Source organism: Astyanax mexicanus, chromosome 18 (genome assembly GCF_023375975.1).
Source record: "Astyanax mexicanus isolate ESR-SI-001 chromosome 18, AstMex3_surface, whole genome shotgun sequence".
NCBI classification, from domain to species: Eukaryota; Metazoa; Chordata; class Actinopteri; order Characiformes; family Acestrorhamphidae; genus Astyanax; species Astyanax mexicanus.
This window is the reverse complement of record NC_064425.1, coordinates 3,155,447-3,443,804: the sequence shown is the minus strand read 5'-3', so window position 1 is coordinate 3,443,804 and position 288,358 is coordinate 3,155,447. Positions and strand designations below refer to the sequence as shown.

At 36.9% G+C, this 288,358-nt stretch overlaps 9 protein-coding genes and 1 long non-coding RNA gene across 21 annotated transcripts in view; 2 read left to right on the top strand and 8 right to left on the bottom strand.

Moving 5' to 3' along the window:
* sorl1 (sortilin-related receptor, L(DLR class) A repeats containing) overlaps positions 1 to 15,907 on the bottom strand; it is a 134,684-nt gene extending 118,777 nt beyond the window's left edge. For all 4 annotated transcript variants that reach the window (XR_007425247.1, XR_007425249.1, XR_007425248.1 and 1 more), the window contains exon 1: positions 15,605 to 15,907. Coding sequence is in view for 1 of the 4 variants with exons in the window: in XM_022674963.2 (XP_022530684.2) it covers positions 15,605 to 15,880 (276 nt within the window). In the remaining 3 variants the exon portion in view is untranslated. The remainder of the gene's footprint in view (positions 1 to 15,604) is intronic.
* Positions 15,908 to 22,320: 6,413 nt separating this feature from the next.
* Positions 22,321 to 31,475, bottom strand: bco2b (beta-carotene oxygenase 2b). Its single transcript, XM_022674978.2, has 12 exons — positions 31,228 to 31,475; positions 30,896 to 31,094; positions 29,378 to 29,589; positions 28,031 to 28,146; positions 27,815 to 27,917; positions 27,576 to 27,704; positions 27,306 to 27,466; positions 25,984 to 26,151; positions 25,739 to 25,876; positions 25,027 to 25,209; positions 24,165 to 24,275; positions 22,321 to 23,425 (listed from the first exon to the last, which is right to left on the bottom strand). The coding sequence occupies exons 1-12, from the start codon at positions 31,274 to 31,276 to the stop codon at positions 23,309 to 23,311; spliced, it is 1,686 nt and encodes a 561-aa protein (XP_022530699.1). The 5' UTR covers positions 31,277 to 31,475; the 3' UTR covers positions 22,321 to 23,308.
* Positions 31,476 to 36,779: 5,304 nt separating this feature from the next.
* sdhdb (succinate dehydrogenase complex, subunit D, integral membrane protein b) lies at positions 36,780 to 47,880 on the bottom strand. Of its 2 annotated transcripts, none has more exons than XM_022675004.2 (4): positions 47,771 to 47,880; positions 44,172 to 44,282; positions 42,118 to 42,268; positions 36,780 to 39,093 (listed from the first exon to the last, which is right to left on the bottom strand). In XM_022675004.2, the coding sequence occupies exons 1-4, from the start codon at positions 47,820 to 47,822 to the stop codon at positions 38,928 to 38,930; spliced, it is 480 nt and encodes a 159-aa protein (XP_022530725.1). In that variant the 5' UTR covers positions 47,823 to 47,880; the 3' UTR covers positions 36,780 to 38,927. The 2 variants fall into 2 exon arrangements, with proteins under 2 accessions (XP_022530725.1, XP_049322790.1); XM_049466833.1 differs by having other exon boundaries at positions 42,118 to 42,265; positions 47,771 to 47,879.
* On the bottom strand, positions 39,100 to 42,111 carry LOC125782548 (uncharacterized). Of its 4 annotated transcripts, none has more exons than XR_007425254.1 (4): positions 40,994 to 42,111; positions 40,576 to 40,700; positions 39,780 to 40,281; positions 39,100 to 39,486 (listed from the first exon to the last, which is right to left on the bottom strand). It is a non-coding gene; the product is annotated as an uncharacterized LOC125782548 (long non-coding RNA). The 4 variants fall into 4 exon arrangements; XR_007425252.1 differs by lacking the exon at positions 39,100 to 39,486 and having other exon boundaries at positions 39,493 to 40,114; positions 40,157 to 40,281; XR_007425251.1 differs by lacking the exon at positions 39,100 to 39,486 and having other exon boundaries at positions 39,493 to 40,281.
* A 1,167-nt stretch (positions 47,881 to 49,047) lies between the features above and the next one.
* On the bottom strand, positions 49,048 to 93,131 carry LOC103030984 (L-amino-acid oxidase). 5 transcript variants are annotated; one of them, XM_049466822.1, is made up of 9 exons: positions 74,796 to 74,912; positions 73,144 to 73,243; positions 70,108 to 70,322; positions 69,063 to 69,175; positions 66,793 to 66,994; positions 66,618 to 66,686; positions 66,388 to 66,524; positions 63,330 to 63,618; positions 49,048 to 49,978 (listed from the first exon to the last, which is right to left on the bottom strand). In XM_049466822.1, exons 1-9 carry the CDS (start codon positions 74,796 to 74,798, stop codon positions 49,505 to 49,507), a joined length of 1,602 nt encoding a protein of 533 aa, XP_049322779.1. In that variant the 5' UTR covers positions 74,799 to 74,912; the 3' UTR covers positions 49,048 to 49,504. The 5 variants fall into 5 exon arrangements, with proteins under 5 accessions (XP_049322779.1, XP_007229438.3, XP_049322781.1 ...); XM_007229376.4 differs by lacking the exons at positions 63,330 to 63,618; positions 66,388 to 66,524; positions 66,618 to 66,686; ... (3 more) ...; positions 73,144 to 73,243; positions 74,796 to 74,912 and adding exons at positions 51,470 to 51,606; positions 51,691 to 51,759; positions 51,882 to 52,083; ... (2 more) ...; positions 55,285 to 55,356; positions 56,538 to 56,580 and having other exon boundaries at positions 49,048 to 50,267; XM_049466824.1 differs by lacking the exons at positions 49,048 to 49,978; positions 74,796 to 74,912 and adding an exon at positions 93,093 to 93,131 and having other exon boundaries at positions 62,060 to 63,618.
* Positions 81,599 to 92,836, bottom strand: LOC103034230 (L-amino-acid oxidase). The gene is made up of 7 exons (XM_022677703.2): positions 92,759 to 92,836; positions 91,966 to 92,180; positions 90,419 to 90,531; positions 86,371 to 86,572; positions 86,176 to 86,244; positions 85,020 to 85,156; positions 81,599 to 83,241 (listed from the first exon to the last, which is right to left on the bottom strand). The coding sequence occupies exons 1-7, from the start codon at positions 92,787 to 92,789 to the stop codon at positions 82,476 to 82,478; spliced, it is 1,533 nt and encodes a 510-aa protein (XP_022533424.2). The 5' UTR covers positions 92,790 to 92,836; the 3' UTR covers positions 81,599 to 82,475.
* An 8,191-nt stretch (positions 93,132 to 101,322) lies between the features above and the next one.
* On the top strand, positions 101,323 to 106,062 carry nkapd1 (NKAP domain containing 1). Its single transcript, XM_007229377.4, has 6 exons — positions 101,323 to 101,430; positions 103,054 to 103,129; positions 103,572 to 103,675; positions 103,780 to 103,932; positions 104,690 to 104,743; positions 105,399 to 106,062. The coding sequence occupies exons 2-6, from the start codon at positions 103,061 to 103,063 to the stop codon at positions 105,796 to 105,798; spliced, it is 780 nt and encodes a 259-aa protein (XP_007229439.2). The 5' UTR covers positions 101,323 to 101,430; positions 103,054 to 103,060; the 3' UTR covers positions 105,799 to 106,062.
* A 25,194-nt stretch (positions 106,063 to 131,256) lies between these two features.
* ppp2r1bb (protein phosphatase 2, regulatory subunit A, beta b) lies at positions 131,257 to 156,793 on the top strand. Its single transcript, XM_007229378.4, has 15 exons — positions 131,257 to 131,382; positions 133,157 to 133,247; positions 133,451 to 133,551; positions 134,700 to 134,932; positions 137,893 to 138,040; positions 138,136 to 138,291; positions 139,212 to 139,326; positions 139,447 to 139,517; positions 144,140 to 144,274; positions 147,001 to 147,174; positions 148,591 to 148,651; positions 151,135 to 151,289; positions 152,130 to 152,272; positions 152,364 to 152,455; positions 153,809 to 156,793. The coding sequence occupies exons 1-15, from the start codon at positions 131,305 to 131,307 to the stop codon at positions 153,823 to 153,825; spliced, it is 1,770 nt and encodes a 589-aa protein (XP_007229440.3). The 5' UTR covers positions 131,257 to 131,304; the 3' UTR covers positions 153,826 to 156,793.
* Positions 156,794 to 166,594: 9,801 nt separating this feature from the next.
* Positions 166,595 to 252,210, bottom strand: sik2b (salt-inducible kinase 2b). The gene is made up of 15 exons (XM_022675039.2): positions 251,628 to 252,210; positions 244,050 to 244,166; positions 235,354 to 235,417; positions 220,066 to 220,227; positions 202,083 to 202,207; positions 198,311 to 198,434; positions 187,722 to 187,948; positions 186,678 to 186,830; positions 186,024 to 186,182; positions 179,155 to 179,383; positions 177,524 to 177,802; positions 175,297 to 175,457; positions 171,209 to 171,316; positions 171,038 to 171,126; positions 166,595 to 169,510 (listed from the first exon to the last, which is right to left on the bottom strand). The coding sequence occupies exons 1-15, from the start codon at positions 251,763 to 251,765 to the stop codon at positions 168,955 to 168,957; spliced, it is 2,691 nt and encodes an 896-aa protein (XP_022530760.1). The 5' UTR covers positions 251,766 to 252,210; the 3' UTR covers positions 166,595 to 168,954.
* Positions 252,211 to 258,384: 6,174 nt separating this feature from the next.
* On the bottom strand, positions 258,385 to 274,017 carry laynb (layilin b). Its single transcript, XM_022675046.2, has 7 exons — positions 273,795 to 274,017; positions 269,592 to 269,886; positions 266,374 to 266,528; positions 265,288 to 265,335; positions 263,275 to 263,346; positions 261,450 to 261,567; positions 258,385 to 260,131 (listed from the first exon to the last, which is right to left on the bottom strand). The coding sequence occupies exons 1-7, from the start codon at positions 273,871 to 273,873 to the stop codon at positions 259,822 to 259,824; spliced, it is 1,077 nt and encodes a 358-aa protein (XP_022530767.2). The 5' UTR covers positions 273,874 to 274,017; the 3' UTR covers positions 258,385 to 259,821.
* Positions 274,018 to 288,358: the final 14,341 nt, after the last annotated feature.

The window sequence follows — 288,358 nt, the reverse complement described above, 5'->3', positions numbered from 1 at the left end:
ACAGCTTTAATATCTGATAATCGTGATGTCGTCTATTGTGTTTATTTGCGTGCTTATTCACATATATAACAGTAAACTATATTTTATCCAGTCATACTAGATATCCAATGCTTCAATAACAGTGTGGACTACAGTAGATGAAGAAAAAAATATATTTTCCAAACTATGATTACTTAAAATGCCGTTGTATTTAAAAGAGTATAATTGATTTGGTATGCTATACTTTTATCATTTTGTTATTGGAATTGAAATGGTTTTAAAATGACAATAATATCGTTTATCGCAATAATTTCTGGATTGGTATATCGTCCACAAAAATATATATATATATAGTGACAGGCCTACACATGAATAATCGTTCAGAAACTCCATATTCTGTCAGTCAGGCTTGGGTGAGGCAGCAAAACAGGTCTGCCAAATACAAAACAATAAACGGTCCAATTTATTATTTGGAGCACAACCTGGCTCTAATCAAATTCAGGCCCTTTATATAAAAAGAGGGAAAGAAAGAATCTGGTCTTGTTCTCTTTATTGGAACAAGCACGTCTTTAAATACTTCTGCTGAAAATAAAACCCCGGAGTAAACAATACTCACTATATACCGCAAGTAAAGGCATGCAGGATAAAGTAGCACAAAGTTTTCAATAAACATGACAAATTCTTTTACTTAATCCTCAAGTAGAGCACAGTCCAAATCCCTCATTTCGTAGCTCTCTCTAAATCAATGCTTTTTATATTAAATCTAGTCTCTCTCTGACAATGAGTGACAGTATTTACATCTTTACGGCTTAACCATTTACTAATGCAGATGTATAAAAATACACTACAAACTAGGGGTGGGTGATATGGCTCTAAAATAATATCACAATATTTCATGTTTTTTTCACGATACCGATACTTTTGGCAATATGATAAAACACTGAATTAGAAAAATGATTTAGAAATGTATTATTGCATGCAATATGATATGGCTAACAAATCATTTTATCATATTTGTAACAGAAGTCAATGATCCAGAATGTCATGATACTAATAATAATGCATTGCAAATATCTCCATATATCCAGGATTAAAGTAAAATAAATGATACTGGACAGATATAATCTGTCTCTAGTAGATATTATATAATGGGATATGAGAACAGTGTTGATTTTTATTTTGTTAAAAACAGTATAAAAGCAGTACTCTGATATGATAATAAGGGTGGGTGATATGGCACCATATTTCAGGGTATAACATCGAATGTTTGGCAATATTATCACCAACGATACGATATGGCACACCCCTACTACAAACCCAGACCAAAACGTTTTCTCTGACTTCCATTCCACTTGAGATTATTAACTCTATTTTAGCACAAATTTATCACACAGTACAGCAGGTCTAAAAACAGAAATTAATTCAAACTCTGTTTTCTATGGTATTTAAAAAAAAAGAGAAAGTAACTAAGAAAGAAAGGGATTTTATGTAGTTTATAATGATACAGACCTGGAAAAAAAATAATTAAGAGACAATTTCAGTTTATGTCTGATTTTGCTATTTATAGATATATGTTTGAGTCTAATAAACGTTGTTGTTTTATTCGATAAACTAAGGACAAAATTTCTCCCAAATTCCAAATAAAAAGATTGTCATTTAGAACATTTATTTGGAGAAAATGATAAATGTATGAAGTAACAAAAAAAAAACATGCAGAGCTTTCAGACCTTAAATAATGCAAAGAAAACAACAAGTTCATATTCATAAAGTTTTAAGAGTCCAGAAATCAATATTTGGTGAAATAACCCTGGTTTTTAATCAGTTTTCCTGCATCTTGGCATCATGTTCTCCTCCACCCATCTTACACACTGCTTTTGGATAACTTAGAAATAAGTCTTCAAATACTTCTGCTAAAAAAATAAAAACCCCAGTGCAAACAATACTCACTATATACCGCAAGTAAAGGCATGCAGGATAAAGTAGCACAAAGTTTTCAATAAACATGACAAATTCTTTTACTTAATCCTCAAGTAGCGCACAGTCCAAATCCCTCATTTCGTTGTTCTCAGAAGCGCTTTCACCCATTAGTATTTATGAGCCTGAAGGAGCTGCTTGCTTTGAACCGATCCCATATCCAAAATCAATAGCCACTCCGAATCTAATGAAAACAGCTTTGAGAGAAACTGATGGAAATTATGACTGGAGCCGTTTCAGAAATCTTAATAAACGTGAAGTTCTTCCAGGGCTAAAGAGGATAGATGAGAAAAACGGAAAGTAATTACTGACTTGATTGTGGCAGAAGATTTATGAAATACGTCTGAGCTGAGGAAGGCCAGCTGAATTAAAATGCCTTTTTTTCAGTGCAGACACTTCCTAGCCTGGAAATTAACTTTAAGACAAGAAGAGCATTGAATTTTAATCAATTGCTCAGATCCAAACAGCAAATTGTTGTCAGAAACAATCTATGAAGAGTATCTGTGAGAGTGTGTGCGCGTGTGTCTTAAATGCTTTTCCTACTCAGTCTTGAGTCTAGTTTAGGCTTTAAACTAAAACCTCTTTATGTCAGGATGAAGTCTGGCCAGTGTTTAAATCAAACAGCTCCGTTCATCAATATTAGTACAGATTTCAATCAGTTTTTCTTCCCCAAAATAATCTGATCCTAATCTTTGATTGTATTGGATGCAGGGTAGGGGTGGGCGATAATGCTCTTAAATAATATCACGATATTTCAGGGTATTTTTGCGATAACGATATACTTGGCAATATAGGAAAACAGAAAAATAATTAATTCATTTCAGGAATATAGTATAATAGTATAACAGCATAATCATAATGTGGCAAAATAAATAATACAGTATAAAATAATATAATGCAGCAAATAATACTGCAGAATATTTAGTGCATGCATATAAACTGCAAACTAAAACAATTATACAATAAAACACCTAAAGCTTCACAGTAAATAATAGACTACTTTTAAGACAGAACAGCCCTATTATCACGATATGGATTTTTAATATCATGATATTTCTGTCTCACGATATATTGTATACGATATAATATTGCCCACCCCTAATGCAGGGTCTCAAAGGGTTAGTGAACATTGTTAAACACGAGTAAAATGTTATTATTAAACAGTTCATATAGTGAGACACTATATACTGATTCATGTAGTTTGGTAGCAACTTCTTTAAATTACTCTTTTAAACTTTATACATATGATGCCATATCACTCACCTCTAATCATCACATCAGGGTACTACTTTATTTTTTTTTTGTTGCAGTTTTTAGCAAAAGAAAAATTCACACTGTTCTCATTTCCCGTTATATAATATCTACTAGAGACAGATTATATCTGTCCAGTATCATTTATTTTACTTTAATCCTGCATACATGGAGATATTTGAGTGCATTATTAGTATTATTAGTATCATGATATTCTGGATTATTGATGTCTGTTACAAATCTGATAAAATTCTTGTATTTTTTAATATCTCAGTTAGGGTTGTGACATATCATTACATGGTATGCAATAATAAAATTTAATTTCCATTTTGTTGCAGTGTAGTGTATTACACCGAAAATACCATGAAATATTGTGATATTATTTTAGTGCCTACTCCTAGTCCACCATACAATATCAACTGTTTTGTAAAAACTGAAAAAAAACATAAGCTTATGATGATGGGTTTTAGATTCTGTAATAACCATAAAAAATCCATTATCCTTTTAATCAGACTCTTTGTTTCAACCTAAATGACAAAGCAGTTCCATTCTTTAGTTAGAATTTACACACTGCTACTAATAAAAGTGCAACGGAGAGTCTGAATTCTTTTAAAACCATGCTTTTCTAAAGCTCTTCACTTAATGGCATATAGAGGATGGCAGAGGGTGTGCTCTGCTATAATGAAACTAAGCAGACTGGATGAGAACTTTAAAAGCTGACACCGGATCAATAACAAATGGATTGATACGGTCGACTGCCAAATGACTGAATCAGACCGGACACCATTATTAATTATTTTATTACTCCAGATCAGCTAATAAGCATTTCAGAGTGCACCACATTAAACTGCACAAAACAAGTCGTGCAAGTGGCTAATGTCAAGCTATTTTACTGATAAATCATCAATAAATCATCAATTCTTAAAAAGTCTCATAGCATCGTATTTTTATATTCATTTTAAATTGTCTAGTTGTGGTGTCTAGTATGAATAAATGCCATGTGAGCTCCGGTGATCCAGTATAATGCTGCTTTAGTCCGGCGGAGGAGTGAGCAGGGAGAAACGATAGTATTTGGGCTCTTGCTCACGAATATTCATACATGCAAACATATTGCCTCTGATTGGCTTACAGTACTGCGACAATAGAGAGACAGATAACAGTTAGAAACATTTAAAAATAAAGACCTTTTTAAATTAATAACAGACCATAGACATAGATGTTCTATGGTGTTCCATAGACAAGATCTAACCATTTTTTCCTTAGTTCTTATTAATTACTGGTTAAAATATATAAACACTGATGTGTTATTCGTAGGGGTGTGACGAGATATCGTGCCACGAGATCTCGCGAGATTGTATGTGACGATATTTCTCGTCAAGCTTAAACCTGTCTGGCGGGAGAAAAAAAAATAAAAACAGTTTAGTGTGGACTTTTTAAGAGGGATCTGGCAACCCAGTAGCAGCGAGTGTGAGAGCAGCTCTCAGCAGAAGAGGAAAATTCGGGCATTTGTATAGAACAGAGGTCACTAATGGTCACTAACGTTGTCCAATGCGGACCCAAACCGAAACTACTGAGAAGGATTTAATTGTGCGGCGCAGTAAACTCACAGACCAATCACGTGTGGGGTAAGATCACCAAACCCTGGCTGCGTCCAGAAACTTTTGCTACTCCTCCTCTCCTACTCCTCCTTTCCTACTCCTCCTCTCCTACCCCGGAAGAAGGTGGAGGAATCGAGCAGAGGAGAGGAGGAGGAGGAATGGAGGGAAGGAGCTGTAATTGGGGAAATGGGACAGCTGATCCCTTTTAGATAGGATGTTGACTACCGTTGAACTGAGCCAATCACAACGCTCACTTTCAGCACGTTTCAGAACATTACTATCACACACAGCTAAAAATTCAGATATTCCAATAAAATCCTGTTTACTCCCAGCCGCATTTTACTGAGCATACAGTTTATCTAAACTATACATTACATTACTGCTTTACTGGCTGTTTAATTAGATAAGGAACCTAGTTAATTAATATGTTTATGACGTATATTTGGGCGTTGCCTTCCCCATTTTCGCGTGCTCTGTGGGCGTGGATGCAGTGATGTCATTGGAAAATCCTTAAAAGTCTTCCGGAGTAGGATACACTGATGTAACCTCCGTTGGAAGCCTACTACAGGTGGATTTTAAGCGGCTTCTTTCGTCTCCTACGGTATTCGGACAGGCGGCAAGATGGCCTCATGAAATCAGTTTCCGGGTCACGGAGGAGAGGAGGAGGATCGGTAGGAAAAAGGAGACACTTTTGGGGTTTCTGGACGCAGCCCCTGTCTTCAGTCTATCAGATCTGTGCAGACGCGGTAAGGAAAAAAATAAATAAACAAACACACCGCTCCTCACGCGGGATCGAACCCGTGTTGTCAGGGTCGCGGTCGTGAATAACCGCCTTTATAAGGAGATGGGTATCCCGAGAAAGGGCGGAAAAACGAGAACGGGCGGAAACTAGTCATGCCGAGTGCGACAGAGAGACAGGGGATTAATGTAAACGAAATCTGTTCAGAGAGGCATTTCTTCTTCTTCTTCTTCTTCTTCTGTATTTTTACATCATTCAGTTCAAACAACCTTACAGGATATAGCACTTAATTATTTAATATAATTAAATACCCTTGATATAGAAGATGCTTCTGCTACTATTAAGTTGTATGTCTGGCTGCATTTTGGCTCCAGTGGAAATAATAAACGGTAACAGAGTGACCAACAAGATACAAACCATATATAAATACTGTAAATAAATCCTACATGTGACTGTTTCATAGGCAGGTCTACTAATCCCTTAGCTCTGTACTGTATTTAAAAAATGTTCTGTCTCTGTTTCACTTCAAGCAGTCTTAATATGACTGGTTATGGTTCTGCATAGTTAAATTACAAGAGATTTAGGAGGAAAAAAAAACACAAACCATAGTCTTAATATGACTGGTTGTAGTTTGCACTTCTTGTTTGCACTATATAGTTAGAAAAGCTGTATTTGTATTTTTTTATTCTTATTTTTATTCCTTATAGAATCAATGTGTGAGAGAAACCAGTCTGTTAAGTTTGCGGTATATGATTTTGTCCAAAAAAAAAAGAAAAAAAAAGTTTTAAATCTCGTCTCGTCTTGTTATCGTGAACCCAATATCGTGTCTCGTCTCGTCTCGTGGTATTAGTGTCTCGTCACACCCCTAGTTATTCGCACAAATAACACAGGAATGAACTGCTATTCTGTTCCTAGCGCTGTTAGTTAGCTCCTATCTGACGAGACAGCGTAGCCATCCGGCTTTAGTTCTGCCTGTGGGTAGGGCTGAACGATTTTGGAAAATAATCTAATTGCAATTTTTTATCTATAAATTGCGATTGCGATTTAAAATGCGATTTTTTTTGTCTTCTCAAGTATTTTTCAACAACAGAAGCAATAAATCAATCTGTTTAATAATAAACAATGTCAGATTTATTTAAAGCACAGATAACAATAAAGCAAAAAATCTATGCTTTTCCTTTTCACCATTTGTTTTTTTATAGAAAAATAAATAGATAAATAGCTTTTCCTTTTCACCATTTTTTTTATTAGAAAAAAACATAGATATAAAACATTTAACTTACTGCTCTCCAGCTAGTAACATCATGAAAAATTAAAGTGCAAAAAACATAAAGAGAATCTGCTTTAACCAACTCGTTATTTTCTGTATTTGAAGATGCAGCACTGGTTTGTAGTGTTACCTCGCGTCGTAGCAACAGTAGCAAGGCACGTTTAGCAAAGTGACATTGAGCAGCATCTTCTTTTTTAAAGCCAAACTAATACTACACAACTGATGTGTTCTGTCGAGCCTGAAGCCATTGTGCAACAAGGGCGTTTTCACACCTGTAGCTCGTTTCTAATGAGTTTGTTTACTTGGAGCGTTTTCTCGCTCTGTTCGGTCTGGTTTCCCACAGGCATAAATGTAAACGCACCAAAATGCGCATCAATAAACCACGCGAGCAGCCTGTGTCCTCTGATTGGTCAGAGCTGTCTGACACGGGAGTACATTAAATATAAATATACGAAAAAAGTAAATACAGCGAGAATATTTTGTGTTCCAGCGCAAATATCTGTGCTTTAACACTGAACGCTGAAACGCTGCACTTTCAAATACAGTGTTTCTACGTGCAGCGCAGATTTATACATAATAAACAGAGCAGTGAATGCAGCGCGTGCATGGACACAGTGTTTGTTCACAGCTGTGGTAATTAGAGTTATCTAGCTAATATATCAGTTTAAACTATGCTTGCTTTATCATCAGTTTAGCTCAAATAAATGGCTTATATTTAATAGCTGGGTCGGATCGAGACCGGATCACGTTCTCACCACAAGCACACCGCTCCAGAGTTCGTTTGGTACCGGACCGAGACCACCTCCTCCTCCAGCTGGTCTCGGTCCGGTTCTTTTGATCCGCACCCGAGTGCGATTACTGTTTTTACACCTGCTCAATCGAAGCGCACTAAAGTTACAAACGGACCAGAGTTCGTTTTAACCGGACCAAACCGTGCTGGTGTGAAAACGCCCTAAAGTGCGCTGTATTGACTTCACTTCTCCACCTCCCTGCCTTCTGCTCGGGTATGCTCCGCTCGTCCTCGGCTTGGCTCGCTCCCAAGTCACGTGACCAGTCAAATCGCAGCCAGTGCGATTAGAGAATCGCGTTTTAAAATATCGCGAGATTATCGCAAATGCAATTAATCGTTCAGCCCTACCTGTGGGCAGTCCCGAGTCGAGGTGGGCGGGGCTATGAATACTAATTCATGGGTTGATGTAGACACGGTGCTTTTTCTGATTGACTCGTTTTTCTGAATATTTTCTTTTACTAGTTACTGCAGACAATGGAGGTTGAGGAAGAGTTTCATCATGTGCAGCATCATAAACAACTCAGAGAGACCCACTGTATTTCACAAACAACAAGAACTAGTTGATTTACTCTTCTATCCTGAGGGATATAAAATAATTTCCTAATCCAAACACATCAAAAAACACAGCTTCAATTCCACATCTTCACCCTTAATTCTTCCCGTTACCTTGAAACAGTAGACTTTATATCTCACTGATCTACTTTTCATGCTGGTACAACAAACAAGTGTCCAGAGAAAGGAAACGGAGATCAACACAGAACAGAAACCTTAACTAGACCATCTGAAGAAGGCAATACTCCTGAGAGTAGTAACAGACATGACCTCTAGCCATGCAGACCTTAAGACCACTTTATACAGGATTTCCCCTATTTCCTTTCTCGTCTACATTTGGCTGCTTAAACCCTTTTTAATGCTGGTTTTGTACATAGTTGTACAAAAACTGTGTGCTTTGCCATACTGCTCAACCATAAAACATTCCAAACATTCCAAAAATATATACAGCTATGGAAAAAAAATTAAGAGATCACTCCAGTTTCTGAATAAGTTTCTCTGATTTTGATTTATAGGTTTATGTTTGAGTAAAATGAACATTGTTGTTTTATTCTATAAACTACAGACAACATTTCTCCCAAATTCCAAATAAAAATATTGTAATTTAGAGCATTTATTTGCAGAAAAAAATGAGAAATGGCTGACATAACAAAGAAAAGATGCAGAGCTTCCAAACCTCAAATAATGCAAAGAAAACAAGTTCATATTCATAAAGTTTTAATAACCCTGGTTTTTAATCACAGTTGTTTTCATGCATCTTGGCATCATGTTCTCCTCCACCAGTCTTACACACTGCTTTTGGATAACTTTATGCTGCTTTACTCCTGGTGCAAAAATTCAAGCAGTTCAGTTTGGTGGTTTGATGGCTTGTGATCAACCATCTTCCTCTTGATTATATTCCAGAGGTTTTCAATTTGGTAAAATTAAAGAAACTCACCATTTTTAAGTGCTCTTGTTTTTTTCCAGAGCTGTATATACTATTTTAATCATGTTTGAATCATTTCCATGTTCAATATTCTTTTGCAATGTTTTTGTATTTTCTAATCTGTAAAGCACTTTAAATTGTGTATGAAAGGTGCTATTTAAATATACACGGCTTGCTTTAGTAATATTGTAACACAATAGCGAACCAGACATTTTTATTTGGGGAATATTTTTGCTTTTCCGTGCACAAAAAGTGAATAAAAAGTGCATTTGGGCCAAAACCTCCTCCCAGCATTACCAGTAACCTCTGAATCATCAGGAACCAGATGGTTCAGGTACTCATTCATTTCATGTAATAGCTTTCTGTGAAGCAGATTTATGAGGATGACATTTGAGTCCTTTTACAAGCACTGTGAACCATTCAGACTCTATAGAGCAGCTTCCCAGATATTTATTAAGCCTAGTCACAGACTATTTCCCTTTCTACAATCCCTGTTTTAAGAAGTAACCCTACATCAAAGATAAGTTTCTCTACATCAGTGTATTTTACACCAAACCTACCTGACAATAAGTGACAATTTTAACAAATGCAGATTTAACTGATTAAATTCAACCTCCACATGTAAAAAGACACTCAATCCCAGACCAAAATGTTTTTCCTTATTTCGATTCTACCTGAGATTATTATTTAATATATTTTAAAACATGATAAAAGACTGAGGACTGAGGACATATCGTATCACACGCAATAGTATAAGTAACATTTTTGAATATGGTGAACAATACTATACCCTAAAATATGGTGTCATATCACCCACCCCTAATTATCACATCACTGTGCTACTTTTTTTTACTGTTTTTAGCAAAAGAAAAATTCACACTGTTCTCATTTCCCATTATATATCTACTAGAGACAGATTATATCTGTCCAGTATTACTTTTTTTAATTCAATTCTGGATATATGGAGATATTTGGAGTGCATTATTAGTATTACTAGTATCATGACATTCTGGATCATTGACTTCTGTTACAAATCTGATAAAATTCTTGTATTTTTTAATATCTCGTCCTATGCAATAATACAATTTAAATTTCGTTTTATACCATAAAATATACAGCTCTAAGACCACTTAGAAATTATGAGTTTCTTGGATTTTACCAAATTGAAAACCTCTGGAATATAATCAAGAGGAAGATGGATGATCACAAGCCATCAAACCAAACTGAACTGCTTCAATTTTTGCACCACGAGTAAAGCAGCATAAAGTTATCCAAAAGCAGTGTGTAAGACTGGTGGAGGAGAACATGCCAAAATGCATGAAAACTGATTAAAAACCAGGGTTATTCCACCAAATATGGGTTTATGAACTCTTAAGACTTTATGAATATGAACTTTTCGTTTTCATCGCATTATTTAAGGTCTGAAAGCTCTGCATCTTTTTTGTTAATTCAGTAATTTCTCATTTTCTGTAAATAAATGCTCTAAATGACAATATTTTTATTTGGAATTTGGGAGAAATGTTGTCTGTAATTTATAAAATAAAACAACAAAGTTAATTTTACTTAAACATAAACCTATAAATAGCAAAATAGTTCTAGAGCATTTTTAGAGCAGGTCAAAGAAATGCTCATGAACATGTAGCTGAGTCACCTTAGCTCAAACCCACCGTCCATTAAGATTTACAGATCAACCACCTTCATGGCGAAAAAGATTTCAGCTCCTTCCTGTTGTTCAGGATTGGAGACACTGACGATTACGTTGGTCATTCACCATTTATGATTAAAGTGGGTCTCAAAGACCTGAAACCACAAGCCCACTTAAAACTCTGTCATCTGCTTAACATATAATTTCCATCTCATCCCACTGACATAATCACAGGAACATCGTCACCCAGGTCCACACACCTCTGCAGAGCTGCTCCTATTGGCCTATCCAGCCTAATTACAACCTGTTCTGATCTTCTGCCTCGAAAATATGAAAAGACTTCACAGTCCAGTCTGTTAACCAGCGCGTCCTATTGTACAAAGTGTGCTTCTTTCACAAGACGTACAGTTCATTCCAACCATCACACAGACGTTACATCTGAACAGCGACACAATAATGAAGACAAGGTGTTTCTATTCTAGAAAAAAAGAAAAAGCTAACATTAATCTGCCTCCTTTCTTCCTGTCTGAGGTTTTCCGTCACACTGTTACCTTTGGTTTGCTCTAAAGCAGCAGGGACCAGCATCTCTATAAAGCAGCGCTATGCTAATATTTATTGTGAAAAGCACTAGATCAACAATTTCACATCTATTTAAGAGAACAGTTGCCAGTATTATTCTTTCCTTTTATTAAGTTGGCTTAAAAAGCCAACTAACTGTTCTTCTCATTATTATTCTTCTATTTTTAAAAACGCTACTAATCCCACAGCGTTCAGTGTGGAAATGCAGGATTTTGCAGAGTGGTAGGAATTATATCGTATTACGTTGTTTGTGCTTTTTGGAGTGATACAATGGTACAGGTTTTGTAAAATTGACATTTTTATTAGTTTTTAGAGACACTTACGTAAAAAGGCAGCAGATAGAAGAGGAGAGGCAGCAGACAAAGTGAGACAGAGGGGGAGCAGACAGAGGGGGGAGAGGCAGCAGACAGAGGGGGACAGAGGGAAATAGAGGGGAAGAGTCAACCGACAGAGGGAGGAGAGTCAACCGACAGAGGGAGGAGAGTCAACCGACAGAGGGAGGAGAGTCAACCGACAGAGGGAGGAGAGGCAACCGACAGAGGGAGGAGAGGCAACCGACAGAGGGAGGAGAGTCAACCGACAGAGGGAGGAGAGTCAACCGACAGAGGGAGGAGAGTCAACCGACAGAGGGAGGAGAGGCAACCGACAGAGGGAGGAGAGGCAACCGACAGAGGGAGGAGAGGCAACCGACAGAGGGAGGAGAGGCAACCGACAGAGGGAGGAGAGACAACCGACAGAGGGAGGAGAGACAACCGACAGAGGGAGGAGAGGCAACCGACAGAGGGAGGAGAGGCAACCGACAGAGGGAGGAGAGGCAACCGACAGAGGGAGGAGAGGCAACCGACAGAGGGAGGAGAGGCAACCGACAGAGGGAGGAGAGGCAACCGACAGAGGGAGGAGAGGCAACCGACAGAGGGAGGAGAGGCAACCGACAGAGGGAGGAGAGGCAACCGACAGAGGGAGGAGAGGCAACCGACAGAGGGAGGAGAGACAACCGACAGAGGGAGGAGAGACAACCGACAGAGGGAGGAGAGACAACCGACAGAGGGAGGAGAGGCAACCGACAGAGGGAGGAGAGGCAACCGACAGAGGGAGGAGAGGCAACCGACAGAGGGAGGAGAGGCAACCGACAGAGGGAGGAGAGGCAACCGACAGAGGGAGGAGAGGCAACCGACAGAGGGAGGAGAGGCAACCGACAGAGGGAGGAGAGACAACCGACAGAGGGAGGAGAGACAACCGACAGAGGGAGGAGAGACAACCGACAGAGGGAGGAGAGGCAACCGACAGAGGGAGGAGAGGCAACCGACAGAGGGAGGAGAGGCAACCGACAGAGGGAGGAGAGGCAACCGACAGAGGGAGGAGAGGCAACCGACAGAGGGAGGAGAGGCAACCGACAGAGGGAGGAGAGACAACCGACAGAGGGAGGAGAGACAACCGACAGAGGGAGGAGAGGCAACCAACAGAGGGAGGAGAGGCAACCAACAGAGGGAGGAGAGGCAACAGACAGAGGAGGGTAAAAGAGGCAGCAGACAGAGAAGGGGAAAAGAGACAGCAGACAGAGGAGGAGAGGCATCAGACAGAGGAGGGTAAAAGAGGCAGCAGACAGAGAAGGGGAAAAGAGACAGCAGACAGAGGAGGAGAGGCAGCAGACAGAGGAGGAGAGGCAGCAGACAGAGAAGGGGAAAAGAGACAGCAGACAGAGGAGGAGAGGCAGCAGACAGAGGAGGAGAGGCAGCAGACAGAGGGCAGGAGAGGCAGCAGACAGAGGGCAGGAGAGGCAGCAGACAGAGGGCATGAGAGGCAGCAGACAGAGGGCATGAGAGGCAACAGACAGAGGGTGGGAGAGGCAGCAGACAGAGGAGGGTAAAAGAGGCAGCAGACAGAGAAGGGGACAAGAGACAGCAGACAGAGGAGGAGAGACAGCAGACAGAGGAGGAGAGGCAGAAGACAGAGGAGGAGAGGCAGAAGACAGAGGAGGAGAGGCAGAAGACAGAGGAGGAGAGGCAGCAGACAGAGGAGGAGAGGCAGCAGACAGAGGGCGGGAGAGGCAGCAGACAGAGGGCGGGAGAGGCAGAAGACAGAGGGCGGGAGAGGCAGCAGACAGAGGTGGTGAGAGGCAGCAGACAGAGGGGTAGTTATTAGCACGTTTTTCCAAGCCAACAATTTGACTTTCCTTTCATGATTGGACTTTTCCAGTAATTATATATTTTAGTTACTGCTTAAATATATTTTACTATAATTATTTGTTATCTAAATTGTTTTATACATTTCCATTTTCAATCAAAATTCCAATATTTTTTAACCCTGTCCTCCAACTGAATCCAAATAATCAGCTAATTAAAAGTCCTGGTATTGGGTTTAAGGTGTGTAAAAGAAGGAAAAGCACTAAAATGTGCAGAGCAGGGATGAAAAACACTATATACTATGCTCTGTAAATCAGGGTAACCCTTAATGCACTCACTCAGGGGACTCGTATCACAATTACAGATCATTTTGGGACAGCATATTTTCCCAGAGAAAAAAACGGATAAACAACATAACTGTCCATTTTAAAACAGAGCTTGACAATAATTCAATTTATATCAATACATATATATCTGTTACTGACTGACATTCCTTATAGAGTGAATTACATAAACTGGCAAATTATTTTAATAAATAATTTAAAAGATTGTAGGTTCAGATATCTTAATCTTAAATTAACAAATATATAATGTAGAATTTTGCCATATCATCCAGACATATTTTAAGACCACTGTATGCCACTGATATAAAGATAATATAATAGTATATTATTACACCCTTACAAAGAGCAATACTCCTAATAATACCTTTTAATCATTAGGGATATTCCGACAACGGAACAATAATATACAAATACTCAACAAATAAAGGTAAAACTCATTTAAAGAATGCAATACCACTTATCCAACATGAACCTAAACAGATAATGGTGTGGAAATAAACACAGGCAGCTTCAGAATAACAAAACATCACTGTACTCCAGTGAGCTACCTCATCATGTAGGAGACTGGGGTTCAATTCCCGGTCTGGGTGACTATACAGTAATACACCACTAAGAGTCCATGGGCAAGACTCCTAACACTACACTAACCCAACTCTAAAACAGCAATAACCTTGTATTGCAAGTTGATCTAGATAAGAGTGTCAGATAATGCCATAAATGCAAACCTACTGTAAATTAAAAGACAAAACAAGGAAATAAAATATCAAACACAAATAAATAAACATATTTCGTGACTTGATGTGCCATGTTTAGATGAACAATACAAAGCTAGACCTGAGCTAAAAGCTAAGACCTGGCTAACTATATAGTGGTGTCCACTACAGCTAGTTAAAGCTTTATCTGATTAAACACAATACAGATATACAATAGGCCCCTTCTTTACATCTATATCAATATATATAGCTATATACAGCTCTGGAAAACAATAAAAGAGCACTTAAAAATGATGAGTTTCTTTAATTTTACCAAATTGAAAACCTATGGAATATAATCAATCAAACCAAACTGCTTGAATATTTGCACCAGGAGTGAGTTGCATAAAGTTATCCAAAAGCAGTGTGTAAGACTGGTGGAGGAGATCATGTTGCCAAGATGCATGAAAACTGTGATTAAAAACCAGGGTTATTCCACCAAAAATTAATTTCTGAACTCTTAAAACTTTTATGAATATTAACTTGTTTTTTTTTTGTTGTTTTTTTGCATTGTTTGAGGTCTGAACGCTCTGCATTTTTCTTTGTTATTTTGGCCATTTCTCTTTTTTTTTGTAAATAAATGATCTAAATGATAATATTTTTATTTAGAATTTGGGAGAAATGTTGTCTGTAGTTTATAGAATAAAACAACAATGTTCATTTTACTCAAATATATAGCTATAAATAGAAAAAATAGAGAAAATGATTCAGAAACTGAAGTGGTCTCTTTTTTTTCCAGAGCTGTATCTTAAATTAATCCATACTTCACCTGTAACCTCGAATGCACCAAATGCACCAAACCCCAAGCTTTCCACAATTAATCTAGCCTATATAACCAATTAAAAATTAATTTTAAGTGCAGTGTTTATTGTTGGTGTGAATGGGGGCGTGTGGAAAACAGAGGCAAACAGGTCACATTAAAACAGCTGGAGCTGATGGAAGGTGAGCGGCTGTGAACGCGTTGGAAAGAGGGTGTTTGGTGGGGGTTTGAGTGGGTGTTTGGTGAGGGGTTTAGAGGGTGTTTGGTGGTCGTTATCTTCGTGTGGAGCTCGCTGTGGAAGGAGAAACCCCGGCTGTACTCACCCGCCCGTAGACCCTGGTCATAGCGGGGCTCTCGGCGGCGCTCCGCCGGCTGCGTGCTCTCTGCCCGGGGTATGTTCCAGCCGCTCCCCCCGCTGAGCTCTCCAAGAGCCCGGCGGAGGCGCTGACCAGAGAAAAGCCCCGGTCCTGGGGCAGCATGAAGCGCGGGTCCTGGTGAAGACGGAGCGTGTCCGAAAAGCTGCCGGGGACGAACCAGAGCAGCAGAAAAACAGCGCAGCGGCGGAGCGAGAGCATCCTGCACGTCTGCTGTGTCGCCATGTTTGTGTATGTTTGTGTTTCTTCTCGGCGAGGAAGAAACAGCGCCGCCTGCGGTCACTACAGGAACTGACCCTATAAAAGCTCTGTTAATAATTATAATAATAATAATCAACTTTATTTAATTAGGTAAAATAAAGATAACACCAGTAGAATTCAAAAAAGAAATAAAAGAAACAAGTAAATTAGTATTATGTACAACTAAGGTAACACCAGTAAAATTCAGAAAAGAAATACTTTTTTCAATTAAATTAAATTTTATTTAAATAGCGCTTTTTTACAACAGACGTTGTCACAAAGCAGCTTTACAGAAAAAAACAAGTAAATTAAAACTTTACATTAACATTATTGGGTATAATTAAGATTAAAAATTAAGATAACACTAGTAAAATGTAGAAAATAATTAATAGAAACAAGTAAATTAAAACAATTAAGATTATTAAGTAAAATTAAGATAAGAAATATTAAGATAACACCAATAAAATCCAGAAAAGAAATAAAAGAAACAAGGAATGTAAAACAATTAAGATTATTAAGTAAAATTAAGATAACAGCAGTAAAATTCAGAAAATAAGTAAATTTTTTAATTCAATTCAATTTTATTTAAATTGCGCTTTTTACAACAGAAGTTGTCACAAAGCAGCTCTACAGAAACAATTAACATTATTAAGTAAAATTAAGATAAGAAAAATTAAGATAACACTAGTAAAATTCAGAAAATAATTAATAGAAACAAGTCAATTAAAGCAATTAAGATTATTAAGTAAAATTAAGATAAGAAAAATTAAGATAACAGTAGTAAAATTCAAAAAATAATTAATAGAAATAAGTTAATTAAAACAATTAAAATTATTAAGTAAAATTAAGAAAACTCCAGTAAAATTCAGAAAAGAAATAAAAGAAACAAGTCAATTAAAACAGTTAAACATTATTTAAGTAAAATTCAAGGATTCAAGGAGACTTTTTTATTCGCATCACGTGGTGCATGAGGTGGAATGAAATTGTATTCCTACGGTCCAGTTTAAACCCAAAAAAGAACATTTTAAATAGATAAATATAAAGACAAAATTAACTAGACTAAAAATAAAATAAATATAAATATAAAATAGATAAATATAATATACACAGAATATAAAGAAGTAGGGAAGTAGCTGCAACATGGAGTACAAAATGCAAATTGCTATAGCAGCATGGATGATTATGAATGAATATCAGATCGAATCCAATCCATTGCATTCACACCTGCAAGGCTGTTCATTTTGCTTACCACAAACTGGAAGCGCTGAATCCATTTTTATTTAATTTGGGTTATGCTAATTGTTTTTCAGTTTATGCTTGAGAAGAATTGCTGTTAGATTTCTTCTAGAGTTCAGTGCAATATTTACTCAACCATTAACTCAACCAACAGGCTGGACAGAATAGTGAAAATATCATATTAAAAAAATTAAAATCATTATCATGCTACAACCCTGCAAAAAAAATCACCAGCTGGTCATTAAGAAAAACATTTCCTGTTGGTCAAGTGAAATAAGACTGTTTAATGAATACAATAAAATAAAATAATAGAAACTGTTTAATGTTTTTTTTACACATTTTAAACAGTTACACACTATATATTAATTTAAATGGTCCTTTGAGGTTTGAGCAACATCACCACCTAGTGGCTCTTTCAGTACCATGAAAGAATTTATAGTACTTTATGGTTTGTATTTTTAGGATTTTTTCATCATTAAAAACACGATCTTAACACATTAAGATAAACAACAGCCTTCGAAAAAAAATAGTTAAATTTTTTTTTTTTTGCACTTTTTTTTGCAGGAAAAACATCTTCAGGCCTTCATAAAAGTAAAAAAACACTAGGCAGTATTTTCTTGCTTGCATTCCTAGAGCTGAAAAACTAAAAAAAAAAATACCTTCATTTAAAAGAGTTTAAAAATGAAAAATTATTTTCTTTTTTGCACTTTTGTTGGAAATGCAGGAAAAACACATTCATGACTTAGTAAAAAAAAAAATAGTAAAAAGAGTAGGCAATATATTTTGTTCATGCTTGCAACGAAACATAAATACAAGCCTTCATTTAAAAAGAGTTTAAAAGATTAAACATGCAAAAAACACAGAGAATAAAAAAGTAATAAAAAAAACATAATATATTTATTTGTTATATCATTTATGTAGGAAACAAACTTTAAAATATGGCTTGGTGAAGCGTATAATATAAAAACAAAAATATTTCTAAGATAATAAGCTGGAAGAAAAGCCATTTATATGAAAATACAACAACTATTTTTGATAGTTCATAGTTTTGTGGTAATTTGTAGCCAACTAATGCTACCTGTAAGCTTGATTAACATACCTATATTTTGTTATATTTGAACTATTTGTCACATATCTGATATTTAAATTGAATGTAAACAATAAACATAATTTTTAAACAATAAAATAAATTTTAAAATACATTTTAAAACAATAAGCTGCTTAATTTAGCTAGCTAGCTAGCTAGTTAATATTGCAAATGGTTTAGCTATATGAACTTCATAAGAGTAAATGTTCATTGGTTGCTTAGCAACAAGCCATTTTTAGCTAGTTAGATAGCTAGCTAGTTAGCTTTATCAAATAACGTTACTGTCTTATTTTATAATCAATATTAGCTAGATTATTGTCGTAATCTACAAACTAATACACTTCTACACTCAAAGTACCCCTCTGTGTGTCTTAAGCTAGCTCTCCAGCAAAGTAAACGACATTTCCAGCAAAGTAAGTTATGTAGTTAGCTAAGTAAGGTAAATAAGCTAAGCTAACTAGCTTGTTAGCATCCTTGCTAACAATGAAAAACAGGGTTCATTTACCTGGCTTTATGTGAGGGTTTGCAGGCTGACTTTCAGGTAGTATTTTATTCAGGTAACAAAACAGTAAAAGTATTATTTTGTAAACTAATTAACTTTAAATTTATATTTTATATTTTTAATTAACTTTTTAAAATGTATATTTTGTGAACTAATTTGCTAATTGGCTTTTTTAGCTTTAGTTAACTAACTTAGTAGTTTTTGTTGTTTTTGTAATGTTGTATTCACACTCAACAATACAAAAACAACTAAAACTACGAAGTAAGTTAACTAAAGCTAAAAAAAAGCCAATTAGCAAATTAGTTCACAAAATATAAATTTAACGCTAAGTCAGTTGAACGAACAGCAGTAGAATCAGTTAGCATAGAAAATAAATTCTATTCTAATTTTTTTTTTAAACTCTGAACCTAATAACACATATTATTAACACATATATATATTTAATTGACTGCGTGTACAAATGATTGATATTTATGACAAAACAAAATCACTATATATGCATGCACATTGTATTTTTCTAAAAGATGCAAATGCATTTTTATCTGTTCAGGAAGAAAGACCCAAACCTGAAATTTGCAATTCATTAAACAAGTGGATAAGTGATGAACCAAACAGAATTGAAAGAAAGTTGCTTACATTAACTTATATTCACATTAATAAACCAAGGGACAATACTCATTCCTGTTACTGGAACTCTCTACTATTACTGGCACTTTTATGTTTTGAGTAACAGGACTAAAAGTAATAAAAATGAGTTTTTAGCATAGAATTAACAAAAACAAAAACAAAAAAAAGTTTACCATGAAAGTAAACTTGAAGTTATGGCCCTGCATTATTTTGATGTCACCTTGAGTATTTTGACTGTTTTGTTTTTAAACAAATTTCTAAAGCTCAAAAATGAGGGGTGTGTGCAAAAGCAAAAAAAAAAAAAAAAAGAATGCAGCAATCTAAATTATAAAGGTAAATTTAGCAACCTGAATTAAGATTCCTTTTAATTTAGCTAAGATTAAAAGGCCTTTGACACCTGTACGGTAGGATTGTTGTGCATAGTCTTTATTAGACTTCTATTAGACTAGAAGACATTTGTCATTTGTATGTCTTTGGTCAAACAGGACAAAAGACAGAAAATGACTGGGAAAGGTTCACCGATGACACATAAGGGGACAGAAATCAAAGGATCTAAACTAAAGATGACAGATGTAAGTATGTCTTATTATGTAACTATATAGTATTGTTCTAATGATATCTGTCAGTTTCTTAGACTTGGGATTAAACTTGACTTCAGCCATACCAATAAACTACCAGGTAAATTAGACAATAGATGTTTCTTTTTATTCTAATAAAATCTGAGCTGAAAAGAAATGAAACCAGTTATCATTAAATAAACTAACTAGACTTAATACAGTTAATAGACCCCAATGTGCCTTGATCATGAAGAATAGTTGTGTTTCAAAAAAATAATTAAAAAAAACCATAGTTTTATAATCATAATTCAGTCATTGAGTGTGGTCTGTGGTTTATATTGGTATTTTTAAGTCTTTAGCTGGTGCTGGGGTGTTTTACTAAACATCTGTGTCCTGTAAAGTTCAAAGTGGAATCAAGCCTGTAGTGGAGAAGTTCTTCAGCCTTGAATTCTTTCTTGATAAAGAATGCTTCTTTGATGATCCTTGTATAAACTGTGAAATAGTTAAATTTTACCCGTGTTTATATGCTGATGTTCTATTTGAATTGCCTAAATTTTGTTTGCAGTGATCAGCGTTAGAGATTTAGAGACCAAACAGCATTTTTTATGGCTCATTTTTTCATCCTGTTATTTATTTATGTACACCTCTGGAAAAAAAAAATAAGAGAGCACTTAAAAATGATGAGTTTATTTGATTTTACCAAATTGAAAACCTCTGGAATATAATCAAGAGGAAGATGGATGATCACAAACCATCAAACCACCAAACTGAACTGCTTGAATTTTTGCACCAGGAGTAAAGCAGCATAAAGTTATCCAAAAGCAGTGTGTAAGACTGGTGGAGGAGAACATGATGCCAAGATGCATGAAAACCTTTGCATTATTTGAGGTCTGAAAGCTCTGCATCTTTTTTGTTATTTCAGCCATTTCTTATTTTCTGTAAATAAATGCTCTAAATAACAATATTTTATTTTGAATTTGGGAGAAATGTTGTCTGTAGTTTATAGAATAAAACAACAATGTTCATTTTACTCAAACATAAACCTATAAATAGCAAAATCAGAGAAACTGATTCAGAAACTAAAGTGGTCTCTTTATTTTTTTCCAGAGCTATATTTATTTATTTATTTATTGGCCCACTTTCTCTCTATCATTATATATTATGAAATAAATGATTTGATGGGCAAAAGTCTGGTGAATTCCTAATTTAAACATGTTTTTTAAAATATGTAGTTTTTTATGATTTTGAAATTATTTTCCTGCTAGATGTATTGGTGCATGCAAACAGTTTGCAATGATCAGCTGTGTTTTACTAATATAACACACTGCATGATCTTGTGCTAAAAACTATGTTTATTTTAGGTTGATCTCGCACTTGCCTATTCTGATAATTCACCAGTAAAGAAGACCAAGTTACAGTCTACCAAGTCATCAGTTGTAGATGTGACTAATGGTTTTGAAACAGCATGGGCAGGTATGTTACACTTGATTTCTTATTTTTATATTATGTTCAAAATGATAATACATTAGGTTATTGTAAATAAAACTATTGAACTATATGCTTGATTAGCTGCAGAGGCAAAATGTGGCATTTGTTTATGCCTTAGCATTACACGTTTTCTTTAATGTGTGTTTATATTACTTTAGAGGCTGTCGAGGAGATAAATGGTCTGTTTTCAAAGTTCTCTGAGGTTTTGCGGTAAGTGTAAAGACACTTAGCTTCACATTTTTTGAAACCTTTTATATAAAATAATTACACACACACATAATGCATAGCAAAAGGATCCAACACATTTTTTATCTATTCTTCTAATAGAATTATTAAGCACATCTCTTAAATTACATTGATGTTAACCATTTACCAGGCATTGTAACTACACAATCTGAGTTTTTCACAATTATAAATTGCTGTGCTCAAAGCTCAATTCCATATTGTTCTTTTTACTGAAAAGAGTGTATAATGCAGATTATATTCACTGGGTAATGTCGGAAAAGGATATCATTGTCTGAAAGCTGGCAAAAAAAATGTAATGTGCTTTCATGTTGTAGCTCTTCAGACGTTTACTTTGTGAAGCAATAATGGAGGGGGTAAACACATTTGTCTATGGTTTATTTAGGTTTATTTAACTTAATTTTAGCAGTAAACATGATTAAAATAGCCTGTCTGAGGCTTTGTGTTTGCCTTGTTTCCCTTTCCACGTGCTCCCCAGCACATGGCCCAGTGTTTACTGCTTTTCTTCCTTCCTTGTTTCCACCTTCTGTGTAACTCCACCCCCTCGTTACTTGTCCCCAGGTGTTTCCTGTTACCTGTTCCCTCCATGTGTACTTAGGCTCCTTTGTTTCAGTGTCCATTGTCGGTTATTGTGTGTGTTTTTAATGTCTGTAAGGTGCAGCAAGGAGTGGACACGGAGAACGGACACAATTGCAAGTCATATTTAATTTAATATTTAAAACCAAGAAACACATTTAATTGACATTAAACACGCACAAGAACCGACATTGGACAAAGTGACTTAAAAAGGGGCAAAGGGGCTTAAAACACATGGAGGAAACAGGAAACACCTGGGGGCAGGTAAAGAGGGGCGGAGTTACATAAAAGGTGGAGACATGGGATGACACAGGAAGTAAACACTGGACCATGTGCTGTGGAGCACGTGGCAAGGGAAACAAGCCAGGAGGACAGGAAAATGAGTGAATGTTTAATGTATATTCATTTATTCAGGACATTTTCTTTGACTGGAGTTTTTTGTTGTTTTTGTGTCTAATGTTCACACCTCAGAGAGAGAGCTGCAATGGATGCAGCACAGGTGGAGCAGCTGGAGAGTGTCCTGTCTGAGGCTTTGTGTTTGGAATCACAACTTAAAGAGAAGAAAGAACATCTGAGAAGATCTCTGGCCATCATTTCAGACAAACTACAGGGGTAGATTTGAGCTCAGATTTTAGGGAGAGAAATATGTAAAAGTAAAGTTTAGGCTGTTCAGTGTGGAGTATGTTTTACAGATGTACGTTTTTGGAAAATTACTTTACTTTAAAAGTGATTTTAGTTCTCTTAATTAATTGAGCTTTTCAGTTATGAGCTTGTGCTTGTTCTGTGAGTAGTAACCTTTACATACTAGTTAATAAATGTTGTAGCAGTTCTTTATGAGGATCACACTGCATATACAGAAGTTTTGTCTAACTTTTATTCCAATAAAGATATTTGTATAATAATAATTTTCAATGGCGGTTCATTCAAGCATTTAACACAGATGTGAGCAAAAACAGGTCTACAATCTGATGAACAATAAACAATAAATGTACAGCATGCACTGTGTCCACTGTGTAGAGTATTGGCAGACAATAATAGAGATATATTTTAACATTTGTTTGTTTGTTTGGAGCTCTGTGTGTGGGCAGAATTACATCTTAGATTCCTGCTTGAAAAGCTCCGTGGAAGCCGTAGGGAATGTTGACAGGCACCTCAGCTCGGCCCAGCTCCTCAAAGTTTTTGGCGTCCAGAACCAACAAGAAAGTGCTCCTGTCCTGTTTTTTATTAAATGAAATGATTAGATTTTCTGTATATGTTTATATACTGTACACTGCCTGGCCAAAAAAAGTGGCCACCTGGATTTAGGTACTGTAAGTAAATTATGTATTGGTTGGTTGATGCTGCAGTTGGTCTGCAGGTTTAGGTTCAGCAACACTATGTGCTGAAAGAATGAGGTCAGTTGACTACCTGAATATACTAAATATAGACCAGGTTATTCCATCAATGGATTTTTTCTTCCCTGATGAACACGGCCATATTCCATGAAGACAATATCAGGATTGATGGGGCTGGAATTGTGAAAGAGTTCAGGGTTCAGGGAGCATGAGATCATCATTTTCACACATGGATTGAGAGAGAGTTCACCACAGAGTCCAGATCTTAACCTCATTGAGTATCTTTGGGATGTGCTGGATGGAGAAGAGCTGCTTTGTGCAGTGGTCAGACTCTACCATCATCAATGCTGCTGCAAGATCTTGGTGAAAAATTTATGCAACACTGGATTGAAATACATTTTGTGACATTGCAGAAGCTTATTGAAACAATGCCACAGTGAATGTGTGCTGCAATCAAAGCTACAGGTGGTTCAACCAAATATTAGAGAGTGTGATATATATATATATATATATATATATATATATATATATATATTTTGGTGGCAACTTTTTTTCTTTGTCCAGGCAGTGTATATGTATAAAGTATAAATTTTGGCTGCTGAAAGGAATTATACTTTACCTTATTGGGAGTTATGACCACAGACAGAACAACTCCATCATCTTCCTGCACTGCATTAGGTGAAGGGACGAAAACAGGCTCTGAGGGGTAGTAGCCTTGCTGCTTCCAAACCTTTAAGAACACGGTAAAGTTTATGAAAAACATACCAGACATTTAATTACTTTAGTAGCTTTTTAAGGTATTTTATTATTTTTTTGTCCAAATTTTTAATAAGGTAGTGAGAAACGAGAAAAAAACAATGATGAATCAGGAAGGTAGAGAAACAGGACAAACATAATGAGTAAAAAAAAAAAAAACCTAAACAATATCCAGTATAAAAGCACAGGAATAATACAATAAAAATAAATGTACAAAAATAAATAAAAGGGCCCAACACAAAATTTCTCCTTACTTCCCCTTCCTCTCCTCTCCTTCGTCTTTCCTTATTCTTCCCTCATTTTGTATTTTAGATTTTTAAGCTAAATGCACTAAAATATCTGCATTAAAAATGAACATGCCATAACATGGTAAATATAATAGCAAGCTATGTTTTGACTAGCTAATAGCATGGTAAAATGGTTTTACTTATGATTCAACTGGCTCTGTGAAGAAGAACGTAATAAAAAGTAAAAGCAATTTGAATTTACATGGAAGGTGTGATAATATGTTAACAATTTACAATACAACTGTGAGATGTTTAAGTTAATTCAGTGATTATCATACTTATTACTGTTAAAATTCACAAATGTGCTTGCAGTCAAAAGGTGTTAACCAAAAGTTAACCAAAATTACATTCTGCTCAGAGCTGTTTAGATGCATGAAAAGCCTAATACCCAGCATTTTAAAGCTATTAGAGATTGTGCATGTAAAATCCATTACTAACCATCATCTGTTTGTCTTGAATATCCATCTTTATGAGGGAGTCTCCAACCAGGTGCCTAAAGCCGCATGCGTAGAAGTAGCGGTAGGGATGGGTGTTGCACTTTGCATAGTTAATCTGTGGGAATTCTAGGCCGCCATATTCATGAAGATCATCACTGTGGAGGTCTTCATGTGTACAGAGCACCTACAAAAACATTAAAACGTGTTTACATCAGCCTTTTTAAACCCTCATTATTGTGTTTTTTGGGTAAATTAATTACATTTTGAAGTTTCCGTGCTGTTATCCACACTGGGCATTTAAACACAAAATTCAATTAGCTAATTTTCAGAACATATTAGGCATCTAAACTAAATTTTGTCTGGTAAAAAGAATAAACCATAAGAAATTAATAGGTAACACTATTATAAATGTAGGAAATAGAATAAAGTATAATATTATAATTATTGTCAGTTCTGAGGCTCTGAAAAGACTCTGAACTGTGCTATCACGACTCAACTTCCCAGCATGCACCCACACCGGACTTCCCTGACTCCACTGATCACATGGCGCTACGGTGTTCCGGCTCTCCAAGTTACTAATTGGCTGCACCTGCCCTCCCTATTATATAAACCCTCAGTTTGCTTAGTTCAGTGCTGAGAATTAAATCAGCCCAATAAGGCACACCATCTATAAAATAGACTTTGAATTCCTTTTATATAAAATGTGAGCCAACCTTGTTTTTGCCTGTCTTGATGGCAGTTGCTGGGCTGTCTGGTCTGGTGTTCAGATTTTGCCCACAGGGTGTGTCTTTCCCTACATGGAGTGGCAGGACAAATCTGCGTGGAAATATTCTGCAAATTGTGTTGTAAACCTGGTCAAAGTAAAAAAAAACTCAGTTATAATTTATACCATTGAACAGACAGAAACCAATGAACTGTGAGCAGTCCATAGTTAATGTTTTTAAAAGCATGTGTTTACCTCATCTAGGCTGTCCCCAGTCTTCCTCAGATTCTGAATCATGAAATTGTTGATTGCTTTGCCGTCATCAGAGCAGCACATGTCCATGATAATGAAGCCATCTTCCTCATAACAGTTGATCTGATGAAAGGTGGACAGTGGCTGGGTGTAGTATTTGATGGGACTTTGCTATAAAAGAGAAGGAGAATTAATTTTATTTTATAGTTTTTTTTTTTTTTGTAAAAATAATTTAATCAGTTTTCCCTTCCAGCTTTTATGCAATTTTACAGAATTGTGAAATTATGGGACACTGCCACATGCAATGAATATAGGTACCCCTTTCCTTTTGGCACTTGTTACACAGGGGTGAAACCTGCTTGTTCATTTTATTCAAGATATGAGGAATTAAATGAAATCTATGAAATATTCTGTACTGGGTTTTAACCAGCCTATTACGGGTAAAGGCTGTTTTAATAGATCCAACTGCTTCCTGCCAATTATCTTCAATATATTCATTATTAAAGTCCTTTTCCCACTGAGGGGATATTGTCATTGTTAATGAAATAAAGAAATTTGTTCAACGTCACAATTTATACACTGAAAAAAATATGAGAAACATTTACTTTAAAAAAGTTTCTCAACTTTCTGCATTTGCTTTTTTTAAATTTAAGTAACGTCAACTCGGTTTCAAGACATAAATGTTACATAGAGTAAATAAGTGAACTAAACTTTACTTAATTTCTGCATACAATATTACCTAATTACAATTACTTTATTTATACAATATTACTCAAATAATTTATGATACATAATATATTATAATGTACATTCCTCAAATGTAAATATTTTTAGTTAAAACACATTTAATATTTGAATTATTTATCTCAAAGATTTATTTTGTAAACAGACCAAGTCTCACTGTCTCAACACATGGATAGCATGTTATACATTCTTTTTAGTATACTATGTGTAATTTGTGTTTTAACTAAAAATATTTAAATTTCAGGAATTATAATATATTATGTATCATATATTATTTGAGTAATATTGTATAAATTAAGTAATTGTAATCAGGTAATATTGTATGAAATTAAGTTAAGTTTATTAAAAGAAAGGATTGACTGAAGTTCAGTTCACTTATTTACTCTATGTAACATTTAAGTCTTGAAACCGAGTTGAAGTTACTTAAATTTATCTAAAAATTGAATTTACTTAAAAAAAGCAAATGTAGAAAGTTGTGAAACTTTTTAAAGTACATTTTATTCATCATTTTTTTCAGTGTACAGGTACTTCTTGATCACAGTGTACAATACTGCTATCACATCAGGGATCTCAGTCAATACCTTTCCAGTGTGCTTGTTGATCACATGGAAGACTGTCTGCTGTTTGGAGTCCCAGTAAACCCCATCACTGATGCCTTTCCCACGTAGCTTCCCTGTCACCACCTTCAGCAGGTCAATTTTGATGGGCTGCTCAACGAACACCACATAGTTCTCTGACATGGCTAAAATGAACACATAGAAAGTGTCTCAACCAAAATGCTAAGGAGAGGGAGGTCAAGAACTCCAAACCAAAACAGCACATCTTATTGCCAGAAATGTTTAAATACTCACCAAAGCTGTGGTAGTATGACGGCTTAGTCTTGTCCCCAGATGGAATAGTGCATATAACAGTAGCTCCCTCCAGGGTCTCATCTGCACTGACCTTCTCTGGAGGCACTTTAATGATATTATAATATGCACCTGGAATATAAAACAGGGTTTGGTTGATATTTTCTATTCTGAATGACCAAACCTTGATAATCTTACACCAGGATACTGTATACTATATTATATAGTATGAGAAAACTGACCTTTAGATGTGTAAGAGTTGCCCATATTATATGTAGTTCCATCAGGATCTGTGTGAGGATGAGCTGTCGCTCCATTGACGGCAATAAACTTACTCCAATCCACCTTTATAAAAAGTTTTTACACATTTGAGTTTTAGTTTATAGTTAGCATCTTCAGTTTTCAGAAGTGTGAGATGTTTTGGGAGGACAGAACCAAAGACAAATTGGACTACTTACCTTTTCCTTTGTCTCCAGGGTCTCAGGATCAATTCTGTGCATGAAGTTGGTCTCTGTGCTGACATAGTAGTCTCCTTTATACTGGACAAAGCTCACACTTGCGTTGTCTGTTGGTTCTGAAAGTGAATAAATTAAAAGGTTCACTACTTACTTGTTGGTTAATAAGTTTTTAAATTTTAAAATGTAGTTTCTTGGAGAGAGATTAAGCTTCGTCTTAGATTATATATATTTTTAATGAACAATCTCCATTCAAAATGCTGTATTGTCCAAGACTGGGTCTAATCCCTGTCTAGGAAACTGCATATAAATGTTTAATTAATAGTTTGGTTTGTTTTCTCAAAAGGACAAATCTAAAGCACACCAAAATGCATCACAAGAAATCATGTGAGAATGTTCTCTCTGCTAATTGGTCAGACCGGTCTGAGGCGGGACCAAAAAAAGTAAATACAGGAAGAGGGTCTTCCTGTATTCTGTGTTCTAGACAGGTACATATTTTTAGTGCAGTTTAACATGGAAAAGCAGCAGATATGGCACTTGTTCATAGCTGTAGTAAATATCTAGATAATATACTAGATTATAAAATACTTCTGCTGGACAGTTTAACCTGATAGTTAGGTTGGAACATGTTCTAAGTGCTCAGAATTAATTTGGAACCGATTAAAGACCACCTCCTCTCAAGGGTCTTGGTACAGTTTTTTTAATCAACATCTAAGAAATTATTGTGTTCACACCTGACCAAATGTATTGCACCAAAGGTGAAAATAATTTAGAATTCAGTATAACTTATCTAAAAAAGTGTAGCTATGAAAACGTTTTCAGACTGCCTAAGGCTTAAATGCTGCCGTCTGTTGCACCATTTAAGGTGGAACGGGAAAGTTAGCTTGCTAGCTACTGAGACAAACTACTAGCAATGTGTTTTATGTTTGTTATGAAAAATTTGGCCATAAAAAAATTTAACTACACATTAAACTATGGGAATATAGAGCTAATCATCACTTTTAACAAGGAAAATACTTGGATTACATTTGTGGGTTTCTTTGGTCACTTGTTCCGCATCATCTTACCAGTGATTCTTACCCTCGGTTTGAAGTGTGCATCTGAAAAATCTCTGTATGAAGCCCTATCCCAACCCCAAGCAAAACAGAGGGGTGGGGGTAAGTGGTGAAGGGGTGAAATAGGATTGGGCCTTCGTCCCCTAACCAAATAGCAGGTATTGTACAGCAGTGCCTTCAGGCCTTCAGTATTGTTCTGAGCTATTGTCTTTGCTGCACCTAGGCAATACATTTTCATGGCAAATAGTGATTAATAAATGAATTTTGATACTGATGCATTCTGCAATTTGCTTACGTGGCTTTTCAAAGCGGGAGAGGAAGCGCTGGAAGAAGTTCTTGCATGGGTCTGGCATGGCAAGTGTGCCAAATTCAGACACCACGATACGGTCACTCTCAGCATTCATCTTGTAGCAGTCGCTGTTCAAGAAGCGGCTCATGTAGGTCACTGTTCCTCCTTCAATTCTGAACTGGTGCAGAAGAGCCATTCCATCAAACCAGTGGTTGAATCTGAGGGACAGAGGTGGTGTTCCATTTGCATTTGCATTATTGTTATGATGAGAATCTACAGTAGAATTCATACACATTAGAACTTCATAGGATGGTAGGATGTAAAGTAATCATGAAGTGTTATATCAGTGGAATTCCTACAGTACTGTGCAAAAGTTTTAGGCACCTAAGCAAATTACACTAAATCATTTCAATCATCTCAGCAATATGAGTGTTTTTACCTGAAAAAAGCACCACCCAACGTAACAAGGAAATCTCATTTTTAATTAAGTATGTTTTATCCTGTGAGCCGAGCTGAAGAACAAAGTGTAGAGATTCCAGATTTCTCCTGGATGCTCCTCAGCCAGCATGTGTATATTATGTTCAGTTCCATCAGCAACTCATCTGATTTACCAATTTACCAAACCAGGTGTTGACTAATATGATGAGAACTAGAAATAACTCTATTAAACTCAGATGAGGAGAAATAAGGAGATGTTTTTTGTAAAATTGCTGTTTGTATTTATTGTAATGCTGGTGTTTTACTGAGCTAATAAACATGGGTGCCAAGTCTCAAGGGTTTGCTGGCATTTACTATTCCTATAAATTAGCGGTGGGCAATTTGGCCCTTAAAATATATATATTTTTTGCGATAACGATACTCTTGCCAATATGACAAAACCCTGTATTAAAAAAAATATATACAAATATACACTACTGCAATAAAATTTAATTTTAATTTAATTTTTGCATATGATATGATATGGCACACCTCTAACTGAGATATTATAAAATACAAGAATTTTATCAGATTTGTAAAAGAGGTCAATGATCCTAACAGAATGTCAGTATATTAATAATAATGCACTCCAAATATCTCCATATATCCAGTAAAAATTAAAGTAAAATAAATGATACTGGACAGATATAATCTGTCTCTAGTAGATATATAATGGGAAATAAGGACAGTATGATTTTTTCCTTTTGCTCAAAAACAGTAAAAAAGTAGAACCCTGATGTGATAATTAGGGGTGGGTGATATGGCACCATATTTCAGGGTATAATTTCATTCATGGTTTCATTGATTTCATGGTTGCGATATTATTGCATACGATACGATATGGCACACCCCTACTATACTGTAAATATGTAATTGTGGCTTGCGGCATCTGGGTAGAAATGTCTACCAATGCATGAGACCTGTGCTGTAGGTCGATGCAGCATTCTTTAGCACGGAAAAAGTTGTGGAATATGGAGCTAGTTACCATCCCACGACTAAAGGTTGTAAGAATTGTGGGATTTGTAGAAGGAAATGATCAGTACTTACTGTGTGTTCCCAAACTCGAACTTTCCAGGACCGTTCCTGAGGAGGTTTCCATGAATCCATGAAGGAACGTTTCCTCTGATTCTGGTGGAGATGGGCTGTGGGGTGTCATCTACTGAACACACCAGCTTTTCAATGCTGGGTAAACCATGCACATCTGAGAAATACTGCTTCTTTTTCTTTGACTTGGAGTTCTTCTCATCTATAAGCAATAAGAGAGAAAGAAAGACAAATGTACGCTCAATGTACATCATCAGGTTAGTTCCAGACAGCTTGTGTGCTCATTTAAAGTGAATGAAGAAAATCGTGAATAAATAAGATAAATCAGAACTTACTCAGATTTCCCGTCTTCATGGTGTTGCTGGTTGGTTTGCTGCTCTTCATGGTGATGCTGATTCAGATCTGTGTCTGAAAGAGGCTGTGTTAACTCACTGTGCTGTCAGGGCTGTCTTATATTCAGCAGGAGCCTCCTTCAGTCATGTGATATTTATGTAACAGTGAATGAGGGTCTCCCCGGGTAGTGCACTAATTAGGTCATATTCCCTACTCAATAATCTGGTGATTGTACTGTGAATTATCCACTGAATATACTGTATTATTGAGTGCATTTTTTACTTAATCCCTTTCTCAGTACCTGTGCTCAAATATATATAGTGGCTGTAACGCTGAGTGTGAAGGACGGGACGAGGAGAGCGGACGCTAATGCAAGTAACATTTATTATAGAACAGAAAACAAAACATAAACCAAACAGAAACTCAGAGACCGGGAGACTAAATAATAGTGATGGGTCTGACGACCCTGAAACCTCGACACATGCGCCGAGCTGTCAAGGCGAAACCCCGTGTCGGTGCGCGTATCAAGTTAAGGAAAACCACGTGACCGATACACTTACTGTATCGTTTGGTAGCGATGGGTCTGACGACACTGAAACTTCAGCGCATGCACCGAGCAAACAAGGCGAACCCCTGTGTCAGACCGCGTATCATTTTAAGGAAAACCATGTGACCGATGCATTTCTTCGCGCAGTTGCTTGCAATGACTTTCTTAGTCCAGCAGATGTCGCCATTAAGTGATACAGCAACACAGTTTCAACACAGTGTCGATACAGTTTGGGAAATGTGCCATACACCCAATGAGGCTTCATCTGCCCATCACTACTAAATAACAGACGGGATATACACAGCCGTGACAGACGTACAAACGCACAAGAACCGACAAACTAACACTAATGACAGAGACGCTTAAACACACACACAAGGCGGGAAAGAGAACAGGTAACACCTGGGGACTGACTAATGAGGGGCGGAGCTACAAATGGACACAGGTGAGTGGAAAAACACCAGGGAAGAAACACAGAGAAGCCGGGACACGTGAGAATAACAGACATGAGAATAGACAGAAAACAGGCAAAAGATGTGACAGAGGCATTCTTTTGTTTTTGCTTTTTTGTCATATTTACATTTTTCAGATATTCAACAAACTTTAATATCAGACAAAAAAACTGATTAAATAAAAAAGGCACTATTCAAAACCAATCTAGCTGTCACTTTTTCATCCTGTTTTGGTTCCCTCTAGTCTGTCCCTGTGTTTATTTACCTTCACCTGCTGGTACCCTGTGTATCTCTTGTCACTCTGCCCCTTTGCTCACCTGTTTTTTTTGTAGCTCCGCCCCTTTTTTAGGTCCCAGGTCTTTCACAATTATTGTTCTTGACCGTGTGTATAAATATTCCTCCTTGTTCCTCCTCTGTTATTTGTTCATGGTTGTACATTCTTATGTCAGTCAGGTTATATCCTTTAATTCTGTGTTTCTTTGTTTCTTAAGTTATTTGTTTATTTAGTGTTTTTGTTTTCAATAAATTCTTGCATTTGCTTCCTCTTTCCGCATCTTCTCCTTGCTCCTGCTGCTAATCCCTGACACCAGCCCTGTGTGAAAAAGTGTTTGCCCCCCATATAAATTACCTGTGATTAATCACACTTTTTTTGTTCAATTTCACTACTAACCACAACCAGGCCTGATTACTGCCATACCTGTAGAATCAACAAATCACTAGAACATAGAACCTGTCTGACAACACAAAGCAGCTAAAAGATCTGAAGAAATTCAAAAGTAGATGAGAAATCAAATTCATTGATCATCTATCAGTCTGGAAAAGGTTACTAAATTATTTTTAAATATTTGGGACGCCAGAGAACCACAGTGAGAGAGCGCTAGTATTCACTTATGGAGAAAACATGGAACACTGGTGAACCTTCCCAGGAGTGACCGGCCGACAAAAATTACTCCAAAAGGGTATAAACAACTCATCCAGGAGGTTGTAAAATTTGTGCCGGTTCCATCATGCTGTGGGGCTGTGAGACCAGTGCAGGGACTGAGAATCTTGTTAAAGTTGAGGGTCGCATGGATTCCAGTCAATAGCAGCAGATTCTTCACAACAATGTTGAAGAATCAGTGAGAAAGTGCCGCAGTTGAATACTTCAACAAGACAACGACCCTAAACACTAAAGCCATGGGCGTGGTAGTGGGGGGAAAAGTGGACCTGACTACCCAGGGCCCGAGTAGGGAGAGGGGCCCATGAAAATCCTGATTTTTTTTTCGCTCACTTTCCTTTGTTTACTGGCATGGATAGGGGCACATTAACATAGAGGCTGTACAGGGCCCAGAATTTGCTGCTACGCCCCTGACTAAAGCACTAAAGAATTCATGCAGAGGAACAAGTACAACGTTCTGGAATGATCATCTCAGATCATCTCAGTCCCCAGACCTGAATATTATTATAAATCTGTAGTGTGATTTAAATCGTAAAGGTTGTTCATGAACAGAAACCATCAAACCTGACTGAACTGGAGATGCTTAGTAAAGAAGAATGATCCAAAATACCTTCAACCAGAAGCCAGACTCTCAATGGAAGCTATAGGAAGCTTTTAGAGGCTGTTATTTCTGATGTAATACTAAATATTGATGTACTTTTTCTGTTGGGGCCCAAATTTATAAATGTATGTACCTGCTTAATTTAATTTAAATGATTATTGCACACTTACTGTAAATTCTATAAACTTTATTTCACTTCTCAAATATCTCTGTGTTCGTCTGCTATATGATATATTTAACTAAAATTGCTGATATGAACAACTCTAATTCTCCCCCAAATTTAGAAGGGTTATTCCCAAGCTAAATACATTCCCAAAGTTATCACACATAATTAACCAGAACGTTACAACATGCACATATATCTATTTTAGAAGTGTTTTGATTTTGTGTGTACTGGCAGAACGAACATTTTTGCAGCGTGAAATTAATAAAATCAATTTGGGAAATTCCCAACAACTAAAAAGACTTTATTTATTAAAGTAATAAAAAATATTAAGCATATAGTTCCACCAAAGAATCTATTAATCAGCTCAGCTGTTGATAAAATGATCACAAGTAGCACAGACAATAAATCATTTTCTGTTAATATTCCATTGAAGTAATCTGAGAAACTAGAGCAGGGATGCGCAGATACCCTACGTGTCCTTTAGCAGGTAGAGCATATACGATGTGTTGTCACCAGGGGTGCATCCCAACTCTGTACTAATTACTATTATACCACCGACTCTGCAATGTAATTGGCTAAGAGGCGTTCTATGAGTGCCATTATCAGCCGGTAATGTACTGTAACCAAAGCTCTCCATGTATTACTCCACCAAATACAGGTAACCTATAGCAACGATGCAGCGCTTACAAGCCAAACAGCGCAGCTACAAACAGAGTGTTTATAACCAAACAGATCCTATTTTCTCCTCTTCTTTACCTCAAAATATTTTAATAAACAAAGATAATGGAACTGTGGTATAATCACAGTAATACACTTGAATAATACACTTTTTTTTACTAACTGGATTTTAACTAGTGTAACTGTTTTAAACATACACCTACCTATCTCAGTTGTGTGTTTTTCCTCCATAGACTAATTCTAACGATTTGTTTCTTAGCTCTGAATTAGTGGGTAAAGCATATAAACACTGATGTGTTACTCGCACAAATAACACAGGAATGAACTGCATGCTGTTCCTAGCGCTGTTAGCTTCTCTTATCTGACGAGACGGCGTCACTGCCCGGCTTCAGCTCCGCCTGTGGGTGGTCCCGAGCTGAGGTGGGCGGGGCCATGAATACTAATTCACAGGTTGATGAAGACACGGTGCTTTTCCTGATCGACTTGTTTTTTTCTGAATATTTTTTTTACTTGTTGCTGCAGAGAATGGAGGATGAGGAAGAGTTTCATGTGTAGCATCATAAACAACTCAGAGAGACCCACTGTATTTCTATTGTACAAAGAACAAGAAACAGAGGATTTTAGCAGAAGGACACCTTTAAAACAGTGTAAATGTTGTATGAATGCGTGTTTTTATTTAGTGGGTTTAGACTGGGTTGAGAAACGGAGACATGGTAAACCACTGCACTTGCAAGACTCTATAACCAATCCTTTATTTACAGTCTATAAGTGATTAACTTAACAAAAGCGAAGTTATTACCCGGGAAGTCCCCGCAGTCACAAGCAGAGAAAATAGCATTAGATAATAAGTTACGCTGCTTATCCTGGAGTCCCCGGGGTGTGATATTCAGCATGAAGGAAGTTTACAAAGAGCTTGATTTGTTGTTCCAAATTTGCAACACTGATTGAAACTCAAACTTGTTTGACCCACGGAGAAGATTGGTTACGTTGATTATGTCAGTTTAAATATAGAAACTAGAAAAATGCTCTGACCTCTGCTGTGAGGGTCTATGGATGAAGACCCTCTTTTAATTTATATGATAACTAGTACTAGTTTTAATTTTTATTTTTACAGGTGTTTAAGATGTAGGCATGACTAATAAGGTGTTTTCTCTAGTTAAAAGCTATTGTTGTAATATACATATATATATATATATATATATATATATATATATATATATATATATATATATATATATATATATACAGCTCTGGAAAAAAGAGCACTTAAAAAGAATGAGTTTCTTTGATTTTACCAAATTGAAAACCTCTGGAATATAATCAAGAGGAAGATGGATGATCACAAGCCATCAAACCACCAAACTGAACTGCTTGAATTTTTGCACCAGGAGTAAAGCAGCATAAAGTTATCCAAAAGCAGTGTGTAAGACTGGTGGAGGAGAACATGATGCCAAGATGCATGAAGACTGTGATTAAAAACCATCAGGGTTATTCAACCAAATATTGATTTCTGAACTCTTAAAACTTTATGAATATGAACTTGTTTTCTTTGCATTATTTGAGATCTGAAAGCTCTGCATCTTTTTTGTTATTTCAGTCATTTCTCATTTTCTATACATAAATGCTCTAAATGACAATATTTTTATTTGGAATTTGGGAGAAATGTTGTCTGTAGTTTATAGAATAAAATAACAATGTTCATTTTACTCAAACATAAACCTATAAATAGCAAAATCAGAAAAACTGATTCAGAAACTGAAGAGGTCTCTTAATTTTTCCAAAGCTGTATATATGAAAAATTAGAGTATCATTGAAAATTTATCTTAGTAATTCAGTTACAAATGTGAATATATTGTATAGATGTATTAAACACAGAGTGATCTATTTTAAGTGTTTATTTATTTTACTGTCAATGATGGCTTATAACCAATAAAAACCCAAAAATCAGTATCTCAGAAAATTTAAATATTATATAAGACCAACTGGTACTTTGGACAGTGTGGGCAGTGTGCCAAGTCCTGCTGAAAAATGAAATCCTTATCTCCATAAATGTTGTCAGCAGAGGGAAGCATGAAGTGCTGCAGGAACACTGCACTCACCATTTCCAAAGACTTGGCTATCAACTTCACTGGTTCATTGATTAACCTTTCGTTCATAATAACAAACCACACAATCCGTAAAACTGGCTTTATTCTGTTGAAGTTTAAGACAAATAACTTTACTCAAAGCTAGCGCTTGTGCGTTAAAATCTGACAGAGCAGATTCAAAACACTTAAGAGTGACATCACACTTGTGAGCACGTCTGAGCCGTTACAAACACACTTCTTCCTCATGAAGGTTATATTCGCAAGCAGCGCCTTTTTTAGTTTTGGAATAATTTATAGAAGCATTTTACCAGAATTTGACAAGAAAAACAAGTTTTATACAAAACCTGATTCGAGGGCACTCACTTACACTTTAATATTAAGGTGCATTTAAACTGTTTTTGAGCAATGCTATAGAACAGCGATTCTCAACTGGTGGGTTGCCACAGGTTCAAAATAATTATTCTTAAATAATTAATGCTTATCTGGTTTTGGTACAGAGAATTATATATTTCTTAAAGCAGAGAAACAGTTTAAACAGTGAACACTGAACATGATCTACTGTCAGAGACCGCAGAAACTCTGATCTGATCAAAATTCATGCCCAACTGTCTCACCTAAAGCATCTTGTTTTGTAGCCTTATTTATTTTAGGCAGTTTTAATATTTAAATTTATTGTAGAAACCTTTAGACTTGCAGTTGGCATGGCCCTCCTCAGTTTCTTGTTAATGTACTTTGAATGCAAAGTTTTGTGGTCTTATTTATTTTGTGCAGTTTTGATATTTTATTGTAGTAACTTTTATACACGTAGTTCCTACTCATTTTTTTTTATTGCTCTTAGATTCACTTTGCATGCTTATGCATGTTTAAATGGGTTTTGATGGCTATTTAAATAAAATACATTAGTTTGGTTTGTATTCATTAAAAGTGGGTCGTGACATTCACATTAGAAGCCACGTAAAGTAAAAATTCAGATGAATTCAGATTTTACCTTTCACATTCATGTTGCATGTCCATGGATCAGACACATATCCGGTTTAGGACCACATATAAAAGTGACTCAAATCTGATCTGAAAAAATCTGATTTGGCACGTTCACACAGCTATGAAAAAAAAAAAGGTCTGAGATCTGAGCCACATTGAGCAAAAAATCAGAGTTTAGTCATTTCAGCCTGGTAATGTGAACATAGACTTAAGGACCATGAGAAAATATGGGTTCTGGGCTGAGACTTGTAGGAAACCTCTGTTCTAGAAGAACCATGTTTGTTTTCCTAAAAAACGATGTCTGTAAATGTGTTTAAAGGTCTAAAGAACCTTTACTTTATGAAATAATAGTTCTTACCATTTTTACACATCTCCAATAACATGGTTCTGTTGCACTGCTCAAAAATGCACCTGCATTTTTAGGAGTGTATGTTCAGTTTTTAAACTTTTAAATCATTATTAAGGGTAAAGTGTATAGAGAAAGCCAAAAAAACGTTAGACAAAGACTTTAGCAAATCATACAAGGTGCTGCCCACAGATTAAAGACAAATCACAAACTACCAGATGCCCATTTTGAATAAAAAATTGAGGCCATGCAAACATTGGTTATATCTGAGGCTGAAATATTGACAGTGAAATTTTCCTTAAATGCAACTATGGATTAAGGAAAGCTGAAATCACCAGTTACAGAGCTGTAATGGCAGTGAAGAGTGTGGGAATCTGGTCCTCTAAAAAGCTCATGTTTTATAAATGCTTTAGAATACCTCCCATTACGTCACAAATGCTCCCAAATAAAAACGATTCACAAAAAACCTTCAATATTCCTTCAATACGGCTGAACTGGGGTTATTAAGGCATTTCAGCTAATAAAAAACAAATAAGCCAGTGAGTAAAGATACCTAAACAGATACCTTGAGGTTGATGTGAACAGACAGAACAAGACACTGATATTTGTCCCTGGTTGCAGGTTAACCATATGAAATATGGTGATAATATTTAACACAGTTATTTCATCATCTGAAGAGATGTAGCACACCTAGTTGCCATGCAGTCGACGCCCAGACGCCCCAGATAAGATACTCAGTCTTAGCACAAGCATGAGAAACCTGAATCAGCAATTATACACACTTGTGAATCAATGTGGTATCTTGTCAAAATTATATATTTATAGAATTTACATATAATCAACTGGAACATGATGACAGAAGGTCCAGGACCTGAAACACTTTCCCCACATCCCCATATCAGTCCAGCTATTTACTCCATAGAAGAGCCACTGCTTTACAGATCCCCACGTCGTGGTAGTTGAAGTAGCAGAGACCCGCGAAAGTGACGGCTGACAGGAGGAAGAGGCCGGTGTTCGCCAACTTGATTTTAGCGTCTCCGTGAACGTAGTCCGTCACAACCTGACCCAGCCCCCTGGAAGAGAAAGACAGGATTCAGGGTTATTCAGGGTTCCTGGACCATTTTAAAAGTCCAATTTAATGCATTTTAAAACCTTTTTAAGACCTCAGTAAATATAATTTAAACCCAAAAATGTAGTCAAATTTCTTTGGCAACCATAGTTCTCTCCTCGGTAGTGTTAGCTAGCTCTTCGCTAACATTAGTTCTCTATCTGGTATCATTAGCTAGCTCTTTGCTAACATTAGTTCTCTATCTGGTATCATTAGCTAGCTCTTTGCTAACATTAGTTCTCTATCTGGAATCATTAGCTATCTCTCCGCTAACCTCAGTTCTCTATCTGGTATCATTAGCTAGCTCTCCGCTAACCTTAGTTCTCTATCTGGTATCATTAGCTAGCTCTCCGCTAACCTTAGTTCGCTATCTGGTATCATTAGCTAGCTCTCCGCTAACCATAGTTCTCTATCTGGTATCATTAGCTAGCTCTTCGCTAACATTAGTTCTCTATCTGGTATCATTAGCTAGCTCTCTGCTAACCTTAGTTCTCTATCTGGTATCATTAGCTAGCTCTTCGCTAACCATAGTTCTCTGTCTGGTATCATTAGCTAGCTCTTTGCTAACCTTAGTTCTCTATCTGGTATCATTAGCTAGCTCCCGCTAACCTTAGTTCTCTATCTGGTATCATTAGCTAGCTCTTCGCTAACCTCAGTTCTCTATCTGGTATCATTAGCTAGCTCTCCGCTAACCTCAGTTCTCTATCTGGTATCATTAGCTAGCTCTCCGCTAACCTTAGTTCTCTATCTGGTATCATTAGCTAGCTCTCCGCTAACCTTAGTTCTCTATCTGGTATCATTAGCTAGCTCCCGCTAACCTTAGTTCTCTATCTGGCATCATTAGCTAGCTCTTCGCTAATCTTAGTTCTCTATCTGGTATCATTAGCTAGCTCTTCACTAATATTAGTTCTCTATCTGGTATCATTAGCTAGCTCTCTGCTAACCTTAGTTCTCTATCTGGTATCATTAGCTAGCTCTTCGCTAATCTTAGTTCTCTATCTGGCATCATTAGCTAGCTCTCCGCTAACCTTAGTTCTCTGTCTGGTATCATTAGCTAGCTCTTTGCTAACCTTAGTTCTCTATCTGGTATCATTAGCTAGCTCCCGCTAACCTTAGTTCTCTATCTGGTATCATTAGCTAGCTCTTCGCTAATCTTAGTTCTCTATCTGGTATCATTAGCTAGCTCTCTGCTAACCTTAGTTCTCTATCTGGTATCATTAGCTAGCTCTTCGCTAATCTTAGTTCTCTATCTGGCATCATTAGCTAGCTCTTCGCTAATCTTAGTTCTCTATCTGGTATCATTAGCTAGCTCTTCACTAATATTAGTTCTCTATCTGGTATCATTAGCTAGCTCTCTGCTAACCTTAGTTCTCTATCTGGTATCATTAGCTAGCTCTTCGCTAATCTTAGTTCTCTATCTGGCATCATTAGCTAGCTCTCCGCTAACCTTAGTTCTCTGTCTGGTATCATTAGCTAGCTCTTTGCTAACCTTAGTTCTCTATCTGGTATCATTAGCTAGCTCCCGCTAACCTTAGTTCTCTATCTGGTATCATTAGCTAGCTCTTCGCTAATCTTAGTTCTCTATCTGGTATCATTAGCTAGCTCTCTGCTAACCTTAGTTCTCTATCTGGTATCATTAGCTAGCTCTTCGCTAATCTTAGTTCTCTATCTGGCATCATTAGCTAGCTCTCCGCTAACCTTAGTTCTCTGTCTGGTATCATTAGCTAGCTCTTTGCTAACCTTAGTTCTCCATCTGGTATCATTAGCTAGCTCCCGCTAACCTTAGTTCTCTATCTGGTATCATTAGCTAGCTCTTCGCTAATCTTAGTTCTCTATCTGGCATCATTAGCTAGCTCTTCGCTAACCTTAGTTCTCTATCTGGTATTATTAGCTAGCTCTTCGCTAACCTTAGTTCTCTATCTGGTATTATTAGCTAGCTCTTCGCTAACCTTAGTTCTCTATCTGGTATCATTAGCTAGCTCTTCACTAATCTTAGTTCTCTATCTGGTATCATTAGCTAGCTCTCTGCTAACCTTAGTTCTCCCAGAGGTCTCATTTTTCATTCATTTTAAAATGTCTAGTTCTGGTCTATAGTATGAATAAATGCATTGTGAGCTGTTTTCAGTAAAAAAACAAACAAACAAAAAAAAAAAAAAAAAAAAAAAAAAAAAAAAAAACAGCTCAGGTGATCCGGTATAACGCTGCTTTAGTACTTTGGAGGAGTAGGGGGTGTTAATAGGATTTCAGCTCTTGCTCATGAATATTCATACATGCAAACATATCGTCTCTGATTGGCTTACAGCTCTTTGACGCCAGGAGGCAGCGAGACTGATAACAGTTAGAAATGTTGTAAAATAAAGACATTTTTACACTAATAACTAAGTTTTTGCAATGTAATATGTTACTTCACAACATGTGTAATAATACCCTGCTAAGTGCACTTCAGCCACTGACCTAGTCTTAGAGTCTCTGTAAAACACCAAATCCACTGGAGATCCTATTTAAACCTATAGTTAATTACACACAGAGATGGGTAGACCAGGTCTAGAAAGTTAAAATCCACCTCAGGGTTTTGTTTGCTGAGCCGCAGCAGAGCCGCCCAGGCAGTTGACACAACACTCCGGGGTGTATTTTTACTTTTAACTAGTGTAAACAGAACTGATCTAAACATACACCTACCTCAATCTCATTTGTACTTGGCTGGTGGTGTTTTTCCTCCATAGACAAATTCTAACCATTTGTTTCTTAGCTCTGAATTACTGGGTAAAGTATAAAAAAACTGATGTGTTATTCGCACAAATAACACAGGAATGAACTGCATACTGTTTCTAGCGCTGTTAGCTCCTATCTGACAAGGCAGCGTCTCTGCCCGGCTTCAGCGCTGCCTGTGGGTGGTCTCGAGCCGAGGTGGGCGAGGCCATGAATACTAATTCACGGGTTGATGTAGCACTGGACAATTTATATGAAGTTCTGGGCTGTTTCTACTTACCAGTGTCCATGCAGAGTGAGCACTGCAGCCAAGGAGTAGTCCATGACAGGGCCTGGATAGAAATAGGCGACAGGACCCAATCCAAGGAGTGCTATACTCACGATTCGCTCTCCAGTCCAGTGCAGCGAGGCAGCTTTGGACCCAGCAGCTGCTACAAGACACAAATTTAAGTATTAGTGACCAAAAAGACTGCTTTATAATCCTGTAAAATTTGTGTTAAACATTTATACAATAAAAATACACACCCTAGAGCTGGAGTTACTACTTTACAGGTTCTAGTAATAATATACTGCTTAGCTCAGCAGATAATATACACATCTATATTTGAGTAGCCTACCTTTTTATCTTGTTGCCACCTGATCTAGATCTCAGTTATGATGTGCCGCCGGTAGGAGACGCAGAGAAACATTCTAACTCACTGCCGATATTTACTCTTGTTTTATTCCTTCTTTGGTCACTGAGCTTTTTTGAGACATGTTATGTATTTTTAGGTTTCAGCTGAACCAGCCTGCTTGTTAGCTTCCATGCTGCAACACCACTCGCTTGCTGTTGTGTATTGGTCATCTCAGGGGTGCAGTTAGTAGTTAGTGTTGGGGAATGAGCAGCAGGCGGAGTCAGAGGCCAAAACAAAACACAGATACCTGTGTTTGTATAGGAACAGTACTTTAACTCAGCATGTTTCCTTAATATCTGATGATGCGTCCTGATCATTTTATCATTTAGAACCGAAAATATAATCCATAATGTTTACTCAATTTAGTGCACTGATCTGCTGCTGTTGTGTTACTTCTCACTCAACAAATAACTGTGATTAGCAGGGTTGAGGGCTTGATCTGATAAGGCCATGTGGAAGCTGTGAAGCACTTGGTGAAGAAGTATATGAATCATGCAGCCAATCAGCCAACCTGCTGACCCCTCCACAGGATCTCTGAATGTCCATTAAACTGGATTTTCAGTAATGGTTATGTACTAAAGGCTATTTCAGACAATGTGCTAAATAAAAGCTCTATATGATATATATGCCAGTTTCTGCTTACATAAGCTCTCAGCAAGTAAGTTTTTTTTTTTTGCAAAGGTCATGGTGACATAAGAGATTAGGGATAAGATGTAAGCTATTCTAAAGCTTAACCGTCTTTGAGTACACAGCTCTGGAAAAAAATAAGAGACCACTTAAAAATGATGATCTGAACTGCTCGATTTTTGCACCAGGAGTGGCGGCATAAAGACATCCAAAAGCAGTGTATAAGACTGGTGGAGGAGAACATGATGCCAAGATGCATGAAAACTGTGATTAAAAACCAGGGTTATTCTACTAAATATTGATTTCTAAACTCTTAAAACTTTATAGACGCAGAGAAACTTTCTAACTCACTGCCAATATTTTATTTAAGGTTTGAAAGCTCTGCATTTTTTTGTTATTTCAGCCATTTCTCATTTTCTGTAAATAAATGCTCTAAATGAATATTTTTATTTGGAATTTGGGAGAAATGTTGTCTGTAGTTTATAGAATAAAACAACAATGTTCATTTTACTCAAATATATACCTATAAATAGCAAAATCAGAGAAACTAATTCAAGAACTGAATTTTAGGTTATTAAGATTTAAATAAATCAGCAAATATTGATCATTAAAAGTTAATATGACTAACCTAAAAACACATAAAAAACACTATCATATAAGGTTCAGCTGGCCTACAAACAGCAGAACTATCATCTTCTGGGTTAACCCTTGACTCAGTTATGATGTAACATCAGCTGAATTAGCCACAGTTGTCCAACATTTCTCAATAGATAACAATTATTATCAGCATTAAGCATTAACGCCATGAACTTGTGTGCCCTAAACTTATACACAAGAAGTGTGAAATTAATTTTTGAATAAAAGACCTCTTATATTATTTAATCCAGCCTAAAGAGCCATAAACAGCATGACATTCTGCACTACTTTGGCATGAAGTGGTGACAAGAAGTAAACCTTACTTGTCACAAAATGTATCTTAAATATTTTTGTTTAAAATAAAATATATTTCAGTTATTTAATACACTTGACTTACCATAGTTGGAAGGTGTGGCATGTATCTTCGCTGTGCAGAAGTAAGGATAATCCTGGTCCTTTTTACGTGCAGCCAAAGGTCTGATTAGAGGCGCACTGCGGAATAACAAAGCTGCAAAGAAATGGCAAAAAATTAAAAATCATAAATCTCAATAATGGTATATTTATATATACAAAAAAAAACAATAGGATATGATTTGGCCCCTCCAGTAGAGGTTTTTCCCCAACATTTTTATAAAAATATTGTGCTTTATCACCCACCCCTAATTATCACATCATGGTACTATATTTTTTGCATTTTTTTAGCAAAAGAAAAATTGACACTGTTCTCATTTCCCATTATTTATCTACTAGAGACAGATTATATCTGTCCAGTATAATTTATTTTACTTTAATCCTGGATATATGGAGATATTTGGAGTGCATTATTATTAGTATCATAACATTCTGGATCATTGACTTCTGTTACAAATCTGATGAAATTATTATATTTTTTAATATCTCAGTTAGGGGTGTGCCATATCATATCGTATGCAAAAAAAATAATTTAATGTAATTTTATTCTTGAAATATACTTTTTTTAATTCAAGGTTTAGTCATATCGCCAAGAGTATCGTTATCCTAAAAAATACCATAAAATATTGTGATTTAGAGCCATATCGCCCTAACCTTTAGTCATACATACATCATATAGTTTTACCCTATTGGGGAAAAAAAACTATAAAATATAAAATATTGATGGCACATTTATTTTTTATAATATACTTTATCAAACAGAAACTGAGCTCTGGAAAAAAAAAAACTTAAATGCATTTAAGGTCCATTTCCCACAAATAATTTGTTTAATTATTATGTATGGGGTTATATACTCTAGGCATCTGCACATTATATACAGTGTACAGCATTGCATATTTATTATTTAGTCATATTTAACATATATCCATGCAATACCATATGTTTATATATCTATAGTGTAAGTTACTGTATGTATTGGGTACACTGTGAAGTTATCTGTATATTCTTTTTTATTTTATTATTCTACTCTGTTGTAAATATTGTTCTCTGCACACTTGTAGGAATCTGCACCCAATTTTTTTTACGCACATGTAAACCTGTACTCTGTGACCTGACAATAAAAAAATCTTGAATCTTAAATCTTGAACAGGGGTTAAAAGATTGCAGAAATTTTAAAATGTCTAAAAATACAGACAGTCCATAACTGGCATATCATGTTATCAGTATGACTATTTTCTTATTGGTTGTGCATGATCTACTGAAGTTGGAAATTCCCACATTATCACAACATTAGTGCCACTAGAAAACCATGCAAGAAAGCAGATCTCTGATAAAGGGCTCTTTGAATGAAATCAATTTGAAAGACTGTGTGAAAGATATGTAATGAGGTGGGTGACTGCAGCCACAGAGGTCTGCCAACAATTCGAACCAAAGCACCCTATATATATATATATATATATATATATATATATATGGAACCGATAATAAATGCGACATAAATATTCATCTTTTCAACAAAGTTTACAGACAGGGACAGGGAAACCCACCTGATGCACTGGCAATGCAGGCATCTATATCAATTTACAGATTGGCGTAGAATGTGTTGGAAAGATGCAATTTGTATTGTAATTATTTAATGAGGAGTAAAATAAAACATTTTGAACACAGAATTTAATCTTGACCTCTGTAAGGACCCCTAAGTGTCACAGCACTGGGCACTAGTTTACAATTTCAACCCCCTGGCAATACAACAGCCATCTGAAGCTGGAAATGCAAGACAGCATAACTGGCTGCACTTCTTTGGTTGGTGGAACACAAAATATACAATATTTAATATCTTAATGGACATGGAGTAACATTTTAATTACTAACAGTCATAATACCAGAGTATTATGACATTTCAGGGGCTGCTGTTTTTTTTAAGCATCTTTATACTAATCTAAGATGCTGCTTTGTCTACAAGCCATGCAATAATTTTTTATATTGCTGCACAAATATGACCTAAAGCATCATCGGAGCCCAAAAACAAGATGAAGAGAAAACCAAGTTAAACAAATGAGACAAACATAATATACTTGGTCATTTTATTATTGAGGTAAAAAGTATGAAAGCCTCTAAGATTAGCAGTTAGTTTGAAGGTGAAATTAAAGTCACATCTTGTCAATCAATTTGACGACAAATGAAGGAAATTAAAGACCATTGTTACTCTCCTCAGGAGTAACTGACCAATAAGGATCCCAGCAAGAGCAAGTAATAGTTGGCGAGGTCACAAAGGACCCCAGGGTAACTTCGAAGCAACTGAAGGCCTCTCCCTCATTGGCTAATGTTAATGTTAATGAGTTTACCATATGGAAAACACTGAACAACACTGGTGTGCATGGCAGAGTAGCAAGGAGAAAGACAGTCTAAAATTAACATGTTGCTTTGTCTGCAGTTGTCATTTAGTTGTAGTCATGGCTGCACTCACAAATATGTAATGCTGGATAATTTTCTTCAATAAATAAATGACCGAGTTTAATATTTTTGTCTCATTTGTTTAACTGGGTTTTCTTTTTAAAACAGAAATATGGAGAATTCTAATGAGCACCAGCAGGTTTATGTAACTATGACCAGAGGATGCATGTACGTTATATAGAAGCGCTGAGAAAAGGCAGGATTATCCTGTTAAAGCCGAGTGGATGTATGTTTATGACTATGAGTGGTTATATGTTAATAGATAAACAGCTCTGGAAAAAAAATTAAGAGAGCCAAATTGATACCAAATTGAAAACCTCTGGAATATAATCAAGAGGAAGATGGATGATCAGAAGCCATCAAACCAAACTGAACTGCCTGAATTTCTGCGCCAGGAGTAAAGCAGCATAAAGTTATCCAAAAGCAGTGTGTAAGACTAGTGGAGGAGAACATGATGCCAAGATGCATGAAAACTGTGATTAAAAGCAGGGTTATTTTACCAAATATTGATTTCTGAACTCTTAGAACTTTATTTCATTGCATTATTTAAGGTCTGAAAGCTCTGCATCTTTTTTTGGTTATTTGAGCCATTTCTCATTTTCTGCAAATAAATGCTGTAAACGATAATACATTTATTTGGAATTTGGGAGAAAAATTTTGTCTGTAGTTTATAGAATAAAACAACATACACCTATAAATGGCAAAATCAGAGAAACTGATTCAGAAACTGAAGAGGTCTCTTATTTTTTTTCCAGAGCTGTACATGAGTGGTTATTTATGAAAGGTTCTATACTAATGGTTATATGTGAGTGAGTGGTTATATATGTGTGGTAACATATGTGAGTGAGTGGTTATATATAAGCTATATGAATGGTTATATATTAATGGTTATATATGTGAATGGTTATATGTGTGGTTATATAGCTATATTAATAGTTTAATATATGTATAAAAGCTGAGTACAGTGAGAGCTCCTCTCTGAACTCTCTGTGAACTTGAATGTCGAAGCAGTTTAGGAGGAAACTCCGCTCTCCGGAAGTTTAACCGCTCTAATATTCTCTAATAACGGCAGCGCTACTTTAATAAACACCCCGACAGACCCCTCTAACCCCGGTAAAGAAAGATACTCACAGGGAACAGCGGGTCCGCGGCACACAGAGCCGATCCTCACCAGAGCCGCCATAGCTATCACTACCAACCAAGGGCACCACACTCACCCGGAAACAGCTCACTGCTGACGGACACTGTCAAAATAAAAGCCTGTCTACTGGTATACAAAATACAAAATACAAAATAAAAGCCAGTTTACTATAATAAAAAATACAAAATAAAAGCCTGTCTACTGTTTTACAAAATACAAAATAAAAATGTGTTTACTGTTGGTTAATTGTATATTAGTAATGAGTTAGAGCTGATGATCATATTCTCTTAATAAATGTAAATGTTATATCCATTCCAGGAAATATTTCAGTAAGGAAAGTATGACAGATTACAAGGCTTATGAAGTTAATATCTCGTTTAAACACTAAATACAATAGACATTTTTTTGTTTATCCCGAAAAAATAATATATCCCATAATATCTAACTGCCGTTTTTGTCAATAGGTAATCTCTTTCCCACACATTAGAAAGTCGTGGCTATGCCTTACTTATCTCGCTCCCACTCCTTTATAAGTCGTGGCCACATATTAGGATCTCATTTCCTTGTCTTTATAAGTCATGGCCACGTATTATTTTTTTAACATGAAGTCACCTTCACCAATCTGATTTGTACTTACTCACAATGTTGTAGAAGTGATTGTGGTAGTGTTTGCTGGGGTGGTTGTGTAGACTTTTATTTTTAGTTGATTAGTCGTGTTTATGTCTTTTATTGGTCATAGTATAGTTTACAAATGTGCAATTTTGATTTTTTTTTCAAATCAAACAACAGAGAAGAGACACTTAAACAGCAGAAATAAACTTGAGACTTGTCATGGGTTTATTCAGATTTTAAAGTAAAATTGGTACATTAATTACTTTATGACAAAGCGTCAAAAAGTAGTTTCAGCTTTTTTGTTTGACTGACAGCAACATGTCAAGCATTTTAGGTATGTTTAAGGTTGCACTGTTTAGGACAAATAGCCATTTTTAAGTAGATATTTAAAGTCTGTCACTTTCTAACAAGTTCTCTTCCATTCAAATGAACAAATATATTAAATATAATGACTCAAAGCAAAGAACATATGAGTTATAAAACTGGACTATGAATATTTTAAGTATCAAGTATTTAAAAAAGCATAAACTGTAAATAGAGGGTCTTCAAACAGCAGTAACATATGTGTGGGAAGTTGTATTAATCCACAGACAGATTAAACTATTATAACAATTACAGTATCTGCCCAAAAAAGAAAAAAAAAAACATGTGAATGTCAATGTAAAAACGGTGTTTTTATTTATTAGGTGATTTTGGAGAATTTCTATTTGTCCATTCTTTAAGAAATGTTAACCAAGTGTATGTGACACTGTATGTGTTCAAATGATGTAGTAAACTAAAGAATTGTCAAAAATTGAGATGTGACAAAATAATTATTACTAAAATAATTTCTAGAAAACCAATCAGCAGAACATGACAGATTGTAGAACACTTGAAAAACAAAGCTTTACTTATTCTGTGTATTCGTGTAAATCAGTAAAATTAACAGTACCTAATTGTTTACATTAAGAACACATCATTGATTGGTGCACAAGTTTCAAGTTGAATAGTCTATAAAATAACAATTAATAATGGCAACTTAACATAATAATTTAAACCATTTTCCATTCACAATTATTATATAGCACCAATAGCTCACAAAAATTAACACGGGATCTTGATTTTATCCATACTCAATCAATACTATTAATGTTCTTAGCAGCTCTGAGAGCAGACTTCATGGCCGTCTCGATCCAGCCATGTGGCATGGCTGTGTGTTCTCCAGCGAAATGAATCCTCCCCTCTTTCTGGAACAGATCTTTAGAGTAGTGACTCTCCTGGTAGGGAGTGAAGATGGCGAACGCTCCATGGCTGTAAGGATCCAGAGACCATTTCTTTACAACACCTCCAGTACAGAGCTGCCGGATCCCCTCCCCATGGATCTTCACCAAGTCGTCCATCATAATAGCGATCAGTTCATCATCCGGCACCCCCTGGAAGAGCGTGGAATCATCAGACCAGGTGTATGATGCCACCAGTGCACCACCTTCTGTTCCAGGAAAGCTGTGGCTGGGGTAGTAAATGAAGCGTGATGGGATATCTGTGATGCTTCTGCCGCCCCAGATGCCTTGTTTCTCCCAGAACCTCTCACTGAAGCTCAGCACCACCTTGGTGGAGCTGGCGTAGTGCAGCGAGCGCAGAGCCTCCATCTTCCGGACTGATAGCGGAGGCTGGAAATCAATGAAGAGTGAAGCTTTGGCTGTAGCCGTCACCAGAACGTAGTCGAACGTGAAGTTTTTCACAGCGGAGAGGCTTCTCCAGTCTTGAAATGAAACTGTCACGTTACTCTCGGTTTGAGTGATGAGTTTGACCTTTGATCTGAGCAGAATTGTCGCATTGAGTAATTCGTAAAACTTTCTGGCTATGTGATCCATGCCATCTGAGACTTCAAAATATCTAAAAAAGAGATTCAGGGGAAAAAAGGAGTAGGTATAATTTTTTTAACCAAAAATGATTATTAGCACTGGACACAGGGGTCAGGAAAATAGTGAGATAGTGAGGGTCACAGAAACAAAAAAAGTGCTCTGGTGTTTCTGTATAACCCTGCTTTAGTTCACTGGACTAGTGCTCTCTAAAGAAGGACAGGATTTCAGCTCTTTCTCATGAATATTCATACATGCAAAGGACTACTTGCCTTCCCCCACAGTCAATTTTACAGCTCTAAAACTCAAAGGACTAAATTTTTCAGAGATGCACCCTTAGTTATAAAGATATAGATAAAATTAACCCTTAAACTTCACTTAACCTCACACTCACAGCTTCGCTCGGCCGAGCATGTGTGCACATCATTTTTCTCAGAAACTACATCAAGTAAAAAGATAATCCTTAATTTTTACACTAATCAGGTGCGACGTAGCAAAGAGAAATAGTTCTTAGGTCTTAGGAGGTTAATATTACAAGTATTTAAATTCTATCCTGATAAGATTTTAACCACATGCATTTATTTATACATGATAGCCAAACGTGTCTCTGATTACTTGGACTAAAATCAATTGTGTACTCATCAGGGGAAGAATAAACCAAGGCAAATCCCCAATAAATATTAAGATAAAATTGAGATAAAAATACATTTTCACTAGTAACAGTACAATTTTTTAAATAATTTTATTGCTATCCCATTTTCTCCCAATTTACATGGCTAATTACCCAACCCCTTCGTTAATACTCCCCCATCACTAGTGATGCTCCAACACCAGGAGGATGAAGACTAGCACATGCCTCCTACGATACATGTGAAGTCAGACTCCGCCTCTTTTTAAACTGCTGCTGATGCAGCATTATCGAGTAGCATCACAGTGCTAACGCTCAGAGGAAAGCGCAGCGACTCGGTTCTGATACATCAGCTCACAGACGCAGCCTTGTGCTGATCCACATCACCCTAGGAGTGATGAGGGAAAAGAGCACCATCTACTGTACCCACCCACAGAGAGCAAGACCAATTGTGCTCTCTCAGGGCTCCAGCAGCTGATGGCAAGCTACATCAACAGGATTCAAACAGACGATATGCATGATCCGAGTTAATAAATCTCAATAAAAATGTTCTAATCTAAAATTCAACAAAGATTAATACATTTTAATGTATATAATAGTGTACTTACGCTACATTATCACTGATATCTGACTGAAGGAAGAGTGTCTCTGTGATTCCGGTGTAGAAGAAGCTGTTCTCGTTGAGTATGTCTCCAATCATACGCAAAGCTTCTCGACTCAGATTACCCTCTTTCAGTAAATACTCCTGTACAGACAAACAGATATCTATTCACAATCAAAATTATTTATTTAAACAGTTACAACAGATCAAAAAATTGTGTTTTATTACCTTAACAGAGTATGAATCATATTTCTCTATCGTCGCATTGCAGCCGTATATTTTAAGATCATCCCTAATCTAGATATACAAAGACAATAAAGTCAGTCAAAAGAAAGACAGATAAAGTTAAATATGAATTATCAGAATATGGTATTATCAATAAACCCCAAACATTACAGAACCATTTCCCTGTTACTGACCTTCTCCAAAGCCATATTAAGAAGTTGGCTGGCTGATTTGCCCTTTTCTCGCTCATTTACAGAGTAGTTCAGCACATTTGGATTTTCATTCACTGTGTAGGCTTTTTGAAGCAGTCCGTTAATAAAATAATAAGCGTTAATGTCTTCTTCAATAAAAGGATTCAGTTTCAGGCCTGTTTTTGACAGGAATTTAATGAGTATCCTGGGGGAAAAAAGAAGTTGGGTAAGGTTATGACATTGCTTTGCCAGGCCTGGCCTTTTAAAATAAACCTGACTACATGAATATATCCAGATCTATAATTAATAACAGAATTGTGCAATTTTACCTTTGTACACTTGTACATTATATCTATATTTTAACATACAATCTCAAAAATAATTGGAAAAATAGCCAATTTGACAGATAAACACTTTTATAACCAGGTAAGAGATGCTTCATTATTATTTCATGACAAATAAAATAAATAAAAGTTATTTTAAGTTGATTCTAGGTGTTGAATTTGCATATACATGCTGCTTAGGGTAACTCTCAATATGTGGTGTAAAGAGCTGCTAATGTAAGTGAAGGAGTGGCCAAATCAAAAACTTTATTTTTTATTTTATACATTATTTAAAAAAGGATGCTCAGCAACACACACACACACACACACAAATTAAAAAGATAATAGAAAACTATAGAAGACTTTTTTTTAACAATTTTTATTAGTTATTCACTAAGGAAGGACAGAGATATAAGCAAAACATGAAAATCACAAAAGAAAAAGCAAAAACAAAAAGGAGGAAGAATAAAAAAATAAAGAGGAAGATTAAAGGAAGGGCAAAATACAAGAAAATCAAACGGAAATAGGACACAAAAAAGAAGATTAAATGTTGTTACAGAGTGATCTATTAATTATTGGGAGAGAAGGAAAAAAGTAATAAATAATCGATGAAGGTAGGATAAATTCCTAGAAGACTTTCAAAAATCTGTATGCCTGCTCTGGACTCTGAACTACTCAAAGACTCCAATTCCCAGCATGCACTCACACCGGACTTTCCTTACTCTGCTGATCATGTTACTACGGCGATCCCGCTCCCCCAGTTACTGATTGTTTTTACCTGGAATATGTAGTATAAATACCTCTCTGTTTGCTCTGTTCTGTGATGATTTTTGAGTCTAGTTTTCTAAATCTTCTTTAACACATTTCCTTTGTTTATTGCATTTGTTACTTGTTTTTGTTTCTGACTACCAATTTTTGCCTTGCCCATTTTATTGTTTATTTCTGTTACATTTTTTTTGTATTTTTGACTACTCTTCTGCCTTTGCCCTTTCTCTGCTGGATTTACTGTTTATGACCCTGTTTTGCCTGACTATGCTTTACAGAACTGTGAACACAAGCTGGAATAATGTAAGTAATACTTAAATTAACAACTTCTTGAGAAGTCACAAACTATTCAAATAATTTTTATAAAGAAAATATAAAAAATGTATGATACGACAAAGAAGTCACAAATTAAAATCAACAGTGACGCTACTAATTAATATTTTGGTTAATAAAAGTGTAACTCACTGGTGAAACCCTGGGATCCTCATCGCTCCAAGTTCTGCATACCAGCCCTCTTTTGTCTCCCTGTGAGTCTGGATTCTTCCACCTATACGATCACTAGCCTCTATAATTGTGACCTAAAGATCAATTCGAGCAGTGATTAAGCATCCAGGAACAATGATCTGTGCAAAATGCAAAAGCAAACTGAAGAATCTCATAATGCTTGAGAAAAAGGTGCTATAAAAGTGCTTCACATTCCCAGTTAAGACGAAGAAACTGTCTACTGTGATATTGCAGCTTTGCTCTAAAACAATTATTTTAAAGGAGAAATCCAGTGTGAAATGGACTTGGGTTATAGTGAAACATGGTAATGAGTACAAAGGTTTGTTTAATATCCCACCTCCATTCACCCCCTAGTATTCTGAAATAAAGCACTTTTAGCTGATGCTCCCAACAGGCTTACAATGATACTGATAGGGGCATAGAGCTGCCCATAAAAAGAAATGGCAAAATTTATCAAGCTCAAAGTATCTCCACACTTCATTGGTAGAATTCTGAGGGCCATGAGATATAAAATGAGACTCTAAGAACTTAAAAAGTGCAATGATAGTATATTAAAAAACACTGTTTGACAAAAAAGGGATATTGGCAAAAGTTCATACTTGTTATCATGTTTAATTATCCAACTAAACATCTAGATTTATTGCTAAATTAAAGTGTTTGCAATTACCTTTACTAAAAACCCTTTACTATTAACTGCCAATTTAATGCATCTGATTGTGCAGAGAAATACCGTATGTTTGCACTATGAAGCAGACTTAAAATCCTTTCATTTACCGTGTAAAAACAGGCTATGTGGTTTGAACCGCTAGCTAATATTGTCCTGGCTTACCGGAACACTAGGGTTTCTCAGTGTAGCGCTTTTGGCTGCCATTTACTAGCGGTAACCGTGGCTAGCAGTTAGCCGCTAATGCTAATGCTGCTGCACCCAGCCTTAGTGGAAATCTGGAAATCTAAGCTTATAAAAATGAACGGAAGTGCTTTAGTCATCCAAATAAATTTGTTTCAGGAGAGAAATCTGTGTAAGTTATAATCCAGCGCTTGTTCGACTTTAAACGAAAATGTTTTTTATACGAATTACAGTTTTGTTTACTTAACTTACTTAGCTTTTATCTTTGTTACCCATCGACAACAACCCAGTGATGAGACTAGCTGAATTAGAAGGAAACATAGCAACACCCCTGTTCCTTACTAGTGTCGCATAATGTGTCTTATAATCCGGTGTGTTTCATAGTGCGAAAGATACGGTAACCTAAATGTACTTGACACTGACTGTTAAGATGCAGAAATGAATACCTCTACTGTTTTTGCATCATATTGAAGTTTTACCACTTTAGTTCATTCTTTTTTAACCAGATCTTTCTATTCTTTTTACAAAATCTGACCGAGTATCATGCGTCTAACAATAAATTGGTTTAAAAGGTACTACTGACAGGAGTATAGGGAATTTCGAAGCTGCATTTGATTAATATACCTTATGTCCCGCATCCTCCAGAAACTTGGCTGCAGTGAGTCCAGCAATGCCTCCACCGATGATCCCCACAGTGCGAGGGGTCTTTGCATGAGGAAGACCTTCATCCATTATCTTACAAAGTTCATCATAATCTGGGTCTTTCAGGCAAGCCAGTAGAGGATCATCTGTAAGCCCACTGACATGGAGGACTGTTAGCAGTAGGATCACGACCGGCACTGAAAAACAGTAAAAGGGAGATGTTTTTATGTTATTATATATCAAAAACCTAGAAATTATCACTTTTATTCTTTCTGACTCTTCCTAAATGCTATGAAACTATACATTTAATTCCATTTCTACTTACAGAAACCACAGATCCCACAGGCTGGAGGCATAGTTCCTCAAGACCAACCAGGACTTTTCAGTTCACTCCGCACTAAAGAAACCAAAAATAATAATAATAATTTTTGTTCAAAGTGTAGAATTATATTTTTTTATTTCTTTTTTTTATCAATTATCAGTTTCTGAATCAGTTTCTCTGATTTTGCTATTTATAGGTTTATGTAAAATGAACATTGTTGTTTTATTCTATAAACTACAGACAGCATTTCTCCCAAATTCCAAATAAAAAAATTGTCATTTAGAGCATTTATTTGCAGAAAATGAGAAATGGCTGAAATAACAAAAAAGATGCAGAGCTTTCAGACCTCAAATAATGCAAAGAAAACAAGTTCATATTAATAAAGTTTTATGACTTCAGAAATCAATATTTAGTGGAATAACACTGGTTTTTAATCACAGTTTTCATGCATCTTGGCATCATGTTCTCCTCCACCAGTCTTACACACTGCTTTTGGATGCTTTATGCCATTGATTATGTTCCAGAGGATTTCAAATTGGTAAAATCAAAGAAACCCATAATTTTTTATGTGGTCTCTTATTTTCCAGAGCTATGTATATGTTTACATAATGCACAGGGAACAGTTTTTTGTTATTTTGTATGAGCTGCTGCTGCTGCTGAGAGGAACTTTGGTGATAATATTAGTAAGAATTTGTCTTCTGATTATCACATGATGATTTTGCATTGAAAATGTCATGTGCACAGTCTATAAATTTAGTTGACGTACTTATTGGAGTCAAATATTTACTTCAGTAAACATTCTTTTCCAACAGACAAGAGTAGAGTAGACTTTCAGAAGCAATATATTAAAACCGCTTACATACTAAATTCACTTCAATTCAGGTAAAAATGCTTTCTTAGTCTTATTATATTGAAATTATATTTTTAGTCTAAAGCAATAAATAACATTTCTATTCCTATAATATCCTAAGGTTTATCCACCTTGAACAATGAATTATTAAATATCAAGTCACTTTCTTAACACACGTAGGCTAACTTGTGCATTAAATTATAATTTTAATGATGACTATTTTAATATATTTAGCATTTTATTATGAAATCCTAATGTAAAGTCTAGGTAAAATAAGTCTGAATTAAAAAGGTAAAAGGTAAAATGTACTGTATACTATTTATTCCAATCTTAAATACAAGCTGACATTGTTATTTTCTAATTCTGTAAACAGATCATATTATACTATATTTAAGCCTGTACTTACCATACCATGTGCCTCCACTCACCTGCAGTATGTGCTGGAGGATAGCTCCAATCAGCTGCTTTTATTCTGACTGAAAATGAAAGTATGGATTGTGAAACTCTGGGCTGGGATAACCTTCCCGCTACATCACACAGATTGGAATCTCTGTAATTTTAATCAGGGCTGATATCAAGTGACTTATCATGATTAAAGCTGTATATCTGTTGTTGTTTTGTTTTCCTGCTAAAAAATATCACAGAATATAAGCAGCTGAAAGGCAATAAGCTTTTTTTTTTTCAAAATGAAATCTGCTTAAAGAAAGCTAGCATAGAGACTTACACCATGTGGACAAAAGTTTTTAGACATGTTTGATGTTTATCTTTGTGGATTTTTGTTAAGTTGGCCTTAAAGCAGCTCAAAACAACATATGAACATGTTTATGAAACTAGTGCATTTTCTTTTAAGCTAGAGTAGTAAAATGTTTGTCTTGTGGAGGCCCCTTAATCTTTATTTTTAACCCTTCTTTTATGTTGCAGGTCAAATTTGCTCATTTTAAAATTTGAAGATCTAGGAAAAATTGTTTAAAATATTTTTTTAGTATTAAGCATTTTTTTTTGCTCGCCATAATTAGTGTAATCAACTTATAGTATGAAAATGGTTTACCCCCTGCAAAAACACAAACTAAAACAAACTGCAATGTTATTTTTCAATGTTATGTAAAACGTGTGTGTTAAATGTTGGTCTTTCAAAAGTAATAAAGTTTGAACATGTATTTCTTTATGAAAAACGAGTGAATTATCCTAATTGAAGCATTGCATGTTAGAGGTAAGGAACACCACGGCACGAAATATTGATAGAATAATTAGTAATGGAGTTAGTAATGAAATATTCACACTGCTTGTTATGATTGTTTTGGTTTTATTAAGATCATTCTGTGGTAAATTATCCAACAGTGTGGAATATATAGTATAGCCTTATTTTTCTTCTTAACCTTTTCAGACCTGAATTATCTCCAGTGATGTAAAAATGTAAGAATGCTGTTTTCTGTCTGTAATGCATAGAAAAAAAAGACTCTAATATTCTACAATAAAATGTATACAGCAAATAAATCCAATTACTAACTAAAATATTGAATAGTTTTTATTTCTATTGCATCGGAAGCCTTGTGTGTAATATTTTATATCTCATATTTTATCTTATTATTTCATGAACCAAGTGTTCTAAATCACATTAAATTAGTAAGTTAGTAGTAATTATGTGTTACTTTGCCTCAGTGGCTCTACTACTACTATTTTTACAGTGTTTTTGCAGTGGGCGGTGCCAAGCTACTGTTTCATTGCTTTATAAACATGTTCATTTGCTGGTTTATGGTCTATTCTGATGGACCACAGCTCTCAAATAGTGTTCTGTGCAACAAAACATTTTAAAATAAAGAAAATACATGATGTTCATGTTAATGACCACTATTCTTGATCTAATGGCCACTCCCAGCATGATGGTGCCCCATGACCCAAAGCAAAAGTCATCTAAAACTAGTTTCCTGAACATGATGTTGAGTTATTTTTAGGGGCCAGCCTTATCAGTCTCCTGATGATGAATCCAGTAGAACTCATTTGGGATTTGGTAGAATGTGAGACATGTGGCATTAAAGTACTTAAAAAAATGCAGGAATTATTTAGATAATGCAATCATGTCAACCTCCATCTAAATCAGCAACTACAGTTGCAAGAAAAAGTATGTGAATCCTTTGGGATTATACTTGGATTTCTGCATAAATTGGTCATTAAATGTGTTCTGATCTTTATCTAAGTCACAACAATAGACAAACACAGTCTACTTAAACTAATACCATACAAAACATTATATGTTTGCATGTTTTCTTTTAACACAACATGTTATTATTCACAGAGCAGGGTTGAAAAAGTATGTGAACCTTTGGATTTAATAACTGGTTGATCCTCCTTTTGGAACAAAAACCTCAACCAATCAGAACATGACGCAACAAAACAACGACCCAAAACATAGAAGTAAATCAACAACCGAACGACTTCAACAGAAGAAAATAAATAAATACTCCTTCTGGAGAGTCCTGACCTCCTGAACCCAACTGAGACGCTGTGGCATCATGACCTAAAGAGAGAGATTCACACCAGATATCCCATAATATTATAGCTGAACTGAAACAGTTTAGTGAAGAGGAATGATCCAGAATTCCTCCTGACCGTTCTGCAGGTCTGATCTGCAGCTACAGGAAACCATTGGTTGAGGTTTTTGCTGCTAAAGGAGGATCAACCAGTTATTAAATCCAATAATGTTCAATAAAACCATCCAAACATATAATTTTCTGTGTGGTTTTAGTTTAAGCAGACTGTGTTTGTCTATTGTTGGGACTTAGATGAAGATCAGAACACATTTAATGACCAATTTATGCAGAAATCCAAGTATAATCCCAAAGAGTTCACATACTTTTTCCACCAACTGTATCTTAATTTTGTATTTTGTTCCCTTAGTTGTTTACGTTTTATGCATGGTGAAAATGTAAATGTAGAGTGAGTAAAAAAGTGAGTAAAAAAGTGAGTAAAACTTGATGATTGTGAAAGAATATGGATGAGTACATATACAGTCACGTAATTACAGTCGGCCTGTGATGAACAGCTGACTGATAACCCCTGTGACCAAATCACATGGTTCAGACTGTATGTCAGCAGAGTGGACTTTCCAGAGGAAGCTGGAGGTTTTTAAGGTTTTCAGGAGTGTTGGCTCCACATTTCAGGAGACTAACACCAACGGTTTCATAAGGAATCTCTGGTTTATGCTATAGTCTCAGTTTCAACTCTTAGATCTCCCTGTTTAAAACTATGTAGCAACAAGCTAGTGGTGCACAAATTCACATGGTTCTTCTTCACAGCGCAACGAGAAACAGACCATGAAGCAATGCTGGTTTAAAATAATAGTATGTAGTATTAGAGAGAGTTAGAAGGGGGGGGCAGGGAGGGCAACTGCCTCCACTTGTGCACACATGGTTCAAAAAAACATAACTACGTTGTCCTTTCTTGTGAAAAATGATAAAGGTTACAGTGAAACAAGTCAATAAAATGTCTAAATAAGTTCCAGTTGCCCTTCCAATAGAAAAGGGGGTTATAATTACTGGTACTCTGGTGCTTATGTATCAGTAATGTGTTCAAACTAAAAGAGAGAAAAATAAGCATGCACCAGCGATGAGTAAAAAGACAAAATACAAATGCTCTCAAGCCCAGCATGACTAACTAACTAATGTTAGCTGGCTTTATTACTTTATTTCTAAGCGTAACCCCGCCTTCTTACAATATAGCAGATTTCTGTGGAAAATAAAAATGTGCCTATATTAGAACATTACAAAATTATTAGTATATTAGAAAATATTTCTGGTGAAATAAGACACTAGAAATAAAAATACATTTTAGAGGGGCATCACTTATTCTTATTCTTATTCTTGGTCAATGTAACTGAGCTAATCTAATAAAAGAAAAAGATACCTAGTCATTTCCTGAATAAGTTCAGACTTGAGTATTTAATTGAAAATACAAGACTCAATGGTAGGGCAGATGCTCATTCAACATTTCTTCTAAAACCCAGAGTATTAAAAGCGTTTATCCTACTTTTGTTGAGAAAACTGCATCTACTGTCCAGAGAATACAGTCTAATAGATTTAGAAGCATTTCTTATGGAGGACCTATTATATGCATTTATTACAAGTATGTATGTTAAATATTTACAGCCCAATCTCATCATCATCAATACCCCATATAATCTCAAAAGTCCTATTACTCCAGAGCTCAATGTCAAAGGTGTTTCCACCCCTCTTGCCCATGCCTGGCATTAGTCATGGCGCCAATGGATTCATGTTTTTCTGCTCCAGAGTGTCCTATTATTGACAATACTTACTCTACAGGGAAAAGACAATGGACAAAAGGAGTAAACAGTGTATATAGTGTGGGAAAAACGTGCCATCTCTGTTTTATTTTATGCAGGCCTTGGCGAAAGAGAGTGGATCACTGATCATAACTTCAAGAGCACACAGAGTTTCCTCTATTGTGGCAGCACAAAAAAGCAGAAATGAACTTTGTGTATAGCAATCAGATGGCAGTTTTCACTGAAACACACTGAAATGCACAGAAATGAAAACACTGGGCAGCGGTTTGGGCTGTAAAAGTGGGTGGAGGTGAAACCTGATGGAGAAGTCTTCTTAAAGAACATAACAGGCAACTAGCCATGCAGAATTTTCATATTAGTTTTTTTTTTACGCCAAATGCATATTTTGTATACTATGTATTGTGTAATAGAAATTATTAATAAAGAATTTGTATTGATATTATCAAAGATAATAATTTGATTTCCTAAAGTTTATACAGGATATACATACTTTGTATAGTTTTGTATTGTTTGTATTTCTATACAGTTCAGTGGTTGGTGTGGTGCAGTGGATAACATCACCGCTGCCAGTGAGCTGTTATGTATAAGGCTGGTGTTCAATTCCAGGTCTGGGTGCCTGAATGCTGCACTACACCAATAAGAGTCCTTGGGCAAGACTCCTAACCCTACATTGATCCTCCTCTATAATAAAAATAACCTTTTAAGCCACTCTAGTTAAGAGCATCAGCTAAATGCCGCAAATATATATGTAAATGTAAATGTATATTCCTGTATATATTATTTGAGCACTGTTGTAGGTAAGATACTTCTCTTGAGGTTACAGCATTTCTAATCAGTTAGCATCTTCTATAGTTTTATATTTTTAGTTTTTAGGCATTCCTAAGACCGGTCTTCAGTTTACATTAACATATTGGTACAAATACTCAGCGGAGTCTCTTTTTACTCTCTTTTAGAGTCCTCAAGATGTTGAAAGAAGTCCTAAGCAGTCATAAAGAATTGTGAGAAAACTGAGGTTCTTTTGAGAGATAAACTTAAAGCCTTATGCTGATGGGATTAGTTTCTCAGGGGGACGTCTGTGAAAAATATTTTACACTTCTACTCAGTGATAAAACTCCTGCATCCGGACTGCAATTTCAAAAACAGGAGGACCAGTACGTTTTTTAGGCTTTCTCTGTCACATGACATTGCGGCGTTCAGTAGCTTCTCCATTTCCACTAGCTGTTGTGTTTACAAGGATCTCCGTGGAAACAGAGCGCACCCAAAGTGTAATTACGGTGCGCGGCAGTGGACAAACTCAGAGATGTGCGTCCGGACGGGATTAGAATTACCAGAGGACCACGTTCAGCGGAGTTCAGTGAAAAACAGTAGATAATTCAGCATGTAATTTTCTCAGAGGATGTCTGAGAAAAACACGTACATGATTGTTCTGGACAGGAATAAAATCAGAGAGGATAAAAAAAACCCATAAAAGAGAAAATGACCCCAGAACCCCCTGAGAAACTAATCCTGTCCAAATAGGGCTTAAGTAACGAAGTGTTATATTTACAGAAACATGACAGTGCACAGAAAACTATTTAAAAATATAATTATTAAATATATATTTGTGCTGAAACAAATGAAGGTCTGAAATACATACAAGTTAATAGCATTCTTTTAAATACTTACATTTTTATTTAATATGTGCTGGTTAGCAACCAAAATGTGTGCATTTGCACAATAGTCAGTCAAAATCAGTCAGTTTAAGTGAAATGTGCAGCTACATTTTCTACCAAGTTAAAATTGTCTGTAAAACGTATAAAAGGAATTTATACAAACTAGCTTAAATGTATATACATAAAAAGGTAGAAAAACATTACACAGCAAACCTAAATTACTTAATTACTATATTTGTCATTACTCTATCCTACCCACACTTTTACTAGTACTTTTTATTTACATATAAAACTTTTAAATAGTCTTAAACTGTAGTAAATGCACAGAATACAGTCTTACATATGTATGAAATGTAAAAAAAAAGAAAAAAAAAAAACTAGCTGAACGAAATGCAGCCTCAACAGATCGCTGTGTGGCAGAAATGGCAAAATGCAGACATGGCTGTCTTTCAATATTAAGGCCCTTATGGTATTTTTAAAATCAGTGTTAATAAAAAAACAAATAAAAGCTAAAACTGATGATGATTATTCTAATCATTAGTTTTTAGTAGTCAGTAGTATTTGTATTACTATTACCTATTACTATTATTACTATTAATATTATTATGTCAGTACACCTGAACAAAACAGACCTATGTGGCTGTATAGTGAACTTTACTCAACATTTAACGTGCAGTTTCGACCAAAGGAGGATGGGTCCCCCGATTGTGAGTCTTGTTAAAAGCTCTATATAAATCAATTTGATTTGATTTGATGAAATGTAAAATGTTCGCTGTTATTCTTCAATACTATTAATGTTCTTAGCAGCTCTGAGAGCAGACTTCATGGCCGTCTCAATCCAGCCGTGTGGCATGGCTGTGTGTTCTCCAGCGAAATGAATCCTCCCCTCTTTCTGGAACAGATCTTTAGAGTAGTGACTCTCCTGGTAGGGAGTGAAGATGGCGAACGCTCCATGGCTGTAAGGATCCAACGCCCATTTCTTTACAACACCTCCAGTACAGAGCTGCCGGATCCCCTCCCCATGGATCTTCACCAAGTCATTAAGCACCATGGCCATCAGCTCATCATCCGGCACCCCCTGGAAGAGCGTGGAATCATCAGAGCAGGTGTATGAAGCCAAAAGGGCGCCCCCTGCTCCAGGAAAGCTGTGGCTGGGGTAGTAAATGAAGCGTGATGGCATATCTGTGATGCTTCTTCCACCCTTGATGCCTTGTTTCTCCCAGAACCTCTCACTGAAGCTCAGCACGACCTTGGTGGAGCTGGCGTAGTGCACCGAGCGCAGAGCCTCCATCTTCCGGACTGATAGAGGAGGCTGGAAATCAATGAAGAGTGAAGCTTTGGCTGTAGCCGTCACCAGAACGTAGTCGAAAGTGAAGTTGGTCAAAGCGGAGAGGTTTCGCCAGTCTTGAAATGAAACCGTCACATTACTCTCGGTTTGAGTGATGCGTTTGACCTTTGATCTGAGCAGAATTGTCGCATTGAGTACTTCATAAAATTTTCTGGGTATGTGATCCATGCCACCTGGAATCTCAAAATACCTGAAAGAGATTCAGTGGAAATAAACATAATTTGGTATATATTGTTCACCAACAATGATTACTGCAAGCTAAAGTTAATTCTAGAATAAAGGTATGTAAAGATGAACTTTTAAAGTCATTTAGCCAAAGGTGTTATGTCTCAGGCAGATGCGTAAAATATTACGGAGCAGTGTTAAAGCACTGTTTTTAGTCCAAACTAAAATATTTAGAATATTATAGTGAAATAATAAGCAGGTGGTTTGTCCTTTCTTTAATAAATAACCTCTTTTACTTTATGATCTCTGTGTCATGCTCCTGTCTTTCCTACACTCAGCTCTCCAGTCTCTGGACTACATTGTAGGGGTGGGAATCGTTTACTATCTCACGATTCGATTCGATTCCGATTTTGGGGGCCACGATTCGATTCAAAATCGATTTTTGATTCAAAACGATTTGATTTATAAAAATTTCTGCTTCTGGCTTATGAATCTTATTGAAAAAAGCCTCCAAAATATACACTGGTCCTGAAGCAGGTAATGTGTTACAAAAACAATAAAATGTGCAGGAATGTGGGTCCTCAGTGACAGAGGAATCACTGGGATATCACAATGACGTTAATGAACAATAAATAAATAATAAATAACACTGCTTTATTACCAGGCTACTAGCGGTGGTGTGTAGGTGACGCTGCTGGGCTGATGTGATGATAGCAGTGGAGCGCTAAAGTTCAGGAGCAGCTGCTGATTAACTAGTTAATTTAAGGTCGTTGTATTTCTTCAGAAAGGGAGCAGGAGGTGGAGAAATTAATTCATATTGTCCATTCCTTAATTCCTCTGTGATGAGGAGCTGAAATTAGCTCTGATTAGCTTATTGTATTTTTCCGTTCCGCCTTAAATGCTGCAGCCCGCTGCCACCTGTAGCGTTATTTAAGGTGGAACTGGAAAGTTAGCTAGTTAGCTAGCTAACAGTTACTGAAACTAACTACTAGCGATCTTTTTTATGCTTGTTATGAAGCATTCTGCCATAAAACATTAAAACTACACGTTAATCTAAGGTAATATAATGCTTGTTCTGCCATCTTACCGGTGATTCTCAAACACCTACGCTCTGTGTGTGTCTGGAAGATCTCCGTTTGAAGGGACAAGCGCTATCCCCAGGGTTGCCAGGTCCAACAAAAATACCCAGCCCAAAATCAGTCTAAAACCCGCCCCTCAGAATCGATTTTGGGACATTTTAAATCGATTCTGAATCGTAGTAAATGAGAATCAAGATTCTTATGTGAATCGATTTTTTGGCACACCTCTACTACATTGCCCAGAATGCACCACACACTGACATCACACCCGTTCCTAATCACATGACACTGCATATGACACCTCTAGGAAGCAGATCACCTGAGTTATAATCAACTGTGTTAGGCCCTATTTAAAGGGCTCAGTTCTACCTGTCCTTTGCTGAGTATTAACCGTTTATTCCTTATACAACGTGTTTTCTATTCTATTGCCTGTGTTACTCTCTGACCTTTGCCTGCCCTCTAATATTGCCTTGCCGTGTTTGACCTCTGGACTGTTTATCAACTCTGGTATGTTGTCTCCTTGTTGCTGCTGTTTACCGGTGTTGACCTTGTTTGTCTGACCATGCCTTTGTTTTATACTTTATTTAATAAAGTATTCTTTGGTTTGCATCTGTGCATGTCTGAGACCTGCTCAATTATGAAACTCTGGTTAATTATTTTGAGTGATTTATGTGCAACTATGGGTAAAAATTAATATGTGCTCAGTTTACTTTGGTATGAAAATCAGTTTTTTTGTGGACTATATGAAATATATGTGAGCTTTACGAGGGCTGTCTATACATCTTGACAATTGACAGAAACCTATAGAGCCTGTTTTAAGATTATAACAGGCTTATCAAACAAGTTGAGACCAGTCATCATCTTCGGTCAGGACCTGATTGGTGGAATGGCGGGTGATAAGGTCCATTAGTTAACGCATAAAGACTTGCCGAGGTCAGGCTGGAGTTTATATTTGAGGAGGCTGAGATAAGCTGGCTGAAAGCTTTAAAACACTGAGATCAAATAGCATTCTGACCAAAATCAAGGCAGGAAGTCAAGGGTCAGTAAACCATTTAATTTATGATTTAATTTTCTAACCGTTTTAGATAAAAAAGCAAAAATAGAAAATTGAATGTAAAAACTCATCATTTTATTTTTTTTATGTATTGCAGTGTATAAGAAATAAGTTATCATCCATTTTTCTAATTTTAATTATTTTATTTCTGCCTCTCACAATCGTAATTTCAGGAAAAATTAAAAAATAAATATTTTCTGATTTTCATATTTTTCTTTTTCGATTTTTGCATTTTGCAAGTCAAAGAAGATTCAACTTTTTTATTTTTCTTAAAATTCTGTGTGCGAAACTGAAATGAAATACTTGACAATTGAAAAATTGGATGAAAACCTATTTATTCCTCATTTAATAATTAGCTTGTTACAATTAGAAAGTTAAACTGCTAAAAGTTACACTGACCATTCAGTCTGGTTCTTTTGTAAATTTTGCGTATTTGAATGTCGTTTTATTTACTTAAACTTTCATTTATTTCTCATTATTTTTCATTATCCAAAGATTATTTGAATAAACTGGTAAATAGCTATTGTTGAACTGGGACTCATGTTTTGCTTATGTTGTATCACACCAGATACATTTAACATTTAACATTTAATCAAGATCTAATTTAACTAAATCTTTTAAATAGTATACTTACTATACTGTAGTATTACAGTATACTTACTTAGTATTATCGTTGATATCGGACTGTATGTAGAGTGTCTCTGTGAGACCAGTGTAGAAGAAGCTGTTCTCGTTGAGTATGTCTCCAATCATACGAACAGCTTCTCGACTCAGATTACCCTCCTTTACTAAATACTCCTGTAGAAACAAACAGAAATTCACTCAATCAATCAAACTTTCAGTATTCACTATTGGTTTTAAAATATAGATCAAAATAATGAGGCTTATTACCTTAACAGAATATGAATCATACTTCGCCATCGTCTTACTGCATCCGTACCTCTTCACATCATCTTTAATCTAAATATGTAATGAAGGACAATTTAGTCATGACGCGAACAACATTAGAATATAGCATTATCGACTAATCCCGAACATATCAGTATTTTTTTCTCCTATTTCTGACCTTCCACAACGCCATATCAAACAGCTGACTGGCTGATTTCCCCTTCTCGTGTTCGTTTACGGAGTAGTTCAGCACATCGGGATTGTCCTTCACTCTGTAGGTTTTTTCAAGCAAACCGTTGACGTGATAGTAAGTGTTAATGTTTTCTTCAATGAAAGGATCCAGTTTCAGGCCCATCTTTGCCACAAATGACATGAGGATCCTGGAAAGGAAACAAAGGTGTAAAAAAATTAATAAATTCACAGTGACAAGAGTAGGCTTTGAAATCAATCCTGTATAAATAAATAATACATGCAACCTCACTATCTATATCAGCGGTGTTTTAAAATGACGCAATCCAGCATTTCTCAGCACTGTTGCGGTGCCTTCTAAACTTAACTCAAAAATAGAACGATCTGAACATGAATAGCAAACAGATACTTTATACTTTAATAACAGTGTAGAAAATTTAAATATGACCATCGTAAAACACTTTGACTAAGCCATTCGATTGGGACATTCGATTAGGACAATTTCTTGGAAAATTCTATGGTACAAAGCAAAATGATAGAAAGGCTTTCAAGTGGTGATGCAGCAAAGCACCTCCAAACTATCACACTAACACCACTATGGTTTTTATGTGTATAATAGGGGACATGTCCCACCCATTCAGTTTCTACTCACTGGTGATTCCACAACACAAGGAGAGTGAAGACCAGCACATGCCTCCTCTGACACATGTAAAGTCTGCTGATGCAGCATTGCTGAGTAGCATCACAGCGCTAACGCTCGGAGGAAAGCGCAGAGACTCGGTTCTGATACATCAGCTCACAGACGCAGCCTTGTGCTGATCCACATCACCCTAGGAGTGACGAGGGGAAAGAGCGCCATCTACTGTAACCACCCAGAGAGAGCAAGGCCAATTGTGCTCTCTCAGGGCTCCGGCAGCTGATGGCAAGCTGCATAAAGAGAATTCGAACCAGTGATCTCCTGATTATAGTGGACCACTGGTGCCAACAGGGGACATGTTAGGAAAAATGTTAGGTAAGAAAGGCTTGCAGTTCTTTAGATGTTGTTTTTAAGTTCTTTGCACTTTTTTGGATGCTGCACAGCTGGGAAAACTGATTATTTTTCCAAATTCCATTTCATTTCTATACAATATACCTCAATATGGCTCTAATTGCTGTTTAGTAAGGCCTAAAAGTAAGGGGCTAGGTTTACTCTGATTTAAAGGATTAAACGTAGAAAAAGAGCAGTTTCATACCTATAGGTGTTTTACTCTGGTCCAAATTAGTTAACAGCATTTTTAGTCTTGTTATAAAAAAGTTTTCCTCGCCACCAATTTTGTCACCTTTGATGTCACCTTCTAATCTAGTTTAATTTGTGTCTTAGTTTGATTTATTGTTAGTCTTGTCTGTTTGACTATGTACAGCTCTGGAAAAATATAAGAGAGCACTTAAAAAGGATGAGTTTCTTTGATTTTACCAAATTAAAAACCTCTGGAATATAATCAAGAGGAAGATGGATGATCACAAGCCATCAAACCACCAAACTGAACTGCTTAAATTTTTGCACCAGGAGTAAAGCAGCATAAAGTTATCCAAAAGCAGTGTGTAAGACTGGTGGAGGAGAACATGATGCCAAGATGCATGAAAACTGATCAAAATGTCTGATCTTTTAAATATTTTTATTTAGACTTTGGGATAAATGTTGTTCGTAGTTTATAGAATAAAAAGTTAATTTTACTCAAACATATAACTATATATATAGCAAAATCAGAGAAACTGATTTACTGAACTGATTTCTGTGTGTTAATCACTGATGTATAGACAGGCAATGTTAGGAGTCAAAAGATCAAGTCTTTGTGACACCACTAGAGGGATGCAGAGAGCTGTAAAAAATAATGATCAAATCTAGCTGTTAATTTGGGGTTAAAAAAGAAATGTATCTCTAGTATCTTTAACTCATTGTGTTTGTCCTGTTTTAGAAAAGTTTCTCATATATTTTGTCAAAATAAATAATACAAATAATTGAACTATCTGTTGGTTTAGTCATATTCAACTGTGCCATAGTGTATGTTCATAGTGTCAGTTAATGCATACAGCATAAACTTAATGTATATTTTCTATTTTTATTTTCTTTTATATGTGGGTTGTAAAGTCTTCTCTGACGTATTCCTATCAAACAATGTCACCCACTATCAGGCCTCACCTTTGGTAGAAAGGTCCATTCAGACAGATTACTGCTAGTTTAAGTTAGACTGTAGGTAACATTTGGGAACCTTAACTCACCTGTGGAACCATGGGATCCTCATGGCACCAAGTTCAGCGTACCAGCCCTCCTTCTTCATCCTGTAGGTCTGGATTCTTCCACCTATATGATCACTAGCTTCTATGATTGTAACCTAAAGATTCATAAAGAAAATAGGTTCAGAAACCTGTTCAGAAAATGTACAAAAGCATAGAAACACACAAAAGCATGTTCTGATACTTGTGACTAACAAAATCATTCTCACAGTCTCAGAATTTTCATTTAGACACTCAGTTTTCAACACACAGCCCTTTTTAAAATGAAAAACAGCATTTAAAACTGTTAATGTTTTTATTTAATGCTCATTTGAGCTTGTTATCTACAAAATAAACCGTTTAAAAATGAACAGGTAGCACAGTATTGTATTATTAAGCTCTAATAATACAACAATGTTTGTGGACACTACTTCTAATGAATTAATTCAGCTACTTTAAGCTTAAACAGTATTGACAAAAGAATAGGACTCTCTCAAGTATATCCCTTTCAGACCCTGCGTCCATTACAGTGGATATCATCATGTATTTTCCTATTTTTTCAAATGTTTTGTTGAACATAAACATTAATTGAGCCTTGTTGTCAGTCACAATAGACTATAAAAGAGCCAATGAAAAAGTTGAAAAAAAAAAAACAGCACTAGAGAAAAAAAGGCAAATTAAAATATACATAATAGGTAGTAGACATACAAAACAGTTACTTATTTTAGTTAACTGGATTTAATGTTAATATAGATATAGATTTCATATTATAATATTAGTCTTCCTTTTTGTACATTCCAGATAGAAAACAGCATTAATATTATTTACATTTTTCCATCACTGGCACAAAATTCAGGTCTGAAAGGGTTAAATAAGTAACCAGGCTTAATGCCATGTGTCGGCTAGACCACAGTATTGGGCTGTAAAGAAGTGGATGTTTGATCATTTAACACCCTGACTTTATTTTTATATGATACAGTGCAGAAGCAGGTGAGTCAATAGTTGTGTGCATAAAGTGTATTTAATATTGTGTCACTCATACTAAAAGTACCTTATGTCCAGCATCCTCCAGTATCTTAGCTGCAGTGAGTCCAGCGATTCCTGCACCGATGATCCCCACACTGTGAGGGGTCTTTGTAGGGGGAAGACCCTCATTCATTATCTTATAAAGCTCCTCATAGTCAGGGTCTTGCAAGCATTCGAGAAGTGGATCGTCTGTATATCCATTTACACTGAAGACTACGACCAGTACAATCAGTACAGGCACTGAAAAAATACAGAACAAATATTAAGAATTACACAGGGTTTATAATCCCAGTTATCAAACTCCTGTCATTATATAACATGTATGGAATGAACATGAATGGCTTCATTAAAAGGGGATATACCAAAATCATAGACAGTAACAGTCAGGGTTCAGCAACAAAAGGCAAACACACAAAAAATAGACATTGCATAGAGAGTAAAACAGATCCAGGGTCAGTACACAGCAAAGGATATCACATGGTAGAGCATAGATTAGCCCAAAAAATCCAGACCAATTTTACCTGAGCCCGTCATTATTAGCACGAACCCAACGTTTAAAGTAGAGCGTTAAAACTAACCTTTTAAACTACAATTCTAAGTTGTTTAAATGAGCAAAATCTGTTCAGAGTGATTAAAAATAACAAGTGCAACACAAAAGATGTCACAGATCCCAAACACACAGTTTATTAAGTAAAAGGGCTAAACCTATAGGAATAGTCAGGGACAGGCAAGGTCAGTAACAAAAAGGCAGCAGAGACAGGCAACATACCAGAGTGAGCATAGCAAAGTTGTCATACACAGGAAATCCAAAAAAAGAGTGAGTAGATGGGCAAAGCAAAAGGGTAGTCAAAAAACAAAAATAGGTTGGCAACTAGAAAACTACCAAACAACAAAGGGCAAAAAGGCAAAAAGAGTGGTCAAATATACAAAGAAAGGGTCAATAACAAAAAGACAAGAGCAAAGTAAACGTGGGGTAGAAGAGCTATGAAAATAGATACCAGGCTACTAGGAAAATAAACAGGGGGCTATTTATACTAAGAGGACCAGGTGTAAATAATCAGAAGGCCGGCGAGTTAGAACACCGAAGCGTCACGTAATCAGGCATGTTCAGGAGGTGAATGAATTAGAGACTGTGGCAGGCAGACAGACAATGACAGGACTGACAGAAGAAGCATAGCACTGTTCTTTAAGAAAACAGTTTATTAAAGGTCTCATATCATTGTTTTTAAAATTTTTTGTTTTAAAATGTCTAGTTGTGGTCTCTAGTATGAGTAAATGCCATGTGAGCGTTGCTTTAGATCACTGAATTAGCAGTCTCTGAAGATTTGGCACTTACTCATCAATATTCATACATGCAAATATATCACATCTGATTGGCTAACAGCACTGCAACAGAGTGCAACAGAGCAAAATGTTTTATATAGCACTCAAGCGGCCCAGCGGCCGAGAAATGTAACCAATGCCGTTTATTTGGTTTATTTCTGTTCTTAAAATACTTTCATTTTTGTCCACCTCCGCATCCTCTACCTGTATATCCTGACAGAAGAACCGACAAGAAAACACAGAAACAAAGGGGCTATATATACGGAAATGAAAAGGAAACAGGAAACACCTAGGGACAGGTAACGAGGGGGCGGAGCTACAAAATAACTAAGGCGGAGGAGGGCAGGAAAAACACAGGAGACAGGAGAGCCTTCAAGCCTTTTTTCTTCTGTTTAAAAACCCAATACAACCATTATACCCATAATAATACATTTTTACTATATTAATTATTTTATTTTCTGGAGTAACTGGCTTTGCTGGAGACTGATCTTTAGGATTAGTAAATGAAAGTGTGCCCTGTCATGTTCTGCTGAGCTACTTGCTGTTTCTATTTTCTGTTTCCAGGCAGGAGTTGGTTATAGTCAGTGTGGTCAGTGGGCTACTTTCGTTTAGCTGGAAATGGAAACTCAGGCAGGAGGCTGGGAATGGTTAGTCATCTAAACCAAACATCTGTTTTCTGCATTCCTGCTCTTTTCATTGACTCAGATCGGCTACAGTGTTTACCAGAGGGAGAGAGAGAGAGAGACAACTGTTATGGCTGATGAGTGGTAGCATTATCAATTTGTTCCCTAATCATATTATTTTTTATTTTTAGTTAAAACTTATTTTTATTAGGGTCATTATTAAAATATGATGACTTTTGTTCCTCAAAATTGACTTTTTAATTCACTTTTATTTTATTTCTTTTTATTTTACTTGCATCCAAACATCTACCCAGTCATGACAGACTGCCAGATTATTATTAAAATTTATTATTATTATTTTTTTTAACATGCAGCAAGTGTCTCCAGTTCATTGAAAATAAAACATTTTGAGATGTCACTGATATGTCATCTTAAACATTTTTTTTAGGAAAATAGCTGGATGAATAATTTAAATGTTTAAATAAAAGAAATTCCCTTTGAATTTGAATACATTTTAAATTTCAATGAACCCCTTAAAAGAGTAATTCAGCGTAACCTGGCAGAATGGCCCCAGTTAAAAAAAAAAACGACTGTATTAAAAGGTATTGTTTGTGTCACATTTACTATGCTGCTCATTGAATTAATAAACAAAATATATATCATTTAGATGTTGCACATTATTTCTAGACTAGATTTTGGTCCACTGAATAAGTTAGAAGCTAAAAATATTAAGTATATGATAGAAGTGTAATATAGTCCCATCAGCACAAAACAGGCCAATTTATCAATCAGTTTAACGGACAAGAGATGATCACAGAGATGATAAACTACCTCAGAAAAGAACAGGTGAATCTATATCTATCTATATCTATCTATAATCTATAGAATAATTATTATTTCCCAACATCATCTTATGATATTTATCCATTTCATATCTCTGTAGCTCTTCACAGTGAGTCAGTTCTAGAAATTCACCCGAAAGAGTCAAATCAATAAACCGACACATTCACTCATTTACAAACGACACACACTAACCCAATGAGACCCCAGAGAGTAGTTCAATCTCTCTTTATAAGACGCATTTTACACATTTAAATATAGGATGCTTTACTCACAGAAGCGGCAGATCCCCCAGTCCTGAGACATGTTGAGTTCAGGGCTCCACCTCTTCAGCCTCCGCCTCCAGCTCCCTCTCCTCACTGAGGACACAGAAACCTGAAACACAGCCAGATACCTTTAACCCATCATTTACTTCTATACCTCTACATATGCTATACTACTAAACATAAAATCAAAAAGAGTAAAAGGAGTAATCAGTAGTAGTGTCCTTAAATATTTTATATACTTTCATAAAAATATACAAAAACACATGCACAGAAATGTCAACAATAAAATAAAACAAACAAAAATAAAACAGAATGTACACATTTTTACATATCTGACCCAAATTATCTCCAGTTGTTATAAACGGTTAGGTATGATATTTATATAATGTTCAGGTTTAGAAGTTTAAGGTTCAGTAGTGAATCAGTTCAGCGTATAACAACCAAACCTACAAAGTCACTACCTCAGTTACTGTTTTTACAGATATAATTATAGAGTATTTTAATTTTAGATACATAGAAAAGGGAAATCACAGCAAACTTTCTTTTTTGCACCCCTATCCCATGTTAAGAATATATAATAATGTATAAAAAAGGCACATAGTTCTAGACCTCTCTACACTGTAGATAATTCTACTGACTCACATTAAAAATAAAATAAGTCATAATTAAATAATCTATGAAAAAACTATTTGAAAAAAAAAACCCACGTGCACAGAAATGTGCAATACAATAATACAATATTTTTTTTTTTTACATATCTGACCCAAATGATCTCCAATGCTTATAAATGATTAGGTATAATATTTATATAATAAAAAAGGTTCAGAAGTGAATTAATTCAGCATATAACAAATTAACCTGCAAAGTATTAATTAACCTGGTACTATTTTTATAGCTTTATTTATAGAGCATTTAGATTTTAGATACACATAGAAAAAATAAATCACAGCAAACTTTTTTCTTTCTTAAGACCACTTAAAAGTTTCTTTAATTTTACCGAATTGAAAACCTCTGGAATATAATCAAGAGGAAGATGGATGATCACAAGCCATCAAACCACCAAACTGAACTGCTGGAATTTTTGCACCAGGAGTAAAGCAGCATAAAGTTATCCAAAAGCAGTGTGTAAGACTGATGGAGGAGAACATGCATGAAATCTGTGATTAAAAACCAGGGTTATTGTACCAACTATTGATTACTGAACTCTATATGAATATCATTATGAATATGAGCCATTTCTCATTTTCTGTAAATAAATGCTCTAAATGAGAATATTTTTATTTAGAATTTGGGAGAAATGTTTCTGTAGTTTATAGACTAAATCAATGATGTTCATTTTACTCAAACATAAATATATAAATGTTTTTTTTTCCAGATATATAATAATGAATACAAAATACAATAAAACAACTCAAATATTTATTTGAGTTAAGGCGCCACATCATGATCACATTATTTGCTTATTTGTCTTGTGCATTCTCATTTTTCTCACATTCCTCTACAGAAACATATTTTACTGAACTATTTTCTAATTTCAGAGATTCTTATAGAATGTATTCCAGTTAAAACAAACATATTTTTCAGTTTTTCCTGAAAATTTACCTAAATTAATAATTTTCTCCATCTCCCTCTGACTGGTTAGCATGCAGACTGGTACTCACCATTGATAATCTGATGGAAAGCTGATGATATTTAGTTATTTAGCCACAAAAGAGGCTGAGAATAAAACCTCTAGGAGAATCTAAAGCTTTTAGAGAAGGTTCAGGAGGACTCTGAAGTGTGAGGAGACACACTGAGGTATAAAGGGACCCTGTGTGGGGTCTCAGAACCAGAGAGAGAGAATATTTTCCCACACTGACTCCAGGTTCAACCACACTGAACAAATTAGATTAGTGAGTTTTACTCTTCATTAACATACCTGGGCTAATTTCCGCACCGATTAGTAATCTAAACGACTGATTATGACTATTATCCCCTTCGGGTACTTAATCTAGGAGACATATATTTATTCATAAAGTTGAACAAACTTAGCTGTATTTCTAAAATGCACATAATTACACTGATTATTTCAGTTTTACCGTAAAAACATGATGCAGAAATCTCTACTCACCAGAGCTGGTGCTTCCACTCCACTGCAGCCTCAGTCTGCTGAAGCCTCAGTCTGAACCGACCCTCTTTATTCTGAGTCAAACCGAAAGTAGGGAATGTGAAACTAAGGGCTAGAATTTCATTCACTTACCAGAGCTGATCAAAAGACTGATCATTGAAGTGTCACAGAATCTAAGTAGCTAAAAGCCTAAGATGACATCTAGCTGAAGAAAGTTAGAAACCCTGAGAAAATGTCAAGCCCTGTATACATCATAAAGAGATTTATACCTGTATTACTATCAACTATAAAAAAAAAAACATGAACAATCCAGAGCCCTTTCAGAAAAAGAGGGGAAACCTCATCCTTATCCTTATGTCAGATTTTGTCTGGTATTGTATCTCCAAAAATATAAATAATAATTTGGGCTCATATTAAAAAAAAAGCTTTAAGTAGACTAAAATAAAAACACATTTTGAATAACTAAGCAATTACACAATTTTAAAGAGCATTGACAACTTAGCATGGTTTTTTTCCAATAATGTCTCCACCAGTTCACAACAGTAAAGGCACTAATTTCATGAAAACCTTATTTAAGACCTCACTTTAAATGGAAAATGTTTAAATAGGTTTTAATTTATAAGGATTTCATAGTCATCTACAATATATCAGAGAATTCTAAAGGAAATGTCAGCAGTTAATCTGTCCATGAACTACAGTATATCTAAAGAAAAGGTGGGTCATGCACCAAGACAACGACCCTAAGCACACAAGCCCTTCTACCAAGGGATGGTTCATGAAGAATAAAGTTACTGTTTTGGAATATGGCCAAGTCAAAGTCCTGACCTTAATTCAATGGAAATGTTATTGAAGGATCTGAAGTGAGCCGTTAATGTGAAGAAACCCACCAACATCCCAGAGTCAAAGCTGTTCTCTACAGAAGAATAGACAAAAACTCCTCCAAGAGACGTTTAGTTGCGGTTATTGCCGCAAAAGGTCACACCAGACACTAAAATCAATGGTTCACATACTTTTGTCACACCCAGATATAAAATTTTGTATCATTTTTCTCAATTAAAAATTACTAAGTATAATATTTTTGTTTTATTTGTTTAACTGGGTCCCCTATATCTACTGTTACACTTGTGTAAAAATCTGATTATGTTTTAGGTCAAATTCATGCAGAAAGTTCACAAACTTTATGCACCACTGTAGATGACTGAGTCATCTAGTTGATCCAAAAACACACAAATATATATTCTAAAGGATTTTATAAGGATATATTTACCAACCCTGGTCTTTGATGATATTAGCTTTTACATAAATGCTTCAGTTGATAAAGAGTTTTTGTTGAGGTTTTGATTGTTGATTGTTGGATCAAAGCTGACAGAAAAGGATTTAAACCAAATTCTGCAGAAAACAAGTACAATTGTCTAGTAGGTGAGATCTGACCACCAACTGAGATTAATAGGAACTTAACCAGAAGAACACTGGACAAAAATAGAATTAATGCCAATGCAGCACTTTCAAAAACATGGCAGAGCTCATGTTGTGTCCAGAAAGTACCCTCATGTCCAAGAAATTGATAATTGAAATGATGTTCAGTTATATAAAGTACAAAAGGACGTTGGCTGATAAGTTCAGTAACCGAATGATGGGGCTTCTGATCTTGAACTAGTTCACTTTCCAGAGAAAACTGGGGTGAAGGTGATGTGCAGGAGTATCTTCTTCACTTAGAAGAATAACACATATAGTCAGACTATTATTCTGGAATCTGCTGATTAAAAACTTGCTTCACTTTCTTCATCCTAATAGAAAACGAATCTATTTATGTAGTGACAAGCTAGTATGACATGAATGTCTGCAGAACTAAAGCATTTCAACCACGGGACAGCTCTGTTTTTTTCTTTTACCTTTTGGTGGAACATTGCCTTTTTAAGTTGATAAATACAATACAAAGAAAAGCAAGGTGGTGATGTCTTGTTTGGCAAACTGTGCTTAATTAGCTATACTGTCAACCACATAATTTTTCCCTTTGCTGTTTAGTAAAGAGTAAATCTATACAGTTACTAATGTTTATAAGGTTCAAGCCAGTATGATTATTTGATCAAACAGAGATTCAGATCAAAGTTTCCCGAAAGCTTTGTAACGCTAAGAACTTCGAAAACTCGTGCTTAAGATTGATCGTTAATTAAAGAGTGTTTCCCAAACCCGTTCAGCACTTATTCAATGTTTTTTTCTTCATTCTTTTATTTAATTCATTTTCTACATTGTAGACTAATATTAAAACCATAAAAACTATTAATAGACGCATATAGAATTATCTAGTAAACAAAAAGATGGCCTTCACAATCCCCTGACTTAAACCCAACTGAGATGGTGATTTGGGATGAGCTGGAGCTTTACATTGCAAAGCAGCTATTGTTCAGCACCTCCAGGAACTCCTTCCTTCAAGACGCTGAGAAAACTATTCCAGGAGACTACCAAGAGTGTGCAGATCTGTCCTCAAACATAAATGTATAAAGTATAAAACATATTCTCTCTCTCTCTCTCTCTCTCTCTCTCTCTCTATATATATATATATATATATAAATATATATATTAGATTTGTGTTTATTTATTTAGTCATATGTATCTTTAGTTGTATTTTATTAATGCCAAAGTACATCCTTTTGTAATTTAAATATTATAATATGTATAATTTTGTTGATTACAACACATTTCTACGTTTTATGGTGTAATACTGAATAAATATTGCATATTTGGCAGTGCTGAATCGATATTTGTGGTTCGATTGAGAGCGCTGTTTCGGGGGAGGAGTCAACAAAGACGTTCCTTAACCTTCTTCGTTAATTTTCATTTTGCGAAGCTCTTTGGGAAACACTCGCAGAACTGGTTAATTCTTTACTCGCGTCATTTTTTAGTTTGTTTGTTGTTCACTAAGATTCATAATTTTCGGGGAACCCACCGCAGATTTTTTTTAAAAGTAGTGGATTCAGGCTGTTTAAAAGGCATAGGTTTGCTGTGTAAGTGTAAAAGCTGTTATTGAGCCTGGAGGTGGTCTAAATTCGTTTTAAACCTTTATTTGGTTTTTATGATCCGGATCAGTTGATGAGTTTTTTTATGTGGAGCGTTTCTCCCTCTGTTTGGTTTGGTTTCACACAGACAAACCTAAACGCACCAAAATGAGCACCAATAAACCACGCGAGCGCATCGTCTCCTCTGATTGGTCGGAGTTGTCTGGCACAGGAGCAAGAAAGTAAATGAGGACACTTTAAACCTCCGACCACAACTCTTAATAGATTTCCAGCAAATACACAGTAACTTCCACTGACACTGAAAGAAAAACACGCGACTAAAACGATGTAAGAGGAAGTGAAACCTGATGGAGAACTCCTATTACTCACCAGCACTGGTCAGCATCATCAGCAAGACCTGATTCTGTGTTCAAACACATCATTTCTAGGGCTGTTTATTGGCACGAACTTGCCTATATGACACGGGGTTCAGAAATTATATACTGTATTTTTGTCTCATTTGTTCTGATTTGGTTCTCCTTATCTAATTTAAAATTTGTGAAAAAAAAATCTGATAGTTTTTAGTTTTATGTCAGTTTTTTGCAGAAATATAAAAATTCTAAATGGTTTACTTAGTTTACTTAGTTTAAATATAAAAAATATAAAAATGCATTTATATTTGCTTTACATTGCATTTATTTAAGATATTTAATTCCTGTTTATATTACAATTTCAATTTAAATATTTGTTATAATTGAATTATTATATAATGTGATAATGCTAAGAATTATTTGTCTGGTATAGCATTATTTTATCAGTGACATAAAATGGCTTAAAATATACAATAATATTGTTTATTGCAATTGTTCCTCTGTCAATATATCAACCCCAAAATTGATATTGTGACGGGCCTATTTTAAGCACTGTAATCTATTTAAAAGCATCAAAATATGATCAACAGATAATCATAGATGTTTACTCATATTCAAATATTCTTACATTTATACAGTTTAACACAAACTTTATTCTCTACAACACTTTTCTCACAATTTCCTTTGCCTCTGCTTTATTAATGGAATTCCCCACATCTGATCACCCAGCTGAAGAACTGTAAGATGTGTTTTGATGCTTTTATTCAGTAAAGGATGTGTTTAGTGTGTTTGTGACACACTTGGAGATTTAGTGGAAAGTACATGAATGAACACAAGTACACAAGTGTGATCTTTGGGCCAGGAAAATGTGTCAGAGCATAATGAACATAACATGAAACTAATGAATAAAAAATCCCCCTGTGCTAAAGAACAGAAAACCCCAACCTCTCCTAAAGAGAGAAGACTTTTTATACGGCATATTCTGCTGAACTTGGTGCTAGTTCTGTCCCCAGAAATCTACATGTATAAATGTGCACACAAAAATAACTTTAAAATACATTTTATTTGTAAACATAGTGTCTTGTACCTAATTGACCTAATTGCAAAAGTAAGATATGTAATTGAAAACATTAATAAAAACTACTCAGAGAACTGAAAAAAGGCTTTTGTTACCTGCCCCCACTCTCTAACTATAAACTATAAACTATGAAATATAATTATTAAAATTAAAATACACATTTTAGTTGTGTCCCTGGGTTTCACTCAGTCCTGTTACCCTAACTCATTACCCCATCTAAAACATCTGGAACATTCTACAAGAGGAAGTCTCATCTACAACAGGAAGTGACATCAGCTGGTTCTGGTTCTGAAGATCATGGGAAGACCAAAATTAAATTCCCTCATTAGTTTTTTTCTGTATGTTTGATCTTATTGTAACAATGACTCAGGAGCTCAATCTCAACACTCTGTCCTGTTAAGTAAATGCATTCTTACATCTTATTGGTTTATTTTTAAAATGCAAGTTTTGGGAAAATTACTAGAATGTGCTCAGTTCCCTCATGCTATTAAGCATAGCAGCCATTTAGCTATTTTACATGTTTTTGCTAATTCTATGCTTAAACTCCTGTTACTTTCATTCCTGTTACTCAAAACATAACAAAGTAACAGGAGTGAGTTCCAGTAACAGGAGTATTATCCCCTGGCTATTTATTATGATATTTACATTATGTATGTTTTTTGTTTTTGTTCTTTTGCTCTATGTATTATATATTAGATATCTGGAATTGAAATTTATTCTAGTAAACTGTAATTATTGATATTTGATGTGAAGCACTGGGTTCTTGCTGCCAAAGTATAATATTTGGTTCTGTCTTATAAACACAAGAATGAAAATAGAAACCAAAACAATGAAAGTAAAAACACTTTTCTTCAGAAATGTAACCGGAAACAGAAACAGAAACGAAACTGAGCCAAGCTTTAAAAAAGGCTCAAAATAGAATATCTATTTAAATACTACTTTCTTCTTAGTTTCATTTTTGTTCAACACTCATTAACTGCCAACACTTTACCACAAAAAAACAAATTTCCTCACTAAACTTCACAAGAAAATATTATATTATAATACATATCAATAATAATATTTCACAATTTTGACATTGCTCATATTATTAAGACCTCATATAATAAAATATATATATATATATATGTATAAAGTATATAAAGTTCTGTTCTGTTTTATTCACTTATAATTTGATTTATTTCATCTATACAGTATAGTCCAGGCCATTATCAGAAACAGATCAGGGACAGGGACAGTACTTTAGGTCAAATATAAAGCTAGGATAGAGGCAATTTATAAAACGTGACTTCAACATTTTATTTTTAAACAAGACAATGCAAAACCATTTCCATACACATTACAAATACCTGGTTATATATAGGTATGGAAGAAGCGGGTACAGGTACGGCACTGGCCTCTCTGTACTTCTGACCTCTCCCCAACAAAAGAAAGTGAGAAGAACTAAAGAAGAACAGCTTAATTACTTGGAATCATTGTTTTCAAACAAATAACACAATAAAAATGATAATAATAAAAAACATAATAAAATACCAGTGCCATTAACAAGCCTGAAACTAATCAAGGCCTTGATGCATCTCTGTATGGCAAAAATGGTAAATGCTGATATGGCTGCATTCCAGTATTTAGTCCTTTATGTCATCAGTATTTAATAGAGCAAAACTTATGTAAATGTATAGCTAAAATATATTTAAAAAATGTAAAAAAACTAACAGTCAAAAAAAGATTGAATAAAAGAAAAGAAAATGACATTTAAAACCATACTTCCTGACTAATGGCTGCATAAGTAAGTATTAGGCTGCATTTACATTACCAGGCTGAAGTGACTCAAATCAGATTTTTTTTGCTCATTGTGGCTCAGATCTGATTTATTCGTGGCTGTGTGAATGTGCCAAATCCGATTTTTTTAAATCAAATTTGAATCGCTTTCATATGTGGTCCTAAATTCGATACTTGTCCAATCCATGGACATGCGACACGAGTATAAAAGGTCAGGTCGGAATTCATGCATCTTTTTGCTTTTACGCATTAGCGCAACATGCTTCTCTCTCGTACCCACACTGCATCTCTTGGTGCAGCTGTGCAGCTATAGCTGCAAAAAAAAAAAAAAAAACAGCAAAAGCAAACCGCCTGTCCTTTTTTCACCTCCTGGACCTGAGCATGAACTTCAGAGCAGCTGTTTACTCTCCACTCCAGCAAAAGATGCTCCACATATGAGCTGCTAACTCATCCATTTCCCTTTATAAAGCTACGAGTCTCTCCTCTCTCTAGTATACAGGTATCAATGTATGAATGTGAGACGTTTCAGGGACAAATTCGTTCACATTACACACAGATACAGATCACTTACTTACATTTGTGAATGTGAACCGTCAAGATAGACAAATCAGATCTGAGCAAAACATTGGATTTAAGAAACGTGACTTGTAATGTGAATGTAGCCTAAGAGTCCAGGTCAGGTGAGTCTACCAGAGCTAGCCCCTCTTGCTCACACTGTGTGTGCTAACCCATGAAAGTAGATGAAGAATGACAGATTTAAAATCAGCTAAATCTCAGGCCTTGGTTATAAACACCATTACAAATTAACTACATGTACGCCCCCTGTCAGAGTTAGCTGTGGGCTCTACAGTATACCCTAGGGAGTGTAGGAGTGTGTCTTCCCATTACTACAGAATATCTACACTAGAAGACAAACATTAAAGGTAAGTATAAAAGGTAAATATTACAGGTATGTATTACAATCCATACTCTGGTGATTACATGATATTACATGATATTTGGTCTTGTTTTTATCCGTCAATACTATTAATGTTCTTAGCAGCTCTGAGAGCAGACTTCATGGCCGTCTCCATCCAGCCGTGTGGCATGGCTGTGTGTTCTCCAGCGAAATGAATCCTCCCCTCTTTCTGGAACAGATCTTTAGAGTAGTGACTCTGCTGGTAGGGAGTGTAGATGGCGAACGCTCCATGGCTGTAAGGATCCAACGCCCATTTCTTTACAACACCTCCAATGTGAAGCTTTCGGATCCCCTCCCCATGGATCTTCACCAAGTCATTCATTACCATGGCCATCAGCTCATCATCCGGCACCCCCTGGAAGAGCGTGGAATCATCAGAGCAGGTGTATGAAGCCAAAAGGGCGCCCCCTGCTCCAGGAAAGCTGTGGCTGGGGTAGTAAATGAAGCGTGATGGCATATCTGTGATGCTTCTTCCTCCCTTGATGCCTTGTTTCTCCCAGAACCTCTCACTGAAGCTCAGCACGACCTTGGTGGAGCTGGCGTAGTGCACCGAGCGCAGAGCCTCCATCTTCCGGACTGATAGCGGAGGCTGGAAATCAATGAAGAGTGAAGCTTTGGCTGTAGCCGTCACCAGAACGTAGTCGAAAGTGAGGTTGGTTAAAGCGTAGAGGTTTTGGCGGTCTTGATATGAAACTGTCACGTAGTGGTCAGTCTGTCTAATGCGTTTGACATTTGATGTAAAATGAATTGTTGCACTGTTGAGTTTCTCATGCAGTTTTTTGGGTATGTGATCCATGCCACCTGAGATTTCATAATATCTGAAAGACATCAATACATTCATCAACAATTATTATCAGTTTCTGGCTGTTGCTTCCCTTCATTCCTTCATTGCTTGTAAGATTTTGGCTGCTGAACTCTCTCATCCACTTTATCCCACTCCCAAATCAGCATCTCAGAATATCGCCTAAACTAATGACTCTCATAACTCATGTTTAGAAGCTCAAAGCAAATTTCCACAATTTGTTAGCATTGGTTACTTAATTTTTTTTTTTTCTTCCAAGAGAGTTTACCCCTGTCACCCTATAGAGTCCAAACTCTATAATCTAAGGGTGTTTGTACACCAGCACTATTTGGTCTGGTTCGTTTGTACCATTAGTGCGGTTCAACTGAGAAAATGTGAAAATAGTAATCTAGCAGATCAAGACCTGCTAGAGGAGGTGGTCTTGGTCCCAAACGAACTCGATCCGGTCTCGATCAGACCCAGCTATCAAATATACTCCTTTTTAATTGAGCTAAACTGCTGATTGTCACAGTTTAGCCTGTGTCTGTCCTGTGTTTTTCCCCTCATTTGTTCCCTTGTGCTCCTGTCATGTTCCCAGCCATGTGCTTCTGTTGTGTTTTGGTCCCTGTCTCCGCCCTAGCCCCGCCCTAGCCATCAGTGTTCTTACCTTGTGTCTCATTTGTAACCCCGCCCCCTTGTTAGCTCCCACAGGTGTCCCTTATGTGTGCCTGTGTATAAATACCCCATGTGCTCCTTTGTTGTGTGTTGCGCTTTTTGTCTGAACCTGTCTTGTTACTCTGTCCAGATCTAGTTTATCTGTTTTGTTTAAGCTAAGACCAGCTGTGTTTTTTTGTCTTCAGTGTTTCAGGTTTGCTTTTTGTAGTTTGTTTCTTTGTTTGTTATTTTTGCTTGTTTGTTTCAGTTTTTTAATTTATACTCTGTTTTTTAGTGTTTTGTTTTTGTTAGTTAAATATAATGGAAAATAAAGACTTGCATTTGCATCCTGCCTCCTCCTCCGTGTTACACTGATAAGGCGCAGTTTAATCTGATATATTAGCCAGATAACGCTAATAACCACAGATATGAACAAATGCTGTCTCTGCTTCTCCATGCTGTTTACACACTGAGCGCAGTATGTGCTGCGTTTACTGCCTGCAGCCGCACAACTATGCTGTATGCCCTGTGTCAGAATCTTCTCACTATATTTACATGCTAGCTTTGACCAATCAAAGGAGACCTTGTGCTCTCGTGGTTTATTGGTGAGCATTTTGACGCATTTAGATTTATGCCTGTGTGAAACCAAACCAAACAGAGGGAGAAATTCTCCAAGTAAACAAACTCAATCAAATGATTCGGATCATAGAATCCAACTACAGGTGTAAAAATGCCTTAATAGACCTCACTCTCTATTACACACTCTCAAAAAAAGCCCTAATAGACCTCACTGTCTTGAGATATTTTTTTTATTCTGGACAGTACACACTCAAACTTGCATGCCAATATTTTATCTAGCAAACTGGGAAATTGTATTTTGTTCATTTGCAGAATATACATTTATCATTCATACAGTAATAAAAGGTATTCCCCAGGGGTCAGTGCTTTGCATCCTTTTTTGTTATATATATATAAGATGTCTCTTCTTGTTTCTTTAAACTGAACACTGAACAAACTGAACAAGTTCTCATTGATTCCATGTGACTGGTTGTGAGATACCCAGACTTTAAGGTGAGGTTTCCTGAAGCTCGAGGTTCCTTTTAATAACTAGGGCAGATATTTAAGTATAACTGTAGTATTATAGTATTTTAGTATACTCACTTTGTATCATCGTTGATATCCTTTTGTATGTAGAGAGTCTCTATCAGACTAGTGTAGAAGAAGCTGTTCTCGTTGAGTATGTCTCCAATCATACGCAAAGCTTCTCGACTCAGATTACCCTCTTTCAGTAAATACTCCTGTACAGACAAAGAGAAATCTGTTAACAAATAAACTTAAAGGAGAACTCAGGTGTAAAATGGACTTTTGGTGTAGTAAAACATGATAAAAAGTATTTACCTTTGTTGAATAGCTCACCTCCGTTCTCCTGCAGCTTTCTGAGATCCAGTAATTTGTGGTTTTTGCCCAGCACTCTTTACAACGGCCGCTTTGGGGCATATTTTGCACCGATAAATCACTTTTTACACCGTTATTTAAGCTCAAAGTAGCTCCACACTTTATTGCTAGAATCTGGAGAGCCCTGCATTTAAAACGAGGCATTATTATCTTAAAAAGTGCACAAGAAGTTTATTAAAAACATTGTTTACATCCCATGCCGCTAGCTTTCAGCTCTGAGCGCCGCCATCACTGTACTGATAATAACATAGACATATATATATATATATATATATATATATATATATATATATATATATATACATAGACTCCACATAGCCTGCCTCCTGCCCCCCTGTGCACTATTTACACATGAAAGGGGGGTTTAATACACCTATAATAATCACGACTATGTGCAAATATGTGCTTTTATGCTGAAGAACTTTGTATTATGTTCTTTAACAAAGACAAACATATAAGTATAAATGTCTGTTATTATCAGTACAGTGATGACGGCGCACGGAGCTGAAAGCTAGCGTTATGGGAAGTAAATAGTGGTTTTTAATAAGCTTCTTGTGCAGTTTTAAAGTGATTAATGTCTTTAGATTCTACCAATGAGGTGTGGAGTTACTTTGAGCTGAATTACGGTGTAAAAAGTGATTTATTGGGGCAAATCATGCCCCGAAGTGGCCATTGTAAAGAGTGCTGGGCAAAAAGAACTAAATTACTGAATCTCGGAAAGCTGTGGAAGAGCGGAGGTGAGCTTTTCAACAAACAAAAGTACTTTTTATCATGTTTTACTACACCAAAAGTCAATTCTCCTTTTAAAAAATATTTGTTTTAAAAGTTAAACAGAACAGAACATATATTCAGGCTTTATTACCTTAACAGAGTATGAATCATACTTCTCTACTGTCTCATTGCAGCCATATTTCTTCATATCATCTCTAATCTAGACATACAAGGAAGATCAGTTTCAGTCACAGCACAAAGATACAGATGTGATTATTAGAGTTGTCAATTAATCTGAACATTTGCTAATATATTTCTGATACACTCCCAATTCCTTGTTACTCACCTTCCACAATGTCATGTCAAAAAGCTGACTGGCTGATTTCCCCTTCTCTTGCTCATCTACATCGTAGTTCAGCACATCTGGATTTGCAATCACTTTGTAGGTTTTTTCAAGCAAACCGTTGATATAATAATAAGTATTGTTGTTTTCTTCAATGAAAGGATTCAGTTTTAGGCCCATCTTTGATACAAGTGACATAAGGATCCTGGAAAACAGAAAAAAAGGTGAAGGTGGTCATGAAATCTGCCTGAATGGGCTTTTAAATAAACCTTATATGAATAAATAATTTATATCCACCGAAGCAGTGTCCTAAGAAAATTACATGTATAAATGTGCACACAAAATAACTTTAAAATACATTGTATTATTAAGCATATAGCGTCTTCTACACAGACCTAATTGCAAAAGTAAGATATGTAATTAAAAACATTAATAAAAACTACTTAGAGAACTGAAAAAATAGCATTTGTTACCTGTCCCCCACTCTTTAACTATAAACTTTATGGAATATAATTAAAATTAAAATCCTTCAGAGATGTAATTTGTTTTTTACATTGTTGTGACTCCAAATCCCGTTTATTCTTATTTTTTTTTTTTATAATAAATCCAAAATATTTAAGTTAAAATACACATTTTAGTTGTGTCCCTGGGTTTCACTCAGTCCCCTTACCGTAACACATTACCCCATCTGAAACATCTGGAACATTCTACAACAGGAAGTCACATCTACAACAGGAAGTGACATCGGCTAGTTCTTCTAAAGATCATGGGAAGATCAAAATTAAAGTTTCCTCATTATTGTTTTTCCTGTATATTTGATCTTATTGTAACAATGACTGAGGAGCTCAATCTCAACACTCAGTCCTGTTACCTAAATTAATTCTTATATCTTATTTGTTTATTTTTTTTATACAAATTTTGGGAAAATCAATGCTAAAACTTGGTTCTGTTACTTTTAGTCCTGTAACTCATAACATAAAAAGTAACATGAGTAAGTTCCAGTAATAGGAGTGATTGCCAGTAACAGGAGTGAGTTACAGTAACAGGAGTGAGTTACAGTAACAGGAATAAGTATTGTCCCGTTGTTTACTGATGAATTAATGTGAATATTAGTTAGTTTAAACCACTTTTTTTCAATTCTGTTTGGTTCATAATTTATATATTTGTTTAATAAATTGCATTATAATAAATTTTATCAATTTCAGGTTTGGGTCTTCTTGAAAAGATAAAAATGGCTTTGCATATTTTAGAAAAAATGCATGCATAAATAGTATTTTTTTTGTCATAGATATTAATTATTTGAACATGCAGTCAACCAATTCTTTAAAATAAAGACGTTTGGTAAAGGGTTTTGGTAACAGGACTGAGAAAAATTTAACCATCTTCGGATTAGGAACCTTGTAAAAAATGAAGTAAAGCTGCCTGTGATTGACCAGTACATGCTTTGAATAGATAAATATGTGTGTTATTAGATTCAGAGTAAAAAAAATAAGAATGAAGTTTAATTTGAAGGAGTTACTACACTGTTAAAAAAAACAGCTGTGGTTGCCAGAATTTTACCGTAAAATAAAATGGTTGCCATGTAGAAGATATTACAGTATAATTCTTGGCGACCGTTTATTTTAATTTTAGGGTGAAATTCTGGCAACCACAGCTGCCAGTATTTAACAGTAATTTTTTTACAGTTTTTTTTTTTACAGTGTATATTTCATATGGTAAAACAATTAAAAATAACATTTTTGACAGTTTTTTAATTTATGGTATTTCAATGTTTATTCTACAACAATAAGCTTCTTCTTGCTTTACGGTTTATTTCTGTTGCCATTTCACAGTTTTTCACTGTAATTTTCACGGACATTTTTTACAGTGTACAAGCAAATGGGACCCATTCTGTGGAATGGTCCAGGTATTTTAAAAAAGTGATTCAATATGCAGAGGCTTCTTAAAAATGTCCCATTATTTTTTAAATGAGTTTAAGCTGGTTTTATTTAAGTACCAATAAGGAACTGCCTTAACCACACACACATCTTACCTAGCCTGAACAGACAGGGGCAGAGTACTGTAACAACAATCTGTCTGTAGACACAGAACCACCACCAGAGTGATGAAGAGAGCTGTAATAACCAGTTACAACCTGCCTCAGATCTCTGCTTCAGCTCCTGGGTGGTTCTTTGTTTGCTGTTTTGTTTTGTCTGGAGTTTCTTTGCTACACTTCATGCTGGTTCTTGGCAAATATCTTGTTTCTTTGGTGCATTTTCATAATAAATAGATACATGCATTCATATAATTAACTCTCTGTCTTTGTGTGAACTGTTTTTGTTTTCCTAACTAGATTTTCTTTTGTGCCATTAGATATTTAAGCCATTTTCTAGTACTTTATGGTTTATACTGAGCTTAACACCAGTTGACAGAGAGCCCCAACATGCCAGGCTGAAACATTCATGTTTAAGCAGAACTTCAGCTCAGCTTAAAACACTGCAGCTCCACACACTTTTATTTTATTCATTTTTGTAAATTTTCTTTCTATCTTTTTTATTTTTATCCAATTTTCTCCCCAATTTACAAGGCCAACCCACTCATTAGGACTCCAGGAGGGTGAAGACTAACACACGCCTTCTCCGACACATGAAAAGTCAGACTCCGCCTCTCGTTAGCGAGTAGCATCACAGCGCTAACGCTCGGAGGAAAGCGCAGCGACTCGTTTCTAATACATCAGCTCACAGATGCAGCCTTGTGCTGATCCACATCACCCTTTGGAGTGATGAGGGGAAAGAGCTCCCTCTACTGTACCCACCCAGATCTGGGTGCCCCGCCCCGCCCAGAGCTGTGCTCTCTCGGGGCTCCAGCAGCTGATGGCAAGCTGCATGAACGAGATTCGAAACCGGCGATCTCCTGATCATCCTCATTTCCTTTCTCACAGTGGCAGCGCTTAGCCCTCTGCACTAATCTGAGTCCCCAATTGTCCTTCTTTTAAATATATTGTTTTAATTATGTTTGAATTATGTCTTATTCCTGTTTTACTCATTTTATTTTATTTTTAATTTTCATTTTTATTGGTATTCTCTTACATGTTTTTCTCTTTGTATTTTCTAATGTGTAAAGCACTTTGAATGACCGTTGTGTATGAAAGGGTGTCTTGTCTTGTCTTGCCTTTCCTTAAACCTAACCAATCTCTTTTGTCTCACTTTGCTTTTCCAGTCCTCAAGCCTCCTGCAGAGTTCCTACTCTGTTTCTACTCCTAAAACAGATTTTTTTTTAGGTTTTTGCTCAGAAAATAATTTTATTTCATTTTATTTCATATTTGCCCTCTGCCAGCAATATTTGCAGATTTCCTTTCTCTAACAAACCAGCCAATCATTGCAATGAACAGGTGAGTTTTGATGAACTTTTTAACATTGCAAAGCTAGAAATTAATGTTTACTAGTTTTATTTACTATTTAACCCTTTCATACCCTACATTTATTACAATGGACATCAGGTATTGTCTTTATTTTTATTTGTTTTGTTGCAAATAACCCTATTTGAGAGCTGTTGTTTATCAGAATAGACCATGAACAAGATTATAAACCAAGAAAACAGTAGCTTGTCCCCGCCCACTGGAAAAACACTGGAAAAAAGTAGTACTAGAACCATTGAGGCAAAGTGACAGCAAATTTTTACTAATTTACCTTTAATTCCTTTATTTTTTAACTGTTTAGGGCTTCCATGGCAATAGAAATAAAAATAAACTATTAAATATTTTAGTTAATTGGATTTATTTGCTATATAGATTTTATAGTCGAATATTTATAGTGCATTACAGACAGAAAAAAAGAATTCTTACTTTTTTTTTAAATCACTACAGATAATTCAGGTCTGAAAGGGTTAATGTTCATATGCAAACTAATTTTGCTTTCTCAGTAAAGATCAGTGAATCATGCAGGATCAAAACAACTCTGAGACTTTGATCTGATAAATTATATAGATAATTTATTATATGTTATATGGATTATATAACAGCTAGTTTGTCAATAGATGTATAAACTATAAACTGTGGCAAAATTAAACTCACTTGTGGAACCATGGGATCCTCATGGCACCAAGTTCAGCATACCAGCCCTGGTTCGCCATCCTGTGGGTCCTGATTCTTCCACCTACACGATCAGTAGCTTCTATGATTGTAACCTAAAGATTAGTAAGGTAAAGAGATAAGCATTTAAAAATATATGAGCAATGTTTTTGCTAATTTTAGGCTAAAAACTCAGTCCTGTTACTTAAATTCATGTTACTCAAAACATTAAAAGTAACAGGAGTGAGTTCCAGTAACAGGAATGAGTGCCAGTAACAGGAATGAGTGCCAGTAACAGGACTGAGTTCCAGTAAAAGGAATGAGTGCCAGTAACAGGAATGAGTGCCAGTAACAGGACTGAGTTCCAGTAACAGGAATGAGTGCCAGTAACAGGAGTCAGTTCCAGTAACAAAAGTGAGTTCCAGTAACAGGAATGAGTACCAGTAACAGGAGTACGTTCCGGGAACAGAAATGAGTGCCAGTAACAGGAGTGAGTGCCAGTAACAGGAGTAAGTTCCAGTAACAGGTGTGAGTGCCAGTAACAGGTGTGAGTGCCAGTAACAGGATTGAGTTTCAGTAACAGGAGTGAGTTTCAGTAACAGGAATGAGTACCAGTAACAGGAGTACGTTCCGGGAACAGAAATGAGTGCCAGTAACAGGACTGAGTGCCAGTAACAGGAGAGAGTTTCAGTAACAGGAGTGAGTTTCAGTAACAGGAATGAATATTGTCCCCTGGTTTATTGATTTATTAATGTGAATACTAGTTAGTATACAACACTTTTTTTCAAATTATGTGCGGTTCATCTTTTTTCTATTTGTTTAATAAATTACATGCTAATACGGTTTACACATTTCAGGTTTGGGTCTTCTTGAAAAGATAAAAATCGCTTTGCATCATTTAGTAAAATATAATGCACATGCATATATAGTTATGTGTTATCATAAATATCAATTATTTGAAAACGCAGTCAACCATTTCTTTAAAATAAAGACTTTCTTCAGAGAAAATCAAAGGAATTAGTTTACTTTCTTTTAAACATGATATTTAAAAAGTAACCCATCTTCAAATTAGAAACCCTATAAAGAATTAAGTAAAGCAGTCTGAGATTAATCAGTACATGTTTTGAATAGTTAAAAATAGTTTAATTTGGTATATATATAACGTAAGCAAAGTAAGTAGTGTAGAATCCATGTTACGTCAATGTGCACAAATAAAATCAATTATGATGTCAGAGATCAACATTGTTTTAGTGCATTAATGATGGAAAAATGCACGTTGTAAATCTGCCCAAAAAGCAACGAGTTTGCACATATCATAATAGCATCAAGCGAGATGCTCCATATAACCTAAAATCATGTGAGTGTGCTCTAAAAAAACAGGTATTACATTATTGTTTTATTTCATATTACATGAAGAGCATTTAAAGATAATTATTTTATTTATTTTGCACCAAAATATCTAGTGGTGATTGTGCTGCTTCCATCCTCCCATCAGGAGAACAATCGAAAGATCTGAGATCCAAATAATTGACTGTAAGGAGGAACAGTACCTTATGTCCAGCATCCTCCAGTATCTTAGCTGCAGTGAGTCCAGCGATTCCTGCACCGATGATCCCCACACTGTGAGGGGTCTTTGTAGGGGGGAGACCCCGGTCTATTATCTTACAAAGCTCCTCATAGTCCGGGTCGCGCAAGCATTCATAAAGTGGATCTTCTGTATATCCATCGGCACTGAAGACTACGCCCAGTACTATTAGTACTGGTACTGAAAAAAAGGAAATGATAATAATACGTCTTAAGTCTTATCACCCCTTATAATCATATATATATAATATATATATATAGCAACATTGTTTCCAAATTCCAAATAAAAATATTGTCATTTAGAGCATTTATTTGCAGAAAATGAGAAATGGCTGAAATAACAAAATAATTAGCAGAGCTTTCAGACCTCAAATAATGCAAATATTAAGAAAGTTTTTAATTTGGTGGAATAACCCTGTTTTTTAAATCACAGAATTCATGCAGCTTGGCATCATGTTCTCCTCCACCAGTCTTACACACTGCTTTTGGATAACTTTATGCTGCTTTACTCCTGGTGCAAAAATTCAAGCAGTTCAGTTTGGTGGTTTGATGGTTTGTGATCATCCATCTTCCTCTTGATTATAATTCAGAGGTTTTCAATTTGGTAAAATCAAAGAAACTCATCATTTTTAAGTGGTTTCTTCTAAACTGTTTTTTAGATACAATTCAATAAATAAAATAATTATTCCAATAATTATCGTTTCTAAACTCCAGCAAAAAGATGATAAATAATAAAGATCAGAGAAGGGGTGAACTTACAGAAGCGACAGATCTCCCAGTGCTGAGACATGTTCACTTCAGAGCTTCACCTTTTCAGACGCCGTTTTCACCTGAAAACAGAGCTGTAGACCTTCAAACCTTTTAATACTCTTCAAACTCTTCAAAACTCTTCAAACTCTTCATTTTGTACTTTAATTTAAATGCACATTTAATAAATGTGAAAAAAATCGTAATTTTTAAATATGCTTACTTTTCTACTTTTTCAGTAATAAAGTGAAGTAAAGTAATTAATTTATTCCATTTATAATAGATTATCCCAGTTTGCCACCTGATACTCCCTTATAAATAAAATATTATAATACTGTCTACTCACCAGAGCTGGTGCTTCCACTCCACTGCAGCCTCAGTCTGCTGTCTGTCCTCTTTATTCTGGCTCAAAACGAAAGCATAGAATGTGAAACTAAAGGCTAGAATTACACCTACCAGATCTGATTGTTGAAGTGTTTTAGAACTTACAGTTAGGTCCATAAATATTTGGACAGTGATATCTGTTCAATCTTTAGGATTTGGTATCTGCATGTAACCACACTGGATTGTAAATACAACAAATTAGATTATATAGATTTCCAGAAAATCTCATATAAAGTATAATATAAAGCTTTTAGGAACAGCAACCATTTTTTTTACAGAGCCTCCCCATTCCAGGAGCTTCAAAATAATTGGACAAATTGTCTCAAAAGCTATTTAATGGACTCTGTGGGTTTTTCCCTCATTAATCCATCATCAATTAGGCAGGTAAATGGAGTAGAGTTGATTTCAGGTGTGGTATTTGCATTTGGAAGTTGTTGTTAAGAACCCACAACATGCAGTTAAAGGGAAGAGAAACAGAACATTATTAGCCTGAAAAAAAATAATAAATACATCAGAGAGATAGCAGAAATGTGTATGGGTTGGGTTGGGTAGTCGAGTTTAACGCCACATCAGCTCGTCGGCTATCTTGCGGCAGGAAAGGTACTGTCTAATCACAAGGTTCTACAATCCAAGCCATCGCAAGGCAGACAGACACAGACACACACAGACACATTCACTCACACACTCACACCTAAGGGGCAATTTCAATCAAGTTCCAATCAGCCTAAACGTGCCGTCTTTGGACTGTGGGAGGAAACCGGAGAACCCGGAGGAAACCCACGCAGACACGGGGAGAACGTGCAAACTCCACACAGAAAGACCCGGGTCGCCCCAGCCGGGAATCGAACCCAGGCCGTCTTGCTGTGAGGCGGAAGTGCTACCCACCACGCCACCACGCCACCGCGCCGCCCCAGAAATGTGTATAAATAAATACATATACATACATATATATATATTTATATAATATGTGTATTTACGTATTTGTTATATTGTTTACTTCACTTTAAAAAGAGGTCTATCTGAAAAGCTACAATTCAGCTAATAAAAACTATTTAGTAAGTTCTCTTGAAATAATACTATTATAATAAGTCTGACAAATAGTGTAAACATACCATAACATAAAACTCAAAGTTGTATTATCAGTTTAAATATACCTGAGTGGAAGACAAGCTTTTCTTTCATTTATAAGGTTCTAGTTCTAGCCTAGAGTGAGGAGACCCAACCATTATGGTGGCAACATTGGATTATGCTCCAGCTCGTAATGAGGCGTCTATGTATATTATGTCTATGAAATCAACAGTTTGAAACATTCTGAAAAAAAAAAGAGTGCAGTGGTGAACTTGGGAACTTAAAAAGTCTTGGATGTCACCACATCCTCTTTAAAACATGGTGGAGGTAGTATGATGGTATGGGTGTGCATGGCTTCCAATGTCACTGGGTCACTAGCGTTTATTGAAGATAACAGAAGACAGAAGACAGAAGCAGAACGATGGAAGTTACAGGAGTTTACTTTCTGCTCATATTTAACCAAATGCATCAAAACTAAAGGTAGAAAGACCCACAAACAAGCAAAACATAAAGACAGCTGCATTAAAGGCCTGGAAAAGCTTAATAAAGGAGTAAACTCAATGTTTGGAGTTTTGTGATGTCCGTGGGTTCCAGACTACATGTAGTCATTGCCTAGAAACGATTCTCAACAAAGTATTAAAATGTAATATTTTATTTATGGTAAAATTAATATTATAAGGATTGTGTCACTGTAAGGTCCTGGCCCTGTTTCCTGTCTGTCCTCGTGCCTGTGTTGTCCCACGTGACCCGTGCCCCTGTGTTCTGCCTGTGTTTTTCCACTCACCTGTGTTCTTTTGTAACTCCGCCCCTTCGTCCCAGGTGTTTCATGTTTCCTGTGTGTGTGCACCTCTATTTAAGGTCCGTGTTCCATTTCCCCAGTGTCGATCCTTGTACGTTTATCGTCTGTCAGTGTCCCATGTTTTCCCCAGTTTCCTTAGTCCGGTTATCAGTAAATCCCTGTTTATTTTGTATCTGTTTTTGTTAATAAATCCCCTTTTGTTTGCAATTGCGTCCGCCTCCTCGTCCTCCCTGCACCCGCATCCTGACAGTCACTGTCCAAATATTTATGGACCTATCTGTAAGTAGCTAAAAGCTTAAGATAACATCTAGCTAAAGAAAGCTAGCACCTCTAAAAAAACATTAACCCTTGTACACATAAAACGTATTTTGTTAACCACTACCAACTCCTTACAAAAAAAACAAACAAACTAAAACAAACTAAAACCTGACTAACAGGTCACATGCATACCTGTTATTAATCAAATAATATTTTTTTTTACCACTGTTCCACAGTTACCTTCTAGTATACAGTTCTGGAAAAAATTAAGAGACCAATTTCAGATTCAGAGTTTCTGAATCAGTTTCTCTGATTTTGCTATTTATAGGTTTATGTTTGAGTAAAATGAACATTGTTGTTTTATTCTATAAACTACAGACAACATTTCTCCCAAATTCCAAATCAAAATATTCTCATTTAGAGCATTTATTTGCAGAAAATGATAAATGGCTGAAAAAACAAACAAAAAAAATAAAGTTTTAAAACTCATAAAGTTTTAAGAGTTCAGAAATAATCAATATTTGGTGGAATAACCCTGGTGGTTTTTAATCACAGTTTTCATGCATCTTGGCATCATGTTCTCCTCCACCAGTCTTACACGCTGCTTTTGGATAACTTTATGCTGCTTTACTCCTGGTGCAAAAATTCAAGCAGTTCAGTTTGGTTTGATGGCTCAATTTGGTAAAATCAAAGAAACTCATCATTTTTAAGGGGTCTCTTATTTTTTTCAGAGCTGTATATGAAAAAGTGATTGAGGTAGACAAATACAGTATTTCTGTCCATACTGTATCATGCAGAAAACATTATCTAAGTTCAAGGGTGACTTAGTCTACGTGCATGGATGCATAGATGCATGGGTGTATGGATGGGCTGACGGTTAAATTCGGACGCTTTAGCACAAAAGGGAAGAGAATTGACATAAGGGATGGGGTATGAAGGTATGTCTGCATGTTTCTACATGCAGAATGTAGCTGTATAGCGCAGTGTATCTTCTGCAACGTCAGAAAGGAATGCTTTTGTTGGTTAGACTTGATCCATCAGCTGCACAGATTACCTCTTAAAACAACACCATGGCTTTTTATCATCTCATATTCATGGTTAATGCCATCCATTACAGACGAAGACTAGTTTTGGACATCACTTTTATCAGAGGGCTCCTTGTTCTTTACCATCTGCCAGCAAAAAATAAATAAAAAAATAAGAGATTGTGAGTAATGATTGGGTTCGTCCAAAATGCAAGCGTTTTTTAAGAAGCAGTGAGGTTTGAAGGGATGTGGATTGAGGACAGAGAGACTAAAACTATGTCCTCAGATGTCCTCAGTACCCACATGTTATAACTTGCTTGTTACAACTGTTATATATTGCAGTTTCTGCATTCATCCGTACACTCTTTACTTTAATTCAGGTAGGCTTTGAAAAAGTACAAATACTCACTTTTTCCCTGAGACAATGAATTTATTGTGTACACCCTGGTAAAGAAAATATATACTTAATTGTACTTTAAACATATTGAAAAAACATATTATGTACTTATTTAAAATATATTAAAAGTACATTATTATTATGCTTTCATCAAATGTGCGAAAAAAAAAAAACTTCGATCATACTTTTTAAAAAGTACAATATAACAATATGTATTTAAAATAAAATAGACTAATATGAAGTGCACTTTTAGTTTAATGTAATTCAATATACTTCTTAAATACTTATTTCCAAATATACTTTTGTACATTTTTAGCAAAGTTTGTTAAAAACATCTGTTACAGTAGTTAATACTTAATACAATGTATCATGTGACTTTTTAGAAAGCAAATTAAATTACTACTACTAGTTAAAAAAAGGAAAAGAAAAGTATATTTTAAAAGTATACTTAACATAGTGTCACGGAAATGGGGGTGACCCAGGCAGGGTGACGAGGAAAGCGGACACAAGTGCAGGTAAGGGCGAAATAAATAAATAATTTATTAAATAAATAACAAAGAAACAAGGAAACGAGGAACAAGTAAACATGAAACAAAGAAACACAAATAACCAATAACAAACGAGCGATGATATAATCTAGAAAATAAATAAGGAAATAAACTATAAACGTGAAAACAAGAAATAAACGAGAAACAAATGACTAAGGTTATATACAGGGAACATAGAGCTAAACAAGAAACTAAACTAGACAAGGAGAACTAAACTAAGCAGGGCAAGGGAGAAAACAATGGAAATAAACAGGAAACCAGAAATATACACGAGATAAACAGAGGTAAACACAGAGCAAGGACTTGGGCTATGAAACGCGGTGAAACAACAGAGAGACAAAACAACAGGGGAAGGTGCAAAGACCAACGGAGACAAAGTGGCAGTGGAGGGCTATTTAAAGAAACAGGAAACACTATAATTAGAAACACCTGGGGAAGGGGCGGAGCAACAAATGAGAAACAGGTGGAAAAGTACTGAGACGGGAGACACAGAGGAGCACAGGTCACGTGGGGAAGACACACAGAGACACGAGACGAGACCAGGATGTGACACATAGAAAAGTATATACTTTTTATATATTCACTTAAATACATACTAAATCTGCTATTTTAGAAAAACTTATGGCAACTAACTGTAAGTATATTTCAGTTGTAATTAAGATGTATTTAAACACAACATAAAAGCATTTGATTGTGCTTTTTTGGTATAACTTCTGCTTCTGATGCACTTTAATGTGTGCACGTTAATGCTACTGGGAAAAAAGTGCATTTTAAGCAGTATTTAATGCCACTATATATATTTTCTATCAACACAAAGCAATTTCCTTAGAAATACATTTTATGGAAATACAGAGAAAGTATATTACATTGAAAATGCACTTTTAGTATTCTTTACCTAATTTGAATATATTTTTAATGCTCTTAAGTATACTTCCTTTTTACAAATCACTTTAAGATGAATTATCTAAAACAACAAAGAATGAATCATTTAATTAATTAAATTAATATTTTATATTTACCCACATATTCTTTCCATCTCTAAAACTGAAAGTAATGTTTTTGTCTTTTGCACGGCCAGTTTCCACACGCAGAAATCTCCAATTTGCTGAATATGACGCTGGTGGTCTGCCAGGCTTGGGCTGCATTCTTCAGGACGGATCTTTTATCTTAAGTCTGATCTTCAACTCTCCTCTTTATCATACAATAAGGTGATGGATTTTTCATAAAAGTCCCCTAGATCTGGAATTTTTTCTAGTCAGTGTTAGGAGACAGATACAGTCTGAGTTAAATCTCAGAGTTAAATAAATCTAAGTTAAATATTTTCCATGAATAGCTTTCTCTTTAGTTAAAAGGTGCTGTGGGATTTTATGGATTTAGAGTATTAAATAAAATAACTGTGTTGTTTTAGTCGCTCTCCCACTCCCTCACACTCACATTCCCAGAAATCACCATGCCTTGTGATGGAGACACACTTATCACAGCCTGATAATACATCTTGAGATATATCGTACGAAAAGGTGAATATAGATACTGTGCATATTTTAAGATGTCTTAAAAGACATCCCAAATTGCAAAAGTTGATTTCAGGGAGGTTACCCCCCCCCCCACCACCACCACCCCAAAAAAACAAAACAAAAAAACTTGCACACACACCAAAGGATAACGAAACTTTACTTTTATATTAATTAATTTTACTAAATTAAATTTAGAGTATTCAGAGGTGAAATGAGATTTATCTTTTTTCTTTTTGGAAGGCCCTGCCTCTGCTTTCCTTTTTTTTTTCTTTGGAAAAAAAGCCTTTATTTGACAAAAATTGACAGTTACAATATCACAAAAAAACTGCACAACATCAAAAATATTTCATATCATATTAGAATAATTATTAATATTGCCTCCGCCATGATCTGCTTTCTCTCACTCACTGAACAAATCCCGTCCGGGAGGGGGGGAAAAACACTGCCCGCCCACACTAAAAACTGATTGGCTGTCTCACAGACTCTTTGCAGAGAACAGGCCAATCAGAACCCTCTCTGTTTTCTCTCTCTCCTTCTCACGCGATTAGAGAAAAAAAGTCTGTCACCTGTGTGCGACAGTATCTTTGTAACAAGAGCTCCCCCTCCTGATTTCAACAGGTACTGTATATTTAATGCTTTGTTAAGTTCTGTTCCTTGTTATAATAGTGCTCTTTATAATTACCTGGACTTGTGTATTGGTGAATTGGTGAACAGGGCACGGTTTCAGCCACAGCTTGTGTTTTGTGATGTGAGCTTTCTGATTGTGAATTAATAAAGTTATTTATTATTTCCATGTGCAAGGAAGCAAGAAGGTAAATACAGAAAGAAGGTCCTGTGTTCTGTACTAGTGAATTTCTGTGCAGTTTAAAGGTCTCTTCCCACCAAAATCCACTTTTTGAAGAAAAGAAAAGCCTGTATCTCTGAAAACATTTTCTCCTTTGAGTTTTAGAGCTGTAAAATTGACTGTTGGGGAGGCAGGAAGGCGTTCTCTGCTGCAGTGCAGTTAGCCAATCAGAGGCAATGTATTTGCATGCATGAATATTCATGAGCAAGAGCCAAAACCTGTTTCAGTGTCTAAACCAGGGCTAAATAGAAACACCAAAAGAACAGCTCACATGGCATTCATTAATACTAGAGACCACAACTATAGAAGGCATTACGTTTAACTTTACATTTAAGGCATTTATCAAACTCCCTTACCCAGAGCGACTTAGAAAAGTACTTATTTTTTACTTTGCAAATATCCTTAGCTAGTTGGTACAGGCTACAGTCAAAAAGATATGCCAAACTAGAAGCTGCTAAATAAATCCTGCTAAAAAAAATCCAGTTCAAGGCCAGCCAGCTGGTCATCCAGAAAAAAACAAATCCTTTGCTGGTTGGTTTACTCGTTTACTAACGTTTTCTGGATGATCAGCTGGTCTTGAGCTGGATCTTTAAGTCTTTAAGTCCAGGTTTGAGGCATCTATTTTATCCATATTATGGCAAAAACTTAAAATATATATTTATCCAGCTTTTAGTAATATTTGCATAATCCTAATTATATATTAGTTATGTCCTACAACAAACACATTAACACATTATCACATTTTAATATCTTTGCTATGATTTAAATTGTAATTTGTCCCTTTTTTCCAGTTTTATGTTACATTTTTTTACATTAGCTGTTTTTTATGGTTTGTATGTTTTCTTGCTAACAGAATGATTACAGGTTATTTTCTCATGTTTCATACAAACGCATTAGCAAAAATCACCCTTCAAAGATTTTGATATTGTTTCATCAACAACAATCAACATATTCTCACAGTTTTAAGACATTTGCTCTCCTTAACTGAACGGTACATTCAGATTAATGCTTAGACTGCCCTGGTGAATAAAAAATACCTCCTTAATTGTACCTAAAACATATTGAGAAATGTCTAAGAATGCTGTAAATATACTTACAGATTTATGTACTTACTTAAAATATATTAAAAGTATGTCAATGTTATGCTTTCATCAAATGCTTGAAAGCATTTATTTGAATAAATAGACTACTATAAAGTACACCTTTAGTTTAATGTAATTCTAAAATACTTATGTCCAAATATAGTTTTGTACATTTTTAGCAAAGTGTGTTAAAAAAAACAACTGGTACAGTAATTTACTTAAAGTACAGTGAATCATGTAACTTTTTAGAAAGTAAATTAAATTAGTACATTGGTAAATTAAAAGTTTTTCAGTGCTCTGTGATTGTAATAAGGAAAATATAAATATAAGTAAATTATAGAAAAAGTCTGAAATTTCAAGAAATTTGAAAATATCCTCAAGTGCAGTCACAAAGATCACCAAAAACATTATGATGAAACTGGCACTCACAAGGAATGACACAAGGAAGACCAAGAGTTACCTCTGTTACACAGGATAAATGTTTTTATTTTTTATGCAATTATATTATCATTATATCAGTGGAAGTTAACTGGTCTTAAAATTACAATAATATTGTTTATCGCAATAATAATTGGGATGATATATCGGCCACAAAAAATCATATTGTGTGTTATGTCTGTAGTAGCCAGTAGGTTCCAGTAGGTGTCAGTAGGTGGCAGTATAGAGTCTGTGATTGGGGGAGGAGAGCAGTAGAAGAAGAGCTGTGGGTTGTTGTGAGGAGAGAGAGGAAGACGCCACGTTCACACTACTGAACCGGTTTTAAAGGTAATATAAACCCGCAGGCAGGTTTATAATGTGTATGTGGCGGTGTGTATCTGTGTAACTGGGTGTTTTAATATTGATTTCGGTGTAAATTAAAGCTTAACGAGCTGCTGGTTTAGCAGTAGAGGTAGAAATAGTGTGGGCTAACAGGCTAACTTAGCTTAGCACTGTCAGATCTGCTCAATACTGCAGTACTGTAATAGTAAACAAAGAGCTTCAAATTATATAAGTCATCTAGCTTTAAACCTGGTTATTTAATAAGTGTATTTGCTAGTTTTACAGTTAAAAAGACAGTATTAAAGGTCCTGTTCGTTCTGCACACTTTGATAGCTAGCTAGCATTAGTTTAATTAGATTTAGCTTCTATATAACAGTTGTCTACCTAACCTAGATAGATAGAAAGCTAGTTTATTGAAAATCTGTTAAGAGTAAATGAAGAGAAAATGAAACAGAGCTGTTGAGTCTTCTGTCTTTTATTTTTTTATATAAAGAGCTGGAAATATTATTCAGTAAAGTTTCTTGGAGTGGGATCAATACTAGTCAACAGCAGCTCGTTGACAGTCACGTGTTTTTAATATGCAAAACGTCACCAAGCCGCCATATTTGAGGTATAGTTTCTGTGATCTGTACAGTGAAAATAGTAGAAGTCAACTTGCTTTTATAATCTTTAGAGGATTTAAAGAAATAAAACTGAAGAGACAGAAGTTTAAAAAATAAGAAAATAGTGCCTCCATGTAATTTTGCTTTGGATTAATCTGTTAAATCTGTTAACAACACTGATAAATATGACTTAATTACAACAAGCTGAAATGCTTATTCTGCTGCATCCAGTATTGTAATATTGTAATATTCTGGATATTACAGATTTTATCTTATTTACACCTATAAACACTTCTGAAACTACACTTAAATAATAAAACCCACAGCCTTTCATTTCATGAATCCAGGAAAATATCATTTAAAAGATGTGTACTAAAATCATTGAGTACTTTAATTAAAATAATAAAGAATATATTTTTTATCTTATTTGGACATTTTTTTGAGTATCTTTACAAAGTAAAATATATATCATATATAACATATAATAAAAATTATTATATCAGTGGGACTGATGTGTAATATATTAATATAGAGCAACATATTTCAACAATTAATGTAAAAAATGTCTTAGTTATGTAGTTACTCTTTAAAACATGTTTAAGTAGCCTATAATCTCCTGAAAATAAACTTGCATGCATGTTTGAGTATCTTCTTTAATAGTTTTGCAATGTTAGGTAAATAAAGCTGCAGCTATATACATTTTTCTAGCGTTGTAGGAGATTTAAAATATTTACACATCTGTTACTGACTGATGTTTGTTACAGGGAGCTTGTAAGTTTTTGCTAGTTATTCATTCCTTTTTTTTTGCTTCTCAGCGGAAATTAATTTAAATTGTAGTCTTTGTAGAATAAAAAATAAATAAATTGATGATTAATGTGATTGATTTAGAGGAATTGCAGGGTAAATTCAGCATGGCATTTAACACAAAATCAACCTCAACGTTACATCACCTGTGAGTGACCGATTTTCTATATAAAATTCAGAATGTAGTGTAGTTTGGCACTAGTCATTTGTTCTGTATTTTTAGGGTTACCATGTCGAGAGTTCCTATGGGTAAAGTGTTGCTCCGAAATGTCATCAGACACACAGATGCCCACAACAAGGTATGTTTGCATTTCTCAGAGTCTCACTTATATTATCATTTGGCATTTGATTATGCATTGACATGCCGTGTGTCCTGGGACATGGTTCTAGTATTGTGTCCCATGAAATTTGCCATGTCCAATGAAAGTTAAAGAACACTGCACTGGCCTTTGGGATATGCATATAGGGCTGCAATTAATGACTATTTTAGTAATCGACTAATCTGACGATTATTTGATGTAAAAAGTCTGCACAACTTCAGAAGTGGAACGTCCCATCCATCTGTCACTCACTGTTAGGCTTTGCCTGAACTACGATAATTAATAGGACAATAATACAGTGATAAAGCTCACTAACAAGATAACATCTCACAACTTGTACGGTAAAATATAGCAATTTACGTATTGCAACAACAGACTATTAAATAATGTTTAATGTTTTTTTTTTTTTATCTTCCTGCAGATTCAGGAGGAGTCTGAGATGTGGAAGCTTCGGGACATGGAGAAACAGTCCTCTTCTTCTCAGGCCTCCAAGCCCAGATGGATGACCAGCAGCCATTTGTCCAGGTTTACGTCTGCTTCGTCTCTCACCACAGCGCTTATTTCTTTCAGTGTCTGCTGTTGTATTTGATGTCCGTTTCTCTAGATGACCACATGCCATGCTTTCACAGGAGCAGCATGCACTGTGACAGAGACATGGATGACTCAGAAGGATCAGCACGAGACAGGCTTGGTGAGAAGGGAGGTCTGTCTGAAAGAGACGAGCGAGAGGCTCGGTACTGGAGCCGGAAACTGTACGAGTTTGAAGCAAATGATCCAGACAGGTACATCAGAAGTAGTGTTTCAGATATAACTGGGGCTGAACATATTGATTATTTTAGTAATCGAGTACTCTACTGAAAAATTGATTTGATTATTCGAGTAAACGGATAAAACATATTTGCTTGCCTAAAAAGCAATAAAAAAAACACAAGAGAAAACAAGACATTTTACTTAATAATGAATGACCAATTGGTTTAATTTTTAACATACATTCACAACATACATTTCCACACTGCAAACACAAATAGAAATAAATAAAACACAAAATAGACATAAATACCACAAGTAATACTTTAATCATTAATAAATAAATACATTCAGTTTCATTAATTCAAGTATTAAATATATGGCATTAATCAATAATAACAGCATAATAATTGGCTTTATGTTGTAAATCTTAGCTTTTCAACAGCAGATCTAATTAATTGACATAACTAAGACTAAATTTGTGTATTCGGCCAGAGTAACTTTATCTCAGCAACATTAACGTATTTATTTATATTCTTAACTGCATAGCACTGTGTTTTTACTGATTACATAAAGCCTGTATTAGGTCTTGAACTTGTCTCCGTTGTAATAAACTAATCACAGAAATTTAGTTGATCAATTTTTTTAATCGAGTAACTCGAATTACACGAGTAATCGTTTCACCCCTAGATATAACGTAACTTGTAATGTAATTATTAAAATAATTAAAATATATTAGATCTGAAGTGTATGGCAGTGTCATTTCTGTTCTTTTGTTTTTTTCTTGTTTAGATGGGGACATAGTGGATTTAAGGAGCTTTATCCTGAAGAGTTTCAATCTGATGGGTAAGTTTTTAGAATTTAAGGTCTATCTGTTCTTTTCTCGAATGTTCCAAGTGGATAAAAAGTAAGAATGGGTACAAATGTTTACTAGATGCTGTAAGTTGAAAGGTAAATATTGTCTTAAACTTTTATATGCCTAAAAAATAACCATCGCTGAAATTGGCATAAATACTATTGCTATAACAATATTATATGATGCAAATTTGTAAGACGCTGCCACTATGATCGGCCATGCAGCTTGCTATCAGCTGCCGAAGCCCCGAGAGATCACAATTGTCCTTGTTCTCTCTGGGTGGGTACAGTAGATGGCGCTCTCTCTTTACCCTCATCACTCCTAGGGTGATGTGGATCAGCACAAGGCTGCTTCTGTGAGCTGATGTATCAGAACTGAGTCGCTGCGCTTTCCTCCGAGCGTTAGCGCTGTGATGCTACTCGGCAATGCTACAGCTATTAGCAACAGTTCAAAACAAGGCAGAGTCTGACTTCACATGTGTCGGAGGCGGCATATGCTAGTCTTTACCCTCATGGTGTTATTAAGCTAATTGTTGGGTAATTGATTTTGTAAATTGGAAAGAAAATGGAATAAAATATATAACTCACAGTAAAATGTAAGTATTTTGGACACTTTATTATTTTATTTCTCATTTTTGTATTGCAGAGAGACTGGCCGCACTAAACCAAGCAGGAAAAAAAACACCAAGGAAAAAATGTCTGCTGACAAACGAAAGAACTCCAAGAAATCCTCTAAAAGGAAGAAGAAAAAGAAAAAGAGGACTGCAGGGTCAGACTCAGAGTCTGACAGCAGCGAATCAGACAGTGTGAAGAGGAAGCAAAAGAGGAAAAGCGGGAAAAGTAAACACAGTAGAAAGAAAAAGCACAAAAGGAAAACAAAAGAGGAGGAGAGCAGCACGGACGATAGTAACTCGGACAGACGTGGAGAAATTACTCGCAGGAAAAGACGCAGAACTGCAGCGGACTCTCAGAAAGAGCCTGACAGGAAGAAGAGGAAAAACTGGAAAGTGAATGAAGAGAAGTCAGAGGAGAGCTCTGAGGACTGAATGTATTTTTTTACACAATCTAAAGAGTTTCTTATTGTCGAATCAGAGCGATTTATCCAGTTCACATCAAACCATTGCCCTGATCGATACCTCATTCAGTGGAAACTTGATTCTTTGATTTTTTTTTATTTTATTTATTTATTTTTTTTTACTGAGGATGTTCTCAAATTTTTAATGATGTTAAAATTTTATATCATACTGAGAATCATGGGTTCTCATTCTATTGTTTGTGTACGTTGTAATGAAGATTTCTTACATTTTATATTCAAGACTTGAGTCGTGATCTTTTATGTTGGAAAAGAGGCTTAAAGGAGAACTCTTGTGTAGGGGTGGGCAATATTATATCGTATACAATATATCGTGACACAGAAATATCATGATATTAAAAATCCATATCGTGATAATAGGGCTGTTCTGTATTAAAAGTAGTCCATTATTTACTGTGAAGCTTTAGGTGTATTTATTGTATAATTGTTTTAGTTTGCAGTTTATATGCATGCACTAAATATTCTGCAATATTTTTTACTGCATTATATTATTTTATGCTGTATTATTTATTTTGCCACATTATGATTATTCTGTTATACTATTATACTATATTCCTGAAATGAATGAATTATTTTAGTTTTCTTATATCGCCAAGTATATCGTTATCACAAAAATACCCTGAAATATCGTGATATTATTTTAGACCATATCGCCCACCCCTACTCTGCAGCTTTCTGAGATCAAGTATTTTGTGCACTTTGCCCAAACAGGCTTTAGAATGGATTTAATGGGGCATATTCTTGCCCCTGCAGATAAATCCCTGTTTCCATCGTTATTCAGGCTCAAAGTAGCTCCACACCTCATTGGTAGAATCTGGAGAGCTCTGACATTTAAAATGAGGCATTTAAAACTTTAAAACTGCACAAGAAGTTTATTAAAAAAGACACAGTTTACATCCCATAGCACAGGCAAATTTCTAGGCACTGCCATCTTAAATTTAAGCCACAATAAATCAATCGTCGAGCACAAGAACGAATAGGTAGGATAGTTCAGCAGATTGCAAAATTAATTCCTTGGAAATGCATGAATTCCAGCTGTTACTGAAAAAAATATCTAGTTACTCTCGATATTAAAATGCAAAAAACATCAACAAATACATAACATAAACATTGCTCAAAATGTTTTACTGTTTGTGTTCGATATTTGACTTTATTGTGACCTTTAAAATTTTAAGATGGCGGCGCCCAGAGATTTACCTACACTATGGGATGCATAGTGCAGGAAACAGTGGCTTTTAATGAACTTCTTGTGCATTTTAAAGGTCTTAAATCCTTGTTTTAAATGTCAAGGCTCTTCATATTCTACCAATAAGGTGTGGAGCTACTTAGAGCCAGAATAATGGCAAAATATGCCCTGTCTCACTAATTATAAAAGCCTGTTTGGGCAAATTGCACAAAATACTGGATCTCAGAAAGCTGCAGGAGAATAGAGATGGGCTATTCAACACAGGTAAGCACTTTTTATCACGTTCTAATACACCCAAAGTCAATTTAACACCTGAGTTCTACTTTAAAATGATCTTTAAGTCTGGTTTCCTTTTAAAGGAATTAGTCCTTTTTATGGTTTCACCTAAATTTGTGCTGAATAATCTAGAAATTGTTTGTAGTTATTACAATGTAGTAGGGAGATGTCCAGGAGGTGGCAATGTTGCACTGTCCTTATTAATACACATGCTCAGTGCTTGAATCTTCTAACAGCTTCCTTATCCTTATGTACTGCAATATGTAGGTCATGAGCAGTGCATTATATGTTTAAGATAAAGCTAATTAAATCCAGCCACTGTTTAGGCCATATTTAACATTTAATGCATTTTTTACTCATGCACCATTTTCAAGACTTGCCTAACGCACTGACTGCATCAGAAACTGGGTGGATGAGCCGTGCCCTTAGAGACGTGCTGCCTGTTGTGTGTTAATTAATACAGTTTACCCCAGATAGACATGGATTAAGGTAAAAATATGAGGTAGAAGTAATTGGTGTGTATCTCCTCAGGCCTGACTGCAACACTGCCCAGTTCCTTACAAAAACATTCACCATAGAAGTTGTCAGTGTTTATAGGATAATACACTGTTTATATTGTGAACCAGGTCAAGCAGTTAATTTAAAGGCTTACTAGTTAGTTCCTTGTTGGTTGGATCAGGTGTATTTGGACTAGGGGTGGGCGATATGGTCCTAAAATAATATCAAAATATTTAATGGTACATTTTATGGATAAAGATACTCTTGGCGATACTCTTGAAAATTTTAAAAGTACGATTTCAAATCAATGATAAAACCTGACAAAAAAAAAACTCAGTGTTTAGTGCATAAGTTATGCACTAAAAAAAAATAATATATATATATATATATATATATATATATATATATATATATATACACAGTGAGTCCAAGAAGTATTTGATCCCTTGCTGATTTTCTTTGTTTGCCCACTAATAAAGACACTATCCTTCTGCACTTTTAATGGTAGATATATTCTAACATGGAGAGACAGAATATCAAGACAAAAATCCAGAATATAATTTTAAAGAATATATTTTAATTAATTTGTATTTCAATGAGGAAAATAAGTATTTGATCCCTCTTGCCAAACACACTCAATACTTAGTGGCAAAGCCTTTGTTTGCAAGCACAGCGGTGAGACGTTTGTTGTAGTTAACCACAAGTTTAGCACACACACCAGGGGGAATTTTGGCCCACTCTTCTTTGCAGATCCTCTCTAAATCATGAAGGTTGGTGGGCTGTCGCTTGGCAACTCTGACCTTCAGCTCCCTCCATAGATTTTCGATCGGATTGAGGTCTGGCGACTGGCTGGGCCACTCCATGACCTTAATGTGATTTTTCTTGAGCCAATCCTTTGCTGTATGTTTAGGGTCGTTATCATGTTGGAAGACCCAACCACGGCCCATTTTCAGATCCCTGGCAGAGGGGAGGAGGTTGTCCCTCAGGATTGTGCGGTACATGGCTCCATCCATCTTCCCAGTGATGCGGTGAAGTAGCCCTGTACCCTTGGCAGAGAAACACCCCCACAAACATTATGCTTCCACCTCCATGCTTGACGGTGGGCACAGTGTTCTTGGGGTCATAGGCAGCATTTTTCTTCCTCCACACATGGCGGGTGGAGTTGAGGCCAAAAAGTTCAATTTTGGTCTCGTCTGAACACAGAACCTTCTCCCAATAACTTGGTTCATCTTTCAAATGATCATTGGCATACTTGAGGCGCGCCTCCACATGTGCTCTCTTCAGCAGGGGTACCTTTCGGGCACTGCAGGATGTGAATCCATTGTTGCGCAAAGTGTTGCCAATTGTTTCCTTGCAAACTGTGGTCCCAGCTGCCTTCAGGTCATTTGCTAACTCCTGCCGAGTGGTTGCAGGACGATTTCTGACCGTTCTCAGCATCATTGCCACCCCACGAGGCGAAATCTTCTTTGGAGCACCGGGCCGAGGTCTGTTGATTGTCATGTTATACTCTTTAAACTTTCTGATAATTGCACCAATAGTTGTTACTTTCACATCCAACACCTTACTAATCTTTTTGTAGCCCATTCCAGCTTTGTGAAGGTCAACTATTCTGACTCTGAGGTCCTGTGACAGCTCTTTGGTTTTACCCATGTTGGAGACTTGAAATCTGTGTGATCTGTCTGATTCTGTGGACAGGTGTTTTTCACACAAGTGATTAGTGAGAACAGGTGGCTTCAGGTCAGGTAACAAGTTGATTGGGAGTGTCTAACTGGTCTGTAAAAGCCAGAACTGCTAATGAATACTAAGGGATCAAATACTTATTTCACTCTATGAAATACAAATCAATTAATATATATTCCTTAGATTTATTTTCTGGATTTTCTTTTTAATATTCTGTCTCTCCATGTAAGAATACATCTACCATTAAAAGTATAGAATGATCATGTCTTTATTAGTGGGCCAACGAAGAAAATCAACAAGGGATCAAATACTTCTTGGACTCACTGTATATATATATATATATATATATATATATATATTTTTTTTTTTTTTTTGCTTGTTTTGGCTGCTGCTCTTGCACAGATCTCCAAATTGAGATTTTTACCACAATGTCATAAAAGACGGTTCCAAAGTTTATATACCTTTATATGCAGCTGACAGTTAGTTCTTTGGAGGATGCAAATTATGTATTTCAAAAGCAGAAAAACGGCATTAAAAAAAAAACAATGTAAACATGGCTGAAAACGAAGCCTCCCTATTATAGTTTATATATTTTTTATAGAATTTGTATAGTTACACACCACAGTATTACTATATTTATATACTAGCCTTGTTAAACTGTTACCTATGTGTAATGTACAGCTCTGGAAAAAATTAACAGTGCACTTCAATTTCTGAATCAGTTTCTCTGACTTTGCTATTTATAGGATTTGAAGAAAATGAGAAATGACTGAAATAACAAAAAAGATGCAGAACTTTCAGACCTCAAATAATGCAAACAAAACAAGTTCATATTGATAAAGTTTTAAGAGTTCAGAAATCAATATTTGGTGGAATAACCCTGGTTTTTAATCACAGTTTTTATGCATCTTGGCATCATGTTCTTCTCCTCCACCAGTCTTACACACTGCTTTTGGATAACTTTATGCTGCTTTATTCCTGGTGCAAAAATTCAAGCAGTTCAGTTTGGTGGTTTGATGGCTTGTGATCATCCATCTTCCTCTTGACTATATTCCACAGGTTTTTAGTTTGGTAAAAAAAAAAAGAAATGCATAATTTTGAAGTGGTCTCTTTATAGGACAACTTTAACTGCATCCCAGGCTTTGAACAACAGCTACACTATAAGTCATCAGGGATGTTTCAGCTAATAATGCTTTTTTAATGACTTACAGTACTGTTCATCCAATGAAAAAAAGCAATTTTATCCATTTTGTTGATGAGGTATAAGACTATTAACAGAACAGCCTGTTCAAGATGTCTGCAAGACACACCTCAATTATTAGCTAATTATTAGTTTCCTTGCAGGCAACGCAAACTCTGCAGGACTTCAGTCCTCCAGAACTTGGAGACACGCAGAGTTTTTAGAGTGCTTTATGAAGAAAAGTGCATTATTAATTTATTTCCTGTTTGTCATGCTGTGGATTAGAATAGAGAAAGGCTTTTCTATGGAACAGAGGGTCTGAAGTGTTCGTTTTTTGGCTTTCAAACAGTACATGCAGGCCTGTTACAACAAGGCAAGCAAACCAATCAAATGACTGGTCATGAATTGAATACAAAGACAAACTGTGTGAGCCCCCCCTTTAAATTTTGTAATGGTCAGTTCAGGTACAATTCAGTACAACAACACTGTTATCAGAATCTTCCTCAAGGGGGCTCCTCCCACTAGTTACTGACAGTAGCCAGCCAGACAGGTTCGTCATTCCTGCAGCTGGCAAAATATGAAACTTCACCTATCACAAAACTGAGTTATCTTTATTTATCAGGAGACCAGAAAAGATAGAAGAGAAAGGAAGAGGAAGAAAAGAGAATTAGGCCGGCATGTACAAATGGTGTAATGTAGCAGCAGGTAGGCTAGAAACAATATATAGCTCTGTATACAATCAAGAGGAAGATGGATGATCACAAGCCATCAAACCACCAAACTGAACTGCTTGAATATTTGCACCAGGAGTAAAGCAGCATAAAGTTATCCAAAAGCAGTGTGTAAGACTGGTGGAGGAGAACATGATGCCAAGATGCATAAAAATGTGATTAAAAAAACAAGGTTATTCCACCAAATATTGATTTCTGAACTCTTAAAACTTTATGAATATGAACTTGTTTTCTTTACATTATTTTTGTGGTCTGAAAGCTCTGCATCTTTTTTGGTTATTTCAGCCATTTCTCATTTTCTGCAAATAAATGCTCTAAATTTAGGTTCTAATCACTTTCATGGCAAAAGATGTTTAATAAAAGCAGCAGCTAGTCATGCTGGGGCTGCTTCTACAAACATTAGTGAAAGAATGGGTCTCTCTCATGGAGCTCAGTGAACTCAGGCACTGTGGTACCACATGTGATACGATGCAGCACCTGTTGAAATTTCCTCACTACTCACTACTAAATATTCCAGAGCCAAAAGTCAGTGATATTATAACAGAGTGAAAGAGGATGGGAATGAAATCAACTGGCTCACTAAACACCTCCAAACTTCATGTAGCTTCAGATTAGCTCAAGAACAGTAGAGCGTAGAGACTCACGCTCTACTTTTTTTTTGCTAATTTTATGTGATTGAGAGTTTATTTAACTGTGTAGAAATGGTTTGTGACATAAAAGAACAAATATCAAATATAAAATCAAAATGTTAAACACAGGCTTCCAATACCGTGGACATAAAAAACACTTAAATATTTTAGCTAATTGGATTCTTTTGCATGCATTAAAGGCAAATAAAGAAACAGCATTTTGATATTTGTTCATGACTGGAATATAACTCGGCTCTAAAAGGATTGAAAGGGACAGTATATGAACTCACACACACACACACACACACACACACACACTCTTTCTGTGTATTATCAGGACTCAAGAGAAATGTAATACTTATCAGGACATCCCTTTCTAACGGTTCTAGAAACAATGTAAACCTATTTTCATGCATCATACAGTCCCCATATTACATTTATCTGTTGACATTTTTAATATCTGCTTAAATGTTTCTGGTTTATGTGATGTTTTATTTGAAATTCTAGGACATATAATACACACCCATTTAAGTCCGATACACACACACACACACACGGTGGCTTAATGGTTAGCCTTCCAGCACTGGGGTCTTGGGTTCAAGTCCCTATCTTGGAGTAGTTTTCATGTTCTCCCAGAGTGGGTTTCTTACCACAGTCCAAAAACATGGAGAGCAGGTAAATTGGATACTCTAAATTGCCCAGAAAAATGAAATACTCTAAATTGATCTGGTGTGTGTGTAAAGTGTGTGGTCTGTATGTAAGTTTGTGTGTGTGTAAATGTATGTATGACTGTGCCCAGGTATTAATTGGCACTCTGTGCCTCAAGGTGGACGGTTGTTTCCGGTTGAGAGTACGCTGTGCGCTATTGGCTGCCGTTTCTTTCCGGTGTGTAAATGAGTGCTGAGTATAAATGGTTGTGTGTAAAACGTGTGAATTGTAAAGCATCCTTGGGTTTCTAGAAAGGCGCTATATACAGTAAGTTGAACTTCATTCATTCATACAGTCTGGAAAGTATTAACACAAATTTCACACAAATTAAATGACCTATATATTGGTAAGATTACATCAGTTAGAGGTTATAAATGTCCGTTTTAATTCATTTTCGATTGACTGCCCATCACCAATGTACTGTGTACTGTATGTACTGTAGCTTTGTGTGGCAGTAACTCATTATGTGGATCACTGGCCGCCACCTTCACTTGTACACATGGGGTACCCACAGTAGAGAACATTGTGTCATTATGGTAATGAACACAGGCCTCCCTTAATCGTTTGACGGCGACTCAAAACAACCCGTCGGATTATCGCACACTTCGAGCTGTCAAGCTCCCTAATCAAATCAAATTAAATGTGTCCAGCTTTCATCGGCGCTGATTGTCTTGTTCTGTTTTTCAGTTAAACACACAGTCATTAGCGCGGCGCTCGGCGGAACATGCCGTACGGGCAGATGGGCTTTGTTTTGATAAGGCGAGATTCAGCCTCGGCCGTTAAAGGCTGTGGGGTTTTGGACACGTTACACACACCACGTAGATCCAACAAAAATAAGGACAATGATGAGCTCAGATGGAAGAGAACTGCAACAGTGGATCATTTTTAAAAAATATTTTTACTTAATATAAGCTCTTATTAGGCTGGTTACTATGTGTTCTACGTTTTTCTGTTGCACGATACCTCTTAACTACATCAGTTTGACACAACTCATATTACAATCCATGCTGTTATCTGCTAAAGGTTTTGACAGCTCAATGTTTTGCTTCTCAAAAGACAAGACAGTGCTGGAGCAGTGATGCTACCTGAGACAGCCTGGTATCACGGTTTGCCATTATGCTAACAGCTGGCCTTGGCAGGATTGAAGATGTAATGCTAACAGCAGGGTTGCCAGGTACAACAAAAATATCCAGCCCAAAGTCAGTCTAAAACCCGCCCTTCAGAAACTTAAACTAGCCCAAAATATCTGTCTGTCACACGTTTGAAGCAAATGACAAAACAACTATGAGTGAACGACTTATAAGTATTTTGTTTATAAGGGATGTATTATCAGTATTGGTATTTATCTTAAAGTTATTCAAAATATTGTAACATTAGTGTCTCATTATACAGTTCTTATTATACAGTTTTATGTCACAAACTTTTAATTGTAACATAATTAAGAAAAAAAAATACTTTTACTTACTCATTTTTTGTTGTTCTTGCCCCTCCTGAACTCTCTTTTCTCCTCTTTAACATTTTTTTCCTGTACATTTCTTCATCCAGTAAAATTTCATTTAAAAACTTTATTTTGGGCAAAACTGGACTATTCTCTTCCTCAGAATGATGCACACCTCATACTGCACACACCAACTTATCGACAACATTTTTGAATATCGTGAACAGTATTATATCCTGAAATATGGTGCCATATCACTCACCCCTAATTATCACATCAGGGTACTACTTTTTTACTATTTTTAGCAAAAGAAGAATTCACACTGTTCTCATTTCCCATTACATATATCTACTAGAGACAGATTATATATGTCCAGTATCATTTGTAGTACTTTGATTCTGGATATATGGAGATATTTAGAGTGAATTATTATTAGTATCATGATATTCTGGATTATTGATGTCTGTTACAAATCTGATAAAATTCTTGTATTTTTTAATATCTCAGTTAGGGGTATGCCATATCATATTACAGAGTATGCTGTAATAAAATAAAAAAAAATCATTTAGTTGCAATTGTGTATTTTGAAATATATATTTTTTAAATTCAGTGTTTTGTCATATCACCAAGAGTATCGTTATCACGAAAATACCATGAAATATTGTGATATTATTTTAGGGCCATATCGCCCACCCCTATTCCTGTGTGCAAAATATTTGATGGATTTTTAACACAGCCAGCACACTATATTTTAGCCACTGATCTATAAAAACTAATTACTTGGAGTGAGATATTAGAATATCCAAAACAGGTTGTAAATAGACATTCTATCTTTAACCAGCACAAAATAGATGCCAAAAAACATGTGTAAAATATTTGAAAGAAAACCCTGCTATAGCATGTCTATGTTTTTAGACCCATATGTTATAATAAGATAATTAAGCAATAATACACAAGAGGGAGTGCTATAACATGTAATATTGGGACTGCTTTGCTGAGTATTACATGTAATAGCACGAACCTTGAGTGTATTATTGTGATTTCATCACTTTCATCCATTATCACTGTTTATTCAAAGATTTTAAGTTAAAAAGGAGGAGAAAACAGGATCTGTTTGGTTATAAAAACTCCGCCAGTTGAAATAGTTCCATTGCTGCTCTGTTTGTAGCTGTGCTGTTTGGCTTGTAAGTGCTGCATTGTTACTAGGTTACCTGTATGTGGGCGGAGTAATACATGGAGAGCTTTGGATACAGTGCATTACCGGCTGATAACGGCACTCATAGAACACCTCTCAGCCAATCACATTACAGGGAACTGGAACTAACTGTTCCTACTATTTTAGAACAATACATTACTTTCTTTTAACTTTAAAAGGCTCACAAAAGTGTTTATTTTTTTGAAAACATTCTCTAAATGATCCCTTTTGTCTCTAGACCCACATTTATGGAGGCTGTTGCACTGTGCTGTGAAGCACATGGATTAGAAATGAACTGTAACCAGCCTAATTGCACCCAGAGCATCTTACAGACTATTAATTACAGCTGAGATGATGTAACTGAATTATGCATGATGAGAGATGAGGCTGAGCAGCGTGGTGTTCAGATGCTTTTCTCCTCAGTGTTCCCGTGTCTGAATGGGCTTGGCCTGCTGCAGAGTTTGGAGATCACTCAGTCAGTTGGACGTCCTGTGTTGAGTAATATGACGGTTGGCCAACCAGAGGAAGCCTTAATCATCCCAGCAGCAGGTCACCAAACCTGACGCTTCCAGGCAGTTCTCTTCATCATCAGCTGGGGGACTGGGGGGCTATTCTTGACTCAATCAGGCTTTGTTTCGTGTAGGGCTGTCTCTATTGATTATACAACCCCAGTTCCAAAAATAGGAGCAATTTAGAAGCAACTGACTCTCATGACTGGGTTTAAATAGAGCATTTTAGAGAGGAAGAGTCTTTTTAGAAACAAATATGAGCAGAGGTTTACCAATCTGGATACTGAAAATCACTAAATGCACTCAGGAACACTTTCAGAAATCATTATCTGTGAACACAATTAAAGGTTAAAGGTTAAAGCTGTATCATGCAATGAAGAAGCCATAGGTTCAGAAATGCTGCATCAAAACTACATGCATCTAATTCTACATGCATTATTTTAGATACTCTAAATCATCTGTGTAGTGGTCAAAAGTGCTCTGGTGATCCGGTATAACACTGCTTTAGTCTGGTGGAGGAGTGGTCGAAGAAAAACGATAGGATTGGCTAACAGCACGGCAACACCAGGAGGCATGGACCAGACAGACAACAGTTAGAAACGTTTTTAAAATAAAACCTTTTTTAGACTAATAACAGTCTTTGCAATGTCATATATTACTTTACAACATGTGTAAAAATGCCCTGCTAAGTGCAGTTCAGCCACTGACCTAGAGACTCTTAGAGTCTCTGTAAAACACCAAATCCACCGGAGATCCTATTTAAACCTACAGTTACACACAGAGGTGGGTAGTCCAGGTCCAGAAAGTGGGGTGGGTTTTTACTTTTAACTAGTGCAAACAGAACTGTTCTAAACATGCACCTTCCTATCTCAATTGTACTTGGCTGGTGGTGTTTTTCCTCCATAGACTAAGTCTAACCATTTGTTTCTTAGCTCTGAATTACTGGGTAAAGCATATAAACACTGATGTGTTATTCGCACAAATAACACAGGAATGAACTGCATGCTGTTTCTAGCGCTGTTAGCTCCTATCTGATGAGACGGTGTCGCTGCCCGGCTTCAGCTCTGTCTGTGAGCGGTCGCGAGCCGAGGTGGGCGGGGCCATGAATACTAATTCACAGGTTGAAGTAGACATGGTGCTTTTTCTGATCGACTCGTTTTCCTTTAATATTTTCTTTTACTAGTTGCTGCAGAGAATGGAGGTTGAGGAAGAGGTTCATGTGCAGCATCATAAACAACTCAGAGAGACCCACTGTATTTCACAAACAACAAGAACAAGTGGATTTTAGCGGAAGGAGACCTTTAAGGGCCTTGTTCAAGGACCCAACAGTGAAGGTTTGCCCAGCTCAGGTATTGAACCTATATCCCTGTCATCAATAGCACTAATTGCTCTAACTGTTGAACCACCATTGCCTCATTTGTTGCTAGTTTTCTTGTTTGCGATGCTTGTTAAATAATCATTGGAATAACCTTTATTATGGTTAGAATCAAATATAAATTGCCTTTCACATTATTAGAATAATGCACTCACTGATGTAGGCTACAAAACGTTCAATAAATGATTATTTTCTGCCTCAATTTGCTGTTGCCTCAGTTAAACACCAGAGACATGTCCAGGTAGTGTTGACGTTATTATGCTAGTTAGTCTGACGTCAACACTTCACTGACATCAACTGTTTTGACACGCATGGCCTAGTGATTTGCCACACTGTGCACGCCAACTGAGCTTTTTCAGCTTTTTCAGAGGGGTTGGGGTCTTAAAATGTAGGTCAGTGAATTGACTAACCGGCTCTGAATCACCAACCAGTTAGGACGAAGAAAAATGATCAAAAAAAGACCAAGAAAAGCGAAGAAAATTGGATTTTGATAACCTGGAACCAAATAAGATTTGTGTGTGTGGAGATGGCGTGTTTTGTCATCGCTAAAAGCATCAATTTTATCTATTAAAATAAATACAAATATGACTGAGCAGTCGTTATATTCTGGATTTTATAACTGCACAGCGCAGACTCTTGCCTCAGATGTGACACTGGTAGCCTGTTTTATAACAGTTCATGGGTTTCTGGGGGGGGTGGGGGTTGAGTTGCGTCATAAAATTTACTCCTTGTGTTCTAATCAAAGTTATCCAGGACACGGTTTTTCACAATGATGAAAAAAGAGAAAGAGCCATCAGTACCCTGAGCTTCTGTCATCTCCATTAAACTCTCACAGACACAGGCACAGTGTGACGTCAATACCAAAAAAAAAGGTATGTGAACCATAAGGTAAAAAAAGAGCTTTCAGTGCTTTCAAGAGGATTTGATTCGTTGCCCCCCTGCTCCCTCCTGCTCCCTCCTTCATTTTGCCTTTTTTTTCTCAGACACCTCCGTCTGCCTGGCCTTATGGGACGTCGTTTTGACGTCAATGAGTGCCAGCTCGGCCCCGGCTGCTGCTGTTCCTGCTGCTGCTGCTGCTGCTAAATGGCTAAAACCAGCAATAACTTAGGTGTGTCTCCAGTGAAGGCCTTGTTTTGTATGCAGAAACCGAAGATCCAGCTGTTTTCTAAGTACTGACCTTTCTCTTAGTAGGAAGGACACTGAAACGGTTGGCTATTGATTGACATTACAAAATGCACCTTAAAATGCAGAGACTGAAGGTATTGCATTGTCCCCTCTTGTCTATCTTGGAATGCATTTAGTACATTTAAACTCATTAATTAAAAAAATTAAGAGAGCACTTCAGTTTCTGAATCAGTTTCACTGATTTTGCTATTTATAGGTTTATGTTCGAGTAAAATGAACAGTGTTGTTTTATTCTATAAACTACAGACAACATATCTCCCAAATTCTAAATAAAATATTGCAATTTACAGCATTTATTTGCTGAAATAACAAAACAAAACATGCAGAGCTTTTAGACCTCAAACAATACAAAGAAAACACGTTCATATTTATAAAGCTTTAAGAGTTCAGGAATCAATATTTGGTGGAATAACCCTGAAGGTTTTTAATCACAGTTTTCACCTTGTCATTATGTTCTCCTCCACCAGTCTTACACACTGCTTTTGGATAACTTTATGCTGCTTTACTCCTGGTGCAAAAAATTCAAGCAGTTCAGTTTGGTGGTTTGATGGCTTGTGATCATCCATCTTCCTCTTGATTATATTGTAGAGGTTTTAAATTTGGTAAAATTAAAGACACTCAGCATTTTTAAGTGGTTTCTTATTAGTTTACAGAGCTGTATATCACACCCAGATTGCTGCAAAACTGTAGCTGACATACAGTTACAGTATGTCTTAGGTAGATACAGTATATAAGAGGGCAGAGAAATGCTTTACCTGCTGCCTTATAAAATGCTCTTAGAGGCTATTTTGGGTAGTGTACCTCCTGGTGAGAGACCTTTTACCATTGACCTGGTCTGCTTTGGATTAAAACTTTATCATTAGCAAAGAATCTTGGTTCTTTTTGGAGTTCTAAAACATTCAGGTTTGGGTATGGAGGCCTCATGGTGACCTTTCTAGTGGATAAAATAGGATGCAGTGCTGTATATAGGAAGCAAAAGAATCACCACACCAGTAAATTAACTTATTTTATATCTCTGTGATTGTATTTTGTATCTGCTTACAAGTGAGTTCCTTACAAGTGAGGTCTCTTTTCTTATAGTCTTTGAGGTAAAAAAAAAAAGTTGGAAAATTGTTTCTACCAGAATTCCAGGTTGTTTCTTTGTGTTCTTGGCATTGAGAAACAGCCCTATTCTGCTTTATGACCTACTAAGATATCTCTCTTTTGTTCCACAGGTACTAATCCACCAAGTTTGGAACTGGAGGTCGATTTGAGATGCTTTGAGCCATTGATTTGAAGGACCGTAGCAGCACTGGAGGCTAATTGGGCCACAGCAACAGCTGCTCACGTACAGACCTCTCCTCACACCAGTTCACGTCACAAGCAAACAGAGTGGGCCATTTTCAGAAGCTGTATAAACAGGAGAAGGCCAGTGCATCATCGGCCTGCCGACTGAGGAGGTCTTTAAGCACTCCTCTTCATGCATCTGTGATCTAGGTTACGGGCATTTTCTCCACACTTGGGAGACCAAACATAGACTGGAAGTATGAGCCTGTTTATAAACTGTTAAGGGAGGCTGCTTCAGGATGTGGGATTATAAAGTGTTCTGAATGCAGTTGAACTGGTGACTCACAGGATCTCAAGTATGGCTATTAAATAGCAGGTTAACACTTTTGCCACAAGAAAAGTAACCCATTACTCATCTGTTCTGTAAATACTTAACTTAATACTTTTCTCAAATCAGAATTAATATTTGCACCACAGTGTCAGCATTTCTTAAAACAGTTTGTACAAGCAGCATCATATACTAGATGAGCAGCTAATGCTCATACTTCACTCTAAATCAGGGGTGTCCAAACTTTTTTTTGTTGGTGGCCAGAAGGAGAAATATAGGTGCAGTCATAAAACAAATAATGAAATATACCACTTATAATAATAAATTATCTTGATTAATATCATTTACACATTTTACTTGAGTTACTATCTTTATCTTTCTTTGACTATGTTGTATAAACTAAGATTTTTCAAATTGATGTTTCGTTTCATAATGTCTCTTAATATTATACTCCTATAAAATTAGGCAACTGATTCCTGACAAATTAAACATTAAACACACTTCCCTCTGAACTCTGACTGAAATGTTCTGCATTTGTTGTCCATTTTCCATTTTTTTGAAGTTGTTCAACTTTGGCCTGTTTTCTGCACTACAACTGAACACTCTCGCCACTTTTAGACTCTTTGATCCGTTTTCTGCACTACAACTGAGCACTCTCGCCACTTTTACACTCTTTGGCTCGTTTTCTGTGCTACTACTGAGCACTCTTGCTTTTACACTCTTTGGCCTGTTTTCTGCGCTACAACTGAGCACTCTTGTCGCTTTTAGACTCTTTGGCCCATTTTCTGCGCTACAACTGAACACTCTTGCTTTTACACTCTTTGGCTCGTTTTCTGCGCTACAACTGAGAACTCTCGTCGCATATATAGACTCTTTGATCCGTTTTCTGCGATACAACTGTGCATTTTCGCCACTTTTAGACTCTTTGGCCTGTTTTCTTCACTACAACTGAGAACTCTTGTCGCTTTTAGACTCTTTGGCCCGTTTTCTGCACTACAACTGAGAACTCTTGTCGCTTTTAGACTGTTTGGCACGTTTTCTGCACTACAACTGAGAACTCTTGTCGCTTTTAGACTCTTTGGCCCGTTTTCTGCGCTACAACTGAGCACTCTCGCCGCTTTAAGACTCTTTGGCCCGTTTTCTGCACTACCACTGAGCACTCTTGTCGCTTTTAGACTCTTTGGCCCATTTTCTGCGCTACAACTGAGCACTCTCGCCGCTTTAAGACTCTTTGGCCCATTTTCTGCGCTACAACTGAGCACTCTTGCTTTTACACTCTTTGGCTCGTTTTCTGCGCTACAACTGAGCACTCTCGTAGCATATAGTCTCTTTGGTCCATTTTCCGCCCTACAACTGCGCACTCTCCCTGCTTTTAGACTCTTTGGCCCGTTTTCCATGCCACAATTGCGCATTCTCGCCACCTATAGACTCTTTGGCCCGTTTTCCCACTACAACTGAGCACTCTCGCCGCGTATATAGATTATTTGATCCGTTTTTCGTGCTACAACTGTGCATTCTCGCGTCTTTTAGACTCTTTGGCCCGTTTTCTGTGCTACAACTGTGCATTCTCGCTGCATATAGACTCTTTGGTCCGTTTCCCACACTACACCTGCACATTCTCGTCGCTTTTTGGCCCTCTTTGGCCCGCTTTCTTACACCTATCCTTTAAACTTTGAATCTCTTATAAAAACCTGCAGGTCAACTTTTATTTGAATTCTAAAATACCTTGCGGGCCACTTCAACAAAAGAAACGGGCTGCAAATGGCCGTAGTTTGGACACCCCTGCTCTAAATTCTTTGTTCATGCCCCAAAGCTACATATTTAAGTCAGAGAACCTGTCAGAGTCATCAGAATAAAAAGGTCTTTAGTCATCGGTTAAGAACAAGTCAGTCTAAATGATGAATCATAAATCATTAGTACAAAAATACACATTTATTGTTTATGAGAGCCTGAATACAAGAAACTGGACATAATTCACCTTCATATTTTTACTGTCATATAGTAATTTATTGTCAGATCATGTTGTTGCACCACAGAACACACAGAGAAGACAGTCAGTACACTAGGGCTGGGGCGACGCGTCGACATAATCGACGTCATCGATTACGAAAATACATCGATTTGCATAACGTGCGTCGGCGCGCCGTAAACATGGCGGCGCCTGTGGAGAGCATTAGAGGTTAGATCGGTCCCAAAAATTCCGACTGGCTGTTTTCGGGCTGTTTGAATGAGCAAAATATGATCAGAATTATGTTAAATTACACTGTAACATAGAGGCATAGAACTATTATTTAATTAAAATGATTTTTAAGAACAGCTAAACACAGTGCTGCAGGTCAAACGCGGAGGAGTTCACGTGCGAGAGAGAGAGAGAGAGAGAGAGAGAGAGAGAGAGAGACACAGAGAGAGAGAGAGATTTGCGTGTTCTGGTGAGAGCTACTCACAGGTAAAGGTTCTCTTTGATCTCCTCGTGCTCATATTCTAGTCCCATTCATAATTCTGCAGCTCCCTCAGTGTTTTCTGCCGTATTTTGCGTTCATTGGCAAAACGGAAGCTTTCTATACCTACACCTTACCCTCAGCCCTAAACTGAACCGTTTTGGCCAGTCGGGGTAAATATTAGAAACGAACACGTTTCGAATCGGCCAGTGCTCACGGTCTGCTGAGAACTACTTGCCAGTGGTCACAAAATCTAGCGGTCACAGAAAACAGTGCAACACACGGTTGTGATGTATGGGAGCTTATCCATTTTTAGCGTTATAGATCTAAACAACGTGTTGTACATGTAAGTGATTATAAGTGTGGGGTTTGGTTTAGTAGGCTTGTGTTGTTGTTGTTGTTATTATATATAAATATAGTAATTTATCGTTTGCTTTAAAACGTAAAATAATTATTTAAATATGTTTCTCAATGAATAGATTAGTCGACTAATCGAAAAAATAATCGTTAGAATAATCGTTTAAAAAATAATCGTTAGGGACAGCCCTACAGTACACTGTGTTGTATCAGGTTAAAGCTTAGCTTTATCCAGATGTATGTTTTGCTTCGATCCAGTTTAATTATTATATTACAACATGACTTTTTCATAAATTACATTCATTATTATTCTGGATAAGTAAACAAATCAGATGATCTTTTCTAAAATCAGAGCAATAGTGCTGTATATCATTATACACAGATTAAGCATAACATAATGACTACCTGATTATTTCAACATCCATTATCCATTTTTAAACTCCACGGAGCAAATATGAACTCAGGAGATATTTACCAGAAAAAAAATCTAATAGAAATGTATAAAATCTGCTTTGCAGGCTCTGACAACAAGCTTAACTAAATTAAATGTAAGGATGTATGTAGTGAACTAATGGTTAGCTGTTCTGGTAGGTAAGCCAGTTCAGCAGAATATAAACTAAACTAAACTAAACTAAACTAATGGCTAGCTCTTCTGGTGGGTAAACACCAATAAATAATATATTGTGATCCGCAGGACAGAAGCAATTGATAATTTGGGAAACAGCAGACTAGCTGATGTACAGATTGAACAACTGGTTTTGAGAAATTCAATACTGATGTGAAAAATGTCCCAAAGCAAAAGTGAAAAACTGTAATTGACTTGTTTGTGCATTTAATAATTTGTCATAAATTAAACAATTAAACAATAAATTGTTTCTTCAAAAATAATGCTAACACTCTGAGAATGAAGCAAATGTTTTTCCTATAAAACAGGGAATGGAATTTCCCGGAGAATGTGTATTGCCAGATAACAAAATTGCAGTTAAGGGGAACTGTGGAAGTCAAGGCAAGATCTCGAAATATGACCATATAAGAGAAAAGGACCTGTATAACCTCTGGTTTCCATTGGAAATAGCTAAAGTCATGATACTAGCTTCTGTCATGTGATATTTGGTATGTCTGTGTATTATAACATTTTGTAATACAGAAAGTCTAATTTTGGCTTGCTCTGTTATGCTTTGGTACTGTAGGTTGTGTCCGTTATATAAAAACTAGCTATGTGTTGTCAGAGTCTGGAGCTATTCTTAGGTAAAATAACTACCTGTTATTCACTCCTGGCTGTTGATGTGTTTGCTTATTTGCTGTTGTTAATGTTGAAACATCGTGAACCAGAAGACCTGCCAGGCAGCAGACTGTAGAGCAGGGCTGTTTTTTCAGTCAGAGCTTTGCTGGTTTAAAAACAGCCGTACTCTACCTACCACACCGGTCCTTTTAAAAGCATTAACGCAAGGTTTCCATTCAGCTGCAGATCCTTTAAATAAAGAGCTAAAACTCCCTTGGCCATTACTGATGGGCAACCGTGCTGAGAAAACGACATTGTAAAATAGGAGAAAATTGCTGCTCAGTGTTCTCTCATATATTTTTAGTGTCAGCGTATTAAAAAAAAGAACAAGGAGACTCATTTGGAAAACAAATGTTCTCCTCAGGGTAATAAGGGCTACAAAGGAACAGCATTATGCCTCATCCAGTTAGACATTATAAAGTAATCTGTGTACCTCATCATGGCTGAAACACTAAGGAACATCTACACAAATGTAAGATATAGATTGCAGAGACAGGAATAATGGTAAACTTCTAAAAATAAGGTTTTCTAGAAGGGCTGTGACTTAGATGTGCTATGTTCTTGGAGGTGAACAAATCCGGAGCATTAAACTGAATGAACTTTAATTATGTAAAGTACAGTATGTCACACAGTTCAGTACATACTTTACTCCATTTTGGAAAAGCACTTTCTGTATTAACTCTTGTTTTACTGTGTTTTTGCCAGTGCAATATGATGTTTGCCCTTATTACCCATCTCTGGTGATGCAACCAGATTTAGCCATGTTTTTAGACAAACAGACAGAGATGAGGGTGGAATAATTGGGTATTAAAGGCATAGGTGGAGTGATGTGGAGTTGAGATGTGAGTGGAGTAATAGGCCATTAAGAAGATAACACTGGAGTAATGAAACTTTGAAGAGATAATGGAGTTATGGGGCTGGTGAGTTAGAAGGCAGTTGAGGATTATGTGGAGTAATTTGGTATTGAGGAGGAAGTAATGGTTGAATGTTGAAGAAATAGGAGTGGAATACACCATAAAAGGAAGCCCTGGTGGGTAAGACTACATACCTACAGGGCTGGCCTGGTAATTTGGCGTACCGGGCGTTTGCCCGGTGGGCTGACAGTCCTCAGGGGCTGATGCTGTTGGATTTTTTTTTCTTTCTTTTTTTTTTTTAAGAGACCAGCCCACAATTTAGAAGGGGCGACCCATTGGTCTATCTTCAATATAGGCAGTGGACTGAACCAATCAGGATATAGCACGAAAGCGGTCCCACCCTTTCTCTCCGTGGTACGTTCAGTGTTGAGCGCGTTAAAGAGAGGCAGTATGGAGAAACAGATGCGGCAAAAAGGCTTGTTCGGAGAAGTTACGCACAAAGAAATTCACTGTAGTTGTTACAAAATGTGTAAAAATCACAGACATGTTCGCTGCTGTAGCCACTTCCTCCGTAGGTGAAGACAGCAGCAGCAGACCGGGAGAGCAGGCTTGTGACTGAGAAACCGTGGGACAGTTTGAACAGGAATGTGTAGCACTTAAGCAGGTAGTAACGCTATTAAAGTTAGGATAACAAAGGGACTTTGAGGTGATGGAGGGAACGTTAGCTCTATTACATGAGAATGATGAGCAATGGCTGATAAAATAGCAAACGGTCAAGACTGAGAAGTGTTGGATGAGCAGCAAGTGTGTATTTTAGGCTACATCATAGTATTTTAGATATTTAGGTTTAAGGTGTGTTTAAAGGCTGCAAAATATAAAAGTGGTATTAGCAAAAGCTATGCCCACATTAAATAAGCGTAAAACAGTGTCAAATGCTTTTAAGACAGAGTTACATTGCATGAATTTGTAAAGCAGCCCTGTTTGTAGCCTGGTACACAATAAACTCACACAGTTACTAACACTTTGTCACACCTGGTGCTGTAAGTGCTCCTGTCTCTTTCACACTCAGCTTTATCTGCGATCTGCAGCCTCCGGACTCCATTGCCCAGGATGCACCTCACACTGAAACTCGCTCACTCATGATCACATGACACATCACATGCCTCTACCAGGAAGTCAGTCAGCAGAATACTAGGCCTCTTGGCCTATAAAAGGGACTCATTTTGCATGCACCTGTGCTCTGCCGAGTATTGATGTTTTTTCCTTATACAATGCGTTTCTTTTGCCTATTTTTGTATCTCTTGTTTTTGACCTTGCTTTGTTCATCGACTATTTTCACCGATTTTTGCCCTCTGATATTGCCTGCCTGTGTTTGACCTCTAGACTGTTTACTACTCTGCTATGTTATATGGAACATTCCAGGATTTTGGTACATTTACTGTCCCACCGCTTAAATTTTAAATGTACATATCCAAAACATATAAATGACTATTTTTTGTGAAAAATGTACTTGTTATAAGACAAACTATAAAATATGGTGGAAAAATAAGCTCCTTAGATATTATTCAAAAGACCGAATACCTTTGGACCACCTCAAAAAATGGCCGTTTTCTCTTGTCCCACACATTGGGTGACCAACTCCTTTGGCAAATTTAACAATTAAAATAAGCTCTAAATAAATGACTTCCTCTTGTATATTGTTGATCTGCATCTCCTTTACTTATGAAAACAACTTCTTTGGTCTACATTGTATTGCATGTTACAATTTTTATGCTATTAAGTTGTGTCCCACAACATGCGCTCAACCCTGTTACCATAAGGAATTTTACCTGCAGAGAAAGAGTTAAAAATATTTGTCTGCCGGCACTAAGGAAGTGACATCACAAGGACATTTTCTGCCCACATGGCAAGACCAAGAGTAAGTGCTCTAACAATTTTCACGTTTTTTTTCTTTTCCAAATATGTTTGTCCAAGTTGTGTGTGTCTCTCAGTGAACTCAACCCTGTTACTCATACTGTAAGACTAATAATGAGTAGAGTCAAAATTTACTTTATATACTTATATTACCATGTTTGTCCTTGATCTTGTATACATAGCTAAATTTTACAGTTAGCATCTGTTCCTTGGTTAAACTACAACTTAGCCTAGATTTGCAACCCTGTTACTCACAACCCTGTTACTGTAAGTTACCAAATATATTGCATAATCTAATTTTAAAAAACTGCTTTGATACCTGAGCTTGACAAATCAAACTTTTTGATAGTCTATTACCTGTATTTAATAAATATATGACTAAAAATGATCAAATTGAAGATTTTCAGAAGTGACCACCCCTGAAATGTCCAAAAATCCCTTCTGCTGTTGTTTGCCCCTATTAGTATATTTTTGTCTGACTATCCCTTTGTCTGCCCCTTTATTAATAAAGTTATTTAATAAAGTCACGTTTTATCTGCATCAGCGCGTGTCTGAGTCCTGTCCAGCCATGACACACTTTCACACATTCTTCTTTGACTCCAGATTTTTGATCTCCAGAAATTTGCTGTGCAGTGAGAGAATATCGCTGTTGCTCATGCTGTTTTTCTGTACGTGTCTTTCCTCCATGTCTGACCTTTTTGCAGGTTAGGATGTATTTTGCATGTATTTCTCTTGGGTAAAATCAGTGGCACAGCTGATTAATCAACACACGCGAAGCCAAGTATTTCCTCTCTTTCATGGTCATGTTTAACAGGACGGAATGGGAAATAGACTGCAGACTTTAAGACCCTTCAGCCAGGCCTTTTCCTCTGAGAGCAGCTTCTTTCCGATCAGCAGAGGAAGATGAGAGCAGATGAAAGAGCTTAGCTGGACGTTATATAAACAGGAGGGCGCGGCGGCAGCGGCCCCAGCACACCTGGGCCTCGGAGAGGGCGAGTGCAGAGGACTCGAGTGCTGAGATTAATAAGCTCGGGGGGGAAAGTATGAGGGAGGCATCTGAAGAGAAGTGTACAATTCACTGGTGGCAGGGCGAGATCAGAGGGAGCGTGTTGGGAAAGAGGAATGCTTGACGTCATCGGCAGTGGCCTCCAGCTCCTTGATTATTAACAGCTGACGACCCCCTCCTCCTCTTCTCAGCATGTGCCCTTCTAGTCTCCTTACAAGCCCTCACTCAGCAGAGCACAAACATTCTGTGGAGAAGACATGATAACTTAAAATGATTGACTGAAATGATTGAAAAGTACATTTTTATCCTATTTTCTCCCCAATTTACACAGCCAATAATCCAACTTACTCATTAGGACTCCCCCTATCACTACTAATGCCCCCCGAACACCAGGAGGGTAAAGACTAGCACATTCCTCCTCCGACACATGTGAAGTCAGACTTCGTCTCTTTTTGAACTGAACATTGCCGAGTAGCATCACAGCGCTAACGCTCGGAGAAAAATACAGTGACTCGGTTCCAATACATCAGCTCACAGACGCAGCCTTGTGCTGATCCAAATCACCCTAGGAGTGATGAGGGGGAAAAAAGAAAGAGCGCCATCTACAGTTCCCACCCAGAGAGAGCAAGGCCGATTGTGCTTTCTCAGGGCTCCAGCAGCTGATGGCAAGCTGCACAACTGGGATTCTAAATCTATCAAGTTTTTTTGGATGTTCCTTGAACCTTTTTTAAAGTTGTAAACATTCTGGTAACATCATTGGAACATCTTTCGTGTCAGTGTTCTAAGTTTAGTGTTGAAATGTTACTTTTAATGTTTCGCAATGTTACTGTTTATATTTTATACAACTGGGAAAATAATGTGAGAAATGTTCTAATAACATTGTGATGCAAACCTGCAATCTTGTACGACTATTTCTGTAACGTTACCAATGCCAGTTGCATTTACTTCAAATCAAAGACTTTTACATTAGTTTGTCTAAAATTCTAAAAAATTTTTGATTAGATTTCCAGAATGTAGTAATGTAGGAAAGGACTTTCTTTTTAAAACTCATTTTAAAAATAAAAAGCTCATTTTTGTTGTGTCCCTGTTGGATCTAGCAGATTATAACTTTGTTATATAATGTTGTTAAGCTCTGAACCTAGACTGCATTTGCAAGCTCTATATTTAAGATTCAATCTGATAGATTGAATATTTAAAGAACACATTCTACTAACCAAAAATTGTTAGCTGGGCACCAGGTTGGTTTTGTCTAGTTGCTTGAAGTTGGCTCCACCCAAAGGTCTAGAAGCTACAAGAACTGAGACAATGACATTTCCTATGTCACAATTTTTTTAGTATGCTTGCCTCCGGAGTCTTCTAGTAGCAGTTGATTTTCAGAGTGTAGGTAGGTAGGAATAGACTTTTATTTTAGAACTAGAATAAAAAAGCTCAGTCCCTGTTGGTAGAAGTTGATTTCCAGGATGTAGGAAAAGACTTTCTTTTTAAAACTCATTTTTAAAAGAAAAAGCTCATTTTTGTTTGTGTCCCTGTCGGATCTATCAGGTATTGCAAAGCCTAGAACAGGTCCTAGAACAAACCTTGTGAGGGAACTTCTGTGAGAAAATAGAGCAAATTGCGTTTTGCACCTTGCTGTTCTAGGCTTTGCTGATGCTTTTTCCCTTCACATTCTACATGCAAAATAAAGTGTGGGTTGCCCAGATCCAGAAAAAAACATAAATTGCACCAAAATTTCTGAACGTAGACTGCATTTGTAAGCGCTATATGAAGGATGCTTCACTTTTGAACAGCTTTTTATGACACAGCAGTCGAGAAATGCAGTCTACACTGGCTGCAGCCGAGGACCTGGATTTGGAACCTGGCTTATGATGGTGCCAAACAATCAACACATCTGACATAATGCATCATTTGGTTGTTGATGCCATGCCTGTCAGAAAAAAAAAGTCCAAAGCCAGTACATTTTGTCCTGAATGTCACAAGATCCTACAAATTACAACATATTACAACATGCACATAAATACTGCCATGGTACTAGCAAGCTAACACTCCTGGACAATTAAATAAAAACATTTATTCAAAATACTGTAAGATTTGTACACCAACTGCTCAAACTGTGCTCGCCAACGCCACTTAATGTCCCCACACTGGAAAAAAGGGCTTGCTGCTTTGTTTTTAGGGTGTTTTGGTGAGGTTGCTAGTCTATTAACCTAATTTCACACCAGATGTGACAGTGTGTCTGGTCCGCTGGAATCAATCTGCAAAACAACTTAATTCACCCGGCTGGACATGTGCTGTGAGGTAAAAACAGTTTCTGTATGTCTTGTAGTAATACAGGCTACAGGCGTCTTTGTTTTATATCGTTTGTGTACTGTGTACTGTTTTGTGTATGTGTTCATTTAGGTAAGAAGCTTTGTCTTTTTAATCACCACTGAATAAATTATGTAGCAATAAAATAATTAGCCTATAGGTATTTTTTGTCTTGATTTTCAAATAAAAATATATTACAAAACTAATATACTAATATACACTGTATATATATACATATATACACAGACAGTTGTGATTTCAATTTGTCATTAAAAAGTTATTGCTGTACAAGATTTTCAGCCTTATTTCACGTATAAGGCCAAACACCTTATGCAACTGTTTGAACTATAGCTTGAAGATAGATTGTTATTTGAAATGTTTATTGGTTAAAATTGTTCATTTATCAAGAATACTGGAAATTATTAAATTACACAATTACATATAAACTAATAATTATTAAAAGATCCCACCCCTAAAAAGACACAGTGCAATTTTTTTGCTATTTAGTAAGATTTCTGTATGCTTATTGTATCATTTTAACTATGGTTGTAAATGTTGTGTTTATTTTAACCCTCTATAGTGTGATTTTCATATTTGTTGAGGTAAAAAAAAAAACAGCTACAATAATAATAATAACAATACAAAATATATTAAAAATATAATAATAATAATAATAATAATACAATTGTTTCCTGAAAAAAACATCATGTCGTAGAGGGTTAATAGTAATATTTGTTCCCCATTACTTCTAGGCATATTCTTATATTTTTCTATAAATTAATAAATGTTTTAACGCTTTAACCGTGCTCTATGGTGTACTCTATCCTTTAAAAATCAGCCGCCATAATAATAATAATAATAATAATAATAATAATAATAATAATAATAATAATAATAATAATAATAATAATAATAATAATAATAATAATAACTTTGTTTCCTGAAATAAACATCATGCCTTAGAAGGTTAATAAATATATAAATATTGGATTTTCTATAAATTAATAAATGTTTTAACGCTTTAACCGTGCTGTATGCTGTGCTCTTATTTTGGCGGGTGTTTCTCTGCAGAGCTCTTCAGTAGCTGCGCAGTGGAGGCGGAAACAGACAGGACGCTGAAATGGCCGGAGCTGAGGGAGAAGATTCTCTGTACCCTATCGCGGTTTTAATCGACGAATTGAGGAATGAAGACGTTCAGGTAAGCCGTGAATTCGTGTTCAGCTTCTTCTGAGTATATTTACGCGGTTAAACCGGGGAGCTGTGAGGCTGGAGGTGGTGTAATGTGGCGGAGAGCTGTGAGAGGCTAATGCTAGCTCAGCGCGGAGGGCGGGCGGCGGCCTGAGCTCCGGCTGGCCTCGGGCTGCAGCTACGCTAACGCTAACTAACTAGCAGCAGTAGCTAGGTAACCTAGCTAAGCTAAATATAACAGCTTATAGAGCTGTACACCAGCTACCGCTCTGTTTAATAGCGCTACAGAGTTTATCACTGCGGTATTTAGTTTATAAAGAAGTGAGGATGTGTAGTCTGTGATCACCGTGTTTTTAGTTTATAGAGATTATATGATCAGTGACTGCGCATCCTGCTATGCTAATGCTAACAGAGCTTTCCGTCAGAGGTGTGATGGGTTAACGGCCGGGACAGTGGACAGTCAGGTTTATTGATTAGTTTAAATAAACCAGCTGGATTTGTTATATAGCCAGATGTGTTATTGATTCTGGGAAAATACATTAACTAGCTATAGTTTAATAGGTAAAGATGAGCTCCGTCTGCATCCGCTCTCCCTGTTTACCCAAACAGGGTACATCATGAATGGATGAGTAGATGGTGGTTGGATGGGTAAATAAATGGGTGGGTAGATGGATGAATCAATAAATAACGGATAAATGGACAAATAGATGAATTAATATATTCCTCCATAGATTAATGCATAGCTAGGTGGATGGATGGGTGGATAGATTGATGGGTAGATGGATGGATCTATAATTAATAGTTGAATCGATTCATCATTAATGGATAGATGGACAGGCAGATGGATGGATAGATCCACCCATAGATAGAAGCTACAAAAAAATATTTAAATCAATGAATAAAGTATTGTGGTGTGTGTTGGTCCATACTAATGTCATGGCCAATGTTGCTTTATCCTTTCTGGCATACAATAAATACATCAGCAAATATCAGTGTAAAATAATCAACCAAATTGGCTGATTTAATGGTTCTTAAAATGAGAGCAAGTTAATTTGAATATAATTTACTAATGAGCACGGCTCCTGTTCAAACACATGTTTTACCTCACCTGCTCAGATCTACACACCTGTGCATGTCTCCCCACTGTCATGTCTCTTTCTTAACAAAAGTTCCCATAGCAAGTACGGCTGCAACTAATGATTATTTTGGTAGTTGACAAATATGTAGATTATTTCTTTTTAATTAGTTAATGACTATTTCTGCCATGCCAGTCACCTGTGTACAGGTAATGTTCCTAGTAAAATAATAGATACAGCTGTGTAGGATTGTCCTACAGGAGTGTAGGATTTAAATGCTTGATTGTCAGCTAACCATTTGAACTTGATGAAAAATGGTCAGTTGTTATTACTAGAAGCAGTACCAAGAGATAGGGATGTAACTCAGGTTCATTGGCGCTGGACTCAACAACCAGTAACTCAAGAAAACACCATACATACATCTCTCCTCATCATAGTGAGGATGCTAATTTCTCTTGCTGTAACGTGTCACATGTGCATGTACAAACATCAAGGTAGAAAATATGGTTTAGAGGCTTTAAATGTTTCTAATTTTAATATTTCCTTGGTTTAAATAAACCAATTTTCTTCATTTTATATATACCAGTTTGAGTAAAGGGTCTCGTTAAACTTGAGGACATTTATTTAGCTGTTAATATTTCTTCTAAATGTTCTATATTTTATGTGTCCCAGCTAAATGTTCATATGTTTATTTTTTTCCATTTTCAGTTGCGTCTGAACAGCATCAAAAAGCTGTCAACTATCGCCCTGGCCCTGGGTGTGGAGAGGACCCGCACTGAGCTTCTGCCGTTCCTCACTGGTATGACATCTTTATGGAATTATCCCTCTAGATGTGTTTATATATATATATATATATATATATATATATATATATATATATATATATATATATATATATATATATATATATATATATATATATATATCTATATCTCTCATTCTCAGAACGCAAGCCTTTGAACATATAAATATGAGTAATATGTCCTTTTTCTGGTCATGCAGACACTATTTATGATGAGGACGAGGTGCTTCTTGCCCTGGCTGAGCAGCTGGGTAACTTCACCATGCTGGTTGGAGGGCCGGAGTATGTCCACTGCCTCTTGGTAAGTAACAGAGTTGCCAGTTTAAGAGTCAGAAATGACGTATATACCCATGATGCACATTATTGTCTCTAATTTAATTTTCACTTTTTAGTTTCTGTTTTACATTTTTACTGTTAAAAACACACACACACACACACACACATTCCTATCCCGTTACGGCTGTAATAGCTGTAAAGGCAATAAGGATGTCACTTTGGGTTTGTTTGTTTGCAGTTGCTAAAATACCTTCAGTAACAAACAAAATTGAGGTTATTATTGAAGTATAGATCTATATACCTGTATTTTTTGCACTAATAAGGCACCCTAGAGAGTGTTTTGAGCAACACTAGTAAACTAGCCAACTTCTAATTTAGCAGGTCTCACTGCTGTGGGGTTGGGGAGGGGTATCGAACTAAGTTAAGTAAAGCTAAGCCAAGTAAACCAAACTAAAAAACTAAAAAACCTTGGCTGGATGTAGATCTACAGAGATTTATCTCCGTTATTCCCACATTTATCCAGCACTAAGGCTAGAGCATTATCATTAGTGGCTAACTGCTAACCTTGAGTGTTCTGTTAAGCCAGGGCAATATTAGCTAGTAGTTTGTCCCACATAGCTTATTTTAACACCGTAAACACGCAGGCTACAGTCTGATATACTAGCCTCTGAACAAAGAAAGAGAGAGTGCAGTTAGTGGCTAATGCTAATGCTGCTACAGCAGTGCTAGCCAGGGTTAGCAGCAGGCTACAGGTAAAAAATGACTCCCTTCTGACTGTCCGAAGAGCTAGCGCTTAGTCTGGTTAGTGAGTAATGCTACTCTAGCCCCGATACTGGAGAACTAAACTGAAACTCCTGTATAACTCTGTACTGAAGCTGAGTGGCTTTACTGCTCCTTAATACCTGACCTGAAGGCTTTTCAGCAGAATTAAAGGATTTTAAGTGCGCCTTACAGTGCAAAAAATAGGATACCTATAGCTTGTGCCCACATGCTCACTTTGTCAGTAAAAGACTCTTCTGTAAGTGGTCATTTGGTTTTGTGTGCATCACTTAACTATTAACTTCGATTAATCCACACCAGCAGGATTTCATATATTTTATTTCAATAAGTTTTATAAGAGTATAAAGTAAAAGACTTGAAATAATTTATTTATGTCTTCAATTGCTCCACCAGCCACCACTGGAGAGCCTCGCCACCGTGGAGGAGACAGTAGTGCGAGACAAGGCTGTGGAGTCTCTGAGGAAAATTTCGCAGGAGCATTCTCCTGTGGATCTGGAGGTGCACTTCGAGCCTCTGGTGAAGCGCCTGGCCAGCGGTGACTGGTTTACCTCCCGTACTTCTGCCTGTGGCCTGTTCAGCGTGTGCTATCCACGAGTTTCCAGCACCGTCAAGGCTGAGATCCGCCAGTACGTACCACTCAAACTCCCTACTTGCTTCAGTTTTAGTACACTGTAATAGGTGTGACTTTATTTATCTTAGAATTTAGCATTTTTATTGTGCTTCTGTGAATTTATGGATTGAGCCAGTACCAACAGTAAAATGCCTGATATTAAATGACTGGTATTTGGGAAGAAGGGGAAGAGTCTGATTGATTCCTGGAACAAATTTAGCCGAAAATATAGACGAGGATGTTCAGCTCAGATTTAAAACAAATTGGTTCAGTATCAGGTTTTGGCCAGTGCTCAATATTTCAGTGTCCATAACAGTATCAGAAAACATGGTGGTATGCCCTTTATTAGAATTACTGCAGTCTCTTCTGTTTTACAGTTTTAGCTCTGTACATCTCATATCTCACACTAATCTGCATAATACAAAAACAGGAGAATCTCTTGGTACAAAACAAGAGATTAACGGAGAGTATGGAAAATTGAGTCTTAAACTTGGGATAAACACCCTTGTACACTTCTTGTTATGGAATTACTTTGGATGTTAAAGGTTTTTATTTTTTTGCTGAGATTTTAAAAGTATTTGAATAATTGTATTTTGATACAAGCAAAATATCAGGGTTCCCGTGGTTAAATTAAACATTAAGATTTAAATTACATTTTTTTAATTTAAAATAATTTAAATAAAAAAAAACCTTTAGCAACAGTATGTTTAATGTTGGTAAGAAAGCACAGTGGCCTGCTGTAAACATCTAATGCAGAGAGAGAACAGAGATTAGCGGGGGGCTAGCTAACACTAGCGTCGAGCTAACTAACGTTAGCAGCGAGTTAGCTAACTGGAATGTCATAAGTCTTGACCAAGACTAATAAATAGCTACAAATTGTGTGCTTTATTTTACAACTGCGATTCTCAAACATTTCACTTTGTGCAGTTTTTTTTATGGGGTAAAAAAACAAAACCTGTAAGCTTTACAATTTTTTTTTGTGCATTTTTATGTTGTTTTTGTTTTTAAAGATATGGCCAAATAAGATAATGATAAATGGACACTAGGGTTGCAACGGTATGAGATTTTCACGGTATGATAACCGTCTCGGAAAATACCACGGTATCACGGTTATCACGGTATCACAGTTTGTTACATATATTATTAAACTGACCCTTAAAGAAATTACAACAAAGTTTTTTTGTTCAATTAACTATTTATTGTAGAAACTACACCATCAGGTGAAGGAAACCATGTTTTCCCACTACTCTTAAGGGCATTAAGAGCGTATATATATATAAAAAAGTTGGTATATAACCAGATACTGCAGAAAGAGGGGATTTATTTCTGACATGATCCTCACAATAGAGATTTCTATTTTAAGGCTTTCACACCTTAAAACCTTCAACATATGAAAAACAGGCACGTCAGAATTAGAAAATTAACGCATGTAAATGAATGGCGTCTTTCACATCCAGTCCGGCCAGGACCTTTACACGGACACGTGAATCCATCGTAGCACGCACTTCACGCCTGTACCTGCGTGCCCAAATTTCGGATAACTCAGCGCTTTTGCGGGCGCTTACCGCATGGGTTGTGCACGACTACAAAAGTTTTATTTATGTTCAGATTAAAATTATAAACTGAACACATACTTTGCGCTGCACAGCGGGGTGGTGTTCTCGGAGATGGGAGAACAGGTTTGATGTATTTCCTCCTTTAGCTGTGACTACGGCCACATTGATTACAAGCTTGTTGATTACAAGATTACAAGTCTGTTTTCAGGCTGTTTGAATGAGCGAAATATGATCAGAATTATGTTAATTAACACTAACATAGAAGCATAGAACTATTATTTAATAAAAATGATTTTTAAGAACAGCTAAACACAGTGCGGAGAAGTTCACGTGCGAGAGAGAGAGACACAGAGAGAGAGAGAGATTTGCGTGTTCTGATGTGAGCTACTCACAGGTAAAGGTTCTCTTTTATCTCCTCGTGCTCATTTTAGTCCAATTCATAATTCTGCAGTTTCTCAGTGTTTTCTGTCGTATTTTGCGGCTAGCGCGAGCGCTTACAACTAACACCGCGGACCGCGAGGTGCAGCCGCGCTGCCGCTGTTATGCCGAATCCGACTCCCTGCTCAATCCGACTCCCGCTTCGCGGACAGAATCGGCACAACACCTCCCGCTGTAGAACTGCGGGAGTGAAAACAGCGCTTATAAATAAGTTAGTTAAGTTTCACTTTCAGTTTTCGTTATTTGGTTCGTTTTCATTAACAATAATAATTGGTTACTTAGCATTAACATTGTGATTATCACACCAGAGCTTTATTTAAAAATAAAATATATAATTAAAAAACAGATGCCTACATCTCAGACTATTTTCTGGAGCCCAACCCGACCCGGCCCGAGGAATGTGGTGGGAAATCTCGGCCCGAACGGACCCGATTTCGGGTCGGTCCTCGGGTCAGGTCTGGTTCGGGCAGAGAATCTAGGCTCTAGTCTGATGCACTTTCTGCCGTTCTCACCGCTGTGTGCTGAGTAGCTGAAGCGGAGCAGAGTTGCGCATGCGCGGGTGACTTTCTCCGCTGGCTTGCGTTTTACCGGTAATAAGCAAACACACACGGTATGATAACCGTGCATTTTAATACCATGGTATACCGTGAAACCGGTTACCGCTGCAACCCTAATGGACACTGATAGTTATTTATAACAGCTGGGAAAAAGTCAAGTTTGGATTTTCAATACAATATATTATTTTCTAACAAAGAAATGATGACTTCATTTTTGGGTCTTAACTTATATTTTTTAAATTAAATTAAATTTGACTTTTTTTTAAATCAACCGTGCAAAATACAGTAATATAGATAAAAAATATTTAGCAATTGTTTGCACAGCTTTTATTGCATGGCTTAGTTGTAACAACTCTTACGAGTTATTTTACCCATTGTTTATTTAATATGTCTGGTGAGTTTCTGATGTATGATGTTCTCTGCAGGCATTTCCGCACCCTGTGCTCTGATGATACCCCGATGGTGCGCCGTGCTGCTGCTTCTAAACTGGGCGAGTTTGCTAAAGTGCTGGAGCTGGATTATGTCAAAAGTGACATCATTCCTCTTTTCACTGCACTGGCGTCCGATGAGCAGGTACGTAAGCGTGTTTGGGCTACTGTAAGCACTTCCATAAATAATGCCGGGAGGTGAAGTTCTGTTTTAACGTAGTGTTCTTTACAATCCATCAGGACTCTGTGAGGCTTCTGGCAGTAGAAGCCTGTGTCAGCATCGCCACTCTGCTGCCTCAGGAGGACCTGGAGACTCTAGTGATGCCCACCCTGCGCCAGGCAGCCGAGGACAAGTCCTGGAGGGTGCGCTACATGGTGGCAGACAAGTTCTCTGAGGTAGATCTTCCAAACTGCTTTCAAGTAACTTAAACGTAGTGCTGGGCGGTTTAGCCAAAAATGCATATCACAGTGTTTTTCAAGATTCTGACGGTTTTACTGTATATCACGGTATTTGTATTAATATTTTATTATATATATATATATATATATATATATATATATATTTGGGCATGACTGGGCTTTAATATAAAAACACTAAGGTTTTAAAAGTAAGGCTTTGAGTAGTATACGGTTTACAAAATATATACACAATATATGAAGAAGTCAGACTTTATTATCAGGAAAATTGTTAAAGAATGTAAACTATAGACCTTAAAAATAGATATGCTAACAACTTTAATACTTTAAACAATTTATCTCCCTTGACAAAATTCAATATATTAAATAAACCTAAAATACTGTTTAAAACAGTGTTTAAGTATTAAAGGATATTTCTCAAAAGTTACAAGATACAAGTTTAATATCAATTTACTATATGTTATTCCTGAAGCCATTAGAGGCATTACAGTATTTTTAATCAGCTACAACTCCCTTCTTTCTTCAGTTAACAAATACAGTAAAATCATCCTTCAAGCTACAATATTAATATATTTAAAAGCGCTGTAGTTACTGCTTTGTTTTACTGGGATAAAAACACTCACACAGTAGAAACAGCAGCAGGAGCTGTTCAGATTTCTCTGCAGGATGGAGCTAGAGCAGCTTTGGCTCTCTTTTCTGACGGCTCTGTTCCGCACAGCGCTCCGCAGTGTCCTCTAGTGGCGTGGCGGTATGAGAGAAACGCATACCGGATCAAGTTCACCCTGCGGTAAACCGAATGAATCGATAGACTGCCCAGCACTAGTTGGCACTAGTACAAAATGTCAGAATTAATATTCAGCATGGAGTAATTTTTTATTTGTTGTTTGTTTTTTATAAAGTTGCAAAAGGCAGTCGGCCCGGAGATCACCAAGAACGATCTGGTCCCAGCGTTTCAGAATCTGCTGAAAGACTGCGAGGCAGAGGTTCGGGCTGCAGCTGCCAATAAGGTCAAAGGTGAGTGAGAGAAACTGTTTTGCTTTATTGAAGTACTTTAAACTGAGTAAAGACGTAAAGTAATAGAGTTTGATGTACATATTCCTCTTTAATGAGCTTTCTCCTCTACCTTACAACCAGAGTTCTGTGAAAATTTGCCAGAAGACAGCAGGGAGAACATCATCATGACTCATGTGCTGCCTTGTGTTAAGGTAATGTGTTTTTTTTTTTTTTTGTTATTTCAGTGCATCTACGTGAGTTCAGCATAAAATGTTGAGAGATGCCCAAGGGATGGATTTTGTTATTGTGATGTTTTAAGAGCATGATGTGGATAACAGGGTTTAAAAAACATAATTTCGATTGCAGTATGTGCGTTGAAATAGACTCTATTTGGTTTGTACTCTTAGTGTTTCTCAATTGAGCAGGTGTGAAAACTCTTGAACGGTTCACGTAGTGAAAATAGTAGTGAAATTATGATCTGGTCTCGATTTAAGCTAAACTTCTAGTAAGGTGCAGTTTAATCTGATATATTAGCCAGATAATGCTAATTACCACAGCTATTAACAAACGCTGTCTCTGCTGCTGCTCCATGCTGTTTACACACTGAGTGTGGTCTGTGCTGCATTCACTGCTCGCAGCCGTGTGACTTTGATTGATTACTACATGTGCATCTGCCCTGGAACACTGAATGTTCTCGTTAAATATACTTATATATATATACTTTCTTGTTCATGTGCCAGACAGCTCTGTCCAATCAGAAGAGACAATGTGCTCGCATGGTTTATTGGTTTATGGTTTATTCCTTTTGGTTTGTTTAGGTTTATGTCTGTGTGAAACCAAACCAAACAGAGGGAAGAAATGAGCTACAGGTGTGAAAACACCCTAAGTGTAATTGGTACAATACAAAGTACAGTACTGTTTGAGTACAAATGTTGATGTTCACTACTGTGGCTCTCTGATTGGTCAACCTTATTTTAACCCATCTAATCAATGCAGAAAATAGAAGTGGCTCCAATTGGAAAAAAATACTTAGTATCATTATTTTTTAGAGTGTGTAAAGCACCATTAATATATGTTTTTTAACAGTAAATACTTGTATAGTTCATAGTAAATAGGCTTTTTTTTAACTTGACATGTTAAAACAGTATCAGAAATTGGCTGTGAAAAATGTGCTTCAGATCAGACAACACATTTTGGACATGTATTGGTCCATAGCATCTTTACTTCTTTGCTTTGTTCATTTTGGCTTAATCTTGCCTTGTGCAGAATATAGAATATTGTAGCCTCAAGCTAATTGCTGCTATTTGTTAGCTTATTTCCTGCTAAAGTTGACTGTGACCAGTTACATTTTCCCAGAGTTCATGCTGGGTAGCTGTTTTTGTTTTCCGGCAGTGGCTCCAAGATGTTTTTCTATATTTACTGTGATCCGAGTGCGTAGACGGTCAATGACACTGTCTGAGGTCAGTCACCCTTGAAGGTTGAGTCAGAGAAGTGTCTAGGCTCCCTGGAGCTCGTGAGCAGCAGGGGTCACTGTTGTAATTGAGTTGAATGGTTTGTTTCCACCTTAAATTCACATCACCAGGGCAAACGTCCTAAAGCTGGATGAACCTTTAGGTTGGTGTGTTGCTTTTGTCTGTTAAACAGTTAAATAATTCAGCAGACATTGTGGTGAACTGCTGGTGTTCTTGGGGTCAGACCTGTGTTCTAGTGCAGTTTCAGTTTCTATGACGGTTGTTGCGTTCACCAGGTCATTCATTCTCAAACAGGCTTTTAATTGATGTCACTAATGCAGATACCAATTAATCCACTGGGACTTAGTGCTGTGGTTGCTTCCCTGTAGAACAGAACATTTTAAGTGCTTTTAGGGAAGCATAACTGGAGATATAATACAATGCCTAATATCTCTTGATTTTAAAGCTTTGTCAAGTTTGCAATATTGCAGCAGTCTTGTTTTAGAACCAAAGCTGAACGTTTTATAAATATCAGTTTTGAGCTCTTGAAGTGATTATCAGGTGCATCAATATGTACTGAAGATAGTCCGTGTAGGTCTGAATAAGTTGGCTTGTATTTAGATGTGTTTTCTTCAGATTTTAATTGAAACACATCGAATTCATTTAAAATGAGGCCGGTCACGATATTTTTTATTTTTTTGCAAACGATATGTTATCCCAGAAATTATTGCGATAAATGATATTGTTTGCATTTTAAGACTGTTATAATAACAATATCATAACAAAAAAAAAAAATTATTTATTTATTTATTTTTGGGTCCGCACCATGACGTGCAACCCCCAGTCTGCCCCAGCTGGCCCACCTTGGACTGGCATAAAGACTCATTTTGTAAGTTCACACACAATGGACGATATTTCGATAATTAAAATGATTGAGGTCATGTCCATTTATTGAATGATAAGTCGATAATGTAATTATTTTGACAGGCCTATTTGAAATAGGACTTAATTCATCTGATCAGAGGAATAGCTTGGTTTTTTGTGCTGGATTTTGCATTAATACCAGGGATTATGTTAATCTAGTGCATTGTCTGTAGAGATGAAGTTTCTCACTTCATCCATCCAGCCTCTAGAGCTGCTCATGTGCAGCTTGGCAGACCCACATCCATGTGATGAATACATTGTAATGCGCACTATCAATGAACGTCTATTTTCATACTTAAAGCGTACTGGATTATAAGGTGCATTTTAAAAAGACACGTTAAGTAAAATCTGATAAAATTCTTGTATTTTTTTTTTATTATCTCAGTTAGGGATGTGCCTTATCATATCATATTGTATTTATGCAATAACATTTCATTTTTTTTAGTTGCAGTAGTGTATTCTTGAAATATATATATATATATATATATATATATATATATATATATATATATATATATATATATATATATATATATATATATATATATATATATATATATATATATATATTTTTTTTTTTTTTTTTTATTTAATGTTTTGTTATATGGCCAAGAGTATTGTTATTGCGAAAATACTGTATCATTTTAGGGCCATATCGCCCACCTGTATACAGTAGGGTACTGTGTCTGTTGCACAACATGCCATGCTGAAATATTTACATTGTGCAGCCCTATACATAACTCAACAGTCTGACCACCAAGCCACAACTGCCATATACCACTACATTTACAAACCACACACACACACACTCATCAGTAACACTGTAAAACAGCCACTTAAATGGTTTGTCTAGTTAATTGGTCATCTGTTCAAACAGCAGTGTACCTACCAGCTAGCAGTAGGAAATGGTTAATGTTACTGCTTGGAAAAGTATTTTGCTGCTTGTAAAACTTGTAACTTGTAAAATTAATAGTTTGGGCCACATTTAAGTTAATGCAGGAATGGCATAGCTAAACCAGCAAAAGCATTTATTTGCAGATAATGAGAAGTGGCTGAAATAATAAAAAAGATGCTTTTGAGCTTTCAGACCTCAAATAATGCAAAGAAAACAAGTTCATATTCATAAAGATTTAAGAGTTCAGAAATCAATATTTGAAGAAATAACCCTGGTTTTTAATCAGTTTGTTTTCATGCATCTTGGCATCATGTTCTCCTCCACCAGTCTTACACACTGCTTTTGGATAACTTTATGCAGCTTTACTCCTGGTGCAAAAATTCAAGCAATTCAGTTTGGTTTGATGGCTTGCGATCATCCATCTTCCTCTTGATTATATTCCAGAGTAGGGGTGGGCAATATGGCTCTAAAATAATATCATGATATTTCAGGGTATTTTTGCGATAACGATATACTTGGCGATATAGGAAAACAGAAAAATAATTAATTAATTTCAGGAATATAGTATAATAGTATAACGGCATAATCATAATGTGGCAAAATAAATAATATAGCATAAAATAATATAATGCAGCAAAAAATATTGCAGAATATTTAGTGCATGCATATAAACTGCAAACTAAAACAATTATACAATAAATACACCTAAAGCTTCACAGTAAATAATAGACTACTTTTAAGACAGGACATCTCTATCACGATATGCGTTTTTAATATCACGATATTTGTGCGTCACGATATATTGTATATGATATAATATCGCCCACCCCTATTCCAGAGTTTTTTTTGTTGCAATCAAGGGAAATCATCATTAAGTGGTATCTTATTTATTTACAGAGCTGTATATAAGCCTGTAGCTTTATACTTGAATGTGTTCTATTTAAATAAATTAAGGTAAATTGATTATTGCTGTGCTACAGAGCAGCACCTTGATCAATAATGGATTAAATGCTTGTTTTATGCCTGAATACACATTGAAACTGGAAGCACACAAGCTCTGTTTCTGCTGGAGCTATGGAATGCATTTTGGGTCAGAGCTAGCCCAAGGGCTCTGGTGCCTGATGTTTGATATCCATTAACCCGCTTATGTAAGGATGATTCATTCCTGCTGTAAGCGCTTCTAAGCTTACCTTGTCAACAAACCTGATCAGCAATCGAATATAGCCCCTGAGCTGCTTGGTGAAACATGAGAAGGTGGCTGTGCTGGTTTCTCTGTGTGTAGTGTTAATGGGAGCATGTATGTGAGTCTGGGTATATAATAAATGACCGTTTTTCTTATTTCTTCTTTTTGCTTATTCTCAGCCTCGTCCTCGAATCTTTTCCAGGAAACCACATGAAGATGACTTCTAGTGAAAAGCTGTCGAGTGCTCGCTCTCCTCTTTTAGCTCGAAATGGAGGCACTCGTCTTTGATTAGAAACACTTGAAGATGAAAAGGCTGATTTTTCTGATTTTTCTTTTTTCCCCCCTCTTCTCCCTCCCCTCCTCCCCCTGCTCTTCTAACAGGAGTTGGTGTCGGACACGAATCAGCATGTGAAGTCTGCCCTGGCCTCTGTCATCATGGGCCTCTCCACCATCCTGGGCAAGGATAACACTGTGGAGCATCTGCTCCCCCTCTTCCTGGCCCAGCTGAAGGACGAGGTAAAACACCTGGCCCTGTGCCCAGTCTCGTTCTCTCTCTCTCGTTCTCTCTCTCATTTTCTCTCTTATTCTCACTCTTTCTCTCCTCGTTCTCTCACTGTCTCTTTTCTTCTTTTTTTTTTGTCTGCCTGTCTGCCTCTATCTCTCTCTTTGTCTCTGTCTGTCTCTCTTTGTCTCTTACACCTTTATTGTCATACTGTCTCTCTCTTACGTATTCTCACAGTCTCACTGTCTCTTTTTAATCTGTCTTTCATTCTCTCTTTCACTCTCACTCTGTCTGTGTCTTACTCACTTATTGTCATACTGTCTCGCTCGCTCGCTCTGTCTCTCTCGCTCGCTCGCTCTGTCTCTCTGTGTCTCTGTCTCTCTCTTTGTCTCTGTCTGTCTCTCTTTGTCTCTTACACCTTTATTGTCATACTGTCTCTCTCTTACGTATTCTCACACTCACTGTCTCTTTTAATCTGTGTTTCATTCTCTCTTTCACTCTCTCTGTCTCTGTCTTACTCACTTATTGTCATACTGTCTCTCTCGCTCGCTCTGTCTCTCTCTGTGTCTGTCTCTCTTATTCACTGTCTCTCTGTCTGTTTCTCTCTTTGTCTCTTACATACTTATTGTCATACTGTCTCTCTGTCTCTGTCTCTCTCTCTCTCTCTTACGTATTCTCACACTCTCACTGTCACTTTTAATCTGTCTCTTTCACTCTTTCATTCTTATTCTTTCACTCTCTCACTCTTTGTCTGTCTTACACACTTGTCATTCTGTCTCTCTCTGTCTCACGTATTCTCATACTCTGTCTCTCTCTCTTTGTCTCTGGATGTCTGTCACACTTCTGTTCACACATCTTATACTCTCTCTGTCTCTCTGCTTGCAGTTTTTCACGCCTTATTTCTGTTGGTTTGTTCCTCTTTCTTTTACCTTCTAGTTCTGTTTCTGTCTGTCTTTCACTCTTTGTTCTTGCTCTCAGTCTCACTCTGTCTCTAATACTCATCTTTCTGTGTCTTGCTCTCAGTTTTGCCATGTCTATACTACTTACTCTTTCTCTTTTGTGTCTGTCAAAATTGCTAACGCTATATTTTGATTGGGCATGTACTGAAAAAAAATTAATGTGGGTAATAAGTTTTCCCAGGTTTTCTTTAATTTAGCCACTTTTTCACAATTTTGTAAGTCAAGTAGGCTAAATAGCTTAGTGTTGTTCAATATAAATTATTTAACCTTTTCATAAGTTTAGACTGTTTTTGTCATGCTTTATTTCGCCGTTTGTGGTGAAATAGTTTTAGAACTGTTTGGAGTCACCTTGTTCTCAAGCCTGTGGGAGGGTCTGGTAATTATCCTTCCTGGAGCTGTTGATTGATGCACCTTTTAACCAGCTTCCAGTCCATTAAGAGACTGTTAGGAGGGAAAGAAGGTGCTTTTGGTCATTTTTACACTTTAGTGAAAGTGCAAAGTGGATGTAGATAGTGCTCAAACACAATTTATTGTCTATTAGACATGTTTTACAGATTTGAACCCTTTCCCCTCCACCATTATATTTTTCTACTGTTTGACCTTCAGCCCTGCCTCGAACTCCACTGCCTGTCAAAATAATGATATTCAGATGAGGCCGTTTCCAAAAGCCTGCCTCCTGTGTTTGTGTTGTGCTCTGTTTTATAGGTGTCCTTTTGAATGTCAAACATGCACTTTGAAAATGTTTAGACCTGGAATCTGGCGAATTCTGCCCGGCAGTATTTCCATTGGCCCCTTTCTCGTGCGATCCTGTGTTTGGCTAAAGAGCGTGATGTTTGGGTTCGAGTCAGTCACACACAATAGCACAGGACAGCACATTTGGTAGGAAGTCATCAAATATCTGGCAACATACATGTAGAATATCTGGAGTACAGTCTTCAAGGAGCCTTATAAGGAGATATCAGGGCCTCTCTTGCTTTGTTTAAAGGCTGCACGTAAATTATCACACTTGCCAGAAAAGTAGGATGTTTTATAGGTCTTAAACATCGGATTAAACAAGTAATGTGTCTTTTTAGTCCTGCTGCCCCGTCTGCTAATGTTTAGATTGAAAATGCTTGATCTTAATTCTTATGTTTAATCTAGTTTTCAGAGTGTTTTAAAGGCAGCTACATTAGAGCTACAGTAGTTGCTTTATTTATTTATTTATTTATTTATTTATTTATTTTTGGTTCTTAACCGGTTAACATGCCAGCATTTATGTTGATTTTCTGCCTGATATTACACAGCTAAATCTCGAAGATTTCTGTTCAAGCATTGCATAAAAAGGGTGCATGTTTAAAAAATAAACAGTACTACAAATTCAAATGGCAAGTGTAATAGAAATAAAAAAAAGCTTAAAAAATCATAAAATTGACACTTTCCTAAACTTAATTTTAAAATCAATATTTTTCTGAATACAAATCAAACAGTTCATGTGCTTCAATCCTTTAGTTTGATTATGTTTGTCTAATTTTTACATCTATTTTCAAACCTGCAGAATTTGGGTTGATTCCTGTTACTGATTATTAGCCAATTATGTGGAAAAAAGAAGTTTTCAAAATGTGAAAAACCTGTTTTACTGCAGGGAAAAGGGGTTTTGTATCAACCATACCTGTAGCCTTTAAAAGGAACAAAGCATTTTAAGGTGTTAAAATAGTAAAAAAGTTAAAATTTGTCCTCAGACAACTGGGAGAAAAAGGGTACATATAGATGAGTCTTATTTTTGTGTGTTTTTTTTCCTGCAGTGTCCTGAGGTGCGCCTGAACATCATCTCTAATCTGGACTGTGTGAATGAGGTGATTGGCATCCGTCAGCTCTCTCAGTCCCTGCTGCCTGCCATAGTGGAACTGGCAGAGGATGCCAAATGGAGGGTACGCCTGGCCATTATCGAGTACATGCCGCTGCTGGCGGGCCAGCTGGTGAGTTTAGCACCTGTTTTTTTGTGTACTGTGAGCTAAAAGTATAAAATGGTAGCTAGTAGTAGCCTTGTTTAACTAACCTGTCTTACCATGAGTCTATGCTCAGTTTAGGAGCATAAACTGGAGCCATATGAGCATTTGTGTCTGTAAGTACAACATTATTCAAAATTAAGTCCACATTTTACACAAAAGTCAAACATTGATTTTAAACAAGCATATGTTGGCTGTTTACTAAAGCCAGAAAGGCAAATTTAGCTGCACTAGATTAAAGGCAAATCCAGGAAAATATGGATTCTGAAGTAGGGGTGTGCCGTATCGTATCATACACATTAATCTTTCTAACATTTTGAAATATCGTTCACTAATTATCACATCAGGGTTCTACTTTTTTTTGCTGTTTTTAGGAAAAGAAAAATTCACACTGTTCTCATTTCCCGTTATATATCTACTAGAAACAGATTATATCTGTTCAGTATCATTTATTTTACTGTAATCATGGATATATGGAGATATTTGCAGTGCATTATTATTATTGTTAGTATCATGACATTCTGGATCATTGACTTCTGTTACAAATCTGATAAAATTATTATATTTTTTAATATCTCAGTTAGTGTGCCATATCATATTGTATGCAATAATAAAATTAAAATTTCACTTTGTTGCATTTGTTTGTAGTGTATTTTCAAAATAATTTTTTAACTCTATTTTCATATCGCCAAGAGTATAGTTATTGTGAAAATACCATGAAATATAGTGATGTTATTGTAGGGCCATATCGCCCACCCCTATTCTGAGGGAAGCCCAGATATCCATATAATGTACAACAGATCATAAAGGGCCAATAAGATGATGTTACCAAGACCTGAGAAAGCCCTGTCTTCAGAAAGGGGGGAGAGAGTGCAGAAATGATTGTCCATTCTTTAATTCCTCTTTGTTGGGGAGCTGAAATTAGCTTTTTTTTATTATATTTTTCCGCTCCTCCTTAAATTCTGCAGCCAGCCCCTGCCATTTGTTGCACCATTTAAGGTGGAACTGGAAAGTTGGCTAGTAAGCTAGCTACTGAGACAACTACTAGCAATCTTTTTTTAAATTTTTTAATGCTTGTTATGAAGAATTTGGCCATAAAACATTAAAACTACACATTAAACTATAGTAATATAGAGCTAATCCTTACTTTTTAACAATTTAAATACTGAAATTTGTGGGTTTCTTTGCTTTCTTTTACTGTGATCTTACCAGTGAATCTCATACCCCTCGGTTTGAAGTGTGCATCTGAAAAATCTTCGTATGAAGGGCGAGCAAGCCCTGTCCCTTTCCCTAACCTACCCCTCCAGCCAAGGGGTGAAATGGGATTGGGCCTTAATTAAATCTCTTTCTTTCTCTCTTTCTCTAATGTCTTTTTTTCTTTTATAGGGAGTGGAGTTCTTTGATGAGAAGCTGAACTCTCTGTGCATGGCGTGGCTGGTAGACCATGGTAAGTGTGCCCACCTTTCACTCCGAGTGTGAAATAAGTGTGAGTGCAATAAGTCTGCTGACTCTTTGGATCATCCAGTTCTCACTCACTCACTCACACACACACACTCACTCTCGCACGCACAGTAGCATAGTTAGCGCATTGCAGCTGCTAGGATTACCAAAGGGAGCTGCTGTTTCTTCTGCCTTGCCCCGCCCTTTTCCACTGTTCTGCCAAAGAGTGGTTTGGGGGGAGAGGAGGACGTGCTTCACCGCAGCTCCCGCTCTTCTCTCTGCTAATGACGAGACTCCAGCTGATAAGAATCCAGCAGCACCCAGGAAATTCCTCAGAGTTTTGCCCCTTTCCTCAGGTTTTTTCGCCCTTTTTTAAACTCTCTCACCTTTCCTCATGCCCCCTCTCGCTGTTTACTTTCTTTTGCTTTTGGGTTCAACTTAGTTTAATCAGTTCTTTTTCTTTTTAGTGCGTATAAATCCCCTCCCCGTCTCCTAATTGCTTTCCTGGCTGCTGTGTGGTCTGCTCACAGGAAAAGCCGCTCGCTATCGCAGCCGCTGAGAATGTAGGTCAGCGCAGCGGCCTGCCCCGGCTCCTCTGCTTCGGCAGCTTTGATGATCCACCGTGTCTCCATCACTTCCATTTCACACACTCTGTCTCAGAGCGCTGGGTGCGCGCTTCTGCTTTTCATGCTCCTGGGCTGGATGAGGAAATGGGATTTGACTTTGGTGGATATGCTCTTCGTTCCTTGCGGTGCTCCCAGTGATTTCCACTTAAATTATTTCTCCTAAATTTGCATATGACTCACCAAATACTGAGAGATTAATACTTTTACTTCATGCTGTGTTTTTTTAAAGAGATTTTTTTAGGTCATGTCGATCCTCGTCTTGCTTTTATGCCCTAAAATCTGCATTTAGATGTGTCAAATGCTGTTTTGATTATCCAAATGGCTTTGATTACACCCTAAATCTGTACTGATCTAGTTTGGTTTGGAAGTTTTGGGCGCAGGCATACAGATGCACCCAAGCATGCAGTATGCCATCAGCTGCCAGAGTCCTGAGAGAGCACAGTTGGCCTTGCTCTCTCTGGGTGGGTACAGTACAGTAGATAACGCTCTTTTCTTTCCCCTCATCACTCCTAGGGTGATGTGGATCAGCACAAGGCTGCGTCTGTGAGCTGATGTATCAGAACTGAGTCGCTGCGCTTTCCTCCGAGCGTTAGCGCTGTGATGCTACTCGGCAATGCTGCATCAGCAGCAGTTCAAAAAGAGGCGGAGTCTGACTTCCCCTGTGTCAGAGGAGGCGTGTGCTAGTCTTCACCCTCCTGGTGTTGGAGTATCACTAGTGTCCTAATGGGTCATTGGCCTTGTAAACTGGGGATAAAAAATAGGTTAAGAATTAGAAATAAAAATAACCACACCAATATTGGAATTAAATCTATTGGTAGATGAATGTGTAAAGAAGGAGAAAAGTAATATTGTAAAATTTGTCAAATTATGCACTATTTTTACAGTCTGGCAAAGAAAAAATGTGCAGTCTTTTTACACTGCGGCTACCGTATCGGGGGAAAAAAGCTTTATTTTCTATGCTACTACACTAAAAGAAGTAAAGAGGTCAAAATTACATTAATCTTTTCTTTTAGCTGAATCAACTTTACCGCCATTTATCTTTTTATGGCTGTGCTTGCTGTTTAAAGACTGTGTGCAGACCAAGCAATTGGCCCACCTAATAAAAGCTACAATCGGTGCCACCCAATGTCCACTGTATGTCTGGGAGTACAAACACACCAGACAGTTCTTAGAGAGCAGTACTGAGCTTTGATTTTGACATTTCAAAATGTATAAAGCCTTTTCTTTGTCTGTCTTTTTATTAGGCTGATTGTTTATCAGTATTGTGAACATAATGGTGTCTTGCAGCTTTAATATGTTACTATTTATTTGAATATCTAATTTTTTCCATCCCTTACATTTTAGCTGTAGTGATCTAGCTGTTTTTTTTTTGTTTCTTTCTTTTCTTGATTGTTCAGTTTCTCAGTTGTGTTTGTATGATGGTGCAGTTAGTAAAGCCAAATATGAAATTGACTGTATTAAGAGTTTAAACTGTTTTGATTTGTTTGTAGTTGTTGTTGGTTGTTGTGCTGAATTATGACTTCCCACCACAATAAGAGTCCCCTAAAGCATGTTTCTGTTTGTTGAGAAGAGCAACTTATTGTTTTATTTATAAACAGAAGCAGTATGGGCACAACACTTACAGTGGCTGATTTACTGCATTTATCACGTGCATACTAGCAAAAATAAATCTGATCTAATCGTTCTGACCCAAAAAACTGAATTGTCACATGAAGGCATAGTTGAGTTAATTCAATTGCAATTTGATAATGTGAATTTAAAGATTAAAGCAGTATTTAATTATCAGTGTCTGTTTTAGCTTCATTGCTCCTTGGAGAGCAGTTTCAGGCTGGATCTAAATGTGTGCTCTTTGTCTCGTTCTCAGTTTACGCGATCCGGGAGGCTGCCACCTGTAACCTGATGAAGCTGGTGGAGAAGTTTGGAGCAGAATGGGCCCAGAACACCATTGTGCCAAAAGTGCTTGGCATGGCCAATGACCCCAACTACCTGCATAGGATGACCACTCTGTTCTGCATCAATGTGAGTTCTAGCAAGATGAACCGCTGATTGGTTTCCTTTAGCTTGCCAACTTCTATTTTCGGCCGTTTCAGTCAAAATTGTGGAAGTCTAAGCTCACTATAAATAAATTTAAGAGCTTTACTCACCCTAATAAATGGGTTTCAGGAGAGAAATATGTAGATTAAAGTCCAGTTTTTTTTTTTAAGAATTAAAGTTTTGTTTACTTTGGCGCCCCCAGCGGCTAGACCTGCGGAATTACAAGAGTTCCCTATTTTCAACCACCTCACATTCAGCCCAAAATACCCTATATTACCTGGAAAATATATACACTTAAGCTTTTATTTTAATAATAACAGCTCTTAACCTGATATTGGTGGTTGATGATGTGTGTATTTGCATACAATGCGTATATTTTTGAATCGCTGGGCTTATTTAATTGTGGAACCGCGTCTTTGCCTATTGGAGACATGGCTTAGCGTTTCTGCGCTGTGTTTCCCAGTGGAAAATAATGACATTGCATTTGTCCTGTGTGGGAATCCATACTCTGATTACATCAGGAAAACATGGCGACACCCTTGTTCACTTAGATTTAGGCTCCCTAAGTAGTGTACAAAGTAAAAAATCTAGAAAAAATAACAAAAATGCATTTTTTTTACGCACAGATATACAACATTGTTAGCGATACTAAAATAATGTTTTGCAGGAGGTAGGATACATGTTTTGAATTTCCTTAATGCATTTGGCAGACAAGGAAAGGAAACTGCGCAATAAGCGGAACTGGACGAAAATGGGGGGCGGCTGAAAATAGGGGTCCACACGTTACTATTTTAACATCTTTCTTGTTTTGTTTGTGTGCCTCAGGCCCTTTCTGAAGCCTGTGGGCAGGAGATCACCACCAAGCACATGCTGCCTGTTGTCCTAAAAATGTCCAACGATCAGGTGGCCAACGTGCGCTTCAATGTAGCCAAAAGCCTCCAGAAAATCGGACCGGTTATTGATAGCAAGTAAGTCAAAATCTGCTTATGCAATTCCTGAATGTTCAGCCTTATGATCATATATATATATATATATAATTTATTTTTTTATCTATTTAAGTGCCCTGCAGACAGAGGTGAAACCAGTCCTGGAGAAACTTGCCACTGACCAAGATATGGATGTCAAGTACTTCGCTCAGGAAGCTATAAGTGGTATGTGATTCACTCCTATCTTTGGGGGCACTAGACCTCTCTCAAAACAGTATTTTTCAGACTATAAGGTGCAATGAAAATCCTTTAATTTACTTAGGAATGAATTCTACCAGTCAGGTACTAAGGAGCAGTAAAGCCAAGGCGCTGAAGTACAGCGTTATTCAGGAGTTTCAGTGAAGTTTCTCCAGCACTAAGGCTGGAGCAGTGTTAGCATTAGCCGCTAACCGCACTAAGAGCCATTCAGAGGTGAGTATGTCGGACTGTAGTCTGTGTTTAACACTGTTTACAGTGTTAAAACAAGCTACCACCTGGGGCCGAGTGGTCCAGCGGTCTAAAGCGCTGCCACTATGAGCTCCTATGGTGATGTCTGCAGCACAGGGCGTCTGTGAGCTGATGTACCCGAGTCGAGTCGCTGTGTATTCCTCCAAGTGTGCTGTGATGCTGCTCGGCAATGCTGCATCAGCAGCAGCTCGAAAAGAAGCAGAGTCTGACTTCACATGTATCGGAGGAAGCATGTGTTAGTCTTCACCCTCCTGGTGTGTTCAGGCATCACTAGTGATAGGGGGAGTCCTAATGAGTGGGTTGGGTAATTGGCCGTGTAAATTGGGGAGAAAATGGGAAAAATTAGAAATAAAATTTTATATATATATATAAAAAAAAAAAAGCTACCACTGCTGCTAACCGCTTAATAATTCGCCTTAAATAATTTGGTGGGATACCTTATGTATGAAAATAGACCAGAAAATAGATGTTTATTAAACGTGTGCCTTGTAATCTGGTGTGCCTTATAGTCTGTAAAATACAATTGTTATTGATTTATTGTACAGTATATGGACATGACCTCAATTGTTTTAGCTGACCTCAATATTAGCCATTAGCCATTAACATTAGTGTTGTGTGTTTTTTTATTTATTTATTTTTTTATTCCTCTTTTCTTTTCTTTTCTGAACAATGAGAGCCAGTAACTGAATAACTGGCACTTTTCTAAACTTCCTCCAAATCTTTAGTTTCGTTATGTTTGTCTAGTTTTTACATAAATTTTTAAACCTGAAGAATTTTGGTTGATTCTTGTTACTTTAGAGAGAAAACAGGCAGCTTCTCCACGTGTCCTTTATAAGATTTTAAAGCCCTCAAAGTTTCCAGAATGTAAATAACTACCTTACTGCAGATAGTAAGGGTTTTGTATCATCTACACTTGTATTGTGTATACAGGTCAATGCATGTTAATGGGTTAAATGATGTAAATGTATTAAATGTATTACTAAACTTTTAAATTGTCAGTATATATCTGTAGTTTAAAAAGTAAACAAAAAAAATGACCAATATGTTTTGTTTCTTTGCTTCTCTCCCCAGTTCTCGCCCTGGCTTAAACATCATCATCTTCTTCTTCTGAGGAGGAGGAGGGGTTCCAGAGAACAACCATGACAAAGCAAGACTTGTTGCATTCTATTTATTGTTGGTTTTGAATGGTTATGTATTAACGTCTGTGTAGCTCCTATTTAGCTCCTGTCAAATGATATTCAATGATCAAAGGGTGCCCCTGTTCTCACGCTGTATGCTGTATATGTCTGCTTTAAACACAACACTGGAAGAAATGCATGCTATAAGTAGTGTGCACTGGGGCTGTGTGTTCTTGGTCCTGGTTTTTGAGTGTTTGTGCATCTCACCCTCTTTTATTAAACACACTAAGGAAACGCTTCTATTGGGAGATAAAGACATATTAAATGGTGCACTTTTCCACTGCATGGTACCTACAACTACTTTTTAGGTATCGGTGTAAAAATTTAATTTTGTTGTAGTAAAACATGATAAAAAGTTCTTACCTTTTAATGAATAGCACACCTCTGTTCTCCCACAGCGTTTCGAGATCCAGAAATGAACAGTGTGTCCAAACACCCTTCAGACTGGGCGACACGGGGCATAATTTACCCTGATAAATCACTTTTTACACCGTTATCCAGCTCAAAGTAGCTCCACACCTCCTTACTAGAATCTGGAGAGCTCTGACATTTAAAACGAGGCATTATTAACTTAAAATGTGCACAAGAATCTTATTAAAAATCTCAGTTTGCATCCTATAATGCTAGTTTCAGCTCTGTGCGCCGCCATCATTGTACTGATAATGACCTAGACATATATACATAGACTCTGCGTAGCCTGCCTCTTGTTAAAAGAAGTTTTAAACAGAACTAGCTGTAGCAGGTACCAAATTTGCCTAATGGAAAAGCAAACAAGCATCATAATCAAGAAGTGTGTGTATAGTAGGTTTCATACAGTGGAAAAGAAATCACTGTGAGATGTGCATTGCTGGGATACTCAAATACCAGGATGAAAGAAATGCAGTACACTGGACCTGATTCATTAAAGCATTTATTAAAAAGCAGGGATGCCCAATCTTATCTGCAATGTTCTAATTAAGCACCTACATATACAGATTCCACAAAATAAGCCACACTAGATCTTATTCAGATAAAATTGGACATTCCTGATTGTTTAGCACGTTTTTAAATAATTAAAACACACATTTTGGACTATGGGAAAATGCCTTAATGAGTTACACTGACTGGCCTTCTCATTCAGTCCCAGCTAACCCAAGTTTAGCACGTGCTGACTTAGACCTAAAGGAGAACTCTGGTGTAAAACTGACTTTTGGGTGTAGTAAAACATGATAAAGAGTACTAACTTTTGATAAAAGCACACCTCCGCTCTCCTCCCGCAGCTTTCCAAGATCCAGCAATTTTGTTCAGTTTGTCTAAACAGGATAGAATGTGTTTTAATGGGGCATATTTTGCACCTGCAGATAAATTGCTTTTTACACTGATATTCTTGGTCAAAGTAGCTCCACACTTCATTGGTAGAATCCAGAGAAGCCTGACATTTAAAACAAGACATTTAGAACTTCAGAAATGCATAAGAAGCTTATTAAAATCACTGTTTACAACCCATAGCGTTAGCTACATCTCCAGACACAGCCACCTTAAAGTAAAGTCATGATCAGTAGAGTGGCGAGCGCGTAATGTTGGCAGAATTACATGAAGACAAAGGGAAAAGAAGACATAGTTCTTGTGCACTTTTAAAGTTCCTAATGCCTCGTTTTTAAATGTCAAGGCTCTACGAATTCTACCAATAAAGTGTGGAGCTACTATGAACATGGATAACGATGTAAAAATTTATAACTATTTATCTGCAGGGGCAAAATGTGCCCCATTTAAAACCCATTCTATCCTGGATAGAACAAACTGCACAAAATTGCTGGATCTCGGAAAGCTGCAGGAGAGCGGAGGTGTGCTATTTATAAAAGGTAAGTACTCTTTACTATGCTTTACTACAATTAGTCAATAAGTCAATTTTACATGAGTTCTCCTCCTTTAATTGCTGCTTTAATGAATCAGGCTAGCATCCTCTGCGTTCATCCTGTTCTTTCTTTCCTTCTTCTTCTCTCTTCTTCTGTTTCAAGCCATTCCGGCCCAATCTTTCCTAGAGCCCAGAACATGTTTTCACGAACTGGAGCTCCTCGTTCTGCAGCTGATGGTGTGAAATGCCATTTTATTTGTTTTGGTCGGTCTTCAAGCTCTCCTCACTTTCTGCGTTTCAAGCTCCTACTGCCTACTCAACATGGGACCATTGCATTGTATCATTCTTTTACAGCAAATATTCTCTCCACCTAATTTTTTCACATTTTTATGTTTTTTTTTTTTTTTTTTTTTTTTTTTTTTGCAAGTCTAGTTTTCACATTCACTTCACTTCTCGGTTGTGTTTCGGTGCCCCTTTTACAGCCATCGCACTCTTTTATTCTTACTCTTAAGCAATTTTGTGCCAATGATGTCTCGAAATAATAGGTATAGGTAGGTTTTATGTTCATTTTTTTCTTTGTTTTGTATGTTTTTGTAGTTAGTTTTGATCCTTAGTCATACAGTAGAAATGTATGGATGTTTGTCCTGCATTTCTTTAAAGCCTGAACCGAGGAACACGTGCCTCAGCTTCTCTCTGGCTGCGGTTGTCGTAGGCCGGCCGTTGTGAGTGTTTTGGGTGTCTTAGAACTGGGTCATGTGAACTTAATCTGATCAGCACTCGTATACTTGTTTTTTTTTTTTTTTTTTAATATTAAATACAATCTTAAATTCAAGAAACAACCTCTGGAAGGCTGTCAAAGTGGTCTATCTATTGACCTGTCCAGCACTCAACACACCTCACAACCGGCCTACACAGCCAGAGAATCAGATCTAGAGTAAACCTTTTTCATGTTCAGTATCTCGAGGACCCATTTTTAAACTACTACCAAATGGGGCTTTACTGTACTTTTGAAACTTCAATAAAAACTAAGTCTTAAAGATCTCATTCTATCGTTTTTTCATTCTTTTTAAAATAGTTGTGGTCTCTAGTATGAATGAATGAATGCCATGTGAGCTGTTTTTTGTGGGCAAAAAAAAAAAAAAAAAATCTGGTGTTTCTGTTTAGCCCTGCTTTAGTTCACTGGATTAGTGGTCTCTGAAGGACAGGATTTCGGCTCTTGCTCATGAATATTCATACATGCAAACATTTTCGCCTCTGATTGGCTAACAGCACTGCAAGCACAGAATGCTACTTGCCTTTGCCCCACACAGTCAATTTTGCAGCTCTAAAACAAAAACATTTTATCCTTAGTTATAAAGACACAGCACTGAGTGATGGGTAAAGTAAAAACCCTTAATATTTGCTTAACGTCAGACTGTCAGAGTTACTGACTCTACTAAACTCTTACCTCAGACTTGGTGATTTGATGCTTGGGCATTTTCACCACGTCGAAGCCACAGAATCTATATCATCTCTATATCAAAAAATCCAAAGCTAACAGCGCCCGCTTTGCCCGGTATTATGTCAAGTTGTGCTGCCTTGTCAAACAAACTGTGCTTCCCTAGTGTATATTTAAGGTCTCGGTAAAATGCAGAATCCACCGGAGATCCAATTTAAACCTGTAGTTACTTATACAAGATAGCTAACAGAGAGTAAACAGAGCTGTAAGCCCAGCTTCAGCTCTGCCTGTGGGCGGTCCTGAGCTAAGGTGGGCGGGACCATGCATACTAATTCACGTGTTGATGTAGACGCGGTGCTTTTCCTGATTGACTCGTTTTTCTGAATATTTTCTTTTACTAGCTGCTGCAGACAATGTTAAGAAAGTTGAGGAAGAGTTTCATGTGCAGAATCATGTACCTTTTTTTTTTTTTTTGAATTTTAGAATACAAAAGAACAAGAAAAAGAAGATTTTAGCGAAAGGATACCTTCAAAAAACAACTGCTCCTCAGTGACTTTGAAACTTGCGCCTAGCCATTTTCTCTGCACGTACACCAACACACACACACACACACACACACACACACACACACACACACACACACACACACACACAATCCTCTACCCTTGAATAATTTGTCTGGACTCTACGTGCGTCACTATCCTGTTAGATAATTCCTCAATGTTTGTTATTCTATATAAATGTTAAAAATTGATGTTGGAGTCCTTGATGTTGAGATGAGCAGCATTCTAACGTTACCGCTAAATGATCTTATCGGCCGTGTTGGATTGCACTTTTTCGTCACTGGATTTGGCTGGACGTACGCAGATCTGACGCTCGACTAACAGAGTCGGATTTCTTCAGCAGCTTCAGGCTTTGATCTTTCAAAACTCTTGGGCAAACATACCTTCCATATGGTTTTTATCTGTGTTCAGCTTTGATCCCAGAGCTACCAGTCCCTTATATGAATTCCTACAGGCCATAGTGTAACAGCTTTAACAAAAAAAAACAGCAGCAAGGTAAACACACTTCTTTATTCTTGGGATGTAAAGCTAGAATCGAGACCCTTAAAAATGATGAGTTTCTTTGATTTTACCAAATTGAAAACCTCTGGAATATAATCAAGAGGAAGATGGATGATCACAAACCATCAAACCACCAAACTGAACTTCTTGAATTTTTGCACCAGGAGTAAAGCAGCATAAAGTTATCCAAAAGCAGTGTGTAAGACTGGTGGAGGAGGAGAACATGATGCCAAGATGCATAAAAAAAACTGTGATTAAAAACCAGGGTTATTGCAGCAAATATTGATTTCTGAACTCTTAAAACTTTATGAATATGAACTTGTTTTCTTTGCATTATTTAAGGTCTGAAAGCTCTGCATCTGCATTCTCATTTTTGTTATTTTCTGCAAATAAATGCTCTAAATGACGATATTTTAATTTGGAATTTGGGAGAAATGTTGTCTGTAGTTTATAGAATAAAACAACAATGTTTATTTTACTCAAACAAACCTATAAATAGCAAAATCAGAGAAACTGATTCAGAAACTGAAGTGGTGTCTTATTTTATTTTATTTTTTCAGAGCTGTATATTGTATATGTAAGGGCACGGGAAGGCCCAGTGCTCGTCAGTGATCAGGCGCTCTACTTCCTGTCCGCTCAGGGTGGGCCGCCAGGGCCGATTGTTTTCAGATGTTTCTGCTCGTGTTTCAGCATTACGCAATGACAGCTGCGCTGGGGATTAAATATAAATAACCTTCACTCTTCTGTGCCGAGAGAGAGAGAGAGAGAGAGTGCGAGAGAGAGAGACACCGCGAGAGAGACACCCGTGAAGCTCGGGACTGTGCAGATGTTCTGTGCTAGTTTGACGTGACTTTGAGGAATGACCTTAGTGTCTGCAGAGCAGTCAAACTTAGGCTGTATCCCAAATGCATTTGGTGATATTTATCGTAGCATCACAAGCTTTTCTCCTGAAGTGGTGTGCTCAATGTGGCTCAGATCTGATTTTTTTTCATGGCTGTGTGAACGTGCCAAATCCAAATTTTATAAATCAGATTTGAGTCACTTTCATATGTGGTCCTAAATCAGATACATATCTGATTCACGGACATGCGACAGGAATGTGAACGGTCAAATCATGTGTCTTTTTGCTTTTACGTATTAGCATTAGCATTAGCGCTATGTGCTTCTCTCTCATACCCACACTGCATCTCTTGGTGCAGCTGTGCAGCTATAGCTGCAAAAAAAAACAGCAAAAGCAAACTGCCTGTCCTTTTTTCACCTCCTGGACCTGAGCATGAACTTCAGAGCAGCTGTTTACTCTCCACTCCAGCAAAAGATGCTCCACATATGAGCTGCTAACTCATCCATTTCCCTTTATAAAGCTACGAGTCTCTCGTCTCTCTAATATGAGGGTTTTTGTTGTTGGTGAAGAAGGAGACGTTTATACAGGTATCAATGTGCAGCATGTGAGGCAGCGTTTCAGTGACAGATTCAGATTTGTTCACATTACACACAGATACAGATCACTTACATTTACAGTAAATGTGAACCGACAAGATAGACAAATCTGATCTGAGCAAAAAATCGGATTTGAGCAACGTGGCTTCTAATGTGAATGTAGCCTAATTTGAAAAGTTTGCAACCTGGCATGATAGTGTGGACTGATGCATGACAGGAAATAAAATGAGAGATAAGATATGATTTCTCTGATTTTTTTTTATGAGGCCCAATAGAATCAGCATCCTGTTAAAAGTCCCACGTATTAAAGTTCCTATTTTACCCACATTATTTTCCATAGAGAGCAAAGGTTCTTCCATACATCAAAGCCAATGAGAACCCTTTAGTGACATTTATTTTTAAGAAAGGGAGGGGTGGAAACAATTGCCAGTAATAAAAGTCCTCAGCTCTTCTTTGATTTCCATTCTTTCTGACAGGACTCAAAACGACTCGCTGATTGGGAGGAGTTGCCTGGAGCTCAGTTGCCCACAGAATGATGAATGCCAAACTTTAAAACAATGGTTTAAAAGTTTCACCTCCTTCCTGTCTTTAATCTGAAGTGACAAGGACAGCTACCCATTCCTTCCCTCCTTTCTCTCCTCCTCCCTCCCTCTTTCAGAAAGTCTTCTTGTCCTTAAACTAGAGTGCACACAGGGGTTGGGAGGTATGACGTCAAAACCGTATGCATACCACAGAAAATACAGAATTATGACGAGTTAAAAACCCAACAAAATTGGAAAAAACTATAGTTTAAGGGGGTCTACATCTATTTATATCTATTTTACCTATAATGTTAAATATTACAACATATTCATAGAGTATTTATGCCTGAAAGGATCTTGTAACAGCTTTTAAGGTGGAACAGAACATTGCTATATTAATACAAAGTTTATGCAATGACTTAGAGTTAAAGTCTGTAAACCACACTTAAAGTATCACACCCGGTTTAAACAGGGATTTACTAATTTTCCAAAAGTTCAAGAAAGCAGCCAAACTTTTGAACCAACAGTTACTTCCAATTTACACAGTTAATACTGTTCTACTATCTATCCACACTGTAAAACATATTATATTAGTGTATTACAAATAATCTGAAAGATTATAAAATTTCCAAAATCACACAGGTTAGACTATAGCCTGATTTATTGCTTTATTGTTTATCTAAACATAATACACAATACACCACTACCAGGATTTTTCTAAGTCATCTGAGTAATCACCTGAAACAACCTTTTGGTGTGATTTTGGACATTTTTTTTCCAACTCTTATATTTGATGATATTATAACTCAAATATATTGGAAAATGTCTGGGCGTGGTGTATTGTGTCTGTATTTATTCAGATAGGTATTAAAAAACATTTTGTATTTTTCACCAAAATCGGCAAATTACTAAGGCTTACCTCTTGTAATTTTCGGCATTTTTTCCAACTCTTATAATTTTTCAGATTTGAACTCAAATAACTTGGAAAATGACTTAAAGTGGTGAATTGTTTCTGTATTCATTCAGATAAACAATAAAATACGCTTTTAAAATTTCACCAAAATCGGCAAATTACATAAGGCCTTACCTTTCGCTGTAATTTAGATTTTTTTTCCAACTCTTATTTTCCATGAGATGTCTGGGACTGATGTATTGTGGCTGGTTTTATCAAGATAAGCAATAAAATACACTTTTTTATTTATCCAAAAAAAATCAGAAAATTACATAAGGCTATAGTCTTACCTCTTGGGCAGATTTTGGACATTTTTTTCCAACTTTTATATTTGATGTTATTATTCAAATGACTTGGAAAATGTCTGGGAGTGGTGTATTGCATCTGTATTTATTCAGATAGGCAATAAAATACACTTTTTATTTTTCAACAAAATTGGCAAATTACATAAGGCTTACCTTTGGGTGTGAATTTGGACATTTTGTCCAACTTATATTTTGCATGAAATTTTAACTGAAATAAATTGAAAAATGTCTGGTTCTGATGTATTGTATCTGTATTTATTTAGATAAGCAATAAATAGCCTTACCTTTACATAATTACATCTTACCTTGTGTGATTTTTTATTTTTATTTTTATTTTTTTTACGTTTTCCAACTCTTATAATCTTTCAGATTGTAACTCAAATGTCTTGGGAAATGTCTGGGAGTGATGTATTGTGTCTGGATTTATTCAGATAAAAAATAAAAAAAAGACAAAAAAAAAACCCCAGCAATTTACATAAGGCTATAGCCCTACCTTTGGGAGTATTCATTCAGATAAGCAATAAAATACACTTTTTAATTTTCACCAAAATCGGCAAATAACCTAAGGCTATAGGGTGTCAATTTGGGCAATTTTTACATCTCTTATATTTCATTAAATTTTACTTCAAATAACTTGGAAAGTGTCTGAAAGTGGTGTATTGTGTCTGGTTTTATTCAGATGAGCAATAAAATACAATTTTTTATTTTCACCAAAATCAGCAAATTACATAAGGCTATAGTCTTACCTCTTCGTGTGATTTTGGACTTTTTTTCCAACTCTTGTAATCTTTCAGATTTTAACTCAAATAGCTAAGAAAACGCCTGGGATTGATTTATTGTGCTTAGTTTTATCCAGATAAGCATTTTGTTTTTTAAATATGCAAACTCCATAAGGCTATAAAGTCTTACCTCTAGGTGTGATTTAAAAAAAAAAAATCCAACTCTTATAATATTTCAGATTATCACTCACACTGCTTGGAAAATGCTCCTTCATCGTCCTGCTGTGTTCGTGATTTGCTGGTCTTGCTATTTAAATCAGGTTTGATTCACAGAGCTGGATTAAGTGTTGGTGTTCCTGGAAGCCTCTCTCTATCTCTCTCTCTCTCTCTCTGGTCTGATGAAGGTGGACCACGGCTCAGCCTCCAGCTCCATCAGTAATTAATCTCACATCATCCGTCGCCTGGCAACAAGCCGCCGAGGAGCACCGTACCACCGCGCTCTACCTGAGCGACATGCTGTCTGCTCCTGACCTCCACAGAGAGCAGCCTGTCAGCCCGTCATCATCATCACTGAATAATAAACTCCAGATCAGACTCATTCATTTCCAGTTTCAATGTATATTAAGTGAAGTGTGTGTGTGTGTGTGTGTGTGTGTGTGTATGTTGGGTTGAACTAAAGGTTCATATGCCTTCAAACTCCACTCCTTCATTCCTTAAAGTGACATTGAATTTCTCTTTGATTAATTGATCTAAATTAATCACCTTTAATCACGTAATCCATTAAAGTTTTTGACCCCTTTTTTGTCAATTTTTGTCCATTGTCTGCCTGACATTACAACACTAAATCTTGAGGATTTCTATTCAAGCATTAAATAAAACACTTCCATGTTTGATAAGAAGCAATACTGAAAAGCATACTTGTATATTTAAAAATATATTTTACTGCAGAAAAAGGGTCTTGTATCACCTACACCTGTAGCCTGTATACGGAACAAGGCATGTTAAGGGGTTAAACTGTACAGTTTAACTGAATTTTAGCTAAAGCCCAAATTAATGAATGTATAAGCACAAACAGAAAGAAGAATTTTCCGTTTCCTGTTACAGGGCTGCTGTGATTACCATCAGTTAGTTAGCTACATTTCCAACCTGCTGCTTATTGATGCTCTATTGTATTGTTACAGTTATTGTGACAGTCAACCTGTATCAGTAAAAAAGGTTTATTTCCTTTATTCACGACTGGAACTGATTGTATTTAAGATATATTGCAAGCAATAACCAAACTAAGGGCAGCAGAAGTAGCGTCCGTACTCCCGATGCAGCTGCTGTTAGCAACTTCACCATGTCAAAATCTGGACACTGTAACACTAGAGCATTAATAATCAGCAGGTTATAAATATAGCTAACTGATGGTAATCACAGCAGCCCTGTAACAGATCATGAGCGGAAAAAATGCTCCTTTTCATGTGTGCTTCTTAAACCGGCAGCCCAAGTAGTTAGAACTACATTTCCCATAAAAATATTATGAATTTGTTGTCGTAATATTACGACTTTATTCTCCTGAGAATAAAATAACCGCTGGCTTGTGTGACCATAGATCTTTTGTATCACAGACAGCACTATTAAACACCTAAAAATCTGAAATGTAAAGAAAAAACGAATAAAACTGAAAACAGTATCCATGAAAATCTGAGTCTCCTCTTTTAATGGAAACTGATTTTGTACCAGGATTTGATTACAGTCGCCTGTTGACATCACCTATTTAAAATCACATTATTCTAAGTTTCTAAGTTCCAGATTCTAAGTTTACATTAATAGCTAAAATATGGAAACTCTCTCTGTAAATGTAAAAATAGTAAAAATTCAATTCACCAGCCCTGCTGAAAATGCTTAACGTGATATGCAAATATTAGCAAAATTAAGATATTTGACCTTAGTTTGATCAGAGGTTTGGATGTTAGAACTTACTGTTAATGCTATTTGCCATTGGGCGTTTATTATGAAGCTCAACATGAAAGGTTAAAATCACATTATAATTGTTAAATACATTATTAAATTATATCTAAAACACACAGATCCAGCTTTTCTGGAATGTAGTCATGTAGGCATAGATAGATGGATGGATAGATAGATGGATAGATAGATAGATAGATAGATAGATAGATAGATAGATAGATAGAAACACGAGTTACATAAGGAGAAAGATAGAGATGGAGAGAAAGAGAAACAGGCTTAATGAGAAAATTGCAGTCATATAGGCATAGATAGATAGATAGATAGATAGATAGATAGATAGATAGATAGATAGATAGATAGATAGATAGATAGATAGATAGATAGATAGATAGATAGATAGATAGATAGATAGATAGATAGATAGATAGATAGATAGATAGATAGATAGATAGATAGATAGATAGATAGATAGATAGATAGATAGATAGATAGATAGATAGATAGATAGATAGATACTTTATTGATTCTAAAAAATAAAGTAAAAAAAAAAGTAAATATAAGAAACACTGCATTTGTTTTTCTTTTTTTTTTTTTGTTTCTGCATTTTCCAAATCATCCGTTTTTTCCAGATTTGGATTTCATAGATCAGATCATTTCAGATTAAAGCTGCTTTACTTTAATGAATATATCTTAAAGTTGCTCACATATCTTAAGTTTGCAGAAAAAATTAATTATTTCTTCAGCAGCAGTCGTGCTATTGGCTAACCCTTGCTTTTAGTCCCTGAGTAAAGCCTGGGATGTTCTTTTTTGAGGAGGGAAGGACATCAGCCCTCTTTCCTTCAGTTCTATTCTAAAACTCCAGACAAATAGTTGGATCTGCAGGACTGCAGATGCGTCTGGTTCCTCCAGTGAAGCACGAGCAGCTACACGGTTAGTTCACGAGCCGCTGGAGCTCCTGGCTTTTGTCCTGCAGTGAGTGAGAGCCATAAAGAACTGGTGTCGACCCAATCGCCCCAAAGTCTGGGACTGTTTAAAGGAAACGGCTCTGGAGATCCTGAAGCTAAGAGCATAAAGAGAACACAACTGTTTCTCATCTTCAGTTTGTGAGGTCCAGTTTTTAGTAAACAGCCGGAAGATCTGCCTGTTGCCTCATGGCTGAGTTTATCTGCAGCGGTCAGGCCTTCTGTGGGAGCAGTTTAACAGCGGACGCCACCGGTTTCGTTTCTCAGCAGAAGCTGAGAAGTTCAGCACGTCGAAGCGTAAGAGGAACATTTCCCACGGCATGACCTCATCAGATCACTCAACTCAACGGAGGAAGTCGTTAGAGTGTCGTAATGGGAGAGTTCTGTTTCAGAGGAGGCAAAGAGACACTCGAGAGGCTCTTCCTCTTACACTTACTGTCACAAGTTCATAAACTCCAGTACATTCAGATCAGTGAAGTTTTTACTTTCCTATTAAGCAGCTTCAAAGCTGTATTATGCCAAAAATCATATAGGGCCCTGTAAAATGTTTTATTTTTTATATATTTTTCTGATTTAAGATGTGAATTACATTAGGTGTTTAATAGTGCTGTCTACACGTAACTCTAAGAGTAACTTAATAACTGAAATATGGAAATTTGTTGCTCTGTAATAATAAAAAAACATAAGGGACATGTTGTATTATTTTTTTTCTTACGTAAAAAGTGGTAAGCACAACTTGATAAGTGGTGAGCACGAGATATATAAAGTATATTCACACAGACTGCTACTGCTACTATATATATAAATATATATATATATATATATATATACCTCATGTCCCCTCAGGTGCTCCATACAGCCCTGCTTAAAATGAGACGCAAATATTAACAGAGTTTAGATATTTGTCCTTATTTTGACCAAAAGTTTAGATGTTAGTACTTGTTAATGCGATTTGCCATTGGGTGTTTATTATAAAAAAATCAAGATGGCGGATTAGCGATAACAGCTAACAGTTAACTGGCGATGCCCTAAGTTTCGTCTCCTCATGTTTAATAATAAAATAGCTATTTGTCCACTGCCGCGCAGCATAATTACACTTTGGGTGGGCGTTTCCATAGAGATCCACGTTAAAAACACAACAGCGAGTGGAAATGGAGGAGCTACTGAATGCTACTGATGTCATGTGATCGAGAAAAACAAAAAACTCACTGGTCCTCCTGTTTTTTCAATTGCAGTCCGGATGCAGGAGTTTTATCACTGAGTAGAAGAGTGAAATATATTTCACAGACGTCCCCCTGAGAAACTAATCCCGTCTGGATAGATCTTAAGAGACAAAGAACAGTTCAAACATTCAAAGGAAGTCCATGGTTCTACATTTGTCCACTCCATAAACACTGCAAGCAGTTAAATAAGGACAACTTTAGAATCAGGTCACATCCAGTACTAAAACTAGCATATGTGCACATGCAAAGCAAATAAAAGGCTTGACCAGAGTTTTGTTCAATAAACTTTTTTTTTTTAATCTCAACAGCAAAGTTAGCTTATGTGTGGTCACATCAATGAGGGTAAATGTAGAATTGGATTTCTAAAGAATGGTGTTTGGCAGCTGAAGGAGAGATTATGATACTGTCACACATTCATCATGATTCTTTTTTTTTAATAACTATTCATAACAAATATTGCTATTAATACTTTTCAACATCATATACTGATTGAAAAAAGCACTATTTCTGAAACTAACCGAGAAGCTCCAAACTCCACACGGTGGGGTTGTACAGGGAAACTTCGGAGAGGACTTTGGTTTTGTACCTTTTCGTAAAACCTGGGTCTACTTATATCCTGTAAGGTATACCAAACCAGAAACAGAATCAATTTGTTAAACAAGTTATTCAGGTCTTAATTAAAAATAAAAAAATAAGAAATAAAGAAAGAAAAGGCACACTGAACACTATCACACTGAAAATGATGATTCCTTGCATCTTGAAAGCACTTCCAATAAACATATCTAAACCCTAATTTATACAAAGCACATACGACAATCACTGAGACCAGTGAGACTCTCGCGCGGGACTCACGTGGGACTCACGTGGGACTCTCGCGTGTCCTTGGAGAGAAAGAAAGAGAGAGAGAGAGAGAGAGAGAGAGAGAGAGAGAGAGAGAGAGAGAGAGAGAGAGAGAGAGAGAGAGAGAGAGAGAGAGAGAGAGAGAGCAGCTTGTGTGCAGAACTAGGGAGAGCAGGATTTGTCTCGTCTCTTGGTTTAAGTTGACAGAACTAGCAGAGCAGGCTGGACTCGCCCGACTGCTAATTCCACTTTCACTACGATTCCTTTCGCTTCTTCCAGACAGAAAAGAGAAAAGAGAAAAGAGAAAAGAGAAAAGAAAAAGTGCTCCAGTATTTTTTTTTATGTTTGCCAGGAGTCCTGCAAAGCCATTTCAGCCTTATTTCACTTTTACAACACTTTCTCAAGCAATTATCAATAATAATAATCATCTGCGATAATTATTATTAACCAGAAATTTCATTGTGATCAAAAACCCTATTCAAGTTTTTTTTTTTTTGTAAGAAAAAAAAAACAAGATTTGTTAAGTAGTGCTTAAGTAGAACCCCGTCTTCTTTATTCCTCTCTATTTTTTTAATCATTTACTGATGTAAGAGTGTGTAAGAAATAGTGTAAGAGTAACGTGATCAGTTGGCTGCATTCATTCCAGTGTTGACTGACTAAACTTTCAATCGTTGAAATTTCCTTAAAAAAAAAAAAAAAAAAATTAAAAATCTGCAGATTCCGCCAAAAAACCCATTTAGTGTTGAGAATAATTTAAATTCCACCATATTATTTCCAATATTGACCCCCGGGAGGCTGATCTCATCAAGATAATGATGATGATGATGATGTCATCATCTGGACAACAGATCAGCTCCTCCCTGCTTAATCAGTGTGAGAAGAGAATGTGAATGTGGGAATGCTGTGATTCACTCCACGTCACTTCTTCTTCGCTGCATGAAACAGTTGTTCATGAACAGAGTTCAGAGTTCATGCCACGGACACAGTGAGCAAGTAACAATACTACAGTTGAAGGCCAGACGAACGTGTTTTTTTTTTTTTCTCACGGACTGTGGGATTGGTGGAGCTGGACCTTGTCCTGTCCTGTTTATGGCTTTGTTCAGTCCCAGCTTGATTATATTGCTTCAGTATTGCCATATAATTTTTTTTATTTATTTGTCTATTTTTACTAACACTGCACTTCACAAGCGTGCAATCTGAATACGTCCTGTATCGTCCTGTTTGAAATGTTCTAAAGTGTTCACAAGTGTTCAAAGGTGTTCACAAGTTCAAAAACTGCTGGGAGCCAAGACAAAGTCCTGTTCTAAAACAAAACCAGTCACGTTTGTGGTCTCGGCTCCCGGCCACACGTCTCTGGGCACTGGGAACGTCTCTGTTTGCTACGGAAAACATCCAGAGCTCTGACTGACGTGGCTCAGGTGCTACGCTCAGGAGAAGAGCTTCCACTTCCACTTATACAGAGCTTCCTCAAAAGTGGCCTTCTGCCAGACTTCAGACTCCTTCTCCGGGGAGAACCAGCAGCAAATGCATTATTGCTGCAGGCACCGGAGAACGAAAAGGGAGGTAGGGAGGAGACTGGATGAGAAAACGAAATAAAAAACGGAAAAGAAATAACGCCCTCGTTATCTTTTCGCATCTGAAAGTTTCTTCTTTCGCATCTGAAAGTTTCTTCTTTGCACAAATGCTTGGTCCATCCCCGTACCTGTATCTCCTCCTCTATTCTCCCATTCGCCAGCAGCAAAGCAGATCTCAAGGTTAATTAATACTGTTGTTTGCCTCGAATGCCTGCGCTCAATTCACCAGCACAAAGCCAGATTGGGAGTCCACCGTCTCCATCATCTCCCCGTCAAGAAAGGGGTCGGCTATGGCCAGGCCTTCGTACCCGGACGCAGGAGGAGCTCCTGCCACTGCACCCGGAGGAGGGGGCTGCCCAGGGTCCAGCGGGTGACTGTATTGCTCCTGATACAGGATACTGTCCCCCACGGCGCATGGTGCTCTAGGCTCCTGGGGTGGGTAGCCGTAGCTGAGGGTATCCGGCTGCTGGCCCTGGAGCTGACCCTGCAGGCTGTGGTGCAGGGCAGAAGGCTGCAGGTGTGGGTAGTGGCCCAGATACGGCTCCATCAGAGGGTTATAGGCTTGAGGATGTGAGGGATATGATGCTGAGGCTTGGGGGCTCTGCTGCTGGAGCACTGGGGCTATAGAGCCCTGGACCTGAGGAGGAGCTGCTGCAGAGTCCTGGCTGCTCATGGTAGAGCAGCCGCTGTACGGATCCTCCACTATGTGCATCTGGTTAAAATAGGCCTGCATCTGCGACTGCTTCTGAAGATACAGCCTCTTCTGCTGCAACCTGGGGATTAACAACAGGAGGGAGATGATCAGAAAGATTAGATAACATTTAGTTCCCACCTCACAATCTGATTGGTTGATAAGTGTTCGGCCTCCTCACACTAAGTCTGTTTCATTTTCCTGACACGTTGCTGAGTAAAGGCATATTCACACACAGGACAGTTTTAAATCATTACCTCCAGCAGCAGCAGCAGCAGCAGTAGCAGCAACATTAGCTTAGCATAGGCTAGCATCTAGTCAAGGCACCTTGGCCGCAGTCTGATAGCTGTAACGGTAACCAGACATGCTAAGCTAAGCTAAGCTAAGCTAATGCTGAGCTAAAGCAAGCTACGCTAACCTAACCAAATCCTAGCTAACCAACGCTACTCAGAAAACAGGTATAAATGCTCTCAAACGCGCAGCTTTCACATGAAGACGACTCTGCAGAGCAAGAGAGGAGAGTTTCAGCGTTATTTCACGATCCTAACATTTACTAACACCCTTAACTCCCAATTTTGATATTCAGAATTCGTGGTGTTAGCCTGTACTTTTGGCGGAAGGCACAGTCCGTATTAAGGCATTTTCATTATATTTCATTATTGTAAAAAAAAAAAAAAAAAAAAAAAAAAAGCTGTTGTATAAAAGCAGTAAAACACTCAAGGTCATGTGTTATCGGGAATGACATCACAGCCGTGATGTCATTCGCGATAACACACTTCCTCTCGTGTTCTACTGCTTAAATACAGCAGACGGGAAACCAAGACTATTACCTTTTTTTTTTTACTTGGTTGGTGCTTGAATGTTGGCTACAGGTGGGCTGAAGTATATTATTAAGTTAACATAACCACTCTATGAGTCATGAGTGTAAAAATAGATCTGAGGCTGGACAAGAAGTCTCGTCTATCAGGCCTCTCTCTCTATGTGAGCTAGAAGGTTAGTCAGTTCACCTTGTGAACGTGGGGACAAATCTAACAGACTTAAGGCACTTACGCACAGAATATGATTGTTTCAGACAAACTAATGCACATCAAATTGTACAAAGAAACAAAATATATACATACAGCTCTGCACATGGGAAAAAAAAAGAAAAAAAAAAAGAAAAAGAAGGTGTCAATGAGTTTCTTTGATTTTACCAAATTGAAAACCTCTGAAATATAATCAAGAGAATTTTTGTACCAGGAGTAAAGGCATAAAATTATCCAAAAGCAGTGTGTAAGACTGGTGGAGGAGAATATGATGTCAAGATGCATCAAAACTGTAATTAAAAACCAGGGTTATTCAACCAAATATTGATTTCTGAACTCTTAAAACTTTATAAAAATACTATTGTAAAATCAGAGAAACTCATCCAGAAACTGAAGTGGTCTCTTATTTTTTTTTCAGAATTGTATTTATTAAATGAGGTCTTATGCAGTTGCTCCAAAACTGACAGAAACTGAAAGAATATACTAGCATACACTTACACAGACTTTTTTTTATTATGACTTTATTCTCGTAATATTACAACTTTAATTTCGCAATATTACAACTTTATTCTCGTAATATTTACCTGTGTTCAGCCAGCTGTTGTTCTAGGCTGCGTGGAATCTCTTTACAGAACATCTGGCAACTGCTGGGGCTGGCCATCATACTAGGTTTCTGTGAAGTGATGGGAAGAACTATAAGAAATCTGATCACCTGTACAGTGAACGGACAGCAGGTTATTTTAACTCTGAATTACCGAGATTCTGTGTGTGGGGTACTGAGGCTCCAGACTCTGTCTCCTGGACAGCATCGGCTGAGGTCCACCCGAGTACAGGGCTAATCCGTGCTGATGGGCTCCATCTCCCTACATACAAACACATACATAAAAATTGGCAACTAAAAGTGTTTGTAAAAAGTCTTTTAGTAAAATGACCGACTAATTTGTACAGAATATACCAACTTACTAATAACTAATTTATTTAACCCTTTCAGACCCTGCATCAATTACAATGGACATTTTTTAAATGTTTTGTTGCACACAACACTAATTAAGACCTGTTGTCCATCAGAATAGATCATAAACCAGCCAATAAAACAGCAGCCTAGCCCCGCCCACTGCACTGGACAAAAAAGAAAAACGAGCTCATTTTTACTAATTCTTTGTGATTTAGAACACTTTTTAAATTATGTTTAGGAATAAAGAATTTAGTTAAATGTATTCATATATTGGGACATTTATTAGTAGTCTTATTTTGTGTGCATTCTTATATTTTTCTATCAGTGAAACATAATCCAGTCTTTAAAGTCTTTAAAGGGTTAAAATCATATTGCAGTTTTTCCTTAAATTATTTTTCAGCAGTGAAAGCATTTTACTGGATACAAAACTAAGTCATCAATTCGGTGAGTAGTTAAGTAGCACCACAGCTGATCTGCTCCTGTCTAGTCGAGGCCTTCATGACATTTAATTCAAATCTAAAGCAGTATGAAATGTATGTGGTTAAAGACACTGCTACACGCTTTGTTGGTCTGTCTGCTGGTGTATTAAACAAGGTCAGTGTTCAAAAAGTATTTATAAATTGTAGTTGAATGCATTTTATATGAAAATCCAAAAATACAAAAAACATTTAGACTCTTTATTAATCCAATTTTGATAAATAAAACCTTGCATAAAAAACATTTTGTTTCATAAAATGTTTAATTTTGTTTGGCTTTGGCCAAAATTTTTATTTCGGTGCATTAGGGCCAATTTATACTTCTGAACCGAACCTACGCTGGAGCCTATGCATATCCAGTGAAAGTGCACTACGCAGAGGAGCGTGTTTATACTTCTGTGTGCGCATATCAGTGGCTCTGCGTCGCTCTGCTGTTTAAGTGGCAAAGGCAGGAATGTGTGGGCGGGAACTCGAGGCTTGGTGGACCAATTACAGCTGCGGCCGTCTGTGTTGCGCGACGCACAGTTAAATTTCCAAGGAAATGCGCATCAAGCTATCAAGCTATGGCACAGGGTAGCCGGAGATGCGTAGGCTACAGGGAAGGGTACACAGCGACGCATAGGCTACACCAGGTTTGACGCAGAAGTATAAAATGGGCTTTATCAAGAAATATGCATTACAGCGATCAGGCAAAAATACTTTATCCCATACCTGCGAAATCTCACGTTTTTGCCAGGAAACTACCGTATTTTACCCCTTATTATTTACCTCCATAATTTTTCCGTATTATTTTATAATTTTAAAACCATTCCTATGCCTCTCCAAACTAAAATTGTGTAATGAAAATAAAATGTGTTTCACTTTAAGACAAGCAATGTGTACGTAAACTAAAAATATGTGAAATAAATAAATGTATTTATTATGCTTTAATTCCCTTTTGTGTTTTTATTTAGGCTGTATTATAAGAAATACATATTTAGAAATGTACACAGCATTTCAGTGTCAAGAAAGATATTCTGATCATCTAATTGTAGTTTTTTTAGTGGTTCACAGGTGCTTATTTTAGATTTCTTGTAAACCTGTCTTAAAAAGGGAGACTGAACCTCGGTTGGGCTGGTGGGATGGCTCGTAGAAGGAGGCGCAAAATTTCTCTAATTTTTAAACTCAAAACTTGACAGGTATACCTGATCATCTACCTGTCTGCTCATCTGCAATAGTAATTAAATGCTCTTACTAGAATTAGTTTAATTTTTATACCTCTTGATTTCTGCCCCAGTGGAGATGTCTCTGTTGTGGGGCTAATGTAAGAGTTAATAAACATGAGTAGACAGTGGCGCCTGAACGTAGAGTTATGTTCATATTGGAAGAATTAGTCTTTCTCTTACTATGAAGCCCTGTGTTTAGTGAATAACTGTTGGAGCAGAGAGCACCAGTCACCAGTATGAGGCCTGTTACTCCAACAATAGCTGCATTCATGGTGCTCCCGAGCCGGACAGTAAACAACTGACAATTGGCTGCTTCTTCCTCGGGTATTACATAAGGCGCGGTGTCTGTGTATCAGCAGGGTGGTGGATGGGGTGAGATCGGCTAGGGCAGAGCCAGGTACCCAATCTCCTTCAACACTGACCTCAGGCCAGCTGACGGAGGATACATGGGATTAGAGCTGGGCAATATGATGATATGTTACTGTATTGTGATAATTTTTAACGTCCTCATATGTGGACGTTACATTTCTGCTTCTCTAATTCCTAATTTTTTTAAATATCGGCCATTTGGCCTCTTTTGGAGACAATGCCCGTACCATCTAGTAATCACATGACAACATTACGCTTAATGGATTGAAAACAAGACAGCAGGAAGCCCAGTCAAAAGTTTCTACAGCCAGTCCAGACAGAAACAAAACAATTTTTTTTTATCCATTTTTATGTTTAAAACTAGTTTATGTGCTTACTCTAGAAAAAAACTAAAATTTGGTAAGAATGGTAAGAATTTTTAAAATGTTACATAAACTACTAAACTAATGTCCCCATGTTAGTAAAAATGACTTTCTGTAGAAAGATTAATTTTTGTACTTGTAAGTATATTAAAAATTAAAATAAACAGTAAGTAAAAGTCTGGGTCTCGGGAGGATATTATATATATTATATCAAAAATTGGATGATGAGCAGGAAAAAAATAAAATAAATAAAAATCAATGTACTCTTCATAAAAGAGTATTTGAAACGGTGTATGAGTATCTACATGTCAAAACATTGTGATAATTTTGTGTATTGTGAAAATATCTTTAAATATCATTGTACTATTTAACAATTCTACAATATTTTTACCATATTGCCCAGCTCTATTAGTGTATAAGACGTTCATACTATTCACATTCATATCAGAATTATATTATATTGACAGAAATTCATGGGGCTATTGAGGGTCTTTTAGTAGTCCCTAGGAAGAGGAGGAAACGTAAAGGAGATCATGCTTTTTCTGTGTATGCTGTGGATATATAAGACTTGCTGGGTCTAAATAAAAAAAATCTTTAAAAAGAGACTTAAAACACACCTCTACACATTAGCCTTTAAATGTGGACATTGCTGATATTTTCTGTTTCTGTTATTTGTTGTTTAAATGCTGTCTGTGTGGATTTAGGTTCGTTTTTTGCTCATGGATGGGGTTACTTTATTATTTTAAGGTCTGGGTGCATTTGATTTATTATTTTATGGGAACCACTTTAAAATAAGGCTCCTTTCTAAATGGTTTATGAATAGTTTATAAATTAGTTAATTAATTTTATTAATAACATTATAATTAAATACATTAATAAGTTGTTACAACACATTTATAATTATATATATAACAGTGAAATATAACAGTGGCCTGTTGCTTGCCAAAATAGGGATTGTACATTCATTTATAGTGTTAAACCTTAGTTTGTCTGTTCCATCAGTCAGCATTTACATATACAGCTCTGGGGAAACCACTTATAAATTATGATTTTCTTTAATTTTATCAAATGAAAAACCTCTGGAATATAATCAAGAGGAAGATGGATGATCACAAGCCATCAAACCACCAAACTGAACTGCTTGCATTTTTGCACCAGGAGTAAAGCTGCATAAAGTTATCCAAAAGCAGTGTGTAAGACTGGTGGAGGAGAACATGATGCCAAGATGCATGAAGAAAACTGGGATGAAAAACCAGGGTTATTCCACCAAATATTGATTTCTGAACTCTTAAAACTTTATTAAAACTTTCTCATTTTTTGCAAATAAATGCTTTTAAATGACAATATTTTTATTAGGAAATTGGGGGAAATGTTGTCCGTAGTTTATAGAATAAAACAACAATGCAAATTCTTACTTACTATAAATTTTTGGCCATATTGTTCAGCTCTACATGAAGGGAGCTGGTAAGGACTCACCTGAAGCAAGGGGTCCAGCAGGTCATGTGGGTGTGTCTGGGGGCTCAGAGGTCCTAAAGAAGGGTTCTCCCCAGAGCCCATCTGTTCGTAGACCTTGTTGAGCTCCAGGATGCCTTTGGTCCGAGCCAGGTTCTGCAAGTGCTGCCGGAAAGCCACCAGGCCTAGCAGAAAAACAGAAGGGGCAGAAAATAGCACAGGAATTATTGTTAGCGGTCTATTTTTAACATGAATGAGCAGCATAGCAGCTCTGATTTCCACGCTGCTGTCTGTATGAGCGCTTCTACAATAATAGCATTTCACACCAGAGAGTTTCAGGTGCAGCAGTGCCATTTCGCCCACACCACCTCTGACTGTTCCTTTGCCGCTGCCCCATGTGACCTGACTCACGCCGCTAATCGGGCTATTTTGGGAACGCCCACGGCCTGTGCTCGCACGGTACCACTGATTCATCCCTGCTCCGAGAGCGCTTCAGCGTTCCGGTGACTCTTCACTCCTCCTGTGTCCGGACTGATCAAACATCCTCCAGTTATTTTTGGGTCCTCGAGTGATTGGGAATAATTATAAAGACAAACAGCACAGGACGATGGGGCTTCAAAGCAGCCACTGAATCAGTCCCTGTGTCACCAGACTGTGGGGCGTGTTGAGAGGGATAGTAAAAAAAAAAAAAAAAAGACAAAACCAGAGAGAGATAAGAGATCCAATAGAAGGCTTTATATATTTAGATGCGCATCAGCCAGACCCGTGTCTCAGAGAGTGACTCATTTGAATGATGTGTAGAAGAAGATCAAGCTGCGCTGAAATTGAGTTGCCTGCTCAGGTTGAGGCCTGCAGCTCCCAGCAGGAAACAAGGAGAAAACTACATTCACATCACAGACCTTCTAACCTCTCTCTGATCTGGTTTCGCTCCATTCTCCATTCAAGCTTCGATTTTAGAATGACCTATACAGCTGCATGCAAAAGTCTGGGCACCCTTGGTAAAAATATCTGTTACTATAGATACCTTTGTGACTCAATTGATTTAAACTAAAACAAAGGGTGGACAAATTCTGCAAATGGGCTGTTGGCTATTAAAAAATAATATCATAGTATCATACTATGAGTATCAATGAAGTATGCAAAACAGTATGTCAACAATGGATTTAATGAAACAATGTAATAATGTGAACAATTCACTTGTGTCTAAACTGCTCTTTTACCTTTTATGACACGCTGAAACAAATTATTGAAAGAAATATGAATAATTATTAGTCCTAAGATGCCTACACAATTAATACTCTAAGAATTACTCATGTATTAAACTAAACTAAACTAACTAGTTAGCTAAATGATTTTTTTTTTCCTGCAATCCTAAATTATTGAACACAATCTGAAAATGAAATAGTTATTGTAAGGATCAGGAACATCAGGGCAAGTTGAACATATGAAGTTTACATATATATAGTTTTTTCCTCAAACCATTTCTAGCTAATTCCAAAGGTAAGCTAACTTTATTAAGCACACAGATTAAATCTAATCTTAAATTTAATCTGTGTGTTTTGATTCAGAGAATCAGAATTTTTAACCAGATATCAGAGACAATGTAATCACAGTTTACATGATTAGCTACCGCTACCTTTCCTAGGTAAAAGGTAAAAAATCGCCATATATCCAGATTTGTTTTAACTCACAGTGAGGGAGGGCTTTCCCAGTCGCACACTGACTCTCCTCTCTGCACTCTGTAAAACCAGCAAGCTGATTGGCTGTTTCTCCTGAAAGGCGGAACTTTATGCTTGAACCGGCACTATGATTGGCGTTAATAGATTTTTCATTTACAAAACGGTCAGTGGCCTGCCTCATTATTAATAGTCCAGCTGAGCTGAGCAAAATTGTTTGGGGCTACTGGATAATCATTCGGGGCTGAAGCCCCGGAGCCCAGGCCAGTCGACACCCCTGCTTTGAAGCCCTGTTAATTTGCTTTAAAAAAACAAAAAAAACATGGGAGCTAATAATTTTGATCATCTTAGTTTTCAACAGAAGAAATGTTGAATATTTTATTTTTATTTTACATTCCAAAGTGGACCGAAATGGGCCCAAATCAGGGATTATAAATCTATATTGCAAAGAACTGACAGTATTTTAGGAGAATAGACAAAAGTTTCTACGGGGCTAATAACGTTGACCTTATCTGTATGAACTATGTACTATCCCTATCCCTGGTGCATGTTTGACAGATTTGTACATCAAATACCTTGTGTGAGGGAGGTGTCTGATGCTCGACGGCCCTCGCGGAAGCTGACAGGCGAGCGATTGTGAGCTTCTCTCCTCTGTGAGCTCAGCGCCTGCATGGCGGGGTTCGCCGGCCGTGCGAAAGGCGGAGTCACCCGGCTGATGGGCGTGTTTGCCAAGACGGCCTCATTTAGAGACGACGTGTCCTCCAGCAGGCTCAGATCACTGTGCATGGATCCCATGTCATATTCAGAGTCCACGCTGCCCAGGGACGGGTTGTGACCCAGACTGAACAGCTTCCCTAAAACACATTCAGAAAAAAGTGCACAGCTCTTTAACAACAAGCAGATTTGGAGATTTCAATTCCAGCACATTACAGAGACACTATAATAGCAAGTACAACCATTTGGCTTCTTTTCTGCATCTTCCTGAATATACAGAATAATTAAAATAATTTAAACTAAAACATTTCAAGGACATAAAAACATTCACCAACAACTAACCAGTTTTTCAGAAAGAGGAAACTACTTTTAGTAAAATTTATTGTTAAAAGATTATTAATTTAAATTATTCTATGGTTCAGTCAAAGTTAATCTAGAGCTAGTTTTGGAGCTATGAAGCTAACAAGAGTATTAACTAGGGGAGTCCCAATATGATAGCTATAGCATAATGCAATTATAATCAAACATAATCCACAAAGCTACCCTATGATACATAATCCTACAATCCTACATCTGCTGAGCATCAGAAATCACATTAGAATGTGTATATATACTCTATATATTGCACTTAAAAGCCTTTATTTTTCCCCAAAAATCACCAGTGCACATTATCATCCGGTGCTCCTTATGTATGAATTTTACCAGTCAGGTATTAAAAAGGAGCAGTAAAGCCACTCCACTGAAGTACAGAGTTATACAGGAGTTTCAGTTTAGTTCTCCAGCACCGAGACTGGAGCAGTATTAGCATTAGCTGCTAACCACTACTTGACCGTTCAGTGTTGAGTATTATCAGCATGTAGCCTGCTGCTAACCCCAGCTAGCACTGCTGGAGCAGCATTAGCATTAGTCTTATACCATGCTAGCTCTTTTACTGTTAAGAGACGAGTATATCAGACTAGTCTGAAAACAATATACGTGGGATGAAGCGCTAGTTAATATCGCCCTGGCTTAGCGGAGCACTCAGGGTTCCTCAGTGTAGCGCTATCGGGCGGTTAGCTGCTAATGCTAATGCTCCAGCCTTAGTGATGGAGAAATTCAGGAATCAAAGCTTACTGTAAATAAATGGAAGTGCTTTACTCAAGCAAATAAAAGGTTTTCAGGAGAGAAATCTGTGTAGATTAACATCCAGTGCTCGTTTGACTTGAAATTCTTTTTTAATACATTTTTTTTTTTTTACTTAGCTTAGCGGCGAGACCTGCTGAATTAGAAGTTCCTCATAGTGTCACCTTATAATCCAGGGCACCAAATAGACCAGAAAATAGGCCAGAAAATAGTCGTTCATAGATAGTGCACCTTATAGTGCGAAAAATATGGTAAGATTACTTAGCAACTTAACACATCTTGGGACAGAAGGTTATTGTAACCATGCACAATGTGAAACTATTTGCTAGCTGCATTGCTGACTTCAGATTATTAATGACTGTGAGCTGACCTGCACTAGTGAGGACTCCTGGTTGGTTGGTGACCTCTGAGAGGGTGTGTCTCCGCTGGCTAAAACGTGTCTGATAGGCGTTAAACATGTGGGCGTGATCCTCCTCTGCGTCAGGCTCCTCTGTCTCTATGCCCTCGTCAATCGACATCTCCATCATATTGCTGGGAGATGAAGTGCTGGATTTACGCACTGCCACAGGAGGGAGAGGATCCAGCATGCAGCCGTCCACCTGCAGACAAAAATCAGCGTTGAGTTTAATATTAAAGTGACTGTTCACTCCATAACAGCCTCACAAAATATAGAGAAATACTAAAATTAAAGTGGGCAATAGGGGTCAGGGTTCATATACGTTTTAACCAATAAATTTCATGACTTTTTCATGCCTTCAAGGCAAATTTCATGACCATATGATTTTTAAAACCAGCTCAGGTTCTGGTTGCAAAGGTGTTGCTAGCTGACTGCTAAGGTGTTGTTGACAAGTGGATGACAAGAGGCTGCACAGTTGCTGTGGTATAGGTGTTGTTCATAGGTGGTTACTAAGAATCTGCTCACCAGTTAGTATGGTATAGGTGTTGCATGCTAAAGTGTTGCTAGGTGATGACATGATGTTGCACAGTTACTGTGGTAAAGATATTGTTCCTAGGTAGTTACTAAGGAGCTGCTAAGTATTTAGTATAGTACAGGTGTTGCTTGCTAAAGTGTTGCTGGTGATTACTAAGGAGCTGCTGAGCAGTTAGTATGGTACAGTTGATTGTGTTGATTGCTAAAGTGTTGCTAGGTGGTTGCTAAGGTGTTATACACAGCTATACACACTGAGAAGGCCACAATGCTGAGCTGAACAATGAACACAACAAGATCTAACTCACGGCTGAAGAACTGAGTAATAAAACAAATGTCTGTGCTGACCCTCCTTCCCCCCTCGCTCTCTTTTTGTCTGTGTCCCTCTCTCCCTCTTTTTCCCTCTCTCTGTCTTCCTCCCTTTCTCTCTCGCTTCACTCAGACGAGTGTGTGCAGTGGAGAGGGGGGGGGGGGGAGTCTGGAATGCGGGGACAGGAAGTGTGTTTTGGCTGAGAGGGCAGCCAGAGCCTCATGCCGACCCGAGTCTACTGAGACACGCAATCTTGCACGCACACACACACACACACACACACACACACACACACACTCATGCATGCACACACACACACACACACACACACACACACACATCCTTAACTGACATGGAGCTAAAAGAGAGAGAGAGAGAGGGGGGGGAAGAGAGAGAGAGAGAGAGAGAGAGAGAGAGAGAGAGAGAAAAAGAAAGAAAGCGAGAGCGCAGAGCTTTTGTATGACTCCTGATCACAGTTTCCTGCAGTGTGCTGGGCCAGGAATGCTTTTACCCAACACACAGAGCGAGAGAGAGAGAGAGAGAGAGAAAGAGAGAGACGGGTGGCCTGAAAGAGAGAGTGAATGTACAGGGAGAGTCAACCCCCTTCCTTTCTGCTCTCACTTCAGACACCAGCTCATCATGAGGCCTGGGTTCTTCTACACACACACACACCCACATACACACACCAATGAGCACACACAGATCATGTGGCCTCAAGATTATCACCATCATAGGACGAATTATGTAATCCCCGCCCGAGCAGTCACACTGTCCTCTGTGAGATCATTCTTGAAGCTCAGTGTACGGTTATCAGTTATAACTGTAAAATTAATATATTACTTTATTAATATATTACTTTTAACAAATGCTTAAGTAAAGCATTGATTGTAATTTAATTTTTGGCACTATAAGGAACACTTAAAATCCTTAAATTTTCCCAGAAATGGTCAGTGCGCTTTATAATCAATAATGCTGCTAACCCTGAATAAAATATAAATTTATTGTTCATCTCTATGGCAGCCCCACATTTCTTCTTCTTCATTTCTAAATCTCACAAGTTGTACAGCTTGCTTTTCTCTTTCAGCAGAGAGAAGCAATCCTCTCAGCAGGCTCTTTATCGAGAAACACTAATAAACCATGTGAACCTGAGTCACGTGAAGAGGAAGCAATACTCTGAGCTCACCAGCACTAGAGTAACACTTCAGAGAGGACCTGTTCTGGGAACTGAGAACACAGTGCTTTCAAAAGCTTTATAACACAGTAGAATAAACCACACCTGACATACTGGGTATGAGTGTGTGTGTGTGTGTGTGTGTATAATTTCTAAAAGACTCATTAAAACACAAATCAGACCAAATGCAATAATTCTTAAAGAGAGTGCAATAATACTGTCTCTCAAAGACTGAACTTCTGGTTATACCAGCAAAACCATCTTTTCAACACAACTTCTCTATAAGTATCGACTCTCTCTCTCTCTCACCGACAAAGGTTGCTAGGAACCTGGGTGTTCTGGTTGATGACCAACTCTCCTTCACGCACCATGTGGCCTCAGTTGCTCGGTCCTGCCGCTTTGCGCTCTATAACATCTGAAAAATTAGACCGTTCTTGACGCAACAGGCCACCCAACTCCTGGTGCAAGCGGTCGTCATCTCACGCCTCGACTACTGCAATGCCCTGCTAACTGGCCTCCCGGCCTGTGTAGTAAAACCACTCCAGATGATCCAGAACGCAGCAGCACGTTTGGTCTTCAACCAGCCAAAACGGGCACATGTCACCCCGCTGCTCATTGAGCTCCATTGGCTACCAGTTGATGCTCGCATTAAATTCAAAGCTCTTACAATCGCCTACAAGGTGATGACAGAACAGGCTCCTTCCTACCTGCACTCGCTCCTGAAGGCTTACGCTACCTCCCGGCCGCTGCGCTCCTCCAATGAATGTCGCCTCGCTTTGCCAAACATTCACACAAAGCAATCCAGACTGTTCTCATACAGAGTTCCCCAATGGTGGAACAAACTACCTTCCACTACCAGATCAGGAGAATCTCTCGCTATCTTTAATAAACTCCTGAAGAGAGAGCTCTTCAAAGAGCACTTACTCTCCTAACACCTCTAACTAACTACCTTCTACTACCAGATCAGGAGAATCTCTCGCTATCTTTAATAAATGTAATGTAATGTAATGTAATGTAATATCTCCTCAGCTGGACTCTTTGGATACTTATATATTGTATTTGTACTTGCATTCTGTATTTTATTTATTTTCCTCTGTTACTTCTCTGTTTATTTCTTGTACCCTGTAATGATGCCTACCTACCTACCTATCTACCTATCCATCCACCTACCCATCCATCCATCCATCCATCCATCCATATACCCATCTTCCTAACTACTTACCTATCTACCTTTCTACCCATCCATCTATCTACCCATCCATCTACTTATCTACCCACCTACCTACCTATCCATCCATCCATCCATCCATCCATCCATCCATCCACCTTTCTATCCATCTATCTTTCTATCCATCTATCTATCTATCTATCCATCTATCCATCTATCCATCTATCTATCTATCTATCTATCTACCCATCTATCCATCCATCCATCTACCCATCTTCCTACCTACTTACCTATCTACCTTTCTACCCATCCATCTATCTACCCATCCATCTACTTATCATTCCTCTACCATCCATCTACTTATCTATCCATCTACCCACCTACCTACCTACCTACCCATCCATCCATCTACCCACCTACCTACCTACCCATCCATCCATCCATCCACCTATCTATCTACCTATCCATCCACCTACCCATCCACCTACCCATCCATCCATCCATCCATCCATCCATCCATCCATATACCCATCTTCCTAACTACTTACCTATCTACCTTTCTACCCATCCATCTATCTACCCATCCATCTACTTATCTACCCACCTACCTACCTATCCATCCATCCATCCATCCATCCATCCATCCATCCACCTTTCTATCCATCTATCTTTCTATCCATCGATCTATCTATCCATCTATCCATCTATCCATCTATCTATCTATCTATCCACCTACCCATCTATCCATCTATCCATCTACCTATCTTCCTACCTACTTACCTATCTACCTTTCTACCCATCCATCTATCTACCCATCCATCTACTTATCTATCCATCTACCATCCATCTACTTATCTATCCATCTACCCACCTACCTACCTACCCATCCATCCATCCATCCATCCATCCATCCACCTATCTATCTACCTATCTTTCCATGTATCCATCTACCTATCTTTCCATGTATCCATCTACCTATCTTTCCATGTATCCATCTACCTATCTTTCCATGTATCCATCTACCTATCTTTCCATGTATCCATCTACCTATCTTTCCATCCATCCATCCATCCATCTATCTATCTCTGTGTATGTATGTGAGTTTAAGAGTGAGTAAATGAATAGTGAACTGTGCAAGAGGAGGAGAGTTTGTGTGTGTGTGTGTGAGAGAGAGAGAGAGAGAGAGAGAGAGAGAGAGGGAGTGAGAGGGAGAGAGAGAGGACAGGGGTGGACGGCTGGGACAGGACGAATGGGCAGCTGTCACGTCCGTCGACTGTGGCCTGAGTCACTTATGTAAGACTGGCAGCTGTGCGTGAACCTTATCTATCCCTCCTGCATTTCCCTCATGGCTAGTCAGTGAGTAAAAGAGTGGAAGAACAGAGTTTGTTTGTTTGTTTGGGTTTTGTGCCATATCAGCAACATGATGGCATCAACAATGTTCATATCTTGAGCATCACAGTCTTAAATTAGTGTCTTCATATGAAGGACTTCCAGAAAATTAAGTATTTTAGCTGGTGGAATAGTTTCAAACAGTTCTTTCACGTTTGTAACCCTATAAAAGTCCTTTCTGGTGGTCAAAAGTGCAGGGCAGTCTACTAAGATATGTTTAATTGTTAGAGGAGTATCACAGAACTGGCAGGCTGGAGTCCGTTCGCCAACCAGGAGGTGGAAGAACAGAGAGGTAGACGGACGAAAGCAAACATACAGTTTCCTGAAAACGTAGGAATAAGAGACACACTGAAAGAAAAGATAAAAAAAATGAGATAAAAAGAGCCAAAACTAAATCTTTGTATTTACAGTAGAAGCACTCAGTGGGCGAGTCGCACATATCGCTCCTGTCCAATAAAAACAAGTATCTCCATTTTTGTAGATTTTTAGTTTACTACACAATATGAACAAACTAATTCTTCTTTACACTGTGTCAAAATTTCTTAATGAGTGGATCAATAGATATTCTCCAAAATGACTTGAAATAAACTCCTTTTACATTGATTTTCATTGAAAGTTCAGGTTTTATTCCTCTCCTGTACACCTGCTGTTTAGGAGATACTTGTTATTTTCTGGACAGTGACAATATACATTATATTATATTTCTTAATCATTTAAGGCAGAGAATATCAATCAGAGACAGATGCTGGAAGTAACGTGCATTGAAATTAGGAGTGGGCGATATGGCTCTAAAATCAAGATATTTCACAGTATTCGTGTGATAAATTTGTGATACTCTTGACGATATGACAAAACACTGATATAAAAAAATATATATATTTCGAGAATACACTACTGCAACAAAATAAAAATCAACAAAATAATTATATTATTGCATACAATATTTAAAAACTACAAGAATTTGGGGGTGCCGAGTGGTCCAGCGGTCTAAAGCACTGGCACTATGAGCGGGAGGTCACAGGTTCAAACCCCACTTATGCAGCTTTGCCTTCAAGCCGCCAGCTTTGGCCCTGCTCCCTCCGGGTGGGTAGATGGCGCTCTCTCCCCACATCACTCCTAGGGTGATATCTGCAGCACAGGGCGTCTGTGAGCTGATGTATCGGAACCGAGTTGCTGCGTTTTCCTCCGAGCGCTAGCGCTGTGATGCTGCTCGGTAATGCTACATCAGCAACGACTTCACATGTATCAGAGGAAGCATGTGTTAGTCTTCACCCTCGTGGTGTGTTGGGGCATTACTAGTGATAGGGGGAGTCCTAATGAGTGGTTTGGGTAATTGACCGTGTAAAAATGGGAAAAATTATGGGAGAAATAAAATTATATAAAAAAACAAATACAAATTGTGACAGAAGTCAATGATCCAGAATGTCATGATACTAATAATATTAATAATGCACTCCAAATATCTCCATATATCCAGGATTAAAATAAAATAAATTATACTATATATCTAGTAGATATATAATGGGAAATGAGAACAGTGTAAATTTTTCTTTTGCTAAAAACAGCAAAAAAAAGTAGTATAATATAGTTAATGTTGGGGATATTATTGCGTAACGATATGATACGATACAGCACACCCCTGGCCTGATGATGTTACTGGACACCGAACTGCTTCTCAGCACGTACTTGTAAACCACTTCTCTGCTGTAACATCCTGCACTGAGTGCCAAGCTGGGCGTTTGTCAGCGAAGCTCAGGACAAAAGCCCTCCCAAAGCGCGGGTGTGGTGAGGGGCTAAAGTAAACAGCCTCAGCTCTGCGTGACCCTGGATGGACTTGGGTTACTCAACAGCCCTGGGGACTTGCGGGGTGTGTGTGAGCGCTCGTCTGCGGAAAGAGGGACTCCATTCAGCCGTAAGAGAGGCAGTGTGTGCCAGCCTGTAGCCCCCTCAGTCCCCAGCTGAAGTAGTTCATAGTGAGCAGCTGTGTGTAACGGCCTGGTGGGTTAATCGCATTTGTTTTTTTCTCCAGACGCAATTTTTTATCGGGGATATTTAAATATAAATAAAATATGTATGTAAAAAAATTTAAAAAGCTCTCTGACTGGGTCTGAGCTGGAAGTTCAGAGCGCATCGCTCAATTTTTCAGAGAGACAACAGATCAGTGCGTCGGGCGGGGCAGAATACGGCAGGAAGGAGGGGTCAAACTTGGTGCCTAGTTAAAAGCTTATGTCCTGTAGTGTTTTAAAACAGAGATTAAGCAGTCTTTCACTTACTTTGGGAGTTCCCACCTCCTCCTCCATCAGGCTGTGCTCCGGAGCACAGGGGGATTGTGGGAAGGCGTAGGAATCAGCGGAGGCCTGGGGTACACCTGGGGAACGCAGCAGTCGCACGTTCTGAGAGAGGAGGCTCACCTGAGGAGCGCCGCTGCTCGACTGAAACACAGACAGATATCATATAAATCAGTGAGTGAGAATTCACATATACAAATATATATAGCTTGCTTGATGGATGTCAATTTTGAGACATACAGCTCTGTTAAAAAAAAAAAAAAAAAAAAAAAGAGATTTTACCAAATTGAAAACCTCTGGAATATAATCAAGAGGAAGATGGATGATCACAAGCCATCAAACCAAACTGAACTGCTTGAATTTGCACCAGGAGTAAAGGCATAAAGTTATTCAAAAGCAGTGTGTAAGACTGGTGGAGGAGGAGGAAACATGCCAAGATGCATGAAAATTGTGATTAAAAACCAGGGTTATTCCACCAAATTCCACGATACGGCACATCCCTATTTTTCACCTTGTTCTGACTGTTACATTGGTTCTGGATCCTCCACTGAATCATTGGGTACAAGGCAGGAAATGCTCTTTTGCCCTCTTTGAAAATGCTTTGTAGAAAAATAGCTTGTAATTTCAATCTGTAATTACCTTCACCATGGTCTGTTCAGCAATTGTGCTTGGTCTTCGCTGTCGGGCATCAAGACGTGGCTCCACAGGGAAACTGCAACGGTGCGCCTTCAGTCTCTCCACAAGCAGGTAGTAGATAGCAGCAAAGTGGTTATAGCTCTTATTCTGAAGAGACTGTAACAAACAAAGGAATTTAATTATTAAAATATTGAAAGTATTTACTTATTTCTCCACTCTCCAATTTACAAGGCCAATCACCCAACCAACCCACTCATTAGGACTCCTATTATCACTAGTGATGCCCCCCCAACTAGCACAGGCCTCCTCTGATACATGTGTAATCAGACTCCGCCTCTTTTTGAACTGTTGCAGAGTAGCATCACAGCGCTAACACTCGGAGGAAAGCGCAGCGACTCGGTTCTGATACATCAGCCCACAGACGCAGCCTTGTACTGATCCACATCACCCTAGGAGTGATGAGGGGAAAGAGAAGAGCGCCATCTTCTGTACCCACCCAGAGAGAGCAAGGATAATTGTGCTCTTACAGGGCTCTGGCAGCTGATGGTAAGCTGCTTGACCGGACTGATTCAAACCAGCAATCTTCTAATCACAGTGGCAGCGCTTAGTCTGCTGGACCACTCAGAGCTCTAGTATTTTAATGCTGTTTGATTTGAGGACAGATGGGTTACATTAAGGGGAATTAAACAATGACAAAACAATAATGATGATATAAATAATGCATTTATCTGCACAAAGCCAAGGGGACTGAAATTGCATCAGTTCAGCAAGCCAAATAAATTACTTGAAAATAATTAACTTTCCAATGCATCACTGAATGCTGATTATGAGCATCAATAAATGTTGATTGTAAATGTTTTTTATCACGGATTATTACTTTGAACTGAATGACTCCCCTAAACACGCGTCATCACTTTCATAATTTTATCACATTTTATCACACATTAGTTTCAGTAGTTAATAAAAAAATCGTACAGCAGATACTGAATCATTTATAGTATCTCCTCAATCCATCCCCCAGAATAATGCAGTAGGTTATGAGCTCACCTCTATAGTCTTGTGCTGGTCGATGCCCAGGCTGTGCATTAGTCTCAGCACCTGCTCGCTGTATTCTCCCAGACCCGTCTCACCCTCCGCCTGACCCGTCTGTGGGTACAGCAGAGGCCTCTGCACAGGAACGTCCAGCACCATCCACTTGTGCTCCTTTATCTGAGCCACAGACAGACGTTTAGACGGGTCCAGCACCAGCATCCGTCTGATCAGGTGCTCACAGTCTATTGGGAAGAAGAATGCATATTAAATTAATTAAAAGTCTCATTCCATTGGCTGGTTGTATTTTGTAAAAAAAAAAAAAAAAAAAAAGTGCTTTGGTGATCCGGTATAACACTGCTTTAGTCCGATGGAGGAGTGGGCGGGGAGAAACGATAGGATTTTGTCACTTGCTCGTGAATATTCGCCTCTGATTGGCTAACAGCACTGCAAAACCAGGAGGCAGTGACACCAGGTGGCATGTAAATCAGTTCACATGATTCGTTTCTAAAATGAATCAGGACTATTTCGATTTTTTCTTGGTGTTTGAATGAGCAGAAGAAAATAGCATAAGGCACGAAAAATATATATCACTTGCTTGATGTGTGTCAATTTTGGGATCGTACATACAGCTCTGGGGAAAAAAAAAAAGATTTTACGAAATTGAAAACCTCTGGAATATAATCAAGAGGAAGATGGATGATCACAAGCCATCAAACCACCAAACTGAACTGCTTGAATTTTTTGCACCAGGAGTAAAGCAGCATAAAGTTATCCAAAAGCAGTGTGTAAGACTGGAGGAGGAGGAAACAAGCCAAAATGCATTAAAACTGTGATTAAAAACCAGGTTATTAGGCTCTTTTCACTCTTTTCACCCTGCCGCCATTTTTAAATGAAAGTGAAGCTGTGATGGGAGGAATTAAACATGGTGTGGACCACATGTCTTCAGCTATTACCACGTCTTACCATGAATGATATAGGAAAATGGGCTTAAGAGGGATGTTTATTACCAAGAATTGTTTTCTTTAAAAGGATATAGCAACGGCATAGAAGGGTACATTACTAGTATCGAAGACGTGTTAAGGTTTTAGCCAACATTAGCTAACTTCACTAATGCTAGCTAGCTAGCGCTAGGCTGACTCTCCAAGCCCAGTGAACAGTACAGTACATAACTATATTAATATATCCTTCTGGAAACCTTAGTTCTTTAAATATTTTTCTAAAGCATTACGCAGTTTAGTTTTAAGAGTCTCTAAAATGCCAAATCCACCGGAGATCCTATGTAAACCTATAGATACACACAGAGGGGGGTGAAGCCACCCCAGGGTTTTGTTGGCTGAGCCGCAGCAGAGCCACCAAGGCAGTTGGAACAAAACCCAGAGATGGATTTTTACTTTCAGACCAGGACTCTTTCAGAACTCTTTCATTTATTTCATGAGTAAATAATAAAACAGTGTTGGGGCATCACTAGTGAAAGGGGGACTCCTTATGAGTGGGTTGAGTAATTGGCCTTTCTAAATTTGGGAGAAAATTGGTTCAAAAATAGAAATAAAAAAAATGGAACAAAAACATTTACGCAACAAATAAACACTTTTGTTGCTAAGGGCCAAAAAAAAATGCATGACCACCAACTGAAACATGAAAGTAACAAAATAACTAATCACATATGAAACAAAACAACACTACAGCCAAAGAAACACAACTGAAAAAGCTATCTATCTAACATCAGCTATTCATTAGCACTGGTACCAATAACCTCTTTATGCTTCACTACTGGGGCTTATAAAAGCTTTAATCCATTTAAACTGTGGACTTTACTACAGAACTGAACACCAGCACCAGCGACAGCTCTGCTTTTCTGCTCTGTTCTCTGTTTTTCTTTTTGCTGACCAGTGGAAGCTGAATGAGTTGCTTTGCTCAGAGTGAGAAAGATATAAAGAATATGTAAAAAAGGAAGATACAGCACAAGTAAGGGTAAGAAAAGAGAAGAGCATGAAGCATCTCTGTCACAGTGATGAAAAGGTCACAGTTAAGGGTTTGTCTGGCCTGGAGGAGAGGAACAGTGTTTGTTTGCTGTGTGTTAAACACTGACAGCTCCGGAGCCGCAGGTACGGCAGCAGCACGTAGCAGTACCAGCCGCCGGCCCAGCGGAGAGCAGCTGGGTGGGTTCAGATAAACACGGCTCTACAGACGAACCAGACAAGGCTAGCTGGACGTGGGCTAACTCAAGCACATTATCTCATCCAGGAATCTGACCTGCCTGATACCACTGCCAGTGATGGACGGACACGGTCAGACACGGACAGACTGATCATATGAATCTGACGTCACATTAAAGCGAGAAATTGTTCAGAATGTTTATCACACTCCAAATCTGAGGTCTTGTGACTTTTCCCACATATTTTAATATTTTCATCTAATTTTTTGCTCTGATCTCCATAATCTGTTTCCAAAAAAAAGAGCTTCTTGTGTTAATATAGGCACATGTTTTTATTATTCCTCAAAAAATACATTTTAAAATGTATAATGTGTATATCATATGGTATATGATATAATTGTTTTAAGTCAATTAAAAAATTAAATAACGAATGAAAAGGAGGTGTTCTATTTTCTTTTGAATGAATCGAATTAAAATGCTGAATAAGGCAGTATTTCCAGGGTTCTTGCTTCATTTTGAAAGTAAAATTTAATGCTTTATAAGACCTTAATAAATAAAATTGAAGACACAAAAATGTAGTTATAATTTCTTTGGTAGAAAATGTATTGTATGGGAAGACAAAACAAACTTTTCAATGTTTTCAATGTTTCCATTGTGATGCAGTTTCATGTTAGTATGTCAGCTAGTTTGCTGCTAATGTTAGTATATTAATTAACTCACTGCTACTGTTAGTATGTCAGCTAGCTCGCCACTAACCTTAGTTTTCTCCATGGTAACGTTAGCTAGCTCACCGCTAAAGTTAGCTAGCTTTCTGTTAACCTTAGTTCTCTCCTTGGTAATGTTAGCTAGCTCACCACTGATGTTAGTATGTAAGCTAGCTCGCCGCTAAAGCTAGTATGTTAGCTAGCTCGCCGCTAATGTTAGTATGTTAGCTAGCTCGCCGCTAATGTTAGTATGATAGCTTGTGTGATGCTAATGTTAGTATGTTAGCTAGCTTGCTGCTAATGTAAGTATGTTAGCTAACTCACTGCTAATGTTAGTATGTTAACTAGCTCGCTGCTAATGTTAGTATGTTAGTTAGCTCATCACTAACCTTAGTTCTCTCCTCGGTAATGTTAGCTAGATTGCCGCTGATGTTAGTATGTTAGCTAGCTTGCTGCTAATGTTAGTATGTTAGCTAACTCACTGCTAATGTTAGTATGTTAACTAGCTCGCTGCTAATGTTAGTATGTTAGTTAGCTCACCACTAACCTTAGTTCTCTCCTCGGTAATGTTAGCTAGATTGCCGCTGATGTTAGTATGTTAGCTAGCTTGCCGCCAATGTTAGTATGATAGCTTGTGTGATGCTAATGTTAGTATGTTAGCTAGCTTGCTGCTAATGTAAGTATGTTAGCTAACTCACTGCTAATGTTATGTTAGCTAGAATGCTGCTAATGATAATATATAAGATAAATTATAGAATATATTAGATAATAACTCGCCACTAATGTTTGTATGTTAGCTAGCTTGCCGCCAATGTTAGTATGATAGCTTGTGTGATGCTAATGTTAGTATGTTAGCTAGCTTGCTGCTAATGTTAGTATGTTAGCTAACTCACTGCTAATGTTATGTTAGCTAGAATGCTGCTAATGATAATATATAAGATAAATTATAGAATATATTAGATAATAACTCACCACTAATGTTAGTATGTTAGCTAGCTTCCCACTAACCTCTCCACGGTAACTATAGCTAGCTCGCCACTAATGTTTGTATGTTAGCTAGCTTACCACTAACCTTAGTTTTCTCCACGGTAACTATAGTTAGCTCGCCACTAATGTTAGTATGTTAGCGAGCTTGCTGCTAATGTTAGTATGTTAGCTAACTCGGCACTAAATTAGTATGTTAACTTAATAGCTGCTAACCTTAATTCTCTCCCTGGTAACGTTAGCTAGCTCACCGCTAAAGTTAGTATGTGCTTTTTCCATCACCACTAAATGCACCGTCTTTAAATTAATATCTACAGCAAATTTACAGTAAATTTAAGTAATTTTAGAACTTAAGGATTTGTGGGAACCCTAATTTCTGGTAAAAAAAAAAAAAAACTCATGCGGTTAAAAAGTGTGTCACATTATCAAAAGCAAGTTTATTTGAGGTTACATAACAATAACCTGACATGACAAGACAAATGCAACACCATGTTAACTGATGAGCTTTGAACTTCTATTACCTAAGCCTCACTTGCCTCAGAGTTAACTCTGGACTCTAAACTTTGGATCACACACTGGCTGCTGATCCACGAGAAATAAGCTAAGATAAAAATTAGGTAAATTGTGTAGTTTCATTTTGAGCCTTGATCTTCTTCTTTTACTCCATAAAATAATTCTTTTTGAAACTTTAAGTATATTAAATGCAAAAGTGAGGGCAAGAGGGAGCTACTTTATTCCAGACTTGTGTCCATGTTTTTCTACAGTCATTTATTTGAACTGTGAAGCATGGTGAAGGGAGCATTACAGTTTGGGGCTTCTTTGCTGTGATCATTGGTGTTGGGTGATGCAACAACTCAATGACCCAAAGCACAGAATTGAATTAATAAATAAAAAACTAAATAATTAATTAAATGAAGATGTGTTTTGTTCTGTAATGATTAAGTAAGAGCTCTGACCTTGACTGAATCTTAATTGAAGAATTATTTCTGGTGAGAAAAATCAATTTTAAAGTATGTCACAGTATCAAAGGCAAGTCTATTTGAGGTTGCATAACAACAACAAGCTGACATGACTTCAGGCAAATGCAACACCATGTTAATTGGTGAGTTTCAAGCTTTAATCACTTAGCCTCGTTAGCCACAGTAAGCTTAGTGTCCAAGTAAACTTTGGACACAACACTTCAGGTAAGGTGAAAATTAATTCAATTGTGTGAAGTTTCCATTTGAGCTGGGTGGAGCTGGAGGCAAGAAATACTCAATTCTGTACTTGTGGCCATGTTTTTCGTCATTGAGTTTAACTTCAAAGCATGGTGGAGGGAGCATTATACTGTAGTTTGGGGCTTCTATTCTGTGATCACTGATTTTGGGTAATGCAAAAACACAATGACCCCAAGCACACAATTTTAATCCACAATATGGCCCTAAAATAATATCACGATAAATGTACAAAAGTATAATAATGCAATCCAAATATTTTCAAATATCCATGATTAAAGTAAAATAAATTATCCTAGACAGATATAATCTCTATAGATATGTAATGGGAAATGAGCACAGTGTGATGGGTGGACTACAGGATTTCCGCTCTTGCACATGAATATTCATACATGCAAACATTTTGCCTCTGATTGGCTAAAAGCACTGTGAGGCAATGAGACAACAGTCTATAAAATAAAATAAAGACAATTTTTCCACAAATAAGCCTTTGCAATGTCATATGTTACTTTACAACATGTATAATAATGCCCTGCTAAAAGAAGTTCAGCCACTGACCTAGTCTTAGAGTCTCTGTAAAACACCAAATCCACCGGAGATCCTATTTAAACCTATAGTTACTTACACACAGAGGTGGGTAGTACAGGTCAGGCCAGAAAATAAAACTTCAACCCGGGGTGGATTTTTATTTTTAACTAGTGTAAACAGAACTGTTCTAAACATATACCTACTTATCTCAATTGTACTTGGCTGGTGGTGTTGTTCCTCCATAGACTAATTCTAACCATTTGTTCCTTAGCTCTGAATTACTGGGTAAAGTATATAAACACTGATGTGTTATTCGCACAAATAACACAGGAATGAACTGCCATGCTGTTTCTAGCGCTGTTAGCTCCTCCTATCTGACGAGACAGCGTCGCTGCCCGGCTTCAGCTCTGCCTGTAGGCGGTCCCGAGCCGAGGTGGGCGGGGCCATGAATAATAAAATTCACAGGTTGACGTAGACACAGTGCTTTTCCTGATCGACTCGTTTTTCTAAATATTTAGACCAACAGTATTTCTATTGTACAAAAAACTAGAAAAAGTGGATTTTAGGCGAAGGACACCTTTAAGGAACCCTTAAGCTCATGTGATTTAAAAGTGTATCTCAGTATCAAAAGCAAGTCTATTTTGAGGTTCTCCAAAGATATCTTTTTTATTCTGTACCTCTGTAAGCATGTTAAATGCAAGGTGGAAGGGAGGAACTAGAGGAAAGAGGGAGGAGATACTCGATTCCAGACTCTTGTACTAACATGGAATGACCCAATGCTTAAAACATCCAGCTCCAAACCCCTTCCCAGCTCCTTCCTCACTCTTCTTTACCTTGGAATCTTAACAGAGCAGTCGGGATCAGGCTTACGTAAGAGCTCGGGGTCTCGGGCTCCTTTAGGAACTTTTTTAAAAAGGATTTTAACTTATAAGAGCTGCATAACTCTCTCATGTAAACAGAAACAACCAAGGGAAATAAAAATAAAAATAAAAAAAACAGGAGAAAATGCTGAGAATGAAGACGAGCGCTCGTCTGGTTATGTTGAGGACTGTGTGGGCAGTGTGCTGCTGAAGAGTAGAAACTGTGAGTGTGTGCATATGTGTGTGTGTGTGTGTGTGTGAAATGGAATGTGCTTGCTCCATGGGGATGCAGTCCTGTGCGATGAGGACATGTGGCGAGGAAATGTAAAGGAAAAGCACACACTGTTCTTTTCATTCAGGGAAAAGCTCACGTTGTGAGAGTTTTGAGTAATGGGGGCCGGTGCTTTTCGACTTGTTTCAAGGTTTTTGACTAAACTTCCCTGAATGTAAGCAGAAAATAAGTACGGGAAAAGTCCTGGAAGAGTCAATTTTAATCAAAATTAGAAAATAGAAAATTGGGTGTAAAACTTTTTTTTATTTCTGTCTATCATACTTATAATGTTAGGAAATATGAAAAAAATCTACAGGTCTGGAAAAAAAAAAAGAGACCACATAAAGGCATAAAGTTATCCAAATGCAGTGTGTAAGACTGGTGGAGGAGAACATGATGCCAAGATGCATGAAAACTGAAAAACTAAAAAAAAAAAACAGGGTTATTCCACCAAATATTGATTTGTGAACTCCTAAAACTTTTTATGAATATGAACTTGTTTTCTTTGCATTATTTGAGACATTCCGAAAAGTTCTGCCTCTTTTTTGTTATTTCAGCCATTTCTCACTTTTGCTATTTTCTGCAAATAAATGCTCTAAATGACTGATTCAGAAACTGAAGTAAAACCCCTTAAATTGTTTTTCAGAGCCAAACGTATTTTTGATCTTTTTATTGTTCTATTTTTGCATGCTGTAACAACAATAGGTTGGATTACACGTTCTGATTTTTGTTACACGATTCAAAAATGGAAACATCAGAAAATCAAGAAAAGATTAATGTTTTAATTTTTCCTGAAATCTTGTTACGGAAGGAGGGAAAAAAAACATTTCTCGTTCATTATATATATTAAAAAAAAAAAAAAAAAAAAATATATATATATATATATATATATATATATATATATACACACATTTATACACTTATTCTGTATACTATTCTCAAATTCTATTCTCAAATGTTACACTGACCTGGAAGGAGTCACTATATGAGACTTTGTAACCTGATACAACAGAATGAATGTCTTACATCAGTAACTCTCTCTTTCTCTTTTAGAGCGGGTCATCTGAAGGCAGGTCTAAAGTGCTTTTCCTCGTGTTCTTTGCTCCCCTTATCTCTCTGTCTGTCACAACCTGCCCACTCAGGCCTGGTGTAATCTGGCCTTGTGGATGAATTTGTAGGAAGCCTTGACCGTGTGTTTTCCCCTTATAACCAGGGTTGAAGTGCAGTCCAAAGAGCCATGGCCTGAAACACTGGGCACGTTTTAGTTGTATCTGGAGCACAGTTCTACTTTTCTGCCACAAAAGCACTTTATATTTAGGCCAAAAAGTTCAACATTGGTCTCATCTGACCACAGAAACTTCTACCACATGTTTGCTGTACAAACAGCACCTATTATGTGTTTCTGTGGATCTCTGGAGCTCCTCCAGAGTGACCATGGGCCTCTTGGCTGCTTCTCCGATCAGTGCTCTCCTCCTTGCTCGATCTGTCAGTTTGGGTGGACCACGGCCATAACTTGGTGTTTACTAGTGTTCTCTAACAAAGCACTGAGGTTGACACTAAACAGCTGTATTTATACTGAGACTATAAAAAAAAAAAAATCTCTATAAAATACATTTAAGTTTGTGGTTGTAAGGCGATAAAACTTGAAAAAGTTCAAGGAATAGGAAAATAGTCGTAAAAACGAGACAAACATAATTTAAGTTAAACATTGGAGTGCACAACTTATAGTTGTCCTGTGGACAGATTCTCCTGATCTACCTGAGCTGTGGATTTCTGCAGCTCCTCCAGAGTGACCATGGGCCTCTTGGCTGCTTCTCCGATCAGTGTCTCCTTGCTCGATCTGTCAGTTTTGGTGGATCATGGCCATAACTTGGTAGGTTTGCAGGTGCAGAATACATTTTGTATTTTTGGATGTTGAACTGAACAGTGCTTAACATTGCTTAGTGGGATGCTTAAAGCTTGGGATATGTTTTTATAACCTTACCCTGCTTTAAACTTCCTCTCCACAACTTTATCTCTGACCTGTCTGGTGAGTTCCTTGATCTTCATAGTGCTGTTTGTTCACTAGTGTTCTCTAACAAACCACTGAGGCCCACAGAATAGCTGTATTTATACTGAGACTAAATTACACACAGCTGGATTAACTCTATTAACTTATTAAGTGACTTCTAAAGGCAATTTACTGCACGTGATTTTATTTAGGGCAGGGGTGTCCAAACTACGGCCGCTGGCCATTTGCGGCCTGTTTCCTTTTTTGGAGAGGCCCGCGAGGTATTTTAGAAGTAGAATGAAAGTTGGCCCGAGGTTAAGCAGGTTTTTATAATGTGAGATTCAAAGTTTGGACGCTAGGTGTCAGAAATGGGCCAAAGAATCTAAAAGCGGAGAGGGTGCGCATTTCTAGCGCAGAAAAACGGGCCAAAGAATCTAAAAGCGGAGAGAGTGTGCATTTCTAGCGCAGAAAAACGGGCCAAAGAGTCTAAAAGCGGAGAGAGTGCGCATTTCTAACGCAGAGAAACGGGCCAAAGAGTCTAAAAGCGGAGAGGGTGCGCATTTCTAGCGCAGAAAAACGGGCCAAAGAGTCTAAAAGCGGAGAGGCTGCGCATTTCTAGCGCAGAAAAACGGGCCAAAGAGTCTATAAGAGTCTAAAAGTTGCTGTAATTAAGGAGTTTTATGTTAAGAGACATCATGAAATTAAAATCAATTTGAAAAATCTTAGTTTACACAACACTGTCAGAGATAAAGATAGTTAGTCAAGTAAAATGCTGTGTAAATGAAAAAAATCAGGAAAAAAGTATTATTTGAAAATGGTATATATTTCATTATTTGTTTGTGGCCCGTGACTTCAAATATATTTATCCTTCTGGCCCCCAACAAAAAAAGTTTGGACACCCCTGATTTAGGGGGTTCAGAAAAGTGAAGGGGGGTGAATACTTTTGCACGTCACATTTTTTAGATTTTTATTTTATAAATATTTTGAGAACAATGTATCATTTTCATTTCACTTTTCACAATTTTGCTCTACTTTGTGTTGGTTTATCGCTTAGAATTTCTATAAAATACAGTTAAGTTTGTGGTTGTAAGGTGACAAAATGTGATAAATTTTAATATCAGGATTCATAAACTTAACCAATACATTTCCATGACTTTTCAGGACTTTTCCATGCCTTCAAGGCGATTTTTCACGAACATATGCTTTTTTATAACATCAGTGCAGACGAAGGCAGTAAAACCAAAAATCAACTAAAACTACAATTAAAAGTATAGCAGAACTAAAATGAATCTGATAGAAATGTTGACACACAATCTTTAATAATAAAAGAGTCAGATCCTGAGAGCTCCATTGTGTAAAGGCTAAATCACTTAATTAACTCTGAGGTGACGTATTTGTTAGCTCAAAAAACATTTTCTCCATCGATAAACTGAAACGCAGGATTATAGACCAAATTACCATGACTTTTCCAAAACTTTCTGGGTATTTTTATTTTTCCAAAACTTATCCAAGCAATTGAAATTCCACGTTTTTCATGAACGTATGAACCCTGAATGGGTATAAATACTTTTTAAAGCCACTGTAATTCCAGATCAGTAACAGGAAAATAGATTTAAAAACTAGACAAACATAATGACTAAACTAAATCTAAACTAAAGGTTTGGAGGATGTGAACTGTTTGATTTGTATTCAGAAAAATATTGATTTTAAAAATTTACATTAGCAGATTTACTTCATTTTTTTTTGATGTAATGTCAGGCTGACAATTGACAAAAATCCAGGCCTGTTAAGGGATTAAAGGGTTAATAAGCTGCTTGTGAGATTAGGTGAGTGTTTCTGCATGAAAACAGCAACATGGAGAACTTCTGATTTCTTCATCTGTTTTATATCTCCCTCACCTTCAGTCATGAAGTACGGGATTCGGAAGCGGCCCTCCAGCACTCGCTGCCTCAGAACGGGTAGAGAGGGACCATCGAAAGGCAAGGCGCCACACACCAGCACGTACAGGACCACCCCCATGCTCTGTGGGAAAACACACAAACACACACACACACACATGCACACACAGCGTGAGAAAAAACACCATGAACATCATTAACACTCAGGGTTCATACACCTTTTACAAGGTAAAATTCAAGCACTTTTCAAGCTTTTTCAAGGCCCATTTCCAAGTTTTTCAGCACCTTTCAGCTGTGGTAAATTAATGATAACGTGATATCTCAAAACTGCGATTCAGTGATAATCAATATATCACAAAACTATTCTCCACACTTCACAGTGACTATGCTACTGAGAAACAACAGCAGGAATTATGGATTTATTGGTGTCAGTTTCACACAATTTAAACACCAATGTTCTTTACTGTTTGTTCACCCTATTCATTTGATTGAGCTGATTGAGTTACTGTAGTATGTCAAATTCAGGAGTTGAGTTGAGTTGAGAGCATTTATACATACATCAGGTTTCATAGACCTTTTACAAGGTAAAATTCAAGCACTTTTTAAGCCCCTTTTCAAGTTTTTCAGCTGTAGTAAATTAATGATAACCGTAATAACTCAAAACTGTAATTCAGCGATAATCAATATATCACAAAACTACTCTCCAAAACTTCACAGTGACTATACTACTGAGGAAAAAATATTCTACGTATGTAAATAGCAGGAATTATGGATTTATTGGTGTCAGTTTCACACAATTTAAACACCAATGTTCTTTACTGTTTGTTCACCCTATTCATTTAATTGAGCTGATTGAGTTACTGTAGTATGTCAAATTCAGGAGTTGAGTTGAGAGCATTTATACACACATCAGGGTTCATACACCTTTTACAAGGTAAAATTCAAGCACTTTTAAGGCCCATTTTCCAAGTTTTTCCAGCACCTGTCAGCTGTGGTAAATTAATGATAACGGTGATTTCTCAATACTGAGATTCAGCAATAATCAATATATCACAAAACTATTCTCCACACTTCACAGCGACTATGCTACTGAGAAACAAAACACTTCTAAGTAAGTAAATAGCAGGAATTAAGGATTTATTGGTGTCAGTTTCACACAATTTAAATACCAATGTTCTTTACTGTATGTTTATCCAATTCATTTAATTGAGCTGATTAACCCTTGTGTGGTGTTCATATTTTTTGTGACTAGTTTACTTTGTTACTTGTATTTAATTCAGCAAAATTAAGCAATTCTACATTAAAATGCTTTACACATGCTTGCTTCACCTAAATTGCAAGCAATATAAACAGCTTACATGGTTAATATTTGCCCTTTACCTTTCTTATGTTACATTTCTTTCAAAAAGTGCTACTCTTTTTTTTATTAGTTTTTTAATAAAATGTAAAAGAAAATGAATTAAACTCAAGATATGAGTAGAAAATGTGTTTAGTTTCAAATTTACAAATGAAGCAATGTTTATTAGCCCTTGGCCAAACATACTGTGTGTAATATAAATGTGTGTGTGTGGGGGGGTGTAAAGTGTGTGTTTATTGAAAATGTGTTTGATATATGTTTTTCACAAAAAATGAGCCACTGCCAATGAGTCTGAGTTAGAAAAGATATTTTTTTGTATCATTTGATGAAAAATGAAAACGGGTCCCACAGACCCGAACACCACACAAGGGTTAAGAAGTTACTGTAGTCGAATTCAGGATGAGTTTGAGATGAGTATTTACACATACATATACTTATTGATTTGCTTTTTGTCACACTGCGAAACCCGAATTGTGTTTGGTAACAGCAGAAGGAGAAGAAGTCAGATAGTTATTCTTTATTGTAACGTAAATGTAGTTAGAATTTCAAGCATTTTCAAGCACTTTCCCCAAAATTCCAGCACTTTCTGGGCCTGGAAAACAGAACATTAAAATTCAAGTATTTTCCAGGATTTCAAGCACCCGTACGAACCCTCAACACTGCAGAACCTTATTAACTCAGCAGAAACCCGGAGAGACACTGAGAGATGAGCTCTGCAGGTCAAGGTACAGGTGCTCTGACTGTATGCCAGTAAACAGAAGCAGCAGAGACGGTCACGTGACCCGCTCTCTATCTCTCTCTCGCACAGCGGGGAATGTTTGGTTTACACGCTGACGTCAGGCAGGGTCAGGAGGTCGGAGAGGAGCTCGCGCAAACAGCCTGTCAGCTGACTAACCAACCATTCACCACCGAAACCAAGACAAACACCGAGCGCCGGAGGTCGCTGGCCAGCTCTCCCCGTGACACCGCAGCTCTTCAGAGTAGTGCTGGGCGATATGGGAAAAATCATACATCACGATATGGATTTTTTATATCACGATAACGATGTACAGTCATATGAAAAAGTTTGGGCACCCCTATTAATCTTAATCATTTTTAGTTCTAAATATTTGGGTGTTTGCAGTTTGATATATCTAATAACTGATGGACACAGTAATATTTCAGGATTGAAATGAGGTTTATTGTACTAACAGAAAATGTGCAATATGCATTAAACCAAAATTTGACCGGTGCAAAAGTATGGGCACCCTTATCATTTTATTGATTTGAATACTCCTAACTACTTTTTACTGACTTACTGAAGCACAAAATTGGTTTGGTAACCTCACTGACTTTGAACTTCATAGCCAGGTGTATCCAATCATGAGAAAAGGTATTTAAGGTGGCCAATTGCAAGTTGTTCTCCTGTTTGAATCTCCTCTGAAGAGTGGCATCATGGGCTCATCAAAACAACTCTCAAATGATCTAAAAACAAAGATTGTTCAACATAGTTGTTCAGGGGAAGAATACAAAAAGTTGTCTCAGAGATTTAACCTGTCAGTTTCTACTGTGAGGAACATAGTAAGGAAATGGAAGAGCACAGGGACAGTTCTTGTTAAGCCCAGAAGTGGTAGGCCAAGAAAAATATCAGAAAGGCAGAGAAGAAGAATGGTGAGAACAGTCAAGGACAATCCACAGACCACAGCCAAAGAGCTGCAGATGGTGTCACTGTGCATCGGTCAACAATACAGCGCACTTTCCACAAGGAAAAGCTGTATGGGAGAGTGATGCGAAAGAAGCCATTTCTGCAAGCACGCCACAAACAGAGTCACCTGAGGTATGCAAAAGCAAAAGCATACCTCAGGCGACTGTTTGTGGCGTACTTAAAAAAAAAAATATATATATATGAAAAATTAACTTTTTCATATGACTGTATATCATGATATACCACATTTGAGTATGTTTTCAGTTATTCTTTGAAAAATATGACAAAATAATATCATTGCTTACTTTTTTTCCAACTTTATTTCAAAGTGACATTACATAAACCAAACTTTAACAATTGAGAATTACTACCTTTTAGTGCAGCAATATATATGTATCAAATAAAAAAAACTGATGAGGTAGATGCAGTAGCATATTTTTAAAATTATACAGGTATTTAAATTGATTTAATTAAAATAAACATATTTTTTTAAGTGTCCGTCAAATAACGTAAAGCAGCGTCACGTCGCAAAACCACATTATGAAGCTTTTTTTTTTTGCGAAGATTATTTTATTATCACTTATATAAACCGTGTTTATACAAAGTGACCACGCCAATACATTTCATCGTAGCCTACTTTATATATTTGCATGAATAATTGATGAAATTACTGTAGAAACGATATTTATCGTCATATCTCACAGCACTACTTTAGAGGGTGAGAAGCTTACCCAGATATCGAGCTGTGGTCCTTCATACTGCTGCCCCTCGAACACTTCGGGGGCGGCGTACGGTGGGCTGCCGCACCACGTGGCCAACGGCTCTCCTGTGCGGAAGAAGTTCGCAAAGCCGAAATCTGCGAGAGAAAAAGAGAGAAAACCAGACGCGATGATGAACAAGTACTAAAATCACCTACTTTATTTCATGATAACGTATTATATGTTGGTGTCTCATTAAATTTAACCCCCCTAAAACGCTCAAATTTACTAACTCCTTTTATGTTTTAAACAGGAACTACAGGAAATTATTATGTAATACATATTTTATATATTTATATATATATATATATATTACACAATACATTTTTACCCAAGTTTCTTTCACATGCTTTTTTTTAACTTTTTGACTACTCAAATAGCCTTTTTTAAAAATGTCCACCCCCCTTTTACAACCAGAATTACTGGTATTTTATTGAGAAAGACAGATCACACAGAGCACATACAGAACAGGTTTAGAACCTGCAGTATAAACGTTTTATATGTCTGCATTACCGCTATATTGTGTGAACTATTAAAGGTCACCTTCCGCGAAAATCCGATTTTTCTTGTTTTTTGTGGAATACAGTAGGTCTCTCCGAGTTGAATGTGTACACCTGCACATTAAACTGTTTTGCAGCCCCCATTGTCTGCAGGAGCTAAGCAAAGAAATCCCCCCTCCCCCCCTCCGAAAAACGGGTGAATTTTGAATTATCTTTCTGCCTACGTAGGCAGAAACTCACAGACCAGCCCACCTTGGCTCGAGAAACTCCCAGAGGCGGAGCTGAAGCGACGCAACATCACCGCTCATCAGTTAGGAGGTGGGAGGCAGTGAGCGGCAGAGCGGTGGAGGTGCGTCGCAGTGCTCCTAGCCAATCAGAGGAGAGATATTTGCATGCTGTTTGCATGTATGAATATTCACGAGCAAAGCTGGAATCCGGTCATTTTGGACACACCCCTAAAACAGTCCATTAAAAAAGAGCTATACAGAGACACCTGAGCACTTTTTTTTTACAAAAACGGCTCACATGTCATTCATTCATACTAGAGACCACAACTAGACATTTTAAAATGAAAGAAAAAACGACGGAAGGTGAGCTTTAATATATTTGCAGGAACAATATATTCCTCCACAGAATAGGAAATATCAGGTTCTCATGACAATTATGTTTTCCCTGCTCACCCCTGTCACATGAACTGTGGTGATCAGTGGTTTTTGCACTAATTACAGTTATAGTTGTTATTTTAGTGCTCGACATTTTTTTTAAGATTATAAAATTGCATGATGTAATGACTTTCACATCATTCAACACAAATGTGTGTAAAATTCTGATTATTTTTTTATATGTTTTAAACAGCTTAAACACTGATGTATACAAAATATGTACAGGACACAAAAAAATACAATCACATTAATTTTAGTTAGAAAAACTAGAAATAAATTAGAAAAAGTAATCAAATATTAAGTAAATAAAATTATATTAACTACATATTTAAAGGTGTTAAACATTGAATGGGGTCAAATTGACCCCAAACATAATAGGAGGGTTAAAGGACTGTTATATTTTCAGTAGCAAATGATAAAATGATCGGGATGTATCATCAAATATTTAAGAAAAAAAAAATGATTTCTGAACTCTTAAAACTTAATATGAATATGAACTTGTTTTCTATGCATTGTTTAAACATTTTTGAGAAATGTTGTCTGTAGTTTATAGAATAAAACAACAATGTTCATTTTACTCAAACATAAACCTATAAATAGTAAACAGCAAAATCAGAGAAACTGATTCAAAAACTGGATGTTGTAAAAAGTCGACTAAGATGTGTTTAATATTTTGAGGAGGTTCACAGAAATGGAAACCAGAAGGTGGTTGTGGGCAAGAGCGAAGTTACCAATACACAACAGCAAGCGAGCAAGCGGTGTTGCAGCATGGAAGCTAACAAGCAGGGCTTGTTTAGCTGAAACCTTAGCTGCTTTACAGCCAAAAATGTGCTTCTCTCTCGTACCCACACTGCATCTCTTGGTGCAGCTGTGCAGCTATAGCTGCAAAAACAGCAAAAGCAAACCGCCTGGCCTTTTTTCACCACCTGGACCTGAGCATGAACTTCAGAGCAGCTGTTTACTCTCCACTCCAGCAAAAGATGCTCCACATATGAGCTGCTAACTCATCCATTTCCCTTTATAAAGCTACGAGTCTCTCGTCTCTCTAATATGAGGGTTTTTGTTGTTTGTGAAGAAGGAGACGTTTATACAGGTATCAATGTGCAGCATGTGAGACGGTGATTCAGGAACAGATTCATTCACATTACACACAGATACAGATCACTTACATTTACAGTGAATGTGAACCGACGAGATAGTCTAAAGTCTATATGCAGCTCCTGCTGGTTTTGCCAGTGCTGTAAATCAGAGTTGATATATTTCACGAGTCTGCAATAAAAGGAAATTACCAAGCTGCATCCTGAAGTAAAACAACAAGGTTGTAAATAGGCTTGTTATACAGCTTCTGAGCAAAGACATGCAGACCAATTCAGATTCTGATTTTGCTATTTAAAGGTATAAATATGTTTGAGTAAAATGAACGTTGCTGTTTTATTCTATAAACTACAGACAACATTTCTCCTGAATGCCAAATAAAAATATTCAATATATCATTTAGAGCATTTATTTGCAGAAAAATTAGAAATGGCTGAAATAACAAAGATATAACAAAAAGACGCAGAGCTTTCAGACCTCAAATAATGCAAATAAAACAAGTTCATATTCATAAAGTTTTAAGAATTCAGAAATCAATATTTGGTGGAATAACCCTGGTTGGTTTTTAATCACAGTTTTCATGCATCTTGGCATCATGTTCTCCTCCTCCACCAGTCTTACACACTGCTTTTGGATAACTTTATGCTGCTTTACTCCTGGTGCAAAAATTCAAGCAGTTCAGTTTGGTGGTTTGATGGTTTGTGATCATCCATCTTCCTCTTGATTATATTCCAGAGGTTTTCAACTTGGTAAAATCAAGAAACTCATCATTTTTAAGTGCTCTCTTATTTTTTCCCCCCAGAGATGTATGTACAATTTATTCACTAAAGTATAATTAACAAAAAAATGCACCTTTAAATAGGAGGTGGAGGATTAGAAGCCTGACTCACAGAGGAAGCACACCCTGATATACAGCAGCCTGCAGCACAGCAGTGTGTGTGGTGTGGTGTGTGTGTGTATGCCTCAGGTAGTGTGGAAGCGAGAGAGAGAGATAATAGATTTACACCTGTGTGCCATCATCCTGTCACAGCAATTACACTCAGGCATCTGCTCACTCGGCATCACGTCCCCTCTCACCAGAAACATCACATCTGACCTTCAGGAGAAAGTGCTGTTCTGTTCATTCTGCAGTGTTTCACTTAAAGCTGTACAAAGTGTGAAGTCACTTTTACGTGACAATCGCATGGCTCAAGTGTAAGATTTCACTTCTATCACTAAACAGCGTGATCATATTAGAGGATAATCAATAATGAGAGAATGAAAGCACTAATCAAGCGCATTAAAGGACTTTGGGTGTAGTAAAACATGATAAAAAGTACTTACTTATTAAAAATACAGGATTTGGACAATGAAACTGAAACACCTGTCATTTTAGTGTGGGATTTTAGGTTTCATGGCTAAATTGGAGCAGCCTGGTGTTCAATCTTCATTAATTGCACATTGCACCAGTAAGAGCAGAGTGTGAAGGTTCAATTAGCAGGGTAAGAGCACAGTTCTGCTCTAAATATTACAATGCACACAACATTATGGGAGACATACCAGAGTTCAAAAGAGGACAAATTGTTGGTGCACGTCTTGCTGGAGCATCTGTGACCAAGACAGCAAGTCTTTGTGATGCATCAAGAGCCACGGTATCTAGGTAATGTCAGCATACCACCAAGAAGAATCAACCACATCCAACAGGATTAACTGTGGACGCTGTAAGAGGAAGCTGTCTGAAAGGGATTTTCGGGTGCTAACCCGGATTGTATCCATAAAAAAACATAAAACCACGGCTGATCAAATCACGGCAGAATTCAATGTGCACCTCAACTCTCCTGTTTCCACCAGAACTGTCCGTCACCACAATCAATTATTGTGCTCTAAAACCAGGTGTTTCAGTTTCACTGTCCAACCCCTGTACTTTATTATTAATATGCTATATTATTATGTCTGTCTTTGTTAAAGAACATAATACAAATATTTCATCAACCAAGTGAAACCAAATATTTGTAATGTGTGAGAGCATCCTCAATCATTACTGCATATCTGCTGTATGTAACAAACCAAACGTGTGAAAATAATGTAAAAATTGGTAGAGCTGTGATTATTATAGGTGTATTAAACACCTATAATATTAAACACCTATAATAAATGCACTGGGCTCGGCTGCTACGCCAGAAGAAAGGCTATGCGGAGTCCATGTATAAATATGTCTTGGTCATTATCAGTACAGTGATGGCGGCACCCGAAGCAACAATGAAGCACTATGGGATGTAAACTGTGTTTTTTAATAAGCTTCTTGTGCACTTTTTATGTTATTAATACCTTGTTTTAAATTTCAGTTCTCTCCGGATTCTAGCAATGAGGTGTGGAGCTACTTTGAGCTGGATAACGGTGTAAAAATCGATTTTTCAGCACAAAACTACTAGATCTAGGAACGCTGTGGGAGAGCGGAGGTGTGCTATTCATCAAAGATTAGTTATTTGTATCATGTTTTACTACAACAAAAGTCCATTTCACACCAGAGTTCTCTTTTAAAACAACGTTTCAGTGTTTTTTAATCTAATTTATATCTGCTTAGGACCCCATGCATTTACTTTATTTTAAAATAAAATATATTTGTTGCACATAACACTATTTGAGAGCTGTTGTCCATCAGAATAGACCATATAAACAAGTTTATAAACCAATGAAACAGTAACTTGTCCCCATCCACTGCAAAAACACTGGACAACAGTAGTACTAGAGCCATTGAAGCAAAGTAACAGCTAATTACCACTAACTCACTAATTTAATGTGATTTATAACGCCTTTAAAGCATGTGTTTTTACTGTTAAGGGATGGTTTATTAAATAAAAAGGTCAATATGAAATAAAATATTAAACACAGGCTTCCAATGCAATGGAACTAAAATTAAAACTATTCAATATTCTAGGTAATTGGATGTATTTGCTATGTATATATTTTATATCTTCTTTTCTGTGCATTATAGACACAAAAAACAGCATTCTTACATTCTTTTTCCATCACTGGAGATAATCCAGGTCTGAAAGGGTTAATTATGATGCATAATTAGATGTAGAAATCATGCTTACATTAGCTGTTAATTTCTTCTTTTAATCTTTTAAAGCCCAGTATTAAAGCATATTAAAGGTAATTATTCAGCAATGAAATGGGGAATAAGGCAGGCTGGTGGCTGAGGAGGTGGGTTCTCTTGGTGGTTTTTATCCTTTTAAAAGGTTAAAAGGTGGTTCAGCCCTGTCACTATGATTTTCATTCAGCTTTATTTAAAGCATATTTAGTGGTTTAACTCGAGATTAACTTATCCTGTTATATGATGCATATGTTTCCGCCATGTTTCCATTTCTAATTCAGCAGAAAAGCGTTTCTTTGGGTGAGTAAATTGCTTCCTTTATTTATTTTTACAGTAAGCTTAGATTTCCAATATTTTTAACAGCATGGTTAGCAGTGCTTAGCGCTAGTAAATGCTGCCCGACAGCGCTACACTGAGAAACCATGAGTGTTCTGGTGATTCAGGGCGCTATCAGCTAGCTTGTTTTAACATGGTAAACATGCAGACTACAGTCAGACATACTCATGTCTGAAAAACGAAAGAGCTAGCGCTGCACTCAGCAGCTAATGCTAATACTGCTCCAGTCTTGGTGCTGGAGAAACTTCACTGAAAACTCATCCTGTATAACTCTGTACTTCAGCAAAGTGGCTTTACTGCTCCTTAATACCTGACTGGTAGAATTCAGACATAAGGAGAACTGAAATTTTTTGGGAAAATTAAAGGATTTTAAGTGCACCTTTCAAGTGAAAAATATGATTAGTTTGATTCTGCTTTAACTAAAGCACTAGAGATTTAGTATTTTTTAATTCTGTAGCGATCAGGTTCTCCCCACACCACCACACTGAGGATTATACCTTATTTTTCCAGGTCATTTCATTAAACATCTTGTGACTCGCCAATAAATAAAACCCAAATTTCAAGGGATAATCCTGAAAAAACAACACATGCAGACCTATTAGGCGCAGTAATACTTTCTTAATTGCACAGGAAATTTGGCAGTGTTAAATCAACACTGAGAGTGTACATTTAACACTAATAAGTGTTGATTTAACACTAACAGTGTTGATTTAACACTGCCAAATTTCCTGTGTGGGTCGCTGAGAACAGGTGAAAGAGGTTTAATTGTGTGTCCTTATTAAAAATCGCTGAACCCCTGGGATATTTAGTTCTCTGCAATGTTGACTACTTAATTTGAGGCCTCCTGTTCGACATCACACACACACACTGACACACACACACACACACACACACACACACACAGTATTTCTCTGTGGATATACTAAAATTGGGCCTGGAGACTGGAGCTTGGAGTTAAGAAAATTTTGGAAAATTTAGATATGACCTATATTAAACATGCAGGGGATGCTAAGCTTAGCTTATTTATTAAACGGCCCAATCCCATTTCACCCCTTAGCCCTATTACTTACCCCTACCCCTTGTTTACAAGTTACAAGAATAAGGTGTGAAATCCTCACACCTAAGAATTGGGAAACCCTTCAGCAAGCACCCGATGCGTTATCAGTTAACTTTAGGGTGTATTTTATTGTATGTCTTCAGAAAGAGGGGAGATGGTGCAGAAATGATTAATAATAATTATTATTGTCCTTATTGTTCCTTATTTTATTCCTCTGTGATGGGGAGCTGAAATTAGCTTTGATTAGCTTTTATTTCATTTAATTTTATTTTTCCGTGCCGCCTTAAATGCTGCAAGAAAAGATAGCTTGCTAGCTAGCTACAGAGACAAACTACTAGCGATCTTTTTTATGGTTGTTTTTTGAAGAACTTGGCCTTAATTATAAAAAACTATAGTAACAGTGCTAATTGTCACTTTTAACTTTTTCACTTTAAAAAAATATATTAACTTTTGTGGGTTTCTTATAGGGTGGGTGATATGGAAAAATGATCATATCACGATTTGCAGCAACAACAAAAACAAAATCAGTACTAAAAAAACCAAACCGTTTTATTTTTATCAATATTTCATAATCTATTAACACTGGTCTAAAATGGTAAATTAAAACGCCATTGAGGTAAAGTGCAATCTTGCTGTAAACAGCTCGCATATCACAAAAATAACAAGGCAAGACCAAGACTGTAACAATTAAATAATAGCAGTTAAATGTTTAGTATTTATACTTATGTTTAGTATTTGACATATCTTATGGTACCTGCTATCTCCTGTACTTAATTTATTCTGTATTACTGCACTACCTCATATCTACGACTGATTACTTCCACACTTTGTACAGTTTTTGTATTTATATATTTATGTATATATTTTTAAATCTCAGTTTAGAATGTTATAGTTTAGAGTCTTATATTTCTTATTGTGCACTCTTATTTTACTACCCCGATTGTTTGTTTCTACTGTGTTTATCTAAATAAATAAAAATTGCTGTAAAAAAAAAAACTTTTGCTGTAATTTAAGTATTTCTCTTAGCATTCAACACAGTCATTTTAACAGGACTGAAGACTTAACTGCTATAATCTCTTGAAGGACAATGTAATTTAGAACAAAAACACCTTGGATGTTGGAAAAGTACGTATTTACGGCTGGGTAACGTAACTCGTAGCATGGATCAACAACTTCGATAAGTCTTTGGAAGCCCTCGTTTTCCACTGTTTGGAAAGGAACCATGTCCTTTGCCAGGTAAAAAGTAATTGCTTTGTTTCTGTTATTTCTCTCCATCATTTACTTACATCTTCTCGTAGGGAAGGGCTCTCTGAAATTAGCATCGTTTGTTTTGGTGCGGCTGTAGCATTAGCCTGTGCTAGCTGTGGTGTAGCTAATCTTCTGGTTGCCTGACTTTTAGCGTAATTACTGTTTGGGATGTCGCCTCTTTAAATGGTTGAAAAGATTCGTCGTGTCGACCTTATTTTGGGAGCCAACTCTCCCGCTGTGTTTTCATTCATGGCTTTGTGCTTGTGAGAAAGGGGAGGGGAAGTAAGCAAAGGTGTTCAGTGTGCTGATTGGTTAAAGCGCGAGGGAAAAGGGAACTAGTTGAGATAGCACAAAACTGCTGTAGTGGATAGAATGGGCTTAACGATCCAGCGTTTTTTTTTCTATGATGGTTTATCGTAGATGCGTTATAATACTTCATGATCTGTTATCGTCATATCACACACCCCTAGGTTCTTACCAGTGATTCTCATAGCCCTAGTTTTGAAGTGTGCATCTGAAAAATCTCCATCCCTTCCCCCAACCTTGGTCTTTGTCTTCTCAGATCTTCAGGAAAAAGTCTCAATAAATTCTGACGTGCAGACTCTTACTTCTGTGATTTCTATCTATCTATTACTCTCAGCAAATACGAGTGTTGATACGTCTAGCTCTGGGGCTACATTTTGCCCCTCCTGTTAGCCGTGTAGGACGAGGCGCTTGATTTATAAAGGTAGCTTCAGACGAAGGAGGTTAAAAGATGAATGAGACGTCGGCGCGGCGATTTCATCTCATTTCCAGTGAGTAATGGAAAAGGGGGCGAGGCTGGGATGTGGAATGATGAAGGGATAATACGGAGGGTTGGGGAGAGTTATTGCGGCTTGAAAGAAAGCTTGAAGGCCTGAAGAAAAAACACACATATATATATACACACACACACATCTGAGCTGTGAGAGGCAGCAGCAGCACGGTGAGTATGGCGAGGGCTCCTCAGATGGGTTGACCCACTTCACAAGCTGAATGCTGAGCAGCAGCGATTGACGTCAATGCTGCAGCCTGCCCAGAGGCTGACATTGCAGGGGTGAGTCCCTGAACACTCCATATACCGGAATCACTCAATCTCGCCTCAAACTCCAGCTCTTATTATTAAAGGGGTACCGGCAGGGTTTAACACAAAGCCTGTACAGAGGTCAGTGTGAGCTTTCGGAACGGAACCAGCCTGTAGTAGATGTGTAACGGTACAATCAATTCTCTGTATCAACCCCATGGTTCAGTGCATTTTCGGTACAGTTGGTGTAAAAAATAAAGAGGCTGGCTATTCTGTATAGCCTCACCTTTATTAACTTCATAATAACAATGAATCAAATTCATATAATCATATTTAGTTTTTAGGGATTGGATTTTGTAACAGGGCTTAAGCTCTTTTATTAAATGCTAAATATCTGAAATCAGGGTTTTCTCCTACTGTCATCATGAGAGGATCCATCTTTTGGATCTTGTTGGAACAAAAAACAATAAGCCTGATTGATTGACAGACAGACAACACAAGTGCAAGAGAGAGAGAGAGAGCGAGACAAACAGATGGCATGAGCGAAAAAGAGAGAGAGAGATGGCGAGAGCAAAAGAGATAGAGAGAGCAAACAAGAGAGAGACAGACAGACGACATGAGAGAGTACGAGCAAAAGAGAGAGCGAGAGCAAGAGACGTAAGAGACGTAGATGGCACAACGTAAGAGAGAGCGAGACAGACAGACTGACAGACAGACGACACGAGAGAGAGAGAGCTAGAGAGACAGACAGATGGGGCGAGTGAAAGAGAGAGAGCGAACGAGAGAGAGAGAGAGACAGACAGTGCAAGTGAGAGTGAGAGCGAGAGAGAGAGAAGGACAGACAGCGTGAGTAAAAGAGAGAGAGAGCGAGAGAAACAAACAGATGGCTTAAGCAAGAGAGAAAGAAAGACCGAGTACGAGGCAAAAAAAGAGATGGTGCGGCATAAGAGGTAGTGAGCGGGCAAGAAAGAGAGACAGACAGACAGATGGCACAAACGAAAGTGAGAGCAAGAGAGAGAGACAGACAGCCAGCGCAAGCAAAAGGGAAATAGAAAGATAGAGAGAGAGTACGAGCGCTTAACCCTGAGTTCACAATGAAGCGCGACAGGCAACCATTAGTTTCCTACGGCAGCACAGCGACGGTTGTGGACAGTTTGAATGATCGGTGTTTCTGTGCTGTCAGAGCTAAACTTCTCAGCTCAGGCTATGGGCTAAGCCAGTAGCGAGTTGCTATCAGCAACACTTTCCGCATTACATTTATTGGTTCTACAAGTCTCCTACAAGTCTGCCTGTGTATTGTGTATTCTGTGTGCGTTTGCGAGAAAACAAACCGTGACCCCCGTAATGTAACGGTTCGTAAGGAATACACTTACAGTTACACCCCTAGTCTGTAGACATGCGTGGCCATCTTTCTGCCTGCTGTGCTCACAATGACTTTTTGCACAGTGTGAGCACGGCTGGGTTGTGTAAACCCCTAAGGGACCCAATCACGAAATGTTTCCGAGCCCTTTCTCAATCGTGCAATGTCAATTATACATCTCCCTACACTCCTGCACGTTTACACAACAGCATGACCCAATCAAACATCCATCCGAGAGGGGAAAAAGAGATCAAAGAGGCAAAAGGATACATCTGCTTCATGCTTAGCGTGTTCTGTGGGTTCCAGTTAAAAACTAAACGAAAAACAATACAGCTCTGGAAAAATAATGAAGAGAGCACTTCAGTTTCTGAATCAGTTTCTCTGATTTTGATATTTATAGGTTTATGTTTAAGTAAAATTAACATTGTTGTTTTATTCTACACATTTATCCCAAATTCCCAATAAAAATATTGTAATTCAGAGCATTTATTTGAGGAAAATGAGAAATAGCAAAAAGACGCAGAGCTTTCAGACCCCAAATAATTCATATTCAAGTTCATATTCATAAAGTTTTAAGAGTTCAGAAATCAATATTTGGTGGAATAACCCTGGTTTTTAATCACAGTTTTTTCATGCATCTTGGCATCATGTTCTCCTCCTCCACCAGTCTTACACACTGCTTTTGGATAACTTCATGCATTCAGTAAGTACTATACGGAAGACATAAGAGTGCATTGTATCTTATCACTAGTGCTATTGCTTTGAAGTACTTCTTTCTGGTTAATCGACTACTTGTTTTCTTTAAGGTCTAATGATTATATTATGATATTTATCCAACTATTTAGAATATACATCTGTAGTTTGATTGCTTTGTATTGTGTACATAATGCATTTTAAATAATAGACCAATATCTATTATTATCAATTGCAAATAGGCCTGTCACTTCAGCATTTTTTTGTTTTAGAAATTACTGCGATAAATGATATTATTGTCATTTTAAGATCATTTTAATTTAAATGTCAGTGACTTAATGATAATAGTTTAGCATAGCAAAGCATTTACACCCTTACAACAAAAAGTTTAACCCCTTAACGCCTGTTGTTGCAAATATGCGACTAACCGTTTGATTCAATCAACCTGCCAAGATAGCGCCTGCATTCCCCCAATGCCTGTTAGTGCATATTCGCCACGGACCTAGGAACCTTTGACAATTTACAATTCAAATGAATCTAGAATTCAAATTAATGAAATGTTTCCTGTAATATTTGTGTATATTGTGTTGGTGACAGTAATTGGTGTTATTTATTATTGAATGCCTGCTGTTGGGTGCATAAATAAAACATTGATTTTTCACTGTTATATTACTCTGTTATTGTTATCTTAGTATGGACCATTATGTCTGCTGTAGCAAATTTGCAACATACCAAATTTACCCCAAATAGACCATATTGCCTGTTGTTGCAAATTTGCAACATACCAAAATTTCTATTTATTTTTGTGCAAAAGTGAAATTAATAATCTCAACAATATTTACTATCTACTTAAAGGTAAAACACACATGAAACATTTTTTCATATACAGCTACATTAATTCAGGCGTTAAGGGGTTAAATAATCATAGTTTCCTTTACCTAGAGAAGTAAAGGAACTGTGTGTATGAAGTTTTTTTTTTTACAGCATGACTGGCTAAAATACTGTTTTTTTTTTGTTTTGTTTTTTTACCATTTTCAGTTACCATTTCAAAGCTTTTCCCCCTCACTATCATTTATTTTTATTTTTATTTCTTTTTTTTTTCCATGAATGGTTCACTATCAGTTATTATGAAACACATAACACAGAATATGTATGTGTGTGTGTGTGTGTGTGTGTGTGTGTGTGTTTGCATGTTCAGGGTTGGTTAAACACCATCAGAGGGTCTAGTGCTAAGTTTAACCTCCTCCGTCAGTCCCTCACACAGATATGCTGCTCTTTCAAACTAAAGATAAAAGGCTTATCCACTCGCGTGACCTTTCTCTGTGTGTCCACGACTCTCGCGCACTTCTGAAGGGCTGGCGTAGCTTCAGAGAGAGGGTCAAAGGAGAGGGGACCTTTGGGAGAGCCTGGTGGAATACCCCCCCCCCCCCTCTGTTGATCTGTAAATGGCCACTGCACTTTTAACTGAATAAAACATTAGGCCTGTGGCAAACCTACACACACACACACACACACACACACACACACACACGCACAAACACACACACACACGTGCAAAAAAATGCACATGCACATACGTACACACACACACGCACTTCAGCCCGACTGAGATAACTGTCTGGCCTCTAGGAGTGTCACTATTGATTATATTTGTAAGCAAGAAAAATAGTGATAATTTCTTTAATTAACTGAATAAACAGAGTTTAAGCCAAATAAACATACAATTATTATGCAAACACAAATATTCCAAAATAAAAAAGATGCATGGAAAAAATTTAAAATGCATAAAAAGAATCTCCATAAGAAACAAATAGCAATACAACAGGACACTATGAATTAGTCAGACATTGATTGAGCTTAAACCTTTCAGACTCTGCATCAATTACAATGGACATCATGTATTTATATTTATTTTAAAAGCTATTTTCTTTATTTTAATGTAAAAAGTTTATAACTAAACCAATGAAACAGTAGCTTGGTTCCACCCACTGTAAACAAAACACTGGGAAAGCAGTAGTAGTAATAGAGCCATTGAGGCAAAGTAACAGCAATTTTTTACTAATTTTATGTGATTAGAACACTTTTTAACCATGTGTTTAACTGTTTAGGGATGGTTCATGAACTTACAACTATTACATTTGTATTGTATTAAAGTTAATTGGCTTTATTTACTTATATTCGTTTTAAAGGAGAATATAAGAGTCTACTTTTCTGTGCTCTACAGACAGAAAACAGGAATTCCTCCTTTTTTTGTTCATCACTGGAGATAATTCAGGTCTGAATGGGTTAAGTCAATATGCAATGTGCTTTAAGGCTGTTCCTGCTTTCTCTCCAATGATTCAGACTGGGAAGATGGTTAAATGAGTAGAATCCTTTAGCACTGGTCTGACGAGCACCGGAACGGTGTTCTCTGTAGTAAATAACTCAATCCTTTACATTTGTGATGAGCTGGAGCGACTGTGTGATCCAGAACGAGTATCCAGCATGACTACTTGGCCTCACTCTAAAACTGAGTCAAGACAGCACTCATTCTTAATACTTCCAAAGGTCATGAACGTTCGGCTTTATGAAATCACTGTTTTCATACAAGAAAAAATTTTTTTTTGTAAAAATATGAGACAGTTTTTTTTTCCAGACATGAACTAAAGCTTGGAACTAAGACTTGGACCAAATTGCACCACCAATAATGAAGGCTTAAAACCTGACTATAAGGAGACGAAGGGGCATAAAAGGATTACGATTTAAATTTACAACTTTGAAAACACCATTTATTCGCATTAAACTCCCATATTGCACACAGAAGGGTAATCATTATAATTAACGGTAATAATAATTTCTTTTATAATAATAATTACTTTTTGATTGAAACCTCAAATTGTAAAGATATCTAGAATTAAAAGTTTATCATACAAAAAAATAAACATTTGAAATGTATTTATTTAATTAATAATTAATCTAAAAACAATTAAATGCAGTGTTGATGTATTAATACATACTATTCTATATACACCACGGACAACATTTCTCCCAAATTCCAAATAAAAATAATGTCCTTCAGAGCATTTATTTGCAGAAAAGATGAGAAATGGCTGAAATAACAAGAAACAGAGCCTTCAGACCTCAAATCATAAAAAAAGCTCATATTTGGTGGAATAACCCTCTTGGTTTTTAATCACAGTTTTCATGCATCTTGGCATCATGTTCTCCTCCACCAGTCTTACACACTGCTTTTGGATAACTTTATGCCTTTACTCCTGGTGCAAAAATTCAAGCAGTTCAGTTTGGTTTGATGGCTTATATTGCAGAGAGGTTTTCATATATATATATATATATATATATATATATATATATATATATATATATAGCCACAGGTAGAGATGGTGAATTAGATCCTTTTTAATAATTTAAATAAAAATTGGTCACAAAAAAACAAAAATCACAATTGGTCTTGTGAATTCTCGTCAGGCTGTGTGAGTAAGTGTGTGTGTGTGTGTGTGTGTGTGTGTGTGTGCTGGAAAACTACCAGGCAACAAACAACAAATACTTTGTGATTAAGCAGAATTACAGTAATATCAACTGAGTCCAGCATGTTCAAAACAAGTGTTCACAGAAATCTGTTTGTTTTCTGTGTGAGTCTCTCATTCTCTCTATCTCTCCCTCTCTCTTTCTCTTTCTCTCTTTCTCTTTCTCTCTCTCTCCCTCTCTCTCTCTCAGTTGGCAGGAAAGCTCATATAGCAGTCATCACGAGCTGAGCTGTCTTTACAGCTGGTGAGCTGGACCACTGACCATAAACACCTCTCAACTGTGAGCGAATGCTGTTTGTAGATGGTATCAGTCCATCCTTCCGTCTGTCCGTCCGGCCCCTGCACAGGATGTGTCTGTGCCATCCGCTGACTTCATTACCTCCCGCATATCCACTCTTATTTCTTGGAGCTGCGCTTCCTAATCAAAGCCCAGCTCCTCATCAGGTCTACAGACAGCAGCTTTGATTAAATTCAGTCTATCTTTACTCTTTATCCTGCAGCCGACCTTCACTCCAGCAGAGCTCCAGGACTCTTCTAAAGCCGCTACCCGGAACCGGCGCTCGAGGTATTATCCCTCTACACGTGTTTTACCTCGTATTAATAACAGCAGCATGTGTTTTGTGTACGCGTATTCCTGGAGGAGCCATGATACTCGCCGCCGGTGCCAAAGAGAAGCGTTCTGACTGGCCGGGATGGATTTATAACCTGCTGATGTCACTTGATACACAGCCGAGGATGAAGTCAGGGATCGGGGTTGTAATCAGTGAAGAGCTTCAGCTCAAAAACACACACTGATACTCACACTTATATCATCATATCATCATATCATAGGCAAGAGAAGGTGATAGGACTGTATAAGCAAAACTGTACACAAGGGTGTGGAACTAATACCACTAACTTTACTAACTTTACCTTAATAAAGCCTTTATAATTAACCCTCTTATTATCTTTGGGGTCAATTTGACCCCATTCAGTGTTTAAGGTCTCTAAGAAAAATGGTTGCCATTAATTTTGTGATTCATATTTATTGCCTTTTCTTCACCCTTGTGTTGGGTTCATATTTTTGTTACTCGTTTACTTTGTTACTTGTATTTAACTCAGCAAAATTAAGCAATTTTACATTAAAATGCTTTACACATGCTCGCTTCACCTAAATTGCAAGCAATATAAACAGCTTACATGGTTAATATTTGCCCTTTACCTTTCTTATGTTACATTTCTTTCAAAAAGTGCTACTCTTTTTTTTATTAGTTTTTTAATAAAATGTAAAAGAAAATGAATTAAACTCAAGATATGAGTAGAAAATTAGTTTAGTTTCAAATTTACAAATGAAGCAATGTTTATTAGCCCTTGTCCAAACAGACTGTATGTAATATAAATGTGTAGGGGGGGGGGGGGGGGGTGTACAGTGTGTGTTTATCGAAAATGTGTTTTGATATATGTTTTTCACAAAAAATGAGCCAATGCCAATGAGTTTGAGTTAGAAAAAATATTTTTTAAGTATCATTTGATGAAAAATGAAAACGGGTCCCACAGACCTGAACACCACACAACACCACATTTGATGATGTTTCGAATGCTTCAACTTCAATGTCCATTTTATTGAGGCTGGTTTATTGGTATAAATCATAAGAAATATCAATACTGTACATATATTCAGTTTTATAATCTTTCTCTAAATGTCCCTTCACTTTAGGTCCTGACCTAACAACACAATAACACTTATAATACTTATATAATATTATTAAAACACTGCTGATAATTTGTTAAATAAACACAAAAAAATGGCGAGTAAACTAACTTTGCTAACATGTTTAATTATCTTTAATTGCTGGGATCATACTGACCCAGAGAATCGAGGGTGTTACTAAATTTGAGGATAGCAGAAAGGGTTAAGATGATGGTGGTTTACATTAAGAAAACAGTACCATTTTTATAATTTTTTATAGAAAGTTCTATAAAAGGTCTATTTTCTGGACTATATTCATACATAGGCGCACCGAATTATAAAGCCCATAATGCAACAATAGTAAGGAACAGGGGTGTTGCCATGTTTTCCTTCTAGTTCAGCAGGTCTCCCATTTCTCCTTAATTTACAAGGCAAATTACCCAACCCACTCAACCCACAACCTGGACTTCCCCTATCACTAGTGATGCCCCTGTCCAATACATGCAAAGTCAGAATCTTTTTGAGCTGCTGCTGATGCTGTAGCATTGCCGAGTAGCATCACAGCGCTAACGCTTGGAGGAAAGCGCAGCAGCGACTCGGTTCTGATACATCAGCTCACAGATGCAGCCTTGTGCTGATCAACATCACCCTAGGAGTGATGAGGGGAAAGAGAGAGTGCCTTCTACTGTACCCACCCAGAGAGAGCAAGGACAAAATGTGCTCTCTCAGGGCTCCGGCAGCTGATGGCAAGCTGCATGAGCGGGATTTGAACCACTATGATCTTTTGATCATAGTGTTAGCGCTTTAGTCCGCTGAACCTCTTAGAGACCCCTACACTTTCTTTTAAAGTCAAACGAGCGCTGGATGCTAATCTTTTGTTGTTTATTTGGGTGAGTAAAGTGTTTTTGTTTCTTAACAGTATTTATTTATTTTTTGCCACTAACTTCCTTTACAGCCGTGTTTAGCGGCTAATGCCACTGAACAGCGCTACACTGAGGAATCCTTAATGTGTTCCGGTAAGCTAGGCTGATATTAGCTAGTGGTTTGTCCCACGTAGCTTGTTTTAACACGGTAAACACGCAGACTACACTTCGTTCGATATACTCACCTCTGAACAGCGAAAGAGCTAGCACTTAGCACAGTTAGTGGCTAATGCAAATGCATATACTGCTCCAGAAGTGCTAGCTGAGGTTAGCTGTAGACTACAGGCCAATAATACTCATCTCTGAACGGCAAAAGAGCTAGCGCTTAGCACAATTAGCAGCTAATGCTAATAATGCTCCAGTCTTGCTGCTGGAGAAACTTCGCTGAAACTCCTGTATAACTCTGTACTTCAGAGGAGTGGCTTTACAGCAAATTAATACATAAGGCACCTGGATTATAAGGCGTACTGACAATTTTTGGGACAATTAAAGGATTTTAAGAGCGTATTACAGTGTAAAAAATTGCGGTAGATTGTCTTCAGTGTGTATTTGGCCAACTATGCCAGGAATGAGTTCACATGTGCAATAAAATTCCTCTCAGCAGCACTAACCAAACACTCACACCTGCTTTTAAAGATTCTGACCACACCCAGCCATTATAACTGCATCACACAGCCACAGTGCACAATAACCCTCTCACGATTACTGATTGCTATGTCTACTGGTGAGGCAGTTGGCAGGTCATAAAGCACCAGTGCAGCATTTTCTTACCTGCAATTTTGATGTTCATGTGTCCATCCAGCAGCAGGTTCTCAGCCTTCAGGTCTCGGTGAACAACGTTGCGGTTATGGCAGTACTCTACCGCTGACAGAATCTGCCAGAACTTCCGCCGAGCTTCAGGCTCACTCAGTCGGCCGTGCTTCGCCAGGTAATCTGAAATAAAAAGCAGAAAAGGGTTAAAAATGATCAGGGATATACTACATTTACACTTAGTTTTACATCAATTAGCTGGCGCTCTTATTCAGCCAATGTAGTGTTAGGAGTCTAGCCCAAGGACTCTTATTGATGTAAAGCAGCATTTAGTCACCCAGACCTGGTAGCTCACTGGCAGGGTGGTGTTATCCACTGTACCACACCAACCACACACTGTTTTAGTTATACATTATATTAAAGTAGGTTTTCATTAATTTTGCCACACTTTTTTACCTTAATTTAAATAAATTAAATAGCCTAACTATATTATATAGTTTCTTTGATTTTGCTATTTATAGGTTTATATTTGAGTAAAATGAACATTGTTGTTTTATTCTATAAACTACAGACAACATTTCTCCCAAATTCCAAATAAAAATATTGTCATTTAGAGCATTTATTTGCAGAAAATGAGAAATAACTGAAATAAAGAAAAAAGATACAGAGCTTTCAGACCTCAAATAATTCAAAGAAAAAAAGTTCATATTCATAAAGTTTTAAGAGTTCAGAAATAATCAATATTTGGAGGAATAACCCTGCTTTTTAATCACAGTTCTCATGCATCTTGGCACCATGTTCTCCTCCACCAGTCTTACACACTACTTTTGAATAACGTTATGCTGCTTTACTCCTGGTGCAAAAATTCAAGTAGTTCATTTTGGTTTGATGGCTTGTGATCATCCATCTTCCTTTTGATTCAGGTTTTCAATTTGGTAAGATCAAAGAAACTCATTATTTTTAAGTGTTTTCCTATTTTTTTCCAGAGCTGTATATATAGAATTGATGATGTTTAAACTTAATTTAAGATTAAACATGATATTGCACATTCTGTGATGTGACTATTGCACACGTGTACACTGAATCCCGATTCTCTCTAAAGAAATCAGCATTTAGTCACCCAGACCTGGAAGCTCACTGGCAGGCGGTGGTGGTGGTTATCCACTGCACCACACCAACCGCATACTGTATTAGTTATACACTGACCATCAAAAAACAAGATAATATCTAAATAGAGCTTAATTTGGGCCCAAAATATCCAGCCCAATCCGACCCATAAACTTATGGTGAACCTGAGTGAAAATAAAGATTTATTGATTGATGGATTCAATTTGGTCAAATCAAAGAAACTTATCAGTTTATATGGTCTCTTAATTTTTCCAGAGCTGTATATATAGAATTGATGATGTTTAACATTATTTGATATTAAACATGATATTGCACATTATGTGATGTGACTACTGCATGTGTGCACATTGCAATGACCATGCAAAAAATTATCTATAGTGCTGCATATAAAAAAACACAATAAAGCATGCACACAATGAAGTGTTAAGCTTATGCAATGCCCTGCCCTCCCCACTGTGTGAACCCAATCCAGAGAACGTAGCATGGAATCCCCATTCTCTCTAAAGAACAGGCTTCCATTCATGACTCCCGAACTCAGTGTCGCTTCATAACAAGAAGACAAAGGGAACAGTAAACCGCGGACACCGGCTGTTCCCCGGGGAGAAGCGCTGGCTGTGGAGGTGGTGGAGGTGGTGAAGGTGGTGCCGGTGGCGGCGGAGAGCGATGACCCGCAGTAGGGAGGCCCTGTGGTGTGGTGTGGTATGGTGTGGGCACGGGGTAAACATCCCTCTGGATGCTGCAATCATGCGGTCACCACGCCCAGGAGTGCTGGGTCAGCCCCTGGCCCTCGGCCTACGTCCAGCCCGCAGCCCTCACACATTCCAGCCCCGCTCTGCACAGTTCCGCGTGGGGTGCCGTTCTCCACGTGAGCTGTTTAACAAACACCACTCGCAGAGACCACAATAAAGACGATTCGGTGCCTCCATCACGGCCCTCCGCCACAATATTTACCCTGAAAGCCGTAAATCCGGCTTTGGTCAACATCCGAGCGGACAGGGCCGTGGGCGGGTGTGAAAGCCGCACTGGGCCGGTCTGAATGTGTTTAAAAATATGGGTAAAGTGTGTTTACAGCACAGCGGCCACACCAGCACCTCCCCCCACCTCCCCGCGGCACGAGACAACAGGACACACATGACGAAGCAGAAAAACGGAGCAGACAGTTCCAAGAACCAGTGGTTCCCAATCCTGGTCCTGCACTAAAACTGTTTCAGAAGTGTGTTTAATGGTACCAGTGTGCTGGAACCACCATCCCTGCTAAGTCTAATATATTCATTCTAAAAACTGGGGTGTTTTGGGAGTTCTTCTTCTGGCCACGTCACGCGTCTTTACGTACTCACGTCACACGTACAGCCTCTAAAAAAAGGGTCCGGCTCAGTTTTACTGAACGATTTTACAGCGAGCAGCTGGTGGAGCAATGAAGACTTCAGAAGAGGAAACTCAGAGCTCAGTAGTTCATTCACTTTTAGTAAAACCAAAGAAACGAAAGAGTGAAGTTTCTGACTGAGTGCACTCTCTTAAATTGATTCTTCACATACTAATTCTTCTGCAATTACCCATTCTCATCAGAAAGGGAACTAAATCCCCAAATCCCAAAACTTATAGACAAACAAAACAAAACTGTAATTCTCAAAAAAACATTTTCTTTTAAAGGAAAACTGTCTATTTAGGTAAGTTTAGCACTTATGTTTGTTTACAGTAAACTTAGACTTGCAGATTTCTACTAAGGCTGGGGGCAGCAGCATTAGCATCAACATTAGCGGCTAACCGCTGCCTGACAGTGCTATACTGAGGAACCCTGAGTGTTCTGGTAAGCCAGAGCAATATTAGCTAGCAGTTTGTTCCAACGTAGCTTGTTTCAACAAGATAAATGCACAAACTACAGTCTGATATACTCACTTCTGAATAGCGAAAGAGCTAGCACTTAGAACGATTAGCAGTTAATGCTAATAATGCTCCAGCAGTGCTAGCCAGGGTTAGAAGAAGGCTACATACTAATATTCCTCACCTCTTAATGACGAAAGAGCTAGCACTTAGAACCGTTAGCGGTTAATGCTAATACTGCTCCAGTCTCGGTGCTGGAGAACTAATCTGATATCCCTTTATAACGCTGTATAAGGCGATTTTTGGGAAAATTAAAGGATTTTAAGTGCACTTTATAGTACAAGAAATACTGTATAACTGATCTGTATTATACATGCATATTCTCTTAATGTAATATCCATATAAAATACGTATTTTTTTTCCAGTTTCCAGAGTGAAGGACCTTCGTCCCAACACATTTTAGTGTTTACTCTGTCCTAAACACACATTATCCAGCTACTCAGCTACAAACCAAACCCTTCCTGAGTTGAAGGTTGAAGGTGGTGTGTTATTAGAGCAGGAAACCACTAAAACATTGAGGACAGGAGATCCTCCATGACCAGAGCTGGAAACCACTGGCTTAAACCACGTCACTTAAACTGGGATCAGCGAGCAGCACAAGCAGGATCATGTGAAGCATTTGAGTTTGTAAATGTAAAGATTTATGATCCGTTTATTTGAGTGGATCCACAGAAATCACTCTGTTTACTTAAGGCCTAGACATGGAATGACGTGGAATTATTAATGACAAAAGATCCTGTACTAATATTGACCGTAGATTCAGACTGTTTACTCTGGCCACCCTGAATTTAATGTCCTAATAAACATCGGGCCCAGTTAGCAGGAAAAACAAATATGAAGCACAATGGATTAAGAGAGAAATTCAGAAGAACTGGAGCTGCTGTGATACTGATTAGAGGGAAGGTGCGAAATTCCATCAACCGTCTACGTTCGACTGAAGCGCTCCTCGGATCGTGCTGCTAATCAAAAAGCGCACTTGATCCAGGAATGTGTCGCACTGCTCTGAACTGACAGACAGGCACTAAGGTACCAGCGCTGCACACGGCTTTGTGCTGCTATCTCTGTGGCACTTTTCCATTGGCTTCTGTACTGTTGGAGATAATGCTGTGTTAGATAATGATACAGTGAATAATACTGTGCCCACACCTAGACAAACTCAACCCAACCCTGTATTTAACCTCAGTGTAGACGTAAACCTTTTCCCCAAAAATAAAAAAATAAAAAAGCTGCAATTTTGTGACAAATTTCTTCACAGTGCCTTTATGATAAGTGTCTGAACTGTTTCTGAAGAGACTAAGCATATCTGATCTCCATAAAGTGTAAAACTTCTGTTCATACAAGCACTTAAACACACACAAACAGCACCAGTTTCACCAGAGTTGCCAGATTCACGGTTTTCCCAAAATTCAGGGGTGGCGGGGTGCAAAAAGTTCACATTGCAAATTTCTCTCAAATTTTTAAACAATATATATTGTGATATTAAAATGCAGGGCCCGTGACGTCACCAGCGACACTCAAAAGCCGAGGAATACAGCAAAACAACAGTAATCAGCCCTTTAATCCGGCCTTTAAACGGCTTTTTAAAAGTTGAATAAAAGCGTTTGTTTTTATGGGATTAAAAGCCTAAATTCAGCTGTAACTGGAAATATCTGCGCTGCAAAACTGTGCTGGACTGTGGTGCACAGCTTTCCACACGTGCTCACGTTTACAAGTCCTCTCCTGCTTCTGAGGCAGCAGCAGCCAGTCACCCACACAGACACAGAGACAGCACTATATATGTATATATATGTTTGTATATGTATTGTTATATATATATATATATATATATGTTATATATGGCAAAAGTTGTTATTTGCAATTCATGCCAATAAAGCTATTTTTAATTGAAATTACATTGAAATTGAGAGAGAAAGAGAGAGATAGAGCAAAGGATGGGCAGAGAGAGAGAGACACAGAAAGAGATAGAAATGCAGAAAGAGAAAGAGATACAGATAGAGAAAGAGAAACAGAGAGAGAAAGATACAGAGGGAGAGATACAGAGAGAGAGAGAGAGAGAGAGATAGAAAAAGATACAGAGAGAAATAGAGAGAGAGAGGTGGAGACGGAAACAGACAGAGATGGAGGGGGGTGAGCGAGAGATACAGAAGGTGAAAGAGAGAGAGAGAGAGAGAGAGAGAGAGAGAGAGCGAGAGAGATGGAGAGAGAGACGGAGAGAGAGACGGAGAGAGAGAAATAGAGAGAGAGACAGAGAGAGATTGAGAGAGATATCAAAATGTAAGCAGAAATCACCAGGTGATGAAAAAATGTTACAAAATAAAACTGCTATAAAAGAACTGATAAAACACTTATTAATATTAATAATTAATATTAATATTAACTTATTATATTAATAATGTTTTTAAGATAAATAGCAATACTGATAATAAATCCCCTATAAAAAAAATATACTAATAAGCTGTACACTCATAGTTGTGTTGCCATTTGCTTCAAACGTGTGACAAACATGTATTTAGATATTTTGGGCTAGTTTAAGCTTATAAAGGGTGGGTTTTAGACGGACTTCGGTCTGGATTTTTTTTTTGTTGAACCTGGCAACCCTGAACAGCCCAGACTCTGGAGCTGGAGGTAATCACTGGTCAGTGGTATAAAATATCAGTTTAGCAGGAGTGTGTGGGAGCTGTGGGCGGAGCGGTGCTGTAATCTCGGGTGTGTTTACTCGCAGGGCATTAAGCGAGCGCCCAGGATAAACACAGGCGCTCTCCTGTCAGAGTTCAGCGTGTCCGAAACGTTCTTTACAGCTGACCTAAAAACAGTTCACACCTGTAAGACTGAGCTCGCTGTTCACTGAGCCAAACACAAAAGAGCAGCAGCCACACCACCGCACACACCACTGACTCACGACCTGACTCTCCCCGGAGGATTTAGTGAGTAGAGATGAATCAGAGACAGAGAAAGAGAATAAAAGAACCACAATGAAAATAAAAATCAAAATACATAATATATATATACAGCTCTGGAAAAAATTAAAAGACCCACAGCTCAGACAAACGTTCCTCTCGTCCCCCCAGACGAGTTCAGAATCGGTCCAGAGTGCTGAATCATTTATTCATTCAGCACAAGAAATAAAACTCCTTAAAACTCTGGATACGAGGAAATAACTATAGCCTTTTAAATATATTAATACTGTAGCTTAAAGTATAATTTTAATGCACACTGAACTGAATTTATATGTTCACTAGAGAAAGAAGGGAATTGTAGCTGATTTTAATACTTATTGGCCCGAATCAAATTTAATAACATATAGTAAATTGATATTAAACTTAAGTCTTAACTTATGCAATAGAACATTTGAGAAATATCTCTTCTGAATACTTAAACATTGAGTATTTTAGGTCCATTTGGAACTATTTATTATTATTTTTTTTATGTTAATAATTATTTCGTTTTGTAAAGGAAGTCGTGTTAAAGTTGTTTGAAAAAAAAAAAAAGAGTCGTTTCTCTTTTTTTAGTTTTTTTTTTATGTTTTTCTGCTAATGAAGTCTGATCTCTTCATATATTTTGTATATATTTTGTGGGACAAACTAAACTAATCAAGGCTAATAATTAACTTAAGCCTTGGTGTTTTATATTAAACATGTACTCCTAACAGTAGAGTAAGTCAAATCAAATACCCATACAAAAAAATATAATAAATTAATAAATTCATTAATTAATAAAAAAAAAAAAAAAAATATGTGATACACATTTTTGGTCATACTGCCCAGCACACATACATACATCTCAAGTATTTCCTGTTATTGTGCAAAATTAAAATCACTAATCACTAATAGTTAATTTACATTTACTTCTCACCATATCCAAAAGTTTACGGACACTTTTGAATGTATTCCTATAGGGAAATGTCCAAAAACTACTTTAGTGACTAAAAAAAACCCTGTATTCAGCAAAATATTGATTTTAAAATTGACATTAGCAGATTTACATGGAGTAATATCTGGCAGCGTGATTAAAAGTGACTAAAAAAAGTCCAAATCCTTTTGACTAAAAGCTAAAGTCCAAAACGTTTTGATCTAAACTATGAATATAAGAGCAGTGTACAAAAACCTTTGGATACATGGTTGCTATGGAATCCGAGGTCATTGCTAAGCGAGGTCATTGCTATGGTGTTGCTATGGTTTACCAAGTGGTTGTTAAGGTGTTGTTAATTTGTTGCTACGGAATTCCAGGTGCTTGATAAGATTTTGCTGAGCCGCTGCTGTGGTCATTGCTTAAGTGTTTACTTAAGTGTCTACTAGGAAGTTGCTAAGATATTACAGGTGGTTGCTAAGGTGTTCCTAGGCAGTTGCTTTCATGCATATCTAAAATGATAGATTTTTTGGCTTTTTGTGGCTTTACCCGTGGGCCTAATTTTCCATCCCATGACTGAGACCCAGCTGCAGCAGCAGGATCATCAGTGTTCCTCAGAGAGTGGAGAGCGTCGTGGAGAACAGAGGACGGAGAAAGGTGGAGAGGAGGAGACTGGCCGTGGGCAGACAGTGCCCTGCCCTCTCCCAAATGCCCACTTTTCTCCAGTACTCTGCATTTCTAAAATATGCATGGCCTACATTCCCATTGCAATCCCAACTTCAAACTGTTGTCTCTGTTTTTTTACTCTCTGCCTCTCTCTCTCTCTCTCTCTCTCTCTCTCTCTCTCTCTCTTTTGCTTTTGCGCAGCTTCTCATTATTCGAGCTTGACCCAATTTCCAGTTCGCTCCGCTGCAGCAGCTCCGGCAGCTCTGAGGCTCTGGGGCAGACAGGCTTTCCTTGGCAGGTTCCTCAGCAGCGAGGTCTGCCCCTGAACACCTCTCCATGCTCCACACTACAGCGAGGGCTTAATGGAGCGGTACGAACCGCTCTGTGCTTGTCTGAGGAGCGGAGAGTCCAGATCTGCCAATTAAGCCTGGGCACTTCCACTGCAGCCAGGAGAACACGGGGGTACAGCCTGGCCTAGTCTGATAATCTGCATATTATTGCTGTACTTTCACAGTAAATTCATTAATGGATCAGTCTGATCTGGTTGGTAAAGCTACAGTAGAAGCAACACACTTTTTTTCCTCGTTGATCCAGATACAGCGAGATACAGCGCTGCACTTTAAGAGCACTGTACACTGTTTTTTGGTAAAATTAATCTAGTTAGTCTCCACTGTTTGTTCAGCCCATAGATAAGGCTAGTTTTAAGGCTGTAAGATAAAAAATCTATACATTGAAGAAACACAATGTTATGTTGGATTTCTGAAGCACAGTAGTGATTTTTAATTATTACTAAAAACGCGGTTGATGGCTGACACTGGTTCAGTTCATTGTTGTGTTGTGTTCAAACCCTGTCCACTAACTAAATAACAAACAGTGTTGTGTAAATTTTAGTCTTAGCAGATAGTGGAGTGTTTTTTATATGCATTTCTCTATAAATCACAGTATAAAGATGTAAAAAGGTAGGTAAGAAACATCTCTAAAACTCTCTTTCACATTACATTATATTATACATAATCGTACATATTTCTTTCACACTGCCATGCCAAAAATCATGGGAAAGCACTATGTAAAAAGTGTAAAAAGTGCAGCGACTCGGTTCTGATACATCAGCTCACAGACACATTCTTGTGTTGAGAGAGTTCAACCTATCTACACAGAGAGAGCAAGGACAACCGTGCTCTCTCAGGGCTCTGGCAGCTGATGGCAAGCTGCATGACCGGGATTTGGACCAGCAATCTCCCCATCATAGTGTCAGCCCCTGCTGAACCATTTATGGTTTATATGTCATTTTTTGACATATCAAATTGAAGACCACATTAGGTATAAGCTAGTGATGGGACGATACGCTTTTTTCAGCTCCGATCCGATACCGATACAAAACTGATAAAATTGCCGATACCGATACAAATACCGATACTTTTAGTTTATTAATAGTACTATGATTAAGGTTTCATAATGAGGCTGAAACAGACCACACAGCCCTTTGAAGAGTATACACAAGTGCATTTAATGTAAATGCATTCAAAAATCATTTATTTGACATACTTTATATGCAAATACACAGTAGTTTCCTTTCAAGTTAAATGATTTAATTTTTATTAAATATTAAAAAAAGGTAAATATTAAATACGCTAAATATTAAATTCAGGGCATTGTTTTGCTACGGTTGCGCAGGAGACTTTTATTTTGACAAGTAGCATAGAGGATTAGCTGCAATAGCTAATGGCTAACCGGTGGTGCTAACTGTATTTCCGAGCTGAATTAATCACTGTTTTTTAATAACTGATTGATTTCTTAGTGCTGGTTAGGGTTGGTAGGATCTGTGGTTTGATATTAGATGTGGATTATGGCTGTAGTTCACTTAATATAGTTATTTATTACATTCACAATGCCGGAATGCATTTGCTAACGGCTAACTGGTGTGTTTGTGCTGGTTAGTGTTTGTAGATCCTGTGTTTTTATAGGATATGTGAATTATAAATATAATTTGCTGTCAGTTCAGTGCTAGCTAGGCTAACAGACTGCTGGTGTTAATCTGTTTATTTGGACGCTGACTTTACGTGTACCGTTCTGCTGTACAGCGTTTTCAAAGTTAAAACTCTCCAGATTAATTTTTATTGTAGACAAATAGCTAATGTTTACTCAGTCAGCTGCAGACTGAAGCTGCTGGATGTTCAGGGTAAACTGTGGATCTGGAATCCGGATCAGTGATGTGTTTCGTGTTAACGTTACGGCGGGTTTACTGTCCAGCTCAAGCTGTGGACTGGAATATGGATCGGTAAGTGGATCGGACGCGCTCGCCCGATATCCGATATGTCGAATTACGTCAATATCGGCCCGATACCGATATTGTATCGGATCGGTCCCATCTCTAGTATTAGCTACTCCTAATTTCAACAACCCCAAAACAGAACACAACCTTTGTTACTTCAAACCTTCCTTGCTCGTATCCTGCCTGCGCTCTCTGTTGTGTGATGTATGAAGCTTATATAAAGCACAAAAAGCATAAGACCATTCTCATTTAGAAAACTAATCTTTGAATAATCTGCCTATGATGGACAGCAGAATCTTGATGGTGATGATGCACAGTGAGGTTATATAACAGCATTATCTCTAGCAGCCGGCAATCTTGCAGCACAAAATGGCTTTTCAGTGTGTAATACCTGGAAATCTTGAAATAATACGGTACACGCGATCCGAGGAAGAACTTTGCTAAAATCAGCAAGCTTACATCTTTTCCTTCACTATCAAATGTGCCGGAAGCTTCATCAGCTTCATCCTCAGTCTTAAAAGGCTCTGGCCAGCCAGTCACTTTTACCCTTGAGATCCATCTATATCTTGCTTTATAAAAACAAGGGCTGTTTCCACATCTAACACGAGGGTCATGCAATACATGATTTGCTTTTGGTGCTATATTTATTCAGAGGAAACGTCACGTGCATGTCACGACATTTGTTTCGCGAAATTAAAACTAATCCACGCATTTATTTATTTCTAGTAGGATTAATTGATTATTGTAATATATTGTAATATTATAATAATTGTAATTCTCACTAGGAGTAAAAGAAGAGAAAACATCTCCCTCATCCTTAAATCCCTACAATGGATACCAGTATGTTACAGAATAGAATTAACTAACTAAAACTAAAACTAAACATGGAGACGAGCTTTTAGTTACTATGCTGCTCTTAAATGGAAGCAGTTGAAAGAGAGAGTTAGTTGTTCACTAGTTTAGGTTAGCTAGTTCACCTCCCAGTTCTGGGGTCTTGGGTTCAACTCCCTGTCTGGGTGGAGTTTCCATGTTCTCACAGGGTCTGCGTGGGTTTACTCTGGGGACACCAGTTTCCAAAAAAATGGAGATCAGGTAAATTGAATACTCTAAATCAGGGGTGTCCAAACTACGGCCCACAGGCCATTTGCGGCCCGTTTCCCTTTTTTGAGCGGCCCGTGAGGTATTTTAGAAATATAATGAAAGTTGGCCCGCTGTTAAGCAGGTTTTTATAATGTGAGATTCAAACTTTGAACATTAGGTGTCAGAAACGGGCCAAAGAGTCTAAAAGCGGAGAGAGTGTTCATTTCTAGCGCAGAAAACCGGGGCAAGAGTCTAAAAGCGGAGAGGGTGCGCATTTCTAGCGCAGAAAAAAGGGTTAAAAGAGTCTAAAAGCGGAGAGAGTGCGCATTTCTAGCGCAGAAAAACGGGGCAAAAGAGTCTAAAAGCGGAGAGAGTGCGCATTTCTAGTGCAGAAAAAAGGGTTAAAAGAGTCTAAAAGCGGAGAGAGTGCGCATTTCTAGCGCAGAAAAACGGGTCAAAAGAGTCTAAAAGCAGAGAGAGTGCGCATTTCTAGCGCAGAAAAACGGGGCAAAAGAGTCTAAAAGCGGAGAGAGTGCGCATTTCTAGCGCAGAAAAACGGGGTAAAAGAGTCTAAAAGCGGAGAGAGTGCACATTTCTAGCGCAGAAAAACGGGCCAAAGAGTCTAAAAGCGGAGAGGGTGCGCATTTCTAGCGCAGAAAAACGGGGCAAAAGAGTCTAAAAGCGGAGAGAGTGCGCATTTCTAGCGCAGAAAAACGGGCCAAAGAGTCTAAAAGTTGCCGTAATTAAGGAGTTTAATATTAAGAGACATCATGAAATGAAACATCAATTTGAAAAATCTTAGTTTACACAACACTGTCAAATATAAAGATAGTAAGTCAAGTAAAATGGTGTGTAAATGAAATAATCAGGAAAATATATTATTTAAAGTGGTATATTTCATTATTTGTTTTATTACAGAGTGTGGCCCGTGACTTCAAATATATTTCTCCTTATGGCCCCCAACAAAAAAAGGTTTGGACACCCCTGCTCTAAATTGATCTGTTTAAATGGATACTCTAAATTGCCCTAAATTGATCTGTGTGTGTGTGTAAAGTGTGTGGTATGTATGTAAGTTAGTGTGGGTGTAAATGTATGCATGACTGTGCCCGATACAGTCCTCCTCCAGGTGGACGGTTGTTTCCGGTTGAGAGTACGCTGTGCGCTATTGGCTGCTGCTTTCCACCGGTGTGTGGATGAGTGCTGAGTATGAATGGTTGTACATAAAAAACGTGTAAATTGTAAAGTGTCCTTGGGTTTTTAGAAAGGCGCTATATGAGTTAAACTTCATTCATACTAGATTATACTAGACACTTTTAAATCCAGGCTGAAATCCTTCATGTTTGAGGAGAACTTCAGCTCAGTTTGAAACACTGCAGCTCTGCACACTTATATTCTGTAACGGCACTTTTATTCAAATTAATTTAGTTAATTTTCCTTCTTTTAAATATTTTGATCACTAGTTATGTTTAAATCATGTTTTATTCATGCTTTATGCTCTTACATGTTTTTCTCTTTGTATTTTCTTATGTGTAAAGCACTTTGAAAGACCGTTCTGTTTAAAAAGGGTTTTATAAATAAATTTGTATTGCCTTGTTTTTCATTACAGTCAAAAACAGTTTTGTGAGGCTGAGCTAAACCCTGACAGTCATGTCCTTGGCAGAGATTAAGGTTGGGGCTCTTGCCTCCTGAGCTTTACGTGCGCTCCAGTCTCAGCATGCACGCTGAATGTGAAAGTTGAGCTTAAATTCCCTGGCTCAGCTGTCAGCAAGTAAAATCTCTGGTTGTTGTGAACACCCCCATCAGATAAAGCCAACAACACAACAAACAACTCCGTTATTCCAGAGAGCTCCAGCCAGAGCCAGGCGCTGGTGATCTAGGCCAAAGGACGAGGTGGGCCGAGGCAGAGCATGAACCAGTGTTTGTGTGATTGATATATACCAGTGATTTCCTGGTAACGAGCCACCGTGGGTCATGCATTGTGAACCAGAAAACAATATTACGTAACCTCGATCCCTGACGATAATGAGAGTTTTCACTACAAGAGGGTAAAGAGTTGAACTCAACCACAAACTCGAGTGCTGCGTGTGTTCCTCCGGCTACTGTGTTACGAAATCTAGCCCTGTAATAATATAAAATGTCTATTTGTGGTCTGTAGTATAAATGAATGAATGCCATCATAAGATGTTTAAAAAAATATAAATAATTAAAAAATAGTGCTCCGGTGATCCAGTATAACTCTGCTTTAGTCCGTTGGAGGAGTGGATCAGGGAGAAATGATAAGACTTCAGCTCTTCTGATTGGCTAACAGCACTGCCACGCCAAGAGATGGCGAGACGGACAACAGTTAGAAATGTTTTAAAATAAAGACATTTTTACACTGATAAGAGTCTTTGCAATGTCATATGTTACTTTACAACATGTGTAATAATGCCCTGCTAAGTGCAGTTCAGATACTGAACCTAATCTAAGAGTCTCTGTAAAAAAAAAAAAAGAACTGTTCTAAACATACACCTACCTATCTCAATAGTAATTGGCTGGTGGTGTTTTTCCTCCATAGACTAATTCTAACCATTTGTTTCTTTGCTCTGAATTACTGGGTAAAGTATATAAACACTGATGTGTTATTCGCACAAATAACACAGGAATGAACTGCATGCTGTTCCTAGCACTGTAAGCTCCTCCTATCTGACGAGACGGCGTCACTGCCCGGCTTCAGCTCTGCTTGTGGGTGGTCCTGAGCCGAAGTGGGCGGAGCCATGAATACTAATTCACGGGTTGATTTAGACACGGTGCTTTTCCTGATCGACTCGTTTTTCTGAATATTTTTTTTCTTTTATTAGCTGCTGCAGACAATGGAGGTTGAGGAAGAGTTTCATCATGTGCAGCATCATAAACAACTGAGAGAGACCAACTGTATGGATTTTAGCAGATGGAAATCTTTAACAGTGGTCAAATTAAATATTGATGGGTAAATATTTTTCAGTAAAATATATGTTTTTCTTTTTCCCCAGTGCTGAAAAATGTACATAATGGCTGTTTTGACAAAAAAAAATTAATAAACAAAAGGTCGTCTCTGACTTTTGCAGACTGAAAGGTCGTGGTATCTGTCAAAATGTTGCTGATTGCTCATGTAGCCATGATGACTGTTCTAATGTTCCTTGTTTAGTCTCGCCTTTGAGCGCATTTCATTTTGACCTCTAACATTATCAGCCAAGATAAACACAGTAGCCTTTCTTCATATATTTTTTGTTCTTCGATTATGAACATGTTATATGGGAGTAATAGTAAAGACAGCATGCACTCAAATAATGTTCATGTTCAATAACCGTCCATTAGCAGCTGATAGCCAGCTATCAACTACTAATTAGCCCTCATCTTGCGACTTTTGATTCATCCTACATGTGTGTATATATAGCTTTGGGAAAAAATAAGAGACCAATAATGAAAAATGATGAGTTTCTTTGATTTTATCAAATTGAAAACCTCTGGAATATAATCAAGAGGAAGATGGATGATAGCAAACCATCAAACCACCAAACTGAACTGCTTGAATTTTTGCACCAGGAGTGAAGCAGCATAAAGTTATCCAAAAGCAGTGTGTAAGACTGGTGGAGGAGAACATGATGCCAAGATGCATGAAAAAAAAACTGTGATTAAAAACCACCAGGGTTATTCCACCAAATATTGTTGTTATTTCTGAACTCTTAAAACTTTATGAATATGAACTTGTTGTTTTCTTTGTATTATTTGAGATCTGAAAGCTCTGCATCTTTTTTTTTGTTATTTCTACCATTTCTCATTTTCTGCAAATAAATGCTCTAAATGACAATATTTGTATTGTTAGGAATTTAGGAGAAATGTTGTCTGTAGTTTATAGAATAAAACAACAATGTTCATTTTACTCAAACATAAACCTATAAATAGCAACATCAGAGAAACTGATTCAGAAACTGAAGTGATCTCTTAATCTTTTTTCAGAGCTGTGTATGAATATATATATATATATATATAAATATATGATACAATGAAATAGAATTAAATAGATATCAAGATATATACACACAAATAGGGAGAGTAGGCAAGTAGCAGCAACATGAACCAATACAACATACAGTGATCAACTATCTACCAATGATTTATTGGTTTTTATTGGTTTTCAACAGATTTCACTGTTTTTTTTAGTTCCCTTTAAAACTGCTTAGGTTTCATTGTACTAACAGTCATATTTCTTACTAAAAATATTGTCTGAAACTGAACTCTAGACTGAACATTCTGTTCCTGTACTTTAATTTCCCCCTTTACCACAAATTGATGCTAAAAACAGTGGCACTCGAAAAACACTGCAGCTGTGAGATTAGCACAGATGTTACAACACTGCCCTTTACTCTAAAAAAACATCACCAAACAAGCCATGCATCTGTGCAAAATCCACTCACCAAAAATCTCCCCGTTCTTGGCGTACTCCGTCACAAGGTAGAGCATGTTCTTGGTCTCCATGACCTGCAGAGGAGCAGAGAAGATAGTGAACATCACCACGGTAACACTCTTCACACTGAGGGGCAGATGTACTGTACGTATGAAGAAAGCATGGGGACAGTACTAAATGTGCCTGGATACGAGATTCACTAGAGATGCATGGAAATAAAACATTTTGGCCGATAGTTTTCTTTACACTACGAAGGAGTTCCTTAACTTCTTTTTAAATAAGTAAAATTACAGCTTGAAACTCACTGCAGTGCTGCATTGAGGTGTAATAGGAGGAATAGCGGTGCTCTCGTGTCTGTGCCAGAGCTCCTCTGAGCTCAAACCAGAATCTGTACGTTTTCCGAGGCGGCCGCGACCAACGCTCGTGAGAACTGCGACCTGCTTTCCGACCTTTAGTTCTAACAGTTCTACAAGGACTACTGGTTCATTCTTTACAAACTAACATACAGACACTCTGGCAGAAGCTGGAAAGAGACCGAATGTGTCTGTGAAAGCCAGAAAACGAGAAAGAGAAACTAATCCGCCTGAAACATTTATTACACTCTACAACTGTAGGGGGAGCCCACGAGCGAAAAATCTCAATCCTACCTAGTGGAGCTTTAAATAAGTCAAATAACATGAATAGCATACACAAAAAGCAATCACAAAACCACAATTTATTAAAATTTAAATATTTATGAAACACTTAACGTTTTTATATACCAGCAAACAAACCAAAGCAAAATATATTTACCTCAGAATGCTACTTTATTCATACATGTATATTCAGCTCACTACTTTTCTCAGCAGTGCCTTTCTAATCATAAATTTACCTTGGTATTTCATGGTATTTTTGCGATAACGATACTCTTGGCGATCTGACAACACACTAAATAAAAAAAAATAATAAATAAATAAATATATATATATATATATATATATATATATATATATATATATATATATATATATATATATATATATATATACACATTTATATTTCAAGAATACACTACAGAAATAAAATATTATTTTTTATTGCATAAGATTTGATATAGCACACCCCTAACTAAGATATTAAAAGGTGGGTTTTATGGCACGATATTATAGGGTATAATATTCATGATATTTAAAAATGTTGGCGATTTTATTGCGTATGATACAATATGGCACACCCCTAATTGGGAGTAAAAATGTATGGATAAATTTTGTTCAGTGGTGCTACTTTTATCCTACATTTACCTTAGTAGTGCTACTTTATATATCAAACTTTAAACAGCTAGTTAAATATCTCAGCAGTTTCCTGAATTTCCAGTTATATATTAGAACGCTGTTTTCTGCTTGTAGTGCACACAAAATAAGACTCTTCTATTCTAATATAAACTCTATATTAATATAAAATTATTTTATTCCTAAACATGATAAAAAGTGTTCTAAATCACAAAGAATTTTTAAAAATGAGCTTAGAGTAATACTTTGCCTCATTTGTTTTGTAGTGCTAATATGCTCCAATGACCAAGTTGCTTTTATTGTTCAGTGCTGTGGGCGGGGCTAAGCTACTGTTTAATTTCTAATAGACAGCAGGTCTGAAAAACTAAACTACATGATGTCGATTGTAATTAACGCAGGGTCTGAAATGATTAAGTAGTGCAATTGTAGTCATATATTTAACACCACTAATGTTGCTGCTTAAAAAAGGTCTCAACTTCTAACTTCTCAACTTTTAAAAGCAACAGTCAATTTACTGAGCTCGTAGCTAAACACGCAACCTGTGCACAGGATGTTGTAATAAGTGTTCACTCATCAGGTTCAGTGAAACAACTACGAACAAGCTCTGGAGCTCAGGGTAAAAGAGAAACCGAAACTTCAGTGATGAACAGATAACGGTGTTGACCATAAACAAAACCAAAACATTCTACCAGGCTGTAATTCTAGCCCATCTGAAGAAAAATGGAATTTGGAAAACAAAAACACGCCGTGGCTGCGTACTGAGATCATACCGGGTTATGTCTTGTACATCTGATCATGAGAAATGAAATACTGTATTTCAGGTTTTTCTGGTTTTTTTCAGCATGGTTCAGTAGTATGCTGATAATGAACCCTAATTTTAAGTTCCTCTTTCTTCTTTCTACATTTTTCATTATTCCCCAAAACCAACTCATGACATTTGTGTGACTTAAATATCCTAACTCATTTCTATATTGCTGTTTTTACCTTCTGTATAACAGTTAAAATCAAACAGGCTGTTTTTAGTACTGTGCTTTAAAGCTATGGTCGCACTAACGCAGGCATATAACAGCTCTTGTTACTTTGTGAAAAGGGTGTGAATGAGGCTGGACTGTTAGCATGGTGACCAAAAAAAAAAAAAAAAAAAAAGTGAGGTCAATGGCTCATATTATTTAGTGTTTAACGCAGTTCTCGGGAACTGTTCCTGTCCTTTGAAAAAAATAATTTTTCTTTGCTTTGTGACCTTCCTTCAAATGCATATCACTGATTTAATGTTATATCCCTTTTCCAACCACTTTCCTCGAGTCAGGCTCTGTTTTTATTGCTATTTTTATTTTATATAAATCAGGCCGGGTCGAATCAGGCTCTGTTTTGTGATGCTATTTCTATTTAATATAAAGATATGTCCTGATAATCACAATATAATAAAGTAACAAATCAAACTGTGTTTTAAATAAAATGTTGCACAAGTTAGAAGGTAGCCTTGTTGTTGTTTTATGTGTTGTTTTGCTCTAAGGCTATATGTTTAAAAAAAAAAAACAAAAAAAAACGTTTGTTGTTTTTGATAATGTTTTATATGCTTGAACATTGTTAATTATATATTTGCGTAGACAGAGAGATCTGTTCTTAGTAAACAGTTTTTTATTAAATAATGAAGGAGAAATATATTTGAAGTCACAGGCCACACGCTGTAATAAAACAAATAATGAAATATATCACATTAAATAACACTTTTTTACTGATAATTTCATTTACACACCATTTTACTTGACTTACTATCTTTATCTTTGACAGTGTTGTGTAAACTAAGATTTTTCAAATTGATGTTTATTTTCATGATGTCTCCTAATATTAAACTCTTTAATTACGCCAACTTTTATCAGACTCTTTGGCCCGTTTTTCTGTGCTAGAAATGCGCACCCTCTCCGCTTTTAGACTCTTTGCTCCGTTTTTCTGCGCTAGAAATGCGCACTCTCTCCACTTTTAGACTCTTTTGCTCCGTTTTTCTGCGCTAGAAATGCGCACTCTCTCCACTTTTAGACTCTTTGGCACTTTTTTCTGCGCTAGAAATGCGCACTCTCTCCGCTTTCAGACAATTTTGCTCCGTTTTTCTGCGCTAGAAATGCTTAACAGCGGGCCAACTTTCATTCTATTTCTAAAATACCTCCAAAACAGGAAACGGGCCGCAAATGGCCCGCGGGCCGTAGTTTGGACACCCCTGCTCTAAAAAAATGTTTTGTTTAAATCTGGGCGGTTCGGGTCGGGTTTGGGCAGAATGTGCACGGGCTTGGGCCGGGTCAGGCTAGATCTTTTGGGCTCTATCTTTTAGCACATGGATATGTCTCCGATTTGAAATTGAAATCGGAGATTGGTGTATAAGGCTGCATCAAGCCCAGGGTGCCTCCCACAACACTCTATATGATTCAGTAGGATGACAAAGACGAAGAAACCACATGGCGAGTGGACAGCAGGCTCTCGTACCGGACAGAACAACGGGTCCGTGTTCGAAACGGACAAACAGTACAGGGCCTGCTGCTGCTGCTGTCCCTGTCCCCGTCCCCTCGTACGTCTCATTTAGCCACCGGCACAATGGTGCAGCCGTGAATCAGACCGGCTCACTGTTGCTTTTCTGGATCGTGAGCTCGATTCATAAAGCCACGACAGAGCCAGCGATGTGTGGGAGGACTCCAAAATTAGCCAAAGGAAACAAAGAGATGAATAGAGCTGAATAAACGCAGGCAGGAGCGAGGACCTATTCTAAAACTGATACACACAAGCCAGACCCACAGAAAACACTACTGCGGTCATTCATGCAGGCGGCCGGTCCGGCTTCACTCAGCGCATCTGCTTTATTTAAACTGAGAGGGGCTTGTTAGAGCTTTCACCATCATTACACTTTAGTCAGCAATTAACAGTCATACAAATGATTGTGATTAATCATTATTTGTCTAAAGTCTTGAGTTCAAATCCCTCTATGGGTGCAGAGTTTAAGTTCATGTAGCTTTCCTCCCAACGTCCAAAAAACATGGAGATCAGGTTAACTGGATAGTCTGAACTGCACACAAACGGTCTAATATAAATCTGCGAATTGGTATTTAAGTGTATCTATGCATGCGCAGGGCTGGGTATCAAAATTCGATACCAAAAAGGCACTGAACAAAATGTCTCGGTACTGTAGAGTAGGGGTGGGCAATATTATATGGTATACAATATATCGTGACACAGAAATATCATGATATTAAAAATCCATATCGTGATAATAGGGCTGTTCTGTCTTAAAAGTAGTCTATTATTCACTGTGAAGCTTTAGGTGTATTTATTGTATAATTGTTTTAGTTTGCAGTTTATATGCATGCACTAAATATTCTGCAATATTATTTGCTGCATTATATTATTTTATGCTATATTATTTATTTTGCCACATTATGATTATACTGTTATACTCTTATACTATATTCCTGAAATGAATGAATTATTTTAGTTTTCCTATATCGCCAAGTATATCGTTATCGCAAAAATACCCTGAAATATCGTGATATTATCATATCACCCACCCCTACTGCAGAGTACTGAAAGGACTAAAACATTTCGGTGCCTGTTTTCGATACTGCGCACGAAACGTGCACTGATGCACACAAGTGCAGAGCGTGCACAGAAACGTGGTGAGCATGATCACGGTGATCATTCAAATAGTCGACACACTGCCGCTGTGCTAATCACTCTCGCGCTGTCTATCTACTGTCTAACTCGCTCTGTCTGTCGCTAACTCGTGCTGTCTTTCTCTAGATCACTCTGTCTCTCCCTTTTTCTCGCTCTCTCTCATGCTCTCTCGCTAAATTGTGCTGTCTCTTGCTCTCCATCACTCACGCTGTCTCTTGCTCTCTATTATTCGCTCTGTCTCTCACTAACTCCCACTGTCTTTCTCTCACTCGCACACTCTCGCTCTGTCTCTCCCTCTCACGCTCTCTGTCTCTCCTTCTCACTCACACTGTCTCTCGCTTCCAATTGCACGGTCTCTCGCTGACTCACACTGTCCCTCACTCGCACTGATTTTACAGATTTCTTCTTCTCATTGCCTTTTAAAGACAATACGCTGTTGACTATTAAAGTCAGCCGCCGGTCCAGCGCATGAATCATGTTCTTAAGCTGTGTTTTCCTTTCCAGAAACTTGCCTAGATGGAAGCCATGAGCTCAGGAAATGTTCATAACACACTGACCACAAAGTACTTCTGCTCCAAATCAGCTGCCAAGTATGCAAATGACTGGAAATAACTAGAATCATCTCATGCAAATGTTCGTGTTGCGCGGCGCAACCGTCCTGCTAGGGGCCGACGTGACAAACCGCTGGTGTTCCGTCGCTCGGTCCTAAACGACCGGCCTCGCTGCTGTGAAACTGTCATCACACAGCAATTAAACATGTAGCGGCACACACACACACACTCTTATACACACACACGCACACTCTTATATACACACACACGGTTAGAGAAAAAGAGAAGCAAAGGGAAAAAGACAAACATGCCTTTTGACCAGTCCTAAGCGGCCTGTCCCCTTTGTGTGTAACCTTTGTACGTTTTATGGCCCAGTGAGACACAGCTAAAAAATGCTAATTACTGGGTAATGCTGTAAATACATGACGTGGGTTCTGAGCCACAGACAAATATTGACAGTGTGTGTAAAGTGTGTGAATGTGAGTGTGTGTGTGTGTATAGTGTGTGTGTATAGTGTGTAGACCCTGGGTCCAGGCAGATGGGGACTGAGGGAAGCTGGGGTTTGAGATGAGGCAGCGGGAGCCTGCCGAGCGGCCCTCTGTTTGCGTGGCCCGAGAGGAAATGACTAATTGACCCATGCGGCCCGAATGGAAGAGCTGTTGGAAATAATGATACACCACCGTTACACAGCCACACACTCGGCCTGACGCAGCTCGGTTGTATAATAATGAAGCGCTGTTCACATTCCCAACAACCCAAGTGTAGCGGACCCTTACATAACCCGGCGAGGACGTACAGTAACTCCGCCAGAGGAGCTACAGTACAGGCCAAGAGTTTGGACACACCGTCTCTTTCTCAGTGCGTTTTCTTTATTTTCATGACTATTTACATTGTAGATTCTCACTGAAGGCATCAGCACTATGAACTTAACAAAAAAGCATATTTTTTATATTCTAGTTTCTTCAAAATAGCCACCCTTTGCTCTGATTACTGCTTTGCACACTCTTGGTATCATTCTCTCAATGAGCTTCAAGAGGTGGCCACCTGAAATGAAATTAAACGTTTTCCAACAGTCTTGAAGGAAGGAAGGAGTTCCTAGAGGTGTTTATTAGCACTTGTTGCTCCTTTGCCTTCTTCACTCTGTGCTCCAGCTCACCCCAAACCTTAAATCTGGATTGGGTTCAGGTCCGGTGACTGTGGAGGACAGCTCATTTTTTGTTAAGTACATAAAACTCCAAATGTGTTAATTCATAGTTTTGATTAGGGGTGGGCAATATTATATCGTATACAATATATCGTGACCCAGAAATATCGTGATATTAAAAATCCATATCATGATTATAGGGCTGTTCTGTTTTAAAAGTAGTCTATTATTCACTGTGAAGCTTTAGGTGTATTTATTGTATAATTGTTTTAGTTTGCAGTTTATATGCATGCACTAAATATTCTGCAATATTATTTGCTGTATTATATTATTTTATGCTATATTATTTATTTTGCCACATTATGATTATGCTGTTATACTTTTATACTATATTCCTGAAATGAAGGAATTATTTTTCTGTTTTTCTATATCGCCAAGTATATCGTTATCGCAAAAATACCCTGAAATATCGTGATATTATTTTAGAGCCATATCGCCCACCCCTAGTTTTGATGCTTCAGTGAGAATCTACATTGTAAATAGTCATGAAAATAAAGAAAACGCACTGAAAAAGAGAAGGTGTGTCCAAACTTTAGGCCTGTACTGTATCTCCACCGGGGCCTTCGGGCTGCAAAGTCTGTCCACTCTAGGAGCCAGACTCCAGGAAGAGCCACAGACTCTTTACTGTAACACAGGCTGGAATACTTTTAAGCATCTACAGAGAGAGAAAAAGAGAAGTTAGTCTGTAACTACGACCCGAGAGCTGACCTCCTGACATCCGCACTGCTCTGATACAGTAAACATCAGCTGCTGGATGAGTAAGCAGCAGCACAAGCAGCTTTACGTTTTAACGTCAGAACTGTTAACATCACCAGCAGATAAAAAAGCACTCAGAAATGAGATTCATCACTCATAGTTCCTCTGAATTTCTGAGGAAAGTTTGGGTTTAAACATAGCATATCAAACTTGAATCAGAAAGGATACGTTTCCCTTTGTTTTATATTTAAAAGGTCCTCCTTCCGCTAAAATCCACTTGTTCTTGTTCTTTGTGAAATACAGCAGGTCTCTCTGAGTTGTTTATGATGCTGCACATGATGAAACTCTTCCTCAACCTCTTCATCATTGTCTGCAGCAGCTAATAAAAGAAAATGTTCAGAAAAACGAGTCGATCAGGAAAAGCACCGTGTCTACATCAACCCATGAATTAGTATTCATGGCCCCGCCCACACGCAGAGCTGAAGCCGGGCAGTACTTAGGAGATTCTGTATAACACTGCTTTAGTCTGGTGGAGGAGAGTGCGGGGAAAAACGATAGGATTACAGCACATGCTCATGAATATTCATACATGCAAACATATCGCCTCTGATTGGCTAACAGCACTGCAACACAAGGAGGCACGGACGAGACGGACAACAGTTAGAAATGTTTTAAAATAAAGACATTTTTACACTTATAACAGCCTTTTCAATGTTATATGTTACTTTACAACATGTGTAATAAAGCCCTGCTAAGTGCAGTTCAGCCACTGACCTAGGCTTAGTCTCTGTAAAACACCAAATCCACCGGAGATCCTATTTAAACCTTTAGTTACACACAAAGTAGATTTTTACTTTTAACTAGTGTAAACAGAACTGTTCTAAACATACACCTACCTATCTCAACTGTACTTGGCTGGTGTTGTTCATCCATAGACAAATTCTAACTATTTGTTTCTTAGCTCTGAATTACTGGGTAAATCATATAACAATACCACTGATGTGTTATTCGCACAAATAACACAGGAATGAACTGCCATGCTGCTAACTCCTAGCGCTGTTACTGTGGCTCCTATCTGATGAGACGGCGTCGCTGCCCGGCTTCAGCTCTGCCTGTGGGCGGTCCAGAGCCAAGGTGGGCGGAGCCACAAATACTAATTCATGGGTTGATGTAGACACGGTGCTTTTCCTGATCGACTCGTTTTTCTGAATATTTTCTTTTACTAGTTGCTGCAGACAATGATGAAGAGGTTGAGGAAGAGTTTCATCATGTGCAGCATCATAAACAACTCAGAGAGATTAAAAAATATATATGTTGGGTTAATATTTACCTGATACAGCTTAATGATATGAGGGTGGTCCAGCATCTTCATGATCTTCACCTCCCGGTAGATCTTCTCCAGGTTCACCGAGTCCAGCTGGGTCTTGTCTATGATCTTTATGGCCACCTGTTGAATCAAGGGCACAGCAAACACACTATAGTTAGCACCCAGACTAACGCCTAGAGCTGCGGCGGAGTTTGTGTGTGTGTGTGTGTGTGTTAATTAGTGTCTGAGATCTTGGTGATACGAGCGAATGGCGGACGATCCGGTCCACACGGACCCCCGGTGTAGTAGATTAAAGAAGGGTCACATGTGAGAGGTGCCGACACACACTCACACACACCTGTCTGAAGACCCCTGCATGTGATTAACCAGCTTAATAACTCAAATAGTTTCCTCAGGCTGCAGATCGCTGGTTGAGGAGCAGTCTACACTATATTAGTACATCAGGCCGCTTCTCCATAAACACTCCTTGACGTTCCAGCAGGACTGATGGTGAAGTGCTAATCTTCACCTCCTCCAGATGGAGCAGAGGAGGAGGCACGGGGCAACGGCACGACAGCACACACACTCTTGGCGTGAAGAAGCCCAGGCTCTCTGTAGGACACCAACTTTGTGAAAGAAGAGGAGATGTGCATGCTGTGTGCTGGAGCCTGAATTCTGGACCCCAGTCCACTTTCAGGACTCTCAATAGCGCCTACGTCTACTGCCACTGCCAACAGCAATCTGCAGACAGCATAATTATCATTACATCACCCTCAGACAAAAAAAACCTTTTATTATATCTTAATTTAATAATTTTTCTTTACTTTTCATCCTTTCATGCATCTGTCATCTGCTCTATACATTGTGTCACGATAAATATCATAGTAAATGGAGTGTATAAACATTTGTGTGTCCACATATTAGAGATTTAGTATAATACTGGAGTCCTATCAGGATCAGCAAATATACTGGCATCAGACAGATCTGATGATTTAAACTAATATTTATTGATGAATATATTGTAATTGACAGAGAAAAATCTGTGTTTTAAGGTGATGCTGGCTAATAGGGGTGGGCGATATGGCTCTAAAATAATATCACGATATTTCAGGGTATTTTTGCGATAACGATATACTTGGCGATATAGGAAAACTAAAATAATTCATTCATTTCAGCAATATAGTATAATAGTATAACAGAATAATCATAATGTGGCAAAATAAATAATATAGCATAAAATAATATAACGCAGCAAAAAATATTGCAGAATATTTAGTGCATGCATATAAACTGCAAACTAAAACACTTATACAATAAATACACCTAAAGCTTCACAGTAAATAATAATAGACTACTTTTAAGACAGAACAGCCCTATTATCACGATATGGATTTTTAATATCTTGATATTTCTGTGTCACGATATATTGTATACGATATAATATTGCCCACCCCTACTGGCTAATGTGATAAAAATATAAAGTATACAGTATATTGCTCTAATTTTTATCATCACCCACTGAAAAAAGCTCCATATAGTACTAAAAAGGGTTCTCTCACAAGCAACAGTAGTGGAACCCGTTTTTAAAAATACTATGAAGAATCGTAATACAATAAAATAGTTCATGGTCAGCTCCCATGGTTCTAAACCCACTGCATTTACCCAAGAACCACTGAAGAACCCCTATTTAAAGTGTGTTTATATGAAAGTTATAGCGTTAGAGGGTAGAGTTAGAGGGTGTCTATATCAAGACAGGTTTCCCTGAATTGACACATTATTACAAATATACAGAAAAAGAATTTTTTTTTAAAGAAATTTTGTGCATTTGCAATTATACAGTTGTCTCTGAGATTGGGCTGGCAATGCCTGGCAAAGCTCAAAAAATATTCTTTTAAATCATTTAATTATTTATTTGGCTATTTACATAAAAAGATCAAGCTATTTCATCAGTAAATAATATTAGTTTTACCAAACTTGTCTTCAAAATTAATGATAAAATCACAGTTATTAAAATAACACTTTAGAAAATTAAAATTAATTTATGAAAGCGAACAAGGTCAACATAAGCAATTAAAAAAAGTTTAGGTCAACATAAGTTTCATCAATTTCATCAAGATTTATGCATGTTGTCGCTGTCCAATGAAAAACACGCATCTCCATTTTTGTCGATTTTTAGGTTACTACATAAATTCAACAAGCCAACTGTTCCTTATACTGTGTGAAAATTTCTTGATGAATGGACCAATAGAAATACTTAAAAATGACCAGAAATAAACTGCATTTACATTGGCTTCTATTGAAATTTCAGTATATAGGCTAATTCTTTCTCTCTCCTGTTAAGTTGCTGTTTTGGAGATACTTGTTTTTCACTGGACATTGGACGTTGATATGCAAGTAAGAATACGCAGTGATTAAGCTGGAAAAATAATCTTTCTTTGTAGTCTGAGGTCTTATGAATATAATGAAAAGAAATATTAAAATCTTAAGTCATTTATTTTCTGAGTTTTAAGGGCCGGTATTTTGATAATGCCCCAGGAGAGACTTGTCCAGCTGTCCAGTTGACCACTGAGTGCCCTCTGAGCTCATGATCACGGCCAGTCCTGTGATCTGAGCCGCAGGACCTCAGCCCTGCAGAGTTCAGGTCATGCGGGCAGATGAAGGACACCAATCTCTTAAAGGAGAACTCTGGTGTAAAATGGACTTTTGTTGTAGTAAAACATGATAAAAAGTTCTTATCTTTGATGAATAGCACACCTCCGCTCTCACACAGCGTTCAGAGATCCAGAAACTTGAACAGTTTGTTCAAACACCCTTCAGACTGGGTGATACAGGGCATAATTTACCCTGATAAATCACTTTTTACACCGTTATCCAGCTCAAAGTAGCTCCACACCTCCTTACTAGAATAAGGAGAGCCCTGACATTTAAAACAAGGCATTAATAACTTAAAAAGTGCAGAAGAAGCTTATTAAAAAACACTGTTTACATCCCATAATGCTATCTTCAGCTCCATGCGATGCCATTACTGAACTGATAATGTCATAGACATATATATATATATATACATAGACGTAGCATAGCGTAGAGTAGCAGCAGCTGCCAGGAGGCAGGTTATGTGGAATCTATGTATATATATGTCTGTCATTATCAGTACAGTGATGGCGGTGCTCGGAGCTACATAGAAGCGTTATAGGATGTAAGCAGTGTTTTTTAATAAGCTTCTTGTGCACTTTTTTTTAAGTTATTAATGCCTCGGTTTAAATGTCAGGGCTCTCCAGATTCTAGTAAGGAGTTGTGGAGCTACTTTGAGCTGGATAACGGTGTAAAAAGTGATTTATTAGGGTAAATTATGCTCCGTATCTCCCAGTCTGAAGGGTGTTTTGGACAAACTGTTAAAATTTCTGGATCTCTGAACGCTGTGGGAGAGCGGAGGTGTGCTATTCATCAAAGGTAAGAACGTTTTATCATGTTTTACTACAAAAAAAGTCAATTTTTCTCCTTTCAGAGCTAAGAGTAATGGTGAAGAACGCTTCCTCTCCCACTAAAAACCAGCAGCTCCACATTAACGCCAGAAACGTCATCAGCAGCAACAGAGACGTCAGCACCGTACAACATAATCCTCTTATCTCCGTTAATTCCCTGACACTCTGCTCTCCTGCAAAATTAAACATCCCCTCTTTTCTGCAGATGCAGCTCTAGCTGGATTCATCTGAACTCACCTCTAATTAGCACATCAGGGTACTACCTTTTTACTGTTTTTAGCTTCAGTTTCTGAATCAGTTTCTTTGATTTTGCTATTTATAGGTTTATGTTTGAGTACAATTAACATGATTCTTTTATTCTATAAACTACAGACAACATTTCTCCCAAATTCCAAATAAAAATATTCTCATTTAGAGCATTTATTTACAGAAAATGAGAAATGGCTGAAATAACAAAAAAGATGCAGAGCTTTCAGACCTCAAATAATGCAAAGAAAACAAGTTCATATTCATAAAGTTTTAAGAGTTCAGAAATCAATGTTTGGTGGAATAACCCTGGTTTTTAATCACAGTTTTTTAAATCATGCATCTTGACATCATGTTCTCCTCCACCAGTCTTACACACTGCTTTTGGATTTTGCAGTTCAGTTCAGTTTGGTGGTTTGATGGTTTGTGATCATCAATCTTCCTCTTGATTATATTCCAGAGGTTTTCAATTTGGTAAAATCATTATTATAGTTTAATCCTGGATATATGGAGTTATTTGGAGAGCATTATTATTAGTATCATAACATTCTGGATCATTGACTGATTTTGTTACAAATCTGATCAAATTCTTGTATTGTCTCATATCTCAGTTAGGGGTGTGCCATATCATATTGTATGCAATAATAAAATGTTAATTTTCATTTTGTTGCAGTAGTGTATTCTTAAAATATAAATATATATTTTAAATTCATTGTTTTATCGCCAAGAGTATCGTTATCGCAAAACTCTTGACCTCTAGCATGTTTTATAGTTATCATAGATAACTGAAAGAAATTAAATGCAACCAAAAAATCAGACAATGGGTTTTGGAAATGTTGCAAAAACAACAACAACAAAAAAACCCAGATCAAATCTAAAAAGTCCTTTTTTATCAAAGGCTTTTCAACAAGAGATCAACACAGAAGAAGCAGGGCAGCAGGTACGCCTGTGACGGAGGGCAGGAGTATTATCTCAAAATCACTACTGCTGGTTATGCAACTCGTGCTCCACACAGCCAGCTGCACACATTGCCTGTGACCTGAGCACTCGGTCCATGGTACTTTTTACTTTTAAATTTAACAGAAATTTGATTTATTTTTACAGCTTTTGCTTTACAGATTGAACTGGTATGTCATATGTCTAGGTCTTGGACTACATACAAAAACTCATTTTTAAATCACATCTGTCTGCATAGTAGAACCTCTTTTAGTAACCTAAAGTGGTGGATTTGATTTCTTATTTCTGATTTCTGGAGTTGCTTGCTTGTTCACATGGACAATTCTAGCCTGATAATGCTGGTAATGATCATTACCACCCACTATATGAATATACTGTATATATTTGGTGTATGCCTAGTTTAATAGTAGTTACAAATAAAAGCATCACTAAATAAAAAATATTAATTGTGAAATAAAGCAGGGCAGTTTGTTAAAATCAATAATATAGCCTAGGGTTTAATCTACATAGTTAAATGTAATACTGAATCTAAAATTAATAACCTGTGTACAGTCTTTTATTGTGAACATGTTTTTACTGCCACATTTTAATTGAAACAGCTTAAAAAATATATAAACAAATATAAATATAAATTAATAAATTAAAATTTGAGAGCCAGTATTTTGATAATGTCCACTGTGGGTGGTAGGGATGGGCGATATGGCCCTAAAATAATATCACGATATTTCAGGGTATTATTTTTTTCTTCGTAATAACAATACTCTTGTTGATATGACAAAACATTAAATTTTAAAATTTTAAAATATATTTCAAGAATACACTACTGCAACAAAATGACAATTAAATGGCATTCTCCAGATATATCCAGATATATCCCAATATATATAAACTAGTGCAAACAAGAAGATGCAAGAAGTAACTACAGAGAAGTATGAAGAAAGGTCTACAAAAGTGTATTAGTTACCACCACCACCAAACCAGTAGCTATAAGCCCTAAGCCTAGAGAGAGGTTAGAGAGCCTCTACACCAGACACAAGTCTTTGCAACTGCAAACAAGAAGATGCATGGAAAGATCCACCAAAATTTGTTACTGCCACTAGCTACTAACATCACCAGCAACAACTACCAAACCAGTATAACCATAATCCTAAGTAGAAGTCAGAGAGTCTATACTCTCTGAAGCATGGAAAGATTCACCAAAGTGTGTGTATATAAACCATAATCTTAGACAGAGCTCAGAGAGCCTTTTCACCAGACACAATTCTAAAGAGGCAGCTGATGCAGACAAAACAATGCAAGGAGAAGCATGGAAAGATCCACCAAAGTGTGTTAGTTACAAACACCGCCACTACAATAGCTATAAGCTCTAAGCCTAGAGAGAGGTCAGAGTGTCTCTACACCTAGGACATTCTGAGACGCCAGCTGCTGCAAACAAGAAGATATTAGGAGTAACTTTAGAGAAGCATGGAAAGATTTACCACCCCATCACCACTCCAGTATAAACCCTAAGCCTAGGTAGAAGTCAGATAGTCTATACACCAGACACAATTCTGAGAAGCCAGCTGCTGCAAACAAGAAGAGGCATGAAGAAGCATGGCAAGTTCCACCAAAATGTGTATTACCACAACTAGCTACATCTACCAAATCAGTATAAACCATATTCCTAGACAGAAGTCATAGAGCTTCTACACCAAACCATTCTGAGAAGCCAGCTGCTGCAAAAAGAGAATGCAAAAAGAAGCATGAGAAGGTCTACCAAAGTAGTCTACCACCACCACCACTCCAGTATAAGCCATAAACATCATGAAAAGCCAGCTACTGTTGCAAACAAGAAATTACAAGAAGAGAAGCATGGAGTAAGATCCACCAAAATATATGTTACCACCATTAGCTACAACTACCAACCAGTATAAACCATAATCCCAGACAGAAGTCAGAGAACCTCTACACCAAACACAATTCTGAGAACTACAGAGAAGCATGGAAAGGTCTACCACCACCACCAACACCACACCATAAGCCTTAGCCTCAGCTCAGAGAGCCTCTACACCAAAGATAACTCAACACCTAGGACATTCTGAGAAGCCAGCTGGTGCAAAACAGAAAATGCAAAAAGAAGCATGGGAAGGTCTACCTGTTAGACACCACCACTCCAGTACATTCTGAGGAACCAGCTACTGCCTAAAACGAAGCTGCATGAAGATCCACCAAAGTGTGTATTACCACCACTAGCGACAACTACCAGACCAGTATAAACCATAATTCTAGGCAGAAGTTATAAAGCCTCTTTACAGATACAGATTTCAGATACAATTCTGAAGGAACAAGCATGGAAAGATCCACCAAAATGCGTTAGTTACCACCACCACTCCAGTATAAGCCCTAATTCTAGACAGAAGTCAAAGAGCCTAAGTTATACCAAACACAACTCTGAGAAGCCAGCTGCTGCAAACAAGAAGATGCATGGAGAAGCATGGAAAGATCCACCAAAATGTGTTGTAGCACCACTGGCTACAACTACCAAACCAATATAAGCCCTAATTCTAGGCAGAAGCCATAGAGCCTCTACACCAGACCCAATTCTGAGAAGCCAGCTGCTGCTGCTTTAAACAAGAAGATACAAGCAGTAACTCCAGACAAGCATGGAGAAAGGTCTACTACTAAAGTGTTAGCTAGTTAGTTAGCTAGCTTAAATAGCTTATAACTGCACAGAGAGCCTGGAAGAGCTCCTCTATACACACGTGTGTCTTCAGACAACCTGCTGCTCTGATGTTCCTCAACATTGTAACACTTCAAGAGAGAAATGTAGCTACAGGACAACAAACAACAACAACAGCAGTAGCAGTAACAGTAACACACTCTGGAGCAGAAGTTGCTGCTGTTTCTCTCCACAGTCTGGGCTGATACTCTCACTCACCTCGGTCTTGGTGATCCGGTGTCTCGCGAGCTTCACCACGGCGAAGTTGCCCTTGCCCAGAGTGCGCTCGATATCGTAGAAGCCCACCCGGACCGGAGCCCGGAGCCCTGCTTTCTGGTGACAGTCAGCCATGACCATGCTGTTCGGCAGCAACACACTCAGTGAGAGGGGGGAGATAGATAGCTACACACACTCTTACACACTCTTACACACACTCACACTTCTTGCACAGCCCCAAGTCACAGATAACGAGGCAGCGAGAACACGCTGTCTACCCCTCCTCTCCTCCACCTCCTCCCTCTCCTCCTGTTTTTAAAACACGTCTGCTGAACATTAGCTTAAAATAAAGACCTTAAATAATAAAAGACGACGAGGACAGCAAAGGCTTCAGCAGCCGGACTCAGAGAGAGAGAGAGGGAAAGAAAGAAACAAGTCACAGCATGCTCTCTCTTTTTCTCGTTCTATTCTTCTATATCTCTCTCTCTCTCTATTTCCCCTCTCTCATACAATAGAGCTCTAATGTTTCAGCTCCATTAGCCCGAGTGCACGAGCTGGACTCGCTCGCGCGAGGAGCAGGAGGAGGCGTCCTGTTCCCTCCGTTGACGTCCATTGACGTCAGAGCCTATGGGGGTATTAGTGGAGGGGGCGGGGCTTCCGAGCCCTTCAGCACGCCGCTGCCAACTCGTTGCCACGGGCGACCCCGAGCCTCCTCTTACGTCAGCGGTCAGCTTTAACGGCTCTGGGGCTGAACTGGAGTGAATGATCGCGAGCGCCTGGAAGTTCGGTTCAGTGGTGACGAATCGATTCACCGACTCCCGCGATTCACCGAGTCGAACGTCCAACGATTCAGCGACTCGTTGATTCACTCACACGAGCGGATTCGAAATGATTATGGCCACTGAATTATTATACCCTTTCAGACCTGAATTATCTCTATTGTTTTTTTAAGTAAAGAAAAATATAATAAGCTGATTTTTTTATGATCTTTGGTACGTTTTTAGTAGTTTTCTTAATTTAATTTTTTAGTTAAATTGTTTTTAATTTTGGTTTGTTTTAGCCTAAATTTCTTTTATTGTTTCTTTCTTTCCTTTCATTGAATTTGTATGTATTTGTATGTATTGTATGGTTTATTTATTCATCTGTAGTTGCATTTGTTTCGTTTTATTACCTTTGATTTTTTTTACATATGATTTTATGATTCTTTATTTACATTGTTTTATATTTTTTATAATATCTTATTTTTTATTTTTATTATTTATTTAATTTTATTTTATTTTATCCCTTCCCTAAGTATTTGCTCGGCTGCATTGTTTAAATAAAGGTTGATTGATTGATAAAAAGCCTTAGAATTGTTGACTACTCACTTAAAAAAAGGTGTTGGAATTTTTAACAAAAAAAAGGTGAAGAAAAACATGGAAGTCTTGTGTGACATTTTTTTTTTATTTTGTTAAAAATTACAATAATAATAAAATTTATCATATGTGTTTTAGAGTCAAGCAAGTGTTAAATTTTGTAATGTATTTATATATAATATCAATAGTACACAAAATATTACACAATCCAATAAAATAAGCATTAATTCCGAAATTCATTCTGAAAATTAATATTAAAACAAATACATAAACAACAAAGCACATATCAAACACAGATATATTCGTATTAGTTCATTTATTTAATCATATATGCATATATTTAAGGTAAATCATTCACAAACGAATTGATTCACCGAGTCGAACGTCCCGATTCAGTGACTCGTTGATTCACTCACACGACCCGATTCGAAGTGATTATGGCCATTGAATAAATGTAAATGTTTTTTTTATTGCATTACATCTTTTAAGTTTGATGATGGAAAAACAACCTTAAAACAACATTTATTTAACATTATCTAATAGGTACTGATTAATGTTGAAATTCCGACATTGAATTAACGTTTATTTAAAGCTTTTGAATGGTTGAGGCTCTGAATCTACACTTACAACAATGCTTTAGGAGAAATATGCCTCCCACAAATAATAATACTAATATATATAATTTTTAAATGTCCCATTATGCGCTGAAACACCACAGTAAAGGCTATAACAAATAAATACAGACAAGATATAAATTTTAATGTAAGTAAAATTTAATACAAAAGCATATATATAAAACCATAACATTAAATTAATGTTGAATCAACATTAGCAAAGAAAAATGTTTAAATGAACCTAAGTAAGGTCGTTTTCCATTTTGCACTGTAGTTTGTGGTGAATTAAAGTGAGCAAAACAAAATCACCACGGCTGAATTTATCTGAACTATGAGATAACTATGCAATATAAGTAAGAAAGTACAATTTCACACTTTTTTTTCTATTTTTTATACTTAAAGTAAAAAAAAAACATAATTTTCTATTGTTGTATATCTATAATTATACTACCATAATACTATAATCCTATAAAGTGAGAAGTACAAATAAAGATCTGAGTTACAGCAGAGAAGCCTTAGAAATTACATCATAAAAAAGTTAAATTAAGACTTAGAGAAATGCCAAAAAAATTACACTTATGTTTAACCTCCAGCAAAAAAAATATAATATTAATAGCATCATGCATCATGATGCATTAAAAGTGCATCAAATACAATCTAAAAACAATATTTGAGAAAAAAGGCTTAAAAAAAGAAAAAAATGAAAGAAATTAAGCTTTTATCGTTTCTATTATTTATGTGTGTAAATTATTATTTTTCTTTTTTCAAAGGCAATTTTTTGTTCATTTGAATGTGTTTTTTTATGTAAATAAAAGTAATCTAAATAAAAATACTTAACATTTACAGGGACTGTTATCAAACAGCGCCATCTAATGGTACCACACATCACTGCAGCTTTTTGTAAAAATGAAACGAAACACTTCAGTGCCTTTCTTACTTTTTTTCTCTTTATACAATAGTGAGAAAACAGAACAACCTAAACTATATGAACACTGCTTGTTTGAGGGCACATCATAAAATTTCTCATCCTTAAACTCCTTGAATTACACATCAGTTTAATAGCAGATACTGAGATATTATTGAGAGAAGATACTGATTTTATTGAAGCTAAACTGCTAAGGTGCAGTTTAAACGAATATATTGAACAGATAACCAGCTAATTACCACAGCTATAAACAAACGCTGTCTCTGCTGCTGCTCCATGCTGTTTACACGCAAAGTCTGTGCTGCGTTCACTGCTCGCAGCATTTCAGAGCTCAGTGCAGCATCACACTGCAGAATCTTCTCACTATATTCACTTTCTTACTCCCAGACCAGATCTCTGACCAATCAGAGAAGACGATGTGCTCACCTGGCTTATTGGTGCACATTTTGGTGCGTTTAGGTTTATGCCTGTGTGAAATCAAACCAAACAGAGAGAGAAAACTATACAAAAACAAACTTATCAACTGATCCGAACCATAGAAACCAGAAGAAAACGCTCTCAGAGGTCCTAAAATTAAAACTAAGACAAGTCTAGAAGTCAAAACAGGAAATATTAGTAGTTATTTAGACGGTATGAATTTTTTTTAAATGTCAATCACCCACTGCAATCTGTTAATTTATTGTTTTATTATAAGTAAAATGAGGTAAAATGATTTAATATGATATAATTTCAACACAAACGTCTGAAGCAAGTCTGATGTTGTAAATACAATAACACTGTGAGCTCTGGAAAAAATTAAGAGACCACTTTAGTTTCTGAATCATTTTCTCTGATTTTTGTTCATTTTGTGACATTGTTGTTTTATTCTATAAACTACAGACAACATTTCTCCCAAATTCCAAATAAAAATATTATAATTTAGAGCATTTATTTACAGAAAATGAGAAATGGCTGAAATAACAAAAAAAAAGAGGCGGAGCTTTCAGACCTCAAATAATGCAAAGAAAACAAGTTCATATTCATAAAGTTTTAAGAGTTCAGAAATAATCAATATTTGGTGGAATAACCCTGGTTTTTAATCACAGTTTTTTCATGCATCTTGGCATCATGTTCTCCTCCTCCACCAGTCTTACACACTGCTTTTGGATAACTTTATGCTGCTTTACTCCTGGTGCAAAAAACTCAAGCAGTTCAGTTTGGTGGTTTGATGGTTTGTGATCATCCGTCTTCCTCTTGATTATATTCCAGAGGTTTTTAATTTGGTAAAATCAAAGAATCTCATCATTTTTAAGTGCTCTCTTATTTTTTTCTAGAGCTGCATCTTTTAAAAGCTTAATGGAAATAAGCTGTTATGAAAACAAAGACACGTTAGCTACATCAACAGTTATGTTTTCGTTAAAAGAACATATTACACATATGATTTATGACTTATGGTTATTGCATATTTCTGGAGTAGTTCATGGCAGCAAACATTTTTTTATTTTTTACATATAACCGCTTGTCAAAACCCATATTGAAAATGTTTTATATTTTTCAGGAATAAAATTAATTTCTACACACATTTATCTGGCAGATTTTCTTTTACAACAAACAAAACTGCTGTGTCCCAAACCACACCACCCCACACTACATATACAAATATAAAAAATAGCACACAGCCATTTATTAGTGTAACATTAGTTATTAGATAAAAGTATAGAGAGAGGTAAAGTGTGTCTTTACCAAACACATGTCTGAGAGATGAATAGGAAGTATGATGAAACAAGTCTACCAAACTTTGTAACAGATTTATCAACACATATTGTTAATGGCACTCAAAAACCTTGTATTTTCAAAAGGACAACTTTGGTCCTTTCATCATTAAATGCTGAAACAATATAATCAAATTTAATATACAGCTCTGGAGAAAAATAAGAAAGCACTTAAAAATTTTAATTTCTTTGATTTTACCAAATTGAAAACCTCTATAATATAATCAAGAGGAATATGGATGATCACAAACCATCAAACCACCAAACTGAACTGCTTGAATGTATTTTTGCACCAGGAGTAAAGCAGCATAAAGTTATCCAAAAGCAGTGTGTAAGACTGGTGGAGGAGGAGAACATGATGCCAAGATGCAGAAAAACTGTGATTAAAAACCAACCAGGGTTATTCCACCAAATATTGATTTCTGAACTCTTAAAACTTTATGAATATGAACTTGTTGTTGTCTTTGCATCTTTTTTGTTATTTCAGCCATTTCTCATTTTCTGCAAATAAATGCTCTAAATGATGATTTTTTTTATTTGGAATTTGGGAGAAATGTTGTCTGTAGTTTATAGAATAAAACAACAATGTTCATTTTACTCAAACATAAACCTATAAATAGCAAAATCAGAGAAACTGATTCAGAAACTGATGTGGTTTCTTTAATTTTTCTCCAGAGCTTTATATACAAAAATCAAAAACAGCTAAAATAGAGATACAAGGTTTTTATATGTCATTGATGTTACACGACCAGACTAGTAGTCTTTTAGTATTATTGGGCTCATCAATATAGCATTTTATTGATTTGATTCAGAGATATATTTTCACTTAATGGGCTTTTCATACTGTCACACTGAAAAATGTGATAAATGTGTCCAATTCTAGGCTTGTTTGGGAGGAGCTTATTATCTCTGGTTTGTTTTCACACACAAGAACTCCAAATTTTTTCACCAGTAAATGCCTGATAATGCTACACTTTCACTGGACTGGAGTTACTGTAAACTCAGATTTATGGTAATGTGATAAGTGATGAGCATCATTTAAAAAAAATGAACCAATGAAAACAACAGATGTCAGAAGAACCTAAAATCAGTATACCTAAAACCATGTATACCGAATTCACAGAGCCAACGCATCAGGGATATTGTAAAAGAATAATGTAAAAACAAATTCTGGATTGTATTTCATTTAAAAAATGGATGCAAACATAGCAACTGATTGCTTTAAGCAGATTGTAAAAATGTCACTTACATGTTAAGTAGGGTTGTAAGAAAATACTGATATACTGAAATATCACAATACTTGGTCCCACTTTATAATAAGTGTCCCTAAGTGCTATGTAGTTACACAGTAACAATACATGTAATTACAGTGTAACTACTGATGAAGTACACATTGTTACAGATTAACTACAGATGTACAGGTTATGTAATTACACATGTTTACTAAGGTTAATTTCGACTTGTGTAAGTACCCATGTGTACCAGGGTTAGTGTACTACACATGTAATAGAGGAAGTGTACTTACACATGTGTAACAATGTGTGTGTACTTACATATATGTAATAGTGTGTGTGATAAGTTGAGTTTAAACTTATCCAACAGCTATTGTCTAGTATGTAATTAGGGCCTATTGAGTACACACACGTTGTTACACATGTGTAAGTACACTTGCTCTATCACGTGTGTAAGTACACTCACCCTGGTACACATGTGTACTTACACAAGTCAAAATTAACCTTAATAAACATGTGTAATTACATAACCTGTACCTCTGTAGTTAATCTGTAACAATGTGCACTTCATCAGTAGTTACACTGTAGTTACATGAAGTGTTACCATGTAACTACATAGTATTTAAGGACACTTATTATAAAGTGGGACCCAATACTTAGTTCAAAACACAGTATTGATTTTTAATTAATAGTATAGATGTAAAGACTAGTATTAAACAGTGGTTCATTTAGTGTTGTATTCAAACTACGCCAACTAGATAGCATAAAAAGTAAACAGTTTCTTTTTCTCAGTCACTTATAAATACACTGCCTGGAGAAAGAAAACTCTCATATTTCTATGGACGGCCTTTAGCTTTGATTGCAGCACACTGTATTCACTGTGGAATTGTTTCAATAAGCTTCTGCAACGTCACAAGATTTATTATTTATTATTCAATCCAGTGCTGCATTAATTACATTTTTCACCAAGATCTTGCAGCAGCATTGATGATGGTAGAGTCTGACCACTGCACAAAGCAGCTCTTCTCCATCCAGCACATCCCAAAGATTCTCAATGAGGTTAAGATCTGGACTCTGTGGTGAACTCTCTCTCAATCCATGTGTGAAAATGATGATCTTATGCTCCCTGAACCTCCATGCTCTCTTTCACAATTCCAGCACCATGAATCCTGGCGTTCTAGTCATCTTGGAATATGCTCGTGTTCATCAGGGAAGAAAAAATAAATCCATTGATGGAATAACCTGGTCTATATTCAGTATATTCAGGTAGAGTCAGCTGACCTCATTCTTTCAGCACATAGTGTTGCTGAACCTAAACCTGCGGAGACCAACTGCAGCATCAACCAACCAACCCCACATCATTTACTTACTTAAATCTTAAATCCAGGTGGAGATTTTTATTTTGGCCAGGCAGTGTATTATAGTGTATTTATTTATAATATAAAAGTTCTCCTAAAATTTGATTTAAACCACGGCAACAAATCTCCTTGCTTAGAGTAACGCAACATATTGTGATCTTTTGAATTGTAAACCCTGCATCATCATTTGCATCACATCGTCTAGTGTCAAGTTTAAGCAGAATACTGACTGCTTTGATGATGAATAGCTTATATTTATGTACATATAGTATACCTACATGGGAATCTCTTGTTGTAAACCTTTTGAGAACACCAGTCCAAACAACTAAGAGGAAACTGTGCCAGTGTTTCCCTCACTGTAATTTCATGGAACAAAGGTAAAAAAAGGTGAAATGTTGAAAGTTTTAGGATGTTAAGAGCAGGATTTCTTTATCCATTCGGAATATCCAAGCTAAGCAAAACTGTCTCTTTTGTTTTTTTGTCTTTTTTGCCTTTGAACTAAGAGACAAATGATTCCAAAATCAGAACACTGTGAAAAACAAAAGGGGACTTCAATGGGCATCCGCTGGAGAAGGCCCTTTCTGAGGTGGGACTGGACATTGTTCATACAAGCGCAGGAGCAGGAGGGTCAGGGCACTATCGTGAGACTTTCCGACCGGACTCTCCTGTTCCCGGACAGCGGCGGCCGCAGAGGAAGCTGCTATGAGGCGATGACACCTCGATATATCTCTTTGTGCTGGGTTTTGGAGACCTGGGCTTATTGTAGACCAAAAGCTCCTTCATATGATCCACTCGTCCTTCATGTTAGGTCACTACAGGGCAGAGCCAAAAGAGTCCAAAAGCAGAGATGAGACAAGAGATAGAGGTCAGATACAGGGTTTTAGCCTGGTTCCAGCCGGGCACAGCCTGGCGGAAGGGTGGTCACTCAGTCTGGCTCCCACCAACAGACCCTGCCAGTATTCTCAGTATCCATAAATGTCATTATCAACCCATCCTGCCTCTCCAGCCGCCGGACTGCGGCAGGTCTCGTAGATGTCATTGGTGACGAACCCTGCCGAACTGCCCGGCACGTTCTCATAGTGATCAGAGGGTCCGCTCGGCCCCCTGACAATAAAAGTCCTGCTGATTTCTGAGCTCATGTATTCCAGGTGGGCCACAGGTTGATTGGCTCTGTGAGCAGGAGCACGACTGCTGTTGCTGCAGTTTTTGAGAGCTCCAGCAGACACCCACTGCCCAGGAACTGCGTAGATATCATTCTGCTCCCCCTTTCTCCTGCAGCGACACACAATTATCAGAGAGAAGTTTGCATAAAGACAGATACAAACGACTGTATTCTCTTAAAGTAAAAAATGTAAAACCTTTAGTATAAATATAACCAATAATACAAACCCAGACTCGTCAGACAGTGTTTTTTAATAATAAACTGTATTTTTCTCCATGATAATGTGCACTTAAAATCCTTTAAACCATCAAAAAAAAGCCGGGCATCTTATAATCTGGTGTGCCTTATGTACGTATAAATTCTACCAGTCAGGTATTAAGGAGCAGTAAAGCCACTGAAGCCGCTGAAGTACAGAGTTATACAGGAGTTTTATTTTAGTTCTCCAGCACAGAGACTTGAGGCTGGAGCAATATTAGCGTTAGCTGTTAACCTCGCTAAGCACTAGCTCTTTCACTCTTTCAGCTCATTTCATATTTAGTCAAACACATGTATTAGAGACATGATGAAAATACTGCAACTTTATACCTTCATTTTACCCTCAGAAAATCCTATTTTCCCATCTTGATTACTTTATTTTTTTTTTTTTTACTTTTTCTTTCCTGCTATAAATGCGCCTACCTTGTCATGGGAAGCTGCGCCACAGGACAATTTTAGTGAAAACATTGTCGATCTACAGCTGCAAACATTTTGAATAGTTTATGGTGACCCTGTTCTGTTTTTAAAGATATGTTTTGATTTATTTTTGAATATCTGAATTACATTGATATTTTAATACATCAGGGTAGACGCAGCATAAACTTTACCTAAGCCAAATATGAAGAAAATATAAGAAATATTAAGTGAAATTGCTATTGTTAATTGCTGAACATGCAGCAAATGTCTTCAGTCTCTGGAAAATAAAACGCTTTAAAGTACTAATAAATACACTGGGCACCAGCTGCTACGCCAGGAGGCAGGCTATGTGGCGTCTATGTATACATATCTATGTTACTATCAGTACAGTGATGGTGACTCCCGGAGTTAAAGCTAGCATTATGGGATGTAAACAGTGTTTTTTAATAAACTTCTTGGGCACTTTTTAAGTTATTAATGCCTCGTTTTAAATGTCAGGGCTCTCCGGATTCTAGCAAGGAGGTGTGGAGCTACTTTGAGCTGGATAACGGTGTAAAAAGCGATTTATCAGGGTAAAATATGCCCCGAAGCAGCTGTTGTAAAGAGCGCTGGGCAAAAAGCACAAAATTGCTGGATCTCAGAAAGCTGTGGGAGAGCGGAGGTGTGCTATTCAACAAAGATTAGCACTCTATCATGTTTTAATACACCAAAAGTCCATTTTGCATTAGAGATCTCCTCTAATGGAGTTATACTCACTTTTTAGACATGACTCTATAGCAGAAGACACCAGAGACCACCAGTATCAGCAGCAGCAGGACAGGCAGTGTAGCCAGGAGGATGTAGTAAACATTGATGGTGTCGTCTGAAAGAGATACTAAAGAGAAGAAGAGAACAGACTGGAGAAAACTAACAGTAATATTAACATTCATCCATATTAAAGCAGAACTCCAGCAATTTTGTGCAGTATGCCCAAACAGGCTAGAATGGGTTTTAACGGGGCATATTTTCCCCCTGCAGATAAATCGCTTTTTACACCGTTATCCAGGCTCAGAGTAGCTCCATACGTTATTGGTAGAATCTAGAGAGCTCTGACATTTAAAATGAAGCAAAAAGAACTTTAAAAGAGTAGAACAAGCTTAGTAAAAAACACTAGGGGTGTCACGATTCTCTAAATCCTCGATTCGATTTTATTTCCGATTTGAGGGTCACGATTCGATTCAATTCTCGATTTTCTTTTTTATTATATATTTACATTTTATTATTTTATGCCTCATAAAATTTAAATAATATATTATTTATTATTATTATTATTATTATTATTATTATTATTATTATTATTATTTATTAATATATATATGGTAATGCCATCTAGTGACTTTTTTGGTAGCAACAGTGTGCACTATTAAAACTGCAACGTGCAACATAAAATAAAAAAAATAAAAAAATAGGAACAATTAAAGCCTTAACAAACTGAACTCTATCCTACTATAACAGTTAAACATGAAAAATAAGACTCGGTCCCTGAGAATTACAAGTTTTTTTCTTTAAGAAAGATATATTATTAACTTTATCTGAGAGAAAGTTGTTTTTTTAAGTCAATGGAAAGCAACAGGTGTAGTCAATCATAAGTTTAAGATTTTTAATCCACCTCACTGTGATCTATAGTCAGTGTTCTCAAGTCACACTGACACACGCATTTCAGCGAGTTCACACGCTCTCACCTGCGCGCACCCACCCCTCCGTCAGATACAGATACAAAACCTGCGCGCACCCCGACCCCCCCCCCCTCCCCCGTTGCACAGATAAAAAAACAGTGATCACACTCCCGCCGACACTCAAAACTTGAGAGCCCTTTCTTTAATTCTATAAGTCCGTTTTCAGTTTCTCCTCCGTGGCTGAAAGGCAGCTGTTCTCTGCCTCTCACACAGCAGAACTGAGGGCGGGCTCTCTCTATTTACATGAATAGGATGCGCTGTGTTGGTGCTGCCCCATTTGCGTAGCGCGCTGCGCCATTTGCGTAGCGCGCTGCGCCATTTGCCTAGCGCGCGCGGGAGGGATCGTCGATTCTCGTTTTGACTTCGATACTCGAGACCATGACCTCATTTCGATCGATTTCGATAAAATATCGAGATCGTGACACCCCTAAAAAACACTGTTTACAATTTGTAGCGTAACCTAATGCGTAACTTAATCTCCGGGAGATGTAGCTATAGCTACAGGTTGTAAACAGTGGTTTTAATAAGCTTCTTGTGCACTTTTAAAGTTATTAATGACTAATTTTAAGTGTGAGGGCTCTCCAGATTCTAACAATAATCAATATTGTTAGATTTATCTGCAGGGGCAAAAATATGCCCCATATCATCCATTCTAAAGATGTTCGGAAAAACTGCAAAAAATTACTGGATCTCAAAAAGCTGAGGGAGAGCAGAGGTGTGCTATTTAACAAAGGATAGTACTCTTAATTATGTTTTACTACACCCAAAATCAATTTTACACCGGAGTTCTCCTTTAAACTAAACTTTTTTTTACTTTTTCTTTTTTATTAGTAAAATACATGTTATTGAACTGGTGCACTTCTTACCTGATGATTCTGAGAATCCTGTTTTTATCTTTTCATAATCCAGTGTGACAGACTGAATTATTTTGGGTGCAACTGAAAAAAAAAAATAGAATTAATTGCCATTAATAAATGCAAGAAATGTAATTCATCTTACTTAATTTAATAAAAAAATCATGAAATCATGAAAATGATCAGGGGTATCAAGGGTGCACAAACTTTTTGATACCCCGGTTGATCTCCATACAATTGGTAAAACCTTGTACAGCTACCCAGTGTATATGAGGGTTAATAACATGTTAAATGTCCAAACTAATGTTTTGCATAACCTGTGACAGAAGTTCTTGCTATAATCAATGATTTCACCAAACATTAAATAAACTTGTTAGGACAGAAAAGTATTTATTTTGAGTATTTGATCACTTCATGGCAAACAAAAAGAATAATTTATCTACTGGACACTTTCTGAACCACTAGAGGTCCTCATAAGCACTAAAATCTACAGTCTAAACATGTGCTGTATGTAATTATTTAGAATTACACATAGTTTTTTTGGCATCTTACTGGCTGACAGTTTGATTCAATTACTCCCAAACTCTCTCTGGAATACAGAAGACATTTAGTATTTATGTGCAGTAATTAAGACTGCACTCATGTGCATTGCATTGAGTCATTTTAGAAGGAATTTAACAGCAATTGCAAAATTCAGTGGGTGAGATGGGTAAACGAATTCACTCAGAGTAATTTAACCTTATGAAACCCTGCGTCCTCATATGAGAACATTACATTACTGCTTTTCTGCGTCATAAAACAAATTCATTTGTTTGTTTAAAACATACAGAGACCCTAAGATGACATGTTTAAAAAAATCTTGGCCACGAAAGCATCGGAATGAGATCCTAATGGGTAGCCACGACTTCAGCCCTATCCGGATGGAATTCGTTTCTCAGGGGGATGTCTGTGAAAAATATTTCACACTTCTACTCAGTGATAAAACTCCTGCATCCGGACTGCAACTGAAAAAACAGGAGGAGCAGTGAGGTTTTTTTAGGCTTACTCAGTCACATGACATCAGTAGCGTTCAGTAGCTCCTCCATTTCCACTCGCTGTTGTGTTTTTACATGAATCTCCGTGGAAACGTGCGCCCAAAGTGTAACTACGGTGTGCAGCAGTGGACAAATAGCTATTTTATTAAACGAGAGGAGACGAAACTCAGAGATGTGCGTCCAGACGGGACTAAAATTGAAACAGTAAATAAATTAAAACAGTAGATAATTTAGCCTGTAATTTTCTCAAAGGACGTCTGAGAAAAACACGTACATGGTCGTTCCTGACAGGAATAAAATCACAGAGGATAAAAAACCCACATAAAAAAAAATAATTACCCCAGGGTCAGGGTGTAATATAAAATAAAATAAAAATTTTGCCGATATTATTGTGTACGATACCTTATGGCACACCCCTAATGTAGAGTCACTGCTTGTGTTTGGGTAATAAATATTTATAAAATAATGAAAAAACTACAACATCAATTTGTCCAATCAGGATTTTGTCATTTGTGAAAATTTTAATTTTTTTTAAAAAGTATATTTCTACTCTTTTTTTTTTTTTTTAACATTTCTTTAAAATGTATTTGTAAATGGACAGAGGAGTTATAGTTGTAGCTAATTTACATACAGTTACATTATTGTGTTACATATTTGAAATGATTTTAAAGTTATGATTTATTGTGTGTAGTCTAGTTTTGTGGAAAGAAAAAGATTATATATTGCCATGTCAGTAGATTATTAGAAAATACACTTTTTGAATTATGTTTTACATTTTCTCTATATAATAAATTAATATAAATAAAATGTGTAGCAAAATGACACAGATAATTCTATCCTTAAGGATTAAACTAATTAAAATACACAGGCAGCAGTCAATACTATATATTTTTTTTTACTAATGGTATAAACTGCTGCTGATGAAGGACTAGTCTCCACTCCCTCTGCAGTAAATGAAATGGAGTAGGAGGTGATGCACTGCTGTGTTTACCTGTGAGAGCAGTGGAATTTCCTGCAGGAGTGGGAAGCAGAGCCTTTTCTAAACACAAGAAGAGACAGACAGACAGACAGACAGACAGACAGACAAGCAGAGAAGAGCTTCAGTTCTGGAATTAATCTGGCAGATCTCTCAGCCTTATAAACTAAACGACTAGGGGTGTGACGAGACACTAATATCACGAGACGAGACGAGACATGATACTGGGTTCACGAGAACGAGACGAGACGAGATTTAAAAATACAATTTGAAGAAAACGTCAAAAATGAAAAATGAAACGAGTTTTATTTGACGAAATCATATAAACACAAACTTATCAGACTGGTTTCTCTCACACATTGATTCTATAAGAAATAAGAATAAAGAATAAAAATAAAACTTTTCTAGGTCTTATATAGTGCAAACAATAAGTGCAAACCACAACCAGTCATATTAGGACTATGGTTTGTGTTTTTTTCTCCTAAATCTCTTGTAATTTAACTATGCAGAACCATAACCAGTCATATTAAGACTATGCTTGAAGTGAAACAGAGACAGAACATGTTATTAAATACAGTACAGAGCTAAGGGATTAGTACAGCTGCCTATGAAACAGTCACGTGTAGGATTTACTTACAGTATTTATATATGGTTTGTATCTTGTTGGTCACTCTGTTACTGTTTATTGTTTCCACTGGAGCCAAAATGCAGCCAGACATGCAACTTTAAAGGGGGTATGCAGCCTATGCGACGCACTGAAGGGGGCGCCAAATGAAAGCCCCAAATCATTTTTTTCTCAGGAGAAACAGCCAATCAGCTTGCTGGTTTTGCGGAGCGCGGTGAGCTAGTAATGACAGAACGTATCTCCTCCACCCCCTCCTGCATACACCACAAACAGAACGTAGTTGCACTCCTACTGTGTTGCCAGATCCCGCTTAAAAAGTTCACACTAAACTAAAGTTTTTTCCCCGCGAGACAGGTTAAAGCTTGACGAGAAATATCGTCACGTTTAATCTTGCGAGATCCCGTCACACCCCTATCATCGACTGAACTGTAATGAAACTGTAATTAATATCTTCAGTATTAAACACCTGAGCTCACCTGAGTACTTGCATATGAAGTTGTTTTTGATGTTGCAGTGCGTGTCGCTCCACTTAAAGGTATAGAGGGCTTTCAGAGAAGGCTGATTGGTGGGTTTGTGGTTTAGAGAAACACAATGTTCATTCCCACACGAGGGCTCACTCCACCTCCAGTTCCTGAAACAGAAAATACAGACAGTGCTCTAAGTTTCTGCTGCAAAATGTATGTAGTTGAAAAAACACTATACAGCTCTGGAAAAAAATAAGAGACCACTTAAAATGATGAAAAACCTCTGGAATATAATCAAGAGGAAGATGGATGATCACAAGCCATCAAGGCAAGCTGAACTACTAGAATTTTTGCACCAGGAGTAAAGCAGCATAAAGTTGTCCAAAAGCAGTGTGTAAGACTGGTGGAGGAGGAGAACATGATGCCAAGATTCATGAAAACTGTGATTAAAAAAAACAGGGTTATTCCACCAAATATTGATTTCTGAACTCTTAAAACTTGTTTTCTTTGAATTATTTGAGGTCTGAAAGCTCTGCATCTTTTTTGTTATTTCACCCATTTATGCATTTCAGACAAGCAACACATTCCAAAAAAAAGTGAAAGAAGAGGGTATTTCTATATATGTTTGTGGCTTACTCTACTGTCAGGCTTTAAATGATTATTTCTTTTTTGTTATTTCAGCCATTTCTCATTTTCTGCAAATAAATGCTCTAAATGACAATATTTTTATTTAGAATTTGGGAGAAATGTTTGTAGTTTATAGAATAAAAATTTTTTTTTTACTTAAAATATGTATCTATATCTATAATTATATATATATATATATATATAGGGTTGTAGACGATTATCAAGTAGGTGAGACGGTCTCAAAATTAGGGTTTGTATAAATGTTATAAAACTAGTAACAGAGCTTAATTAAGTTATAACCTGTGGTTGAATTGCCAATTGAAGATTGATGATTACGGACTATGAATTAAAAGGTATACTTCTTTTTTATTTATATATCATTTATTTTTACCACAGAAAGAAGTATAAAAAGGTAGGGACATATGTTTTTTAGCCACTTCAATATGCCTTTTTCATATCATCCCTGTTAATAAAAAGTATTTTCTCAATTTTATAGACCCATTAACACTCTACTAACACATACTGTGCATGAAGAAGATGCAAACTGGTGAAGGATGGTCTAGATACAGATCCAAACTGGATCAGGCCGACCCCAATCAACTGACCTAAACTCAACTGAGTGATAAAGATATCATGTAGGCTATAAATTATGCAACAAAACTCTGCAGTTATCTGATTCTTCAAATAAACATGCAGACAAGTTCAGAGTAAAAGCAGAACAAGTCACATTTTTCTCAGATGGAAAAAAGCATAATCAATTGGTGCTCTGTTGTAATAGATGCAGACCAGGTGAAAAAAATAAAAAAATGCATGGCTACGATTTTTAAGGTGAAAATAATAAAGCTTGCTTTTCTGTAAATTAATGCCAATAAAGAAACTGAATATTACATTAAAGCTCCTTTAATCCAAGGAAAATCTTTAGTAAGAAAATGGAGAGAGAACTGGTTTATTTTCATTTTTACCTCTGAATGAATGATGGTGATATTTTGGAGTCTCTTGCAGCGAGACATGCTATAATACGAAGTAAAAAACACTTAATTCTCATACTAAAAGCTGATTGGCTCAGACACGGACAGTATGCAGATCAGTTTACCTTCCTTACTCAGTCATTTTCTGCACAGCCCCTGAGAGCTGAGAGCCTTGTTAATTGTGAAACAAAAGGACTCGTGGCCACACCTTAATTATCTCATTTCCACACCTTAATTATCTTGTTCTCACTTACTTCACACAGATTGATACCTATATTTGGTCAGAATAGACATTTATTAGACAGTCAATTAGACACATTATTGCATATACCCAAGTTACATTAAAAAAAAACGGTGTTTAAAAAAATGACTCTACTGAATTAAACAAACTACAAATATTATGTTTGATTTTTGTTACTAATTTATTAATTAATGTTTTTTTTTTTTTTTTTTTAACTAAATCCTGTTTTCGAGTGCAATAAAGGCAGAAAATAGCATTGGTATATTTGGTTCATCACTAAAAAATAACTCAGGTGTGAATAAGGGTTAATAAGTCATGACCAAGCCTTAGGATCTCTTTCTTACTCCTTAATAAGTCATGGCCATGCCTTAATAATCTTGTTTCCGTGTCTTAATTATCTTGTTCCTATGCATTAGGATCTGGATCCCACGCCTTTATAAGTTGTGGCCAGTCATATATATATATATATATATATATTTTTTTTTTTAACATGATGTCATCTTAGGGGCTCCATACAGATGTTCAGAGCACAAAACAAAAGCTTATATAGAGTTACAAAGCAACACTCTATACAAACGCAGAAGTTAAAGAAAGTGTATAGCAGAGTTCTTTACAGACACCTTATGAAAACATTTTTAGTTTTTTCAAGGTTGTTTATCTAGGTGCATAATAAAGCTCTAGAATACATAAATAAGAGAGCACTTCCAAATTATGAGTTTCTTTGATTTTACCAAACCAAAAACCTCTGGAATATAATCAAGAGGAAGATGGATGATCACAAACCATCAAACCACCAAACTGAACTGCTTGAATTTTTGCACCAGGAGTAAAGCAGCATAAAGTTATCCAAAAGCAGTGTGTAAGACTGGTGGAGGAGAACATGATGCCAAGATGCATAAAAAAACTGTGATTAAAATCCAGGGTTTTTCCACCAAATATTGATTTCTGAACTCTTAAAACTGTATGAATATGAACTTGTTTTTCTTTGCATTATTTGAGGTCTGAAAGCTCTGCGTCTTTTTTGTTATTTCAACCATTCCTCAATTTTTCTTATTTTCTGTAAATAAATGCTCTAAATGTCAATATATTTATTTGGAATTTAGGAGAAATGTTGTATGTATTTTATATAATAAAACAAAAATGTTCATTTTACTCAAACATATACCTATAAATAGATTCCTTGCTAATGGTAACGTCTCCTATTTTAACCCTGCGTTCACACAAGCAGGTGACAGAGTGACACGCGACCAGTCAGTCACTTCCTCTGATGGAAGAATCCACTCTGTAGCAGTGATTTAGTGCCATGCAGTGACAGAGCAACAAGTGACACATAAAGTCTCTCTCTTTTTTAGAGGATAATGGTTTAAAAAAAGAGGCAGCAGGCTGAATCATACCTGAAGGTGGTCTGGCTGTAATCTAGCCAGTAATACTGTGCAGAGCAGTCTCCAGTTCCCGAGCCTCGACTCCTTCTCAGCCCAATCCAGAAATCTCCATCAGCGGCCCTCAAGCCCTGAATGAAGTTCTCTATCAGCCTCTGTTCGTTCTCCGTCTCGATGCTGAGCAGCTCTCCATCATCCTCCTCCCTGCACGTCTTCCTCGCCTCTTCAAAGCTCACTTTAAAGCGGCTGTCGTGATGGTGAAAAATCTTATAGCATGGTCTCTCAGTCCCCCGCCGGCATATCCTCTGACCTAGCATGAAGAGGATAATCAAGATGATCAATACGATAATGCAGATATTCTAGTAGAACCTGATGACCTCAGTAACGTTTAGGTCGGTACTGCACTGTCCTGTCTGTTAAATTGTCTTACAGTGGATAAAAAAAGTATTTAGTCAGTCACCGATTGTGCAAGTTCTCCCACTTAAATTGATAAGAGAGGCCTGTAATTGACATCATAGGTAGTAGGGGTGGGCGATATGGCTCTAAAATAATATCACGATATTTCAGGGTATTTTTGCGATAAGGATATACTTGGCGATATAGGAAAACAGAAAATTAATTAATTAATTTCAGGAATATAGTATAAGAGTATAACAGAATAATCATAATGTGGCGAAATAAATAATACAGCATAAAATAATATAATGCAGCAAATAATATTGCAGAATATTTAGTGCATGCATATAAACTGCAAACTAAAACAATTATACAATAAATACACCTAAAGCTTCACAGTAAATAATAGACTACTTTTAAGACAGAACAGCCCTATTATCACGATATGGATTTTTAATATCACGATATTTCTGTGTCACGATATATTGTATACGATATAATATTGCCCACCCCTAATAGGTAGACCTCAACTATGAGAGACAAAATGAGATAATGCAAATAACGGTGGAAAAAAAAAAATGATTTGGTTAATAACAAAAGTTCATTTCAATACTTTTGAGATGTTATATATCCTTTGTTGGCAATGTCAGAGATCAAACGTTTTCTGTAAGACTTTACAAGGTTGGCACTAGGGGTGTGCAATATCGTATCGTATGTGATATCGCCAAAAATGTAGAATATCGTGAACGATATTATACCCTGAAATATGGTGCCATATCACCCACCACTAATTATCATCAGGGTACTACTTTTTTACTGTTTTTATTAAAAGAAAAATCAACACTGTTCTCATTTCCCATTATATATCTGCTAGAGACAGATTATATCTGTCCAGTATCATTTATTTTACTTTAATCCTGGATATATGGAGATATTTGACATGGATTATTATTAGTATCATGACATTTTGGATCATCGACTTCTGTTACAAATCTGATAAAATATTTTTTTAATATCTCAGTTAGCCATATCATATTGCATGCAATAATAAAATTCAAAATAATTTTTCTTATTCAGTGTTTTATCATATCGCCAAAAGTAACGATATCGTGAAAATACCATTAAATATCGTGATATTATTTTAGAGCCATATCCCCAACCCCTAGGCACACACTGTTGCTGGTATGTTGGCCCATTCCTCCATGCAGATCTCCTCTAGAGCAGTAATGTTTTTAAGGCTGTCGGGGGGCAACACGGACTTTCAACTCCCTCCAAAGGTTTTCTATGAGGTTGAGATCTGAAGACTGGCTAGGCCACTCCAGGACCTTGAAATGCTTCTTACGAAACCACTCCTTTGTTGCAGTCCTGGCAGTGTGCTTGGGATCATTGTCATGCTGAAAGACCCAGCCACGTTTTATTTTCCATGCCCTTGCTGATGGAAGTAGGTTTGCACTCAAAATCTCACAATACATGACCCCATTCATTACAATCATCCCGATCCCATTGCAGAGAAACAGCCACAAAGCATGATGCTGCCACCCCCATGCTTCACAGTTGGTATGATGTTCTTTGGATGCAACTCAGCAGCATTCACTCTCCTCCTAACACGACGAGTTGTGTTTGTACCAAACTTTTCTACTTTGGTTTCATCTGATCATATGACATTCTCCCAATACTCTTCCAGAACATCCAAATGCTCTCTATCAAACTTCAGACGAATTCAATCAATTTGACCCCCCCTGATCGAGGAAGATTAGCAGTGGATCCACTTTCTGATTTTCTGATTTTTTTTTTTATTTAGTCTCTCATAGTTGAGGTCTACCTATGATGTCAATTACAGGCCTCTCTTATCTTTTTAAGTGGGAAAACTTAAAAAGAAAACTTGTATTTATTGTATGTATTGTAGTGTTATAGTTTTATGTTGCACAATTTGTTGCACATTTGCACTTTTATGTTTGTCTATTGTACTGACAATTTAAAGACTCTTGATTTGACTTGACTTGACATACTGTTTAAGATGGTATACATATTGTGATATTGACACACCATGGGGCTGCTTTTAACTTTTAAAATATCCCTGTCCATCACTGTTCATCATACCAAGACATAATTAGTGTTAAAATAATTCCTTAACAAATTATCCTTGTTACATTTAGCAAATTAAATTGTGCTCCTAATTTTGCAGAAAATGCCATACTTGAATCTTTTATCCATAAAAGACGCGTCCACTTATTTAAAATATATATATATTACTTAATTTTTTTTTTTACAGAACTCTGACCCTATTTACAGAATGTAGGTGTACTGAGTTAGTTATCGAGATAAAAGTAGCTCCTTTCAAAAGTGTATTTTTTTACTGATCTGTTTCAACCAGTTTAACAATACAAGAGATTTAATTAAATGTTTTATGTTCCATATAACTAGTTCTGCATAACGATTGCCAGAACAAACTGTCAGAATACAGTCATGTTCCCACAAAAAAAAAGCTATATATATATATATATATATATATATATATATATATATATATATATATATATATATATATATATATATATATATCCGTGAAACTACAATGTGCACCAATTGGGTATTTGTACCAAGTAAACTGATTGTGAGCATGCAATATGCTTATTTATATTACACCATACTATTATAAGCTACACTTTGACTCATACAAATACAAAACTACAAAAACAATTTTAGCTACTAATCCTGTATTGGTTTATAAAAAATACTGTATTTCTGTAACTTTATAATTATTTATTATTTAAGTATTGAAGATAGGACTTTGGCAATATAAGGTAAAAAACTGATAAAAATATTGTTCAAACTTTTTACCATTTTATGTAATGATCTCTGTAATGAACTTCAATTTGTAACAAAGGCTGTAAATAGTGTATACTGAAACATGTTTAAAAAAGCCACATCACTTTTATTTCAATCTTCTTTGATCACTTTTAGCACCGTTTTTATTTCACTGTTATTATTTTTAAGCTAATAATTTAGAGAGACCATAAGAAATCTTTCCCTAATGTCCGAAGCCCAGCAAAACATCAGTTATATAAGTATTAAACAGTTGCCAGTATGTGAGCTAGACCCAATTAAATCATATTAAGCATAATGCATGTCTCAGTGTATCTCACTCCCACACACTGTAGTTAACTTTCGGACCCTGCGTCTATTGCAATGGACATAATGTATTTTCTTTATTTTTAAATGTTTTGTTGTGCAGAACACTATTTAAAAGCTGTTGCCCATCAGAATAGACCATGAACCAGCAAATGAACAAGTTTATAAACAAATGAAACAGATTTAGAATTTTTTTAGAATAATGTTTTTTTTACTGTTTAGGGATGGTTCATGAAATTTAAATATGAAAAATATACAATATTCCACATGCAATAGAAATAAAAAAAAAACCTATTCAATATTTTATTTAATTTGATTTCTTTGCTTATTTCTTTTCTTTGCTTCTTCTTTTCTGTGCATTCTTACATTTTTTTCCTAACAATGGAGATAATTCAGGTCTGAAAGGGTTAAGTTTGCTGGTAAACGAGGATAAAAGCATTAAAAATGTTACTGTAACAACAGACTCTTTGATCTGCAGCTCTTAAAATGCGCTTATTAGATACATACTAACCCTAACCGAGTATAAAACACTTTTTACTCACTTCTACTGGGTTTAACAGCTCAAAACTCGAGTTTTAACACGAATTTGAGCTCAAAAACACCCAAACTCACATGACAGCTGGAAGTGAATAGGCCTATTGACCGCTAGCTCTTCTCTCTACAGACCAGAACACACATCCGGATACTTACTGGCGAATCCCCCTTTTAAAGCGCAGCCTGGAGGAAAACAAAGAGCCAAAACGGCTCCAATCAGCTTCATAAAATCCATTTCTACATATTCTGCGTCCTTAAAAACAGGCGTAGCTCCCAGTTTGTGTGCGGTGTGTTCCCGGAGAAGCTCCTCCAGAGTTTCCAGTCTGACCGAGTCCAGGCTGAGGGAGGGCTGAGGGGCTGAGGGCTGAATTTGGCGTCTTTTTGAAAGTTTTCCGTTCCACCTTAAAAACAGCTGCGTTTATATTAGGGCGCGTGCACTGGCGCCTGACTGAGACAACTGTGCCATTTAAGGAGGACCGAGGAGTTGGATAAGAAGCAGTGAGGACATGCTAACTAACTGCAGCACAGCAGCAAACTATAATAAAAAACATCTAACTGTTAAAATGTTACTTTACCTTCTGTTTCTTATTATTCTGACTTTATAATGGAAAAGCTATGGTATAAATTTCACTCTTTTGGTCAATAATATTCAAAAGCATATCAAAATTCAGAATCAAATTGATTGACCCATAAATGAGATTGACCCATAAATTCCAATTCAGTTCTTAAATTTGAATTTAAATTGTGATTGTAAACAGAATTGTGAAATGGAATTGCAATTTGAATTCAAATAGCAGGAAGTAGAATTAGAATTTCATAAAATACAAAGGAATTCATGACGTCCATTGTAACAAATTGCCTCAACTAACATTTTTAGGTTTCTGGTTATTTGAGGCCAAGCCAACTAGAGCTTAGATTGGGCTCAAAATATTCAGCCCGACCCGTACCCGATTTAAAAAAAAAAAGCGTTAAAACTGAGCTTTTAAAAAATAATTTCAGGCTGTTTAAATAAGCAAAATCTGTTCAGAATCATGTTAAGTAACATTGCAACACTGAAGAAGCATAGACCTATTATTTAAGAAAAAATGTTTATTAAAAACAGATCTCTAAAAGATGAAAGAACAAACAATGCGAACAATGATCCACAGCCTAAACATCAGTTAAATTAGGCTGCAAGAATTAATCTAGTATAATTTAACATGGTTTAAGAATAGAACATAATTTCTAAACAAACTATTTCTTTATATTGAGATTATAGCCTAAATGCAAAAACACAAAGAACACAAAAAAACAACGCCTACGTCACAGACTATTTTCTTTAGCCTGACCCAACCCAGCCCGAGGAAAGTGGCTGAGTTTGGGTCGGGCCTCGGTTCAGGTCAGGTTCGCTCACTTACTGCACATGCTCAGTTTGACTCTTTAGTTAAACAGGGTCTACTGAGCATTTATTTAGGGGTTTTTACATGATGTTGGTCACGCTATTTGCAAATTGGGCGTGTCCTCCCATCTCTCACTCTCACTCCTCACAGGCTGCTGCTGCTGCTTCTCTTGGGATTTATATACAGTATGTGTTATATAATAGTTAACTATAGTCTGGCCTCAGTGTTTAAGGCTATAAGAGCAAGTTACTGTGTTTTGTGTTGTTGAGTGTATGTAGACTACTGGCTGGGTCCAGCTGGTCATATCTGCATTACCGCAAGTTTATATGACTGACAGTATGACATATATGTAATATTCATACATTCTCAGTTGATAACTTTAATTAACAATGAATATAGTGTTGTGTTCTTTATGTGAGTCTGATTTATACAAAACATGTAATTGACACAAGTTAATTGTTTTAGTTGATCTTAAAGGACAGTCAGCAGAACTTAAATGAGGACAGCTAAATACATAAAGTGAATTTTTAAGTTGGTGAGACTTAATAATAAAGTTTTTATGCATATAAAAAAAACCTATCTAAACTAAAGATTTATAGTTGTTTTAACTTTGTTTTTAACATTTAAGTTAACATTTAACTCAGAAATCTAGTGCAGTAAGTAAGTGCCTACAAATTTTGAGTTGTCTCAACTTTTTCATTGTTCCAGTGTGAATGTTCTCTAAATTGTCAGCTGGGACCCTGCCAGTCAGTTTGCATTACAGTGGGTATAATAACTGGTGGTGGTGTTATTTGGGTGGTAACTGGTCTGGACAGAGTGAAAACTCTGTCCAGAGTTGTGCTGCTCGGCCAGTTTGGAACAGGAGGAAGCTGGCGAGGAAGGAAAAGCACATTTTTGTCAGCAGCACATTTCCTTTTTTCCCCTCTTTACTGTTTATTTATCTGTTCTTTTCATTCTCTGTCATTTCCTTATTAGACCTGTTAAAGACAATAAATACATTATATAAGTACCATCATAAAAAACACATATATACTGTAATGAACAACATTATTTCTTTAAATTTTTTATTGGCAAGTCTTTTCAGTTTACATCATGATAGAGAGTGCTCAAAACTCCAAACAAACCACACTAAAACACCTCTTTCAATTAATCTAATTGCAATTAAGTAAATGCATGCATTTCACCAAACTAGCTGTTTCTCCTTTAAATTTGACATTTGATTTTTCAGACATTGGAAGATTTAGATAATCAGCAGAAATTCCACTGAACAGAATCAATAGTGCATTACAATATTCAAGGCATGACGATACAAAAGCATGAATAATCTTCTTTGTGTCCTAAAAGAAAAGCATTTTTCTGATTTTGGCAATATTTCTCAATTGGAAATAAAAAGCGTGTATGAGTTTTGTTATATGCATTCAGAAATTTAGCTCAGAATCAAAAATTAAGCAATGTTTCTAGGATAAGGATGTGTCTGTAAAGCCAATGTTTTCTTCCCACGTTTCTTATTATTTCTTATTTCTTTTTATTATTATTATTATTATTATTATTATTATTATTATTATTATTCATTAATTATTTATATTTGTTTAATTTTTTTTCAAATTATTTTTTTTACAATTTTTTTCTATTGTTTTTTTTTCAATTTATATATGTTTTCAATTTTATTTTTCAAAAAAAGAAATTTTTAATTCTTATCTTTTCTTTTAGTTAATTTTTAGTTTTCTTATCAATTTATATACATATATTTCTTTCTATTTTTTTATTTATATAGATTTAAATATATATATATATTATTTATTTTTTCTTTTTTTTTTGATAATCATGTTACTATAGACATGTGACACCCGTTTAATACTTAAGGGTGCCATTTTATGCTTAGTATGCCTAGTAGGCCTTTAGCCTATCTTTTTCTTTGTCACCAAGACTTCTGTTTTTCCCTCATTTAATTTGAGAAAATTACAGCTAATCCAAATTAAATTTCTGGAATACATACAGTGAGGCATCCTTACCTACTGAAACGCTTCTTCTTTAAAGAGAGATAAAGATATGTTAAAATGACAAATCAGCGATAAACATCAGCAAGTTTTTTTCAGTGTCTTTTGCTTCAGGTCCAGCACTCATTTTTCTCAGGTGTTTAACAGTACACAGGACAGATGTGCTCTGAACAGTCCACAGGACCCCTTAATTATTTTACATTTCTTTTGCCTCAGTTCAGAAAACTCCCAGAGCTGACCTTTAACATTTGATAGGATTTAATGGCCTGTGTTTCAGGTGTATTGGGACTCAAAACAGGGCAGAAATGAGGTTGATATGGTTCTGGAGAGACTGGCTGTGTCACTTTATGAGTAACACAAAGCAGGTCTTAAAACAGAGTCTGAATCCTGAACTTTAGCTCAACTTTTCTAATGAAAACCTTGTGGACCATGTGTTTCTAGTGGGCATTTGTTTAAGGTTTGGTTGCGTAGACACGTAGCTGAGTAATGTAATACAGTACTGCATGCTGTAATGCTTCATTTTGGTGGTCGTGTCAATAAAACTGCACAATTATTCATATTTTACAGACCCAAAAAGAGCTTTTTTCAGATTTTTAATTACTAAATGACCATTAAAGGGCTCATTTCATGAAGAAAGTATTTACTAAGCTATTAAGTAAATATTATTTTATACGTTTTTAAAGGCATCTACACTCAATCATATAGTTATCATTCATAACTGCATTTATTTATTTATTTATGCATTATGCATGACACACACCCATTCACTTACACACATTTTCAACTATAGTGACAATTAAAGCAGCATTTAAATGCCCATTTAAGCATGGAGATTAAATAAAGCAAATATATGGGCCATTTTACTGAATTGGTGCCATTTGCTTGTTGCAACTCTTCCAAATTAAACTTTTTTATTTATATTTTTTTCAATTCCAAATCTAATAACACTTACATTTAACTATTTAAAACATGTACTGATCAAACTTAGGCAGCTGAGTTAATTTTTTACAATATTTCTAATCTGAAAATGGTTACAAAACTCATGTAAAAAAGCATTTAAAAAGCATGTTTAAAAGCAAGTCCACAAAGTCCTTTGATTTTCTCTCAATAAAGTCTTTATTTAAAGAAATGTCTGACTACATGTTCAAATAATAGATTTTACCAAATTGAAAATATAATCAAGAGTTTTCCGTTCCACCTTAAAAACAGCTGCGTTTATATTAGGGCACGTGCACTGGCGCCTGACTGAAACAACTGTGCCATTTAAGGAGGACCGAGGAGTTGGATAAGAAGCAGTGAGGACATGCTAACTAACTGCAGCACAGCAGCAAACTATAATAAAAAACATCTAACTGTTAAAATGTTACTTTACCTTCTGTTTCTTATTATTCTGACTTTATAATGGAAAAGCTATGGTATAAATTTCACTCTTTTGGTCAATAATATTCAAAAGCATATCAAAATTCAGAATCAAATTGATTGACCCATAAATGAGATTGACCCATAAATTCCAATTCAGTTCTTAAATTTGAATTTAAATTGTGATTGTAAACAGAATTGTGAAATGGAATTGCAATTTAAATTCAAATAGCAGGAAGTAGAATTAGAATTTCATAAAATACAAAGGAATTCATGACGTCCATTGTAACAAATTGCCTCAACTAACATTTTTAGGTTTCTGGTTATTTGAGGCCAAGCCAACTAGAGCTTAGATTGGGCTCAAAATATTCAGCCCGACCCGTACCCGATTAAAAAAAAAGTGTTAAAACTGAGCTTTTAAAAAACATTTTCAGGCTGTTTAAATAAGCAAAATCTGTTCAGAATCATGTTAAGTAACATTGCAACACTGAAGAAGCATAGACCTATTATTTAAGAAAAAATGTTTATTAAAAACAGATCTCTAAAAGATGAAAGAACAAACAATGCGAACAATGATCCACAGCCTAAACATCAGTCAAATTAGGCTGCAAGAATTAATCTAGTATAATTTAACATGGTTTAAGAATAGAACATAATTTCTAAACAAACTATTTCTTTATATTGAGATTATAGCCTAAATGCAAAAACACAAAGAACACAAAAAAACAACGCCTACGTCACAGACTATTTTCTTTAGCCTGACCCAACCCAGCCCGAGGAAAGGGGCTGAGTTTGGGTCGGGCCTCGGTTCAGGTCAGGTTCGCTCACTTACTGCACATGCTCAGTTTGACTCTTTAGTTAAACAGGGTCTACTGAGCATTTATTTAGGGGTTTTTACATGATGTTGGTCACGCTATTTGCAAATTGGGCGTGTTCTCCCATCTCTCACTCTCACTCCTCACAGGCTGCTGCTGCTGCTTCTCTTGGGATTTATATACAGTATGTGTTATATAATAGTTAACTATAGTCTGGCCTCAGTGTTTAAGGCTATAAGAGCAAGTTACTGTGTTTTGTGTTGTTGAGTGTATGTAGACTACTGGCTGGGTCCAGCTGGTCATATCTGCATTACCGCAAGTTTATATGACTGACAGTATGACATATATGTAATATTCATACATTCTCAGTTGATAACTTTAATTAACAATGAATATAGTGTTGTGTTCTTTATGTGAGTCTGATTTATACAAAACATGTAATTGACACAAGTTAATTGTTTTAGTTGATCTTAAAGGACAGTCAGCAGAACTTACAAAAAACATTTCATAGAACCTAAATGAGGACAGCTAAATACATAAAGTGCATTTTTAAGTTGGTGAGACTTAATAATAAAGTTTTTATGCATATAAAAAAAAACTATCTAAACTAAAGATTTATAGTTGTTTTAACTTTGTTTTTAACATTTAAGTTAACATTTAACTCAGAAATCTAGTGCAGTAAGTAAGTGCCTACAAATTTTGAGTTGTCTCAACTTTTTCATTGTTCCAGTGTGAATGTTCTCTAAATTGTCAGCTGGGACCCTGCCAGTCAGTTTGCATTACAGTGGGTATAATAACTGGTGGTGGTGTTATTTGGGTGGTAACTGGTCTGGACAGAGTGAAAACTCTGTCCAGAGTTGTGCTGCTCGGCCAGTTTGGAACAGGAGGAAGCTGGCGAGGAAGGAAAAGCACATTTTTGTCAGCAGCACATTTCCTTTTTTCCCTCTTTACTGTTTATTTATCTGTTCTTTTCATTCTCTGTCATTTCCTTATTACACCTGTTAAAGACAATAAATACATTATATAAGTACCATCATAAAAAACACATATATACTGTAATGAACAACATTATTTCTTTACATTTTTTATTGGCAAGTCTTTTCAGTTTACATCATGATAGAGAGTGCTCAAAACTCCAAACAAACCACACTAAAACACCTCTTTCAATTAATCTAATTGCAATTAAGTAAATGCATGCATTTCACCAAACTAGCTGTTTCTCCTTTAAATTTGACATTTGATTTTTCAGACATTGGAAGATTTAGATAATCAGCAGAAATTCCACTGAACAGAATCAATAGTGCATTACAATATTCAAGGCATGACGATACAAAAGCATGAATAATCTTCTTTGTGTCCTAAAAGAAAAGCATTTTTCTGATTTTGACAATATTTCTCAATTGGAAATAAAAAGCGTGTATGAGTTTTGTTATATGCATTCAGAAATTTAGCTCAGAATCAAAAATTAAGCAATGTTTCTAGGATAAGGATGTGTCTGTAAAGCCAATGTTTTCTTCCCACGTTTCTTATTATTTCTTATTTCTTTTTATTATTATTATTATTATTATTATTTTTATTATTATTATTCATTAATTATTTATATTTGTTTCATTTTTTTTCAAATTATTTTTTTTTAAAATTTTTTTCTATTGTTTTTTTTCAATTTATATATGTTTTCAATTTTATTTTTCAAAAAAAGAAATTTTTAATTCTTATCTTTTCTTTTAGTTAATTTTTAGTTTTCTTATCAATTTATATACATATATTTCTTTCTATTTTTTATTTATATAGATTTAAAAATATATATATATATTATTTTTTTTTTTTTTGATAATCATGTGACTATAGACATGTGACACCCGTTTAATACTTAAGGGTGCCATTTTATGCTTAGTATGCCTAGTAGGCCTTTAGCCTATCTTTTTCTTTGTCACCAAGACTTCTGTTTTTCCCTCATTTAATTTGAGAAAATTACAGCTAATCCAAATTAAATTTCTGGAATACATACAGTGAGGCATCCTTACCTACTGAAACGCTTCTTCTTTAAAGAGAGATAAAGATATGTTAAAATGACAAATCAGCGATAAACATCAGCAAGTTTTTTTCAGTGTCTTTTGCTTCAGGTCCAGCACTCATTTTTCTCAGGTGTTTAACAGTACACAGGACAGATGTGCTCTGAACAGTCCACAGGACCCCTTAATTATTTTACATTTCTTTTGCCTCAGTTCAGAAAACTCCCAGAGCTGACCTTTAACATTCGGCAGGATTTAATGGCCTGTGTTTCAGGTGTATTGGGACTCAAAACAGGGCAGAAATGAGGTTGATATGGTTCTGGAGAGACTGGCTGTGTCACTTTATGAGTAACACAAAGCAAGTCTTAAAACAGAGTCTGAATCCTGAACTTTAGCTCAACTTTTCTAATGAAAACCTTGTGGACCATCTGTTTCTAGTGGGCATTTGTTTAAGGTTTGGTTGCGTAGACATGTAGCTGAGTAATGTAATACAGTACTGCATGCTGTAATGCTTCATTTTGGTGGTCGTGTCAATAAAACTGCACAATTATTCATATTTTACAGACCCAAGAGGAGCTTTTTTCAGATTTTTTATTACTAAATGACCATTAAAGGGCTCATTTCATGAAGAAAGTATTTACTAAGCTATTAAGTAAATATTATTTTATACGTTTTTAAAGGCATCTACACTCAATCATATAGTTATCATTCATAACTGCATTTATTTATTTATTTATTTATGCATTATGCATGACACACACCCATTCACTTACACACATTTTCAACTATAGTGACAATTAAAGCAGCATTTAAATGCCCATTTAAGCATGGAGATTAAATAAAGCAAATATATGGGCCATTTTACTGAATTGGTGCCATTTGCTTGTTGCAACTCTTCCAAATTAAACTTTTTTATTTATATTTTTTTCAATTCCAAATCTAATAACACTTATATTTAACTGTTTAAAACATGTACTGATCAAACCTAGGCAGCTGAGTTAATTTTTTACAATATTTCTAATCTGAAAATGGTTACAAAAGTCATGTAAAAAGCATTTAAAAAGCATGTTTAAAAGCAAGTCCACAAAGTCCTTTGATTTTCTCTCAATAAAGTCTTTATTTAAAGAAATGTCTGACTACATGTTCAAATAATAGATTTTACCAAATTGAAAATATAATCAAGAGGAAGATGGATGATCACAAGCCATCAAACCACCAAACTGAACTACTTGAATTTTTGCACCAGGAGTAAAGCAGCATAAAGTTATCCAAAAGCAGTGTGTAAGACTGGTGGAGGAGGAGAACATGATGCCAAGATGCATTAAAACTGTGATTAAAAACCAACCAGGGTTATTCCACCAAATATTGATTTCTGAACTCTTAAAACTTTATGAATATGAACTTGTTTTCTTTGCATTATTTAAGGTCTGAAAGCTCTGCATCTTTTTGTTATTTCAACCATTTTTTTACGGAAAGGTTGTCTGTAGTTTATAGAATAAAACAACAATGTTGATTTTACTCAAACATAAACCTATAAATAGCAAAATCAGAGAAACTGATTCAGAAACTGAAGTGATCTCTTCATTTTTTCCAGAGCTGTATAGGCCCTCTAATGCAATGTGCTTCACTGAATCATTTTATACATAATCTCACTATTGTCCACCAGAGGACAGCATTTGTCTTTACAGATATTTTCATTTCCTAGTTGCTCCCATTCCTGACACGCAGCTTGTGACCAGATCAAAGCTTAATAGAATAAATCTCTCTGAAAAAGACAGTCCTCTAACATTGAGAACACTTTTTAAATACACTAAACATGGTTATTATACATGGTTATCTATAATCACATGTTTTTATATCAGTACATAATATGAGCAAATTGGGCAATATACAACTCTGGAACAAAAAAATGAAGAGAGCACTTCAGTTTCTGAATCAGTTTCTCTGATTTTGCTATTTATAGGTTTATGTTTGAGTAAAATGAACATTGTTGTTTTATTCTATAAACTACAGACAACATTTATCCCAAATTACAAATAAAAATATTGTCATTTAGAGCTTTTTTTTTTTTTTTTACAGAAAATGAGAAATAACTTAAATAACAAAAAAATACACAGAGCTTTCAGACCTCAAATAATGCGAAGAAAACAAGTTCATATTCATAAAGTTTTAAGAGCTCAGAAATCAATATTTGGTGGAATAACCCTGGTTGGTTTTTAATCACAGTTATCATGCATCTTGGCATCATGTTCTCCTCCACCAGTCTTACACACTGCTTTTGGATAACTTTATGCTGTTTTACTCCTGGTGCAAAAATTCAAGCAGTTCAGTTTGGTTTGATGGTTTGTGATCATCCATCTTCCTCTTTTTTTTTTTTATAATTTTATTTCTAATTTTTTCCCATTTTCTCCCCAATTTACACAGCCAATTACCCAACCCATTCATTAGGACTCCCCCTATCACTAGTGATACCTCAACACACCAGGAGGGTGAAGACTAACACATGCTTCCTCCGATACATGTGAAGTCAGCCACCGCTTCTTTTCGAGCTGCTGCTGATGCAGCATTACCGAGCAGCATCACAGCACGCTTGGAGGAAAGCGCAGCGGCTCGGCTCCAGTACATCAGCTCACAGACGCCCTGTGCTGCAGACATCCCCGTAGGAGTGATGTGGGGAGAGAGCGCCATCTACCCACCCAGAGGGAGCAGGGCCAATTTTGCTCCCTCTGACGCCGGCAGCTTGATGGCAAAGCTGCATGAGCTGGGGTTCGAACCGGCGACCTCCTGCTCATAGTGGCAGCGCTTTAGACCGCTGGACCACTCGGCGCCCCATCCATCTTCCTCTTGATTATATTCCAGAGGTTTTCAATTTGGTAAAATCAAAGAAACTCATCATTTTTAAGTGCTCTCTTATTTTTTTCCCATTAAATATTGATTTCTGAACTCTTAAACTCATTTTCTGTAAATAAATGCTCTGAATGACAGTATTTTTATTTAGAATTTGGGAGAAATGTTGTCTGTAGTTTATAGAATAAAACAACAATGTTCATTTTACTCAAACATAAACCTATAAATAGCAAAATCAGAGAAACTGATTCAGAAACTGAAGTGGTGTCTTCATTATTTTCCCAAAGCTGTATTATACTGTAATTATTGTTTTTTTTTGGCATTTTGGAAACAAACAAATATAAATAAATAACAATAATAACTATGCTGACAATGATATATGAGGTATAAAACAGCAATCCATGTTATAAAGCTGATGAGAAAACCAAAAGGCAAAATGAAGACTGATAAGCAATTTAAATAATGTGGTCATTGTTAAGAATTGCATTGCTGCAGTTTAAAATATTACGTACAGTATCTATTCATTATGTTGTGCTGGGCTGTGTGCAAAAAGGCTGAATTTGCTGTTTTTTATTCATTACATGATAAAAGAAAGGAACAAAAATGCCTCTATAGAGCAAATCTATTAATATTAATTTTTCCACAGTTCCCATAATGCTCCACTGTGAGGGATGTGAGCTCAGGTCTGGTAGGAAGTCTGTAATTTGCTGTTGGTGTTTGATTGAGCCGTTGCGTTTCAGAGCCGCTGGTATAGAGTTAGGAATCTCTTTCTCTTCACAGCTTTAGAGTAAAGATCTCTGTCTCCTCTTCCTCTGGGAGGAACAATTCCCAGTGTATCTCCTTACGTATTTAATATGGCATATTAAATGCGTCTGAGCGCCGCGGGTCCTTCAGGAATCAGCATCGTGTTTCTCTGTCTGTTGTTGGCGTGTATATAAAGCGATACAGAGAATAAAACAGGCAGATATCTCTGTTTGTTCTGCTCTACTGTTCCACTTTACACTTTAACCTCTGTACTTACAGACTTTGATATAGGGTTAAATATAGCTTCACATATTATAAAAAATATATATATATATATATATATATATACATTGATAGATAGAGAGGGTGTTTTCGTATAGCATATAACTAGTCGGGTTAAATGGATATATTTTGTGAAATTTGTAAAAAAAAAAAAAATTCTAACTCAAACTCATTGGCATTGGCTCATTTTTTGTGAAAAACATATATCAAAACACATTTTCGATAAGCACACACTGTACACCCCCCCCCCCCCCCCCCCACCACACACATGTATATTACACACAGTATGTTTGGCCAAGGGCTAATAAACATTGCTTCATTTGTAAATTTGAAACTAAACAAATTTTCTACTCATATCTTGAGTTTAATTCATTTTCTTTTACATTTTATTAAAAAACTCATAAAAAAAGAGTAGCACTTTTTAAAAGAAATGTAACATAAGAAAGGTAAAGGGCAAATATTAACCATGTAAGCTGTTTATATTGCTTGCAATTTAGGTGAAGCGAGCATGTGTAAAGCATTTTAATGTAAAATTGCTTAATTTTGCTGAATTAAATACAAATAACAAAGTAAACTAGTTACAAAAATATGAACACCACACAAGGGATAAAATACATTTTATTATTAAACATAGTGTATTGTACATTGACCTAATTGCAAAAAAAATAGCATTTGTTTCCCATTCTTCCCACTCTCTAACTATAAACTTTACCATGAAATATAATTATTAAAATCATTCAGAGATTTTTTTAACCTTTTTTGCAAATGCTATGCTAAAAAAATAAATCCTGTTACTGATAACATACAGAGTAACAGGATTGAGTGCCAGTAACAGGAGTGAGTCCCAGTAACAAGAGTGAGTGCTAGTAACAGGAGTGAGTGCTAGTAACAGGACGGCATGCCAGTAACAGGAGTCAGTTGCAGTAACAGGACTAAGTGCCAGTGACAGGACTGAGTGCCAGTAACAGGACGGTGTGCCAGTAACAGGAGTGAGTGCCAGTAACAGGAGTCAGTTCCAGTAACAGGACTGAGTGCCAGTAACAGGAGTCACTTCCAGTAACAGGAGTGAGTGCCAGTAACAGGAGTCAGTTCCAGTAACAGGACTGAGTGCCAGTAACAGGAGTCACTTCCAGTGACAGGACTGAGTGCCAGTAACAGGAGTCAGTTCCAGTAACAGGACTGGGTGCTAGTAACAGGAGTGAGTGCCAGTAACAGGAGTCGCTTCCAGTAACAGGACTGAGTGCCAGTAACAGGACTGAGTGCCAGTAACAGGACTGAGTGCCAGTAAAAATGCAGAGGAATTTATTTTTTCGATTAATTTCAGGTTTGAATTTTCTTGAAAATATAAAAATTCCTTTGCATCTTTTAGAAAAATACAATGTGCGTGCAAATATAGTGATTTATCTTACATAAACACCAATTATTTGAACATGCAGTCAACTGTTATGGTGAGAACATGATCCAACATCGATTCGACCCAACTATATATATATATATATATATATATATATATATATATATATATATATATATATACTCCTTATTTTTGAGCTAGACGGCTGTTCAGGTGCAGTTTAACCTGGTTTATTACACATTACACATCTCTGAAAGCCAGTTCTCAGTGTTTAGTGTAAAAGCATCTTCACACAGCACAAATATATGTGCTAATCTGTTACAAAGGTCCTTTTTGCTGTTCTTGCTCCATGGTGTTTACAAGCACGGTCTGTGCAGTGTTCACTGCTCGCAGACAATCTCATTAAAAACACTGTGTTTAAAAGCGCAGTGGCAAATTTTCAGCGTTCTGTTTTAAAGCAGCTTCACACTGCACAGATATACAGATATACACACTGAAACACAGAATCTTCTCACTATATTTATTTTCCTGCTCCCACGCCAGACACCTCTGACCAATCAGAGGAGACGATGTGCTCGCGTGGTTTATTGGTGTGTATTTTTGTGTGTTCAGTTTTTTATGCCTGTGTGAAACCAAACCAAGCAGAGGGAGAAACACTCCAAATAAATTAACTCATCAACTGATCTGAACCAAATGATCTACAGCTTTGTTCATTATTCTGGACTCATTTTACAGTAGTTCTCAGTAGTTGCAAAAACACCTGTTGCATATGAACAAAAGCGTGCATTCCAAATCTTTGAATAGATGAATAGGAACTCCAGATCAGATGTATGTTGACCTGGTGTAGATCTGGGTGTCCCAGAAAACACAGCACTTCATAATAAAGGTACAGGCAGTTCTTTATGCTCGGATTGATTTCAGCTCATAAATTACAAATTGGCAGAGTTTTCAACATCTGACTCATTAGCATGTCATTTATGTCCGTAGCTTTTGTACTTTTTGTAAAGTGGCTTTTATAAGTACCTGTTCCAGACTGTCTCCAGTGGAAATCAGGATAACAATACGAGAGGAGAAGAACAAGCACAGCCTGTGAATAATAACAATGAACATGTGATATCTGAGAGCGTCCCAAACCCATTACGCGTGCGGGTCCTTTACGGGCTTTCAGTAGAAGAACGTACTGACAAGGGTGTAGGAGAGGGTTTGATATTGCTAAAATGAATTAAAGCCCACCCTATAGTGACTTAGAACAACATTTGCAAAATTACAGTTAATCACATATATATATATATATATATAGAGAGAGAGAGAGAGAGAGAGAGATAGATAGATAGATATTTATTTATATATATATTATCTGTATTTCTGTTAGGGGTGGGCAATATTATATCGTATACAATATATCGTGACACAGAAATATCATGATATTAAAAATCCATATCGTGATAATAGGGCTGTTCTGTCTTAAAAGTAGTCTATTATTTACTGTGAAGCTTTAGGTGTATTTATTGTATAATTGTTTTAGTTTGCAGTTTATATGCATGAACTAAATATTCTGCACTATTATTTGCTGCATTATATTATTTTATGCTATATTATTTATTTTGCCACATTATGATTATTTTGTTATACTATTATACTATATTCCTGAAATTAATGAATTATTTTAGTTTTCCTATATCGCCAAGTATATCGTTATCTCAAAAATACCCTGAAATATCGTGATATTATTTTAGAGCCATAATCGCCCACCCCTAATTTCTGTTTATTAATAGTTAAATCTCCACATTATATTTATGTGAGAAATGTTTACAAGATTTACAAACACATATATGACAAAATAATTGTAATAGAATTATTATTATTATTATTATTATTATTAGTAGTAGTAGTAGTAGTAGTAGTAGTAGTAGTAGTAGTATATGCATTGG

Bases quoted from the DNA above. Each gene is read 5' to 3' on its own strand.
- LOC103034230 (XM_022677703.2), bottom strand. From the start codon at position 92,789: ATGTCTCAGCACTGGGAGATCTGTCGCTTCT. The intron at 85,157-86,175 runs GTAATAAAGCCT...TTGTCTGTACAG, and splicing joins ATGATTCATACTCTGTTAAG to GAGTATTTACTGAAAGAGGG. The intron at 83,242-85,019 runs GTGAGTATACTA...GATGTCTTTCAG, and splicing joins GATATCAACGATGATACAAA to ATATTATGAAATCTCAGGTG.
- bco2b (XM_022674978.2), bottom strand. From the start codon at position 31,276: ATGAAGAGCAGCAAACCAACCAGCAACACCATGAAGACGGGAAATCTG. The intron at 27,918-28,030 runs GTAAGTAGTCCA...CTTTTTATAAAG, and splicing joins CCCTGGAGACAAAGGAAAAG to GTGGATTGGAGTAAGTTTAT. The intron at 26,152-27,305 runs GTATTGACTGAG...TCTCTTTTATAG, and splicing joins TCAACAAGCACACTGGAAAG to CAAAGTCCCATCAAATACTA.
- sik2b (XM_022675039.2), bottom strand. From the start codon at position 251,765: ATGGTCATGGCTGACTGTCACCAGAAAGCAGGGCTCCGGGCTCCGGTC. The intron at 244,167-251,627 runs GTGAGTGAGAGT...TTGATTCAACAG, and splicing joins ACCGGATCACCAAGACCGAG to GTGGCCATAAAGATCATAGA. The intron at 171,127-171,208 runs GTAATTCAGAGT...ATCACTTCACAG, and splicing joins ACCCCACACACAGAATCTCG to AAACCTAGTATGATGGCCAG.
- nkapd1 (XM_007229377.4), top strand. From the start codon at position 103,061: ATGTCGAGAGTTCCTATGGGTAAAGTGTTGCTCCGAAATGTCATCAGA. The intron at 103,933-104,689 runs GTACATCAGAAG...TTTCTTGTTTAG, and splicing joins GAAGCAAATGATCCAGACAG to ATGGGGACATAGTGGATTTA. The intron at 104,744-105,398 runs GTAAGTTTTTAG...TTTGTATTGCAG, and splicing joins GAAGAGTTTCAATCTGATGG to AGAGACTGGCCGCACTAAAC.
- LOC103030984 (XM_049466822.1), bottom strand. The intron at 66,995-69,062 runs GTGAGTTAAGGT...TTTCCTTTCCAG, and splicing joins AGGATCCCATGGTTCCACAG to GATCCTCATGTCATTTGTGG. The intron at 66,525-66,617 runs GTAATAAGCCTC...TTGTTTCTACAG, and splicing joins ATGATTCATATTCTGTTAAG to GAGTATTTAGTAAAGGAGGG.
- ppp2r1bb (XM_007229378.4), top strand. From the start codon at position 131,305: ATGGCCGGAGCTGAGGGAGAAGATTCTCTGTACCCTATCGCGGTTTTA. The intron at 147,175-148,590 runs GTGAGTTTAGCA...TTTCTTTTATAG, and splicing joins CGCTGCTGGCGGGCCAGCTG to GGAGTGGAGTTCTTTGATGA. The intron at 151,290-152,129 runs GTGAGTTCTAGC...TGTGTGCCTCAG, and splicing joins CCACTCTGTTCTGCATCAAT to GCCCTTTCTGAAGCCTGTGG.
- laynb (XM_022675046.2), bottom strand. From the start codon at position 273,873: ATGGATTTTATGAAGCTGATTGGAGCCGTTTTGGCTCTTTGTTTTCCT. The intron at 265,336-266,373 runs GTGAGCTCAGGT...TCTTGTGTTTAG, and splicing joins CTTCATATGCAAGTACTCAG to AAAAGGCTCTGCTTCCCACT. The intron at 260,132-261,449 runs GTGAGTATAACT...GTGTCGCTGCAG, and splicing joins TATAGAGTCATGTCTAAAAA to GAGAAAGGGGGAGCAGAATG.
- sdhdb (XM_022675004.2), bottom strand. From the start codon at position 47,822: ATGGCGGCTCTGGTGAGGATCGGCTCTGTGTGCCGCGGACCCGCTGTT. The intron at 44,283-47,770 runs GTGAGTATCTTT...ATTTCTTTGCAG, and splicing joins CCGCGGACCCGCTGTTCCCT to CTTTGTTATTCCGCAGTGCG. The intron at 39,094-42,117 runs GTAAGTAGAAAC...TTTCTCTTCCAG, and splicing joins CTCACTCTGCATGGACACTG to GGGGCTGGGTCAGGTTGTGA.